At 40.6% G+C, this 285852-nt stretch overlaps 1 protein-coding gene and 2 long non-coding RNA genes across 3 annotated transcripts in view; 2 read left to right on the forward strand and 1 right to left on the reverse strand.

The window, feature by feature from the left end:
- The window catches only part of LOC146439864 (uncharacterized), a 3101-nt gene extending 2767 nt beyond the window's left edge, over positions 1-334 (forward strand). Inside the window, exon 3 of the long non-coding RNA XR_014851314.1 lies at positions 224-334. This is a non-coding gene — a long non-coding RNA (uncharacterized LOC146439864). The remainder of the gene's footprint in view (positions 1-223) is intronic.
- Positions 335-3526: 3192 nt separating this feature from the next.
- Positions 3527-228325, reverse strand: SLC35F1 (solute carrier family 35 member F1). Its single transcript, XM_085056100.1, has 8 exons — positions 227890-228325; positions 102562-102737; positions 52236-52363; positions 40046-40205; positions 34557-34713; positions 30930-30982; positions 26301-26455; positions 3527-7537 (listed from the first exon to the last, which is right to left on the reverse strand). The coding sequence occupies exons 1-8, from the start codon at positions 228090-228092 to the stop codon at positions 7313-7315; spliced, it is 1257 nt and encodes a 418-aa protein (XP_084912226.1). The 5' UTR covers positions 228093-228325; the 3' UTR covers positions 3527-7312.
- LOC146439866 (uncharacterized) lies at positions 130415-136089 on the forward strand. Its single transcript, XR_014851315.1, has 3 exons — positions 130415-130495; positions 134837-134929; positions 135951-136089. It is a non-coding gene; the product is annotated as an uncharacterized LOC146439866 (long non-coding RNA).
- Positions 228326-285852: the final 57527 nt, after the last annotated feature.

The raw sequence follows: 285852 nt of genomic DNA on the forward strand, positions 1-285852 counted from the left end.
AGTTGTTTTGGCCACATGGAGATAAGTGGATGGTGACTTGGGGAAAAAGGTTGTCAGACACACTGGGTAACAAAGGACAGGTAGTAGGAAGCTACGTGCTATACTCTTTAAATATATACCTGTTTCACTTTAAATCCCTGTTTCCTTTTGTTGTAAGTCATATTAAAGCTCAAGACTAAAATAAGAACTCAAATTTTGGATTTTTCAAATGCTTTTCTGAAAGGTGTAGCAGTACTCAGTGTCCAAAGAGGTGGTGTCACCTGAAGATGCAAAGTCAAAGCAGGCCTTGCAGCCCCAATGAAACTTGTCAACTCAGTTATTAAATCAATCCTGCTGCAATAGTTTTAAATGAACAAAGTTGTGAGTACTGTTTTGTGGGTATTTTTCTGTTAGTTTAACTATCTTTTAGGCTCAGAGATGAAGTATGGGGACATAAAAACTTAGGAAATTCACTCCAGTGGTGGCATACACATGTGACCCATTTAGCATCTGGAAATCTGTTTAATGCCAAGACCCACATTAGATAAGTCAAGCCACAGCTCACAGTGAGTCACATAATGAGGCTCTTCAGATTATTGTTGTGATCAGCCCATTGCTTTTCCCCTTCTCACTTAGGAAGTTCATTTAGGCAAGCAGTCATTTTAAGAACATGCAAGTGCTGATTGCTGGTTTCTATGGATGTGGCAAGAAGCCAGGCTTCTGTGATGCTGGCTACTATGGGCAGTGGGAAGTTAAATATGCATGACCTCACATAACGTTGATCCATGGGCTTGCAGGTGTTCTGCACCTGTTAAAATCCCAGCTATTCTGCATGCAAAGTGTCTCTAGCATTGTCATCAAATTGCTCAGCGCTTCAGTGCTCGGTGATCAGGTAAACTCAGCACATGTTCATTATCCTTCCCTGCTTTGGTAAGGTCTAGAATAAAAAAAGTCATTATTTAACCATGGTAAATTCAGTATTTTGCTCTTGAAAAGCATGTACATATTGCACATGGGAAGGAGGAGCAGAATTCATACTGACAAGTTTGCAGTTATGTTAAAATCTGATGAGTTCGCTGTTTTCAAGATGTGGGGAATAAAATGCAGTAGTTAGTATAAATAATGCATGTAGCAGTAAGGAATTAATAATGCATTATTAAGATCAGGGTAGCACTAGGCAATTGCCTGAGGACATTGTACACAATAAGGAGTCACAAAAAAGCCAACTATAACTCAAGGTTATAAATCAGAATCTAAGCAGAATAAAATTTATAAATCAAATAAAATCAGCTTTACGTTGTCTCAACCTCCAAATATTTGTAATGTATGTAAGATTGACAATATCTGTATTCTTAAAGAGATTCCATAACATTAGACTATTCATAAAGGGCCAAATTTTGACCTCATGAATACCAAAGGAACTCGGGGCATAATTTTCAATGAAAACTGGAACTTCTATGATAAGAAAAAAATTACCCCCAAATTATAGCAACTGTATAGTTTTACAGCAGAAAGGACTGGCTACACAGAGTGCTGGCATTTCACTTCAGACATCAAGATTTGCTCTGAGCCAGTTTCTCTCCTACATCTTGGGTGCTTTATCATAGCAGTGCCAGCACAGGCTCTTCCTGGCTAGGGGAAATACCTTGCTGAGAGGCAGCACAGTGGCAGTGGTTCCTCCCTGCACGCAGCCAAGTGACCTCATTGGGATCACTGGGCTCCTGTGGTGTGCTCTAAGGCTGTGGAAGATGCTCTGTGCCATCCAGCCAGTGATATGACCTGAAGAAATAGTGCGGGCCTTTTAGTGAAAGTGAAATACCAATTGCAGGGCAAGTTATCTGAGGGTTACCACTGGTTTTTTCTGGCTGATTCGTAGGGTTTTGTCTCCTGTTGGTGGCTCACAGCCAGTCTGTGACTAATCACCGATTAGTGATCCCAGCCCTGTAGAATTAATATCTTCCATGTAGCAGGATCTTTGACAATAAATACCACTGTGCCTGAGCCTGCACTTCAAACTGGAGGAGGAGGAGAACAAGGACAATGCTCTACTCAAATATTATAATTACTGCTGCATTTCTGGCATTTGGTACCCACTTTGCAACTGCTCTGGGAACTGGTCTGTGGCTGTGTAAGCAGAGGTGTTCCCTTTCACAAAGGTTTGGCTTATTTATTGTTTATTTAGCAATTATCTTGTTTATAATTGCAGAGTAGACATAACAAAAAAAATTCTGACTGGAAAAGCACTGCTTCCTTGTCTGTATGCCACAACATATGGCTGCTAGGCATTCAGCTTTGGGTTTGTAATGTTTTGGAAAACTAGTTCTAAATAAACAAAAACAAAGGGAGACTGGCAGCTTTAAGCTGTTTGAGTGTCCTTCAGTGTTAAAACGTGTTTGATTTAAGAACAGAAAGATTCATTAATGCCTATTTATGATCTATTTTTAGAGTAATTCCAAGCAATTACTATTCATATGACTCAAGCACCCAGGCTGAATTCTAGCCAGGCTATAAAAGGATAATTTTGTAATGCCAGAGAGTCTCTCTAAGATTTGGAGGAAAATGCAAATCAACTGTTAGCATGATAAAGCTGTGCATGCTAACTCAGTTTCTGGATCTCACTATAACTTAGGAAACACTGTCAAATACCAGACATCAACCAGCACATGGGTAGAGCACTGCTGGCTTTCTAACATCTGGGCTCTGTGCAGTGGCAGTGCAGGCAATGGCTGGAAATGAGCTCACCACTCTCCATTCCCTTTTACACTCCCACCAATGAAGTATGTGAGAAATACTGATGCAAAATTTCCAAGGGAGACATCAGGCAAAGAGGGATGGAGAGATGCATATGCTGGCAAACATTATTAGAGGTGAATAAATGCATGTTCACAAAATCCCGTGCTCTCACACACCAAGGATCTTCCTTTCCTCTCCACGTGGACTTTCAATAAGTCAAAGTCTTATTTTCTTTCTTATCCTAATTCTGCTCCTCCTGACACTCCTTTTCCCCAATGCCTAATTTTTGTCTCCATCCTTCCTTTTCAGGACTCAGCTGGGAATGGTGGTGCAGTGCAGGGCAGAGCAGCTGGGAGGGAAGGCTGGGCAAGGCAGCTGCAGGCACTCAGTAACCTCTGCCAGAGAAGCCCTTCAACATCATGCACATGTCAGATTAATTCTGCGCTGATTGATCTCCCCAGATTAATTTTAGACTAATTAATAATTCCTGGAAAGCAGTGGAGAGAGTGCTTTTGTCTCCAAATAAGGGCAGTGACTCTCAGGATAGCAGAGCAAGCCCTGGGGGAATGGCAGGTTGAGGCGTAGGGTGAGCAGGAGTTCTTGTATCCTTCTGGACCAGCACTCTCAGACCAGGCAAGACACTTCAGGATGCCTTATGGCATCTATTCTTAGATACCTTGGAAAGAGTTCTAGGTTAACCACCTCACAAGGGAAAAAAGTCCTCAGCACAGTAAAAAAGAATTCAAGATTTACAGTTCTGAAAAATCATCTTAGGCTAAGACAGCAGAAAGGAAACAGTCAAGAAACCAACAACCCCGCTTTCATAAAGCATTTATTTTTTTATTTGAAAACATTATACAGGCGTTACATTGCCACAGCCAGTCCATATAGGTGCATGCAAATATCAAAATGGAGAAAGGTTTATTCAGCTTCTCAATGCAGGATTTGGGGTTGGGATTTTGTTTGCCTGGTTTTGGTTTTGGTTCATACTTCCATTAGCGTTGTCAAGATTAGTGTGCTTTATTATGGCATTTAACAATAAAATCCTACCCATGGGGTAAAATTTATATTTGTAGCTAGCTCAGGAATACTAAATGGTTTTGAAAAAAAAAAAAAAAGGAAAGAAAACGATACTACACGCTTGTCAAAATGTTAATAGCACAAGTTAGCAATCTCTACACTATACATTGAAACTTCTTATGACACAGTGGTGCAAAAATTTCAATTGCTTGGTCTATCCTTGTGTGTTTCAAAACTTTATAGCTGGAACAAAGACAAGGTCTGTCTCCGAGTGAAGGTTTTCATCCGGTAGCAGAAAATCACATCAGTCTTGCTAAGGGCTGCCCAGGGCTGGCAGTATCAGAGAGTTCCAGTTTGTCCAGGCAAGGAGCTACACAGAGCTAGAGACGTCCTACGCAACACGGAGAGTAGCTGCCGTCAGATAGCTGAGCCTTTGCTGGTGCGCACTGAGGGCTCCGACTGCAGGCAGAAGGAAGGCTTTCCTTCACTGCACCTCAGTTTTTCAGTCAACACAGTTATTTGCAATGCTCTACTGCTGTTTTCCTTCGAGGTCCATCCAGGAATGGTGCTAATCCGAGCATCCACCTTGTTTATCAGGAAACACGGAGAGCAAAGCAGCCGCACTTTGCACATCAAACTCCTCCTGCACGAGTAGCACAAGGGAGGTGGCTGGTCACAGAGTGCACACTGAAACATCCATAACGTACTCCTGTACAGCAGAGCCTTTTAGAATGGCCTGGGAAAATCGCTCCAGGCGGCACCTCTCAGCCTCCCATGGATTGCAACCCCTTGTAAGGAGAAACTCCCAGCCCCGTGACCTGGCCAGGAGTTGCCTCCTGCCCAGCTGTTTGCAGAAGACTAACAAACATCTACAAGTTAGTGTCAGAAAAAATGAGGGGGGGAGGCCGAAGGACTACAAACATTTGGCTTAAAAATAAATACTAATAAGGAAATTAATCAAAACAGTTATGCAAAAGGAAGGAACTGTAAACATGAAATACACACGCACATAATCCTCAAGGTTCTCAGACCAACACGGGGACTAATGTTCAGAGAAAGGTATTTAATTGGTACAAAAGGTAGCAAAAAAGACTGAGATGACAGGTGCCCACCAGTGTGCCTCTGGGTACCCGAGGGAGCCATGATTGCAACCAGACCCCTTCTCCTGGGGAATGTACAAAATCCACCTTAAGCTAAAGCTCTCCAAGGATTTTACCTAGTAATATCAGGTAATCTTTCTTGTATGTATTTTATTTTTTTTATTTAGACTTTCCTTAATATCCCCAGACTCTGTTTTTCTGTGGGAATCCAGTAGTTTTTTTGTTTGTTTTTTTTTTTACTCCTCAATAGTTTAAGAAAATAAAATTTGGAAACATGAATGCTAAAATATTAAAAAACTAGAAGGCAGGGAAAAAAATCATACATTTGTTAGTTTGGGCCAGTTTTGGGCATGATTTGGCAATACTGCAGACCATTCCTGCAGGTGTAGCAGGATTGTGGCAGACAGCCTAAACACAGTGGGAAAGAAATCACCTCTTCTCCTCCTCCAGAGTAAGAATAAGATACAGCAGACTTCTGCTGTTCAAGAGCATTTTGACATTTGCCACTTCATGTATATTATGCATATATACACTTCTCTCAGTCTGCTTCAGGGAAGTTCCTTCTGTATTAAAGCAGAACAGGACTATAAAAAATGAATATTACCTCAGCAGAAATTCATCCTGCTTGGTTGAACTGTGTGACCTTTCTAATCTCCAGTGTACAGATTGATTTTTTTCTTCTTTTTTAAATAGAAATAGGCAAGCTGTGTTTTTCAAACATGAAGGCCTACATTTTTGCTTGAAACAGTCTTTTTCAGCAGAATAACATTCAAATCAAATTCACCTTCCATGCCCACAAGCAAAATATTCATCAACCGTGCCGTAAACTCCATTTTCAAATACAATGAATGTATACACACTTTTACAGCACTATTATGTGTTTCTTAAACTCCTTCTTTCTGAAGATCCTGAAGCATTTTAAAATAACTTGGTCCCATAGCACCCCTGTGAGGTAGGTAAAATGTCATTATTCCTGTATATACCAACTGGGAAACTCAGCCACACAGAAGGTAAGTCATTCCCAAGGACTCATGGAAAAATGTGGCAGATCAGTGAAAAAAACCAAGCTCTCCTAGATCCCTCACCTATTGTTAGACACAGGAACACCTTTTCTTCCATGTTTGTAAATTAAAAACAGATAAGGGATATTGAAACAATTATTTCCTTGTATTGGGCTCTCAGAAGAGCAAACATACAGGCAAAGATGGATTTTTCATGGTGGTGACTAAGATTTCCCCATTCTGATAAGGCTCCTGAGGCAGAAGTACAGTTGTACACAGAAGCATGGAGCACACCCTTACTATTTTCACACGTCCCCAGGAATATAAGAAAACTGCTGAATTCTTCTGCTTGCTTCACAGTTAATGGGAAATAATTAGCTGCACCCTGCCAGTAAAATGCCTTTGTGCTACTGCAGCAACACCAGCAGATGGTCCAGTCTTTTTGCTCGTGAATTCCTCGCTTAATCTTCCTGATTTTTACAACTTGTGGGTTTTGATGAAAAACTGACACATTTCCAAATAGCAATTGTTAGAATAATGAACCACGGGAGACTAAGCAAACTGGAACAGCAGAAGGAGCCCTCAATGCACTGAGTATCTAAAATAAGTGCCCTGATCCACATGATATGTCATCTTTCTGTGGAGAGGTACAATACATAGGAAACTAGAAAATGCATTTTTCTTTCTACAGGTTAAAATTTTAAAAGTAAGAAATCTGTGTTAAGTCACAACTACAGAGAAACTAACTCCCTGTCACCTGATGCAGAACCTTGGCCACTAGGAAATCTGCCATGGATCACAGAGAGATCAATGCTTGGGTACTTCACTTCTGCAAATATAGAAAGGCTAAAATGCTCGCCTTATACCTATTCCTAGAATAGAGACGGATATTGTAAGTTGTCCCTTCTCTGGATTCATGGATCAGATTACCTAGAAAGGGCAACTAGACAGCACAGACGAGCTCATTGTATTTCCCTCACCAAATCCAAGGTGCTAGCAAAAATGTGTCAGGCTGTTGCTACCACGACTAACCCATCTGTTTTGTGCAAACAAACAAATCTTAGAGAGAAATTAACAGTGACTGCACAAAGTGTATTTGCTGTAAAAAGGCGTTTTTTCCACAACTGGTGTGGCTTAGGCATAATATCACTCTGTGTGTATGTAAAACACACTTCTATGAATTTCTTTTTGTAATTTCATCTTATATGTTGAATATCTTTCACAGGTAGTTTGACATTAACTGATTCATACACAGCAGTTCGTATTGCAAACATGCTGCTCATTTCGTAAACGAGGGACTGGCATCTCCTTGCAAGGAACACCCTAGAACAATTAATTTGTGGTTTTATGAGCTTTCCTTATTTGCTACCTTGCAGCTCACTGGTGTAACTGCACCTGGTAAATACCTTTCTCTATGTACAATACAGAGATAATGGATATACGAGCTCCACTGTCAGTAGGTGATCAACAGCCCTGGGTTTAAGCAACTCTAACGTGAGGCTCCTCTTCTGTCTCCTGCCCCAGGCTGGTGTATGTCACCGAAGGCTCCATCTGGCTGGTGGCTGGCAGGTCTACAACAGGTCCAGAAGGGTTTCGAAACTGCTTGTACACCCGGGGATCCTGGGCAACGTAGGTGGACGTGGAGGAGTAGAGCATCAGCCCAACGAGGATAGTGAAGAATGACAACAAGTAAAGTCCTGAAAACTGAGCAGAAATAACAGCAGTCATTAGACACAGCACTAATTACCCTGAGTTCATGAAGACCCACAGGCGGAGGTAGGCACAGACCCTTGTTTTGGCATGTATTGCACAGAAAAAACTCCCTATCACTTGGATGTTGAATTTTTACGGAGATGACTCTTTGAAAGTTGATTTGATCCCATCAGTTCCCCTGTCCTCCATAAGCAAGAGCAAACCGTGCCTTCCCCTGGGCCAGGCATGTTAAGTATTGACCAGATGGGACTTGGGAAAGCAGAACTGTGGTCACAGATCCAAAGCTGATTTTATCGTGCTTTTAAACAAGCTAACTACTTCTCTGAGTTCAAGTTTCTCTAGCTCTGGAGTGAGGTACCATCATCTACAGTTGTCTGACAGGCAGAGCACAAATCTGAAGTTAATTACAGCTAAACCACATGCTTGTGAAGTATAAAAGGCTGTTTGCAATATAAAAATATGATTACATAATAATTTCAATAAGAATTTAGAATGTGTGTATATATATATACTTTAAAATGTATTTTAATCAAGGCACTTAAAAACTACCCTGACTTCAGCTTCTCTTGCTTGTGAACAGAAAACAGGTGCTGGAGGATCTAATGTGAGTTTGGACAGGATGAACTTCAGCTGTGAAACGTTCTCTGGGTTGACATCATGATGTTTGAAAGCACATAGGGAGTGCAGTTAACTGAAAGCTCAACTACACGTACTTTGGCACACAGCTTCACTAGATCAGAGGTCAGCCTGAATTTTTTGACATATACAGATTCATGTCTGGACTAAAAATACAACACAAAGAACATTTTGGCAACCTGTTAGCCCTTGCAAATAAAGCCTAAGGCAAAGACAGGGTTTCCAAAGCACAGACCATTGGGTACTAGCTTTAGACACTGGGTTCTGGTTACGGGAGACCAAAAAATGGCTTTAAAACCATATGACTTGTTCCTAATCCTAGACTACAAGTTATTTCTTCATGCATGCTGTGTGTGAGAAACCATGAAGGGCAAATTGCAGAGCCACCTTGTTGGGGATATAAATGATTTGTATTCAGTGGGACTTCCAGAAGTGTCTGTATTCTGCAGCTGTCAGGAATCTGTACCTGAACACCATCAACCACCTGCAACCTGCTATTAGCTGCTTCATGAAGTACTTCACGATTTTATGTAAAGGCATCTGCAAGTCTGTTTGTTAATCCTGACTGACTCAGCTTTGATGGATACCCCATTTGTTTCCTCAGGATCACTTAAGCACAGCACAAAATGGACAGAATGGACTATATTATCTTGGAAGTTTTTGAGCAATTCTGCTTTTCATACTGAAAGAAATTATCATTGTGGAGAAAACAAATTTTACTTAAGCTAAATTTGTAGCTATGTTAATTTGTTTCCATTTCATAAACCTACAAAACCTCCATCCAACTTCCTGCCTGAGGAAGCATTTGGCCTTTTTACAGAATCCTCAGTATCTCTGAAAGCTTTGGACACATATAATCTGTGGTGATACATCTGTGTGTGTGTTTCCCACATGCAGTATGCATGTTTAACAGGGAAAATACCATAGTGGGGTTTTTTAAGTGTGGCAGATGGATTAGAGGGTAGGAAGGCTTTTACTTTTCATCAGTTTGGTTTTTTTTCCCCCGTGTATCTCACTAGGTCCTCACATGAATCACCCAGCTGTCCCACCAGTCACAGAGACAGTGTTGAACCTCACCCTGTGTCTGCTGAAGGATTCCTTCCATGTGACACAGATCTGATAGGACTGTTCAAGCTTAGATCTCCCCCACGTGGCAATCAAACGTCAGTAATTTCAAAGCAGCTTCTGGTTAATCTTTCCCCCTTCATTTTAATTTTGTTCTCAGCACTGTCTTCCTCACTTTCACTTTGCATTTGAACTTGAGTATCACTTGGCAGCAGTGAAGTTGACTAAGCTGAAGAAAATCTCAGGAGCCAAATGCATCTAGTTTCCCATCCCTAGTTTCCCACTGTCCCTCATTGCCACCTTATGCTTGAATTTCTCACCCCAGCCAGCCAGTTGGCTTGCTCCACTGCATAGCCAGAGTGCCAGCCAGATTTGTGATTGCCTTGTGTCCTGCTGGGAGGAATCTGTGGGGCTTCCAGCAGCTAAATGTGCTCTTTTTCTTGCCCCAGGAGCTGCCCAGACAAAATCAATTCATTTTTGCTTTAGTTCATGGCTCCAGCTCTACCATATCCCCCTCCTCCTGGCCATACCTCTCATTCCTCTCTCAGGGGCTTCCTGCCAGTGGGTTCTTTTGACTGATAATATTCTTTCCATGGTAGTGTCCTCCCTCGTGGCAGTTCTCCAGTCTGGGATAAAGGGTTTGGGCACAGCTTGGGGAAATCTAAACAAAGGTCTGTGAATCATTTGTCTTTGGTATCTGTGCACAGCTAGTGCAAAGAGACCTAAACTCCAACAGCCCTATGACAATTCCTTCCTTTTTGCCTTCCTTAGAAACAAGGCTCAGGCTAAATTCATTTGTTCAGCAGCTCTCTGCAGCACTGAAGTAGAAGGGTAGTTAATGGGGTTAATGTAAGAATATATACTGCAGTATAAGACAAATCTCTGGTTTTTGTCAATATCCTGCCAGACTGATCCAAACCTCTTTGAAATCAAAGGGTGTTTTCCTCCTGTTTAAACAGCAGTGAATGCAGCAGTGTGATGGGAGGATGCAAACTTAGTTCCCCAAATACAAAATCTGTTGTTCAGTGTATTATGCTACTCTGACTCCAGCTGAAATCTGCAATTTATGGAAGATAATATTTCCAGGCACACCCTACTGCTATGTTTGCATGTAGGTTTTGGAGGTTTTTTTATCTTGATCTGAAAAACTCATCTGCTGAGATTCACTGTTAATAGACGGAAAAAACCAAACACATTCAAAACCAGCAGAAAGAGCTATTCCTAAGAAATGAAGTGAGGGAAGATCACTTTTCCTTGCTACTCTACACAACTGTAGCACCAAACTGTAGGTTCTTGGGAAGTGTGTAATTCCTCTCTCTGCCTAAAAAGCTACTTGAGAGAGATATTGTGCTTCATTTTACTGAATTATCTCTTTCTACAGAAACATATTTCCTCTAAGAAAAAGTATTTTTAAAATATCCCTACTTGTATGCATCTCCAAATCCTCCTTCCCTCCATGCTAAGCAGAATAACTGTAAGTCGCTCAAAGAGCAACTTGGTAAGAAACTGTTTAGCCCAGATAAGTTAGTGAGTGTCATGCACCATAAACAACCTAAAGATCAACTCGTGTTTCTAGACCATTAAATAGTTCTACTATGGATTTTCTATCTACATGTATAGGTACATATGTATATAAACTTGCTTGTCCGTGAAGCTTGTTGAGAGACTAGATGACTTTGTGATTAGGTCACCGATCTAATTCTCTTGAGTCCCTGCATTTGATTTTCAACCTGTGAATTTCTTTTGGGAATCACAATGATTTTAGATGATCCGCAGTTTCTTATCAGTTTAAAAGAGATAATAACACTTGGTTACTGAATAAAGATGAGTTTACAGAATAAAAACAGGGAATAAGGATATCACCCACTGAGGAGAAGGCAGAGGTCTCCTTTGCAGGGGAAGTGCCTTGCTTACGTTTCAGATTTCATCACTGACAAGAAAAGCATGCCAAAGCTTTTTGAGCAGTCAAATCAAATAGTTAAATCAGCCCTCTAGATCTCACCATGTCTGCTCTGACATTTGGGTGTCTATGAATGCTTCCCCAATCAATAGTATTCAATATGAATCATTTGTGAATATCGTACAATGATATTCACAAATGTAAAAAATTAGGAGAACACACAAAAATATCTTCTCTAGATATCATTTAGTACCTGTGGTGAAAATAGCCTATGCTACACTACCATTAACTTTCAGCATGTAAAAGTCACATCTTTGGTGCCTGTCAATTTGAAGATAAACACACAGAGCAAAACCTAGACAAATGTAACAAGATAACATGCTTAACAAGATTTGCTCTGTCTATCAAAACAAGCACTGATTCTGGGTGAGTGGATGTTTCTGGTCTTTTTCTGAGTTGTTCATTAGGAACACAATACTTGGATGGATTCTCCCAGTCAGGCTCAGCAGATGAGCTTATGGCATCTGATGGCTTGGCTGAAGGACTAGAGACCTCACTCCTCACTCCAGTATGTTCACTGCAGAACCCCACTGCAGGAAAACCACTGCTACAGCAAGGTCCAGCTGAGCACAGCAAATAAATGGTGAAATCACTCTTTCTGTTATCCATGAACAAAGTCTCTGGCATTAAAAAAGAAAAGAACCCAAATACATCTGCAGTGCTACACACAAGTGTAGATGAAGTCTACAACCCAAAATTTAGGTTATATATATATAATATTTTTGTTGCAAGTGAATCAAAATTATGAGTATGTCAAGCATCACAAGATTTCTAAAATAAAGAAGATAACCATAAAGGCATCTGAAAATTTAGGATTTTTAAAAATCCAGAACAAACTATTAAACTTTTCAAAATTTACCCCCCACCAGTTTTTATCCTCCACTTTTTACTGCCTGTGCATGTGAAACTTGTCTTTCATATATCCTAAATCACTATGGGTAAAATACTTCTACTATTTCCTCTTGAGACTCTTATGCTTAAAGTAATCCACTTGGAAAGGTGGGAGAAAAGGAAACTTCTTGATGGGGAAACAAGAGTGCATCTGATTTCATTGTCTTGAATAGTGATTGAACAGTAACAGCAGAAGAAAAGAACAGAAAGAAAGACTTTAAATGGTGTGGAGAGAGTGAGTCATTCTTCAAGTACACAGGTCATGACTTTAGAAGGGACAGCCCAAAGAAAGGGCATGGAAGAGTCACAGCTAGGAAAGGCTGTGCTGACTGACTGACTCCTGCCGAGGGAATCTGCAGACAAGTAGTTCTGACTGTCACAGATATCCATGTCCATGTTACCACTGACACCAGGGCAAAACAGGATACAAAGTGACAAAATGAGACAGATGTGAGTCTGCAGAAAAGCCTACACAGACAAAGAAATTCAACCATTTGCTAATTTTGGGTTTCCGCTCAGCCTTCATGATAATGATCATGAACATTATTACAACAGTTATGAAAATGCAAATTCTGTTTTACTCAGTCCATTGAACTGGAAATAGTTGCAGAAGCAGACTATTTGAGCTGCAGCACTCCAGCATTCCCATTTGTATTTCAAAACAGCAGCCACAGACTGAATCTCTTCGTGGGTAGTATGAACCCCAGCTCCTAGCCTATGGTGACCCAACCATGCTTTTTAAATTTTAAAAGGTTTTTAGGTGTTTTTGGTTTTGTTTTGTTGTAGTACTAACTGAAAATTTATAATTGTCATGTTTCACACATTCAGTGATGAAGTATGATATGGAATAACTACCTTTTTCTCTGCCTTATCTGACAATTCTCCACATTTTGGCATAAATGAATAAAGAAATCAGGTCCATTTGCTCACGGTTTAAATCTCAGAGAAAAGTGACCTCCTCAGAATCACACTGATGAAGGGGGAAAATGTATGTATCAGGTGGAATTAATCTAGTCCCATATTTCTGCTGACACCATCCATGCTCTCCAGACAGGCAGTTCCCACCACCTTTTTCTTCCCATCAGTGGATCTGTGCAGTGCAGTGAACTCTGTTTTCCAGACTAATTCAGTTTGTAGCATACACTGCACAGCCCATCAAAGCTAAGGCCAATAGGTGTTCTTTCACTGACTTATGGCTTTTTCCCCTGGGTAATTTCACACATGAATACCTGAGCAGGCTGAGTGAAGGGAGTTAAAACCAAATTTTTCACATTATCTTTTATATAGCAAACAGACATTTCCACTCTGTTTGATAAATTGATCGAGAGGCTGAGCTTCTTTTCACAATTTTCCATTTTCGCCTCCAATGTAGCAAATGAAGCTCACCGTGACCAAGTGCAGAAGTTGCACTGTGGGATGCACACACACTTCAGCCAGCAACAGTACCAGAAGGCTGAGGGCTCTGAGAGCTAGGAATTCACACTCAGTGCTTTCACTTGTGTAACTGGATATTGCAGCCATATTACTTTATTAATAGTAACAGAAGCCAGCGTCCTCCTCATAGCTCACAGTGCTCTTTGGTGGCTCCCTTGGATCACTCCCAGGAGGATCTGGCTGACTCTGTCTTAGATCAGCACTGTGACTCAAACTGTTGCTGACTATTTTTGTCCCAGCCCGTGAGGAAGAGATCTCTTTGGGATTCAGGGCTTGATTTGCTTGTCAACCGAAATTGAAGCAACCCCCAACAGTGAAATGCTATGTTTTGTAACCTCAAATGGCACCACACACCAGAAGGGCTGCTGTGAGTTTTCCAGACTGCATTGAGACAGATAAAACTAATCCACCCCAACCTTTATATGCCCTGCCAGATGTCTCAGATTTTTAAGAGCTCTCCAAAGGGATCCAAACCACTGAGATGGTTTAGCATGCCTTCCCTGCTCACCACCTGCAGAAGCTGGAATGCCTGAGCAGAAGTGTTTGTTCTCTTGCTGAGAAGGGCACCAAGGGGCACTGGACAGCTTCAGTAATGATGATTACTTCTGGACAGCAAGTCTGTTCACTACCACAAGGATTGCATTATCTTCACACTTTAATGACCTCCAGCTATTTCTCAGGCAAACCATGAGGATAAAGTCTTAAGTGGGATGCAAAGTGAAGTGTGTAGCCAGTTCTTCCACATCTTTGATTATCACTGAATGGAGGATGTTTGTCTCAATACATCACTCATACCAGACAGAACTCAAAGAAAGAAGCATCTGGCTTGCCTGAATGATGGTGAGAACCTGACACTGTCCTTGCTGCCATTTGGTGAAAAGAAGACAAAGGAAGTTTTTCCTGTCATTTCATGCATGGCAGAAAGGCCACACTTCCCAGTTCCTGATGCCTGCTTGCACCCTCAGTATGATCTAACTCAGATGAAATGCTGTCCATTACTGTGGCTATGCTGAGTTGCAAATGTTGCATAGAAACCAGATGAGAAAGAATGAGAAGGAATCAGATGACACATTTTCTGTATTTTCCAGTTTATACTCTTCTACTGCTTGCATGTTTTACTCCATGTAAAACATACTGATCAATTCTGTCATACAGCAGCACCCTCTTTTTCAGTTCTTGCATGGTATTTGCTGGTGGGCACAGTTTAATTGGTAAAACAGCGGTCAGTGGGAAACTCCTAAGCTTTCTTACCTCTTAGATGCTGAGGGAGAAAAATGCAGTTTACTGGAAAACTGTCACCACAAATCTTGTTAAAATTTTGGAAACTCAGTAGATCTCCTGGAATTCTTTGGTGGAATGAAACAAACTTATGGACAAAACTGACAGCCTTTTGGGAAAAATCTCTGAGGCTGACATAGGCAGCTGTAAGGCAAACACAGATTTTGCACAAAACTGCACGATTTCATGCCTCTCAAATGGTATCATTAGAAGAAATTAATAATAGCCTGTCCTTTCGAAACACATGCCTGCTAGGGCAAAATGTTTGTGTGAAATGGCTTATCTTCCTTTCCTGAGTGCTGGGAGAGATGGAAATGCTGCTTTCTCTTCTGTTTCCCTTTGTTGCCTCTGACATCAGATGTGCAGGAAAAACGAGCCTGTGCTCAGTACCCCTGCGGTAGCAGCAGTCTGTCTAATTAAAAAGTGCAAGGTAGAATGAGTCCTGCAATCTGTTTTAATCTTATCTATGCAGGAAAGAGATTTTTATGTGAAGTTAAAACACTTCTATTACATTGCTCTAATTTCCTGTGAGCATCCTTAGTGTGGCATAAGGGGGCTTAATTTCTGATTATTTTATATCCATCACTTGGCAAGAGAGTGGTAAAGGATCTATCCTTTTAAATGTTCTTAATACAAAAAGGAGGAGCACAACAGAAAAGCTCATAAAATCAATATCCTCTCCCCACTTTTACCTTTCAATATTCTTTGTTGGTTTGCTATATCATCTGCCAGTTGCCATGTGTCTTTTTGGGTTTGAGTGCAAGTATTTAATATAGCAGCAGCTGTCTGCTGTAATTGATTCTCTATTACTGTATATGAGGCTAATCGTGCTCAGTGTGTTCCAAACCAAGGTTGCAATAATTGATTCATCTTGGATCCTTTGTTTATATTTTCCTGCTGAATCTAACAATTTATTTCTGTAGAAACTCCTCCCCAAATGGTGTTTTTTCCTCTCAGCCATACAAATGGAGAGCCTTCCTACCCTAAGAAAAAAGGACTATGCAGCTGCAGTTATCCTTACCATGAGTGACCATGCCAGCTGTGTGAAGGGAGTTTGACATGGCTGTTTTATGTCAGAGTTCCCTGTAGTGTGACATATTTACTGCTGGCAATGTGTCAGAGACTGAAATAGTTCATGCCTCAAACATTGATATAAAGTTTTGCTCATTATAACAAAAAGTGTATAAAGAAGCTACAATCAAAGAAGCCTCCCTGAAGATACCTGACTGGGACTTTGGACTGAGTCAAACTGCTGAGATTAGATAAAGGGAAACCTATTGTTCAATCATCTCAAGCTGAGGGAAAAGTATGCATACACAAAGGCCAAAGCCACCAGCTGTGCTGAGAATCATCCCTGGCTGAGTTTGGGGCGGGGGCAGAGCACAGCTCACAGAAGCCAAATTTACACAAACTGGCCCAGCTGTGGAACCCCCAACCCCACAGGCCACATCCATGGGACTTTCACATGAGAGGCAGCTGAGGAGGAGTCACAATCCATCACAGACCCCCCAGAGTGCTAGGCCTGGCACCACAGGAGTATAGGTGATGCAAGCAGAGTCTGCGGCTAGAGGCTGCCCCCTCCCCCGGGGGGACATGCCTGGACATTGCCCCTGGTCTGAGTGTATATTAACCCATGGCATTCTGTGCTTTTTGGGGGGACCACCACCACCGAGAAGACCGGCTGGAGAGGATCAACGCAACATCGTTGGGATCCACGGATGGTGATATTTTCTCTTTCCCTCTTTCTGTCCCCCCCACCTCTTTTCTTACTTCTCTTTTTCTCTCTTTTCTTCTCTCTCTCTCTCATATTTTCTATCAAATAAAACTCATACTATTGACTGGCATATGGTCTCGTTTGTACCTTAATTCGGGCAGAGGTATTTCTAAAGAACCTTAATAATTGGATTATAACACAATGAGAGGCCAAACTTCAGGAGCTCCAAGAGCTCTCAACTGAGTCAACTCCCAAGGCAGGTGTGTGAGGGAATCAGAATGGAGACCATGTCCTAAGCTGTTGAATCCAACCCCCCATTACTGGTTACAATCAGATCACATATTCCATCTGGCAAATTCTTCCCATGCAAGCATTCTTAAAGGTTTTTTTTTTTCACTCCCCCTAACTTATTTGAAGTTGTGCTGGAACCTCCCTCCTACAACAGCAAATAAAACCCCATTTTCTATACATTCTCAGTTTCCACCCCTATGTTCCTGTATCATTAGCTGAAATAATTCTCATTTTCTCCCTGTGAATTTATAGATTAATTCATATACGTAAATGTTCCATAATCCTTCCCAAGCCATCAAAGCTATGTTACATACAAAACCCATTTTTTAGGGATCTGCATATTCAGTACATTGTTAGCAGACACATGGTTACTCTGTCAAGGCTTTGGAGCAGATAAGTGAAAAAGCTCTGTTTGGCGCTCTTGAGCTGACAGAAAAGAATCTGTAGCTACAGCTAGCAAAGCGCTGTCCCTGAGATGGTAAGTCATCTTGTCCTATGGCATTAGCACTTCTCCATCAATACCAGAAATACCTAGACAGACTCATTTGGAAACAGCTTTGTCACAACCATGCTCAAATTCTTCCCATCTGTTGCCACAGACACTGCCTCACACTCTGTGCTTCACAGCATTTCTCAATGTCAGCCAGTTCTAGCTGCCTGATTATTTTAATTCTTCTTCCTACTGAGGGTGCCAAATCTATTACTACAGTCACTACACAAGACTGGTCTTCAGACCAACTCTTTGGGGCCTCCATCACCGAGTTCCTTCGAGCAAGCTATTAGTCTCTCAACATATTGCCTTGTCCTTTATCCTCATTAGCCAGTTTCTCACCTGACTTCCAATCTTTACACCACTAATCCCGTTCTTTAGCTTTACTGAGAATTTTCTGTGCTGCACTGTTCAAAAGCCTGACACATTAGATCTGCCATTTGACTTTTCTCTACAAAAATCTGTTACGTTATCAGACAGACATTAGGTTTAGACTGGATTATCTATCTTTTGTGAACCAGCTTGCATATTATCCAATTTTCCATTTATCTCCATGTCCCTAATTATGTCTACTTCCAATTTTAGTTTATTGTCTACTGCATATCAAATTATCCCAACTGTCTATATTCATAAGCTTTTAAGTATTCAGATTATTGTGTTCTGTTTCTACTTCTGACATAATAATTTTTATTTCTATTAAACATGGTGCATTGTCTTCATATTTTACTCTTATCCTTAGTGAATATGACAGAAGGTCCCAATTTTGTTTTGGTGCCAATCAAAAGATTGTTTAATTTTGGCTTCCACTGTCTTTGCTTATCAAAACTTTCTTCTCCTTGCATACAAGAATAGCTTTTTGCTATTTTTTTAACTTTTATCTTCATTACCATACCTGGTTTATCTTTTACAGTAATTAGATTTCACTTCTTTTGGTTTTTACCTGCACAGTATTAGTTTTCTTTCGTGACTCCTTGTTTTCTGTTTATTTCTAACTATTTTTAACAGATGGTTTGTCCAGTTGCATCTGGAGTTCTCCCCTACAAGTTGTCCTCTTGTCTTTAACATATGAAACACAGATTACTTTAAGTTAAAGCTATTAAAAATCTCCTTCAGACTTTTTATGAGCCTTTTTAGCACTCTTCTTTGCTAAACTTAACTCATGTAGGTGGTGGGAATAATTCCAGAAGTTTAGTTCAGCTAATGGAATTGCTTGTCAGCAGTGCTGATGACAAGCATCTACCCCATATCATGGGTTTGAAAACTTCCAGTTCGGTGGGAAGGGGGAGTTTAGACAAAAAGAAGATGCTTTTTGCAGATGTTCTAGAAGTTAATAAAATACTCAACTGCTTAGATTGAAAGCATGTAAAAGTGATGTTTCCTAACCAATGTTTTGTTTGCATGTCAATCCATTCCTCCATTTTGGTAGGCAATAGAAGCTGATGAGAGTGCTTTAACCCTGTATATCTGTAGCATTCACTGATTTGGCTGGTAGGAGGCACAACTGGAATAAGCACTTCAGTTATATAACAAAACAGATTTTATGTATGTTCCTTGCTGGCAGCTAAGACCATGACATAATTTGTAGGCCAGAATAATTCTTTGCATAATTCTTCCTAAATATTTTACCTTCTTTTCTGGTCACTTCTTGAAATAAAGATGTACTCAGTTCCATAACAAATCTCCACATTTATAATGAAATTATTGCATTTAACCCTTAGCATTTTCTTTCAAAGATGATTCTGTCTACATCTCTGAGGAACTTCTAGTCTTTGTCTCCATATGCAAAAGTGAAAATGGCATCCAATTCAAAGAATCATAATATTTGAAAATCTTGTAGATTTTCAGTAACTGAGCCTTGTTTAAGCTTTTGAATGCAATTGCTGCCTCGCTAATTCATGATTTTTTTATTTTGGCTGTCTCCTCTGTGTTGCAATTTATTGCTGAGGTATGTAACTCAACACATTCACTGCATTCCCTTGCCTTTAAAGTATGTTTGTCTTGGGAAATGCAGAGATTCTCATTTAAGGTTTTTTTTTTCCTCCACAAGTAATTACAAAACTTAGCCTTTTGGTCTTTGTTTCCATATTCATTGAGCATAATTTAGAAAAAAATATGTTGTCAGTAAGGTCCAGCTCTTTAGACAGGATGACTTTATTATTTTTTTCCTGTCTGAACTTCTTCTTGTGATAAAGAAAAAGGTAGTTATTCGCTACAATATTTTTTGCTTTCTGCAGTTTGCAATCCATTTTCTGGTTCTTTGATACTATGCATTTTTATTGCTCTGATCCCCCAGATTTCCTTTTTCAGCCCATACTCACCAGCATCTTTAATATCAGTATGGTTTTGTTGCAAATTTATCATTCGGGAGTTAATTCCAGTAACAGGAAGATTTCCCCTTATATATTTGAACTCTCATACTGGGTAGGAATTATAAGCTATTTACTTCCTTCAGAGTGTAAGAATTACACTTCACGATGTACTCTGTGGTATATTTAAGAGGTGTCTGAAAAACTTTTTCCTTATACTGGAACACAAAACTAATTCTGACAAGGTAATGTGAGATGACTGTTCCCTGTTTCCAAGTGCTCAAAGCCCATTGTTACAACACTTGGCTTTTTGTATACCTTCAAGATGTCAAATTAATAACTCGAAATTAAAATGATTGACAGATGGAGGCCATATGCTAAACATAAGGATCCCACTGCATATTCCAATACTATGCTGTTGCCTCCCCTTAGCTGTTCTAGTGCTCATGTTTCTGAAGTGTTGCTGAGCCTGAGTGCAGAGGTGGGAAGAGAAGGGACTTTTGGGATCACTTCTTCTGACTTGGACAGCGGTGATTTCCAATTGCACACAAACTGAAACAGCACCCTGAACTACCCTCTCCACCCCACACACCAATTCTTCCCTATTTCCATAAATTATACATTTTAGCACTTGAGGTATGCAGGAAGGTGTGACACTGAGACATAGAAAGATGTGATTCAAAAGTTACACAAAATGAAAAGGGGGTGGTGGTGGTGTTTCCTTTGGAGTATTCTAAGATCAAGATGTTTTCACTTTGCATTTCCGTTTTGATAATTAGGCGCTTCCAACAAAAATGCATTTTCCTGGAAAACTTCAGTTCTGTTGTGTGCAGTCTTTTAACATGAGACCAAAGGAAAAATTCCCAAGCTAAAAGCACTGAAAACAAGCTAAAAAACTTGACATTTATGAGCGCTAGTGCCTGAAAAAATATATTTGAAATCGAAGCTTTTATCATAACTTCTGCAATACGAATGGCACATCATTTACACTCTTCTTGACAGCTTCCAAAGAGTGAGTATCCATGTTTCATGCTTTGCAACTAATGAATCCATTGCAAGATAGCACTGTGAAAGGAAGACATCCTTTTAAAAAAGCAGTATTTTGAAAAAGCTGCCATACCTGTGCTGTTTTGTTAAAAATCTGTCAGGCTGTGCAACATCTTGGTGGGAGGCATTTCCTTTTCCAGTTTCTACTCTTTTCTGTCATTTTACTTCATAGCCTTTTTATTTTATGCCATCCTGCACCACCACAAAATGGGTGAGTGGATGGGGCCCTTTTTGTCACAGGAATTCAAGTGTGACCAAAGACACACCTAACTCCTTTCCACCCCAAGGCAGCTCTTTAAATACAGACACCTATTTTCTAATTTACTATAATTAGGAGGAGGAAATTCAAATAGATAACTAATGAAAGAAATAAATTTTAAGAAATTTGAAAAAGATTATTTTAAGATGCTGCTTTAGATGAAAGGCATGTAGACAGTATAGCTTCATGGGAGCAGAGTTGTTGAGAGGGAGTCCCACTGTAAGAAATTTAGTACTTTGGAAAAGGAAAAGAAACATGAACATAGGTTTTTGCACATTACCAATGACATAAAGAGTTAACTAGCAAGATAACTTATCTTCATTATTATCAAAGGCTTAGAAGTATTCACAAGGATAAAAGCCCTGTGTGATTAAATTCCATTCAAACAGAAAGTTTATATATCAAGCAGCTTGCATGCCCAATTTCATCAGGAAAATACCTTAAAGTATATGACTGAGGAAGTAATAGTGCAAAAAATTGTTTTTTAACCTTCCCTGCCTGCTCTACTAGAAATAATGATGCACCACTGACAGCATCACTGACAACACCACTGTCAAACTTTAAAATAGGTACGTGTCAGTACCCTAACAAGTGCAAGCAAAGAATAGGAACTTAATAACTTCAGCTTATACTTTCAGGGAAGTTTAAAAAAAAAATGGTGAAAACATAAACTGAGGTATTTGCTCAGTTAGGTCAGAGATTTGGGAAAAGTCTCTAAGATATTTATGGATGGCTGCCAAATAAAAATCAAAGTAATAAACAAACAATCCTTCCCCAAACCAAACCAATTTTATTTAACTCCTGCTATCAAACCACAGCCTTTGTACCCATCCTGCTCCAAAAAAAAATTCAGGACTGTCTGAAGCATACAGAGTCACACTAAGGCATGGGTTTCATCTGTAAAGTCATGAAACTGAATTTTTTTTAAGATTATTCCTGGAGTGGCAGGCTTTCCTTATTTAGGAAAATGAACTGAAGAATACAATGACAGCAGAAAAGCTCACATTGGCTTCAGTGTATGTTTCCAGCAAGGGCCAAATTTTCACTGCAGTGAGGACTAGGTAAATCCCAAATTCATAGGCATTGCTCATGATCTGTGCTGGCAAAAATGATCCTGGAACCTCCTTCCCCCAGCCTGCACCCTCTCTTCTCCATTTGGTTAAACCCCAGTCTCCTTCATGGCTTGTTTCTTTTTGTAATGGGAAGGCTGTCGTCTGCTCCCTTCCACTGGAGTAATGCTGTTAGAATTAGCATTGAAAAGTAATTTTTAGAAGCATCAGTGAGTTTCGGCAAATGAGATTTCAACTAGTATAATTTCAGATTTCTGATCCTGAAATTTTTGAGTATCATGATTATCTGTGCATCCAAGTCCTTTGTCACAGATACTCTCTGAGATTCTAAATCAAAATACATGACTTCCCTGATTTATTATGAAATACATGCATTTTCTTCATTTAGGAATTGCTACTATATCCAGAAATCCTGAATTTTTATAGCTGCATCTTGGATAAAGAAATGAGTGAATTTGCCAAGGGATAATATAATTGATTGTGCTTGGCTTGCTAGGTAATGATATAATATAGTGTGACTCAACCTGCTGGTCCACAACACAATCAGTATTCATGCTCTAGCTGCTGGAAAATATAAAATAAACTGCTTAGATTATTTAGTGAGAATCCAATTTACTTAAAATTGCTAAAGACAACACAGAGCTTGCAAAGGGAAAGTAACAAGCCTAGAAGTTCACATAAAAAAAGAGCTAAGGTTGAGACTAAAATGTAAAAAAGAATATTCCTAAGAAAAAATGAATGTCCCCGTGTTTATACAAAAGTTCTAAACATGAACACCTGGAGAAGTGGCCCTGAATTTTTTAGCACCACTGGTGTCTATGTATCCATAACAAAGAACAATTATCTCAGTCTCTGACAGGGCAAAGATAGTCCTGTTACTTGTGCTTAAGAAGGTAAAATGACAGCAGACAGCTAGGAGAGTCTTGAACATAAAAATTGTATAAAACATATCAATATGGTGAGAATTTAAAAAACAGAAGTATTGAAGATGTGGTGTTGAATAGTTAGTGCTACAGCAGCGGTGGATATTCAGCTACCAAAGAGGCCAGACACATTTCCCCATCCACTGGAATATTTGGAATCAATTATTGATTGCAGAAGAACTAAAAAGACAGCTTTTATTTGGGGGATATAGGTAATTTTAAGAAAGATTCATTCCAGTCTAGTAATCTATCTCCAATGGACAGCTATTTATTATTACATTTTAATACAATAAAATCTTGAATAATCAACATCTTCAATTACACATATATCACCAGAGTTGTGTCAAGTTAACATCCTGAATTTCTAGCCTCTAGGGACCTGGGAAGTGTTCTGTGAGCTTTGAAGATGTCTGCATGTGGGGTAAAATTAGAGATGCAGCTGTTTATAAACTCACTCATGTCCTGCATGTAATGATATTGCAAGGCTGTATTATATAAAAATGAAATGCTAATGAATCAAAACACTTCAAAGGCAATCTTCTCCTCAGTTTGGTTTCAAAAGCTCTAAAGCCCAGTTAAACTAATTTCCTGCATTTTCCATGGATTTTCATAAATTTATTGCTATAGGTGCAATAAACCTGTCTGGTGATAAAAGTAGCAGCACAGGGAACAATCATAACTGTTTCTTGAAAGTCTCATGTAATGATATTCTGCAAGGGACACTAAACCACTCAGTTGATCCTACTTCTGCATAAAACCATTTGCTTCCCAGCCCATTGGCCAGTGCAGCAAAAAGCAGAAGGAGCTGCAGGAGATGTACAGCTGGGCTAGGAATGAAACAGCTCTTTAAAAACTAGGAAACAAGCAAGTGTACACAGTCGTGGGAGAGAAATTAATTCAGATCACTTAATACTAACATATTAGACTTTATTATTGAGTGCAAGTCACACATTTCACAGTTCTGCTTCCTCAGATAAAATGCTGCCTGATAGCGAACCAAGGAGGACGTCATATGACTAAGGATAAAAATGTGGTAACTAAAGAAGAAACCAAATAACTAAGTGGGCTTATAAATCTAAATTATCTTTGCACATAGCCTCTCTCTTCAAACTTCATCTGCAATATAAGTTTGAAAGGTGTGAAAGGAGACACTGACAGCTTGAGAAGTTGATGCTACATTTCAAGTAAAGGTCCTTTCAAAAAGTCCTGACAAAGGTTTTCTCCTTATCAACACTTCAGCTGGGAAAAACAAAGGAGAGACATGAGAGTTGTATGGATTGCAGGATGAGTACTAATCACAAAGGCAATGCAGTGATGAAAAATGTCAATGCAGGCTTGCTCTCTGTGGGGTAACTGGCTTCCAAGAGAAACAGAGATGAAAGCATTGCATGAGGTGTTGGAGGGACCAGGACCTCGAGCTGAAGGGCTGTGTCAGCGAGGATGAAATCCAACCAGATGAGGCGCAGAGAAGGGCTTGCTCTGGTTAGTGAACTGGGGGCTGAGAGACAATATGATTCCTCTCTACTGATGTACCAATGGACTAAAATGCCATGGAGATGAGTATTCTTCCTGCTAATGGATACTCTCGGCAGAAAGATGAATGGACCAAAACCAGGCACAAGTAAATTTGTGCTGGAAATAAAGAGGTTTGTAACTGCTGGAGAAGTAATGTTCTGAAAGTCTTCCAAGGACAGCTGTGGAGGTAAAAAACCTGAATAGGTTTAAGTAACAGTCTGATAAGAGTTTAAGAAGGTGACAGCATGATACATACATTACCACAGGAGAATAAGATTTTCAGTTTTCTGATAAGATGAGCAAGGGACAGAGGGGACCACCAATTTATCAGGATACATGTTGAGATGGATGCTTTCAATTGGAAAACTTTTCAGTTCTGAGTCTTCTACTCTTGAGCAGTTTTTCCATACAAGTCTTAAAGGAAGACCAAGATGCCACTATGGATGAGAGTTGACATGCACTTACTGTAGAAAGATGGGGGTTAGTAAAGCTGAAAATTCTGCCTTCCTGGCTCTGCTAATGTATCCAACAATTAGACGGACATAGGGAAGAAATTAAACCTTTTATGCACCTTTTGCCTTTCAAGTGCCTGAACTTAAAAGTTTGTGTTTGTAAAATTGCCTTTTTTTTCAGGTTTGAGCAATGCTGAGCACAGAGCTGTCCAACCGCTGCTGCCTTTTGACACTCTCCCTCTATAGGAATTTGATTTTGCTAGTACACCACCGTTTTCAGAATTACACTTGTTTTTTACTATGTAATTTAGTATTTTTTCTTGGAAGCAGTGGACAAACACCACTAAATATATTTGTCTATGGGAATCAAATGATGTTATTTAACAGGAGATAACAGTTTTCAGCTAATACTTAATGTCAAATACTTTGGGTTTGAAGTGTGAGAAAGGAGAAATTATATCACCATGAGACCAAGCTGCAAAGCAGCAGACAACCCCTACACCATGTTTTCAGTCAAATTTTATTTTCTATTCTTGCTTCTCTTTTGCCTGCAAAATTCTCAAAGCCACAAAACCAAAATAAAAGACAATAGCAACAAACAAGTTTGTGTTGGACTCTAAAGCTTTGAACTTTCACTGTCTCATTCAGATTCATTCTGGTACTATTACTATAACAAAATCTGATTTGTGTTGATTAGATACTCAGAATTTTAAGGCTTTCTTTTGCCTAACACTTCTAGCACAATTTTAGCTATCAAGTAACCTCACTCCTATGAATAAATGATGGTACAAAGCAATCACTTCCAGCACCACAATGTTACTTTCATAGGATGGACACTGTTGGGCATACTTGTGAATAATGAAGTGCCATTCCTTGCAACTGCTGGTAAAACGTGGTCCTGTACAACATGGTGTTTTAAATATTAGGTCAAAGTTTAAGTTCAACACAAATCTGCTGCACATTTGGCATTTGGCAAGCCACTGGTTTGGCCAAGAAAAAGATGTAATTTATGTACGTAGTTATAAATCCAGAATCAGTGTGAAAGAAACAACCTTGTTCCCAGGCAAAAAAAAATCTGTGGGAATTTTGGAAGAGTCCCTCCCTTCATGCTGTCACCTTACGTCTGTTCACAGCAGTTGAAAGTTACCTTTCATAAGTAAGATGAAATTAATGATACAGTGGCTGATGAACAGGTACTCAAATCTTAAAACTTGCAACAAAAAGACCAAATGAGCTCTCTTTAAAAACTGGAAATCATAAAATAAAATTGGTTTTAGTGTAGGAAGCCTGATGTAAAAAAATCAACTGCACTTTTACTGTCTAGATCTAGTAAAGCTTGGAGGCTTTTTTGCTTCCTTGTTCTGCATTGATGTTTACTCAGGCATACAGCTATTACCCAAATCCGTCTCTCATTTCCACATACCTTGTAGTGGAAGAGGAATAATCCACAGAAGAGGCTGTACAGGTCAGCTGTGAGCAGGGAGAGGTTGACGGCAGTAGCACTGGTTTTCTTTATGACCACTGGCATAAAGCTGTAGAGGCCAAACATACAGGCACTAAAGCCAACGTACAGCAAGCCTGCAGAAGAGAAACAAGAAGCAAAGTGATTTTCCACAGCCTGAAGAAATGACTTAGGAAAAGAAAGAATAATGCTTTTTAAAGAAACATTGAAATTAGTAATATACACATATGTAGAGAGTGAAAACTATGTCAGCCGTCGACATGAGGTCCTTTGGGATCTCCGTAAGAGTAGAGTTGTTTCAAATTGGTGTCTTATATTACTAGTGACTACTTCATGTCCAACATAAAATTGGACAAAATGATGCATTTGGACATATAAAATCTAGTCTCTTAAGGAGCTGAATGTCCTCAACACCAAGTAAGTTCAGCTGAATTGGATGGAGCACAGTGTTTTCTGGGAATCGACCAAAGAATGAAAGCAAAATTATTTGCAGAGGAGTTAATGAGCAAATGGATGAATGCAAGAGGAGAGCACTCAGGTGTCAGGGGCCCAAGTCCTATTTTGCCACCAAAACTGACAAATCACTTCATAGTTTTGCACCTCTGTTCCTCTACTCTTGTTTGTCTGCCTTCCTTAATAAAACTTCAGTGAGCTGAAACTCTTTCCTGCTACATGTTTACAGAATGCCTCACACAAATTAGATTGTTAGACACTAATATAATAAAAGTACATTACAGTAAAACTCTAAATTAATTTAAAAACCTAAATAACTTACTGGGAAAGAATTCATTGCTTCAGTTATTACTTGATAAATCCCAAGGCAAATTAATCAATATGAAGTTAAAAATGCAGCAAACACTTTACTCATCTGCTGTCATGCAAATGATATTTCTTAGGCTGCCGAATGCTACAGAATTCCCAACTGATATGTGCATGAGCCTAAATTTAGACTCATGCCAGCTATTCAGAACATGTTACTGACTAAAGTTGTAGAAAATCTGATTGCCGAAGTCTTGAAAGTGATTAGAAAGGATTAAAAAAAAAAGGCCATATAATGTGTATCTGCATGTGGATCCACTTAGTTAAAAATTCTTTAGAAACGCTATCTAAAGGACAAAATCAGCTGTGACAGATTGAGTCTTTTAGAAACATATGAAATGAAGTGCACATTCAACTGAAACAAATGCAGCAGACACAAACTATCAGTGTCCACACATGTTATGGCTTGATAAAGAATTTGAGTTTATATCCAGAATATGGACAATCATGGTAAAAACTGACTTTACCCATTGGCAGCAAATTTACAACGTGTGCATGGTATACTGGTAACAGAAGTTAGTTTTAGGCAGTGCTTGAAAGCTGCTTTGCTTTATCTCTCAACTCTCCTGTAGCAGGCAAATGATTGCGTCATACAGAAAATTGTTTGCATAAAGGAGCATTAAGCCAGTTTTTCTTCCAGGCTTAAGAACACATCAGACACAAAAGCCATTTTGGATCAGAAGTCAGCATTGTCAAAATACAGTCTGCAAATCACCAGCTGGTCCACCAAACCTCTGGTAGTCTGGATTTAACACAGCTTTGCTGGTTAATGCACTCAACTTACAGCACAATTTTATGGTACTGCCTTGGTGTTCACATTATTTGACAGCCAACTACATGGACTTCACAGGCTGCTTTTCCAAAGGGCATTTCAGTTCCAGTGGAAAATTGCTTAAACTGTAGCTGTCCTAGCAGAGGTGAATATTAAGTGGCATTTCATTTACAGCTTAAAAATACATGCAATATCCACAAACTGGGTGACATTTAGTGGTGACAATAAACAACTGAAATTAACATCATATGATTTTCAGATATTGCTTCTTAGAGGGCCAATTTTGGGACTAAAAATAAAATGTTTTAAGTCAACGTCTTGAAGCCTCAGCCTCATCATGTACCCATGCAGTGCAAATAGCAGCCTTGGGAATTGCCACTAGTGCTGCAGTTCCAACAGACTCCAGAAGTTCTCTGGGCAACCTGCTCCACTGCCTGCCTGTCCTCAATGAGATTTTCCCTCTATCCAGTCTGAATCTCTCATTTGAGCTTCCCTCTGTCATCTCCCAGCCTCCTTTCATGAGCCTCTGTGAAGACCTTGGCTCTGTCCTTTTGATAACCTCTTTGTTGGTAACTTCTTTTCCACAGGCTGAACAAGCCCCAGTCCCCCACTATTTCTGCATTTCTCTTTAGACTTGCTGACTTCACACAGATGGGCAGGATCTGCCCCATGGAACCATTCTAAAATAGCCCAAGTACCACCAACATGACTTAAGATCTTCTCATCTTGGTCCTGAGCATGCCGGCTGAATGTTGCATGGTGCAATGATGCATAAATGTTTTGTGTTTTTACTCCAAAAGCAAATGTTTAATTGGCATGAAATGGAATCAGTTATGATTTTTCATACTGCCTTGGAACAAAGACCATTCAGAAATATTCAAACCCCCTGTAACAAAAGGCACTTCCTTGGAGCTTCAGACTGCCTTTTCTCTTAAATGAAACTGATGTGAGTTTATTTGTTACTATTTCATCTGTCGCTGTAAAACATGTCATGGTCTCATATGAAACCACTCAGTCAAAACTGTATAATCATCCTGCCTTCAGTCAGGTTGTCAGCAAGTATTAATACTTAAACCTTCAAGGATTCAAACAGACCTACACTGACTCACACTAAGAGTGAAGATGATGATATGTATCAGGGGAATTTCCAAAATTAAACTCAGGAAGGCCACAGCCTGTTTTAAACATGATAGACATAACAGATTGGCTTTAGATCTTTATATTCAAAAATCATTTGCATCAGCTGAAAGGTAGCTCATCCAATCTTAAAAGCACAATTATGGCAGATGGCAACAAGCCACCTTGAGTAATTTATTAGGTTGCCTGCTGTGACTTTCTCACCACCATTAAGGAGGCTGATGATTTAACTCTGCTGGGCTGCAAGTTTGAGTCTGTCACAGTGGATAACTACTCAGGACAAGGCTGTGAACTCCCTGACACAGATTTGTCAATCACTTCTTGACAATCTTGTATCACTGCCAATGCAATGGAAAGTATAACCAGGTGCAGTGAAAGTCAGGGAAGAAATACAGAACCGTCACCATTTAATCCATGTTCAACTACACCACATTTCCAATTATTGCTCTAACAAAACAAGTACATATCTATTAAGCTTTTGCTAAGACGATCTCAGCCCTATGAAGCATAAGGACTCTTCAGAATTAGTAATCAACTTTCAATGACATTTTAGTGGCATTGCAGATGAAGTAAGACCTTATTTTAATAGCACATTTCTCTGATATTGAGTTAGAAAAGAAATCTCATGGAAGTATATATGACATTTACATGGATAGTAGATTAATTCACTATGACCACTGCTAGTTCCATCAGCACCAGATTAATTATGTCCCTAAGCTCCTTCTCATGAAATATAAACAAACACTGATGCAATTATGCTGATTATCTCAGATTAAAGAAGGCCAATACATTTAGAGTACACAGTTGAGTATGTTTCTCCATGGATACTTTAAATTGATTTCTCACTTAATTTTACAGCTCAACCATCAAATTTCCAAGACTTCTAGGTGCAATGTTTTGTGAAAATGTGCTGTATTTATCAAGGTTTATGATGATGAAAGGAAATTGTGAATTAAGTTTAAAGAAACCAATGGTATTCCATAATTTGCATCCCTCTCCTCAGGGATTCCCCACATAATCAGTTGTTTTTGCACACTTCTGAGCTGTCATTTTGATGTTCAGTCTGAAACTAGGTAAAGAGCTATTGTCAATAGATTGCCAAAGCTTGAATCTTCTGCAATCAATCAGCTCTATGCTACTAGTATTCTTTTATTTCTTCTATTGTCACAAACAAATGTGAAAGAGTGATTGTAGGGGCTTCCCTAAAAATCAATTTGCTTTTAAAACAAATAATTCATTGGACTAATTAGAAGGGAGTCATAAACTCAGCTTCCAAACTGAAATGGGAAAATACAATCCCCTGCTTGGCAGAACACCGTAACAGCTTCACTGGGCGCAATGCTCCCTGAACTTGTCTAAAGGACACATCTGCTATATTCCACCAAGACTATTTGGAAAGCAATTAAACATTTCCATACAGAAATGCTGCCCCGGAAGTGAGTTTATGAGGCTATAATAAGCACTGCAAGTACTTTTTTTTTCATTTTTTTGTTAGGTTCCATTTTCTTTCTTTGGCATTCATTGAAAAGGTTTGGCTCTTAATGACTACCTCATTTATAGTCCCAGTGTTGCATTGAATCTTAGGACTGGAGCCCCATTTTTGTTTTACTTCACGGCTGTCTGAATGATTATCTTAAAGCATTCATACCCTAACCCTAATGGTGCAAGGAAGGCATAACACAGCGATGGAGGACAGATCACTGAAGAGTGGTTATGAGGCACCTGGCTCAACCTTTGCCAGTAACTGGTGGAAAAGTCACAAACATTGGCTCCCCTGAAACTCCATGCCTGCCTCCCCAAACACTGGTCATCTCCATGCCTCCTTCAGCAACTATCCTCAATGAGGTAAAGTGTTTTCTTACCTATTTGCCAATCCCAGGGGACTTTCAACAGCTCTTTGTGTTCCATGATTGCACTAGAAGAGAAGAGAAGGCAAAACTTGATGGAAGAGAAGTTAAATTACTTCCACTCATTAGATTCAAATGCTGGACAAAATGACATAAATAACCTTATAACAAAAGAAATCTCTGTAGGAACCAAACGCAATCAGAGTTTCCTAATCCACACTGGTATTATCCCTGTGCCTGTGTATTTGAAACATCTTCAGGGCAATAACCAGATGTGATAGCATAAAATTTCCACTGGTTTATTTCCAGCTCTAGATATACCTGCTCTACACGCCCATTCCCCTAAATGTTCAATCCTCTTGTACTCTTCTGATTTAACATTCTGAAAGCTTTTGAGCATTAATTATTAATAATGTATCTATCTGAGTAATTCACACTTCAGAGCAGCTTTGCAGTATAAAATAAATAGATATCACAGGCTTGCTTTGGGAAGCATACTGTGATTTGTTACACACTGAGAGAAACCAAATAGTCACAGAAATGAAAGTCAGGATAATAAGCAAAGGGTGGGCAAACCTTTAGAAGTCCACTTTTGGTATCTTGTAAAGCTTGCATTGTACATTAACATCAAAATCACAGATCCATAAAACCCTAATATGGCAACAACTCAGCTCTTCCCAATCCAAGCAAACAGACCCTTGGAGATAAGATATCTCCCAAGGTAGGTCTTCACTCAGGCAACCGCTTTCTCTATCTGTGTGATTTCCAGATAAATCCTGCTGTGCAGAACTCTGCATGCTGATTTGGACACTATTTTAAACAAGTATAAAACATGGAATCATACAGATTGAAAAACAAAGTACCTAGTACAAAAGGTGGCATGTGGAACACCAAGTCTAATAGTAAAACTACAGGAGCTCAGCACCTTCCAGATTAATCTAGTCTAAAGAGTTGCATCCTGGAAATTCTAATTTGCATGCTCCTGATGTGTGGCAAATCTAATCCTGTGTAGAGAGTAATAAGACCATTTTTTTCTGCAAAATAACTAAATTATAGGTGTCTTTGCATGCATAAGGCATATGTCTCTTTTATCAGAAATTCCTGAAGAATATAACGAAAACAAACTGCAACGTCTCTTGTTCTGGCAAAAAAATTTTCACATAACTTATACGTAGGAACATTGCTTTCATATTTTTGCTTAGCCAACACAAAAGAAGTACAAAACAACACGCTATGTGTTGTGATTCCTTATGATCTGTGAAACAAAGGACAGTAAGAGAAGCTTTGCCAGAAGTGGCCATTAAGTGATGCCAGAGGCACCGAAGAATTGGAATCACAATGATATTTGAAAGGTTGTGGTAATTGGAGGAGGTCCCTGATGACTGAAAAGAGACAAATGCAACATCCAGTTTAACACAGAACAGAAAGTATAGCCTGGCCAGCCTTATGCTAACCTGTTGGGAAGACTGTGGAACAAATCTTCCCAGAAGCCATTCACAGGAAATGAAGAACATGATGCCACAGGGAGCACAGACTTTTCAAGACCAAACCTGATCAAACTGACTGCCTTCTGTGATGAGGTGACTGGATCAGTAAATAAAGTAGCACATGATGTATGGGGAGATGCTGAAACAGCAGGGTTTGCTTAGTTTGAAGAAGAGAAGGCTAAGCTGGTGAAAAGGAGGACAGGACAACAAATTTTCCTTCTTAACTATGCAATGGGTAGTTACAGACAAGATAGTCATATTTTTCTTGGAGGTGCACAACAAAAGGATGAACGTCAATGGACACAAATTTCAATGTGGAAGGCTCTGATTAAATATCAGAGGGAGAAAATTAGTCATACACTGGAACAGGTTGCCCAGCATGACTGGCATATCCATTCTCAGAGATACCAAGAAATCAACGGAATAAGATCCTAAGCAACCTGATGTAACTTTGAAGTTAGCTTTGAGTAGGAGCTTGAACCAGATGACCTTCAGGGGCCCATTACAAAGCAGGCCACTTTGTGGATGCCAACCAAACTTTGACTGGTGCTGTGTCTTGCATGTTCCTATTCCTAGGACATTCCTTCCCCAGACTCCTTCAGTTTAGAAAATCTAAAGGTCCTATATTGCATCAAAATGGCCAGTAGTGTTTCAAAGAAAGGGTCTGCAATTTTAACATGAAGAACTGGCTTCTCTTTGAAATAAGTGTTATAATTAAATCTCTGTGAACACATAACAATGTGACTTTTGCTATTCATGACACGTAAAGGTAAGAAAAAGGCACAGGTATGTGCTAAGTGTGGTTGAGTCTCCAGAAGGTGCCCCAAAAACACTACCAGCAAAAAGATGCAGAGGCCAGTGGAGAAAAACCTCTTGGAGTGAACTTTTGGGCCAAATGTTGAATAGAAAAACCTTAGGGCTTTCAGAAAGAAATGGTTTCTTATTGTTTCCTTCCAGTTGTGTCTTCTTTATACAAAGATTCCTTGTTCTAAAACCAGATTCTCACCAGCAACAAAAGCCCACAGACTCTGAATTGTGACTAACTCTTTAGGTCAAGAGGGAGTAATGGCACTATGATTAAATTCTGGAATATGAGATATTTACATGACAGTTTACATACACAGAGTGAGACAAGAGCACTGCCTTGATGCCCTCTGAATCAGTTCATATAACTTAATCACAAACACATAAAAAATGCTTTAGCTAAAGATACTAGGCACATTTACCTGCTCTTAAATTCCATATTTTTGAGAAGGGAACTGCTTGTATGACAGCTAGCTAATAAAATAATTTTAAGACCCTTGTTCAGATCCCAAATAAATATATTAAGCTTTCTAGCTAAAGGAATAGAGCTATTGAAGTAGGAATTGATGGGTTGTGGTTTTTTGATCAGTCTCTGTTCTTAGAAGCAGAGCATCTCAAATTTGTGGAGAAGCAACTTGTTTTGGACTAATAATCAAAAGTCATTCTGTGTTACAAGCACCAATGACAGACCTGCACAAAATGCAGCAGTCTTGCATGGCTACTTTTACATCAGTCACAGTACTACAACACTGGAAGCCATCTTCCAACTATTAGACTTGCAGATGAGATACTCATTAGGTACATGTGGATATAGACCAGACTCTGTAGATCCTGAAATCCATGTAACAACCTCCTCAGTAGTAAATATGTTTGAAGTGAAAAGGCCATTTTCTTAAAGGCTTTTTCATTATTTCCGCCATATCATAATGTAGTTACAGAGAACAAGCAAACCAGTAAAATACCTTCTGACTGGATGTGTTTTCTACCTGTTCAGATAACAAAATGACTTTTTAAAAATATAAAACAGAACCAGAGGAAGCTGTAGATTTTGTTATTCAGAGATCAGACTAACACATGAAGTATCCACTTGTCTTCCAACAGCAAGATGGTAGGACATGACTTTTCCCTCCCCATGTGACTACTCAAGGGCACTGGTCCTTGAATTAAGAATACTAGAGTAAAATTTGTCTTGTTATTCAGATCACCAAGTTGAAATATGAAAAACAATGTAAATTCCAAAATTAGAGGACATCTCTCCACAGGAAATGGCTACTTTTAGAGTAGCATACCTCAGTGGAGGCCACAGCTGCATTTATTTGAATGACCCTGGGACTCAAACCTGCTCACTTACAGCTGAATTCCACTGAAGAAGGAGCCAAAGAGTCCAATCATGCCCAGGAATTCCACTCGACTCAGGTTTCGGACGATGTACTCCTCACAGACGTTCGAGATGCCGTATAGCGTTGCTCCGCCAAGTACTAAGAGATCCCCAATCAGTTTATTTTCACCTAGGGATAAACAGACAAAGATCAGAGTGCCTCAAAACAACCACCTTTTGTCTAGAACCATTGCAAGTTCTTCCTTACAGATTTCAATCAGTCACTAAGTAGTCCTTATCTGGGTTAATAAACTGAATGCAAATGTTCTGTCATTTTAACAGTTTTCATTCAATACACCAGCCAAGTCTAGCAGAAGTAAAGGGAGAGCATATTCCTTGCTGTAGAAAAAAGAAGCCAAAAAATTCTGAAAAACTCGTGAAAAAAATAGAATCCAAGTGACACTCTTCAGAGACTAATCCTTTTTACTTTATTATTACTACCATTCTTTTTCTTTGCAGAAAGAATGAGACTCAGCTCTACAGAGCAGTTTACATCTCATCTTGAAATTTAACCAGTCTAAAATACACACAGAACTTAAATCTGAGGACAACTGAAAAATTCTGTGTACCTGTGAAATGAGTAAAGAAATCATTACAACCCAATATTGACCTCATTCTCACATGGCACTGTTTGACAAGAAAGGGAACAGGAAGGATGGGGTGTAGACAGGGTGATGATAATGACAGATTTTTAAAAGAGGTTCAATTAACATAGCAGTACCTAATACATGCAAAGAACAACAAGATATATTTTCCAAACCCCCAGGTATATAGAATTACTAAAACATTTTGTTATCAAAGACAGTTTGAAATCATTTTAAGTCCTGGAAAATTTTATTATTGGGTGTCAGGGAGAGCTGCAGGGACATTTGATCAAGATCAAGTTCCAGCTTGAAAACTCAGGCCCTAGCTTTGCAAACTGGTGCATGCAATTCCCTCTGCACATATGGCTTGTTAAATGACTTCTACAAGAGCTACAGCTTCACAAAGCTGTCAGATATTGCTGCAGAACCATATTCTGAAAGGCTGAAGATATGTTTTCTTTGAAAAGTTTCAGTAGAAATGCTGAAGTACTAAACTGTATTTTTTAAAAAAGAAACCTCATTTTCTATAAAAATACCATGATTTATTTTTATGTCCCTGCCTTTTACAGTTTTATTTCAATTGATTTGTAAAATACACACTGTAGTAGATAGAAATGGAAGCCAAACATTCTGATTGGTTCAAAATTATATTTTCAACATTTTTCTTTAAGGAGTTCTTCTTTCAAGCCTTCAGTTATCATTCCAAACTGTAGTGCTGAAATTTCTATGGAGAAGAAATTTATGATAATAAACACAGTCATAAGAGGACAGACCAAGGGTTCATTAATTCAGTATCCTATCTCCAACACTGGCTATAAGTACCAGAAAAGTATAAGTTGTTTAAAGACAATAGAAATGGAATAAAGTGTAAAATATTCCCAGGAACACTCTCTTAGTTTTCAGCATTTTTCAGCCCAAATGAGATGTGGCTTCTGTGTACTTAGAAAACATTACTAGATTTGTTTTTCACATACTCATCCAACCTTTCACTGAATTTCTGTTTTGCATGTTCTCTGACTGGCAACATGTTTGTATTTGACCATTTTTAAGATTTGGTTGGTTTTTGTTTTTTTTTTTTTTTTCCTTTTAGCCTTCTTTTGCAATCAGTAATGGAAGATGCTCTTAATTTAAAATAGCCATCAGCACTAAAACTTCTTCATACCCCTGATGCATTTCATATTTCACAGTGGCTCCATTGATTCCTCACTGAGCTCACTCATTTGGTATTTATTGCAGCCACTCACTGACACTTCAGGGAAGTATTGCTGAAAAAGCTTTTGACCTTAGAGCTTCTGCTGGGACAAAAATATCATCCTTTTGCATCTTTGAAACAGAAGCAGCTCAGAGGCTGAGCATTTTCACACAGATGGGATGGCCTCAAGCATCACAGCCCGATAGCTTTCCCCGAAGTGCTCTCAGTGCTGAGTGTGAGCCTCAACCTTCAGGCTTTCCCAGAAGAGGGAGCCAAGATCTCTTCAGAGCACCAGGCTCTGACACTGGAACCTCCTCTGGAACTTAGCTGCACAGGGTGGCTGAGGAGAGCATAAACAAATAGGAAAGCACAGAAGGGCTTTTATCAGCCAGTTGTTGGTAGATTAGGCATTTTTTGAGATGGAATTTGTGTCAGACCATCAAATTTAATAAGCCTTGAGAGATTCTTCATCAATTTGTGTAAAGTCCATATATTTTTGTCCTACTACTAAGAAATACTTAATGTTTTTAACTTTTATACTGGATACCTCAAATTATATTAGTCATCCCATAACTTCCTGACTGTAAGAAATATTTAAAAAACACTCTGTATTGACCCTCTCCATATCACTGAAGACTTCATATACCTTTACAATATCTATCTCTTTTTTGCCTCTTCTGAGAGATAGAAAATCCCAGTCTGGCTACAGTCTCTCCATTCTGAACCCATTTTATGCCCTTGAACAACTTTCTCACTTTCTCCATAGCTTATACAGGCTTATTTTCTGATTATTTCTTTTTGAGACACAGTGACTAGAATAATACATGGTACCCAAGGGGTTAATGCATCAAAACATCACATAGTGGTGTAAAAATGTTGTAAAATATGTTTTGCTTTCTTAGCAATTACTATTCTGATTGTCAATTGCCCTATCTTTGCTTCCTCGAGAGGCTGAGACTTTGGAACTTCCCCCCAGGACTGACATATCCCTATAGACTTGTTTTCATGGATGTAATATCCACATGCATCTACTGGTTTCATTGCTAAGGAAATAGGTATCAACTAACTAGAGGTATTCTAAAGACTTTTAGGATAATAAAGTTTGTATTTGACCAATTTAATGGTGCAATTCATTCTTCAGAAGACACACAAGGCATAGCCTGTGAAAACAGGCTTTACATTATTGACTGTTACCATATTTAATATTCTGTGGAGAAGTCATACAGTCCAGAGTGGAATTAGTGTTTTGGGAACAAGATATAGCACTACAGTGCAACACAAATCTTTTAAATGTGAACTGTGTTCTGACACAATTTCTTTTCGCACTCTCACTAGGCCTCTTGGTCACATTTTTGCCCTAGCCCCTGCCATTAAGAGGTGTTTATCTTTGCTTTTGGTTGTAGTTACTGATGAGCATAATATCTAAAAATCAGCCTCAATGAGTCCCATTTTAAATTGAACATACACTCATATATGTATTAACAGGACTGATGTGACTGGTTTTCAGAGACTACTGTAAACTAAAGCTGTGAAGTGCTTTAAAAAACCTGGAAGAAACATTTAGACCTCTGTGGCTTAGACCCCTGTGTATGGCAGGAGCCAAAGTACGAAAGTAGCTCATGGGTGTTAGCTCAGAATAATGTTATTTTCAGGTACACTTGGCACGTAAGGTGATAGAGCACTAAATACTTGATAGTAATTGCTTTTCCCATTAAGTAATGAGAAAAATATCAGCAAGGATACAATAAAGAGGTAAACTACCACATATTTATCGAAAATTGAAAGCATGCATGCACATTATACCTAATTCCTGAAGATAGTTTTGAAAATACCTGTTAATCTCTCAGTGATACATTTTAAATTCACGTTCCCTTACTGTAAGAGTTGGCTAAATTGCCTTATGCTGTGGGTGCCTAGCAGAGCCTTATGGCTCTTCTAATACAGTAAGCAGTGTGGTCAACAGGGGCACACAGGTGTGAACAATAGTTCTTGTTCCCTAAAACGTAAGATCAACACAGACATTTAGATTAACAGAGACATAAACTGAGGACAAACAAAGTGTCATTGCTTTTGCTGTCTTCCTTTCCTTAGTTTGCCCAGTCCTAGGAAACATCCTATAGATGGTTTAGAACCTCTTAATGAAGAGTTTCAATAATTTTGAGGTTTTTTTCCCTGCCAATAATTCTTTTTTATTTGTACATTTTTATGTGTAGTTTTGCCCTTTCAAAGAAATTAGACCAGATGATCTGTTTTACTCTGTTAAAGACAGCATCATTAATAACAGCATTTTGCCACTAAAACAAGTAAAAGTTTTGCTTATTGCTCTGCATAGAATTAAGCATGAACACAGTTTTTCACGTATGGGTCCAAATTAAAAGGCAATAATGCATGTTAACAGATTTTTCTGGACAAATTTACTTAACAGCTATACCCATGCTTTAATAATGAACATGGCAAATAATATCCAACTACTGCAGCTGGATGGCAAAGTGTCAGTGCTCCTCAATCTGTTCCTTGCCTGCTTCCAGTGCCCTGCATGCTCCTGCTGATCCACAGCTCACCCATTCAAGCCTGTTACTCTCTAGACTGCTGGGACACAGGATGTTTCTTCCAGAACCCAGGGCTGAAATCTCAATCCCTCTGAAATCAGCCATTCCCAATGCAGCTTTGGCTGGCTGATTAAATAGCACAGAGTACATTATTTCCTTTTCAGCTGGGGCAGGGCTACTTCTAGAGGAGACCAATGAACTAAAAGTCTCCTTTCAGGATTGAGGACAGAGATTAAAGGGGGCAGGGAGATATGGTGAGCACTGTCACAAACTCCGTTGTTTTATTTAGTAGCATTCTGGCAAATGCAGTTTTTACAGCACTTGCATTTGTATTCAGAAAGCTGAGTCAAGAATTTTAAATCCCAGTGTATTATGCTCCGCTCACAATTCAGTGCTTTTAATTAAGAATGAAAACTGTGCCTAATTGACAATCTTTGAAAAGAATTTGCAGCCTTCCCACATCATTTGGCTTGGCACTAGAGAAATCAATGTGACAAGGGAAGGTGATCGATGAAATCTAACTCTGTCTAGTCTGTATTAATAGATAAACACACATTATTCATATGATGCCACACATAAAAAAAGAACATTTTGCACATAAGATTCTTTTCAAGTCCCAAAATTTTAGTATGAGACTGTGTGCAAAACCCAACTGGTCAGTGTCTTTTAGCACCTACCCAGTGACTCCACCTCTGCAGAAAAACAAGCAAAATAGAGGAGAAGTAAGAGCACACAGTGGGTGTGAGAGGTGTTTATGACTCAGAAATGTAGCAAATTTGGAAAGGAAGCTATTGAGGTTTGCAGTTCAATGGCTAAGCCAAAAGAGAATGAAATGACAAATATTTAGCTTGACCCCCCAGCTTGCACAGAGGGTGACCTGTGTTGTAAGACACAAGGCCCAGGAAACCTGTTTGCAGTACTGCTGACTTGTAAGTGCTGACCCATTTTTGCCCTTCTGACAAAGGCAACTCTGAAGGATGCAGTGCTTTGGACCCACAAAGGTACAGAATTTCTTTTCAAATTTCCCCCTTCTTGGCTCTTTCCCCCTTCTTTCCCTCTTGGCCCCAGCCTGACACGCTCTGGTCAATGGTTTCTCTGAACAGATCTTGGCCATACAACCCATCCATCCTTACTTACCAGCTCCTTGCTGTCTCCCAACGAGGACATCTGCTCCTGCCATGCAGCCCATGCCCAGGATGCAGACCACAATCCCAATGAAATGCACTGCCTTGTATCGTACCAGTAAGAAGAACCAGGAGAGGAGTATCACCACCGGGATGACAAAACAGTCTAGGAGCTGTCAAAAAAGAGAAGAAAAACCAAAACTACATTAACCTGCAAATACTTTGCCCTAAAGTACTAGGACAGATTCCAATGGAGGGAAGCAGGGTTATTTTCTTTTGTGACACCACTTTCTACCACTAGAAAGTGTATTCAAGTGGCTCATACATCAGACAGAAGCATTAGACAGTCCATGACAAATCCACAAATTCAGGAGAGCTGTTGCTCTATGATAACACTCAAATGCACTGCTCTTGGACTCAGATGCATATGTCACATCCATGGGTAGAAAACCTGGGCCAAAAGAGAGTCACACCACTCCATCTGGTCCTCACCTCTGGTGATTATTAGACAAGGAATGAGGGTAGTTTTCCTGCAGTCTAGACATATGCCTTAATTCAGTCATTTCAGGACCAGATATTAGGAATGTTCGTAACACAGGTTGACCAGATTTAAATGTTAGATGTTAAATCCGTCCATATAAATCAGGGGTTTTCTGCATGCAGAATGTTTATGAAGAATGTGGCCCCAGTGGTGACTAAAATCTCTGTGAAAATAGAGTCCCATATGCCTTTGAAGGAAAAAACCCATCAAAATCCAAAACTCCATCTTGCGTGCAGTGCAAGAAACTCAGTCTTCTTGCCAATAGACCCTTGGAAAGAGCTTTCTCAAAGAAATGTTATGAAACACAGTCTTTAATTGTTTGGTTTTTTTCAGAGAGCCTAGAGAAGCTGTGATAAAAAAAGAAACACACCAAATGTTTGTAAGAGGACCTTGAGATTTTAAAATTAAAATATATTTTAGAAACTAGTGTTTGCCACCAGGAAACAAAAGTAGTGTGTAAGAAGCACCCAAAGAAACTTGACTTTAATCCCACTTCCTAAAAGGATAGAGATAATGAAGAATTGCATTTCTGTGGACTAATGATGGGATTTAACAAATTGTGTAGGATACACTACTGTTTGACGCCAATTGATATAGCATGTGCCAGAGCTATACGACTGTGTCTTCTTCCTATGGAAAATACCTGGAAGAACCAAAGGAGGAGAGCTGTGAACTGTGTCCATAGTTCCGAAAAACACTCCACATATCGTTGCCTTGACTTTAGATGATGTAGTTTGATTTTTCTTCCCTTTGAACCCATTACATGTTGCTTGCTTTCTCAATGTTCTTCACCACTAAGGACACTGTTATCAAATAAAGATCCAACCCTTTTTTAATTCTTTGTCCATCCATGTGTTACTTGAAGAAAGAAAAATTTTTGGATTATTCCAAAAATTGTACTGCTTAGAAAACTATTTTTTGCATGCGACATACATACATAATAAATATTATATTTGTGGGATCAGCAAAAATATAAAAAACAATTTTTGGACTAAGGATAATTTCCCTGAAACTTCCTTTGAAAAACGAGAGCATGCAGTGAAAACCTATCCATTTCAAAGAGTTCCCAGACAGTGAGAGGCAAAAGCCTCCAGAAGAAAACCAGTTTATCAGTGGGACCATGCTGGTCTTGGCAGGCTCAAAGAGTCCCAAAGACCTGCAGAAGAGATGAGGGAAATTACAAATGGGAATGGTCAATGCTAAAAGCAGGTTCTGCATTTAAAATGAGAGCTAATCACCTAAAAGTCATGGTCAGGCCTCTTTACAGAGAAAATTTTCTCCATCAGTCGTCAAAACGCCATCCTTCACTGACAGAACACAAAAAGGGAGAAGGTCTGACAGAACTGGAATAAGCTTCTTCACCCTGCAGAGCCTGTAGCCCACCCAGCAGGTGTGGTGTGTCACACACAGCTCATACTCGGCAGCTGGGCAGAGACACACACACACAACACACCACATCCAAGGAACTACTCCAGAAGCCATGCTGCTGGGAACAGCCATCTCCTGGGGCAGGGAGGGCTGGTGTCAGGAGTACTAAGCTCACATGTTAAATCCTGGGCACCTGAGGGAAGGGCATCCTTCATGTGACCCATGGGATGTGGGCACAGCTCAACACCTCCTGTCTCACTCCACACTCCTGTCATAATGCCTACTCCTGCTGGAAGTCTGTCCTTCAGCAGCTGCTGGCACACACCACTCCCATCACCCCTGCTGAAGGTGGAGGAAGGTGGTACCAAACAGCAAGGAGGAAGGCACTCCTTACCCTGCTCACAGCTGTCCCTGAAGGTTTGAATGCCTCTGTCCTGTGTGTTCCCTGTGCAGCATTGAACAGGTGAATTTAACTCACCATTTTCTGACCTCACCACAGTTTTCCACTTAATGTGTGGCTACAAAGAAGATGGAGGCTCTTTCTTTAACACAAACCACATGGACAATCACAGAATTATAAAATTATGGAAGGACTGGGGCTGGAAGTGACCTTAAAGATAATCCAGTTCCAACCCCTCTGCTATGGGAAGAAACAGCTTCCACTAGACCAGGTTACTCAAAGCTCCATCTACTCTGGCATGGAACACTTCCAGGGATGGGGCATCCACAGCTGCTCTGGGCAACCTGTTCCAGCGCCTCACCACTCTCACAGGGAAGAAGTTCCTCCTAGTGTCCGATCTAATCCTGCACTCTTCCAATTTAAAGCCCTTACCCTTGTCCTGTCACTACATGCCCTTGTGAAAAGTCCCTCTCCAGCTCTCCTGTAGACCTCTTTAGGCACTGAAATGCTGCTACAAGGTCATGTCAGAGCTTTCTCTTCTCCATTCTAAACAATCCAAATTTTCTTAGCCTTTCTTCAGAGGAGAGCTGTCTCTAATTATCTTTGTGACCTCCTCTGGACTTGTCTCAACAATTCTGTGTGCTTCCTGCAATTGGGGACCCAGAGCTGGATGCAGTATTCCAGGTGGTGTCTCATCAGAGTGGAGTAGAGGGAAGACAAGGGGCAATGAACACAAGTTATACTAGGAAAGGTTTCATCTCAATAAAGAAAGAATTTTTTTGTACAGTGGGAACAAACTCCCCAGGGACATGGTAGAGTCACCAGACATTTTCAAGATGTGACTGGACATGGTGCTAAATGATCTCACCTAGTCTCCCTTTCCCACAAAAGGCTGGACCAGTTTGGAGGTCTCTTCCAAGCCTGGCTGTTCTGTGAGTCTAAATTGTCCTGTGAGTTTAAAAATTGCTTGTACCTGCAGCATATGTACTTCAACATGCAAATTCCCACTAACAGTCTTCTACAGGAAGATTTTAAAAATTCCTCTCATTCCATAAATATTTAAACATACCTATGCTTTCAAGTATGTGAATGCGTGTCTTTTAAGCACTAACATGAAAGGACGCATGAACAGAACCTGTCACAAATAAACAATGCTGATAACAGCTAGAAAATGCCTCTTTGGGGCTGGCAGCCCAGAGTCTAATCCACAAATTGCTATTTGGAATGCAGCAGCATCAATAGATACAAACATGAAATGTAGGTAATGTTCACTGACATTATATAGTTCTTAAATCGTGCTTAGTTTATACCTTTATTTAAACAATAAGGTAGACAGAAATAAATTAGGTTACTACAATGTAAGTAATAAGATAACCTAGTTAATATTGCTTAACTGTTTTTCAGGTATTGCTTTACATTTCACTCCTCCAGGGCTAAATTCACCCTGCCTTTCTTTTTTTCTCAGATAAACCTCTCTAGTAGAAGAAAAAATGCACGTGTGTTCCACAGACAAAAGATGTGAGATTGAGGATTACCTCACCTGCAGTAGGGCTTTCTTATTGGTGGGGGTTTTTTTGGCCTTTTTTCTTCCTTTTGTTTGTTATTAATTATTCCAGTTACTAAGAAAAATTATTATACCTAATTGTAATTTTTCTGTCTATAAAGCTTTTACAGTAACAAAGACAGATTATGCTTAGCTGAATTTAATTTATAAATAAAAGGTCAGTTGTTTATCAATATTTCTCAAATAATCATCTCCGATACTTTCCTTCTTTTTAATTGTTTATTTAAAAGGTACTACCTATACCCTGTAATTAAGCTAAATAATGAGTGATCTGATTTTAATCGACCTTCCTGTTAATCACAGAAGTTATTGTATATCACTAACCTAAAAGAAGACATATTTCCTATGCTGCCATGGGGTGGTGCAGACCACGTTCTTTGACGCTGCTGTGTTTGTCTGTGACTTTCTTCAGTCACAGCTCTGAATGGGGCTGCTTCAGCAGGCAGAATACTAAAAAAATGTAGTCTATTGATAAAATGTCCCACAGAAACTTCTTTTTCTTATAAGAATGCTATGTTGTTGTAGAAATTGGAGATTATTATTTGACTCTAAAAGACACCACACTGCATCTAAGTCTGTTGATGAAACACAATGTTGAAATCTATTTCCTCTGATTACTTGTTTGTTAAATTATGTTGACTTTATTATACTTGTGAATTGGAGACAAAACCTCTCTTCCTAACAGTAAATATACAGTCTCTGGTCTCCCAAATTCAGCACGTGTCTGCATATCTACAGCAAGAATGCAGTGTTAAATCACTGGAAAGGAGAGCTGGCAAGCTTTAGAAGAAAGGTCTGTAATACAAAGTGTGAACTGCTGATCTGCAGTGATATCAAAAAGAAAAAAAGCTGGTCAGCAAACTCCCTATGGGAACAGCTGAGCTGAATCTTCCTTTTTAAACATTCATTGGATTTTTTTTTCCCCAGTTATAAGCCCTTTTTTTTCCACATTAGGGGCTTCTCATTAGCACTGCCCTCCAGCAAATCATGCAGAGAATCAGCTGCACCCTCTACTTGCCCTGCTCTCCAGAGCAGAGGGATCAGTAAAATCAGTGTCATATCTGTCAAATATTGTATGGTCAAGTACACATGACAGCTACAGAGTTTCAGCATGTGACCTGGAAATTTTAATACAACAGCAAGTGCTATATCCAGTAAGACACACAGCCTCTGTTATTTACTCTGTTTCTTTCAAAGGAAGAAAGGGTTTGCTGCCTGTTCAAGGGCTTTTCCTCCTCCAGTTTTCACACCACCTTCACAATATCACACACATTTGATTCAACAAAAGCAGATGAGATGTGAACTCTCACAGAGCTGGATGCCAGCTGCCAGGGGAGCTCCGTGGCAATTATGCTGCTCTGTGACTGAAACCTTCTGCAGGAAAGGTGTGGGTGCTGGCAGCATCTCTGACAGGGTTATTTCAAGCAATTCAAATAAAAAGAAGGAGCACTGTTTTTATCTTTCATGCTTCTATTTGCTGCCTCATCACAACTTAATCACCTTCTTGCATAGTTTTTATTTAATCACAAAATTAACGTAAAACCATTAACTTTTCATTCAGTCAAAATGTATGGTATTTCAGGTATGGAGATTGGTGAAAAAATCAGTGACGTCATTTGTTTAAAAGAAATGTAAAAATGTTTATTTCCACAATGTGGAATAAACAAAACCCAGAAGACTGCTCCCAGTCTTTGCCACTGTGCCCCCAAAGATCTTCCTTTTTTTTTTTTTTTGATGCTTCTAGAACCATTCCTATCAGTTTCTTTAATCTTGAATTCTTTAATCTGTTCTGAGTGTTTTCTTTTTCTCTGTGGACATAGAAACTCACTCAAAACTTTGACTAGTGAAAGACCTTCACCTCTCTATGACTGGTACCTGAGATGAGCCTTTTCACAGCTTCAGCTTTCTGTGTCCATAGGAGTTTAGTGGCTTCTTGAAGTCAAGTTAAATGAAATGTGGTGGTCACATCCAACCCACAGTTCCTCTGCTCTCAACTCTCTACACAAGGGCTTGCTTTATTACCAACATGAGCAATCACATCTTGACTCCATAAAAAAACACCTCTCACAGTATAAATGTACAGTGTGCAACACTTCTGTAAAATGCTGATCTGCAAACTTTATTAACATTGCACTGTTTCCTCACTGCCCTGAAGCAGAACAGGAAAGTATGGCCAATCTTCCATTCATAGGATGGGAGGAGGAAGGGAAGGAGTGAAATTTAGCTCTGTTTTCGAGATAATTCATATTAGCAGCCACCAGACAAATTCAATCAACAACTTCAATACTGCACATCCCCTGCTCCTCGCCTCCCAGGTTTTCTTCAAAACCATCTCAAACTTTCTGCCTCAATGTATATTGAGTCTACAGGGACCAAGAACAAAGTAAAGTCTATTGCCATCCAACTTGCCTATAATAAGCACTTACTGCTGACTCCTTTCCTTTTCTGGTGGCAGTTGTTGAGATATGAAAACTGCCAGAGGTAATTGGAAGTATGATGTACTGCTAAGCCTCACAGTGATCTAAGAGTAGTTGAGAACATAAGCATCATAGCTTTATAGCCTGTCTCCTGGTGTCTATAAATCCCAGATTTTACTACCTTTGTTTTCATCATGCCAATCAAAGGCTTCATTGCCCAAGGAATAAATTACCAGATAACTTGTTATTTCGAAATATCTCTCTTCCTTTGACAGTGCCTCTCTTCTTGTGACATTGTATGTATACTCTGCAGTACTATTATGCAAGGTGTTGCAGAAATAATCCAGATTTCTGTGTGATGTCACAGCACAGAAAAAGGACAACATCACCTCTAGAGAGTGCAACATGAGTGTAATATGGAGATGGATAGAACACTGTATTGCAGCAAGGAGAACTAATTAATGTGGGGAGAAGGGCGAGGGCAGTCTGCCTCATAAGGCAGCTTGATGTGATGAGAAAGCATTTACCTGGCAGAGTAAGCTAGTAATAGTATCATAACAGGCTTAGTGGAAGACATTATGGATTTGGGAGGAGGTACGTGTCTGGTACACTGTAAATGCAGTACAGGCAGGTTGGAGTCAAAATATAGTTTCAATGACATTTAATATGTAGATCTAAATAACTGCAATAACTTCAGAATCTTTTAATTCCCTCTGAGGGAAGTAATTTTACCTGCTGTGTAAAAGGTGTCTCTAACAGTATTTAAAACAGCCTTCTTGAATAGTTATTAAACCTTCCACAGGCCTACACCAGGGTGGTTTTAAAACCCATTAGGATAAATATGACACACATTACCACAGGCAGTCCTGAAAGTTAAGTACATAGCTTTTAAAACAAGTCCATGGGATCAGGTGCTTGTTTACAAGTGAGTGCTTAGTGTACATCCTGAACCTGGTACAGCTGATGTGCAAGAAGGCTGCAAAATCTACTGCAAGTTAGGGTAATACAACAAAGAGAAATTAAAGATAATTTCACAAGTTTGAGCCATCTGGGAATCAATACACATATATCTGATAACATTAAGTGTGACTGATCTCTGGTATTCTTGAAATAGGTGGATTTAAATATCAAATTGATCCATCTACAAACTCCTGTGCTTTTTAACTGGTGTATACTCAGTTTTTTAAATGCACTCTCTAGGGAGCAGTTTTCATTTACTAGCCTGAGCGTTTTCATGGCCATGGAAAGCTGGAGCTTTTATCGCCCCAGCTGAGATGGGGATAAGTCAAACCCTTTCTGTGGGCCACTGCTTTAAAAGCTATGACTTTATGGAAAAGGTGGCTCCACACTTGCAATTTGGAAAGCACTCCAGGCTTTTTTCAAGCACTTGAGGCATGCTAAGATCATATCTAACACATTGAGTTCATTGGGGTACTTTGATGTAGGAATACTTAGCTTTTGAGTTTTTTAATGCAGGCAGGTATTTAGGCATCTATCTCCATCAACACAGAATCACTCCAGGCATGCAAAGAACCAGAGCTTAAAGCTACTAAAGAAAAAGCAACCTGAGATGGTTCAAACATATTTTCATGCCCCAAGATCATGCTCTGAACTGCACGGGAAGGGATAATAGATGTCCATGACATTTTAGATTGGTACACAATTAGGTGAGGGTTTCTTGCTCTGTTCCATTGAACCTAGTTGCCCTTGGATTGCACTCCTGGTGCCTAAGGGGTAACTTGGATTTTATCTGTAGAAAATGGCCTACACCTTGATGACTTAAATATAAATAGTGCATGGATTTTCAATCTAAATTTTATATCACCCAACTTATAAGGGAGGTATTTTAGCTGTTTGTTGGTGATTTTTTAAAGGGAAAAATTATATGTTTCTAGGCTTCACAGCACTTTGCTTTCATCTTATGATGAAACTGAGTGCCACATTCTCAGATGCTAATTATAGAGTATATGAGGATTTTAAATAATCAGAACCATGTCCAAAAGTAAAGGTTAGGTACCATATTCATTTCTGATTTGCGCCTACGTATTCTCAATCACTGTGATTCTGAAGGCGTTCAGAGAAAGATATATAGGAAGGTTTATTAGAAAATCCTGTTTTCCCAGATCAAAGCCAAAAGAGAATCTTAAAATACAGGAAAAAAAATTGGGTGTGAAACACTGAGGAAAAGTAGGGCACCATTTTCAGTCTTTTCCTGGAACCACGATGAAATAATACCAAATATAATAATAATAAGCATCATAATAATAAAAGGTTGGAGTAAAAACTAGAAACTCTAACAGTCCCAAGAGTTTAAAGCTGCTTGGCAAACAAAGCTGTTGAATGCTGAGTTTTTTGGTGAAGCTGAACTCAAAGCATTTGCAATAAAATATATTTTTACTGTTAAGCTTTGGCTTTCTGCTGAGACCAGTGTAATGGTTTTTTGCCTAAAAGCACCACAAGCACTGTACACTTGCATGTTAGTTTTGCATGATGGAGCAGAGATGTCATGTGGAAAAAAAGGATACGCTGTAAAACTGGTTTCCTACTGAAATGGTCCATGTACCACCACTATAAAAATACTGCAAGATTTCTCATTTACCGAAGTGACAATTTCAGAAACTCTTACATTTTCTCCATCCAAAAAGCCTTGATGTACAGCCTGTTGAGTCTAAAATCCCCTGGAATTGACATGAAGGGCTCAATTCTCAGCCAGTGTATACACAGGCATAGCTCCCCCAGCCTTCAGTCAAAGCCATGCTGATTTGTGGGAGGTAGCAATAGTTTCTTGGGTCTCCATTCTGAAAGGATTTGAACAGTTTTTGCTACATGCCAGCAAGCATTTAGGGCCTCACAGGTAGCACTCCTGCAAGACCAGGCCTTTCAGGACAGAGAGTTTCTTTCTCTTGAGAAGTCTGTTTGCTTCTTCAAAACCCAGATTCTAGGAAAAGCTTTCTTTTCTCCATCTTCTATTTTCCACTTTTTCAGTCTTCATTTCATACCATGACACACTTTCACCAACGCTGAATAATCTCCTGAGCTACTTCTATTTCATCTTTAAATGTAATAGGGTGTTTGGCTACACTTCAGAAAATGTGTCATTTAATTCAACATCTTATTGCATTACCTCATCTTTGCCCCATTCTCATTGTCTCTTTAGGCTTGTCACTTAGAAGCTCATTCATATTAGGGCATGAAACTAATTTAAAATGCAGCAGGTATTCCCAGTCACTCCACATGTATCTGAGCAAACAAGGACAATTGTGGGAAAAGGTGACACTGTATTCATTCCATGCCTGGAAAAAAGCTTGACAGCATTTGAGCTCCTATCTCTTCCTTCTTTCAAGCTACACAGGAAAGAAACCTGAACTCTGTTATAATTTTGATGTGGAAGAGGTCTAAAAATGGACATGACATTGTCTGTGCCCTCTGACAGTTCTGATCCACCACTCCTCTCTCTCTCTCTCCATTTAAAAGGAGAATAAGGATGACTTCAGCTAACAAATTCCCTGTTGAGGCACAGGCAATGCCCTTGAACTCTCCTGCCTGCTTCCCCATCACACTGTAACTTTTAATCTCTTGATGCAATACACTAAAGGCCATGCTCATTGCATTGCTGGCTCCAGGATCTGCATCTTCTGGAACTGGGAGTTCATAGGCCTGGCCAGATGAACCTTTGATATGTGCTTGTTGGTGGCTTTGGGAGATGAGATTTAATGACCTGGATCATCCTGCACAGTCTGCTTTTTCTACTTGCTGTGAGTGAATCACGCTAAAGAAGCAATTCAGTTTGCTTTTCTCTTCGAGGCTTTTAGTGGCTGTAAAATCAGAGAATATGAGGTTTATGTGGATTTAAGCTTTATTCTATACTAAGTAATCAGATTTGGAAAAGTGTTAAAAACAATATTACATTGTCTGGGCATGATTCAAAGAATCCTCAAACCCAGATTCTGATGCCAGAGGCACTTATGAGCATTTAGCATAAACCTCACATTCAGATTCCTTGAAGTCATAGTTCTCTTCTATTTTTCTTATTCAGCTAAAGAAGCTCAGGATTTTCCAATACTGCTTTTCAACTATGGAAGAAATATACTCTTAATTAGCTTTGATCCTGCAGAACATTAACTGGTGCTCCTTTATTTTAATAGCTCTAATGCAAACTTCAGGCAAGGAAGGTGTAAAAAACATTGAACGTTACCTAGTGTTGTTCAGTTATTTAAAAATAATGGAAAGAGGCACTGGGCTTGTTTTAGAACAGATAGCAATGAAGTATGCAATGAATTCCCAAGACAGACAATTTCCATTCTCTTAAAAATGTTTCTATTATTCACTTTTCCACTTAAATTGGAAGAAGCCTGATTCTTTGGTGTGAATATATATAAAATATCCAGGTTGGATCTTTGGAGAAATCGCTACCCTAGCTTTTGTTCACTGCACATATAATTTTTTAACTGGGAGTACACTTTTTGATAGCTGCAGTTAAGCTGTTATATAACACATCTAACAGCTTGCATTGAACTAGGGCTTCTTCATGAAAACTGCATTCATTTTACTTAATGACAACTTTTGCACTCTGATCTAATTATGGAATCCTAAACATCCTCTGTTTGGTTTGTTGGCAAGGCTGTGAGAGCAGTGGGGGCTACAGGGGTGGCTTCTCTGAGAAGATGCTAGAAGCTTCTCCTGTATCCAACAGAGCCAGTTGTCCCCAAGATGGACCTGCTGGCCAAGGCTAAGCCCATCAACGACAGAGGGAGCACCTCTGGGATAACACAGGAAAACAGCCCTGCGCTACAGAGACTGCAGCTACAGAGAGAGGAGTGAAAAGATGTGAGAGCAACAACTCTGCAGACACCAAGACCAGTGCAGAAGGAAAGGGAGGAGGTGCCAAAGCAGAGATTCCCCTTCGGGCTGTGGTGCAGACCAGTGAGGCAGGATGTCCCCCTGCAGCTCATGGAAGTTCATGGTGGAGCAGAGATCCACCTGCAGGCTGTGGAGAACCCCATGCTGGAGCAGGTTACTATCCAAAGGAGGCTGTGATCCCATGGGAAGCCTGTGTTGGAGCAGGCTCCTGGCAGGACCTGTGGACCCATGGAGAAAGAATCCCACACTGGAGCAGGTTTGCTGGCAGGACCTGTGACCCCAGAGGGGACCCACTCTGAAGCTGCCTGGTCCTGAAGGGCTGCACCCTGTGAAAGGAGCCCATGCTGGGGCAGTTTGTGAAGAACTGCAGCCTGGAGAAAGGACTCACGTTGGAGAAGTTTGTGGAGAAGTGTCTCCTGGGGAGGGATCCCACACTGGAGCATGGGAAGAAATGTGAGTGATTTGACTGGCAATAAATTAAACTAATTTGCACAAGCTGAGTCTCTTTTGCTTGTGATGGTAACTGGTGAGTGCCCTATCCCTGTCCTTATCTCGACCCACAAACTTTTCCTTATATTACCTCTCTCTCCTGTCCAGCTGCGGAGGAGAGTGATAGAGTGGCTTTGGTGGTCACCTGGTGTCCAGCCAGGGTCAACCCACCACATACCTTTAGAAACTCAGATTTAATTAAGGAATCATAAAAAAAGTGCTTGTGCTTTTTCCAAAAACAAAGTGAGAAAAATATTTCAGCCAATCTGAAAATATATCCTTAAAGAACCAAATTATGTAGATAATGCTAAAAATGTGATTATGAATGGTTTAGCACAGGGAAATAAAATGAAGGACAGAATGTTTTTGTACTGTTTTGAAAATGCTGAGTAATAAAAATAGTCCAATATAAAAAAAAAGTATGTTACGGGTCAGCATTAAAAAGTACACAAAAGACAGAGGCAGCAATTAGCTATTGGTTCACTGAAGCCAATGGGCACTGCACCACTGACCCCATTGGACCTATTATCTTACCTCAAAAGAGGAAATCCCTTGAGTCCTTACCTGTACACTGGTAAGAGTCGTGTATTGATAAGCTTTGACTACCAGGTAGTTGGCTTCTATATCTATTATTCCCAGGATCATGTACTTCCACCATCTCCTTTTCAAAATTGCCAGCAAGTTTTCTTCTCCTGTGGTAGTAAGCAAGAAAAATTATGTAAGACTTAGGTTTACATGCCCCAAATACTTGCCTGTTGAGAGAAATTATACAGATCTTTTGCATTTACACTAGGCACTTGAAAGCCACCATATACGAAGAGGTACTGCAAGGAAGTGAAAACTAACACACCCCATTTATCTAGCAGATATTAAAAGAGCCAGCAGCATCAAGGAAACCAAGTGCAGCTTGAACAGACCAGGTACATGTTCTTACTTTTAGTTTATATATACACATATATATGCACCTATAAAATGCTAAATAGAGCAGCATATTACATACATTCATACTTTCCATACACACGAATAAATGTTGTATGTTGCACACGTGATGCAAGAAGTTTTTGTCAAAGTGGGAGGCTACGAGCATTTTTAAAGATGATGGAATATTAGAGGAGGAGAGTAACAGCATCACATTTGGGCATATGACAGATCCTCTTCCAAGAATGGTTGTTCTGACCTTAGAGGTTCAAAGTATCAGACTTGTGTAGAGAAAGGCTGCTCTGAGACACATTTTGGGTGACAGGTTGCTCTGCTCCCAGAGTCTTTTTTCCTGCAGCAGGCAGGTTTGCTGCCTGCTATGGGAACCCTGTCAATCACCCAGTATTTAATCTTCTCCACTTGAAAACTGACACTACAATACAGCATGCAGATCAAACCCACAACTTTCAGAAGGTCAAAGCATTCCTCATGGTAGGTCAGGGATTATTATTGTTCTCCATTCAAAAGTAAACAGCTCATTAGTGAGGGTGGGCAAACCTGTAACTTATCTGCATTACAGTAAGTTCCACACATGATGAGACCTCACTGTGAAAGGGGCAGACTGTGACTGAACTCAGTACAACTATAGGTCTTTCAGAGTCTGTAGCCTAAAAAGGGATCTAAGTAGGGTTGCCTTGTACTGCCAAAGTACTATAAATGGTATTTGAACTGTCTTGAAAGTTTCAAAGAAAACCTCACTATTCTGAGATTTTTTTCATGTTGCTGTAGCTTTTCTAAGTGCCCATGATGGGAAACACAGAAGAAAAGGATCATTATTGCCCATTGCCACCAAAACTTGCTCAGACTTCCCAATTCTCCTTCATTATTTTCCTTCATCATAAGTGTGTTCACCCTCTGGTTCAAGTAGATCCAGTAATAAATATATGGGCTGCCATATCATGGAAGAAACAGCAGGCTGTCTATAGGACAGGTATTTCAGACCTTGTAAGATTCAAACACAGAACAACAGATAATTATTTCAGATGTTAATTCAGAAATCATAGATGTTAAAGCTTAGCCCTGAACAAAGCACCTGAATAGTTTCAAGTTTGTTCATTAACAGGTGCTCACACAAACACTCTTCTGGTGGGATATTATTAGGCAACAGCCTCATTATTTGTTACAAAGGAAATGGCATTGAGTGCAAAATTATAAATGCTAAAAAGTATTCTTTCCCTTTCCATCCTCCCTCCCTTCTTTCCTTGCCTCCCTCATTTTTCTTCTCTTTCTCTCTCTTTCTTCCAGCAAGCAGCAGAAAAGTAGCAGAAACAAGGGGGTGAGTAGGCTAATATTTAGCACAATGAATAAGCAGTAAGCACATTCAATCTTACACTTCCCTGTTACACTGACTAAATCACATCCTTTAAACAAATTACAACTACATCTATGTACTTTTATGATTATTTGAGCATGCAGAAAAAGAAATTATAATAATTTTTTAAATTTATTAAGGGAGATGTTTTTGAAAAAGCATTTGAGATTATGTATCCTGATTCTACTAAAACTACTGTAAACCACACAGATAGATCCTTTACAAGTATTGAAACTGTATCTCAAATTTTTATGCTGCCCAGACAATGTCTTTAAAACATCAGCTGGAAAACAACAATGCAATGGAAAGATGTAGTTAACATTTCAGAGTGATATTTCATTTTAATTGCAAAGAGAAAGCTAAAACAAATGAAGACATCAAACTGCAGTCTCTGTTCCAACAGTGCAAATCCCACCTGAATCTGCTTTTGCTACAGTAGGACCTTGATGGTACCTACAAAAGCAGAGAGAAGCGGGAGGCTCAAGAATTGTTCTGGCAATAGGCTGAGCCAGGCTGGTCATTTCAGAAAAGTTATTCACGGAAAGGGTTGTCAAGCAATTGGAACAGGCTGCCCAGGGAAGTGGTGGAGTCCCATCTGGAGGGATTTAAAAGGTGTGTGGATTTGGCATTTAGGGATGTGGCATAGTGGGGGACTTGGCAGTGCTGGGTCAACAGTTGGGCTCAAGATCTTAAAGGTCTTTTCCAACCTTAACAAAATTCTTTGATGTTACAAAAAAACCGAACACATATTTAATGTGCTGCTTTTAATCAGGGCACTTCTATTTGTTTACTGTTTTCTATTTCCTTGGCATTATCACCACAGATCATAGAAGGGAATGAATCGCTTCCAAAGTGGGAGACTTTCTGGGGAGATAGGCTGAAGGAAGGTGATCATGTGCAGTGACTGTCAGTCCAATGCTGTGGTAAATCAAGGAAGAGGCAGGTAGAGTCCTGGTTGTGACAGGTGGCTGAAATGAAGTCACCAAACTCAAATGTCCCCCTTTAGCAAAAAAATCACACAGTAGAAGGCAACAGGGGAGGACAACCTGGAGAAGGTGTGGGGCTGCCAGCAGGACAGGACCTCTGAACAGCAATCACAGATGGCATCCTCAGTGAATTCAGACAACAAAGAGAAGAGAAATGGGAATTAAGAAGATAGGTGGGAAGCCTTGACTTGGGAAGACTAAAAGGAGAAGCAGAAAGGATCAAGAGCTTTATTCTAAGGCCCACATCCTGAATAGAAATAAACATCGCTGCTGCATAAAAACAATGAAGGGAACAAAACAATCACACTTCATTAAAAACAAAATAAAAAGAGACAATCTGTTTAGGTTTTTTTTTAAAATTATTTCCCTCGATGACAACTCAAAGCAAATAAATTATTCATGTATTTTGAGTTGTAAGCATTGTAGACCAGAAAGACCAAATGTAGATGCCTATACCTGAACTAGCTGGTAGGGCATTTTAAAGGGTTTTTTTCAGCTAGTTTTTTAACATGAATTGATTAGAATGAGATACAGTGGGAAGAGAGATTGTTTCAGATCATGTCTTTTTATTATTACTGCAATAGGTCTGTGACTAGGACTTTCAGCCAGTCATATAAACAAATATTAAATCATAAAGTGTGCAGGTTAGCTTAAGGGCAACATTTCCTGTCAGGCAAAGCACGTATTGATGCCAGTGAACATGCATTTATGTAAGTACACACAGTAATGCCATCTTTAGACATTGGCTTCTTGATGGAGGATCCCCTTCAAAAAACAAACCCCCAACTTCTGTCAGCACTTGAGCTTCTAAAAATTTAATTCTTCATATTCAGTCTAATTCAAATGTAATGTAGATTTAAAAGCAAATAGCCTATTAAGAATGTTTCAAGATTCAGAAATCTAACATGCTGTTAATACAGAGAAATACAAACCCTCTCTCCTTGCTCTTTCTAGAATGATATTTTAAGTTTTAAATTTTTTACTAATTTTGCAGCGTGACACATACTTGACAGCTGTATATACAGAGAAGCTCTCAGTGTTTGGAAAAAAGCTACAGCTTTGCCTCTGCTGCCTCAAATTAAAAATCAACAAATAAGCTGCTTTGTAGAAGAAATGGTTTTACAGCTTGTAATAAGGATTTACCCCTGGGGGGTTACAAAATTAAAAATAAATTAGAGAGAAAATTGAAAGAGGCTTTAGCTGTGCAGTGTCTACCAAAAATACATATATACATGTACAAAATCCTTTTTACATTCACCCACACAGCCACAGAGGTACAATAAAAAACCCAACAACCATTAAGACAGCAAATTCCCAATTATTTGTGGATGAGCTTGGGACATAGGTAGAATAACAGCACCGCTAGACCAGAAAATCAGCATATTGCTTCTCTTTCATCCACTGCAGTCTCTCTCTTTTACTTCAGTTGACAACTTGCTATTTAGATCAAGATCATCAAAGGAGATGTGCTCTTCTTCTTCCTTACAGAGTTTAGCAGAGAGATCTAAATGAGTGCAGGAGATTTGCAAGGGGGAAGGCAGACTGGGGAGGGAGGGAGGGTTGCCAGGCATACTCATCCCCCCTGCCTCTCACAGGAGTGCCAGAGTCAAGTGTGCTGGGTAAAGAAGCAAAAATCTTACAGAGGATGAAAATTATACAGGATTTACTTATTATCTCTTTTGTTTGAAAAAGAGTCTCAATTACAAATCAAAATTACAGATACAGGACTTCATCAGTACGAACACTGTTTCTCTACAGACTTTGTAGTCATCCAGCCCTGCTGCAGGACCAGGGGAAGGAGGCAGTCAAATGGGGTTACAATGTGTTGGGTAACACAGATAGCTGTTTCACAAGGAACAGATCAAGGCTCCCATGTCTGAACAATAAAATTTTGCTTGTCTTCTGCTCGGTCAGGTAGCTGGTTCAGGAGATTGAAGGCCTGCTGCAGAAGACTTTCATCTCTGCACAAAAGCTCAAAAGAACTGTTCCTCTTCTGTGCGACTTTAAATCCTGTGACCCAAAAAGGTTTCTTACTCCCTCATATCCACTTGTATTACTGATGACTACTTTATGAGAATAATGTTGCCTAAAGGCAAAACACCACCAATGCTTAATTATTTACACAATAGAGAAAATGCACTCTTACAGGAATGCTCCTCCAGTCTGGCTTCACAAAACACCTGAAAATACTCTGTTCCCCTCACAGATGACTGCTTATAGGCTGCACTGCTTTTGTTCTAGACCATGTTTTCAGCAAGCCTTTGGGAGACTAGATGGCATCATCTCCTTTTGCCTCCTCAGAACATCTGATCTTATCCAACCTGTTTTTATTCACAGCTCCCTTCTGCTTCCTCTCTCACAGCGGGAAAACTGTGTTGGTGTAACAGCCCTGAGATGCTGCTGCAAGCGGCTCTCACATGTTCCTGCTCCTTGCCCTGTGCCAGCTGGTTCTTGTGGGGCTGCACAGTGAGCCAGGGCAAAGACCTGCCTAAAACCAAAGATTTGGGATTTTCAGATTAATTTTTAGACTGTGCCTTGAGCAGTCTGCAACCAGATCCATATTACTCTTCTGGGAGGTGAGCACCAAGTAAGCAGATCCAGGCAAGGGACAAGTTTCCCTTCCTCTGACACAGGGCATGTCTAGCCTATTAACATGACATAACACAGCATTCCATTTATTAAATTACAAGCTCATCTGAAGTGTTTAGACTTGTTATTTCCTTTCAGAGATTTTGCAGAACAGTCTGTTTTGATCCTGGATGTAAATCATAATGGTTGAAGTCAGATCTAGGAATTTGAACATGCATTTTCATAAAACATGAAAGGATTAATTTTTGGTGCCTTGATTTTGATCCAGCCTAGGCTCTGTTGTTAGAGCTGATAATCTTCAGATGTCTTATTTCATGAGATTGCTGGTCATTACTTTTAGGGGTAAATTACAACTTAAAAAGCACAAATAAAGCAGCTGATCATTTTACTCTTGCCTCAGTTTCTCTCCTCTTGCCCACCCACTAGACTACATATGGTTTTTCCTTTGGTGGCAGACACAATGCTGTGTATCACTGCCACAGGTTACTGCAAGGAACAGTCCATGTCCAGAACCATGTAAAACCTGAAGAAAGCTTGGATTGGTGACTGTTTCAAAAACCAGACCCCTAAATTCCCAGCCTTTTAAAATGTCAAGATAAAAACCACTGTGCTGTTTCTAGTACACAATTTCTTCATTTAAGTTGGTTTATCTCTCAGCCTAAACTTAGGTAAGCACCTGTCCTGAAATGGCAGAATGTGTCCCACTCTGTAATGCAGAGGGACAGGAGCACACTGAGAAGCTGAAGCCTTCCCTCAAACCTGAGAGCTGCTTATATATTTCTGCATGAAATCTTCAAAATAGATTTCTGATCAACAATACTCTCAGATTTAAGTTACCTCTGAGCTAACACTGCATTCTGTCAGCTTTTGCCTCACTTTCACATGGAACTACTTCAAAACAGGCTGCTGGACAGATAATCATTGTAGATCCCTTCCAACTGAAATATTCTCCTTTCCTTTTTCCTTTTCCTTTTCCTTTTCCTTTCCCTTTCCCTTTCCCTTTCCCTTTTCCTTTTCCTTTCCTCTTATTTTTTTAACCAGACAAATCCTTTACTCTGGGAGCTCTGCAGTCAGGCCCTTTTTCATTGCTTATCCTCTTTCACCTAGTCTGAAGCTACTTACAGCAACACAAAGGTTTAAAAAAAACCAACACCCCTCATTTTCAAATTTACTAGAGTGTAAGTCAAATGAAAGAAATCTGCATATATATATCTGTATGTAATTTATAGATGTGTAATTTGCATGAATAATTTATCCTTCTGGATAAGCTTGGGCATGTTAATCATATTCACAAGACTTATTTAAAGTCAAATAATCATACAACAAGTAATGCTCATTGTTTAAGGCAGAGGAATCAGGATGCATGGATTTTCTTTTTTTTTCACCTTTCATCAACTCATTACAAAATGTTGGTCCAGCCAACTACCCACTCTGTGACATTTTTTTCCCAGCAGACAAATATGAATAATGAATTATCTACTTGTTATTCGTGATTCCTACAAATTTTATTCCCCAAAGCATTAGATTTGACTGAGATAGTAAAAAAAAAAAGACACAATGCAAATTGTCATTACTATTAACCATTCATAGATTAATCAGACCCAACTGAAATTGAATGTCTTTCTTTAAAGACAGTACGAAAATAATAAGGTAGTCAAGGAGTGTGTACCTGTCTCTATTCTCCATCAGTAATGTCTGAACACACTGATCCAATTTAAATCTAATCTGACAGAGAGTGCAAAGATATTACTTCCTACAGATTTATTGTGAATAGTTAACTGAGCAGAAGAGAGAAAATCTAACATTGCCATCACTATGTACAGGCTTGGAGGTACTCACACTACTTACTAGGCACCAGAGTCCGGACTCTGCATCTTCTTACACACCAGCTCATTCAACATGAGCCACAAATCCCTAAGAGATCATGCAATGCTGGTTCTGGGGATCACCAAATTACTGCCTAGTAGCAGGTGCTGGCGTGAAATATGAGCAAGGACTGTATCCAGGATATGGCATACATGAAAGTGAACCTGTTTTTTTACAGGTTATGAAACCTAGAGATACCTCCTAAGAAAGAAACCTCTCTGCTGAAGACAACTGAGAGGCCAGTACTATTAAGAGGAGTAAGGCCATTGGTGAACAATTGAAAACAAGATTCTCGTTTTTTGTGGTACATACACACTCCAATACTGACAATTCTTGTGAGTTTGGCAACAAATCAATTAAGATTTAAAATGGCATTTTAAAGTAGAATAGAATGGGAAGCTGATGATAAAGAAGCAATGCTGGCAGAACTAAAACTTCATCTGGAGTCAATAGTATTAACCAAAAGTATGTAAAATCCTAATACCCAGCAATATTTCATGTCATTGCCCAAGGCCAAGGGGGAAGCTGAAGAGGTCAGAATACATTAGGGCTGGCTGGCTCTAGACAAATATGGATTTACATATCCATGATCTCTAGAGGTATTCCAGTATTCTTCTGTGCTAAAGGTCTGCAAACATACACTCAGTCCTCACAGAGTATTTATTTGTGGTACAGCCATGGGAAAATCTAGGAGAATTATCCCCATTCTGGAACTTTCCTGACACTAGTGTTGGTGAACTGGAATAAAGTTTGCTAAACTTCCAAATTACGTATTACATATTATGCCTGGAGGAATATAGCAGCTTTGGAAACTTCTCATCAACATGGGTAAAACCCTCACTTCAGAACAGCAACAGACTATTCAAAAAATGCCACTAATTACCCATGAAACAGAAAATGTAGGAGCTGCCACTAGTTAAAGCAACTGCAAATCCGGTCCAGGTCTCCAAGGTGACCAGCAGCAGAGGCCCAAGAGAAGCATGCAAGACACACCAACCCATTGTGGCTCCTTCATTGTTGGCCTCAGCATGAGCACCTTGTTTTATGCATGGCAGTAATTCCAAAAGGCTTATTCAAAATGAGTAAAATCAGTTAAGGATAGAGAAAATGCAGGCATGAGAACAAAGAAATATGTAAAACACAATGGCTTCAAGTAACAGCGAGAGCTGGTGCATTCATTTGCCTAAGTCATGAAACTTCCAGTAGCCATACACTCCAGAAATCTCAACGTTGCATCTGTAATGATCAAAACTACTAAAACCCCCCACTGTTTATATTCTTTGCAGCATGGCTTCAGAAGTATGATCCCAAAAGCATAAAACATCACTGAAGCATGCTAATTAATTGGCATAAGGCATCACATTGCTACCACGTCAACTAGACATGTACAGGGCAATTATGCTGAAGAAACTGGCTACTCATCATCACATAGTCCTGAATGAGTTACTCAGGATGTCCATTAAGATTAGACATGAACCCAGATACATTTTTAGATGACACCTTGACTGGAGCAAGTGATATTTTGTTGCACACCTGTAATGCACCTAAATCAACGAAGCCTTGATGTGACCTTTGAATATTAAGCAGTATTAGTATCAGATAAACAAATCAGAGTTACACATCCATATGTCTACATAAAGGAGAAAGTGATGTGGGAGGCAACAGGAATGATGGAGAGCAGCTCTCCATCCTGCACTTCTTGCCTCCTGAGCTGGCCGAACTCAGCTAGAAAAACTTCGCAATGGGGTCAGGAGTGTAGCATTTCTGACAAGAGAAATACAAATTTTCCATGACTCAAACTGTATAAAAAGACAACTTAATAGGTTTCTGAAGCAACTTTAACAAGTGCATAGTCAGAGTAGGCAAGTTTCGTGTATTTTTTGCCATCTTTCAGAAGCATGGTGGTCAGGACCAGCAGTAAGTGCAATCATACCCAGAAGGTGGTGAAAGTTGATGCAATACATTTCAGGCATTGTTTTGCTCTAGCTAGAGCATTAAATGTTAATTAAATGATCAGTGTGTACAGTTTACCTTCAGTAAATTGGTCAAAGCAGCTTTGTGTCAGGGACTGAACCTCACCTGGTTTTGTTTTTGAGCAAAATAATGACTGGAATACAAAGTGGAAATCAAAATCTACAGACAAAAGAAGTGTTGTGTCCCTGCCTAGTTAGTCTTGAAGTCTGAAAAATAATCTAATTACTGTAGCTGTGCAACTGAAATAATGAGGAGGTTGGGAGTGGGACTGATAAGCAGTTAGCTGACATGCTAGCAAGCTGGAGGTCTGCAGTCCTCTAAGAGTCTGGCAAAAGAGTACTTGCAGTGGGGTGTGCAAACTGAGAGATATTCCATCAGTGCTCTTATAATGTGAACTATGCATCTGATAGTCCTACTGATGACTGGAGATTGTGCTCATGCTTAAGGTATCAAAAGAGTGATTAACTGAAGTTAACGTGCATTATCTTTCCATGGAAGAATGTGATAGCAATAAAAGTATGATAGAGAAACCCAGGATCTCATAAAACTCATACAATAAAGTAGTGTAGTTTGGATCCTCAGGTATCATTCAGTAGGAGAGCTAATGCCACTGGGCTGCTGCTTCATCAGTGAAAGACTAATATTACACTTGCTTCTTGCTATCCTACCACAATAAAAGGAACTACAGTTATTAATCCAGAAACTCAGCTGTGCATCTGGGAAAAGCCAAGCACGGTTTTAGGAAGAGGTGATTCCAGGGGCAGAATTTGGAGCCAGCTAGTTACTCAAATAAGCTGGTACTTCCCAGAATGGTGGTTTGGTGTCCATTGGGGTTCCAATCCCAGGAAAGATAGCAGCTCTGGGAGGGCAAAAAGAGATCAGTGTGGGAGGTAGCTACTGGAAGCTGCAGCAAATACCCCCATTTTGCTTTCAGAATAAATGCAAGTAGATCAAAATGATGTATTAAGATCACTTCTGAAATAATCAGCTCTTGGTGTCTGTCATCCCTGGAAATCTCAGGCACATTCTGCACACTTCTGTAATGTGTGCTACTGAATCATACAGTGCTCAGCAGGGTGCACTAGAAATTAAACATCTCCCACTCCTCCTTACCAAGAATTTGAGAGAATGTGCATCTGAAAACACTACTGAGAAGTATACAAACTTGACATAGCAGCTGTGAGGAGTGATTGCACCTCTCTTGATCCCAGCTGATTGCCACAAAGCTCAAAAAATCTCCAGCAATAAAAAAGCAGTGATACTTACAATGAAGAAACTTATTATAAAAAAGTGTTTCCTTTACATGAATCCTGATTTATAAGCAAATTGCTGAATACCTCATTCTCTTCCCTATGTTTTACCAGCAGTCTTTCCACACAGATAAGTAACACCTAACTAGAAATACATCCAATTCATTAATAGGAGAGGAAATGTTAATGTGTTAGGAAGATATGCTGGCTGATAAGCAAAACATGAAATTCTGTAACATGAAACTCTGGGTTAGAATGAGAGGAACTTGCATTCTGTGCAATTAACATGCAAGCAGAAATTCATCAACTGATCAGACAGCCAACCATTAGTGCATGAATTATGACCATGCATCACAAGTACAGGATACCCCCTTACCCATCCAGCTGGTTACTTACACACCCACAGAACCTTTACCATCTTGTCATCTATCATTTCAGTCAGGAGCACATCTTTCTATGCTTACAAGCATGCATATCTGACTCAGACACATATCCTTTGACATCAATCCAGTTGTGCAAGAGCCATAGCTTTTCTTCCTTTCCCCCATTCCACAGTTGAAGCCCAGAGGCAGTTCCATCATGTTCAGCACATGAAAGAACGGAGTCAATGCACCTTCCTAGCACAAGCTGCTAATAAAAGTGGCAGAGCACCAAAGGCTGGGAAGCACAGAGCATTAGCTCAGTTGGTTAGAGCATGTTGCCAATAATGCCAAGGTTCTAGGTTTGATCCCTGTATGGACCATTCACTTAAGAGTTCGACTCAACAATCCTTCCAGCTTGGAATATTTTGTGATTCTGTATGTGATTTTTTAATATTCTCTATAAGAGAGTGTTGTACTGATGCATCCAATGCTGAGAAATGCCTCAGGACAATGATTCAAGAAAAGGAAACCATTCCAAAAGTAGCGGTCACCTTAGCAATCCCATCTCTCACAAAACTCATCAGCACAGGCAGAATGAAGGTATATCACACAAGATCAGGCAGCCAGCAAGGGCGAACAGGCTGTCTGACCCTCTCAGAGAAAAGATATGTCAGTGTGGAAGACTCAAACTTCATCATAAAGGCCATGATGGGTAAGCATGAAATCTGGTTTGTCAGCAACAGTAAAACCTCTTCTGTGAGAGAAGTAGAATAATAAGCTTTCAGGAAATGCAGTTAAAAATAATTCACATAAAACACTGGGTGGCATCTAGCATTGAGAAAACCTTGTAAAAAAAATTGATGGATTTTTTTAGTGGAAGAATATTCATAGGTGCTCAATCTGCACATGAACTTGATGGGAAAAGGAGGTAGCAGGTGCTATTGAGCCCTGAACTATAGAAGGGAAAGCTGAGGGTTCTGTAACCCATCAAACAAGAATGAAGGTGCCATTAAACATCCCATAACTATTCCCATTCTTTGATATTTAAATACGCATTCACAGGTTTATTTTTTTAATCATGAGCCTTATTTTCTGCAGCCTTGTGCCCAGTGAGTGTAATCTGGGAGAGGATGAGTTACAGCTGCTTTGTTCAGTGTGGCAATGGCTCCACAAAGTGCACAACAGCAGAGTCAGGGCTCTCTGTGATGTGGGAGCAGTACTGGGTGTCCCCAGTTTACATGTTCTACACTGAAATGGTTTCCTATGTGAAGGCTCAGCCCTTTCAGCAACTTTATTACTGACAGCAAGACAAGCCATATACAAAAAATGTGAGCAGAGGTTTCAGGTGAAATTTGTGCAGGGCAGCCCAGGTGAATTAGATCCTTTGGTATGTTCACACAGTTTTGTGTTTTTCTAGTTGCAAGCACCAGGCTGAGTTCTTAAGAAACTCTGAAGAAGCAATTAATGTTTGAAGGATTAATATTCAAGATGCCAGACAGATGGCAAAGGAAGAGGCAGAGAATGAAGGTAGCATGTGGACATAACTATGCTGCTTGGACATATGCCTTCACCTGTTAAAACTATATATTCAGTACCTGCATGGGAATGGTTGCTCTCTACTTTGCTAGAGGTGATATTAGGCTTATGAAAGTAGAAACATCCACAAAAGACCTGGGAGCCACCACAGTTTACAGGCTGGTCATGAGATTTCTACTGATGTCCCAGCAAGTACTGTTGCTGACTATAACCACAAATGCACCAGTAGAGTTCAAAAAGCCCTTCTTTTTATTTTGTTTTCCTGCTCTTCATTTCTCACTCTCTTAAGAAAACTGCACCCAGTCTTTCCATGGTCTGACAGAATGCATCAATTTATTATCCTGCTCTTTACCATCTTCCATGCATGTGTACTCACATATTCTCAGTAATTTCAGCCTGGTAATATTCAGCATTTACATAGATTTTTTGCTATTACTAAGTGAGCTAGAAGATGACTTCAATGGGAGTCATCAAATAACAATTTGGTTTGATTTTAGGCATATAGATTTATATTTGTTTTCTAGATAGGAATAAGTACCAAGCCATTTTTAGTTAAAAAAATGTAAACCATCAGTGCTGTCTTGTGTTGCGACAGCAAGACTACAGAGCTCTCCTGACAACATCTCTATTTTTTTGTCTTTTTTTATGTCTTACTCTATTTAATGTTGCTGAAGAGGAATGCATAATATCTGGGCATAAAAATAAAAAATTTCTCCTTTAGGAGAAAGAATCACCTAATATAGTTCATCTGTGTGATACATATGACACCTTTACAATTGTATCCATGACAGATAACATCCAGGAAAAATAGCTTTAAATAAACAAAGAAACAAACAAAAAAAAAATCCGCCAGTATCAGGTCCAGGAAAGCATATGCTTTAGCATATGTTTAGTCAAGACATTGAACTACATACGCTCATCTACTGCCAAATTCTGAATTTCTTAAATACACGAGAGCCATAATAACTATTCAGGTCTGCTGTGATCTGTCTTATGCATCTCTTCTAAAAAATTCCCGCTTCAAAATAAATTACTGCATTTATAATGCCTTACTCGTTTACATAATTTGCAAATAGGAAAGGCTAAAAAAATCTTCCTTGGATTCAGACCTGCATCAATTTCACCAGTCAAAAAGCAACAAAATTTGCTTTGACAAAATGAATATATTTTTATGAAAATTGATTACTATCTCCAGTGAGAAGAATATGTAAACATTTTTTCATTCAAATTCTGATATATTTGTTTTACAAGTTTGAGGATTCATTTTGATTTTTAGTTGATTGACTTTGTATGGTTTCATTATTTACATACTTCTTAATAATTTCAGAGAAGGTCAGGAGAAGCAACCTGATGGACTCATGGTCTGATACATGTGACATAAAACCTGTCAGTAGAATAACTGAAATACTTGGTATTTTTATCACATTATTTTAATAAACCATATAATAGGAATCCTTTGATTTCAAAAGAAGATGAGATGTATCAAAATAAAATAAATAAAACAATATTGCAACTAATCATTAGTCAGAATATACACAGAATATATTCTGAGGTGTGGCTTTATATTCTCAGCTCCTGCTTCAAACCTTCTGCCTTCCAGCATGCAGTCCTCTGTCAGAGAAGAGGGCCAAGGCAGATGGGTGGCTTCACCTGGGCAGGAAGGATATAATTCACACATTATTCTTTATCATTTTATAGATATAATATTTACCTGTTGCAAGTATAGTGATAGGGAAAGAATTTAGACTAAATATTGGAAAGGAGACTCTTTTGAAAGAGGGTTTGATACCAACAGGCCTTTAATAGCTCTTGCAATCAGTATTTTGTGAGCTGGAAAGACACATGCAGATGTTTCCGAGTGTTGGCTCGATCTGCAGTCTGAAAAACTCCAGCATTCACATGCAAATACCCCGCAAAATAATTAGGCTCTCTCCTTCTTTTTCCAGTTCACCTTGCACATTACTCGCCCATTTGTACTTTTTTTCCCTACACGCCCACTGCAGCTTTACCTTCGCTTTTTCAACCTACTTTGTTACATTCAAATATGAATGAACCCCACATTCACACGCCTACCCTTGTGGTTAACCTGCAGCAGCTGAGGCTTCCACCTTCCACCACACCACCATTTGACTGTTTGGCAGGTGGCAGCAGCCTTGAGCCTGCTATTTTACATGTTGTGTCAGAGCTGGCATGTGCTTTTATGGTCATACCCACAAACTCAGAAGATTTACCAGCCCCCAACAGAAAAAAACAAGGCTAGTTGTGCCCACCATCTACAAGAGAGTAGCCTATCCTCTCTCCTCTGACTGTTTGATTGACAACAATCTGGGACCTTTTCCAAAAGTTATATAAAAAATAAAGTTTTCTAGCCAGCAGAAGTGAAGTGGACATGGGTCTGAGCAACCTGACTTAGTTGAAGATGTCCTTGCTCATTGCAGGGGAGTTGGACTAGATGGATCTCCAAAGACCCTTCCAACCCAGACTGTTTGATGGTTCTATGATTCCAAATGACTCAGCTATTCACAATATCTTCAGCACCTGGAGCACCACAGAGGTTCTGGCTAACTCTTGTGATCCCCACCTTTCTCACCAATGCTACTGCTCTTGAAAGCCAGAGAAAGCTACTCAGTCCCAGAAAAAAACACAACATAAAAAGAGCTGTTTTACTAATACATCTGTTTACACTCACCTCACTGCAAAATACTAGTAGGTGCTTAAAGAGCAAGACACAGGACTGGATACTATCCCTTCCATCACAAGCCTGCCTCTCCCTTGTCTTTAAAAGAGAAAATGTGCACTGAGAAAGAAACTGGAAGACCAAGGAGTTGCAGTTGGGACTGGACTTGGGAAGCATCAAGGGGAAAGGGAAGTTCCTGCATAACCTCAGGAGAACTGAAATGCTAATCTGGCATGCCTTCAGTAGTTTTATTCTTTACATTTCTATTTCAGTGAGAGATAGTGTGTTTTCCTTTTCCCTTAATCACTGTTTCATGCTGTAGCATGGAAACCTGGAAACCTTTGGTTTCACACACAACCTTTATTTAGATGGGAGTGAAAGGAGGTGAAGGATACCACCTGTGATCTGAAAGGTGACTGGAGTGGTAATTATACAGAGAGAATTGAAGAGCTACATTTTAAACACCACAGCACATTAGTACCACTACCTTCAGCTGAACCACACTATAATTTCATCACATAAGATGAATGCAAGCTTTCCTATCTAACTATTCCTGTTTTGCAATCCTGCTTTTCTTGAGGCCAGTCTGTATATGAGGAAATCAAGCAAAGAGGAGCCCAAATTCCAGGTTTCTGGACTAAAAGGGAAACATTACTTGTTATATGGTTTATATAAGAAATCCTGATTAGGAACATGCAGGTAATGAATGTCTTGCCAGGTGAATTTCTCATGTCATCAGTCTTCTAAATATTTGAAAAAAATATATTTCAATTTTCCCTTTGCACCTGCTTGCACAAGAGCTCTTCCTGTGGAAATGTGTCACTCCTGACTTCCCAGAAGTAGCTGTCTGAAAAGGCCATCAAGGCCCAAAGCCTTTCATTCACCCAGTGTTTGAAAAGCTTTTGTGCTATTTCCTGCAATAGCTGGAGTTTCTGATCCCAGGTTGTCAGCCTAGGGTGTACTCTGACATGGGTTTGCTCTGCAAAGTCTCCTGCCATTCCTCCACACAGGTCCCACTGCCACCTGTCTGCTGGAGCTGCAGGGCTCCATGCCTTGCAAGATGCCTCTCCTGTCAACTCACCCATCCACCCCTTCCCTGATTTTATAAGTGACACCTCAAAAAATGCCCTATTCTCATATTCATATTTAATTCCTCCTCCTTAGACAAGAAACGCAGCCCATGAGAGCTCCCACTGACATCTTCTGAGCTCTCATTTCTCATTCACTCCATGTCTAGCACTTCAAAACAAGACAGAGACCAAGAAAAGGCAGAAGTGTCTTCCCAAATATTGCTATGCCTGCTTTATAGTTTCACTTTCTATGCATCTCCTTGACCATCAGCCTGAGCAGCAAGGTGCAATTTAAATGAGCTGTTGTCATTTATACATGAGCTGCCATTTAGCTGCTCATTAGAGGAACACAGCTTTAAAAGACTGTGATGAGTCTCTAAGCTTCCCTTAATAACATCTTTCAAAACCAGCAGTGATATTGTTCTAAAAAAACCCTTTTGTACTTCAAATTCTCATCAACTCTATCAGCCCTAGGAGCATTAGCCAAGGCATGAGCAGTTCATCATCTCTATTACATTCATTTACATGCTATTGGGCTTGACACTGGATAATAAGGGCTTATTCAGCAATACTTCATTTTTGATCTGGTAAATTTACTACAGGAATTATTCTTTATTTTATTTTATTTTCATTTTTTCCTAGCAATTGCCTTCTTTTCTTGAAGCTCACAGCAGCATAGACCTTTGAATGTAAAATAGTAGGGGAAACATTGATCTTTCAGTTATTATATTTCCTGCTCTGGTTCTCTTGACCAAAGGCTCCCTCTCCAATCACAAAAGGACCTTCTGTTTCCTTTGGACATGTGTGAAAGCTATTGTACATAGGCACCATTTACCATTTACTGGATCACAGACATCAATCATATTTCTAATGTTTGGTCTATTATCACCGAACACAGAAAACTGGCAGATGTACCAGAAAAGATCACATTTGCCCACTGAGATTCACACCCATGTATGGTCCAATTTAGCTGCATGAACTTGCATGACACATGGGTCCCCTCCAGAAAATGTCCATCTGAACACTTGGAAATGTTTGTGATCTGCTTGTTTAGCAAATGCCTGTATTAGGCTCATGCTGTGGCCATCACCAGCATTTAGGGGTACTAAAGGCAGTTGTTTAGGCTCTGTAAATTCATTTGGTAGAAAAGGGCATTGGTTTAGGCATATGGCTGACATTCTCTTCTCAAGATAAATAACCCAGTAACTACACAAAAAGCAGTTAACAGCTTCCCTTTGGGTTCTATGGGAAACAAACTTATTTTAACATCACCATAATTATGGTAAAACCTTTCTATAAAATGCACACCAGTGTATTTAATTGACAGGTAATTTGTCTAGCTAAATATGCAAAATCCAAGTGCTAGCTTCTATGGAATAAATATACACAGAAACCCTGAGTCTGGGCAGGGGCAGTAATTATTTTTTCTGTTATTAGTCTCTAGCACCATGGATGTGACCAAGAATTGACTTTTGGCCTTCTGCAGGACACTGTATTAGTTTATCTGATTTTTAAGACCACGGCACCAGCACTAATGTCTATTCTTCATCTTTTAAGCATGTGAGCTCTCACAAAGCAGAAGTGGAGCAGAGGTGCCAGGTGTGTGTGCTGAGCAGGAAAGCAGGGAGTGGTGTGAGACTGGGATTCAACAGAGTGTTTGGCCACAAAGACAAGCATATGATCAGTTAAGTAAGCATCTAACAAGAGGCCACGTATTTTCAAGTATCATCAGACTATTTTAGCCATGAATGGCTGGAAGATAAAGTTTATGAGGGTACATATACCAGCAACCATGACAGGTCTTATCTCTATACTACAGCTTTTTATACTGAAGGAAATTTTGCAATGCAACCAAGGATTTCTTAACCAAATAACTTCCCAATGCCCTTAACAGCCTAAAGAGGAATACCAAGATTGATGGCAGCTAAAAAGCACACTTAAAATTTATCCAGACAGAAGTGGGCCTTTCTCCAGAGGCTTCCATATGCTGAAGCATTCAACACCTGGTTCTCTGAGATGGGCCAATGGATGTTATGCTACAGCTGGGTAGTAGCTTACTCACTTACAAATTAATTGTATTGGTGCCTGGCAAAGTAACTCAAAGGCATAAATCAAGATATTACCTTTTCCTATTCCCTTGATATGGCTGTGTATGTGTCCCAGATTACAATGCATAGCACACTGATGTTGTTGTACATGGATAAATACGGAAGGAGTGATCATACCACTAACACAGGACTGAGGGTCCCTTACATTGGTGTTCTTAACCTGACACTCGTATCAGACAGATGGAGAGAGGAGAGGAGTGGAAGGAAGGGGCTTTTGAGGCATCTTCAACCTCTTTTCCTACAGGTATGTTTGAAGGAAATAGGAAAGTGATCCCACATTGCTTTGTTACATGTTAGAATATAAGACTGAATGGGAAATAAAATAATCTAGTCTTTATGATTGCCTTCTCTTTTACAGCCAAGAATTAAAAATACATTTAGATTACTTCACATTTGGAAAGGTCCTGCTAAAAAAAATGAAGGCAAGCAAATTGCATCTGCTAGGTCAAGCTTCCCATCCCCCATCCCTGAAAATCACCAACCCAAATGTCACTTGTCTGTGTTGGTTCTCACAGAAGGCAAACCGTATGTTTCATTCCCAGAGTCCATACACTTCTGCAGCTTCTAAATAGCTGACTCCCCCGAACGGCTGTTGGCTACATTTTGGTTCTCTTCCAGCACTGAATGGCAGAGAGGGTAGGAGATGTCCTGCTGCTACTCTCCTTTCATTTAGAAAATGGAGAGGTTGTCTGGCTGCCAACTTGTCAGTTCAAATACGTCCCCTCTGCAGACCTTATCAGATGAATCCCAATGTGAAAACTTTTTACATATGAATTGCTTTGCAAGGAAGGCTCCACTCTTTTCAGAACAAGTAAGGAAAAGAACAACATAAAGGAAGTGAAAAAGTAAGGAACCTGCACTGAAAGGTCAGTTCAAAGGAACAAAAGTCCACATGGCTTCTTTCTCCTGTTCTCTTTCTTTATTTTTTCACAATTGGCTCTCCAGCATCTACATGCTGCGCCCCTGACTGCAGCGACTTAGTCACCACAAGCCTCATCAGTGTACGATTAATTACTCCTGTTAATCAAAGCTGAAAGGCTGAAGGAACTACAGTGCCCAACAGATCAGTAATGGAGGCTCTTACTCTCACCATGCCAGAAGTCCACTGACAGCCTAGGTGAGGAAAGACAAGAACAGCCCATAGCTACCTGATTTTCAGCAGCCTAGGTCAGAATGGCAGAAAGGCCAGCTGAAAGGAGTGTCAGGCTGCAGAAGTAACACTAATCCTGGAAAATCACCAGCACTGCAAATGGTAGCCAGGACTGTGGTTATATTAAATCAATATTGTCAGTTACATTATTAAATATTAATCTAAGATATTAAAAAGGGAGCATTCCTCTGCCTGTGCCAGAGACAGCTTGTGTAATCACACACAAATCACTTCATTTCAGTTCCTCTCAAATTCCCATCTGTAAAACAGATAACAATATTTTCAACCGCTTTGAGCAAGCTTGTCCCTCTGCGCAGGCTCCCTGGCCACCTCTCATAACACACAGCTATATCCTCACAGAGACTGGCACCTCTAGAAGTCACTGTCATTACAGAAGAGACACAGAATTGAAGCTCCAGGGTCTCACCAGCTCTTGCTGGTTGCAAAGGGGAACAGCTTGGGCTAACATAGTGAAAGGGTAGATTGGAGTGCTTAAGTAAATTCTCTGTCTTAAAATCAGCTGACTCTGAACAGCACTGTCCTCAGCCACTGAAAAGAGCTGTTGAGACAGACACCCAAGTGTTACCAGCTCTCTTGGAGGATTCATGGAGCTGAGGGAATGCAATGCAAGGATAGGTGACAGTGACAGAGTTGTCAAAAATAAACCATGCAGAATCACACTCATTTCTGTCACAGAAAAAGGAGTGTTAAGGGCAGGAGAGAGGCACCAGGTATCACACTTAGAGGTTCCCTGCTCAAGCAGGGTCCTCCTACAGTATGTTGCCCAGGATTGCATGCAGATGGCTCTTGAGTGATAATCTGACCTAAGAACAGTTATATATGAAAGAACATAGACAACAAGTCTGAGTAAACCACAAAAATACCATCTCACAACGTACACTCTATTTCTGCCAACAGCATTTTAACACCCCAGAATACTACTGAAGCCTAAACTCCCAATTAAAGTTAAGCACTTGCCTTAATTGCCTGCTGAATTGAGATCAGCTGATGAAATGTGATCCCATTATATTAATAACTGAAGGACAAGGAAACTTTGAGCCTAAGCAGTCATGGAGAAATCATGTTCTTTATGCTCTTGACAAATTTCTGTACCATGTTCATTTCTGTCTTCCTAAGTACATGGTATGGATGGTAAGCCAGGTGAAGTGGCACTGGCTCAGCAGGAGGACACTGGCTGAGGCAGTGGCCAGCCCTGACTGCACACGGCGTCCTGTCCTGAGCTGCCTGGCAGCTTGGCAGCATCACAGCTTTGGTGCTTGCAGGGCCAGCACGGATCTTCTTGTGCATCTCTAAAGAGTTTACTGGGTAGCAAGTAAATAATAAGGCTGTTGAGTTTCACAGCAGATTGAAGTCTCTAACCTATGGTGAAATCAAACATTAAGCCAGATTTTAGCACTATTACAACTTTGAAACACAAAATCTGTTTATGCAGCAACCAAGGCATACAAGTTACTGTGAAGGGAGTAAAGCATCTTACAGCTTCACAAAAAAACCAACTTACCTTTAAACTCAACAGCAGATAAAAGTGATTTTTATTCCATCTAGTATGTTTCATTTCTTTGGACGTATTGCCATTTGTATTTTTCTATTGGATGTTCCTTCCCCTTTTAAGGCTGGCTTGTGTCTTCTTGGCAGCTTTTGCTAATTTCTTACACTGCATTTTACTTGGGTAATGGTTTAATAAATTCTTCAGGAAGCTGGTGATTGACACAGATCATGAGGCAGTAAGGGAGATCAGCTTTCTGTGGAAGTCATATGCTTACACTGACTTACCCCACGGTGGGAAACAACCCAAGCAGAGTCGAGCTTGGATAGCAATGCATAGAATAACTCTACAATAATGCCTGTTGGTGGTGATAATTACACCAACTCTCTAGCAAAGGAGTCTGTGATTGCCAAGATTTTATGATTTCATGGCAGATTCTTAGCCATAAATGATAAAGAATTTGTAGAGAAAGAAAACATGAGGAAAAAGGAACACTGTTGATGGGTTACTGCTATTTTCTTTACTATGAAAGACCCTGCCCATTGAAATAGACTTGATGCTGAACAGAAACAAGCACTCTAATGTCTATAATACAATAAGTGCCAGCAGGGCACCCACTTCATAAATCCGCATGTGAGAGAGCTAAATCATAAAAGACAGATTAGTTTTCATTACTTCTCTCCTAACATGACAATTTCAATGGCCAATTATTTTCTAATGTGTTTGCCATAGTCATCACGCAGAATTTATAGCACTTTTTTAAGCCAAGACTCTCACAAACACACATGTCAAGGTTTGTACATGTTACTACCTCTCATCTGAAGGCCAGGATGAGTAAGAATAAAGCTTTCATAAACAGCTATTTATGTGGGGGGCTAGAGCACTCAAAAATAAAGATGCACAGCTGCAGTTCATTGAAAGAATATTTTGCCAACTAATACAATTAGCTGAACAAAAAGGCTCAAGTACAAGATCTGAACTTCAACTGGAAAGTCTCAGCAATTAATGGTTCCACATCAGACAGGTCAGATTGTTCCTAGTCTCTCTCAGAGGGAGAATGGACTTCCCTTTTTTGGGGGATCTCTGTAAAGGGCATGTGGGAGATGCAGGACTGATCTCACACCCTGGGGAAAGACAGCAGGAATGAGAAGGGCTGCGGGATGCCTACACTGATTTGAGGTTATGAATCTGGTGGGACACACAGTGGGGATCACTAAATGGGAAAACACTTGTGACACTGTCTACACAGGTGGGTTGTGCTGTAAGGATACATCACCCCTCAGCAAATAGCACCTTAGCTTGGTGCTGCCCAAACACAGCTGCTGACATTGCTCTGCACCCCTGCTGTCACTCGGGCTGAGGCAAGACTCTCACCACTTCCACATGACAGCAGGAAAGCAAAGGAGAAGACATCTGTTTTCTTTTGAGAGCAACTGGATGGAAAACTAGAGAGGAAGAGAGCAGGGAACACCAGCTGAAACACCTTCACATCCAGACATCAGCTAGCAGCCAGCCAGATTCTGCTCTGCTTTTGTGAGTGAACCCCCACCACAGCTGCTCCATCTGGACTTGTCTCACTGCCCATTTGGCTGACCCCAGCACTGCTGCCCAGACTCACTGCCCATCAGTGTGTCCCCAGAGGGCTGTGTTGGGAAAGCACCAGCCTAAAGGGGTTTTCTTGAATTGAAAATAATTACAATGGAGGTACCAGAGGTGTGGAACCCAGCATCAGTCTTATTTCTACCATTCACTGTATTTTTAAATTTTTTTTTCAGTTTCTCTTGGTCCTACCTGTAACTATAACTATTATGATACCTCTACAAATGCTGATCCAGACTTTCAACCAGACCTTTAACACTGAAAGGATTATTGCAACCTAATAAAATCCTTTCTCTATAGAAAATGACAATCTTCCACCTGCTCACCTGACAGTGGCACCATAAGCCACTTTAACTGATGTCCAGGAGCAAGCCTGCCACAGAGATCAGTTTTTATTTTTTTACTGCTCTCTATGAAAACAAACAACAGAACCAGAGTCACATTTTGATCCTAAGGACTAATGTAATTTATCCACAGGTTGTTTTGCTGTGTTTGTCGCTATGTTTCCTTAATCTATATTAAATTGTTCAACAGACCTCTGACTTTGAGTGGTGTCTGGCAGCTAACTGCTATGAAGACCAAACTTCTCCCAAGCCCATAATGACAGCATAACATCGGTTCTAGTACCCAAAATCAGGTAAATTTCTGAAATTAGAGAAACCTTATAAATGTTCTGCATTGAAATCAAGTGGTGAGATCCAGCAACTATTGTGCCATTCTTCCTTCCACCATCTCCTTGTTATTCCCAGCCTGGAATGCTATGAAAGGCAATATCCAAATTGGTCTCCTGTGGGATTGCAGTCTTTAATTGGGAGTGGGACAGATTTCCTTCATGGCCATTCTCAGAGGAGGGCAAGCCCCAGTTCAACTCTTGTTTTTCCCCGAGGGACCAAAAAAGAGAAGGGATCCAGGGTAAACAATAGCTTCAATCAGCCACACATGCATGAAACAAAGGGAATTTTTTTTGCTGCACAGCCAGAAGAGGAGGGCTCTGACTGGCATTCAGACTTTGCAGCATCTCACTAGGGGAGAGAGGTCTTCTGCAGTCATTACTCTCCTATGGTGCCTGTTATTGACAGCACTTTCAACTGACTCTGGCAGAGAATAAAAGTATCCCTCTCAGTAATATCACTCACTTTCCCTGCTTGCTGTTCCCCCTCTCTGTGCCTCATCCAGAACACATGTGCAGCTGACACTGAGTGAACATGGTGACCTCCTCTGAATATGCATAAATGCTAAGGATTGTCTGATTTTTTTTGCTCTGCTGCCATGGCTGACTGAAGCACTAGCTTGGCCAGCATTTTGCTGATGAAAGAATGCACCAGTTTGCAACTGTTAGCCCACAGATGGCCTCCTCATAAGTCTGGCATCCAGGCTCGTATTTAGTCTCACAAGCAATTTAGAAAGCATATAGTTAAAACTGATGAGACATTGATGGTCAAATAATGTCCATCTGCTTTTATTTTCTTAAAACAGTTGAGAGATATATCGATGAACCGACTAGATGGAGGGAAAAGGAAATTAATGTTACCGAATTATTTCTTAGCATTTAGCTCTGTAGTGCTTGGCAGTCAGACTGTGCATGACTGAAGTATATTGGATGCAAATGCAGATTAGAGAACAGGTTTTATTCCCACTGGAACTATGTAGATCCAACACTGCTGAACTTCTGTAGGTTATACACATGAAAAAGGCAGATTCACCATCTCCATTCCTTTAAAATCAAAATGGGGGGTCCTTGCAATGATAAGAGTAAACACAATTAATTTTGCTCTTGATTGTTGAGCACAATGCTTTTTAGCATTTATGATTATTATCTGAAAGTATTTTCTTTATCCATGAAAAGTTAAAGGCTCACTTTTTAGTTTTAACAGAAATTGACTAGCATATTATTTAGACTTGAAGACCAGAATATCTAAAATAAACATAAAACTGATTAAAATACCACAAGAAACAGTACTGAGGTCTGCTGAGGCTTATTTGCTCTTCTGATAGTGATTGTTATGAGGAAGACAAAGAAAATTAATAGTGCCAATGTCTGATGAGTGCATTTACACAGGATTTGCTTCAAGGACTTTATAACACAGAAGTAAGGGTTCAATTAATCACAGACAAAATTTTAAGAAAACAGTAAGTCAGTGAAGTATTTGGGAATGTCACTGTACATTCATGACTTATGATCTGCCTCCCTTGTAGGATAAAGCCATTCTTAATTCATCTTTATATTGTCCTCCTCCCACTTCTATCAGTGAAATTTGAACATTTCTTATATTCCTTTCACTTGTTCCTGTATTCCTGCTAGTAGGCTCACACAGTCTGTTGCCCACTGACTCCTTGGGTGTTCCAGCTGGAATAATGCTTCCAAATGATGGTAACAACCAGTGCCACCAACAAAGAGACCTGCAACAACTTTACTTGGACCTGTGATGTTTATCACTTGCAACAGGTCTCCTGTAAACCCTATCAAACACCCAATTCTCATTTGATAAAAACTATTGTAGCTGAATTAGAGTAAGTGTTGATTTACACTATGTAATTAATTTCTGTCCTTAAGTCCTGAATGGAAATCTTCCTGTAAGCAGCCAGAATAATAACAAAATTTTCCTCGCAAAAGCTTAAAAAATAATCTAGTTTTCCATTATAGGTTGCTTGTCATTATTGTTGACTAAAATCTTGGAGCTTTTATAATAAGAAGGTAGTTTAACAGAGCCAAACACAAGAATATCACTGCAGGCATGAAGGATCAGAAATAATCTCTGGTCAGTACTGCTGCTAGTAACTGCCCCATTTCTTAAGGAAATGAAAATAGTTAGCTGCTCAGCAAGAGAAAGCAGATTAAGCAGGCAGATGGAGAATGGGAGGAAAAGAGTCAAAAAAAGAGCATTTATATAGATTTGTGTCAGGAAACAGAGGTAAGGAATTGATCAGCACTGAGACTTTTAGTGAGTTTTCAGCAAAACTGCTATTATACCATAGTTAGATTAGGAGAAAAAAAAAACAGCTGAAAAAACCCCACCAAGTTTGTTTGTTCTACTAACAGTATAGTAAAAGAAGAATCACTGGTACAATTGTCCAGGAAGAAGTGAGCAACTGCTCCAGGTGTGATCCCAAGAGAGTCACAGCTGTGACCCTCTTAGAGTCTGCACTGCAAGGTCCAGATAAGATGCCTGAAGTGTTAGCCATCACTTCTGAAAAACTTGGGAGCTTGGAAAGAAAGAAAAACCAGCCCTCTAATAAAACTAGATTAAAACGAACAGTCAAAATCTGATAGGAGTGTTTGTTACCAAGCCTAAAAGTTATTGAAAACTTTAATAGAGAATTCAGTATGTAATCTGCTTTAACTGTTAAACTGCCTTAAAATTTGTGTGGCACAGCAGTCATGTAGCAATTCCTCTGTTTTGTGGCAAATAAAGACAAAGAGTGTTAGTGCCAAGTTCTGTAAATAATCCTTGAGAAGTGGTAAGAAATTCAATAATTAATGCTTTCTTCCATTGTTAGATATGTAATCCAAGGGCATGAGATGTCATATCATGCATGGCTACACAGTATATGATTTGAAAACTTGCTCCCAATTTATTTTGATGTAAAAATTATATATTGTAATTCCCATATAAAAACCAACAATTTCATTTTGAAAAATAGTGAAAGGGTAATCTTGGACTTGTAAAGAATGAAACAGTGTGCAACATTTGAGAAAAATAACAAATTCCTAAAATATTTCACTGTTGCTGATCAATATTTTCTTTGTAAAACACTGTATGCACAAAACCATTCCTTAATTCTACTCACACTATCTGATATTTTCTTCAACATACAGCTATTGGCATCAATTACTTTTGCTTTTATTAGAATCTCCATCAAAACCTGAACCCAAGAATTCACTTCACTCATCAATATATGAAAATGTGGATTAAATGTGTCGTGAAAGTTAAAACTTGTCATGACTGAAAAGGTATTCTTTTTCTTATTCATAGCTTATTCTTAGAATTTTTTTTTCATTTGGTTCTTCGATTTTTTTTTTATGATCACTTGCATGGTATTTGAGAACTTCAGGCTGACAAATCTGGTACCATAAACACAATAGAAATACAAATCCTGTTTCCTCAGGCTATAAATAAGAGTTACTGCATGTATAAATTGTACCCTGAAGTTGTAAGAGAAACAAAAATAAGCATTGTTTTCCAAGAAATCATGACCTTTCAGAGCATTAAGAATTATCACTAACATATCAATAAAATTTCTGTATAGTAAGAACCTTTCCAAGAGAAATAAACTCTATTCAAACCCAAATACCTTTGAACTGAAGCAAAGCTAAAGTTCAGAGTTTATTTTTCAATTAATATTTATTTAAAGAATGCAGCAAAATATAGAGAAATTAAAAATAATTTGTATTTTTAGCAATAAAATTTGAAAAGTAATCTAGCAAACAAGACAAACCAACCAGATCTAAAAAATACATCTTCTCCTATACAGCTACAAAGGCAGTTTTGGTTTTCAAACAGAAGATGAAGGAGCTGCTATTTAAAGTAACACCTGCTTATATCTTCAAGTGCAATTTTTCATTAGAATTGCTTCTAGTAACAGCTGATTGTATTCAAGCACACAGCAGTACATTAAACAGGTGAAAAGAAGTAACTGAGCCTTCAAAAATCAGTATGTGCTAATTGTCCTTTTAATTAGTGTTAGCTGAAGAAATAAAAACAGTTGGTTGAAGTTGATTTTTAAACTAAGGGTCAAGTCTATTTGTTGCTCAGTGAGAAAACAATCCTTATAGGACAACTGTGATCACTTCCAGGATGAACATGTCTCAGCCAAAACTCTGAGTGACCTCTGTGGACAGAGCAGCTACAGAAAACTGATATTAGTAATAGCTTTCAACAAGACTGTTAAGAATCCCAAGCAAGCCAACCAAAAAGATGTAAGATTCTTTTTTTATTGTTCTTTCATTACCTGAAAGGGACAGTTTTCTCTTCTGAATGGGTGATTAAAGGACTCCCACTAGAAGGCAAAGGATGCATTTTGACAAAGGATGTGTGAAACCAGGCCTGGTCCCAGCCTTGGGCTGTCTTTCCTGCTTCCACACTGCAGGATCCTGCTCACACATATATCAGATAGAAGATCAAGTGTTTCTTGATAAGAATAACCTTAGTTGATCCCAGACTTCACGTGGGAATAAAAATGTAAGAAAAAGGAAAGATAGAGCAATACTGAATTTGACATGGGACAGATTATACTGCAAGAAAGGCATCTTCCCATCCTCTTCTGCTGGGAAGCAGTAGATAGAGCTAGAAAGTTCTGAAAAACACCTTTAATGTGAAATTCTGGGCTCAAACCTCTACTAGCTTAAAGCCCTTTTATTGAACACAATTTTGCCTGATTGGTGTTCCATATTTTATAGCTCAGGATGTGAAGGGTTATATTGTGCATGATTTTCTTACATAATTACATTATATAAATCTTCACTGCACTAACACAGAAGTCAAAGTGTTTCACAGCCTTATTTGAATAGGCCTCTTTGTATTTCAGACATACTTGCATTCCATGTCTGTTAGATTATGACATAATAATCTATTTTTAATAAGGTAGTTCCAGTTTCTTGGTCAAACAAGCACTTTTAACATCCATTACAAAAATAGATGCACTTTTAAAGAAATTTAGTACTTATCTATTGGTAGGCAACATTTCTTAGATGCCTATGTTCTAAATTTTAAATGAGGATAGCAATTTTTATTGCTTTCATCTCAAAGAGCTTTAACTGATGAGACAGCTGTGAATGGAAACCTATCCATGGAACCTTATGTTGAGCCAAGTACATCCAACAATCCACTACACAGATGAACAGAAAATGCTTTTTCTCTGGGCTCATAAAAATTCATTGTATATTAAGCAGCTATTCTACAACCAAACTCCAAAAAGAAGCTGCCCAGCTGCAAACCCCTAATAATCCTCAAGGAAAGTTTCAGAATATTCTTTGCAATGCAAATATGGATGAACCATAAGTCAAAAGTTATTGTCTTTTGGAGTCTGTCCCTTCCTGATTGTAACTATATCACACCTCCTTCAATTACAGCAATTGCTTTCATAGAATACCTGTCTGAGAAACTTGGCTGGTTTTAGTAAGCGTTTTCTCTTGGAAAACTTAAATGAGCTGCACTATTTAGGTCTTTGTTGAATTTCCTCTCCTACATTCCTTTTTAATCTCTCAGCTTAGAGTAACTGCATCACAAAAGAACCTCATCGGCAGAAGCGACTGTGTCTCAACCACAATTTGTTGACTTTTGTATTGGAGCGCACAGGGAAACCACCCAAGATGTGCTTAAAAGCAATTAGGGTATTGGCTATATTGGGAGGCCCTGAGGGTTTACAAGCTTTCTTAGCATGAGACCAATTTATGGATGCTTAAGTTGTAATGAAGCAGAAAAAGTATAGAAAAATAAACAATTTAAAAATATTTAAGCCTCTGGAGCATGCTTCTTTCGTATTTTCCAAGTAGCAGAGTACTCTGTTATTTAATAATTGGCTTCTTTCTTGAGAAACACTAAAAACTGCTTTAAAACTAAACAGTACCATGTAAAAGCCAAAAAAGTAGGACTATATTAAGAGAAAACAGCAAGGGACTTAACCCTCCATTCAGCCCAGAACCAATAATCCATAAGAGCTACAAAACTCTAGGTAATAGAGATGAAGCCCAAAATTTGATCTTCAGACAAGCTGTCAAACAAAATCTCATTAAATCCACAAGCACTGAAAGTTCTTGAATAGTAGACATGATGCTATCATTCCAAGCATCCTGGTAACGCAATGAAGTCAAAAGTTCAATTTTTGCTTACAAATTCTGTTTTAATAATACTGATTATGATGCTCACAAGAACAGCAAAGTTGTGAACAAATGTATTTATGTTGTGGATTTGGCTTTCTAACTTTTTTTTTTTTTTACACAAGTAGCAAATCATGAAGATATGATGCATTTAAAGAACATCTATTAGTAGTTTCACTTACCCAAACAACAGATTGGGGAGTTCTAAAAGACCCTCAAGAATGGAAGGTATCAGGCATAAGGAGTGTTAAGAAAGCATTTTTGTAACTAAGCTGTAACCCTGAAAGTCAGAAACCCAAAAAACAGTGACTATGTTCTTTGATATTAATGTTTATCACAGCTTTGTGCAAAATGTTGTAAAGGCGGTACTCATAAATATAACAGAAATTGAATTCTCACACAGATATGAGCTTGTTTGTGGGTTTTTTTTTATTTGGTTGGGGTTTTTTTTGGTTTGTTTTTTTTTTTGTTTTGTTTTTTCTGGAAGACATAGAAGCAGTCCTGAGGGGACTATGTGACCAGAGATGAAAGCCAAGTGCTGGGGCAGTGCTATCACCTGAGCTGCAGCAGGGGTTGCTGTTGGGGTAGGTGTAACAGACTGGGTCATTCTCTGCCTCCCACCTTCTACGTTGTTTAAAACATGCTTTTAATTTCCTTTTGAATTGGGTAATCAGTACTGACTTCTTTTTCCTCCCTAGTGCATTTCGATTATTAATGTGGGAAGAATGCCCAAGACTGATATGCAGTCATTCTAGGCCACTTAATTAAATTTCATTTTATTCTGGTTGGATGATGAGTATTGACCAATTTGCTTGCAGTTAGCTCCTGGCCTACTTCATTCCTTTCAAAAGCCTGCTCACCAGCACAGTGAATCTCCTTCTGGCTATTAACACTGCATGGAAATATCCCATTTTGGTTTTGTGAACACACTATTCTCACCAGAGTTAAACTGCAGAATTGATGTTGTACCAGCTGACTTGCACTAGAGATCCAGAAACAGCAGGAATATCATTAGATGGTGGTATAGGCCAACTGGGAGCAAAGCTGGAGGTGTGGAGTGATGCACAACAGGAACAGCCATCCAGTCTCCTCTCCAGGGCACAAAACAAACCTAGCAGCACATTGCAAAGCCAAATGGACTATGCTTTCTACTCAAGAAAGTACCGTAAATTAAAAACAAGTTGCATCTTCTCTTCTCCAAAATATTGCCCTATTTATAGACTAATATTAATTCTATAAACCAGCACAAACCACAAGGCAATAAGAAGCTCATTTGCATAACCTACTATTGAGAGCACCATAACACACCACTGATTTGCAGAAATGGTCCCCAAACTCTTCGAATCCAGGTCTTTCTTCCTATTTATTGCCTAATTTGCACCTAGCACAGAAGTCAGCAGAGTCAGATTACTGAAGAGATCAGGAGTTTTACCATCTTATTTTGCATTAGAGGACCCTCTAAGGAGAGCATGGAAATAAGTACCCACAGGAGAGGAAAAGCTGTAGCATCTCCTACTTTTGTTCACAAAGAGCACTCACTGGAGAGACTAAAATGCTTGCGTTTATGCAGTGCCCTTAAGTGTTATTACTTATTATCATTTATGTGATTACAAGCTGTGTTCATTGCAATAAAATAAGGCTAAGCTTGGGTAGTACTAATAGCCCAACTAATTACACTGCTATAAAAGGTTTATGGGTGGTATAAATTTCAATGTTATTACTACCATGGCATGACACTCACAGGCTTTGTCTAAAGGAAGGTGTTAGAAAGCCAATCTCCATGTGCTCTATTTTTGCTCTAATTCATAAGCAATTAGCGAAGACAACAGGATATAAGACCATTCCCACCTGGCTGTAGGGCCAACTTAAGTCATGTCTAATCCTGCAGCTACAGTAGAAAAGCATTATCACTATGCATTCTTGTTTAGCAATGGAAAAGATCAAAAGGGTTTTTTTCTCATTTCTGTGGTCATTTAAAATTCCAGCAGTGTTCCTTTAGCTGTGCCTAACCTTGTCAGACATCAAGAGCAATCTGAGATGTTCAACTGGAAAATTAAAAACTCTCTAATCTTCTACTTTGTGAATTTGCTCTTATTAATAAAGAGACATGACCTTACTTTTATCTAGACCCAGAAATAGCAGAAGATCCATTTAGGCAGGATACACACCAGCTTTAATGATATTGCTTTGTAGAATACTTCACGGGTTCTAAGTCATATTACAGATAAATTCAAAAGTGTCAGAGTGATGCTATTTCATGTAAGAAAATAAAGAAATCTTCCCAGAGATTATTTCAACTCCTTGAGTAAAAGTAGGCAGTCGAAGGAAAAAAATATAATGGAACTGGATATACAAATTTTTATAGGTTACAAGAAAGAAGAACCTGAATTTGTCCAACACTACTCTACCTCCTGTATCAAAACAGACTGGCAGAAAGTGGCTAGTTCCTATTTCATCAGTAGGAGAAGGAATCTTCTATCAAGCTAGCTAGAGTTGCCAGTGGGGCATTTGAACCAAGCAGAAAGTGTGAAATGGAAACACGGGAGTGCCTCTCCATCAGGTGGCTTTTCTTGCATGTAACCACAGCAATTGAGCTTTCAAATATGATGGATTTAACAAGGCAACTGGGAGCAGCAGGGAAGGAGGAGCTGCTCACTTACTGGAGCCAGAAGACGAAAGGCAGTCTGCCAAGGCCAGACAAAAAAATATTGATAGTGATCATCCAGAATCAGGAAATGAGGATTCACTGTTACTGGAACGAACACACTGCCACATAATGTTGCTGAGCGGGAGGGTGAGATGGTAAAGTCATTGCAGCTGGTTTTAGAATGAACAGCTGGGGCCACTGCTGGGGCATTAGCCCACCAATCTTTTAAATTGTATTGGAGATGCATGGCACCCAGTACATAGCTGTACCTGTGTTACCCTTTGCAAAACTAAAGATGCAAGACCTGCAGGATATTCCACTACTGGATTCCAGCTGCAATGCCGTGTTCCCCATAGAAGTCACGTAGGAAAACATAATTGCTTTAGTATGTTCCTAAGAGTTTGTTCTACAAGATCACTGTCAAAAGTGGCAAACAGCATCATGTCCTCCTTCTCAAGCTGTACCTGCTGCCAGTAGATTTTCTTCCTTTTACAAGCAGAGGAAGCAGGCAGCCATCGTGACTACACTTCAGCAGGCTGTGTGCTTTGGGTGGCAGGGGACACTTATGCACTCACTGAAGGTTGTACAGTTCATTATCCTTCTAAAAGTTTGGATCAGTGGGCAAACTGCAGGCATTGAGCATGACATTAGGAGCACTCTTCAGTCTTTTCACTGGTTTACCATTATTTTATCTTCCTCTGGCTAAAAAGAGTACATGCAAGTGTAGTCTCCTTTTCTGAGTGGCAACTACTGAAACTATCAATCAGGCAGGCACCATTCTCAATACAGTCAACCCCAAACACTCAAAAATGTCTTTAAATAAAATATTCAAAATTTGAGAGAGCACTTACAGCATCTCATTATGCTGAACATAGTTAACATACTATAAAAAGAAATTGAGATTCCATGTTTGAAAACTTTTCTTTGCCACTATTTAAGAAACATACTTCTTATGAAACTCAGAGGAGGCATTTTCAGTTGACAAAACTAAATGAGGGTTTTAAGAAAAAAACAGACACATATTTATTATCATGAATCTCTTTACAATAGTGTTCTATAAAAGCTGGCAGCACTGTTCTGTACAAAGCACAATGCTTGGCAATTTGCTTCACTGCCGCTGCTGATTTTCTTTCCTGTTCACAGCAGAGAAACAAGAATAAGATTATACTTTAAACAACTTGTTCAGTGTTACACACTGAATCAAAGCTAGAAATAGAATTTTGACACTTTAAACTTGTTGTGTAATGCATTTGAACATATGGTGTCTAGAATAAAACAGCTTTTAAAGGCACTCAGCTACCGCAGTAATGGACGGATGGACAGACAGATAATCTGTGTGTTTCTGGTGTGATTTACTGCCTTGTAGGAACCTGTGCTGTACAGCACTGAATCTGCAAATTCCCTAAGACCATGCTTGACTGAGCTCTAACCACAAGGGGCACACCTTCCAAACATAACTTCATTGGTTTTATTTCCATGGCAGCAGATGTGAAAAGGTTATCCTGCTCAGATTAACTGCACCAGTATTTGTGATGAAATGTTTAATCATCAAATCCCTATCAGATACTATTCATATTTACTATATTTCAAAAAGATAGAAATGCAAATTTGTCTGTGTTATTAGAGCACATAGCTCAAAAGCTGATCAGAATCGTCTGTGTTAATAAAATGCCTGACTTCAAAATAGTCTGTTTTCTCAAAATTTACCGATATGAAAAATTGTCATTACAGCTTATACATAAATCAAATCCTTGTGAAATTTCATTCAGTTTCTGTCTGTATTTTGGATATGGATGCAATCCATTACTGACATAGAAAATGCAGCTCTGTGATAGAGAAAACATCTTGTTCTAAAAGGCAGGTACTTTTTTCTCTTGCTCTATGGTACATATTTCACCTTTACACATTTGATTGTTTCAGACAAAGGCCCTGAGAAATTACCTCATAATTTGGTCTTATTGTATCATTTCTTTTGATAACAGCATGCCTTGTACCACCCAATATTGCTGCTTTGATGTTCATTTCATTTCTCCTCCTAAAGATAGTAAACAAGTTTTATCTACATGAAACTGTATTAGAATAAAAAAAATTTCCTAACATGTTAATGTGGTCTAAGTGCAAAAGAAGTTAATGTCTCACTCAGAATCAAATGCATCATTCTGAGGTTAGTTTCAAAGACGTGATCAGTTAAGAAGCATTTCCTATCTATGGAATAAATTACAAAAATGCTTAAAGGATGAAGACAGGGAAGAAGGGAGTGGAGCAAATGAAAGCACTCTAAAAGAGGAAATCAAAACCAAAAAGAGAAATAAAACTTTGGATGGCATTGATAGTAGGACAAGCAGCATAAAAATTATTTTGGTATGGCAGGGATAAATGGGATCAGCAGGGAATCCCTCTGATCACAGATGTGACACAGGGCTCTCAAGTTACACAGACGATGTGAACCGCTGTTCTCCAGGCATGCTGACTCACTCAGCTTTCTGCAAGCCTACATCAGTGCTTTGGTCTCATCTCCCACAGCTTTTACAGCTTTGTTTCCTTGATTTACATGTCTGTTTGTCTGTTCAGACAATCTCTTCACAGATTTCTTTGTATGCAACCTCCAAAATTGTCCAGAAGGCTACAGAAAGCTCAGAATGTATTTATATTCTCAAGTTAAAATAAAAAATCAGTTTCTCCTGCTTTTTGCCAGGTTCAACCAAATTCTAATAATAAATTCCATGTTCAATCTTGTAGCTATCTCTATTTCAGCCCTAATCTCATTTGGTCTTTACAACCAGAACTGGACAAGATCAAAAGATAACTTTTCTCTGTACAGCTGAGAGAGTCTCTGTACTCCCTGAGAGAATCAAGGAGTCAGAAAGGGGTACCATCAACTCTTGTCCTTAAACAGAGCCACAGCCAAAACCCTGACAAAGTTGCAGTTTGGATATGATTGGTCTGGTTAGTAATAATATAAAACCCAAACCTGACAGCCCAAACAGCCAGCACCACATCTAGAGGCTGTGCATCAGCAGTTCCAGGCATCCAGAGCATGTGGTTTCACAGCCTGTGCCTGCTGTCAGGTCTGACAGAGGTAAACCATAGCTTTCTATTTCCACATGCAGGAACCAAAATCCTTCTTGCTCCTCTCAGTCATCTCACCACTGGAAACAGGGCAGTTTGAGCATTTTACAGATGATCACTGAGCAATGTCACTTTGTGACTCCAGTGCCATTCAGAGCTGGGAAACCAGAAACCAGTTCTTCAGGAAATAGTCCTTGAGGAACTATTTCATTTAAGTGCTCCTGTCTGCAGTCCCTTTTCCAGCAGTTTCCTCACAGAGTCCTTCTGTCAACCAAACCAGCAAAACCAGAGTTCCAGCAGTGATATTTTAGATCCTTTCTGCAGTGACACATGGCTAATTGAGTATTACTTTCCCATGCTGGGAACACTTGACCACTGGAGGGGAAGAATGACCTGGGCAGGTATCGGGGAGGAATCTGGGCAGTACTGCTGGAAACACTCCTGTGTTTTCTCTAACCAGAGGAAAAGGCTTGACTGCAATTTTTGTAGTGTCTGCTTAGTGACTGTACAGTTCTGCCACACGCCATTGGCTTGGTGCTTACAGACAATACAACAAAACTAATCCTCTTGTTAAGGATGTGCCTTGGCTGCAAGGGTGGTTTTCAGAGGAAGTATTTGTGTTTTCTGAGCTTTCCCACCTTGCAGATGTCTGACGATATCCCTAAGAACAACCTCTGACCATGTTCCCTGAAGCCTTGCCAAACTCAATTTCTCATGTTAATATTTTCCTTACCTACTAGGTGGTAACCACCTTTAAGAGGAAGCACTGATTGTACTTGGCAAAAGATTTACAGAAATATAAAGCTCCTAACTGAAAACCTTGCAACATGATTTCTTGTATCTATATGTTACAACTGGAAGATATTTTCTAATACTGGTTCTTAAATTAAGTAGGGAATTGCTATGCAGTGGTTCAGCTGGGTCACAAAATCTCCCATGCAAATTTAACTTAGGAGGTCTTACTACTTTTTATGATCATATAATTATCACTAGGCAATAAAATTTTGGAAGAAAGTGAATAAAAAACCTTTCTCACTATCATTTAAAGCTCTGAAATACTTATTACCATTGTATCTATTAAAATGCTTATTGTCCTTGCTTTGAAGTTAGCAATGTTAATAGGTAATAAAGTTAATTTGTAATGAAGAAATTTAGTTTACTAAATTCCTTGAAGGGGAATGCTTTATTCCTGAATGGCACTTTTCAGTTGAAAATCACTATCAGTATTTTGTTCATAAATCTACACTAAAGATATACATTTTGGCTTCTACAACTAATTAATTCTAACCTAACAAATATTAATCTTTGCCTGTGAGACTGCAAAAGGCAATGATAAACATCACTGCTATTAATCCCACCACCTGCTACTTCCTTAATTCTACATCTTTTTATACCTGCCAATAATCTCGCTCTCAATACTCAAATTTCTGTGAAAAATTCTTCATCTTTTGAGTGTTGCTTACATCTATAGCCAATAAATGGTCAAGTCCATTAAATACAACTCTGTACAGAATAGATTAAATCCACAAAACATTAAACAGAGCTCAAGAAAGTACAAAATAAAAGCAACAGTGGCAAATATTAATACTCTGATAGATAATTAAAAAAAAAAAACATACTCAAGCAGGTTATCTCTCAATATTGTCATTACCAGAAGACAGAACGTTCCCTCACCAAAGCAGGATTCACTGAAAGTGTGGAAATAAAAAAAAGCTTCACCAAATGCATGTGAAGAAATTGCTCTGCAATGCACATGACAGGGACAGCTGACAATGAGTTTCCATTTTTATATCACTGTCCAACATATTAAGAAATAAGGAGATGCCATTTTGTCAGGTTACTGACAAAATCTGAAATATTGGACTAAAGAAACCTGATTAGTTTGTGAAAAGATTGAGAAGGAACATTAATAGAACCTGACAATTTGCAGTAAGCAGCTTCCAATAAGGAATGAGTTGCTCCTGTACTATCAGGTGGACATGCAACAAAAATTGAAGGTAATTGTGAAACTTCCAAGCAGAAACATCCTGTGTAAATTTGAAATATGTGATTTTCTTTCTTGTGTCAGTTGGCTTGTGTTTATTTGACTGCTTAAGTTTGAATTTCAGGTGCACATACTTATAAATATTTTTAAATACCTGGTGTGTACATATGCTTAGAAATACCTATTGATAGAAAGCACCTTGTGCTGCTCTACACAAGTTGGTTGACACAGCACCTCTACATTTTAGATTCTCTCCTATTTCCACAGAGAGGGCTATCATCATCTTCACTGCTTGACAACTGAAACAAGCACCTTGCTTTTAAATCAAGATTGTTTTTACAAAGATGATTTTAAAGAGAGATTAATCAGCCATAAAGATGACATGTCTTCACACAGCTTCAGGCATGGATACAATCTTTATAGACAGAGACACTGAAATACAGCCTATATGTGAAATGAGTCAGCCCTGCTAAAAATGTTTCTGTGATCATGGTATAGCAATGGTGCAATTCTTTCACAGACACTCTGGGAAGTCTTCTTTGCAATCATGCACTTCTCTTAATAGCAAAGTAAATGTATACAAGGGGAAGTAGTTATGTACACATGTCCAAACTTCTGTGTTGCCTTGTATCTTACATTTATGCCAACATGCTCATGGAAAGCCCTTGGTGAGTGTGCTCTCTATCTTGAAAAAAGATTCCATTGAGTAGTCATTATATTATAGGCAAAAAGTACTATCAAAAATACCACAGTCATTTGTCTTCTCAAAGGCAGGTTGTTCTGAGATACGACTTGAGTTCTCTCACCTTGAAACAACACACTTCTTTTCTGCAGTGTGCCATATCCTTCAAAGAAAAAAGAACCCTGCTTTCTTTTTTATTAGTTTTATTTTACTCCATGCTTCAGAGAAATATTCTTCTGATAAAAACAGACTATCTTTTATTTTCTGAGCAAAACATAAAAGAAACAAACACATTTAATATCCTTGCTAAATTAAAAGTGGCTAGATTCCCACATGCAAATACTTAATTCACTAGAGAAAAAGTAGGTGGATTTGAGTGTGCAGATCTCAAACAATAATGCATTGTAGATTCACAGGCATTCCCAAGTATTATTATCCATGGTATAAAGCACCAGTGGGGAGAGGAACATGTCACTTGGGATGTGTCAGTGGTATGTGCCAATCGTGCTATCATCTAAAGAGGAACTAAAATATCACTAAAATATCAGGGCATATGCTTTTGGATGCAATGTGCTTGGCCCTTGGCAGGGTTTCTTCCCCTTGCCAATCTGACACACTGTGGTGCCTCACTCACCGGGGCAGGACCATTTCCAGCCTCCACTTAAAAAAGTGTTTCTCACTCAGACTTCCTACTGTGAAGCTGTTTCTGTAACTTCAGCTCTTGCCAGCCTCCCACTCCCTCAGCTACCTGGTTTTCTTGGAAAGCTCTCAACCCAGTGATGTCAACCCAGAGACTGCTGGCTGCCTGGTTCAATGGCCAAGTTCATTCTGACCTCTTATCTCCAGCTTTAGCGGGGACCAGCTCCCAACAAGCATTGCTACATCAGGTTTGAGAGTCATGCTCTCAGTCATGAGAGCATCAGAAACTCATAGGAATCCTTCAAGGGGTTTTGCTGCTCTCTTCACCTTTGGAATACAATCTTAACACAAGACATTTTGTCTTAAGACAAATTTAACCCACAATTTCAGCACACTATTGCAAAAGACTCCACAGGGTACTTAATCAGCGATCCATGCATTCTGGAATTCACCTCCATGCCTGGGAAGAGCTCACTTGTTGCTGTTGAGCAGCTAGCAGAGTAATGAATGCATTGGTTCTCAGTGGCAAGAAGGAATGACCTTTATTGTTTTGATTTCATCACATTTATAGAGTTCTCAAAAGTCACCTAGATTGGTCAGTCAGAAGCCTTCCCCCAGGCCTGATTGGCCAGGCCTGCACTGCCCAAGTTCTGGGACACTGTTCCAAAACATTCAAACTTTATCTTTATTTACAAAACACAAGAAAACCTCTCATGGGAAAAACTGTGCTAGCCACACTCACTGGTGACTTGGTTCCCATGGAAAGCTTGGCTATTGGCAAGTTTCTCTTCCCCTTGTGGCATTCCATCTCTCTGAATTGCTACAAAAGCTGTGAGTGGACATGAAATCTTCCTGGTTATGCCATGGCCTGTTTCTTATCATAATAATACTAAAGTCTATGGATAATATATAGTTGGAGGTTTTTTACATGTGTGAATGTATATAGTTAGATGTGTGTGCATGGAAAAACTCCATTAATATAAACCACCTCAAGCCCTTTTAAATGGAAACAAACCTCTTACATGCCAAACTTAAAAAATAAGGGCACTGTTCTTTTTCTACACCAAGCAGTTGAAATCTTATTGGGACACTCGAAAGTACATTCAAAACAAAGATTTCAAATAGCAATGAAAACAAACAGCTTTTATCAAAATTTATGGCCATGAACATGCAACTCTCTCCCTTACATCATCAATGGTGCAAATCAGTGCAGATGCATGTTATGAAAATACTGACACTCAAACTCTACTCTGGGATATTAAAAACTCCTTTAGAATTAGGCAAAACAAAACCAAGTATCAGATCACAGATAATCAGAGCAGCATGGACAAGTGATATTGTGTAAACATTCTAGTAGCTGCACAGAAGCAAGTTCATGAATATTTAACTCAGAAAAGGCACAGATGCATAATTTTCCTTTGAAATCTTATTTGCTATATTTCTGTAACAGTTACAAAAATATCCCTGTGAACTGACTGTCACTGTGATATAACTAAAAACTAAGGGATAAATGCTCTTTTGAGACATGCACATGGTCTCTCCCTCCCCTGTGGAGTGCTCACTACTGTTGTCAGCAAAGCTCCCACCTTTACCTCAAAGCTCTCTCCTCTCATCAGGGGAATGTGTGCAAGAAATAGAGGAGGCTGATAGCACATATTATCCTTCTCCTTTTCTCCTCAATGTTAAATCAGGAAAGATAATGTAGGGGGAGGTTCTAACAGAGCTGGTTGCTAATGACCTTGAGCTGCTCTGTTCTGTAGGAAATTGGGTCTAAAGCATCCCCAAGGTTTGTGAAGCAATGCTGCAGCCAAAGGGACACCTAAGCTAAGAGATGAGTCCCCAGGTCCCTGCATCCTGAGCACCTTCCAGATGTGACTTGGTGTTTCCAGCTGTGCTTGGCAGCTTATGAGCAGAAGGGAGAACACACAGCACAACTGCAACTTGCATATTGAGTGCTACATATGTAAACATTCTTTCAGATGAAGCTGCAGTTATTATTATAGCACTGTCATCCAGAAATGCAACAGGAATTCGAGGCAACCAGATGCCAATAACTAACAGTTCAGCCAAATATAAAGGAAAAAAATGCTTACAAAGTGGTAGATAAACTTACAGGATATTTGTACATTTTTTGCCTCAAATATGTACTTAGTTGCAACAATAAATACATGTATTACCCTTGTAATAAGGGACATGAAAGAAGAGAAAATTACTGCTTTTGTTAGGACCAAGTATTAAGTGTGAGGCAGAATAAGAAGTTGAGAGTAGAGCTTTATCCGACTGGCATAACTTTTTATTCCCTTGACTCATGCTGTCTCAGAGTCCTTATTTTACAAAAGGTAGTGCTTCCAAACCTTCAGAAAGGATGTGATCTTCACAGGGACTTTGCTGCAGGTCTTGTGTACAGTTTGCAGCTGGGCTCTGGAAAATGGGATGCTACTGAGTCTTTGATTTAATGAAAACTTAGGAAGTCAATTCAATTCACTGCAGGGACTGCTTTGTTCTTTCATTATGATTCTTTTTTAATGAGAAAGACGATCGCAAGGATAAACTCTATTTCTCTGAATTTTTACACTAATTACATACAAAGCACCATTCTGGCAGAGCGGGACTTATCTCCTTCAGGCAATACAGTTATCATCTTGTAACCACACTTCAAATCTCCCGTATGAACGCTGGAGCTACGTGTGCTGAATGTGGATCCTGCTACCCTGGCTGGCTGTTTGGCTTGATGAATGTTTAAATATTCCATAAATCATGGGGAAATAGTGATACTGCATGAAGCGGCAGAGACAACCCTTGCATTCTGCTTACAGCTGTAGGATCAAGGGTGCACTATTTTATCAGAACCATTAACTTTCCTCATTGAAGTGGGAAGGGATGGTTGGTTTTGTAAAGAGTACTTGAGATGTTTATGTATTAACAAGAGCCAGACCCATATACTAACACTACAAAGGACAGTTATCCCTTAATTCTACAAAAAATCAAGTGTTTGTGATGCAGCTCACATCCTTATGAGACAATTTATTATTTGCCATACTGTGAGGCAATCTGGGCTACACAGGGAAGCTTCATTACCCTCAAATAAAATTACTGAGAACAACATTCACCCCTCTGCAATATCCCGATACTGCGGACTAAGTTTCAAAGCTCAATCTGTGCTCACTGCCATGGTATCTGAGCACTTCCAGGGCTGTGCCATCCATACAATACCTTGCTTTCTACCTGCTCAAAAGCCTTGATTCTTTCACCTACAACATCTATGTCCCTATCTGAACCTGTGGTACAAGTACAGATAATGGCATCTGCAGAGATGAGGACTAAAATCAAGCAGCAAGATGCATAGGTGGTTCAAATTGCACTTCCTCAGAGCTTCCTCGAGCCTGCCCACTCATCCTTCTACTGATGAGGTTTATCTTCTCCAACAGGAACTCACTGACTTGTGCTCAGATTAGCACTGTCTTCGAAGAACTGGCAGGGCTCCTAGAAAAGCAAGCAAGGAGGGAGCTTCCCAGGCTCAGGAACAAAATCTAAATCTTGAGCCAAACATAAATGCTTGCAAATATACGTTGCAGATTTGCCTCAAGTCTCAGGTGCTGGCATCACTAAGAAAAGCATGACAATATAAAATGCCACATTGTGATGATTTTTTGATTCTGCTAAACTCCACTAGCTACCTGTGATTTTGCAGCTGTGAGCTGAGTAACTGCGATGTTTCCCGTTTTATTGCATCTGTGGTTTCTATTTATGGACTTACTGGCATGAAATGGCCACAGCTGGCTAAATGTTCCTAAAATGAATGAACATTTACCTCCAGGGTAAAACTGCCTTTTTTTCAAGTAGTATACTCAGTATAGACATTGCCTCACAGCAATGATGCAGCATCTTGATGCAAACATGGTTCATCACCCAGGACTTTGGCCAGCCTAAAGCTCAGCATCCCTTTCACGCTCACTGCACTTAGTGCCTGTAAGGTTTGCTCTCATAAAATATGCACCAGTCTTTGAACCATGGTGCAATTCCAAATGCTGTGTCTGGAAGGTACTGGTTGAGGGCATAAACTTGGCAGCCAGAAAGATGACCGGGTCTGAGCTTCCTGAAGTGAGAGTGATCTGAACTGCCTGATTTGAATCCTCCAGGGACTTTTTTACAAGGAGAGGAACCCCTAGTTCACATGCAACTTTAGAACGAATTCATTGTCTGTGTGGACAAGACCTCCCATTTCCTCATTTAGGTCAAGAGCATGGTAAGAAAACTCCCTTTATTTCGCGTGCTCTTGTCTGCATCAGCAGGCACAGGAAAAATGAGGTGTTCCTATCCTTTCACACAATGCCCTCTTGCAGCTTTTGTCTCTGATGGCACAAAGGACATTTCCTTGAACATCACAGCGATTTTGAAAGCAACCTAGTACCAAGAGGTCTCTCTGGGTTGAATGAGCTGCATCAGGGATCAAGAGGTACTACTACAGAGAATGCTACAGTACAGATGCTTGATTAGGCCTGGCCTTTATTGCTTTGGGGTTATCATGATTGTATTCATTTTTGCGTCATTAAACCACGACATACAGTGCTCATGCTTAACTGCTGCCACCTGCATCCTAGAGGAACAGTGCTTTCCAATTTTCAGCTTGTGTGTGCTGTGGGATGTACATTATTTATTCCAATGATACCATGCAAGAACACAAAATGCGTTACTTCGGCCAGGATTAAAAAAAGGAAAAATATTTTGTAACACAGGATGCATGATGTGGGTTTGGACAGCATGTGCTTAACTTAAAAATCAGGAGCAGCTCATTGAGAGAAATAACTACTCTAGAAAGAAAGAGCTGAGGGGCTTTTTGAGCCTTTACCTGCCATTTTATTTGCCCTGTGTTTGGGGCCAGGATTCCTCTCTCTAAGTGTTTGTTTGCACCTTGTTAAACAGCTGGCAAAGCAAAACACACCTGACGAAAATAAAAATTGACTAAGCCCTGAGATGCCTGGTCCTTTGCGTAGGTGGAAAGGAGCAGCAGGGCCAAAGCAGAAAGCATGTGTCTGCTGGTCAGTGTAACAAGAACAGCTGAGAGTGAAAAAAAACCCTGAGAATTAAAAAATACCATCCAACCTCTCTGCTAGGGCTAGCTAAACAAATCAAAACAAAAGACAGAGAGGTCAAGTCTATTGGTTTTAACCCTGTCTTTGTATCCCCTACATGGTCTTTTTTTTTTTTTTACCCTGACTTTGTAGCTATGTGCAATAATCATACTGTGTTGAAATTGCATCTGTTTTAGTTTTATAGCTAAGAATGCAGGAAGACTTCATTGGACTGGGAAGGAAAATTCCATGAGCAACTATCATAAAGAATAGAATCCCAGAGCCCTCTATGAAAACTATACATACCTGAAAAGTTTGACACCTCACCGAACTGCTATCACCTACTGAGTAAAATAATGAAGGTTCATTCAGCAGCAGCAGCAGTCAACATTTTATAGCAGGAAATTTTAAAAACTCAATTGAAAGTAGAATGAAAATTCAAACACTAACACAATTATTATGTAAATGGAACTGAACAGAAATCTGGCTCTAGTCATACTGCTTTTTTCTAGCTAGCTTGCTGTGGCGTCCATGATGTGATAGGCAAATCCCAAATACATAACATATCATAATCCTTGCTCCTCTGAGCATGCTATCCAAAACTGAAAATTGCACATTACAGAAAAAGATCTCTGCAATTTGAAGTGCCTGTAAATAGTCAGCATTCTAGTTTCATTTTTCCTAAAGTACAGAATTCCCTCTGAATATGAAAAGGGCTTTTCAAAGCCCAAACAAAAGGACTCTTTGGCTGACCATTTTCATAATAAACATATCCCACACAGTTTGGCATCCCTAATTAGAAGCCCAGAGTAATTAGGAGAAAATGCATTGCAGACAGCAGTGTGTAACACAGCAGGGAGATTCTGCAGTGATGCTATGAGAATACCAAAGACCTGAAGGTCATTATTTTTCACTGGTTCCAAGCCATGCTTGCTGCTGTGTTTCATTTTTACAACCCAGACTAAGCGTGGCCCTGTGCACTGGGAGGGCTGCGAGAATCACAGAATCAGAGAGTGGTTTGGGTTGGAAAAGATCTTGAAGATCATCCAGTTCTAACACCCCTGCCATGGGCAGCGACACCTTCCACTAGACCTGGTTGCTCAGGACCCATCCAACCTGGCTTGGAACACTGTCCTAGGTTACAATATAGATGTATTAGTATTCTATTACCACAAGCTGTGGGTCATTAGCTGTTATCACCTGCTATGACTCACCCCTGATAACAGACAATGGGGCATCAAGGACCCACCGCCTGACACATGGAATTATTTCATCCTATTGTGAGATGCTCCACCCAGGTGGGAGGAGCCAAGCATTCCCACCTGGATATAACCTGGCTCTGGAACTGCCCAAGCAGCCCTGTCTACTGGGTTCCCAGAAGACAAGAGCTACCACTGGACCCTCAGGGGGAGACCAGACCTTCCACAGGATCATTGCTTCAACTGAACTACTTCACTTGGACTGCTACCACCACCCTAGTAGGGTGTCAGGTTGTATCTGACTCTGTCAGTGGTTTTTCTTGTATCATTGCACTTATTTTTAATTTTCCTATTAAATTTATAATCCTGACTTGTGATCTCCCACTGGTTTGTTTTCAAACTAACACAAATACTTTCAGGGATGGGGCATCTAAACATACTTTCTCTCAGTTTAAAGCCATTTCCCCTTGTCCTAGCTCTACATATCTTTGTCAAATGGAAAAGATGGGCCAGCTGGACATGCCTTTCCCTGTGCTTCAAGGGCAGCGTCACAGCTTCTTGGAATGTCAGGTGTCTGCAGACCACAGTGTGGGCTGAGTTGTTGCCTTGAGGGAGCAAGGACCACTTCTGTCCCAGGCAGATAGTACTACAAAACTAGTTGGCTGCAGCTTTGAACATTTTATTTGACCGGAGGGATAACCAAGCTCTCTGTTTTACAGCAGTGGCATGAGCATGCTTAGGAAACAGAACAATGATGGAATAGATCTTTTCTAATCAAAATCATTCTCTGCCATCCTCAGTGAAGAGGAAATTCTGATGGGATCGATGCCTTTCCAGAAGACATTTCATCTCAATGGTACAACACATATTGTCCAAAGTACATGATATCTAATATAGTTTGATCAGCTTAAATTATATATTTTCTTTGTTTCCCAGACAAACAACATTGTTCTTACCAGCAATCGACAAAAAAATGTGTTGATATAAAAGAAATTCTGTTATGTCTACCCAAGTTAAATGCATAATACTAGCTTTGTAATAATATAACTTTACTAGTGGAATGAAATTAAGTTAAAAGAGACAATTACCCTTTCTATCATTCAATAAATACCTGATCAACACTGCAGTGAAAAAAAGCAAATCCTATATAGTGCTCTATTTTCCTTCAGATAGCTGGTTTTGGTCAATTTTGGTGAAGTAGGAGGAATGTTGGGGAGGGGTGCCATGTGTCTAAATGGAAATACACACTTGAATAGCAGACACGTCAGGAAATTACTTATGGCTGAGATATTAATGGCATGAACCAACCTGAGATAGAAATGCTTAAAAAGTTATATGCCAGTAACAGGTTTGCAATCTTACCAGTTTCACAGGACTCTCTGGCTTACTTGGGGGCACAGATCACCTTTGATTATATGTCAGATCTAAGATGTTACAGTTACTGTAGGGAAAACTATATTTCCATTGGCATATGATATAACCTCATCAGTTGGCCTAGAAGCAGAATTCGTCCAGACATACAGAGACTCATGAAAAATGTTTCTGAACTAGCAAATTATTGCCATCCCTTGGTACTGGTGGGCTGAAAATACTCAGTAACTTGTTGCACTAAAATTCAAGGAACAGCTTGCAATGTGGAGCCCTACTCACACAGAACCTGGCCCTTAAGGCTTTATGGTTCCCGTCTGTTCAGGAGACACTTCCATTGCTCCCTCATTTCTTGTTTTCCAGGATAACAAAAAAAATAGCAGTTTTGTGGCTTTTTTTCTGTTTTTAATGATGTCTGGTAGATGTGTTGTTTTCATTTGTAGCATATGTGACGTGGCTTTTAGAAGTAATTTATTTTTAGTGGCAAGCTGCTGATGCTTCCACCCATGTTAGCTCTTAGCAATTAACACCTTCTGGTCCACTATGGACAATTTCCCACTTGCTGCTTTTTAAGGTGCTAAAAGTAATCTCCACCAGCTCTGCGTCCCACAGCTACATTTCACCTATTTGAGGCTTTTTTTTTTTGTTGATAGCCAAGGTTTTTCTTTTCCTTGACTAACAACGACACACAGCCCAGAGGACATGTGGAAGTATCTCTACAAGGTTTTGTTAAACAGAATCCTCTGCTGACAAGGAGACTGAGGTGAGATAGTATGTGTTAAAACCTTTTCAGAGGCGTTACCATGGACACATACAAGTTTTGGCTGTGAAAACAACAGGCATGAGGGGAAGCCACCTCAAGAGAAAGAACTGAGGAGGTCCTTGTTACCTGTTAAACATTTGGCATGTCAGCCAGATAAAACATAATGACATTCATTTCCTCATAATGCAGCATTAGTGACATTAATTTTGTAGCATATTTCTCATAAAAAGGAGACTCTTGAAGAATAATATCCAGACCTAAGCACTGGTGCATTAATGAGCACTGGACTGGGCACTCTGGTGGATACAGACTTGTGGGTAACTGGCTGTTGGCATCTCTGCATGTCTGAGTCTGTGCATTCCTAACTGCAAGGAACTTCCACACTCACCTCTTTAGCACTATAATAATTTCAACCTAAAATTACATATGATTAAAAAAAAGACCCCCTCCAAAAAATAAAACAACAACCAAATATATCCAGGAAAAAGGGAATCCTTTTCCTGGATTCCAGACCCATGGTTTCACTTGTTCACCTGATAGAATGGGTGGTTGGATTTTCCATCAAAAAAATCCAAGTTTAGAAAAATTCTTTCCTTTTTTAATGACCTGTGCCTGAGTAGTGTCCATGTTTTAAGGCTCATAGGAAAATCTCACAAGAAGAGATCTCCTTCAATGCTTTTGTGACTTTTTATTTCTGGTCATGAGAACAAAATTGCAATAATGATGAAAATACTTTTTTTAAAACATAGAAATGAAGCTTTAAACACTCAGATTCTGACACCTGCAGGACAGTGCCTCTCCCACACTATCTGATGAGATGTGGATTCATTGCAAGGTGATAGTCCTGAACTTTGCATCCATTAGAGTGAGTGCTGGGATAAAATTATTTTGGAAAAAAAGTCTCAACTCAATGTAAAAATCTAGTGGAAGCTGCTGATGCTGGGCTAACTTTAGCTGTTGAAAACTGCACATTCCCTGCAGAAGGCTTTAGTCATAAAAGCTCATGAGCTTTAATCATCTGCTAATGACAATTTTCAGACACCAGTGTAAATTCTACCTTTTCATTATCACTCAGGGAGTATATATGAACAGTGAGGGACAGCTAAGTCAAAGGGCATCCAGAGTAGATCAAAATTTGGAAGTAGCTTCTAGAGAAAGAGGAATTCTTTATGTCTGAGGAAATTATAGCTTTCAGTCCCACAGTGAATTCAGGGTTCTTTTGGCTACCTCAAGGGCCACTTCCTTAAGCAGTACATTTCTGCAAAAATCCTAGGACTAAGAAAGCAAGGAAAGAAAAAGACAAAGGGATACAGTTAATTTTTACAAGTAATCTACTTATGATGGCTTGATTTCTGAAAGAGAAAGATTAAAAAAATTTTCAATCTTGCATAGAGAGCAGAAGAATTATGCTTGGGGGGAAAAAAAGCCATCTGATGATGTCAGCATTCAGAACAGAATCATCCCATATAAAATTAATATTATGTGGTTTCCATCTGTTAACAAAGCCAAACTATTAGAGCTGCTAGAGAAACTGCCTTAATGGAACAAACACAGATAATGGATTTGAATAAATATACAAGCAAAAAGACAATGTCAGGCTCAGTCAGCTGGCAACATTAAATGCTGAATAAATAAATAGCTTTTGCAGTGCTATACCATCCAGCAGGAATTTTATGCTGAATGCCTTGATCACTGCTTTTATGGCTTCTGTAGCCAATTTTGTTTTGCTTTTTTTTTAACAAAACCATTTTTTTGGGGGTTTTCTTTTTTTTTGACAGGTCCTTTTCCAGACAATTCCATTGATACGCTTTACATGTGCTCTGATTGTTCATACAGACTGTGTTCAACCACAGGCCTGTTCAAACACCTTGTCCAGCCCTCCTCGCTTGTCCAAAAATATTTTCCTCATATCCCTAAGAGTTTCCCATTTAGTTTCCAAATCTATCTTAGTGGCACAACAGGTAGCTCTGACAAACTCCCTTTAGTCTACCACTAAATTTTTAAACAGAGTCAGAAAATTATTTATAAAGTACTTTTTTAATACATATATAAATATGTGTAAAGCAGAGTGCTTTATAGCATTTTTTAGATGCCCATATATACAACAGGCATCAAACATTATTCTAAATTAGCCTCTATAATGCACAGCAGCATGGAATATCTATATGTGTACACCCTCTCATAAGCCAGCATTTTCAAAAAAAGTAAAATCTAAGAGTCATAGGGACTTGCCTTCCACAGTATCTAAATCTGTCCAGAGAAGGACATTTCTGGGACAGAACTTGTGAACATTTAGGCAATCCTACACTCAGAATAATTATTTTTAAACATAGTTCTCCAGAAAGCTGCTACTAATAACACATTTTAAACCTTTGGCAGAGCAAAGTATGTGGTGATGTTTCCCCCTACACAAACTGAAATACCAAGACAGTGAAACACTGCCTGAGCAATCTCTCCTTACATAAGAGCCAACATTTCTTCTGCAGATTGGCTCTCATTGCCTCTGAAAAATGTCAGAGGGAACCAACGTTTATAACACCTATGTTGTAAGATGCTTAAGTGCGTTGTCCTGGAATACAGAGGTATATTTTTAACTGTTAATTTTTTGCCTGGAAAGGAAGTCCTTACTGCTGCGGAACACTTTTAGCATTGTATCATGAGATTGTACTATGAGTGAAGAACTTAAGCTTCAGGGTTGTTCCCAAAACATTAAAAGATGTAACATCAAAGAACAATCCAAAAATCATTGTTCCTGTAAGAAAACATGAGCATTTCAGTATGCTGATAAATGTACCACGGCCTAATACATTTTGTAGTCATTATTCTCAGCAGAGCCCTACCCTCCTTATGTCAGTAGAACACATGATATTTTTTCTCTTTTATTTAGCTTCTAATCTACATGTTCTGTGAAGGTGAATAAATAAAATTATTACCAAAAAAAAGAGTGGGTGAGAAATGTACTTAAATGCATTCAACTCCCACACTTCACCTATACATGAAATCTCAAAGAATGTATATAATATATAGATACCTAATATCTCTATATAATATATAGGTATTATAGATATATAATATTATATACAGACTGTCGAACAGAGGATCATTAGGCACACAGTACCAAAGCATACTATGATGCATTTCTCATTTTGGAGGTCAGATTGATTACATAGGCCCTGTGGCATAGCAGTGCTAGGGCCATGAAGCTGCTCTGCCCACACAGCAGCCCAGAGAGAGAGCACCCCAAAATCTCTCCATCTCCTACTTCCCAATAGCTAGAAATTGGCTGCTATTTCTTTCTTTCTTTCTAATAAATGAACTACTGAATTGCCATGATCAGCAACTAGGACTAGTAAGCTCTCGTTTGGTTGCATCTGAGCTCTCCTTAGTCTGCCTAAGATGTAAAGCACACTAATATTTCCCAGCAAGGCAAGACCAATTAGAATTCAAAAGTACTGATATTTCTTTTAGCCTTTAGGTAGCACCCCAATCCTTGACATCTAATTATTTGTTCTTTGCTAATGAAGATTTATTGGGGTTTTTTTCCAGTTCATCAAATATGTATTATTAGGTAATGTAAATCTGGAACAAATGTTAGTGAGATATGTGTCTAAATCACATTGCTTGTTGTTGTTCTGCAAAGGACTTTATCCCTGTTCTCTACAAAACAGTTTCAGAGAGGCACTTACCTTGTCTGACGGCTAGTGTTGTCGTGTAGACCAAGAATAGAAGGATATAATTGAGGAAGCTCTGAAAAACAGGTGTGTTGGCATGGAAATCTTCTGACAAATACTTGCTTGTGAGACCAATGCCACAGATAAGGAGGGAGAGTACTTGGCCAAGTGCCACAGACAGCAAGAGATCCCTGAAAGGAATGAGAAGAACAGACATAAAACAATCAGCCTCCTCACTAAGGAGAAAATACTCATCCTCCTCCAGCATCATGTTCAGCATTTCTGGGACATGGAAGAAACATGATGCTTCAGTCAATAAGGGGACCTGCAGGCCTATAGCCAACATAACATTTCCATTATTTCTGCTCTTATCATGGGCGTAAACGTTGCGCCAACACAGTAGCTTTTATTCACATGTTAAACAACAGCAGATGGTGCATCCCTACCATTTAATTTTGCATTTCACATTTCACAAAGGATAAATGACAGTTTAAATCAACCAAAAGACAGTACTGCTCCCTTTGAGAATCCTCCCTAAAAGAAAGACCCAGGAGTATCATTCAGACACAGTGGAAAACAGCTCTTTCAAGACTTAGTAGTCACAGAGAAAAAGAAGATAAAGGATCATGTTTCACCACCAAGGTGAATATACATTTTATCATATAAACTATTCTTTCCATCTACTATGCAAATATATTTATATTTTCTCTTTACCACTGTTTACTTTTTCTTCTGCTTGATGGGAACAGGAGGTTCCAGTTTTCTCTTTCCTGTCTCCTGATTCTTAGAAATGTATTTTCTGGTTTGGCTTCTTGCTTTAATATGTTTTTCTTATTTTTCCTCTCCAGTGTCCTCTGCATTCTCCTATTACAACCCCATTCTCTTTCCCCACAGGTCTCAAATAGTTTCTCCATTTGTGCATATTCTCTGTCTTCCTACAATTTTCTCTTTACTGAAGAAATTGCCATATCTGAAAGATCTTTTCCCTCCAAATATCTACATCTCTTTTACTCTTCTTGTAGAATTTATTATCCAATGACATTGCCCAACAGAGGCCAAAGGAGGACAACAGCTCTCCTTTTCCAAATTTTGTCACAGGACCTCCTATAGCCACAACACAGGAATATTTGTATTTTTAAAATCACCCTCAAGGGTTTTTCCAGGTTCCCCAAGTGTCAGTACTCTTGTGCTGACCAGGTCTTCTCCACAGCTTCACCTGAAAAAAGGACATCCAAAGGGGACATCTAGTCTGAGCCCTGCCCAATGCTGGTGTTGCTGTCACCAGCCCCCAGAAGAGGGGCTGAGCTCCCTAGGGGAAGACATGAAGGAGAGGAGCATGCTCTGCCAATGTCTAATGTGAGCCTGGAATGAGGAAAGGGAACTAGGCAATCCTAAGGGAGCAGAGGAAGGAGGGCAGCACCCTGCTGAGCTGTAACAGTAATTCATGCGTGTTCTCTGCCAGACAGTTTAAAAAAATATTGCTTCAAGGCTGCTTTGCTTTCCCTGACAGATTCCCCTGACCTCGGCTCTGCGTGTTTGGCAGTGATGAGCATCTGTGCTCCCACAACTTGGTAAACTGAAGTGTCAAATTTGTTTCCCCTTTTCTCATAAACAATCCTCCCACTAATGTGTCATGGTGTCAGTCATGGCGTGATTTAACCAAACAGACACTGGAAAGCACAGGAGGCTAGTTATATTCAGCTAACATACCTCACTGACAAACAGCCTGACACACAGAGTAAAGAACAAACTTTATTGTGCTAAACCCTGAGTTTTGATGGGAGACTGCTGGATAAGCAGCGAGACTCCACTAGTGCTACCTCCGCTTTCACATTACTGTGAAACACAACCATGGGAAACAAAACACTCGGCAGAGGTGACATCCAGGACCATGATGCAAATGCTACCTAGACTACTGATCCTCAGTTTCTGCTGTTAGCTGCTCTGCTGTTGACATGGAATAGGAAATTTGAATAGTGACTGCAATTTAAATCCACATATTAACCTTGCACACTTGTTTGTGGTTCTTCATTTAGGTGGATATTGTTTCCTCCATCCTTCTCCTGTATTTAAGTTTCCATGCAGGGGTGTGCCCTTGCCTACTGCCATTTTTGGAGTTTCATCTCATAAGTAAATTAAATTTTTGCAAATCTGTTGTGTGCTTTACGTGGAATGCAGGTGTGTCTCTGAATCTTAACCATGCCTATGAGTGAACGTTGTATTACATTCATGGTGGGACTGCATCTGCTCTGATGAGAAGCATCTTGTATCCTACATAGATTTGCATAAAGCTAAACACATCCTCTCTCAGGAAAGGATTTTCACAATAGCATATTTCTTGTGCCCTATGGCTGTTAGCTGTTGGGAGCCACACTAATCATTAGTTTTTCAAGCTGGTGGGAAGTTTGAAGAGGTCTTAAAAAAGGCATATTTTTTTACTCAGCTCTTTATACTCAGGTGGGTCACCAGGCCTATCCAGTTAGTACTGATATTTGTAGTAAAAATCCAACCAACAAAACCTGGAAAATACCAGGAAAATTTCAAGGCTGTGTATGACAGCTGTAGCTCTCTCTGGTGTATATTTTGATTCTCTCAGTGTTATTTTGCAATTTATAAAACAGCCATATTTTTTCATAGTTGATTCTTTGCCAAGTCATTCAACCACATCTACAAGTGGCAGTTTTCCCTAGAGTCAATGTCTACAGCATGTATATATATATAGATAGATATAGATATAGATGATATAGATATAGATACACACACATATACAGGCTGTACTCAGCTTCCACATTTTACATTTCATAAACTTAAAACCAGGAAGGTAATTCAAATTTTATGGTGTTATTCTTAAAAAGTCATTGAGAATACCTTTCTATGCCTTCTGTTAATTACAAAACATGTCCAAAAATCCACTTGCTATTGTGTTATTGAAGTCATCAATGAACACAAAGGGTAATTGGAGTTCACTAAACACAGATATGGACAAGAATCAAGACTGTGAACCCAAACACCTCCAAGTCTGTAGGTAAAGTTTGGATCAGTAATATCTCTCTAACCTGAAAGAGCTTTTGAGTAAAAATTGTCTTTTGGACAAAAACAGAATGTAGAAAAACAGAGAAAACTACTTTGTAGGAATCCAAGTGTAAGTAGTACTGTCAATGTCACTGTCTCTCAAAACTGAGTACATACATACTGCTTGTTTCTGATTTTTGCACACATTTCGTATTTCTAATTATGTAAGAAAACTCATTCTGAAATCAAGCTGTTGTGCTTCTCTTCCAGTCAGCACTTAGTTAAACATTTCACAGTTGATGCATGACACAGGATACAAATCTATTATTTTTACTTCATCAGTGCAAAGAGTAGCATGTTAGATGTTTAAGCAGAACTAATTCAAATGCCCATGAAATGCTCAGACTTGAAGCAAAGATGATCTGTTTTATAAAACTGAACTACTCCTCAGACTGTTCATGCCCACATTAAACTCTCCTGCCACACCTAGAGGTATGTTCATTACAGACATGAACACATGTGTGGCACAGAAGATCTGGTGTGTCCCCCTTCTCTCACCACTCTTGGTTGTGACACACTAACCATTATCATGGAAGACAGATGGAATGAAAAAAAAGTAAGAGAAAGAACATCACAAGATCAATAAAATGCTCATTTTTGCCTTGGTTGAATGGAAGAGAACAACTCGTCTCTCTCCAAACAAAAAAAAAAAAAGTGTAAACAAATCTTAATTTACTTGTTTAAATTGGCGACAATGTCAGCAGCAACACAGAAAACCATAACTTTTTGATTAACGTAATAAACAAGATGCCTGAATTTTACAAAAAAATGCTGGTAATGTTAACTGTATTTAATATTTTTACTGGAAACCATGATCTAATAATACAAGAGTCTTAACTCCTGAGCCTTTAATACATGGATAAGAATAATAACATACTCACTCTTTTTTAAGAAGAAGGAGCAAGCAAATACTGAAAAGAAGATTTCAATGGCTGTGGAAAACCATTAGACAAATGAGAAGGAACTAACTCAGTGCTGTCATCTCTGGCATTCGTAAGTATCTTCCCCAAAAATCACAATACTGTTGAAATATGCAACATGGCTCCTATCTGCAACACTTTCTGTGTTGCTTTTCATATATTCCACCACTCAAAGACTGGCACAAAGGATGATTTCTTCCCTAAGTCTTTGTTCTATCATGCTGGCTTCAGTAGCACATTCATTCACTGAGGAAGCAACATTCATTCATATCTTGAAGAAAGGCTGTGTAGTTTGAGGGCCTTCAAACAGAACACCAAAAGAAGAGTCTCACCACAAAAAGCTTTATGAAAGTGAGGGTTTCTGCCTTTCAGGATACAATTTCTCTTTAGCTGAGTGCTATTCTATTTCTCTACTTGTATTCTATTTAAATCAAAATAAAGTAAATCTTCAAAAATCCCATTTTCCCTCACTGACACCAACAGTACATTCTCAAACCAAGTTAAAACAGGGGAAGATGTTCAGCTTGTAGCTAAGCTTTGATTTCATAAATGCATAGAATCATTGAATCATTTAGGTTGGAAAAGGTCATCTAGTCTAACCATTAACCTAGAATCAGATGAGTATTTTGAAGTGAGAAGTAGGTCAGAATTACTCCTAAACCTCCAGTCATGCTGCTATGTGGGTTTTTCATGGTATCCTAACAGAAATTAAAAAATAGTTCTTTATCATCTCTTTAGAAGTGGAGTGAGAAGACAAAGCCTCATCTTTACGTTGGGAGCCATTTAATTCTGTTTAAATGTCTGGGCTGGTAGCTGCCGTGCATCCTTTTTACTTGCTCCTCCAGGCATATGGAAATTTCTGTCACTTGAGTTTCTCCTTTTTTATCAGCCATGACAAAGCCAAACTTCTGAAGGCAGACATTCTCATATCAAAAAACTCTGAAGCTAGTGCTTGGTTCCTATCACATGCACACTGGCATATTAAAGTGTACTAAACAGCTATCTGCAGGTTCTCCTGTAATTACTTTTCACAAAGTTAAAACATTTAGCTCTGAATACTAGCTCATTCCCATGTCCTCCCCAGAATACAGAAAGACTACTCACAACACAAAATCGAGGCAGTGCAACATTCAGAAGGAGCCACACAGTCACAGCTGCTGTGCTGGAGAATCAGTGACATGCAGAGGGTGGCCAAGCGATTTAAACATTCAGGCCTACTTAACTGACATTAAATCCTGTTTTAAAGAACTCTCCATGTCAGTTTAATTTAACTGCTTTCCCTCCTCTCTTTTGTACTTTATTTGGTATCTTTCCACTGATAAGTCCCCACTGCATCAGTTTCATGGTGTCTCAGATGGTAAAGAACAGAAGCTACCACTACTTTTAATCTCTAGCATGAGGTGTGTTAATCCTTCAGCATGCCACAGGCTCCAGCAGACAAGAGATTGGCAGTCTGTTTCCTGAGCCAAGATTTCACTAGAGGACCACATCTGTAAAGGCTGCTTTGAGGCACTGTTAGAAAGGGCCTGCAGGCAGGAGCATGCTTTCTCCGGGATAGTAATGACTGCCACACAAAGTCATCGCTCCAAATGTTCCAAGCGTGTATTTAAAACCAGGGAAAACAGATACACTTCATTCAGAGACTGACAACTGCTATGCCACAGCAAAGTTGATGATGTCTGTCACAGCACTGTGATTCTGCCAAGCTTCTTCACTTGAGTGCATTTTACTGCATTTCTATAAAAGCGTGAGGAAAAATAAAACAAGGTCTTAAAAACTTCACATTGATTCAAAGTGAGCGGAAGTTATGCCCCTATAAGAATCCAGTTAAATTCATTTAAATGCTTACAGGTGGATGTGGAATCTTATTTTAAGATTCTACTTGTCTGGTAGAAATTTTGACACATATTACCATAGAAGAAACAGGAGCAGCACATGCCAAAATCACAAATACTAACTCCCATCACCACCATGGAATGTGACTGTTTTCACTGCAGCCTAAGTTCCCCATTTGAATAGCTGCTTAATGAGGACACGGACATTACTTCCATATTTTGTGGTTCGCACTTAACACTGACATAGGCAGCTTGTGAAAGAATAAATTAACAAGATTTGTTCTGCACAATCAACTGAGCTCTCACTGAAAGCTAAAGCTGCAGATTTTCTAATAGCTTTGAAGCATATGAAATCTCCTATTAGTCCTGCATTGCTCTGAAATTGATTGCACCCAGAGATCAAGATTCTACCTTAACTTTGAATGGAAACTTATCTTTTCTTATTTTCCCCTTATTCAGACATGTCTGTTACACAGAAGAGAAATTCTACAAGCTGGCACATGCAATCCATCCCTCCTCTCTGCATCTCAGCAGGGTAAGGGTTGCAGTAAATATCTTCAGTTAATGCATCAAAGCTGCTGCACACTGCTTTAGAGCAATTTACAGAAGCAGTCCCAATATTCTATAATTAAAATATTCACAGCACTAATAGCAACCAAGTCTCCCAACACATATACTGATAATAATACCACGGGCTGATCTGCCATGCTATTCTATTGGTCAACTACTCCCACAGCCTACATTCTCTGCAATCATTCTAGATGATGTCTCAAGAAAATATAGTGGATTTGTAGGTCTAAATAAAAGACATTTTTAATATTTCTGGCAAGGAAGAGCAAACCAATGTAAAATATTTTCAGAATGTAGATATCAAGCCATTGCTGAACAGTGAAATACCAAAGTCTGAATCCCAGCTAAAGCCACACACTGCATTAGAATATGAACAACACTAATATTAACCTACAAATCAGAGAGTGAAACCCACGCAGCAGCAAGCCTGTCCATCACTTAATTCCTACTGAGTCATTATTTTGAAATCTTCATTGCATTTAAATGATGTATATGCTTTGTACTGGGTCTCAGCACAAAGGGTGGGTTTTCCACACAGTGAGTTGCAGAGTACCTCAAGTTCCCACTGATGCTCCAAAGAAATTCTCTGTGCCTTAAGCTGGGGGTAGGAGGGGAGCTCTGCGCCTTCTTGCTCTCATCATCCCCTCTTTCCACCTCCCCAGCAACTCTTCACTCACACTGCAGCTCTGGATCAAGCTCCACAGCTTCTTTCCTCAGCAGAGCCCAGAACCTCACTGCAGTATGCAAGGGACAACCCTGAGGGGCAGCCAGGGACAGCCAGACCTGGACATGCAGCCAGCACTTCCCAAGAGTTGAAGAAGCCCCAGCAGCCGCTGCCTTGGCTGGAAGGACGTTCTGGGCATGGGGAGAGCTGCCCATGTTTCTTATCCTTTGTGGTTTTTTGGCTTTCCTAGTTGCTTTGAGGCTTTTCTATTCAAGGCATTAAGGTTGTAATTTGTATTCAAATACAACTGGGCTTGAATTTTAAGAGCCTTTTGGGAAGATCACTAAAAATCAAAGTGTAGGTATATCTGCCTCAAAGCTGTGCCTGATTCAGACTCTGCTGCTTTTCAGTGATAGCTTGAGGGACTAGCCCAGATTGTTGACTTCAGATGAAAACAAAGCAGAATCACATTCAGCAAGCCTTGGGAGTCTCTGAAGCAGTTTCTTAAGATGAGCTTTTACCTAATAAATTTCCCAAATCTGGTATATTGCCAATTACAGCAATTCTTGAAAATGGGTTTAATTTATCATAAGCTTATAGCCAAACTTCACACACAGATACACAAACATGCTCATAGATATGTGTGTTTTACAACACTTTAGTAACTGGAATTTTTTAAAGATTATTCTTACACAGATAAAACATATCCCTGCACTTAATAGTTAGCTATATACTGCTCAATCTGCTGCACTGACACTAAGTGCACTCCTTTTTTAATTATTATTATTATTGAATAAGATAAACGTTTAAAAATAGCAAAGGAAAGCATGGTGACAAAACTTCCATGCTATTATCTTGATGGAGTCCAGTGCTAAATCATTATAGGCAAATTGGAGGCAGGGTGTGTGTGTTGGTGCAATTTGTTTATAGTCAGCTTCATCCTACCAGCGAGCCAACAAAGAAAAAGAAAATATGCTTGTCCTAAAAACCTGCCTAGGTTTTGAAACAGACATCTGCTTTCCAATCAGCAATTTCCTGGCTCTTTTTCAGGTAAAAATCACCAGACTTGGAGCCCCAGAGGTTTTTTCTCTTTAAGAATGATGGACTCTCCATATACAATTCTCGGCAACTTCTCAGCCTATACTGGATAGACTGAAAATATTTCAATCTTTCTGATGGAATCAAAAGTACAATTATAGATGATCATGTGATAAAAGGATTGTATTTCTGGTTATTTTAGTCAAATAAATTGACTGAAGCTAGCTGCAGCTCATAAATTTTTATAAATTCCACTGTCTACCCAAGTAGACTAGAGAAATTAAGGTATATCAATATATAAATATGTAAATATTTGATCTAGATTGGAATAATAAATGACAGAATTAACTCTCCATAGGAGAGCTTACAAAACTAGTCACAAGCAGAATATGGTACTTTTAAACAAGTACTTCTTCCATCATTATCTAGAAATTAATTCACAAGTGATATTTCCAGTCTTAGAAATAGAGTAAGAGACTCAATTATATATTAAGAGTGAGCTGTAATTTTTCAGGCTAGAAATCCATGTGACAGCTACTGAAAATACCACATTTTTGCCTATGAAATCTAGGCAGTCATTGGGCTGCCGATCAGTTATTTTTATGATTCAAGAATAAAGCACACAAATAGATGTGGTTTTGAGATAGATATTTATCTTTACTTTCTTTTAAATGCACCAGTCTGAGCTTTCAGCTGTTGAAAGAAACAAGGATGTGGAGGGACTGATCTCTATCTCTTGTAGAAAAGAAACTCACTGTCAAATTTCATTAGCTCATCTCACTTGCAGTGGTTTTCATGCCTAAGGCTCAGGACATTATAAATACAGTGACGAATATCTTTAGATAGTATGGGAAAGAGTTTTAAAGTTTCAGTTCAGTTAAGATCATCATTAGCTCCCAGTTTTCTCAGAGGAGCTGAGAGCCTACAGTAATAAACCGGGATGATTCCCAGCATCAAGAAAAATAGCTCACTAGTGCCCAAAGAAGTACAACATCACTTCTTATTGCTCTCCTGCCATTACTGTACAGTGCTAATACAGTTTAAACTGATGGGGGTTTATGGACTCTTACAGCTATTGAGAGACAGTTGATAAAGGAGGAGATGAAAAGCACTACAGCTCCTGCTATACCCCTGCCACTGATAAGCCAATCTTGATTGAATGGTCTGATGGAAAACAAGTTTAAATGACTCAAGATTCCTCAAGTGATAGATGCTACTGTAACTTAATTCAGTGTTGTCAGAAACACAGAAGTATGGGCTTGGAGTTCCTAGAAAATAGTATGTATGTGAGTCAGTATGATGGATGATTTCAGATTTTTCCTGATGCTACCGAAAGTGGCAAAAATTGTTTCTGAATTTCTGTCCCCTTAAAATTCATAACTCTAAGCGTATGCATTTGTGAGTACTGACTGTACATCTACAATTAGGCAACTAAAAGAATTCTAGTTTACTTATAAAACTAGAGGTCAAAAAAAGACAGGTATGAATACTGAATGTGCAAAAATGCGCCTATGAATATCACAGCTGGCTTTTGGAGAACTAAAACTACTAATTTAATTATTACAAGAGGTAGAAGTTTTTTCTATTTTTTTAATATCAGTGTATCTGCAAAATAAATAACAATGATTTTTCATTCTAGCAATGATTTTTCATTTTAGAGAGCATTTAATATCTAATGCAAAAGTTTAATTTAAAAATCAAATATATCCACATGGATTTTGCTTGGATAAAACTTCAGAACACGACAGTTACTTTTTTTTTTCCTTGCAACTCTTGAAAATTGTTCCAGAATTGACATACCCTGCTTCTGTGGGCCACATTTTCTCCCCAAGTAGACATATGCAATTCCCATAAATTTGAACCTTCTTTACAGTAAGTTCCAACTCTATAATCTACATGCCTGAAGCATGTAAAAGAAACCTTAAAAATGTCCTGAAGTTGGCCCCTGCATATTGGCCACTTAATTACGCTCCTGGTGCAGGAAGACAAAGGATACCCACATTAGCATTTCATCAAGGACAGCACTAAGCTGTTGCACACTTTTCCAAATCTCCATCTACTTCAAAGGAGAGATGCTCATGTGCCTGTGGCTCATTCCAACTTCAGCTCTTCAAGGCTCTGACCTTCTTTTGCTTTTTCCCATGTGTGAGTTGTATTGCTGCTACCTCATTCTGCAGCCCCTCAAGCAGGAGTAATGCTCAAAGTTGCTTGCTCATGGATATTATGACAAACACAAGGACATTAAAATTTTATGCATTTTTTTCCTGAACTGTTCTTTAATGCAGAGAGGGCAGGATTTTCCTCCCTTGGGGGAGTGTCTTTCTCTATCCTTTTCTTGCCTATGAAGCTTGTATGCTGAGTTTCAGGGTGGCACAACTTCATTATGGAGGAACAGAAAACACTCCCAACAGATCTACCACTAATCTGATGGTTAATACACCACAGGAGGCAGAATGTGTGAGTGCAAGTCAGTTTGGCTGCTTTACTGAGATGGTGTCACCAGCTGGTGAAGAGAAGTTGGTGCTCCAGTTCTAAAGAAATTGCAGAGGCACAGCTGGAGAGTGAATCCTGTTTTGGGTCAGTACCAGGGCTACAGAAATGAGAGCTTTCAGTAGGCTACAACCTTCCTGGCCCAGCTGGATCAATTGTGAGTGCCCTACTTACACGACTTCAAAGGTGTGGAATTTTCTTCTGTGTCTGCTACTGATCCTTGCTGAAAACAAGGTCCCTCTAAGGCATTTCGAGTTGGGTGCCCAGAACTGACTCAGCAATAACTCAGGGGTGCTTTAACAGGTCCTCTCTGTCTTTCTACCTCTAAGATACAGAAGGGTCTTGCAGGAAAGGAAGCACTTGGTGAAAGGAGGCACTGCAAAGCCAGCCTCCCAGGGAGGTGGAGTGCAAGTACTTCTCTCTCTCCTTGCTTTTGTTGGTCATTCAATACACAGCCAGAACTACACAGGAGGCACAAACTTCTGCATCTGCATTTAAATTTTGATTCCTTATAATTTAAAAAGAAAAAAGCTATTTTAAGTGGAAATTACAATGGGAGAGAATTTAACTCCTGCTAAATGAAAAGTCCAACAACACTAAGCTCTTCATTTTTAGGTATGAGTGTGCTGGTTCTGGTTTACTGCTTTACCCTTAGGCTACAAGATAAATCTCTCCTTTCCTCTCTTCTTTTCAATTTGGTGAAACAGCATGACTGCCTCTGTCAACACAGTAAATTTACTACAGACCTGCCACACAATGATGGAACAGGCTCAGCTGAAAAAACATAAGGGCACTGATCTCATTTTTGCTGTTTTATTAGAATTCAGAATTGCAAGGTGTTTGAAATAAATAAAAATAAATAAATTGTAAGTGATCTGGGAGGTTGCCAGCTGAAGATTTTTAGAGTCAAGACAGAAATTTCTGGCCTACAGGATCCTGCTGCGGTGCCAAATGTATGACTGAAGTCACTGATGGCCTAAAGAATGAGAATGATGAATCACTTAAATTAAAATGAAACCTGTTAAAAAAAGGGAGCTGTAAGGTCCTCTTGAAGGAGATAAACCAAGTGACATTTGCCAGAGCATTGCTCCCTGCCTTCCAGGCTGCTTTACTGCAATTTATTCACAACAGTAGTATCTAAAATTCAGATATGCAAAAAAAAGAAAAGAAAAGTCAATCATGTAAAACAGATTTTCAGAGTGGGTACAATTTTGCCTTGCCATCACTGAACCATAGAGTCATGTAAAGGCAATGAGCAGGCTGTAACCAGGCCACTGAAGGTGTCCTCAGTGCATGCTGCTGAAATGCCATCTCTTTCCCATATACAGGCCATGGCATGCCAAACCACTCTCCTGAACCAGGAGAACATGGATCAAAATTTATGTTCCAGCTGCAGCAAATGACATCAGCCTTGTGTGGCTTTCCCAGTATATGCTGGGAAGTTAATCAGCACCATGCTACTCTCCTGACAGTGCTGGATACAGAGGAGGCATAAATCTCCTCTTCCCCTTATCCTTCAGCTGTGCCAACCTCCTCATCCCTGACACTGGGAAGTGGCACCCCTGTATTATCCCCCTGATGGTTCTGCATGTAGTGTCTCACCAGTGGCACCTGTATTGGCTCACCTTCACAACATCCTGATCAGAGAGATTCATAGAATATCCCGAGTTGGAAGGTGCCCACAAGGATCACTGAGTCCAACTCCTGGCCCTGCACAGGACACCCCAAGAGTCACACCATGTACCAGAGAGCATTGTCCAAATGCTTCTGGAACTCTGTCAGGCTTGGTGCTGGGACCACTTCCCTGGGGAGCCTGTTCCAGTGTCCTACCACCCTCTGGTTCAGAATGGTTGAGAACTAACATCTATCTAGTGGTTATCTTAATATCTAAGTTAAACTTCCCCTGGCACAGCTTCAGTCCATTCTCTGGGGTCCTGCCACTGGTCACCACAAACAAGAGATCAGTGTCTGCCCCTCCTCTTCCCCTCATGAGGAAGTTGTAGACAGCGATGAGGTCTCCCCTCAGTCTCCTCCAGGCTGAACAGACAAGTGACCTCAGCTGCTCCTCATACAGCTTCCCCTCAAGGCCCTTCACCATCTTCATTGCCTTTCCCGGGGTGCTCTATTACAGCTTTATAACCTTCTTGTACTGTGGAGCTCAAAACTACACAGTGCTCGAGGTGCAGCCACACCAGAGCACAGCAGGACAGGACAATCACCTCCTCCCACCAGCCTGCACAAGGCTCTGACTGCTCTCTCTGATGGAGCTCATCTCTGGTGAAGACAGCCATGGAGGATCCCTCTCCAGCTCAGGCATCTCTCCAAAAGGATGGCTTCTCAAAACCAGAATAAAAAGTCCATTGGTGTGCAGGGAGGTTTCCTCACAGACCAGCTGCTTTTCCTCAGCAGAGGACCTTTTGCCTCCCAGCCGTATACAAGTGCGGTCACAACCTTCAGCTGGCAGGTTTATTTTATTTTCCCTCCCAGCATGATTCACATCTGTGCTTGTAGCAAAGAGAGCAGGGGGTCAGTCTGACAGTTGAAATGAAAAGTGTGAGGAAAAATCAGGGATTAAATCATATTCTGTGTAAGCATGACATTTGAGACATTCTGCTCTAAAGCTTTAGACTGCTACTGTAACAAAAATATACACATAAACCTACCATTAGCATTAAAAAGATTAGGAAGAATTTCTGTGCTATTCAATAGCATTTGCTCTCTAGAAATCACCCTCTGAAAGGCATCTAAGGCTGTAGTTATAACTGAAGGATAAAATCCCAGTCATAGCTCTCAGTTCCCTCGCCTTTCAGAATTGAAGCTAGCCATTAAATCGGATTTCACTGTAATGATATGCATTACGTTTTCCATTGATGGCTTTTTTTTTTCTTCCTAGTAAGAAATAAGGCAAGTTGAGAAAAGTCAGAAATTCTCTCATAGCTGCATAAGTGAATCAAGTGACACACCTATCACACACAGCACACACTCTGGGCTAAGTGCTCATGTTCATGGGGCCATCCTGCAGCATGACTGCAGCTATCTAACACATTGCTTTTGAGCAACACTGCTTAATTTATGTATGGAAGGGGTTATCTGACAAGGGCCATGTGGGGCTGTAATGTACCTAAATACTTCAGCGATGTAACAAAATAAACTACCTTTTAATTTACTCCCTTCATTTACTTCTGGAATAAACTAAAATTTAACTGAGTTTGAATTAAATTAGTTTGTATAAGTCAAATGCTCCTGTTTGTAAAGCTCAGTGAACACATTGATCACCCATGGTTATATCTGAGCTAAGTAGAGCCAACAGGCCACGACAGGGCTCACTGTGACTTGGCCTTTCCTAAGCCACTGCACTCATCCCTCTGTTCCCCCCATGAAAATTTTGCTGTAGGTCAAAACCTCCCAGTGTCCTGCCCTGGCCAGGAGCAGGGAAATGCAGAACAAGACTGAAAAGTTGGTGATACTTGTGAAATACCATGACTATGACTTACCAAACAGGATGTCATTCTGCTTCATCAGATTCTGTTCTTTGTCACAATTTATTTTCTTGGGAAGACAGATGGAAAGGATATCACAGAAGACTTCAGATGCAAAAATATCTTTACCCACCAAACCCAAATTTGGCAGGACAATGGCCCTTTAAATGAAATCAATTAGGATGATTTTTCTCTTGTGAATATTTCCCTGTTGTTCCCTAAGTCTGATCACTAGGTCAAGTGCCTGTACAGACATCAGAGGGCCTCACAAGGGAAATTATCTGAACAAAACAGTAGCAGTCAATGAGAAAATTTTGGTATCAAGTCATGCCACATTGCTGCTACAGCTTCCTTACTGCATGCACAGTGGGCAGGATATGGCCCTTCAAACAGGACAGCAATTTCAGACCCTGACACTATTTTTTGCTAGTTTACAGTTTACACTGTTGGGAAGTATCAAACTTTACCTGTGTGCACTGTACAACTGTGTGAGGTAGAGAATATCATCAGTATGATATTAAGGTTATATAGAAATATATTTGTTACAAAAAAAATTCAAGCTCAACTAATATCATTATGAATATGCAGACATACTTGAGAGATATCATGGGACCAGATGAGACAGATTAATCTTGTAATTAATTGTGTGCTTGAATTTAATTTATATGCTTTTATTATTTAGTACCTGTGTCAACCACTTAATTTGCCTGCAAATTACTTCCTTATATAATATTAATGAAACATTCTATATTGAAATTCATCAAACTATGGAAATCAGATATTAGGAAGACTCATATTATCAATTTATCATCTTCTAGTTTAAAGCAGTTCAAGACCTGTGGTGTCAGAAACCACTCCTTCAAGAAGAGTATTTCAGTTCAAGAAAGAGCATTCATAGCAGAATGAACAATGTCTTTTCACAGCCAGAGATCAGAATCAAAAATCCAATTTACACTGTGGAACAAACTACAACAAGACTTTGAGAAGGAAGAAATAACAACAGTAATATTAATTTAAATACAAACCTTGCACAAAGGTCAATGATTTTACATCTCTGTACAGATGACATTCCGAGAAAATGAAGATCACAGAGATTTATGCAATAAGAGACCTACAAATTGGTCTGCACAACCTGCTTAAAACACTTCATGCCCAAACATGGAGATGGGACTGCTTGGGGTGCTGAGGAGCTGCTGACTGAGCACGGGGAGAGATCAAATCAATGAGAAACATCAGAGTAATCACTTGTTTAATCTTTGCTAAATTGCTTGCTTAATCTTTGGGTTAGTCTAATGAATGTTTAGGGCATTCCTGAACTACTCAGTTGGGAGGGTGCACTGCTGTATTTCAGAAGGAGAGTCTGGGAGTGAGAATGGCTGGGAATTGGCACTGTTGTGAGAAAGGGAAGAAATAGCTAAGATGAGAACAACCTGTCTGCAGGGTCCTTGGGGGTGATACCAGGTCTGGCTGGGATCAATTACCTACCTTTATCTCAACCCATGTATTTTTTATCTTACTTTCTCCCCTTGTCATGCTGAAGTGAAGGAGTGAGAGAGCAGCTTGGTGGGCACCAAGAGTCAGCCAGACGAGGTCAATCCACTACAAGAGTGAAGAACATCTTGTTGCACCTCTGTGCAGTCTCACACAATGACAGAAGCAAAGATATTTCACTTTAAGACACTTCTGCCCTCCTTCTGCCTGTGCCTGATGACACCAGGAACCTGGAAGGAGTGGCAGCAGCAACCATGCTGAGGCCACACTGTCTGCTGAGCTTGTGTCACACCAAGGTCAAGCAGTGAAAAAAAAAACCAAAACAACCCTGCACCTTCTGACCCTGTGGCAAATACCTGTCTGATTATTTCTGCAAGGTCAGACAGACAAAGCAGTTCCAGGATATGCTTGTGGGATGGAAACTATGGTCCTTAGTCCAGAGGTCTTACCCCTGCAGTGGGGATCAGGCAGAGCAGGCAGAGGGGGATTTTTTCACCATGTCTAGTTCCAGTTCTACCACATACCTCCCATGGACATCTTCAGCTCTCCCTGCCTCAATTTACTCTCCACTGTTGTGTCTGTTCAGGTCAAAAAATCTCAAGGAAAGGACTCCTTTCTATATTAAGTGAGCACCTACCGGAAAGCCTTCCTTTATGTGAGAAGCAGAATAGGAACTGAGGGGCAACAGAAAAATAGTTTCAGCAAGAAAACCCAGTGGAAAGTGCCTTCCAGTGCTGGAGGTTTCACCCCTCCTAACTCCTTGTAGGCAAGACCCTCTTATCCTGCAAAAAGTATATTGTACTGACTCTTTGTAACTGCAATTTATTTTTTAGCTGGGAAAGCTGAAGCCTTACACTTTCCTTTTTTCCATTTTCAGCAGACCTTTTGTTGTGTGACACCCTTTGGTTCTTTGTAATAAAAATGCTTTCATTGCCTCGATATATTGATTTTCAGTTTCCTGAATCTTTGTGCTTTTCTACTAAGGTTTTGCTGACACAGCTTAGGCTGAACCTCACAATCCCATTCCCCCTTGCTCCTGACTGAAGAAATAGTTCTCAACAAACTGGATGAAGCTCATTAGGCATTTAAAAATTATGTCCATTCACTCCAGCCTCCTCTTTTGTCCATTCTTTTAATCTCTTCCATCTTCCTCCCACTGTTGCTGGACAGAAATTGAATACAATTAAGACTGTTTTTGTTTTAAAAGCAAACCTCTGCTTTGGTGAACTTGCTCTGCAGACAACTGGTCTGTTGAGATAGCACAAGGGATAATGGTTTTAAACTGAAATGGGGGAGATTCACACTAAATATAAGGAAGAAAGTTTTTACGATGAGGGTGGTGAAACCCTGAACAGGTTACCCAGAAAGGTGGTACAAGCTTCATCCCTGGTAACATTCAAAGTCAGGTTGGAAGTGGCTCTGAGCAACTGGATCTAGTTGAAGATGACCCTGCTCATTGCAGGAGGGTTGGACTGGGTGAGCTTTAAAGGTCCCTTCCAACCCAAGCCATTCTGATTCTATTTTGCCATATAATTATGACAGTTACAATTGTGATCTACACATGTGGGATTTTACAGGCAATTTTTTTCTCACAACTATAAAGGTACTGGGGTCAGAACCTAACTTGTGGAAGAGATTTACACTGACAAAATTCAATGATGGCATGTCCAGTCTCACTAGATGTGAACCTGATATTATGTCTTTATTTTTTTTACTTCAACCAATTAAAAAAGGACACAGAGAAAACCAGATTCTTTAAAGTGAAATCTGAGTCAGGCTGAAAGTCTCAGCAGCCAAACATTTTTCTTGTCATTGTGAATACCCTGGAAAAAATGGCAACACAGACTGCCAGGGTAAGTGCTTTTTTGTTTCATTATCAAGCAAACAAAAATCACATGTAATTTCATACCTAAAGTATGCAAGGTTCACAATTTGAGAAGAAACTTGCAGAGGAAAAAAAACCTTCTTCGTACATCTACTAACTCCAGAGTTTCGTACCTCAGATTTCACTGGCTTCCTCCTAAGTGAATCCCCTCAAACCCATCTCACTGCACTTACATTCTCAGAACTTTTAATATAATATTTAATATAATATTTAATGCTTAGATCACTTTTGGGAAGAGTAAACCAACACAGCATAGACATAGACAAGACAAAAAGCAACCGCTGCTTGTTTTTTCATAATTCTTATCTGTTTCTTCCTTAAGAAATCTGTTTGAGTTTCTTAATTTTTTCCAAAGAAATTCCTTTGACACCAATTCTAGCATTCAGGCAGCTTCACATCAAACAGCTAACTCAAGCAGTACAGTATTTAGTAAAATACACAGCTTGATACTTTTCATGCTGTGGTATTATAATTAAAATGGAAACAACCCATTTATGCAATCTAACCTGGGATATCAAACACCAAAACATTCTACAGAGCAACTCTAGAACTGAAATCAGCACTTTTTGCACAAAACTCTCTTTTATAAGGGTATCCAGTTTTAATTGACTTCAGGGAATGGGAATCCATCAAATTCCTAATTAAGTTGTTTCAAGGAAAGCTTATTTGAACCTTATGTCTAGAATGAATTTTTGTAGTTTCAACTTTCTACCACCAGGTCATATTGTGGCTTTTGTCAGCTACCTGCTGTATGAAAAGAAGTTAAAAACGGGAAAAAGAAAAAAATTTAGCTACAAACTGCAAGTTTAGCAGATAAATCAGAAATAAAGCTCAAAATACATTGAAGAAAAAACAGTTTCTCAGAAGAGCTTTATGAGGGACCAGCAGCTGGCTGAGCCTGTAACTAGTTGTGCTCAGCACGACCTGGCATCCTGGCTAAGCTACTTCTGGTTGGGAAGCTACTGCAGAATTGGTTTTTGCAAACAAAAGTTTTTTCAGTGAAGCTGTCTGTTACAGTGACAGCTAACATATTTGAAAAGAAAATTAAAACTAATACAATTATTGCAGGTATTCATTCTCTTTTTGTCTCTTTCTCTCTCTCTTTTTTTTTTTTTTTGCATTTGCATTTGCATTTGACTAGGTTGAGCTCTGTGTAAGTTCCAACAAAAGAACATAGATATAATAAGCTATAATGTCATCAGGGATCCACATATCCATTAACGTTGACCTCCAGCATAAGACGGAACACAGGACCTCTCAAAATTAATGTCTGTTTGAATCAGAGCACATATTTTATAAAGGCATCCAGTACTGTCCACTGTTCAGCAATGGAGAGACTTGAGAGTCTTGACATTAAGTTGCTCCAGAGATTAATTACCTAATTACTAAAATCTATGTCTATTATTTTGATGAGGAATTTGTGTAGCATCAGCTTTCACCCTACAAATTTTTGTTTAACATATACAAAATTCTATCAAGTCACCCTCTAATCTTATTTTTGTTTAATTAAACAGGCCAAGCTTCTTCAGCCTGCCACTATAAAACATTCTTTCTTTTAGCACTCTTGTTGCTGTTACTTAAAACTTCTCTAGTTTATGCCTATTATTCAATCTTGAACAATGAATGAGAGGGTGTTCCAAAGCCAGTCATACCTTAACCAAGACCTCCTCAGTATTCCCTTGTTCACATAGCAAAAATGTCATTATTCCTTTTGCACCACACACTCACAGTAGAGGTCATACCCTGCTAATTCCATACACAATGTCACAACCTTTTCTGATACTGCTTTCTAGGACAGAGCCAACAATTCTATCAGCATGGTCCATGGTATTTACTCCTATATGTAGTCCTTTTACTTGTCTTCATACAAACTCCTGCTGCTTTCTTGCATTTTGTCCACAGCAATCAGAGCAGACCACTCTGTACAACAGCTTGTTCTCTTCACTGTTATCACACCCCTTTAACTTTGTGTCATCTGCAAATTTTATGTGGAATAATTTTCTCTCTTCTTTTACATCCACTGATAATAATGTAAAATAGCACGCAATTCATCATCCTGTGTGCTCAAAGAACACATTTAGGTTTAGAAACTGCCACTAAGCCAGTTTTAACACTATCTAATGTGTGTACAATATTGATTTTGTATCATTCTACATTCTTAATCAAAATGTTGTGTATTAGCAAGTTGAAAAGACTGAGAGTTGAAATACACAATTTTAAGACTGTCCCTAAACTAGCAACCACCTCAGAAAAGACATAAATGTATTTGACAAATGGTATTCACCATAAACCCACACTGATTAAAACTAATTACTTCAACCTTTCCTTAATATTTGATTAATCAGATGCCAGATATGCTGCAATGTCAGATCAATGGCAAGGTGATAGGGCAATGAATATTCGAATCACCTCTTTGGTCCTTAATAAACCAGAACAACAGTAACTTATTTCCTCTTCTCTGGACCTCACTGCCAACCAGCACCAGCAGCACAGAGCTCTCCTCTGGATGCAGATTGCATGATCTTGCTTATTTACAAGTGTCCAGCTTCTGGTTTCTATCTCCCTTAGCTAGGGCTGGAACAGGAAGTATTTTGTTGTTGCCATACAATATACCTCCTCGATTTTTCAGAGAATCCTTCTACTACTTCATTTTCTCTCTTGAAGCAAAATAAACAAACAACTTCCACCCTCTCCCCACTCCCTGCAAGGACAGCACAAACACCAACCCACAAGCAAAGCAAACCCACTTCTCCTCCTGCTTTCTGCCTCTCCTAGCCTCACATGCTTCCTGCAGTCCTCAGCTTTTGCTGCACATCAGTTCCCATCTGCTCTCCTTTCCTTTCATTGGTTATACATTCTAAGTCTTTTTGTTCATTTTTTAATGTAGTCATGAAAGCACAACTGACTGGAAGGTAGAATATTTTTGGTGTTCTTTTAAGAAATGCTATGAAACACTTTCCAGACAAACTAAAAAGAAGACTGGAGAAATAGCTAGAGAATGTGCTCAGTCAGAGAAATCCATTCAAATGCAAGTAATGTCAAGACTGGTGGCATTTCTCAGCTCCATTTAATGTCAGGAAACTTTCAACACCAATAAAACTTCACTGTAGTCAGAATCAAATTTGTTTTACTGTTCTCCCTCTGTCACAGTCTTTCACTATATGGACTGAATACTGTTTTCCAAAACATAATTTGCATAGGGATGAATACTTTGCTATGCTGATCCATAGAGACTGTGCTTCTATAGCTCAGACTTTGAAGTTTTTCAAGATAGGTAAGAATAACACTTTTTAAATAATTCCCCACAGCAGGTAAAGAATGTTATAACTGTGAGAAGGGTTATTAGACTTACATGAGTCTAACTGACTTGTCTCAGTAATAAAAGACTCACTTTCTTTTAGCAAACCAGAGGTTTTGCACCTGGACATGCAAGAAGTCTGTACATTTTAAAATCTATTACAAATTGTGAAAATAATTTTTGCAGAAAAAAATGAGCATAATTAATTTTAACATACTGCTTGAGCCATCAGAGAAGGACTTAAAAGGAAATTAATTGCTGGAAAGTTCATGTGAAGCTCTTCATGCCATAGAATAAAATCTTGGTTTCCCTGAAATCAATAAGATCAGTGCTGACTATTGAACCACAGGGTTTTATCTCCTTATTATAGCATGCATTGCCTTTTGAATTTCATTGTAGCAACAGCTGGATTCAAATTAAAATCATTCTCCCTATTGCTTTGCTGAAATATCAGTTGTGTTCCTCTTTAGTGATCTAAGGAAACAAACCATATTTTCACTATTAAAACGATGAAACTTTACCAGCAAAAATGTGAGTTGATTCTGGCTTACTTTTTCTGTAAAAATAATGGTTTATACTTTGATTTTAAGAAAGAGTGTGTAGTGAAAACAAAAGCCTAATTTATATATATTTTACCGAGAAAGCCAGAGAATCATAGAAATGTCGATTCACAGGGATGCCTGGATGCCATCTAGTCCAACGTTTTGCTTTTTCACCACAGCAGATTAGATTAGTCTTAGTTTTGTTTATTCTAGTCTTAAAACCCTCCATGGATGGATAACCTATAACTTGTTCAGATAACCTTTTCCTGTACTACAGTACCCTCCTAGCAAAGAATTTTTCCCTAATGTCAAGTCGAAACCTGCCAAGACACAATCTGTCCTACTGTGGCTTTTCATGTTGGAGTGATTCAATGTATTAGACCTGAATATAATGTCCAGTGTCACAGGACACTGCTTGCCCTACCCTTCTACATAAGTGCATGGGAATTAAAAAGCACTTAGGCTGTCAACAGAGAGGGGTTGGCTTCTCAGTGGCTTTTTCCAGGACCCAGCAATATGTGTTTAGCATAATTAATGTAAAGGCCATCAGTCCATATTTCCACAACAGCCAGGCTGAAGCACTACATTCCTGTCAATGCAAGTCAAGGCTGCACTCTGGGCAGGGTGCAGGGCTGGGCTCTGTTTTTGTTCTAACACTGCTCAAAAGACTGGCAGCTGTTTTCTTTCATTCATATTTCCATGAATAATACCAATTCTTTCCACATGCAAGGCAGAATGTTACAGATGTGTCATCTTTCGAAACACAGGTATGTGCTGTTCATAGTTCTAAATGCAACTTATATCTCACTTGCCTCACTCATGTAAATAAATGCCCTTGATGTGAGTGAATAAGTATGGCCTTATACATGCCTTATTCTCTACTTTCATTACTTGTAGTTCTGTTTGCTGGCATGCACTAAAGGAAAGAAATAGTATGCCAAGATGTGGAAACCCATTATCTTGATAAAGAGGATGTTGTTCAGCTTCTATGGGAAGTTTAGCTGATGGAAAGAGATGAGAAAAAAGCTTCTTTATTCCCACTTTTTTTTTTTTTCTTTTAAGGACTGTGCCTGCTACAAGGATATACAAGACTAGCAGTAAACAATAAAAAAAAATAGAAAAATAGCAAGGAGATGAACCAAAGCATGCCCATGCAAATCTTACAGTGCCGTTATTTAGAATGTAATTACAATTACTTGTACTCCTGATTTCAGCAGTCCCAGGAAGCAAATTTCCCCTCCAACACTGTCAGTTTTTTGAAAGGCTACATAAACGTTAAAAATGTGACACTGCAGCCTGGGTTGATAGGCCTTCCCCAGCCATTACTGTATTTTGTCCTCCATTTGTACTAAGCCTGCTTATCTAGTCAGCCCTGAGCCGAACTAAGACCACAAAACCAGATATGCTTGCAGGACAACTTAAATAAATATTAACGCTTTATTTCTGTTATGAAAAGGTGTTGAAAATGAAGGCAACAAACATTATGAAATGGTATAAAAATGGATGTGATAAAAAGGGGACTCAATTATCTGTGCCTCACCAATTTCAGGAAAAATCTCCAGCACTAGGGGAGGATGAAGCCTGAATGGGCATATTCCTGTCCTCTGGGGTTATCAGTTCCAACCCTTTTTTCAATTCACAGACATTATCCCCCACTTCATGAGCATCCTTGTGAAAGGGGCCATGGTACACATTTTCTACAGAGAAGTAACACATTCCTGCCTTCCTTTATCCTCTTGACATTGGGTCTATTTCTAATGGCAAACATGAAGTGACTTAGCAGACACAGTGGAAAAGATAATTGATTAACCATGTCCTGGATGAATTATCAGCAGCAAAGAGTGAAACCCACCTGCATGTACAAGGTCTATAATGCAGTTGGACTTTTTAAGTATTATTTGAATGGTGCCTAGGCTTTCTTTACTTAGCTTTTCAAATGGATGCTCTAGTCCACCTTAGAAAAGTGAACAGACTTTGGAGAAAAGTGCCAGTTGACACCTTGTGATAATTGGATAATTAGCAAATTAAACTGAAATACTCCCTAAGTGATGTGAATCCTACGCAGCCATAAAGTCCTCTTCTTCTGGGGAGCAACAATAGCTCTTTGTGTGGAATGCAGCAATATTTCAATGAACAAAACTATGAATTTTCCTTTTGCTCTCGGTGAAAGGTAATGATTTTGCTGGATGAATAAGCTTTTGACATTTTAATGCTGAAGAGAAGGAAGTATTTGCATATAGGGTTCTCCCCCTATTTTCTCCATGGTTGAAGCTAAGCTCTGGCTGTTCCCCTCCTCAAGCTTTTCTCAGCACTCTCCTTTTGCCTTAATAAAGTCAGTTTTCCCATGTTGTGATCAGCTCAAAGCACAGCTTTCTGGTCTGAAAAGGAAATCTTTCCACTTAGGAAAAAGGATGGTAATTATGTTAAATGAATGTTAACGTCTTGCTAATGAATGCATTGCATCTCTCCTAAACATTTCTAGAAAAAGAAGCAAGCAAAGAAACAAAAAATAATCAGACATGTCATTCATTTACCAGAAGTATTAATTAGAAGTAATTAGAAAAAGTGACTCATTTTTGAAGTATACAAGATTCCTAAAAGGAAATACAAAGATTTCAGCAAGAGTTGAATAGATATATCTGTATCAAGTGGATAATCATGTGCAAAAATACAGTATTACACACATAAAGGCTTTCATTTTGAGGAAAAAAATGCAGTTATGACTTTTAAATTTCCACTGATAGTAATCAACAGTTGCCATAAACTTTCTCAGTATCAGATTGTTTTCACTGTCCAAGATCTAATTTGCATTTACCTTGATTTGTTTGCTCTTCGATCTTGTTTACTCTTACAAGACCAAAGATTTCCCCACCATTTACTTCCTGCCATCTTGTCTCTACTTACAGAAAAATCTTTATTTTTTCCCCTTTGAATACCATTCTAAACTCTCACAGAATTTTAGTAATGTCTCCTACATCGAGACTATGAATTTCCACAGTTGTTGAATCTAGGTAGAAGTTAACTGAATGGAACAAATTCATCAAACCAGTCTCTCTTCTGATTCTTTTCTGAGTCACCTTCACTGAACCAAAAGCCTGGCTGAGCTGTGGCTCAGCTCCCAGCAGGTCAGTGTGGCTCTGAGACACACAGCCTGGCCTGTGTTACCATGTGCCTCAAGAAGCTCCAGATCTGCCCATCCCCTATGGCATTCAGTCAGCATGCACACCTCGTCTCCTTTTTTTACTCTCCCTAATACTAAGGGCCACATAACTTCCCAGTTTGCAAGTATAATATTTTTTAATCCACTGGGACACAAAATACTTTCAGCAACCGCAGATAAAAACATATGTAAATATTAATCACTTCACCCTGTTAAAACCCTTTCACATTAACCATCTATAATGTGAAAATTCACAGCTATTGAATAGCACAGGTCAGTTCTACAGAATCAGGCAGGAGAGAAAATGTCTGGCCACACACAACAGGAACTGCAGGGCAACTCAGCTGGAGAGGCTGCTGTGCAGCCTCTCCACGTGCCTTCTTCAGTGACAGAGGTGAGAGCAGCATCCCAAGAGGTGGCACTGAGGTGCCCCTACTAACACATTCCAATGAATCTTTAATGGCTGTTTCCCTTTAGTGAATCTTTAATGCCAGGATGTATAGCATAAACCAGAGAGCAGGAGCAAAGCCGTCAGGATGCTTTAATCTTTGCTGCATGGTAGTTTTTTTGATACCCACTAAAAAATTAAGAGTTTATGTTCTAATATTGTTGTACTTAAATTTCTATCTGCAGGAGAGAAAAACAAATGAGGGGACTGGGGGGAAAATGCACTTACAAAACAAATCAGATACTCAATTATTTCATTATAATCCACTGTTACAGCATAATTCTGCTCTGGATGTGATACCAACTAAAAAAGTCACATCCTGACATTGCAAAGGGGACGTGGGAGATCCTTTTATTGGTTCTGCAATTCCTTAGGGCTTTATTCACTATGAGAAGGACTTGCTTTGAAATGGGATCACTCTTTTCCTCAGAGGTCCTGGTGGGAATTGTAAGGCTTTTTTTACAGAATTGCATAATGAATTCCCAGAAGTGTTAGAGAGAGAGCTCAGAAAATGCAGTAGGGTTCTTAAAATACACAAATAGCAAGACTCCATACAGCAATTCACTGTATACTCATATGCACAAATGTGGGAATGTGGAAAATACTGTATAATGCCAAATGCAAAAAGGAGGGAAATGCAAAAATGAGTATTTTCTATCACTGTTACTTAGTTTAGGCTCACCATTTATTTCATAGAAATGTTTTGTATTTTAAATCAAGCCTGTGCTTCTAAACCATGTTATATTGAGATGTATGAGAGCCAGCCAATCAGGTTACTGATAGCATTGCTGGACTTGGCACTATGACTGCCATTTGGAAACATTTATTCTATCATGACTGCTCAGACAGAATGGAAAGACATTATCTGACATGAAGAAATATATCTACACTTGATCCTCAATAAATTTGAAGGAATAGGGTTTCTCTTCATGGTTCATTGCCTTTATCTGGGAGGTTGATTTTCCTACATGCAGTTTTATTTGTTCAGCAGTTTAGGATGAAAGAAACATGTTAAACCATCACTAGAGAAAGATTGCACACAGTCCCTGGAAGACTTCTCCTGTCAAATGCTCTGTCCTGGAGGAAGAATGAAGTCTGCACAATGATGATTTGCTTTTAACTCTCACTGCATACAGCAACTCTACTTTGATAATTTCACCAGTATCACACTACACGCTTTAAAGTACCAAAACCCACATGTTTTTGATGCGCAATCGAAAAAATGTATTAATTTATTAATAATCTTGGCTGTCAATGCTCCCATTTTCCTACCACCGTCCCTATGTGTTACGCAGGGACAGTGTTTTGAGAAGATCACATAAACATCCCTGGGCTTTTGTCAGCTAAAACACCACTAGTTCCCTACTTGTTTCCACCTTTCTACCCCTCAGCTTATTTGTCTTCCCCACTATCGCTTACTGTCAGCTTGGCTCTTTTGAAGTTCTGTGCCCAAAACCCTGGAGACACGAACTATGTGTATGTGCTGTCAATAAAATTAAATTCTACCTGTTTGACCATTATTTATCATGTTCTTTCCATTATGCTAACATTATCTCCTTGCTAATGTTGCTGTGGGATGTTTCCCCAATCTTTTACAATCTCTGGATCTGTTTGGTCATGTCTCTCTGCTTGATATAAAAAATAATATATATGTGTGTGTATTTATTTATGTATATATAAATCCAATTTATTTGCCCATGTTTTGCAGTCCAAATCTTATTATTAAACAGACACAAATCTCTATCCATTCTGAGACCAGAAAGAAAACCAAAACCATCTAAACATAGAGGAAAAAAATAACTCTTAGCTTAAATATACCAATAGGCCAAACTATGGTTTGAAAATTTCACTTTAAAAACTAGGACTACTTATAGACAAAAAAATGCTGCTAATTTCATATTCTGGAGAAAATGATTGTAATAGATGTTATGTGTACATTGAAAAAATATTGCTTTTCTCCACAGCACTCTCAGGACAGCTCAGGGGTGGATTTCAATGGACAACAACAGTGCACTCATGTTGTTGGCTAGCACAGCTCCTAAAGGTTTGGTGCTTTTTTCCACAATTTAGAAACTCTAACACTGTAGGCCAGGCTGTTAAGCTTCATGTGTAAGTGATCCACTCCATTAGGTCCACTGAGATATCTCAATTTCAACTAAGTTTAAAATTACACTTTCTTACTTTTGTTGACTTAGTAATTGGCCTTGAGAAGCATCATTTATACCCTGAGCACAGAACAGATGAGCGTAATGATACTTCTTTCACGCACTGCAAATTTGTGTGTGTGCCCTGAAGGACTCTCAGGTGGCTCTGGACCTTAGCAAGTGTACATCTCCTGAAGTCCACATCAAATACCCTATTTGTTAAGGACAACCTTTGTGTCTCTGGTGTCATCCATTCCTGTTTAAAATGGAAAAGCTTGAACAAAATCAGAGGGTTTTTTTTCTATAAGAAGGGAGATCAACTTCCCTGGTGTCCTGTGCTATCATGAAGTGTTGAAACTCTGGATTAAGCCACAGAGGCTCTGCTGTTACAGTGGGGCAGACATTGTCTAGCAAAGCAGGAGTAATGCCCTCAGCAGGGCAGTTGAGCGTCTTGGGAGAAATCCTGGGGGTTAGAAAGCATAAGGTGCTAGTGAATGCAGTAAGGATGCTGCAGGACCTCCAGGTCAGCTCTAAGGAATGATATTTGTATGTCTAATAAGCAGGATGAGTCAAAACTGACTGGTCTTATTCAACCTACTCCAGTCCTACTCTACTTCCCACTCAGCTCACGTGAAGTTGGTCACCCACCTCCTTGTCAGTCTTCAAAGCTCTCTCAGGCAACCCGAGTTCTGCATTTATGTATTCCCTGATTTATGACTTGCCCACCTGCATTCTCAAAGTGGAAGGTTGGAACATGCAGCTGTGATGTGACAAACTGGAGTGTGATCCCTCTTCAGCTTTGCTGCACCTTCTTTCCTGAGCTTGGGCTTCTACTATGCCGGGCTGAGGCTGTGGCACAATGCTGCAACCAAAGGCTCACACAGCAAAAATGACAGTGTGATTGGATGTTAGGGTATTCCTTTGGGTACATTTAAATTTCAGTCACATGTAGGATTGGGGGATTTCTAATTTCACATTTTTAAGATTCCTTTTAATGTGATCATTGTAACTCTTCCTCTCCCCAGGTGGCATTGCATGTACGGCTCTGTTCTTGGCAAAAATAATTTTTTTTCTCCTTCTTTGTAAATACATATCTCAACCTGACACATACTCTGAGAAACAGAACTGCCTTTTTATTATCCAGCCTCCAAAACAATGTGCTTTCTCCTTTTTCTTGTTAATGAAACTTGGAAATGAAGACTTAAGAGATGATATGGAAGAACAACATAAAAGAGGAACTGAGTAGCAAGAGATTTAAGATTTTGTCTTGTATTGCTGGTATATTACACAATAAATTCTATTTGTATATCCAGAGCACTACACTTAGTGACACAAAAAAAAATCTGCAGTTTGAAATATACTCGAAAGGCAAGAAGTAAGATTTAACTCTGGAAATTTAGTGTTCTGATTACAGTGCATAGTAGTTTCATTTAACTCACTTTTTAATTACCATTTTGAAGTCTCTGCCCTTTATTTTTAGTGTGAGTGGTCATCCTACTTTAGAAGAAGCAGAGCATCAACATTATTCTTTTCTCTATCCCTTTATATATCTAAATTGAGAATTAATTCTATGTCCATTCTGCTGCTTCTTTTGACTGATTCATAACTGATATAATTAAGCAATAATACATGGCAGAAATACACCTGTGGGTATATATCATCAGTATCATACCACAAATATCAGGATGAGATATTAAATTTTAACCACCCAAGAATTGCTGCAATTGTCCAGAGATCGTTTGAATTTCCTGTGCTATTATTAAAAAGAAGAATCTAACAGAAATTGAAAAAATGAGGAAGACTGGAAGGTTTGTGTCATATACTTTCACAATGGGCAGAAATGCCTGGGTCAATACTTTCATGGGAGGCAATGGGTGGCCTGCTTTTCATTTGTGCCCAGCTTAGCCTCTCAGAAATTCCTGCTGAAATCCTCTGCTTCCACCTTCTCCAAGAAGCTCACTAGAAAGTCTCAAACTGAGCAGATGAGGCTGAAGGCATCAAAAAACTAAGTACTAAACTCTGGCCATCTACTTCAGCCAGAGCACTAATGATGAGAAGCAAACAGCTTCGCAGGACACAGCGCTCCAGTTAACCTTCCATTAAAGCTTCACCCCAGCCTTCCCTCGTTGTCCCCAACAGCAGCTTTGCAGATTCATCACCAGACAGTGCTGTGGGCACAGTGTCCTGGCTCACAGCCAAAGGACCATGAACTAGTCATCCATGAATTATTTTCAGCTGTGTAGAGAAAACTAGCTGGGCTTGGATCCAAACCAAAGATGGTGGAAGGCATGTCAGCGCTGAACAGGAGCTCCATGTGCACCTGTGGACTGCCAGGCTTGTATTTCTCTGGGCTACTGCTATATGGAAGGGAGGAAACAACTGCTGCCCAGGGGCACCAGGGGTCCCCACGGGCAGCTGGAGGGCACGCAGGCTTTTGCATGGAGAAACAGGAGTGTTCCTGCCTGTGATGGATCGTCAGGCAATAACACAACTTTAGGAAATCAGGTGAGAAAATTTCCTTTTGGCCAACTAATGGTGACAGCAAGCCCAGAGTGATTTTGCTTAAGGAAGGGAAGAGATGGTGGGCTGGAGAGGCCTGGGTTGTGTGTCCTGACCTCTGTTATTTGTAGAAGAGCACATATCAGTTTCAGTCTGTGATCTGCTCTCGTTTTCAGAGCACAGCCACTGAGCAACCCTAAAATATGCCACTGTTCAAGCAACTACACAGAGCAGGCATTTGTCACTGGTCATTTATTTTCTAACTAAAACACAGCAACAGCAGAGAAGCACAGGCACCAAGTCTTCCTGGACCAAAATTTTGTCACAATTATTCCCATGCAAAACCCTGACTCTTCTCCTTTGCTTCAGTTTCTCCTGCAAGCAGCTGCTTTTCACAAATATCTCTCTACTTCTAGTTTAGCATTACATCAGGTTTTATTGCTTTTTAAACATATCTACTGTTAAGTTTCTAAAGCTCAAACTATCCGAGGTCCTGAGATTCAAGGCCAATATATATTGCCACTATTCAAAAGGAGTTTCAAAAAATGTCTGCTGCATTTATTTCCATGGTTGTGTTGTACAGGTGTGCAATGAAAAGGGACCCACTCCCCCACCTGCCAGTCTTCACAGCATCTACAGCAGCTTTGACAACTTTGCAGCATCATCTGCTCACTGAGACAGTTGGATTTTCTTACTGCATCCCCAAAAGAAAAAATGTGCAATGGCACAGAAGGTGGCATTTGTCAACCCTAAGATAAAATATCCTGATGATGAGCCAGATTGTGTTCAGGCATGCATACTAGCCAGAAGAAAAGAAATGGGGGGGGGAAAGCCTGAGGAAAACACTCAAGAGACATTCCTTTTCAGGATCTCACAGCCAAAGCAGTCTACAGTAGTCACCACTGCAAAAATGCCTGCTGTAGTCATGAAGGCAGGCATGGGGGAAGGCTTTGACTTCTACTGAAATTTAAAAAAATAAACAGCATATCCCACTTTACATGAGAAGCACAATTTTCAGTGTAAGGGAAAAACATTGTATGTTCATTTCAGTTTAGAAAGCAAAACTCATTTTTCTCAAATACAGTAGGAGTTGGTCAAATATACTTGAATATGGACTACCAAGCTGATAATTTGCAACATGTGGACCAAAAACATTCTAGCACAGGTTGAAGGAAACCCCGAGAAGCTGTAGGTACACTGAAATTTGTTTCAGTTGAGTTCTGAAAAAACACTTGCTGTCCTTCCATATTACACAGCAGTTAGCACTATAAACATGCCAAAATACATGCAATGAGTATTTTATATTTGGCAATTTGGGCACAATTATCCCAGCACATAAAGAAATGCTAGTAAGGGAAAAGAAAGAAGGAAAAAAGGCAGCTGTTGTTTTCAGTCCACCGTTTCTTAACAGGGTTAGCAGAAAAGAAAAAGAAAGGGAAAATTACAGGAAAAGGACAATAGGAAGAAACCTAACAAAGGTGTCATGGTGTCCTCCCATTATTTTACAGAGGCTGCAAACAGTTCTGCTTCCAGCAGTAGCACAGCCCTAACTATGAGCCATGGAGCTGCAAGTTAGTTGATTGCCAGAAAACAGCAGGGATACAAGGCCTAGTACAAGGACAGTGAAATCAAGATGAACTAGAAAAGGAACAGCCTGGGCTTCTGAAAGAAGATTAGTCCTAACTGACTGGACACATTGGTCCTGAGGATCATAGCAGGCTGTCACCAGGCACACCAAAGCTATAATGTTTGTAGTTGCATTGCCCTTGGCAGGTACCATCAATCAAGTAAGCAACAATAGAGACAAAGAGACCACAGGTGACAGCACAGCCATCAGGCACCAGGCACATCCCTAGCAGAACTCCTGCTGTGCCACCACATGTTAGGGCTCTGTGGTTTCCTCACTGTGGTACAGCAGCTGAACCTTGCTTTCAAGGCCACACTGTGAACAATACACTGCTGGCTTAATGAACAGAACTGCATGAACTGTGCTTCTGTCCTGCCCTATGCTCCTGCCTAAATAACTGCTGAGTCAAGCTGCCATGCTCTTTGTTGTCACAGTGTTTCGTAGGTCAGCTAAGTTCAAGCTACTGATGCCTGCTCTGTTCTTAATTCAATCCAAACACCACGGCAGCTACAGTGTGTTTCTGCCTAGACTCTTCACTCTGCTTCTGCTTTATGTTGCTCTGATGGTGACCAGGAACCAGCTCAGCTGCCCATCTCTGTTGGAGCACTCCTTAAGAACAGACAATTCCTCTGCTCAGTGCTACTCTACTGGCTCTTGACCTCTGCCTCTGTCCCCATCAGTGCCAAAGCATTCTGTTCAAACCCACAGGCTCTGTGCTCCTTTGTATTGTTACCACATTGCTGTCACTTCATTAATGCTGAAAGACTTTGTTCAAGTTTTCATAAACAAAACCCAGGGTACTATCATATCAGTTATGGATCAAATAATAGAGAGCATTAATGGCATTACTCATCGAACAGTGGAGAAGCATCCGATTATGCTAACAGAGAATTCGGTTCTTCATATGAAATTTTCTCATAACCCTAACACATCTCATCTGTCTATATTTTAGTAGGCTTTGAATTGGGCTCTCATTGCATCCTATAAACAGACAACACCGTAATCTGCAATCTCCTTACAGTTCAAATCCTAATTTTCCAGACACAGAAGATTAATTTCACAGAAGTCAGAGAAACGTTCTTTCTCAGCACTTCTGTCTCACACCTTTTCTTTTTTATTTTTCTTCAGATGCTACTTAAACAGCCATTTCACCTACCCTAATATCTGCAATGCCATTACAAAATGAAGAAGAGGACTAGGAAAAGTGATTAAAACAGTCAAGTAAGAAGGCATATAAAAGGAAACCTAGAAGTCATCAGGCAATGCACATTTGGAAAGACAATGTAAAATAGTTGCATTTCTACTACCCAAAAGGGTATCTTTTCCCAGCTCTCTCAGATTCTCCTGACATGTGGCCTCTTCTGTTAGGTCCCATTTTCACAGCTCAGCAAGCACCTCCCACTTGTGCTCTCTCTGACCTTACCCCTGCTGGTGCAGTGCACACTGCAGCCCCATCAGACATCTGCCCTTCTCAGATTCACCAGTGGCTGAGGCAGATGGAACAAAAAATGCCCATGATTGGACTGCTTCCTTGTTGAAATGACAAATGGGTTACTGTTAAGAAAAGCATATTGGTTAGGTTTTTTTAATTATGAGAAATTACTTCATCCTACTTAGTAGGAGAAAATATGCCTGTGGTAGATACAAGAAGTGGAAAGACGGTGCAGTATGTGTGCAGTAACTGGTGTTTACACCTGGATAAGGCAGGAAAAGTCTTGCACATAACAAATTTAGCATCTGGCACTATTAAATTTTTTCATCCTAGCTAACTGCAGTCAAAAGCAATGTACAGGCAGCTGCAGATGCTTCCAGTACAGGCTTCATATAGAAAAGATAACTATGAAGTTGTGCAGACTCTGAAAACAATTTCTCCAAGAGCTATTGATAACTGTGTTCTTCTTGCAGCACTGTGGCTGTTTTTCTATCTGAGAAATAGAAGGATTTTACCTTTGATCTCAAGCAGAGCTTTAAAAAAAATCAATTCACAACCACTGTAACTTTTAAAATTTGTTTCTACCAGATAATCAACTGTGCTGCTAGTATCATCAAACATTTTGCCATCTTATAAATAAATACTTAAAGTGTTGCTATTGCAATACCCAATCTGATGATAGCCAAAGGGATTATAAAGAACTCAAAAGAAATCCATCATTTACTACACAATCCATTTTTTAAAAAAATAATCCTTTAATACAAAGACAAAGCAAGAAAATAAACTGGGTCTTATCGCCTCTGCTTCCAGAAGCAAAGCATACTTTCAAGTTCAACTTACCCAGCCTGGATGAAGATGCACTTCCCCAAAAGCACCCTCCACATCCCCACTCCATCTAGAAGAAATTCTCCCATGGATCATCCGGGATCAGATGAATGAGATGTGTACAGAAAAGAGAAACAGATGTGGGTAATCTTCTTTAGAGCATTCTCTGTCTTGAGAAAATATATTCTTAACTAGATATTATAGCCCAGGCAAATAACACTTTTAAAGCAATATTCAGTTTGGGGTCCACTTTTTTACTCCTGTCAGAAAGCAAGTAAGGCCATGTACATAGGGATGGTTGAAAAATGGATTTGCAGGAACAGTGTGAAAGGGTGAGAAATGTTTGGTGGCTTGGTAGATAACGCAGTATTTTGAAAACTAAGAGGCATTTGGACAAATCTCACCATGGAGAGTAAAGAATGTATTAAATTTCTAAAATAAAACTATCCAGCAGATTATTCTAATACAATTAATGTACCGTTTTGTGACACATGAAGCTAAATTTTTTACAAACTTATTATTCCCTTCCTCTTCAGTGTTATGCAGCTCTGATTTGCGTGCTTAAGAATCCTAAGTCTTCAGACAGAGAATCAATGGGATTTGAAGGCTTCATCCAACACCTACAAGCTGTACACATGTGCTAATACACAGGAAAGGAAAATGAATAAGGATGTGGTTGATTTTCCATGCTGCTAGGAGCGAACTTCGACTCCCACTTCTTTAGGGCAAAATCCAAGAGTTTCCAGTACTTCCATAAGAGGATTTTCTTGACCTATTGTCATTTATGAGAGATCATTTAGAAACTGAAGGTTTCTGTGATCAATCCTGCTCAGACCACTACAATGGAAGGATTATCATTGACTTCAGTAAGAGTAAAATTAAGTCTTCCATTGATAAAAATGTATTTATTCTATGGTAAACCAAAACATCAAATGGAAATAGACTTTCACTTGTACTGAATAGTGACTCCTCAAATTTCTTATTTGCATCACTGTCCTTTTTGGTCTCCCCTTGGTCAAGAGTGCTGACCCAGGACTGCTGTTATTTGCCTTTGCCATTTTACATGCTGATTTTGTTTCTTGTATGTGAAAAAAAGAGCAGAATGTGGCATTGTACTGGCTTTTGTGGCCAGACTCAGGCCAGACTCTGTGATATGCCTGTTTGGCACCCAGTGCCCTTCAGTTCAAGGACTGACAGAGATAAACACATGCTGTTGCTGTGACCGAGATTCTGAGTGCCTGGACACTTATCCCCTGTCACTTAAAAAACCTACCACTTCTTTGGCCCATCAGCAGCTCCTGCCACCAGGAACACTGACCATACCCACTCTCCTCTGTACATGCCTAAACTAGATTATCCCTTTTTTGTTTTCCCAACACCAGAATCTTGCATTTGGATGACTGAGTGTTCATGGGCAAAAGACAACAGCAGCGTGTGGTGCTCTGAGCTGCCCAAAAACTTGAGGTCCTCTGCTCCACTCAGGAAAACAAAGAAGGATATGAATAGATAGACTCCCAGCTCCAGAGATTCCCCAAAAGGCAGCCTGCAGTCCTTCCTCAGTGACACCCAGCTCAGCTGGGGGGCTGCTGGACATCTGTAATTCTGCCCAGTGTGCACTAGATGCCACTGCACTGATTGTTTTTAGCAGCCAAAGAGCCATTGCCTTTCCTCTGGCAGCCACACTTTACCTATTAAGAGTCTATTGATTACCAGTGGCTTGGAAGTTCGACACACTTAGTCCAGCAAAGCTCCCATCACTCAGGACAGGGCTACCTCTGTTTTGCAGGTGGCAAACTGGGGTACAGCATGATTTAGCCATGGGTTGGGTGTACAAGGCTGACAGTGTATGGACTGCAGCAGCAGTCACCTGCACTCACCACCAGACTGAAGTCCCAGTAAGCAGATTTCTGCCTCTCTCCCTCTGCCACTGTTGAAGCTAGAAAGAGGAGATCAACAAGGAGGCAGAGTGGAGCAGATGGAGCATAATGGTCACAGCAGTGGCACCAGCAATGAACCCAGCTAATCACAAATAAATTCAATGCTGCATGGAGGCTTCCACAGACAATCTGAGTTTCTCAACCTCCTATTGCCTGCTCAAAATCCTAGACATCTTCCGAGGAACCACCTCCACAGGTCTCACAGCCAGGCACCCTCTTGCCTCTGGGCTCATCTCCATGTTTCTTCAACAGCAAGACTTTCTGGTGATAAGGAAGGAGAGGCATCAGGAGAGGTTTCCTAGGAAGGCTAGAAAATCTGCATCACTCAAGGTTTTTAAGAGGGAGTTAAAGGCAGCAAAAGATGGTGTCCCCAGATTGTGACACACCCCACAACGCTCTCTCCCCACTCCCCTCCCTTTCCCCCACTTTCAATTTCAAAGCAGCTGTATGGTCTGTATCCCTGTATGGGATAAGGAAGAGCTACTGCAACTGGTAGTGGCTCCACAGAGCAGCTGAGGTGTTGGGAACCCCTGCAGTACACAATCTCTTTCAGCGTTACTTTCCTTCGATTCTGAAAAGGGATAAACAGATCATGGAGGAACATCAGTTGTTCCTCCTCCACAGATTTCCTGACAGGACACTGTCTGACCCAGACATGGCAGCTTCTCACAGATGTCATACAGCAATCCCAGATACCTTCCACACTCTCCCTTCCACCTGCCACACTGGACTTTTACATGAACCTACCCAGGAAAGATATACTAAGCCTTGTGAATCTGCTTGACTCATGCCTGACACAGTCAGTGATGGAGCATGTTCACCACCTGCTAAAGCTTGTGCAACATCTAATTAATAAACTGTCACATAGCCCATTGGAAACAGCTGTTTACAGCTGTGGTGCCAGGGTGCCATTGGTATTTTGGGGGCATCTCCTGCAGCAAGTCTAGGTGAGCCCTGGCTGAAGAGAGCACAGCTCTAAAAATTTTAAACCCTGCTTTCTGCTTTCCCCCTCCCAAGACAACCTAAACTCTTGGTTTGGGGATGGGACAGGAAACGCGGCTGTGTGTTACCTCAGTGCCAAGAAAGACGGCAGCAGTCCAGCATCAGCTGTGAGCATTTGCACACCTGCAAGGCTTTTTTATGTTTGCTCTGCCAAGTGAGCTCATTTGCAAATTCTGTTTCTACGGCACATTTCACTGTCTTCCAGGAGCTGAGCAAATGAAATTAAGGACTCTGACAGAAGTAGGCTTCATCTCTAGGCTAAGCTGTATGAAATAGGAAACAACCAAAGTCTAAATTGAGGTCTTCCTCAAGGTCTAAATCAATTAACCACAAGGTCTGTCAAACTTAAAGCTATGTTAAAAAAGATTCAGCAGTGATAAGTACTTGAGTCAGCTCTTTCTTGCCCAAACAGAGAGTTTTTAAGATGTACTTTTATGGCCATGGTGTTCTGCAGTTGTTTTTGTTCTTTTTTATTTCTGGTCACCAGCTGGAAAGTCTTGATTTTCTTTCCTGTGTGAATTTTAAAGTTTGCCCTCGCTTGTGCAGCCACTGGGCAGGCTATATTGGAAAGAAGGCTGATCGTAGAGGTTTTCAAAGGCTGAGGGAACAGTGTGACACAGCCATCCATGTTAGCCTAGAGCTGGGCAGCCACATGACCTACGACCGTGCTGCAGGTGAGTGAACAAGCCTTGCTGCTAAACCTGGCCCAGCAGCCCCTCCTCAAGTTGCCCACAGTTCTTCAGTCTGGTGTAATCGGTCACTCCTGCTGCTGCATTGCCCTCAACACTGCATTTCCCCAGAGATCCTGCACACAGGCTCTTCCCATGGGGCCTCCTGAGCTTCCCCCTTCCCTCCCAAGCCCACTAGAGCCAGCAGCTGTGTGGCAAAGCCAAGCTAGCTGTGTTGGGACAGAAGCTGGCTGCTCTGAGACATGACCTTATCCAGCCCAGCAGTGAGAAGAGCCACAACAGGCACACTGCAGGACCACTGAGTTGTCACTTTCAGCCCCCACTGGCCTGGGCTGTGCAACAACTTCCATTAGTGCCATTTAGAATCACAGAATTATTTAGGTTGGAAAAGACCAACCTAAGATCATTGCATACAACTTTAAGTCAGCACTGCCAATCCACCACTAAACCATGTCCCTAAGCTCCACATCTACATGTCCTTTAAATATCTTCAGGGAGGTACACTTCACTAGGCAGCCTATTCCAATGCTTGACAACTCTTCCCATGAAGAAATCTGTCCTAATATCCAATCTAAATCTTCCCTGCTGCAAGTTGAATCTCCTTTCAGGTAGCTGTAGAGAGTGATAAGGTTCTCCTTTTCTTCAGGCTAAACAACTCCAGTTCCCTCAGCTGCTCCTAAGACCAGTGCTCCAGACCCCTCACTAGCTTTCCTGCCCTTCTTTGGGCACTCTCAGCATCTTCCTTCTAGTAAGGGGTCAAAACCTCCACATCGTCACAAGATTTACACTTGCACTCTGGAATAACTACTGTGTAATTGGTATTTTTTTCTTATGATTATTGAAGCTTTTACCTGGGTGATTTTTCAACAATTAACATATTATTTATAGCTGGTGTCAAGCATTGCTGTTGCAGTTTTCTCAGCTATCACTTGCTGCCAGGTAAATAATTCTGTAAATGAGATTTTATATAAACTCTCCCACATATTAAGCCTATGCATGCAAGTGTCACTCCATGAAAGCTCTCTCTTGCTCTTTGCTTGTAGGTAAACTGTCTGCACACCCATCTGACATTCAGGCCATAAACAGCCCTTGCTGCTCCCTTGAACAGGGAATTGTGGAAAAAAATGCCAGCGGGAATACATGTAGTATTTTGTAAATTGTAAAAGAAAGAAAGCAAAGAAAACTGGGAAAGCCTGTAGGCAAGAACGAGAGAGAGAGAGAAAATAGTTACTAGAACAATAAAGCTTTTCTTATTCAACAGCATTTCTAACACCAGCATCCAAATTATTAATTTTACCATCCCAAGCCAAAGGGACATATTTAGTAGGTCACTGCTTTGAGCCCTCTTGTAAAATCTACAATTCCAAACACAAATCACTCTCATCTGGCATTCCAGAGCTCAAAATTGATTCAAGCCAAGATTTGCAATGGCAGTGTATTAGTGCTGCTCTAAATATCTGACATGATTCAGTGTCTTTTGTAGTGCAATCAGCTCTTACAGGAGTTTTACTCCATGTTTTACTGCACTGAAATGCTTTTAGCCAATGTGTCTTATCCAAGTGCTGACAAAGTACATCAGCCACACTTGAAAAAAAGCTACAAAGGCCAACTGGTAAGCTTTGCGTGAACCTTTGGTTACTCGCTGTAATGCATTTTGGGCATGGAAATTATTTGAAGCCCAGATCAAACTGAGGAGCCTCTCACCTTCTTCTCAATCAACCACAGAGCAGGCACCAGAAAATGCTGCAAGCACTTCTGTGCTTTTTCAGACCTGGCTCAGCTTCTAACAGCTCAATTAGGATCAGAAATCCAGTGTCAATCAACCAGAAGAAATACCAGCATGGACTTTGATAGCTCCCTCCAGCAGGTCCCTGGTTTATAGTACTTTGGTTCCTTCACATTCTGTAGTCCAGCAAGGGCATGGAAATTACCATGCATGAGTCCATATGGACATGCAGGCTTGGGATCACCTTCTAATACTTGTGGTTAGATTCTTGTCCTGTTCTGGACAGGATGGGGTGATTTTTGCAGTAGCCAGGAGTGGCCATGGCCAGGTTATTCTGTATCACCTCATGTCATTGCCTGCGAGAGTGGAAAGGGACTCTTTTTGGGGAACAAGGGGCTCCTTTCAGTCAAGTTAGCATTGTGGATGGACCTGTCTGGACCAGGCATGAGTGAGACTCAGGAAAAAAGCAAAGTCCTCTCAGATGAGACATTTGTGGTGGCCAGATCACAGGGCAATGTAATACTTCTTTGCAGAAACACTTCTGAAAAAGAGACCAATTTTCTAGGCTACAGCCTGGAATGCCCACAGTTTCAAGAAGACATTTGAGGTACTGCAAGAACAGTTTTGACAATTCCATCACTCACTGCAATTTTATTTGCTGATTGATCCATTTAGAGCCCAGATTCACTTTGCTAAGGAACTGGATGTACTGTGGTCTTCTCTTTTTTAACGTCCCTATAGATGTCTCTTGGCTTTTTTTCCTGTTATCATTTAAGTGAACACACCTGAAGCCTTCTAGGCAGCTGACCTTGAAGAGGGCTTTTGCATAACCATTTCACTCAAAAGAAAGACAAGGACTGACAACCCCAAACCCATCATACCAAATAGAAAACCTGACACTTGATGACATCAGTGAAATCCAACTGAGAGCTTTAAAAATTCTAGATATCATCTGTCAGTGCACTTTTGAATTCAGGACAATGCAGACATGTTATCTCTGCCTGTTTTATTCACATGGGCCAAAAGTGAACTAAAAGTTGTCTTTCCAAATCAGACTTATATAGGAGCACATTCAGTCAGACAAAAAAATATTAATTAAATTCCATCAAAATTATACATATTGTAGAACAATTTCACTTCTGCCCTGTGAAATGCAACAGAGCTCTTTTCTTCTGGCTAAGTATGCTGTGTAAAGAAGAAATGCATGTCTGTATGTAGGCCTCAGTTCACCACGATATACATACTTGAAGAGATTATAATATTACATTAGAAAATCTCCTAATGAGACTTCAGAGGCTTCATGCAACCCAGCAAAAAAACAAGGAATATGTGTTATAAATGTTCATGTTCACACACAAACACATATACTCTATTAGTAGGTGTTCACCTGACAATGCTCTTTGCACACCTAATTATAGCATTCATCATCTTAACATTTTCATTACTCTTTCTAATGCATATTAGGCTGCAGTCATCTAAGTCAAACAGCTCCTGTAGGAAAAATGTGTTTTACGGGACCACTGTCTCCAGTGTACAGTTTAACAATGTTAAAAAGATATCAACATAAAATTAATCACTAAATTTTTCATGAAGGCAGATTTACATTCCCACCTAATTTTGGTTTAAGCAGTTATTTCTCTATTATTACCACAGTGCTGAAACTAATGTTCAGTAACCAACTGTATGATCCAATGGAGAATCCAAATGACTCCTGGTGCTAATGACAAATATCTTCAGAGAATAAATATCTTCTGGACAGTGTGCCAGTTCTAATCTGTCTGACTGTATTTCAGCTAGTGTAATGAAATCTTTCTGTTTGAAAGAAAATTATTAAATAAGACTTCAGATACTTTTCTGTGTCAAAGAAAATATTTTCAGACTCTGCAGCTTCAAGTTGCTACAAACCAGAAACTTCCTAACTGGTGCTGGGCTTCAATGTCAACATAGCTGGCATCAAAAACCGAGCACATTTATCCTCCTGCACCTGCACAAACAGTCAAGATCAAACCATGGCTGGCTTCACTGCAGGTCTCCCTCCCACTAACAGGCAGAGGAGTCTGTTCTCAGCACAATAAAGAAAAACCAGAGTGACCTAAGCAAGAAAACAGTGTTATGACTTCCCCTGAAATGCACTTGGCAAGTGTTTTACGCTTCTTCTGTGTTTTATCTAATGAATTTGAAGGTATTTCAGATATCCACGTTACCTGTGTTCTGTCTTGCATAATCCAACAGTGAGTATCTGTTATATAGAGGGAGAAAATATTTTGCTTTTCTTTCTCTTCCCTGCCTTTCCCTAACATAAAGTGCAGGAAGAGCTGGCCCAACAGCCTGAGGAGACAAGTTTTGCATCTCTCAAGAGGAGGCACAGCTTGGAGAGCATGAGCACAACCTCCCACACACAGTCAGACCAAGGTGCTTCTGCTCCAGGGGGATGCAGATACCCCCTTTTCACCTCCTCATCTTTTCCCAGGAAAGTGGTTTCCAACCTCCTTAGCCACTGCAGTTTCAGTTTCTCCACAAATACTGACCTATGTCTTATTTTTACTGCTCATTCCTGTATGTCCAAAATCTACCCTTCCCCACCTCCACTGCCCACATAGCATATGCTCCCATTTATGCCTCTTTCCAAATGTGATTTGTGTGACCTTCTAGCCTTTCTAATCTTACCTACATTATTCATGAAAATAGATTTTCTTCATACACATCTTACTTGCCTTTTGCTTACATTACCTCCTCTTTCTTCACCAATCATATTCCTCATCTTAAAATACTCTCCCTAAAACAGTCAATATATCTTCTAAACATTCCTTGTTCCACCAAGGCTTTTTTGCTCCCTGCCACACAGAAAGGGATGCTATCTTACATCTTGCACGTTTGCCCTGCTGCAGTCTGTCTTTGGTGCTGCAAAAGTTACTTTAAGCCATTATCTGTTTTCTGATAATGGCTTAAAGTAACTTTTTTGAGCTTCTGTTTTTTGCTCAATCTTCACCTTCCCTAATGACTGAAAAGTCCTAGCTTCTCTAAGTCTAGTCAAAAAAAAAAAAAAGAAAAAACAAACCAAAAACTTTTCCTACACATGAATTTGCAAAGATTTACCACCTAGTTTACCATGTACAAAGTCTGTGATTTCCCACCTGTATTTGTAAACAGCCCAAATGTTTTTAATGACAATATGACAAATATTTCCCCCAAATTTGCATTGTGTGTGATGACTTAGAGATGCTTTTGAACAGAGTGACACCTCCCACTCTTTTTGTTAAATATTTGCTTTTATGTGACTCATTTTAATCCATCACATTTCCCCACATTGATATTTACACTTTTTTCGTCCCTGTCTTAGTCACAATAATTTATTTCAATGGTTTGGCCCAACTTAATATTGTCTGTGATCCAGTCTTGCAAGCATACAGAAAGTCTTTACCCAATGGACTGCCCAGGAAGGTGGTGGAGTCATCCCTGGTGGTGTTTAATAAATGACTGGATGTGGCACTTAGTGCCATGGTCTAGTTGACACAGTGGTGTTGGGTCATAGGTTGGGCTCAATAATCTCAGAGGTTTTTTCAACCTAGTTAATTCTGTGATTCTGTAATTTTTTTTTCCATATGGGCAGAATTGTACCCATTAATATCTACCCACTCACAGAAGAGTTTATGTACTTGTGTCATTAGGAACAAAACAGAATGTTTTTCACTGAATAAAATTAGCTGATTTATTCTATCAAAGTGCCAGAGTTAACACCAGTGCCCTCAAATTGGCAAAGAGACACACACCATAACCATTTGCTGGAAAAGCTGATCAAGGAACAAAAAAATCTTTTCCCCCCAGTTTAAGATTAACTCTTTCCACTGACTTGACTGTACTGAGCTGGACTGTACAGCTCCCTGGAGGCTGGAGGAGACTGGAGAAAGAAGGTATCTATCATGCCTGACATGCACAGTTAGAAACCTGAGGAGGGGAACGGGTGATGTTTTACTGAGTGTACGGCCCCATTCAACAAACAGGCTAAAGTCTTGCTTCCTATTTTTCACTTTTCAAAATTAACATTTTTATATCAGAATCCCCCAGGCACTAGAGAAATTAGCCATTGTTAACTTTTTAAAAATTAGATTATAAAAACAAACAAAAATATTTTTGTGGCCAATTGAGGATGCTTCAGACAGGCTGTAAAGCAAAGGGTGCCCTGAGCTATTCCTCTGTCTAACGGATCATTTGCTTTGTGTTGGATGCTTCTTCACAGCAGGGAGCATATAGCCCAGATCCCTGTTAATTCTTCTTGACTGAACCCAAAGACAGCCCTTGCTCTGTGACTGAGCTGTAGGAAGAAGAAATCATTGCAGAACACAAGTGATAATGATCTAGCAGCTTCATTAGTGGTAGAGATGTCAAATTGCAACCCACTCTTCAAATGTCCCTCTGCCATAAGCATGCATTCCTACAATAAAATCAAAGTCCCATCAGAGCACTTGTAAAGGTGGTAAAAACTGGCAAACCACGCAAGACTGCCCACAAACTTTATGGGGTCCAGAGGAGAAACAGCGACTGTATCATGATAGGTAAAATATCAGTAAGGAACAAGGACAAAGATTACCCCTGTAAATCAGATATACACACAGCCCGCCTGGGCTGAGTTCTGTTCTAAGGGTCAGGTTTTTGGGAGTGGTTTACGACCACAACACAGTTCTCCCACTGAGATGAAAGAACAAACTACAGTAATCAATGTTCCCACATTACCTACCACAATGTTACTTAACCACTGAGGACTTAAGGACTTAAGAAAAGTAGAATAAAACAGCCTCTGGACTTCTGACAGACCTGTGCCCATGGATGCTGGAAACAGCCTAGCCATGGACCTTAAATCAAGCAAAAAGAGAAAACAAAAAATTAATGAAAAGCAGAGATGACACTTCTTCTGCACCTCTTCAACACCTCTTCTATCCTTGGGGGAAGCAACCAAAAGATATTAAAGGGTGTTTACTGACAGTATGAAGCAGCTCTGAATTTTAAAATATATACATACTTTTTTAAAAATTCCCCCAAACCTTAAACTTTCAAGAGTTCCACTTATGTTTAGGATACTGCAGACAATTCAAAATATTTCCTACATTTCCCATCACTCCTTGCAGGTATTTCCCATCCAGTCCTCAGAGCAGTGCAATAGGAAACCAGCACAGCCATATTCCCTGACAGACTAAAAAATATTTTCTGCCAAATCGCTTAGCAGCAGCCCTGGTGAGATTAGTTTTTCTCCATCTTATACCATACAATCTCTTCTAAAAGTTCAGACAGCAACTGTGAATTTTCTTTGCCTCACACCCTAGCAAGCCTCCACCAGCAATGCCTGTCTGATCCAAAAGGGTACCATAATTAATCAGAACAAAAGTATATCAGGCCAGCTGACAGCAAGGCAGGAAGAAAGAGTAATGTCCCAACATGAAATAACACAGCAACAAATTCTATATACAGTTTAATTTGTTGAAGTCCCTTTTCTTGCTGACATTTAGACCTTTTTCTCTAGCTTAATTTCTTATAACATGAGAATGTCTTGAAATTTCAAGGTCAAGTACAGTGCAGTCTACATATATTCTTTGTGCTGAGTTCAACTTGCAAAATTTCTGTACTGAAAAAATACAATTACCCCAATAAAGGTTATCCCCTTCTTTGTATGCTAAAATACATAACCCATTCTGATGGTAGCGTAGCTGAACTCACACAAAGGCAACAAAAAGATTTTAATTGTACCCACATTATATATTATTGTCACGAACCTAATTTTGTAATCACAGTGTAAAGAATAAATTACAACCTTTCTTTTTAAACCGTAACTGTTTATGTGGTTAGACAAAGTCTCTCAAAGCAGTTAACTATATGGGAAAGAACTAGATTTTTAGCTTGAAAAAAATACTTCCAAACTAAACTATTGTGGTATAGTAACTTCTCTTCCATAGTTATTAGAAAGATGGGAAAAGGAGGAGCTGGTGGACACTGTTTCTAGATGTGGCTGGTCTCCTATGCTGCACAGCCAAGGAAAAAATGAGTTTCAGAGAAGTGACCTGGACAAAATCATCCTTAGGTTTCCTGTTTCTAAGGGCCAAATAAAGCCAAATCTCCTCTCAGGGCTAGTCTGCTGGGCTCTGACACATTTTTGCTCAAGGCCAAGTGTCTGCCTCCCCTCCTCTGCACCTGCATCCACACACACATGGGGCCAGCACAGCCAGCGCTCCCAGCACCTCTTCTCTGCAGCCCCACAGCCAGACCCCCCTGGGAACACAGCCTTTGACCTCACATTTGTAAAACACTTATCCTGATGTGATGCTTGGGCACTTACAAGATACCAAACACAACTTACTATCCAGGGGAAGTTTTTCCGAAGTTTTCCCTTCCTGCAGGTAATGTCTTTGAGGTTTTATTTGTGCATGTCTTCATGCTGAAGTCATTTTCCTCCAGAGCCGTGCCTGTTCACTCCTTGGTGATTTTTTTTTTTTAAAATCTCAAGTTAATTGACTGCCAATTAACTGAAGCTATTTAAAAAAATAAGTCTGAACTCTCCCCAAACATTTGTAATGGACTACAAATATTTGTAGTCTAGCTTAATCTGATCCCTAAGGTAAACTATAAACGTTTGTAGTATACGTTTTAAGATTGCTCTAATTCATGGTTGACATACAGGTTTTCACTTTCTGGAGAAGCTCAGCATCAAGTTGGATTGCCCTTTGGCTTTTTAAACTGTGGGGGGTTTTTTGTAAAAACACCAGAAACAACTTCTGAAATTCCAGCTCTGGGCCTACTCTTACATAGCTTCCTCTAAATAATCTTTTCATTTAAAAAGTTCTGGAATTTAATTATCATACATCCCATAACTACCCAAAGGTAATTCTGAGGATCTTAAATACTAAAATAAAGAAAATAACATTGTGCATCTGAGTAGTGTGAGATACAGGGAGCAATTTTAGGATTACCCAGAAGCCAGAATACTTCATGTATATAAACAATCACAGAAGTATTTTGTAATTTGTGTTACTTGATTATATGCAACCTGTAGTAACTGATTTTGAACCTACATCCCAGTGCTCTCTACAATTTATTAATGTCAAAGCATGAATATATGAAATCTTTTGTTTCACCAGCATTTATACTCAGTCTACATGTATTTTTACTTACTTGATTGGAGACATCATGTATACTGCAGTAATTAACTTTGCTCAAGTTACAGACTAGAATTGCGAGAAATTATTTTTCCATCCTGACATGAACAGACTCTTTTGTCAAGAAAGTAAATCTAAAAGGATAAATCAATCTAAAATGGTTTCATCAAAACAATTTTTGTTTTCTTTTTTTTTTAATCAAAATACTCCCTCTTCAACTCTACGTAATGTATAAAGTAGCTTTTTTCAAGCTGAGAAACACAACTGCCTCTTGAACACATTAAGTGGACAGATGAATAATCAGAGTTCACTGTGACTTCCCTATGTGGCTGGGATCTATCTTATCTTTATAACATCTAAATGTAGTAATTTAAAACTTCAGTAGCTAGTTAAAGATTGCTGCTTAAGTGCTTTCTCTTTATATAGACACACGTTTATCCCCACCCATATAAAGTAGTTGATGAGATGTATCACGAAGCAAACAGAGAAGGATTTTCAGAGAACAGGTATTTACTCACCTTTGCATATGATTTGTTTCACTGAATCTCTAGACTCTGATGTACGCTTTGATTAAATGAGGATTATTTCCACTGACTTGCAAGGTAAAGAAATCTCTATGTTTACACTGAAGTTCACCAAAATCCAGCTATATTTAATACATTGTTTAGATTAACCTACTACTGTTGCTTTGAGCTGGTGAAGTGATAGAAACACATAACACTAAGAATAGTATATATAAGAATAATTAGACCAAGCTGCTTAATGGGTGTAATCTAAGCATCTGCACTCCCAAATGTTTTGGTTTTAAATTTCCTACTAATTCTAGCCTTATGTTGTTACTGATATGCTCTTACATAGAATGATCAGAGGATATATTTAAAACATGCAAACTATTAGTAAGACATCTATTTCAAGCCAATTTAGTCTTCCAAACAAGAGATTGCATGCACATTTTCCCTCACATTTCAATTACTGTAGTCACCTGACAATCAAATTACACAGCTCCTCAGGGCTGTTTAAGATTTACATTCATATGTAGCTTATAAATGTGTTTCCCATTTTGGCCAATAATGTAGAGGAATGACTTCTCAGAGTCTGGAATATTTTCTTGCTGGCCCATCTGATTGCAACAACCCATAACCAAACTTCTCACTTTCTGACAATCCAGGCTTTCTATTGGCAAAGCCTTGGAGATCCGTAAAAAACCAGCCCCAGCAGCTGAAAAACACTGGTGGAATGAGCTTTCCACAAACCAAAAGGTAGATAGAGAAATGGGATGCCAAGACTGATGATAAATATCTGCCTCTTATGACAAAATAATTGCTTGCTGTATTGCATATGACCCTTAAGAGAACTGCAGAGAGAATCTCAGAGAAAAATGGTTGGAAGAAATAGGCAGACTAAGGTGTTTAACACCTGCTGCACAGGGGCTTTTTAATCCTGCAATACATCCTGGAAGATTTAGGCTATGTGTTTTGGGACTATGGCTTTGATGAAGCCGATGCTGTGATAGTTTTCAGGATAACACCCACAAGACTGACAAGAATTCATAATCAAGTTCTTCCCTGTTGGCAGCATAGACAACAATGGCAGCAATGACTTTACCAATATGCAGTCACACCTATTGTAGCAGCTGTGGAGCCTGAAAGCACTCATGGCGTCCTGTGACTTCTCCTTACACTGTTAATGCAACAAAGCTTTTTTGGCTCTGCAGAAAAAGTCATCAGAACCGGTGGCAGAGAAGTTTGCTTCAAGGTACTCCAGTATCTGAAAAGACCACAGCAGTCTCCATTGTGAGTTGTAAAGACAATACAGACATGCCATTTTTTTTAAAGTGAGAACATCTGGACATGTCCAGTGTCATTATGTTTCTCCTGGTGATGAAGCATAAGGTTAAGTGGCACAGCTTAACAGCTGATGTGAGCAATTTATGCAGCCTGTCAGAACTGTGCATCCAATTGAACAATAGACAATGGGTGGAAAAGGGCCTCTTAAAAACCATAGTGAAAGAAGTAAGATGTAAAAGGTGTATTTTGGAAGCTATTCTTTGTGCAACCCCCAAATGCTCTTCTCCTGGAAGGTGTCCATAGCCCCAGCAGAGAAACTCAGCTGCTGGGTGACGTCAGGAGAGGCTCTCCCATTGACTCCCAGTGGTGGGTGCCACCTCAGCAGCAAGCACACAAGCAAGGAAGTGCCATCCACCCAGAATTAGCCACCAAAACAAAGAACAAACAGCAAGCAGGAAAATTAAGAGGCCACCAGATTCACAGCCACTTTGTCAGGAAGGACACATTGTCACAGTTGCTATAGATGAGCAATTGCTATTTCCTAGATCAGGGTGGAAAAATCCATTTTTGTGAACCCAGAAAGAGGAAACCCAACACAAAATAACTTGAGGTAACCCGTAACAAATTTTGAGTGCACATGAGCTCATGATTCAAAAGAACTAAACTCATTAAAAAAAAAAGTCAGTTCATGAAAACACAAACACAGCTCAAATGAAAAAACAGGTTGCATGATCCATTATAAAAAAAAAAAAAAACAACAAAAACCGGAAGGGCTGTCAGCACGTCTAAGATATTAGCAGCTTCCCTTCATTAAATCTAATTGCTGTGCATTAGTGATTCCAGGTGACACAGATGATGGAGTCAGGCAGGAGCAGAGGTAGATTCAAGGCATCTACTTAAAACTGCCCTTTGATCAATGATAACACCACCCTTACCCCATACAAGCCAGGTCAAACCATACTGGGGGCAAATAAGTATAATTTCTGTGTGTTCTTTGAATTTTAAGAGGCAGACACCCTCACCAGTGCACGGCCAATGGAGCAGCTGGAGATGTTTCCATAGCTGCTGGTTGACAGCTCACAAATTGATCAGGTGAATAGGTGAGACAGCACTTCTTTCTGAGTTTGCAAGTATGGGGCTGATTTGTACAGTTTGCACACTCATGGTACAGACAATAAATTTACCCCTGAAATAGTATTAATGAACTTAGGTTAAAATATTTGTCAGGAGTCAACCCACACTAATGAACAACAATACAGCAAAGAACTGCTTGTCTTAAAATTTTGATTTTCCTCCTTTGTACATTTGGAGAGTATTAGTTCAGGAAATTATTTCAGCACATGATTAAATCCCTCTGAAGTGAAAAGAGTATAAGTGTAAGCTTAAAGTTAAGTGGATACTTATGTAGCCTTCCTAGACAAGGGAGTGCAATTGGGGCCACAATCTTTAACTCTATATTATGATTTTATATTCCTCCAGTATTATGACATTTCTTAAAGGCTGATAAGCATCTATATCACATGCACTCTTTGGCTGGAGTCAAGCATAACTCATGAAAGTAATCTTGTTTCGCAGTAAATTTTACTTGCAGGTCCTTCTCCAAATTAATCAAAATTAAAGTGTGAGTGGAGGTTGGTTGCACACAGAGCCCATTTTGGCTCATACCCCCTGAATTATCACAGCTTTACAGAGAGGATTCTCAGGCCCAACTGTCAGCCCCTCTGAACCAGGAAATTCTGCTGTCAAAAGACCTGCGTATACCCCACTCCCAAAAGAAATGTCAACTGGATCCACACTGCAACAGCTTGTGTGGCACCAGTGCTTCTTCCCAGAGACTCTGAATGCCTGCAAATGTTTTTTTCTGTAATCTACTCTTTTTTCAGACTAGTTTTTGATCACTGCCACCTCACCAACAGCATGTATCTCTTCTGGCCTTGGTTTTAGAAAGCTGATTTCCATTCTCTTTCACCCCAACATTTTACCATCTGAGAACCAATGATCTTGCTCAGAACAACAGTATCCTGCAAGACCTGCGTTTGTGCATATATGTATGTATTCATACACCCACAAACACACACACATATGTACCTCCCCCCCAAAAAAAATCACACAAGAAGCAAAAGATGCTACTCAAATGGATCAGTGCTATTTTTGTATCTGCCTTTTGCACAGCAAGATGATTAATTTCTATTTGGGGAATCAAAGTAACTGGCTGCTTAACAAAAAACTCAGTACATCAAGGGAAGAGGAAACCGTACAATTAGTCCTTGAACCTGGCCTATTGCTGTGACCAAATGAGAGGAATTGACCAAATGAGAGGAGAGATGTTTCTAGATCTACCAAAGGGCCACCAAGATACATTCCACTGTTACTCAGACTGGAAGCAGCAGGATTCCGAAGCATGGTATGGCTTTCAGGCCAGCAGGAACAGGGATGCTTTCCAAGGATGGCACACTGACCACTGGTGTGTTCACAAGAAAAAACACCTTCCTTGAGCATCTGACCTAACTGTTAATTTTTTGGCTGAAGCTTTTAAAGATTTTAAAGACCAAAGAAAACAAAGCAAGATGAGAAAAGAACATGCCCTGCCACCATTCATCTTACTCAGGAGCTACTACTAGGCTTAACTAACAAGCATCATCAGCTCCAAACATTAACTTCTGTATCTTCCAGCAAGAGCTTTAAGCTGCTCATAAAATGGAGGCAGAGTACAGGTTACTTGTAAAGAATCCTTCCCTTAGGCACCCCCTTCTCACCTCCAGGCAGGTCCTGGACCAGACCCAAGAGTGGGACTAGTTTGGGACTGCTCTTTTATGCCACAGTCATGCATTAATAGGGGCCAGATACAAAGGCAGCATTGTATCAGCTTTGCTGGGGAGGTTGTAGCCTTGCTTTCCTCCTCCAAGTCATCCTCCCCAGGCAGGCAGCTCGCGTAGGAACACCGTGTTACGGATGGAGTATTTTTAAAGTTCCAAAAATAATTCCTGTGAAGAGTGAGAAATTGCGTTTGAATCCCGACAGAGCAACAGACAGGCTGAAGCTGGATGGAGGACATGTAGATCAGAGACAGAGCAGTCACGACAATGCTGTTGAATACCAGAGGACCTAGACAAGGTAGAATATCTGCAGTCTAGGGGAGAAGGAGGCTTTTACTTTTCTTTCCTACACAAGGCTAAAATAGAGAAGAAAATAGCAGAGTCTTGATAATCACAGATTTCTGAGTTCTGTCTGCACTGAAAGCACACTGAACAAGTGCTAACATTTTTGATGAAGTCTTCAAAGCCTGCTTATAAAGAGGCTTGAGGACAAAGAATACTGCTGTTAAATGAAAGGCAATCAAGCCTATCAGAGAGGCACACCCAAGGCATTTCATATAAACACCCCAAAAGGCATCTACTCAAAACTTAGAGATTACTTTGAAAGATTTTTGAAAAATATGCCTCATACTTGAGCAGATAAATTGCAGAGCTGCAGACCATGCCCTAAAGAGCTGCTAGGCTTAGAGCCCCATTGCTGTCTCAAAACTTGGCTGCAGGTTTGGTAATGTTGACAGCAACTTTCCTTGAACTGCACGTTCTGGAGTTCATCCTCCCATTATATTTTCATTGCAGTGAAATTAAATTAAAACTGATCAAACAATAGCTGAGGATTACAGAATGTTTTAAGAGGATGTTCCTTCACTTTGAGCTAAAATGAAACATTGCCAAGGGCTGGCAGAAAAACAGCAAAGAAGGAACATGATTAAAAAGGAAAGCACTATTACAAAGACAAATGGCACATTCTGCACGTCGGCTATTTAAGATACGTACAGGCCTTATAAAAATAATGCACTGAGCTACTGAAATGGTGGTTTTGGGCAGGCATACGAGATTACAAAAAGGCACTGAGGTTTTAAAGTGGGAAAACCCTTCTCCTTTAGGCAACAAAAATTAGAGAAAGGTTTTGTACCATGCCATGCTACCAATCCATCAGGACAGAGAGAGGAACCATCCCAAACAGCAGCTCTCACCGAGGTGTCAGGGGCAACATGTCTTCATGCTTCACTCCCCCTCTTAATTCTCGCTGGCGTGACCCATATGCCGAGTGCCCATCTGTGCTACCCATGCACCATCCTGCTCCCCCTCTGCTGGGTGGGAAGTGAAAAAAAAACCAAGAGATGGTCCAAAGGGCTAGAAGCCTCTCTCACAACAAAAGGTAACAAGCAGAAGCAGCTTGTTTTATTTCCCTGATTTTTTTAAGGGCTGTGAAAATTTAAAAATGTATTAAAAAGAATATAGGATTTTCCATTAATCCTTTTTAAAAGTTCATTAACACCTTGACTAACAGCTCTGCTCATGGTAATTTTTTTGGGTGACAAATTCTAACAGCATTAAGGTATGATTTGACCTTGTCTTTTTTTCTGTTTGTTGGTAAATTTAAACCTGAAAATCAGGGTGCCATTTGGGTCAGGCAGTAAGCCTGGTGGAAAATGGTGGAACTAGGCTTTCAGGAGGCAACTTTGCTGAGTGCACCCCGAGTGTTTCTGATGGGATGCCCAGCTGGCAGCCCTGACCTGCCCCTGAGGGGGATGCTCAGGCAGGCAGGGCTGCCTCAGCAACCAGCTGGGATGGATGGCAGAGAGCAGAGCTGGAAACCACTGCACCACAATCCAGCACGGCTGTACCGTAGCCAACATCTCATCACTTATTAAGATAAAGAAAACCTATTTAGCTGACATTTTCTTTGTGTGCCATTAAGCCAGACTCTGCCTTTGCCCACACTTGCCCAGTTGGCACGTATGTTAATGAACAAAGGAGTACAGACAGGCACCCACACTGCAGCAGCCTTTCCTGGGGTTTCAAAAAGGAGCTGGGCCTGGCACTGCCACCCTAGGTCCTGCTTTATTCTGACTGTAAATGGCTTTTGCAGCGTGCCCAACTGGCACGTCCTTTAAAGTTGGGACAGGGGGTGGGATGGGGGGTGTTGGCTTTCCTAACTGAATTAATCACTTCTGAAGAAGCCAAATTTGCTATTCAGAGAGCCAGACTTGTGTTAAACTGCAGCCTGGACAAGGGAAATGGGAGGAAAGCAGCCTTTCCCACACCTTCTCCTGGCACCATTCGATGCCAGGCGGAGGCATGAGGCCGGCCAGGGTGAACGCTGCTTCTGCCAACCCAAGTGGCAGCTCAGCACCACCCAGGATGACACTTTCTGTCATATATACAGCTGTCCTGGAGCAACCAGGCTGCTGTCACCTACTCACTCACCACCAGACCTGTAACAGCTGCCTAATAGCAACCTTTGCTCATTACAGCTTTAAACTAGGAATTCAGGGGAGGAGAACAGAATGCATTACTACCTCCCTGAACTAGACTGCCTTCAACTAATACTGTTAAAGCCTTATGTGAAATAATACAGGGTGAATTGTGAACCTCTTTATTGGTTTCTGGGTAGACAGCTTTAAATGCTAATCATAGCTAATTAAATTATTTAACTTCATTTGCCTCTGCCAGTGGGCCATGTGATAAGGTAACTTTGGAAGACAGAGCTCTTGGAGGCTGTGTCTCTTATACTTTGCACCAGGGCAATGTTAATCACCAGAAAATGCAATTACCTCATTGTTGTGCTACTCATCTGTTTGAAATAAAATGAACTTCAGCAACAGGAAGACAAGAAATATCCAACTACTTGAATGATAAGAACTGCTATTTAATCTCCTCTGAACACTGAAATCTTGGTTTGTAGGTAAGGCTCACTGAACAAGAGGAGCATATTTATAAACAAACTAATATTTAATGTATTAATTACAAAGTCTACCATACATCTCCACATCCCAGAGAAGTATCCAGGTGAACATTTGCTGTCGCTGTCTCAAAATTTCAAGAGGCCCTTGCCAAGAACAAACACCAGCATGGAACTCCTCACTGCAGGAAGACTTCTCACACTCCCCATTATTGCATGAAATATTTATCATATCTGCACTCTATGTCTGGAGAAGCTGAGACAGAGACATGAAATCCTTTCTCCCTAGCTTTCGACAGAAAGGCTATCAGACTCTGGGCTGAGGTATTTCATGAGATCATGGGCCTTGTTTTTCTTGCACTTTTCTTCCACATAACACTGCTTGCTTTCTGCTGCCTAACACCATATTCAAAGCTGGAAGGCTGCTGTGTCACTGGCCAGCTGTGCTGTCAGGTGCTTTCATCTCTTCTACACTAGTGGGGCTGTCATTTGAACAACAGTGCAGTTGAAGCACTACCAACACCACTCACTCTGCATCTACACCAGGATGAAAATGTTTCTGGATGATGACTCTGTTGAAGACAGGAACAGGAGTCATGCACAGATCATTGGCCAAAAAGAGTAATTTGAAAACACTAGGTGACTGGCCAATGAAATTCATCACTCAATTTCTATCTCTAGCAACTGCCTGCTCAAGAAAACTCCTTTCCATTGCCACCTGGCACATTGGCTGTACCAGCTACAACAGCACAAATTATTCACATAGGAGAAGGGTTCAGTCCGTCAGGCTTTGCTGGGGCCATCGGTGGCTCTCCAAGGGTGTCTGCTTTCCTTTACTTTTTTGTTTGTTTTTTGTGGTTTTGGGGTTTTTTCTTTAACGTGGGCACTTTTCCACAATGCTCCCTTTTCCCAAATGTGGCATTTTTCACGTAGTGGTTTTTCATTCAGCTGTCCTCTCAGCTTCTCCTACACATTGCTGAGCCTGGCCCCAGCTGGGCTTGCTCATTCATTCTGTCTGTCCTGTGTCCATCATGATAACTCTCACCTTCACTGTAACCTCATAGACCCTCTACAGCCTCACCTCTGTTAAACAACTGCCCAAAATGTGAAACACCAAGGCCTCAAGCTTTGCAAACAAGATCAGCACCTGTCCTTCCCCACACCAACAGCAGGATTTGTGATGCTCCAACTCCATCAGTTTAATAACATGACTAGAAACTTCCTGCTCCGTTCTTCTAATGATGCAACTTCCCCATCCAAAGCCAGCATCTATTTACAGTTGTACATTATATGGCAGCCAGGAAAGGGAGTGCACACACCCAGGTAATTCAAGATGGAGAAAATTTGTGCTGAAAACAAGACTCAGTGAATCCAGAGGAAGCAAAACCCTCCATTGGCACACCCTGGGACTCTCACCAGTTATTGCACAGCAGTGGGGCTTTGTCACAGCCTGCAAGTGATAGTTTGGTAGTGATATTTCTGAAGTATATGAAAACACTGTCCCCTGAAAAGAAATAGATATATGTATGTGTGTATATTTGTAGGTATGTGTGTATATATGTATGTAAAATCCCTAGCTTTCCCTTTCAGCCATTTTAGGAGAGCATATCACAATACATTTCCTGTGGAGAGAAGCAGGAAAAACGTTGAAGAGTTGTTACTTTGTGATATCTTACTAGCCAAGAAGATAGTGAAAAAAACCTCTTTCTGATAATACGTCACCATGAGGCACTTTTAATCAAGAGCAAACTGACTAAAATGTTAAGCCTGGATTTAAAAAATACTCTTTTGCCTTAAGTAGGCAATCAATCAAAGCGACACAATTACCTGGCCTGAATTAAAACACTTGGTGATTTGTACCTCAAACGCAGACAACTCCAGAAATACAATTATCCTTTAAATATTCAGAACTAAAGAACACTTAATAAATCTTCAGATGGAAAATTTAACATTCAGTAACATGTTATATTGGTTTTGCTCCCAGATATATAAGTACCAATTTGTCTCCTCAAAAAGAAAGGTAATTCTGACAGCATTTCTTGAGTCAGCAGTTTTGCCAAAACACCCCACACCACATCTTAATAAACTCCACCTCTTTTTAATGTGAGGGCAGAGGAGGGAAACCTTCTTCAAGCACAAACAGTTGTGCCAGGCCAACTATGAGTGGACAGTCTGCACTATAAAGGCCAAGGAGAAATCCCAAGGTCATCACAAACTGTTGAGGGCAGAGCAAAGACATGAAGATCTGGTGCTGTTTTGTTCACATACAGAGAAATTGGCCAAAGCAGAGTAAGGCAACTTGGCTTGTTTTTCAGGGATATTATCAAGTTGCAGAAGAGAGTTCCATGCATTAAGGTAATAGTGAGATATATGCTAATTGTTTCAAATGTGGTTCACAGTATTTTTTCTCCATTATTTCTTCTTCTTGTGATTTATAAAATACAATAGCAACTGTTAGAAATAGTTGTAATTATGGTAAAAAGACACATTCTTGCTTTCACCATGCAATTAACCAAATGCTCTCTCTCTGTCAACCAGAAATGAAAACATGATCATGCAGACTACTAATCAGCATTAATAAAGAGATTAACTGTGCTTAAATCACTAAACTCAATATAAATGTTAACTTCAGTTACACGCCATGGACCATACATCACTGTCACACGAAAACAGCCAGTTTGCAAGCTGCAGATTAGAAGATAATGAACCAAATATTATTGTGATCAGATACAGCCCTCAGCCAGAACAGACCAATTTTAGATCAGAAATGGGGGTTTAACTGGGAGCATTTGAGCAAGTTCTTTTTCAAATTTCATAGAATGATTTGGGTTGGAAACACCTTTAAAGATCATCTAGTTCCAGCCCCCTGCCATGGGGGTTCCAACCCCTTGCACAACACCAGCTTGCTCAAAGCCACACCCAACCTGAGTTTCAACACCTCAAGGGATGGGGCATCCACAGCTGCTCTGGGCAACCTGTTTAATTTGTATATTAAAATTATAACACTTGATTGTAGCAGCAATCAGAAGATGTCTATGCTTCTACAGCAAGACTGTGCTCCTGAAGGAATAACAATCCCAAATGATGAGACACCTAAGTGAATTTGTCACATTTTAAAATGTTCTTTAGAGTGAAATCTTAGCAGGAAGGGCTTTGTTCACTCAAAGTACTAAAAGTTGGGGAGTACTCAACCATCATCATGTTCTGCCTCTAATGAGTGCACACAAATTCTCAAGTGGTGGTGGGCAGGCAAACCAAAAGGGAAAGCAGAGCATAACATACCTGGGCATCACATTTGTACCAAACCATTTCTAAGTAAAAGCCAAAACCTCATTTCAACAGCTGCCAGTTCTAGAAAGGGAGAAAGGGGGTAAGAGCCTTGGCTGCAGATGAAAATGAATCAACTCCATGCATCAGTCCCAGGGAGCTGGGGGCAGGTATGTGCTTCATCCTGAAGGGATCAAACAAGACACTAGGCTACTTTCTCATAGCAGCAATACTGTGACATGATTTACATCATGATGCTTCAGCTGAGAGGAAAAACTAGCTCAGTGCTAGGATGTAAGTCAAACCTAGTAAGTGGTAAAGAGATTTACAAAACATAAAGCATTTGACAAATACCCAGGTTGACAGCAAGGATGTGGGGAAGGGGAATCCCAGACAGTTTGAAAATAGTCTATTTTTTCTCTGAGTGTACAAAAATTCTAAATATCCAACAATATGATCAACATATCTTCCTTTAGAAGGATAAGAGGTCATGCACTACACACCACAAAGTTTGATTGGACAATCTTAGTTATCATTTTACACACTAAAGTATGACTTTGGATTAGAGTTCAGCTTTCTAATTAGTAATTTATCTGAGCTGTAGAAAGAACATGATTTTACAAAGCTTAGGGAGCAGCTTTAGAGCTGTGGCAAAGTCTTTTTGGACAAAGGATTTTTGGTGTGTTAAAATAATATTTAGCATGTAAAAAGCGAAATTTATAACCTTTGCAAAGGTATAGTCAATTTAATAAGATATGTTGTAATCCTGTGCTTTTGCACACATTTACTTATGTAAAGTAATAATCCTCTCCAAATCTAATCCAGAATTACAACAATGTAATCTTTTAATTAATAGATAAAATACATGTTTGGCAGGTATAAATGCAGAAATTGTAGCTACCCAAGTCACTCAAGTGCTAAATAAATTTAAAAGAAAACACCAAACAAACAGGAAATAAAGAAGAGAGAAGCCAGAAGCAGGGCTAAGCATGGGAGGAAAAGGTGGTGGTGTTTTTGTGAGAGGCACTGCTGTGACTAGTTTTGGAATGCTGTGTACCCTTATTCTACATATCGTAGAATCACAGAATGGTTTGGGTTGGAAGGAACCGTCAAGATGATCTATTCCTGACCCTGTGTCATGGACAGGGACACTTTTCATTAGACAAGGCTGTTAAAAGCCCCATCCAGCCTGGCCTTGAACACTCCCAGGGATGGGGCATCCACAGCTTCTCTGGGCAACCTGTTCCAGTGCCTCACCACCCTCACAGTCAAGAACTCCTTTTTAATAGCTAATCTAAATCTACCTTTTTTCAGTTTAAAGCCACTACCCCTTGTTCTACCTCTACATGCCCTTGTATAAAGTCCCTTTGTAGCTCACTTGCAGCTCCCTTTAGGTACTGCAAGGTGCTATGAAGTCCCACCAGAGCCTTCTCTTTTCCAGGCTAAACAACTCCACGTCTCTCAGCCTGTCTCCATAGGAGAGGTGTTCCACTCCTCTGATCATCTTTGTGGCCTCCTCTGGACTCACGCCAGCAGGTTCACATCCTTCTTATGTTGGGGGCCCCAGAGCTGGACACAGTACTCTAGGTGTGTTCCTGCAAGACCAGAAGAGAGGGGCAGAATCACCTCCCTCGAGCTGCTGGCCATGTTCCCCTTGATGCAACCCCTTCTCCAAAGACTCAGAAAATGCAGAAAATGTTGTCTGTCTCATAAAAAGTCAGTAAAAAGGCTACAGATCTTGGGATATGCCTCATTGTGAAAGTGTAATTGGTTTAATATAAAAAAAAAACCTGATTATACTCTATAAATGCTCTTATAAAAAGAGACTATTCCCTGGCAAAGTATTCTTTAATTAAGTTGAAAAAATGCAGAGAAAAGCCAGATAAATTGATCCTAGCTGCTGAGGCAAACAGCTGAGGAAGATGCCACATTTTCCATCTGTGCTGTCTTCAAGGCAAAGCTGGTCATCCTTCTGGAAGGCATGCCTGACTCCAAATCAAATTTGTGCTGTCACAAAGAGAAAACTCAGCAAAATTGTCTATCATGAGTGTACATCTCATGCTCATCGGCATGACTTTACATCTTACAGCCATTCTGGGTCGAGCACCTCTTCATCTGAGCAGATAGGAGTGCCTCCCTGAACACTGGCAGCAGAGTCTCCTCCTTGGCTCTCACACTTATCATCAGCAAAAGCATGGACCAGCCGAGATAGAGTTAAATTATTTAACCAGACTAAGATAAACCAACCAGAAAACAGCAGCTTTGTAACTTTTCAAAAGCTTTTAAAATTAAAATTTCATTTTTAGTGGGTAGGGTACATCATGTTTTATGGTGAAAAGAGAAAGGTCAACTGTTCCCAACACAAAGCCCTTAAAATAACTGACCAAGAGCATCCAAATCCCACTCTTGGACAAATTCACAGATCAAAAATTTTTCTCAAATACAGGCATCCTTCACATTTTCTGTATATTTTTATTCTTTCATGGGTATGGATTACCAAAGCTAGTCACAGTATGGAAAACATTTCCATTCAACTTTTTTAAAACATTAAAGCAAATTTCACTCAAAACACTTGCACACTTTTACTCAAAATTGTTCAGAATTTTTCTTTACAGTCTTCCTCTTACAATTATTTGAGGGGTTTTTTTTGATACTACAACCATTATTAAAAATTGCAATAATTTCTAAGGATAAGGAAGAAGATGGAAGTCTTAATCAGATTTTAGGCAAGGTAGTTGTTGTTCTGCATCAAAGATATTACAGTCTTATATTGCAGGTCTAATTGCCTTCACTCCTTTACTGTTCTGCTCTCTACTATAATAGCTCTACGCTTCATTGACCTTCCCTTATTTTCATAAACTGTACCAGCCATTTACCTTTATTTGCTCCTCTATTGCTACATTAAAACAATTCAAGAAGATTAACTATCAAAGCACAGGCTGCCTTTGCAGAAGTCATGCTATTTTGACCTCATCTTATCATGATTTTCCAGCTGCTTGATAGCAGTGTTTTCTTTTTCAGTTTAATCAGTTTGCCAGATACTGAGTCAGGGCACACCAGTTTGTAATACCCTGGATCACCTTCAGTGCCTATAAAAAATACTAACACCAATGTGCTCCTTGCCAGTGCTCCAATACACATTGTTTTAATCAAAACCAACACAATTCCATTAGTCAGCAGGAATGATCCCCATAGTGTATTTTGCCAGATTTGGCTGCTGCTGCTCTGTGTGTCTGTAACAAACAGTACGTCAAGTTATGGCTACAGTGCAGGAAGAAAGCACGGAGAAACCACGGCTGGTCCTGACAGAGCACCCAAAACAGGAGCTAGAGCACTGGCAACACAGCTTGGGCAGGAACCCCAAATCAGCTGTAGCTGACTGCATTGTGCTGTGCAGAAGCCCTCAGGGGACAGCCAGGGTGATGCTGCTCTGTGTGGTCTGGAGAGTTAAAGGAGTTGTTGCTGTCATGTTTCATAATGTACTTTTCTTTAGAACTGAGCAAGGAGTATGAGCCACACATAACTATCCAGGAATCTTTGGACAGTGGTGCTTTCACACAGATCATGGAAGCTTCAATGTCTTATCAAAACGTAGGCAGAAAATTCCTATACTGCTTTTCATTTTTAGACGTTTCTAAAAATAAGCCGTGGGTATTGATGAGGTGGAGATCTACAGAAAGAAGAGCTGCCTGTCAGTCACGAGTGAGCCCACCAGACACCACAGCATGGCATCTGCTCAGCACTACCTGCAAAAGGCAACGTAGTAAACCTGGCTGAGCAATTAATATTTGCTAAGTTTGTAAGAGTTTGTCAAGAAAGTTAAAGGCATCTCCAAAACCAAAAAAAGCTACTACTCTTAACATTTAAAAAAAAAAAAAAGTAAAGCATGGCAGGTTAAACTTAACATTTATCCAAAGCCACTTTCTTTTCTAGTTTGGTGAGAAAACAAAATATTATGCTGTAGCTGACCAGAAATATCTCTCTTTTTTCCAGCTGAATAAACTAACTCACAAAAAAATGGAATTAGTCATAAAGTATTATTTTTAAAAAATTGTGTGTATGACAGCATTGCCAACTTTCAAGTCTCTAGTGCAGACAGATGGGAAAACTTCAGCCCACTTGGTCAGAAGTTAGAGCCTAGTAGAGAAAACCAACTTCAAACTGACACCATTAGGTAATATCGATGACGATTACGATGAACAGTGATATATAAAGACCCCCACAAGTTTATATGATACAGTGGTTTAGTGGAGTGGTACTGAATTGCACAAACCCACAATCTGCCACAATGCACTGAGCAGCTGTAAGGGATCTCTCACCTGACATACCTGTCACACAGTATTTCTGCAGCCATTAGAGACTGACATACTGGACAATCATCCAATGTTGTTATAAGGGTATGGCGAAAATACTTTTTCTGAAAAGCAATTCTTCTTAAAGTTATTAATTTAATAATTCTTTTATTCCAAAAATCCCAAAGAATCTAAATCAATAGACAAACATTATTCTTTCCAGGCATGTTCACAAATGGAAGCCATAGAGTCTATGCAAAAAAACCCACAACAAACCAAAACCAAATTAATATGGCTAACTTCTTATTTGCTTTATATTCATAACTTTTAAAGAAGGTCAAATTTATTCTTCCGTCACTTGGTCATTTTTAAGACTCCAGAGTAAAATGCCAACCTCTAAGAGATGTGTCATAACAGGTTTGTTAACACTCTTCTTCATGAAGCCTGTGTAATGCCTGATTTTAGCAGTGTGATGTGTACAACTAAATATGCAACAACTCAGTAAAATCAAATATGAACAAATGCACATTTACATTGTCAGGTATCTAATATGTAAATGCATTTATTAACTGGACTCCATAATCTGCTAATAGTATGCAGTCATTAATGATGAAATCAATGGGAAAAAATAGGCCTACAAATCCATTAGATAATAGTCTGTAAAATAATTTGCTGCTTCCAAGCATTTCAAGTTAATGCGCTCAAACTCCTTTAAAGCCTTCCAAATAAAAAAACCCCAAAACCCAAACCTGAATCTGTCTGCCTAAGACTATATATCTGCCACAGCTTTATTTAATTGACGCAATGAACTGAGATATATTCATTCCATTAGAAAAATGTACCAAATATCTTCCTCACCAATGTCTTAAGATCACTGAAAAGTCTCACTTTGAAAAGCACGGTTTTTCAGACACATTTTTCATCCACCACTCCAGACCATTAGTAAGCTGCAAGTGTACAGTGGTGCCATAGCAGCTATACAGACCTGGGAAGAGCTTCATGACAAAATGTTCAGCTGGGCTGATTTGAGCCTACGATTTACACATCAAATGTAAAGTATCTGTATCACTAACAGGGCTACAGGCTATGCCTATAACCCTGTTTAGATGCCTGCCTACCCTAAAAACCCTCTTTTCTATATTGTCTGGCTATAAGAGAATAAAACCTCACCCCACATCCACAACAAAGCAAGGCACATAGCAGTTATTGACTTTACTTGTCAAAAAAATGGCACTAGTGTGGAGAGTGAAAAGGTCAGTTGGGCATTATACCCTTTCCTGTGTCTCTCCTAGTCAATCTAATGGAAATACAGTATGAACAAGTTCAGGATGTACGTTTTTATCAAGATGGCACCTGGAAAAGTGATGTAATTTTCTCTTTGTAATTACAGTGTCTGCACTGCAGGCTGATAAAAGTTACAACATCAAGTGTGGAACTACAGTGAACCTTGTGCTTTATGTTCTCAGCTGAGTATCAGAAACTGCACAAGCACGTAATTATTTGTCTGCATTGGAGAAACACATGTCAGGGGGCAGGAGTGGAGGAAAGAAGGGGTCTTTGGGGCAGGAGTGCACATCAACCATCAGAGCCTTTCTCCTTCGAAAGGAGAAACAAGTTTCCTGATGCATTTCAGTGGTAGTACCTGAAGCATTAAAAAACATAAAAATCAGAATCTCCATCTTACAACTTGGATTTATCCTTTATGGCTCATGCTAACATCTCAGAAGACTGTACTTTGAAAACTTCCTTTACCACTGCTTATATGAAAAATACTATAAAGATGTTGTGTTCAAGAGACAGGTAAATTTATTTATTCTCATAACTTGTTTTTACTGCAGATGTTCTTGTTCTGTGCAGACAACACATGGCTTGTTTTTTGTAGAGCTCAAGCTAATTTCTTGTATGTGTTAAGAATCTGCTCCAAGGCAGGAATGCTTTCAGGTGGGCTATATGGGAAAGATGACAAAAGTCTCACGATACTGCAGACAGTTTCAAATATTAGGTTTTAAAGCACTAGTGTACTCCAGGCACTTTTATTGTGAGCTGGGAAAGTACCAGTATTCATCAAAACACAGCAGGAGTCAGTTCTAAAGCCAGGTACCTGACATTTAATCTGCCAATGAAATGCTGCTGGTGCACAGTGCTTAGGGCAGCCAGGTTAGCCGATAAAGAGCCCTTTTCATCCTCTGCTGTCTGTAATTACTGCATTCCCGTCGGGAGCAAGCAGAGCAGCCCCTGTCCTGCACATGCAGCAGTGCAAATAGCACAGGGTAAATTTAGCAGAGAAAACCCAGTTTAAAAGGAATCACCTACATCAGAAAACCTATCAAGGAAAACAGGTTATAGCTACAGATCAACAAACATCACACCTACTTAACTGCAACTCTTCATGGCCAGTAATTCAAATCTTTAGCCAAGCAGTTGCTTAACAGCACCTGCCAGCAGACATAGAAAAGGGAATGAGAAAGCAGAAAACAGCACACAAACACAGTCTGGCTAAGCTCCAAATCTGGTGTATGAGGAGGGTTCTGGCTCTGCTTCCTGAGTTGACCACTGCATACCTTCTCCTGCTTTCTGCAGTGTACAAGGCTGGCTGCAGAAGTGGTCTTCACTGAGCCAAGACAGAGAGCAAGAGACTTGAAAATGAAAGCACAGAATATAGATAATAAATAGGAAAAAAAAAAGACACAACATTCAAGAACTTTGTCAATCTTTTACAGCCTCAACCTCTAAACACAAGATAGACAGTCTACTGCAGCCAAGAGAAACCAAGTGTAGAATAACCATATATGTCTAACTAATTTTAATATTTTTTGACCATTGAACAAAGGAGCTTTCAAGGACATAATGAAGTGATAGCATTCAACTTATCCAGGATCACTGTTTTTTGCAAGAAGGACACAGAAATCTGCTCTTGAACTTTGCAGTAAAACATGAGTCATTTGAGATTTTACCATGAGAGCTCAAGGAACTCTGGAGAAACTAGTCTAAAGCATTATAGGGGAGGCATTGCCTTGCATAGTGGGCAGAAGTCTATGACACAAAAGAATGTGAAATGCATTGAGCTCCTGGGACCTAATGCAGTTTGGCATTCTGCAGAGAGCTGAAGGCCGACTCCAGTGGACATGGAGACATGAATGTATCATCTACCATTTTTCATGAAAATCACAACTTCACCAATTTTAAATTTAAAAGTTGGATAGTAGGAGAGGAAAAAGATGGCCTGTCGCTGTTGAGCAGCTAGCAGAGTAATGAAGGCACCAGTTCTCAGTGGCAAGAAGGAATGACCTTTATTGTTTTGATTTCATCACATATATAGAGTTCTCAAAAGTCACCCAGATTGGTCAGTCAGAAGCGTTCCCCCAGGCCTGATTGGCCAGGCCTGCACTGTCCAAGTTCTGGGACACTGTTCCAACAACATCCAGACTTTATCTTTATTTATAAAACACAAGAAAATTTCTCATGGGAAAAAACTGTGCTAGCCACAATGGCCCAAGAAGGAAGGCAGGCAAAAAAATGAATATTTTAAACCTTACAGAGATCATGAGCTCAAGTATCCTCACATCACACGAAATTTCTTTCTTCAATGCCCTCGTATCTCTTCCTGCCTCTTAGTTACCATCCCAAGTAGCAACCTGAACAGCAATCCCTGTCTAGGCTTTCCATCAAAGCACTACACTCAAGTATTTTTTCCTTCAGTTGACAACATGAGTGACAAGAACAGTAGCAAGGCTCTGCATGTATCAGTAATTTGATTCCTGAGGAGCCAGCAATCCATCACACAACTCTTTGGCTGAGCCCCCCCAAAAAAACTGCATCATCTATTTCTGTGACACCTCATGCTGAACAGCTCAGCACAGGTTCCAACATAGCACCAGTTGTCTTTGCCAACTTCCATCACGCTTGGCATTTTATGGATGCTCCTCTGAAAGTAATCAGTCAAAAAAATGTGATAAATAGGTAAGGAATCTCAATACAGCAATCAGGGCCAAATAAATTCAGGTAAGTTGTACTTGTGGCCTTCAGGAAGATGTAGCTTCTCAAAAAAAGTTATTTTAAGTGCGTAGCAAGTGGGAGACAGGAGCTTATAAGGTCATGCAGAATCTGCCACCAGCAGAGTACATGCTTTTATGCAAAGAAAAATTGATACTGCCTTAGAATGCAATATATGAAAAAATTACTTGGTAATGGATGGGCCCTGAGAATGAGAAAGCAGAGCGAAAAATTCGTTGCCTGGAGGAGGCCAAAACTGGAAATGCTCTGCTGCTTTGAGAGAGAATGACAAATCTCACAGCAAGGACAAGCACCATCATCTGCTTTAGTGCTCTACTGTTCTTAACATGAAAACTAATTCTGCACTAGATCCACTGACAGAAAGGATACCTTGAAAAGACATTATTCAAGTCTTTTACATGCTTATTTACTTCTAGCTAGTCTACAAGAAACACCATTATGAAGATGATAAATTAAAAAGAAAAAAAGTTCAAAACTTATGAAGGAACAATATTATGAGTTGGATACCAATCCTACGCAACCTTAACAGTAGATACTGTCTGTTCTCAAGCATTTCACTAGGGAAACTTGACATTTTCTTGATAAAGGAAAGATTTTCATTGGACTTTCTTTTAATTCCTTTATGATAGTAACAGAAATATACACTATATATATAGAAATAAGTGTTTTGAGAAAGTCTTAGGAGAATTAGAACCTTGATTTCTACTTTTTTTTTTCTCAAATCACTACACCACTTTCCCTATTTCATGGGCAAAAAGAACATTTTATATGCAAGTAGTCAAGAGGATGCTTCTGAGTTGTCATGGGAGTTCCTCCATCACGATCCATCAGTTTTGGCAGATAATCTCTATTTCCATCACAGCTTCCCTGCAGCTTGGCTGATTTTGTCAGGCATGTGACAAAGACTTCATTTATGCACATTTTTATGTAAAGTGATATCTGTGTACCAATTTAAAGCTTGAGGAACAGAAATGTCCTATAACTTAACAGGTAACAGTCCCACCATCTATGTCCCCCCCGCCAGATGAAAGTGGGAATTCAAAATTATCTCTCTGACAGAGTGAGAACAGAAGTTTTCTGTTCCAGCTGATCTATTGCTAATCTTTGTCTCTTTCAATTTCATCAGAGTGACTGGAACAACACTGCAAATCAGACTTTCACTATTACTTTCAGTAGGCATGGCATTTACAAAGAAATTTCCATTAGGGGCTCCTAGTCATGTACTGATAATTTAAAAAATAAATCCATTTCAGATTGAAAATTTCCATGGTCCATTTCTTCTCAAAATTGTATGCCTTATTTAAAAATTTAGACAGAGAAACCGTACAGTTAAGAGGGTGGAGGTTTTTTTCAAGCCTTTAATACTTGCAAAATAAACTATAACCATATCTTCAAGCTATCAATCTTCTGACTTCTGACGCTTGGCATACTGAGGCTTTTCCTTGAATTTAAAGCTGTTAATCTTGCTACAGTCTTGTGACTGAATGAGGAGCAGGAAGCATCCAGACAAATCCCGCTGTCCCTGTGCCCTGAGGCTTGCATTGCCTCCACACACCACTGCCAGCACCTGCCCTACAAGAGTCATAGATCCATCTTCTGGCCCCACCCTGGGGAAAGACAACTGACTGCATCAAAGACCAGCAACTGCACATTCAAAGAGTTCAAACAGTCAAATCACCTGAAGTGATCTGATTACTGTCATTTTTATCCCTAACGTAAGTTAATTAAAAAGGAGTAAGGTTGTATGCTGTTTCTTTTTCCAGTATTCTACTTATCAAATGCAGAATTGACAACACTTGAGTTTGGGGTCTTTTTTACTGATTAGGAATTAAATAGAAAAGGAAGTATTAATAGACTCCCATCAAAAGTCAGAAGTGTCAGTAAACTTTTAAATAACTATTCCACTACTGATACTAATTCAGCCTTATTATGTATTAATATTTTTAGTCTTGCTTTTCTCATTAACTATACATCTTAACATGGTACTACATATGACACAATTTAAAAATGCTGTAAAATGAGACTATGTAAACACTGTTGCTGGACTCTTACTTTTTGGTGTTTAGTGATCTGTCTTTTTGCCTCAGTGTTACATTTACTGTTTAATATCATTACTGCTTTGAGCCTGAGCAGGTCCAGCTCCAGCACATGTTTCTTGTAGAAACAGCCTGATTTCCAATCATTGACTGATGCTGGGCATTCCTGAGCCTTTAGAGTGACTGCTCAGCCATTAGCAAAATAGAGCTTCAGCCCAGATTGTGAGGAGATTTATTCATCTGAATTTAAATGTAAATGTATTTCTTCTTGCACTGGCACTATTCTTATATAGGTAAACATATAAGAGATCATGACCAAGGGCAGAAAACCTCTCTTTTGAGGAAAATCAGAAGCTGACACCAGCATTAACTACTTCTTTTTTTTTCAGTGAATGAAAAAGTAAGCAATGTTTTCACAAAATTCTTAACAGAGCCATGTGGGAGCCAATTTATAGGTGAAATATAATTTGCTTATTATTTCCAGTATATTTATGAAATTGATTTAAGAATACAGTTAAAAACTAAACATTTGCAAACTTGCCACAACAATAATTTGCAATCAAAACAGTATATCAGGCATTAAATAAGAGTTATATAAAGCAGATGCATCAATTTTAGAAAAAATGTATGGATAAAGGACTACACAGTAATGTTAGGACAGCATGAAATGAAGATGGTTTATATGGAAAATATAGAATATAAATTATGTTTCTGAGATTGCACAAGAAAAAAAAAAGAAAGTCTACTGCATATAAGTGGCAAATGAAAAGAACAAAATCAAGCCTCTTTCAGATAACGGATTCAATTTTTATAGTCATCTGGTGCCCAGCCTACAGAATATGTGTAATTTTATTTCAGAGCCTGAAAATTTTTCATGGAAAAGATTATTCTGGGAGGTATTAAAAAACACCTGGAAGACAACACAGTCATTGGTCACAGCCAGCAGAATTTCATGAGGGGAAGTCCTGCTTGTCAAACCTAATTTCCTTCTATGATGGGGTAACTCACCTAGTTGATCTAGGTAAGCCAGTTGATGTAATCCTTTTGGACTTCAGCAAAGCTTTGGATACAGTCTCTCCCAGTGTCCTTCTGGACACAATGTCCAGCATACAGCTGGATATACACTTCAGGTGATGGATGAGTAACTGGCTATGGGGTCAGGGACAAGGGGTGACATGGGGTGACATTGGACTGGTGACCTGTCACTGGTGTGGTTCCACATGGCTACATCCTCGGCCCTGAGCTCTTCAACATGCCCATAAATTACTTGGACACAGGACTGGAAGGGATACTGAGTAAGTCTACTGATGACACTAAATTGGGAGGAGCTGTTGATTTCCTGGAAGGCAGGGAAGCTCTGCAGAGAGACCTTGACAAATCAGAGAGATGCGAAATCACCAACCATAAGAAGTTTAAGATGGGCAAGTGGCAGATTCTGCACCTGGGATGAGGCAACCCTGGTTGTGTGCATAGACTGGGAAATGAGATAAGCTTTAAAATGAGATGAATTCCTGCTACCTGCAAACAATTTTGGAAGAAACAGGTATCACATTTTGAAGGGGGGAGAACAAGGAAGAGTCACCAAAACGCAAAGAACAAGAGCAACATCACAGAAGTTGTAGAGTCCAGAAAAAAAACCTTTTAATTGACAATGCTGCCATTTACTTTAAAAGGAGCAAGTCCTCCTCAGTATCCATAGAGATCCTAGAAAAGCAGCCTGTTTTCTCAGAATGAAGTGAGGAGAGTGATGGTAAGACCACAAAGGTGTAAAAGTGCAATAAAAGTGTTTGGTATTTGACATTGGCTGTCAGTCAGGAAGAAGGAGTCTGTCACAAGAGCAGCAAAACCTTCATGGAAAAGTCATCCTGTAAAAAGGAGTCAGGCTCTTAAGAAAGCCATTGCTGCCAGCAGAAGAAAAAAAACAAGAGCCGCCTCATCATTCCTTGAAGATTTGCAACAAGCATATGGAACTGCATTTGCTCACTTGTATTGTGAACCTTAGTTGAATATGTAGATTTAGTGTCTCCAGATTTTTATGAAAGGCCATCATTTTAAGCCTAAGAATAAACAATCTGGGCTCTTTTCCAGAAGATTTAAATAGTTTATTTTTTGTAAGGAGAGCCTCCTTTAGGAGAAATCAGTCTGGCCTGCCATATCCACAGGCAAACCTTCTTAGAGGAGTTTATGCCAAGCCAAACAACTTTACCCACAATGGTTCCAGGTAATTGACTAGAGAAAATTAGATTATTCTGGAACTATATTTAGTATGTTCACTGGCTAGAAATCATCCAGCATTGAGCAGAGGTTAAAGAAAACCAAATTTAAACTTCAATACAACTTGTGAATCTCTATAAAATTGCATAGCTCTTCTCACCTGTGGCTCAATCCCTTCTCTCGAGGAAAGTTTCCTGTGGTCTCAAGCAGATTGCCCATGAATAGGGGTCAGACTCGAGTCACTGTGTTTAAAACAGGACTTTTCCTTCTTTTCACATGAACTGTTTCAGCCTGACAAGCTTGCAGCCAGCCACACCACAGTGCTTCCCAACAAGCGGCCAGCCCTGCAAAGCACTGCATCCATGGCTGTTTGGTGCCACCGGCAGGGGTGGTGGCTGGAATCAAACTCCTGCCATTTAAATTGATACCTGCTTCTAAATTGCAATTTGCAGATCCATATGATGTGACTCATTGAATACTTGCTACGATATTATCAGAGTTAATGAAAGCCAGAGAGGCACACAGCCACAGATCTAAGCATGTGTGAGACCCAATTATCCTCTACACATAGGAATGGGTAACCACTTACAAGCCTACCCTTCCACTAGGCATCCTTCTTCACTCTGCCAATAAAAGTACCAAGTAATAAAGCTTCCAGACACCTGCGTGTTGTTCTAAATCCTGTTAATGGAAATGGATTTATTTCATTTCCAAAATCTACATAATCTCCTTCTCTCTTTTTATTCTTTCCAGTATTGGAAAAGTATTTGACAATATAAGCTCTGAGCAGTTTTGAATGGCTACTCAGAAATGCTATTGCATCATATATTTCAGTGGCAATGATTTGAACAATTTTTCCAGTAGCCCAGTAAAATGCTTGAAAGCGGAGTTTTTTGGGTTTTGTTGGGTTTTTTTCACTTAGACTTGTCCTCTTCTTTGTTTTTGACAAAACCTCAATCTGATCAACTGTTGCTTTAACCCTTTTGCCAGTGTCTCTTCCTATAACTGCTGATGCTTGCTGACTTTGCTTACAAAAGTATGTTGCTAGCTATCTGTATGTGAAGAAGTTAGAGGAAGAACATCCTTATTAAAAGGGGAGACTATTTGCTCCTTCAGTGAAAGTAGAAAAAAAAATATCAAACAACCTTCCACAAAAACTAATAGAGAACAACTTTAATGCTACTAGCACTTTGAGAAAACTTGAGGAAAGGAAAAGTGTATAAAAAAGGCCTCAGGAATTGTAGAGAAAAATGCATAAAGAGGGTTTGAACATTAAAACAAAACAACAAAGAAGTTATTTTCTTTTTCCTTTTCCTACTACTGTATAGTATCTGTATCATTAAGAATAATAGGTGCCTTATGATAGAGTCCATGAATTTTGCACACAAGTAAGATACTCTAATATACAGAAAGTAAAGAAGTAAGTTAATGTACTCATAAGAAAATGTAGAAAGTGACTGTGAGCCATGGGATTTTGGGGGCAGAGATATGCTATCCCCTTTTTTGCCAGCACAGTTATTGTACAAAAACATCTACATAAACTGCAATCACATTTCCAATAAACAGATAGAAGACAGACATCACTGGGTCGAAGAGTATAAATTAGCTTTACGCAGTCTAAGCTGTAAAGCTGAAAAGCCAAATGCTTAACATCATGTCTCCCCAAAGCGACATTTAGTTCATCGTTCCCATCTTCATTTGCTAGCTCCATATGCTGGCTCTCACTTTCCAGATTTCTCACATTCACCACTTCACAAGCAATGTCTATAAGTGAAGACTAAAATCAACCTGAAGAAAAACCCTGAGTAGCTGCATTTATGGAACTCCTTCAGCCTAAATAGGAGACTAAGCAATGGCTTTGAAACTCAGAGATGCAATGGAAAGGCAGGAGAGCTGAGATGAGTGGCGCAGTATTTAGGGAACATGGGTCAGTGACAACACAGTGACCTCTTCCAAGGTACAGAGTCACCTTCCCATCCTTACACCTGCATGGGATGAGGGGGAAACCTGGCTGTGTCAGCTGCAAAGCTCACACCTGGCAAAAATGCTTCCAAAGCTGACAAAAAAGGAAGTGTAAAACTTTTCTCCTAACTCAGATTTAGTGATTGTCAGAACTAAACAATGAAACCACAATAGTGAGGATATCTTAACAGGTTGATTTGCCACAGTGTCTTTATTTTATTTGGATGCAAAAAGACACAAGGGTCTCAACAAAGTTTTTGAGTCCATCTGTGAAGTGACCTTCTGAATTTCACTGATGTTCAGTTTCATCCATGTTCCTGAATTACCTCCAAAATTTTAAAGTGTACTCAGAATGCAGAAAAGATTGTGTTCATTTCAATAATTTCTCTTTTCTTCAGTTTCATCATAAATAAACAGGACCTTTAAGTCTTTATGGGGAATGGGAAGATCCTAACTAAAACGAAATCAGGTCTGAGATTCTACAGCCAATAAACCTATCTAGTAGCTGCATAAAAATAAGACTATATCCTGGACGGTTGAATTTGCCTGATGTAGGATTGCTGCTTACTGAAGGACTCTTAGAAGCAGAGTGACATTGCTGTGACACAACACCTACCTGTCACTTTTCATTTTAAGAAAGTGATTAGACAGAAATTTCATACAACCAAAAGCCACTTCAAAAATCATCACAATTTTACAAATGCTCTTTTTGACTAACTCTAGCATGTTGTACTTTATTACTCATGGGCATCAATGCTCTTTTTAAATGTTCTATCAATTGAAAGTCCAAGCAATCAGAAAGGAAACTCTAATTTTGATTTGTGTATTGTGGATGTCACCAGTTTTCCTTTTCATTTCAGCCCTTTGATTTAGTGAAAAAAATGACATCTTTCTGGAGGAGATGGAATAAAACAAAATGAAAACTTGTTAAAAAATTAAAAGACTTCGAATTCTGTACCTGTGGCATACTGCAATAAAATGAAGTGATTGTGATGGCAGAGGGGAAAAAAATCCCACCACTAAACATACAAAAAAAAAAAAAAGCCAACTCCATGCAAGAGAAGCAAACTTTGAGAAAAAATGTTTTAGATCTGCACCATAAGATTACAGAGCTGAAGTGAACCTGACTGCCACAGCAATCACAAGCACCAAACTGATGTATCACTCCAGGCAAAGGAGGACCAGTACTGCTATTTAAGCACAGACAGCTGAACACCAAAGGCTTGCATCTGAACAGTGCCTGTTGGGCTTCCTTATTTCCCTGGGATACATTATCAGCAGTGCTTCAGCATGTTATTCAGCATCCCTTTCCACCTCCCAGCCTTATTAGAAAAAGGGAAAGGGCAACTAGTGCTACTGTCACAATCCAAGGAGGGCAAGCATGAGCCACCACGCTCCAAATCAGCATTGTTGTTTATGTGAAGGCTTACCAAATCTGGCTCAGCCTTAAGGGCAGCCTTAGACCTAGGATAGATCTGTCTGTCTAAAACTGTTTTCTCTAAATAACTCACCCCCAGAATAGCTTCTTACCCACCTCTGCCTTCTTATTAGTTCCCTTTCCTTAAATTTCTCTTTACAACCTGTAGTTCCTTCTGTGAGTACAAATACATCCAATATAATGCTATACTTGCATGAGGGATGCTGCAGAGTCCTAGGGGCCCTTTGCTACAGCATCTTGCTTGAGGTACTGCTGTAGACAACCCTAAAGATTCAGGGGACTTGTTCAAACTAGTCCCAGTTGCACAAAGTAACATTATGGCTCATGTAGTAATTAAACAGAGTAGAATTCAGTTCAGCAGGGATCTAAAATGCTCACAGTTTTGAAGATGGCCATGCAAACACAAGTGTAACACATGCACTGAACACATGCCAGGGAGAAGGAAAGGTCCCCTTTGGATGGTGAGGGCAGGACTTGCACAGCTGCAAACCTGACAGTCACACTGGTGTGAAGCCAAAGCAGCAGCACACAGATCAGCCAAACAAAGCAAACTAAACTTTCCCTCCCTCCAAAACTTCAAGAGACCGATGGAGCACTACTGCAACCTTGGCTGGCTCTCCTAAAAACATGAGCAGCAGCCTCCAGGCATGCAGTAATGTGCTGGCAGCAGCATGGGCACCAGCCAAATGATCCTGAGAGTGAGTAGCCCCTGCCTGGGCACAGGACAGAGGGACTATTTTCTGCCCTCCCTTTCAGCACTAACTCACCTTAGAAATGGGAGCGAATAGCATGCAGGATGTTGACAGCACAACCAAAAAGGTTCATCTAGTAAGTTCTTACTAGTCCCACTTCCAGCCTTTTTTCCTTTTTTTTTTTTAATCTGTCACAACAGCACAATCATCCTTGAGAATCTTTTGCCTTATGAACTCTACAAATTATTTTTAACACTTATTATCTACAAAAGCAAAATTATTCCTTTGTGTCTCTTTGCATACCCTTTTAAAGTGATAAAACCTTTCCTATTAGGCCTTCAACACACAATAAATGGAAAAGACAGTCAGACTTAAGTAGTAGATACTACTCTTTCCTAAAGCATCTGGATCCTGTTTGTTAAGAAAAAAGTAATATCAAAAAAGGGATCTGAAGGGAACAACAAGGAACCCCAAAACATACAAAAACACTACTAATGCTTTTCATTTGCTGAAAAACAACAGGGGTAGCACAAGATCCAATTAGCTGTTCTAAGATCCCAGCTTTATTTCCCTTTGTTCTGAGAACATTTGGCTAGGTTTTTAATGATTTTCCTACACGAGGCAAATTTTTCATATGAATATTTGTCTGCTCATATCTCCACTGAGTTTGCCAAAGTAATACAGCAAGACATTGCAAGGTTCAATAAGCCCTCCATGGCTGAGCTGCATTCCTGTTGGACAGACACTTAAAAATGAAGGGAATAAAATGAGAACATGTACTAACAATGCTAACAGGAGTCAGCAGATGGATTAGCTTCACAAGGTGGGACTAGTGTACAACAGTGACAAAGATGAAACTTCTTGCTCTCCAGCCTTGAAAATACCTTTAAAGATGACATGACAGGAACTGTAATGACACCTTCTGTTTTATATATGTGTATATGTGAACACAGAAAGAGCCAAAAGGCTTTATAGATCACTTTACAGATTTGACATGCTTGTCCTCCTGGCCTGACCCCAAATCCTGCCTATACTGCCCTGCGTTCTTTTCCCTCCCAAACGAACTGATACTTATTTGGCTGGTCATCCCTACATTGAGGAGTAGTTTGAAGAAAAAATATTTATTCCCCCTACATTAAAACTTTCAAAAGAAGCTTAACTTCAACTGCAACCTGCCCCTCACCAAGAGGCTGTGGCAGTAAACGAAAGGCTGTACATACTTGTGGTCCTGTTCCAGGCAGCTATACTCCATATCCTCTGGAGAGGTTTGGGCTATAAAGAAGTAATTACTTCCTTTCAATCATGTTGAGTGACTTTCAGGATGATAAAGAGAAGTCACTGCTAGAAATATCAAAGGAACTTCCTTACTATTTACTGTGGGTATAAATGTAGAATGGATATGAAACTGTACCAAGACCAGGAGGATATAAGGGCTTCTGCTCTAGAGACAAAAAGTCAAATTTTTTTAAAAAAGACAACCCCAAACACAAAAAAAAGCAAATCTCAGAGAGAGACAGAGAAGGTCTCCCAAGAGTGATTCAGAGTAAAACCTTAACTCAAAGCATGATTTCACCTTCTACTCCATCCAGCACAAGCAGAGGCTCCAACCAAAAGGCGTGACTCGGTTCCTTCCTCCCACCCTCCTTCCTGCCCCTGGACCTGGCACTCTGGCAGCTGTGAAACAGCTCAGACCCCACCAGCTCAGACCCCACCAGCTCACCCAGCTGAACCCTACCCAGCAAGACAGGGAGCAGGGTTGTTTTCATGGGAATCTGCTTGCTCTGAAACACTCTGTAATACACAGCTGTTAGATTTACAGTCTTTTACCTCATAAAATGTGTTTCTGTTAAGTTTAACATTTTTGTTAAGAAAATGTCAGAGAAAGATATTTAAACAACTACTTGGTTTTGTTTGAAACGAGAAATTTGAAAACAAATCTGCTCCCACAGTTTTGGTGTCTGTGATTCAGCAGTTTCAGACAGAAAAAAACTCTGGCTGGAAAATTCCTGACAAAGTTTATTTCCATTGTGCAATCACACAGATAGCAGCTGCACGAATACTTTATCTGAACTGCAGCACCCGATTTGTTGCATGGTTTCTTCAGCCACATGCTGAGAGGTTTGATAATTTATTACTTAAGCAAAACCCTGTTGACTTATGAGTAGGGATTAAGTGGTATTTCAGCGTCCTTAGTTGCCAAGGTTACTGTTGTCTTTGCTGTCAGAACTGGAGAGCAGTTGAAGTACTCTCTCCATCCCCCCAAACCAATCCAAAACAAATCTTGCCAAATAAATGAAATGCATCAGTGATCCATGGATAAGCACATGCTTCTCCAATATAGAACCACCTCTTCAGTGCTCCTTGCCCCAGTGTGAACAAATCTAATTCTAATCAAGTGCTGGTGTCATGAGGCAGCAGAACTTAGTCAAGCAGTGAAGTGGAGAAAATTAGTTGTATTAACAACTAATGTACACATGAGTTTCACATAATCCTGCACAAACTAGAACTGAAAGGGCACTGGAGCAGAAACAACAATGTTGATGTCTGACCTGGCATATTTAAACAAAGAGAACTACTTTACTGACCCCCATACTCTATTATTATTGCATTAAGAAAGTAGAGAAAAACAAAGCAAAAAATAGCAAGAGGTAGAAAAACAGTGTCTCTCTTTGTGTGCAAAGCCTTGAAAACTTCTATTAAGGTCATACAATCAATATACAATTATTGACAGCACAGTCTTGGCAGTTTTATACTCTTTGGGCTCTCACTGAATGAGACCACAGTGTAAGTCAACTTTTCCTTTACTGTCTATTTAGTACTTAAGATTTGGTGTCTAAGAACACTTGCCTGTATCTCAAAAATCCTAGATACTATCTACTATCTTATGTATTGCCTTGGCTGAGATGTTCTGCAACAGTAATCACAGAAATGGCAAGGCTCAGCAAGTTGACAGCTAATGACATACAAGGAAAATGCAGTAAAGAAGCAGTACATTGTGCTCCTCTGCTGCCCCTGAGAGCAGAGCAGCAGCCCTCCCCGTTCCCTAAACACACATCCTACTTGCACAGAGAGGAAAGTTAGCTGTCAGACAGGGCTGATGGGGCTCAGAGAATGCACAGAACATGGCATCTTCTGTGCACCATGTATGCACCAATCCAAATTTGAAGAAAAACAGGAAGAGGCTTTCAGCAATGAGAGTAACCAAGATAAATATGTCCATTAAGTAGTTCACTCCCTGTAGCTCTATGTAACTTTTGCAGGTTGTTGTCTAAGCTAATCTTCTCCATGACTGGTGCTTAAAGCTGTTCTAGCATCACTTACACTGCTGTAATTAGGACTTCTTTTTCATGTTATCATTTCTGCTCCTTCAGACTCAATCAGCTCCACTTACATCCACTTAGCTACCTGTAACTTAGGCCACTTCATCCACCAGCTCTGAATCTGACACAGTAACTTGCCTACTTGTGCATTTAAATTGTGCCTGGCCTTCAATTTTGTAGTGCAAGTAGCCACTTGTTCCTTGCTGGGGCTCACACATACCTCATTTCTTCTTAGACTACAACAGCTCCAGCCAAACAACATAAAAAGGGTTTCTTTTGAGCACTTCAGTCAATGAGTACCTTCTTCAGAAGAGCACTAAAATAACACCACTTCCACATTAGGGCTAACACAAGAAGCCTACTGTTGATGAATGATAGAAATGTAATTAGTAGGAGTTCACAGCATTGCTTAAATCACTATTATTTAGAAGAGCCCTCTATACCTGCAGTTGGGCTTTTGACACGCTCTGAATTTGAGAATCAGCAGTAACCAAAGGAGGAGTGTCCCAGAGGAGCTCAAAAGCATCATATGAAATCAGAGGGATGTCATTAGTTGATAACACACCAGGCTTTGCTGCTGCTAAGAGCTCTGGCAGCCAGCAAGGTATGTTTATGACCTGGAGCTTTGTAGCATGCTGGGAAGGGAGGAGGGGGCAAGGGGAGCTGTGCTCTAAAGGAGTGCTGCAATTTCTCTTCCCGCTTTCCACAGCTGTTGAAGAGGTGTTGCTACACTGCCAGGCATCCCCAGCATGGGCTGGTACCAAATTCCTTCTGTGCCACCTGAGAAGAACACACACACATCTCTGGAAGAGAGACAAAGAATAGCAATACTGCTCAGCCTCCTGGTTTTCTGTTTATTGTGATGATAGCCACAGATGCTGACAATCTTTTCAACAGTATTAATTGAAGGCGATAATTATAAAATCTCCAGGAAAGTTCCTGAGCTAAAGCTTGATGGTAACCCACAAAGATTCTGCATCCAGAGTTCATGAAAGGTAGGAAAAAAAAAAGGAATAGTCTCCTGGGTAAACAAAAGAATATTCCAGAAATTAGCAATGTAGACAGACTCATTCTAGCATTTAATTAACCATACACCTTTGGTAACACAAACACAAATCATAACTCTAAGTTGCCATTAAAGCTGAGATAAATACTAGATTTCTTTTATGTCTTCTTGCAGTTTCTCTGCTTCTGAATCTAATCTTGTCGTATTCAAAATGTATCTCATCTTTCCAATAGAGTGCTTCTGAACTGCCAGCTACTCTGACATTGATTTCTTTTTTATTTTTTTTTCTTGTTCCAAATCTAGGCTGGAATTTTACAGGCCTCTACTCGGTGTAAGGAATGTTTGATTTTTATCATTCTGGCACATCAGCCTAATTCTTTTACTTTACTAATTGATCTGCTTCTACTTTACATCACAGCATACATACATTAAAATAAACTCATAACAGAGAACAGAAATTTTGAGGGTTTAGTCCTTACAAAGCTGCATACAGAATAAAAACTCATGTTCTCTAAGGAATACAAGTCTGGCAGTTCCAGGACTATTTTGAATATTTTATTCTTTTTTTCTTCTGGGAGTTTATTTTCTATTCTCTTGAGACCCTGCATACCCCCCCAAAAAAAAGTCTTCCCTATAACCTTCAAAATTAGAATAAAAGGAATTATGCTATTTCTTTGAAGTTTTTAACAACCTTTGATCCTATTGGTTATGCAATGTTCACATTTTACTCTGGTGGATTATACAGCATAAAAAATATTCCTGCACTCCACCTGCTTTCTCCAAAGAAAGGATTTGACACAATATAAAGGTGGAACAGCAGGACAATCAGACAGAACCCACCAGACCCTCCTCTGTTTGCCACCTGCATCAGATCACAAGGGGAAAAATTAGGTTTAGAGCAATGAGCAATACATGTCCTTTTTTTACTAGAACTTGCTGCTTGACTTTCCAAATGCCTTCTTAGGGATCTTGGGCAAAAGACAGTTATGTGCCTAAGAGATAACGGACCGAAAGAAGGGATATCTTAGTGGAATAGAGAGGCCAACATAAAACACTACTGAATCAGAGAGAGGAAGCTGTGCTTACAGGATTATTGAGTTTGAAATCCTACTGGCAATCTCACTATTTCTAAATCTCCAAGCTACAATGACAGTGTCTTTTTTTTTTTTTTAATTTTATAACTGAGTACATTTATACAAAATCTCCAGTTATCACAGCATTGGTAATGGCTCAAACAGAGCACTCATTCTGTTCTGGTCCTTCCTGTTCTGATAGATGGGTGGGCACTGCAGAGGAACAGTATGTCAGGGAGGCACAATAAGTCCTCCCCAGATTTGACTGACCTCACACCAAAATGCCAGGATGGGGATGTAAAGTTCTGCAGCTCAAAAAACCTGGAGGCAAAGCTGGTTTTAATTAAACTGACATATTTTAGACATTTATGCAAGATAAATTGAAAGAGTTAGGGGATTTCAAGAAAAGGCCTGCAATTCTTTACTTGTGAGAGCAAATTTAATATGAATGATTTCCTTAGCACCCTGAAAGCTCAAACTGTTGATAGGATAGGTGCTTCTCTGGGAAATTGCATGCAAAAGGATAATTATATGATAACTCACCCAATATGACCTTGAGATTCAGAAGCCATGAATCAGTTTAACATTGCCCTGTTCAGCATTTTTTTTTTTTAAAGTTCTTTCTGGTATGTCATATATGGAAAAATTGGCACCTGAACAAGCATCAAAGTCTCCCAAATTGGGGATTAGAGTGAGCTCATCCCATCATGGTAAGAACTAGTCTTTGTTCTCAGTGTGACATCTTGCATTAATAGAAGATCATTTTCTCACAATCACCACCATTCATCTGGAGTGCAATGGGGTCTGCATCGAACAACTCCTCATTGAATTGCAGAAAACAGGGAAATAACTGCCGAGTTTTCCCCGTTACGCTATTGATATTTAAGTGCTGTTCTCTGTGGGGACGTAACAGCTTAACTCCAAAGAGGCTGTGACCTATTTCCATGATTACTGCTGCACTAATGAACAAATGGTTTCTAAAAGGATATAGCCACACCACAGAAGTCTGGAGAAAGATGGACACCCCCAATAACAGGGTGGGTTAGGCAAAAAAAAAACCCAAAAAGATTTGTTGCTTTTTAAAATTTGTACTGAACAACAAGGTAGATGTTTGCATACACCACCAAAAACAAATACTTTCATATTGATCCTGTGTTTTAGCTCTGGATCCTATTGGCTTTGAAGCTATTTTAGCAGCATCTTAGGTCTGGAGGAGATGAAAGGGTAAAGATCTGAAAACACATATATTGTCCACATGCCCAGCTCTACCATGGCTGTAGAGAGTTATAAAAGAAGTCCATACTAATATCAAATATTTCCTTTTCACATAACAATGTCCTCAGTGCTATATCTGTTTCACCAATGAAAGCTTAAATCATACACAAAAAATCTCATTTTCACTGAGAATCTGCCTTTTTGTCTTATTTGGCACCAGGGATGTCAGGACTAAAAGGTCAACAAGATCATGGAAGCCTAGAAATGAACTTAAAATAGCACTTAAGCTCATTCAGGCTCTGAGACCTTTGTTTTACATGAAACAAGCATCCAACTTGCTTTCTTCATGAAAGCACAGTTAAATGATGCAATTGTTCATCCTTAAGAAATCATGCTCTGTCTCTCATCTCTGCGGATTGCATTAGAACAGTACTAGGTGAGACCCCAGTTCAATCATTTATGCGAAAAGCCACTCTCTGTCTCTCTCTTCAGAGCACACATATGGATAAACTCTTGGATTACTAAAAATTTGCAAGTTTAACTTGAGGGAGCAGAGACCTCTGCACTTCTAACCACAGGCTGGGCTAAACAGCTAACAGAAAAGACATTGCTACATGAAAAATTTGCTCAAAACAACAGAAGTGGTTCTACCTCTGTACATGACAGAGATCAGATCTTCTCCATAGGGCCCTTAATGATCATTTGCCAGGTGAATGTCACAAAAGTGCAACCAAGTCCAGCTGTGCCCTCTCTATAACCTAGAATAAGCTAGTGAAGCTGAGCAGCTCAAGCTTCCTCCCCTGTTTTCTAAGTAACGAGAAATCAACAGCTAGGCATTGTTCCTGTGCTGCCATGTTCTGGGATGTTTTCTTGCTAAGTGTCAGACCAGTGATAGACAACTACATGTGAGCTATTTTAAAACACCCTTAAAATTCAGTGGTAATAAAGAGGTACTTTTAGGGAACAATTTATTAAATCTTTTGTATTTTTTTCCTTCCCATATGCAATAGGTTGACACCGTCTGGATGAAACGCATCAATCCCACAGATGTCTTCTCTGCACTGATCTTTCCCAGCACTTCCAATAGTCTTCAACCATGTGTTACTTCTCCCAGCAGATTCTTCTAATATAACAGCTGTTTCTCAGCTCAGAAATGTGATGAAATAAGACCTTCCAAAAGTGGCTGGGACAGAGAAGTTTTGGATGGTTTTGCAGTAAGCTGGCACACAAGAGTACAGTTTTCCATAATTATTGACACTTATTCCCATGCTGCCTGAACTTGCAATTGATTGTACTTTCTAGAAATCACCTGCCACACAGAAGGAAAAGAAAGAAGAACTTGAAATCATAAATGGTTTGACAACGCCAATGCATCAATGTCATAAAACAGGAATCCCTTAAGCTTTTTTCTGACCCAGTTTTCCTATTTCTGTTGTGAATTACCAGACTGCAGACAACCTTTGTGACCCTGGACTCAGAATTAAGGGATAATCCCTAAATGTTACCAAAAGACTGGTGCCTCTGAGTGTCCATCTTAACATATGGGAACAGGGGCACACTTTCATGAATGATAAAAGCTGAGGTGTCTAAAATCACAGGGTTTTTTTGAAACCTTATACTGTAGCCAGCTTACTTTCTTGGCACATTTGCATGCCACAATTTCCTCATTGTACCAAACTGAAAATTATCTTGATTCTATTCCTGCCTCATTCATTACCTTTTATATTTCTGTGCTGTGCTACAGCTTAGGGGACCACTATAGCAAAAAAAAAAAAAAATACCCTTGCTTCTTCCTTTGACCAAACCCTTGCTCTCAAAACACCACCACTCATTGTGGGTTTGCTCAAAACCCATCCATGGAGTTTGAAAAAAAAGTTGCAGCCACTTTCAGTGCAGCACACAAACAGAAATCACACAAATAAATTACCTATGTGCTCAAAATCCTACAATAACAAAACTCTTTGTGACAGAGAATTTCTCCCCTTCCATACTAAATTTAACAATTAAACATTAAAAAAAAAAGACTATGTAGCAAGAAGAAAATAATTTCCACCTGTCTTAGTTCTGTCACAGTGCTGAGGTTTGTGCTATTCATCTCTGCCTCGAAGGCATCTCTGTCAGAGCAGAGGGATGCCTTTCCCTTGTCCTTTCTGGGCCCAGTCTCCCGAGACATAGACTTCAATAAGAGCTATTGATACTCAGCAGGAATGGACTTTTTTTAACAAGTGGTGGAGAAATACAATCCTAGAACTACTAAATTTGCTGCCAGCTAAGTGAAGGCATTAGCAGACGGATTCAATATATCCAGGGGAGCTGCATTTAAAGTGCCAGTCTGCTGGGACCTCCTACCTTCCCCAAAACCCCACATTTGATCCTAATCACCCTTCTTAGCTGCTTCTCAGATTCCTTCCTCCCATCATTTGTAAGGTAAATTCAGCAGTGAAAAAACTACATTTCTCTCCTCGCATTTCATCTGCTGTTTCCAGCAATTTCACGGGTGACTCTTACTGGTTTTGCTGTCACTGAAGTCTCCAGCAATTCCTTCAAATTCAAGGCTTTGGCTTAGTCTCCATTCCCCTTGGCCTGTTTATGACTTTCAACAGTTCCCATTCAACCCAACATCCCAATTCACACCATCTACTCTCCTCCTGCTACTTCAGTGCCAGAGTCTTGCCTCTCTTGGTACACTTCTCTATAAAGCACCATGACTTCTCCACTGCTTCCTCCCTTTCCTTCTCTAGCCCCATTAAGCCTGGGATGAATGCTACCTGTTTTATTTGTTTTGTTTCCCATGGGAGTACATTATAAGGCTGTTCTGTGCAAGTGGGATGCAGGAAGGGAAGGTCTCTTCCTGCCTGTTCCCAGCTGCGCACTCTGCAGGGGGTGAAAGTCACTAGTGGGGATGGAAAACTGTTCTGACTCCAAAAGCAGTGGGCTATGCTAACCTGGGAAAAACCTTCCAAGCCACAGGACACGCAGAAGTAAGACACATGGGAAGGAAGGAGGAAGCCAGGTGAGAATCCCAGGGCAGCAAGGAACTCTGTGGAAGCTACACAAACCAGAAAGTCACCAAAATGAAAAATACTGACCCTGCAAGAGTGAGCAATATTTCTTTTCTTACCATAGAATCCCAGAACAGCTTGGGTTGGAAGGGACCTTAAAGATCATCCAGTTCCACCCCTCTGTCAAGAGCAGGGACACCTTCCACTAGACCAGGTGATCCCAGCTCCATTCAGCCTAGCCTTTAACACTTCCAGGACTGGGCATCCACAACTTCTCTTGGCAACCTGTTCCAGTGCCTCACCACCCTCACACACCTCCTTAGAACAGAATAGATTATGTCCTATTTTAATTTGTTCCTATTTTGAAGTCTGTATTAACAGAGTTAACTGCACCCTGATCCCTTTTAACATCCCTCAGTCAGTATTCAGGAAACCTTCTCCATGTTCTCACTTTCCTGGGTCCATTGCATGGAGGCTGTACCCAAACACTGCCCTATTTCTCTCTGAAAGATTAATTCTATCCATGGTGACCCTCTTCCACAAACTTCAGCAAATGCTACTCTCTCTCCTCAACTTCAAACCAATTAAGACCATTTTCTGCCATGTATAAAATCAAATATCCCATATGTGATATATGTACTCATTTTGATCCTTCCCACTCTGCACGTTGTTCTGTACACCTGAGGGTGGGCAGGCAGCAAGACACTTCCATTTGGGAGTCTATGCATAGCTGCCCAGGGATGCACTTCCACTATGATCCATGCAGATCCAATCAGCACAATTGGTGGACAGTGATTCAATTAATGTTTAAATCAACATCTGAGGGATCACCCACTCGTCACAAACTTCACACACAGACAAGTCACTAGACATAACTATCAATCTACCTGCTAACATAAAAATCAAGATGCATATTTTCTAAGGATCCATCCTGCACCTTGCTCATTAGATGAACAGAATGAGGAGTTTTGCCCTCGGCAGCAGCAAACTTCTGAAGCTGCCTGTAGAAAAGGAGAAATTCTTGCAAATCTAGCATGATAAATAAGTCACTTAGCTTTCTTTGCATGAATGGATTCATTATGTGCAGATGTTCAGTGCACTTCTACGAGTTTTACAAAGGAAAAAGTCACATCATTATTGTGTTATCTGACAAGAAATGAAGCATGGACTAATGTCATCAAGGAAATAAATAAAGAAATTTAAAGCTTCCTGTATTTTTTAATTAGAACCTCAGATAAAGATACATGCAAAATGAGTAAGAATATACCTGGAGATGCTAAATTACTCCTGTGATGAAAAACAATCCATCAGAAAACAATGCTGAATTTTTCATCACACTGCTGTCTCTATAATATAGTTTAATCTGCTTTGGCAATTTTACTACAACATCCAGAAAATCACTTTAAACTGTACCCTAATAGATCTTCTCCAAGACGAAGAGAAAAAAAAAACCAAACCAGCACAAGCTATTTCATTATAGCAAACATGGAAACTAAACATCCATGGCAATTTTCTGATTTCATTTATGCCTTGGAATAAAAAAGTGACTCATGTGAGTACTTACACTAGCAACTACAGGAAAAAAGCTAATTATTAATTGTGTCTCAATACTTTTTTTGAGTTATATGATAAAAAGCTCCTTATTTTCAAATCTTATGGCCACAAAGTACAAAAGTTTTCTTTCAGATAATACTGACATCCATGTAGGTTAGACAAAACAGTAACTCAGAGGCATATCCTTGTACTAGCAAGGAACCAGACCACCACCACAACTGTGAGTTTTCTAATTTCTTCAACAACAGACATGGTCCAAATAGAAAGACATGATCTGGGGCAAAAAATACCTCAAACATTGCAAAAGTGGTGCTAGGGCAAGGTAGCTAATGAAAAGAAGTGTTTTATGGCCTATAAGGCTAGTTAATCAGTGAGTTTTTTGTTAGGAGAGTGACACTTGAAGGAATGCAGCAGCACATTCTCCCCACTGCCATGGCACAGTGGGAGCCAGGATGACTGGGAGTCCCCCACCAGAGCAGGAGTAGCTTCCTCAAACTTTCCTTGATTAGTCTGTGATGCATTTCCTGTTGAAATACACAGTCTCCAAGGGAGAGTGGGTAGGAAATACTTCTGCTAACAATCCGACTGAACCTGGCAAAACTGAAAACTCCAGTCAATAAATGATACATAAATTTTACAAAGTAAAACCACTTTTTTTTCTTAAAAAGCATTAGTAAGAGTATTATGCCACGTTATCTCAATGGTACGGAGTTAGCATGTGTGCACCCTATATCTGGCACTTAGGTGCCTCAGCAAAAAACTAAGAACATAAATAGAAAAATACTCCATTACAGCTATCCAGCTCAGGATTGCAGTAGGGCATTTTGGTTTGCAATTCTTCTATTTCCTTGCTTATTTTGGCATGTGATTCATAGTAGAATTCAAAACATAGGCATGGTGATACTGCAGAACAGTAAGGAAAGGTGCTAAGTGGACATTCTTCAACTATAGCACAGGGCAAAGGGCCAGCAAATTTATCCCCAAATACATGAACACTGTACATGGCAAACTAGCCCTACCAACTCCCTGGCCACCCTGGTTCTGTACAAGATTTGCAGTACTTGTTCACTCTAGTGATTACCTCCCAACTGCATGCAACAGGTACACTGCCAATCTACCCAAATACTCCAGCTAACCCAGGTTCAATCTAGGAAAGCACCAAAACAGTAATTCTGCTGAAGGCAAGAGATCCAGTAACAATGGTTACAATTAAGATGATGCCTAAAGGGCTTTTGGATTCCTTCCTATTAGAGCTTCCCCTCATCAGCTAAAAAAAACCCTCAAACAACTGCTAAATCAGAGCATCCAATGTGAACAGAATTCTACTGCATAGTATTTTGTTTCCATAACACAAGCCATGGCTGAAAAAGATACTAATTATGGCACTAGTGCAGCTGTATTAATTACAGCTGCATTAATTAGAGCAAATTTCTGTAATTTAAGTAGGTTGGCACTTAAAAATGCTTGTTCAATTATGGTACATTTCAGACCTTTGTCCATTTTTTCTCAGCTAGTTGGTGAACTTTTAAGTTAGTGCTCTGGGGCTTACTCAGGTACCCATTCCAAGGAGGTGATGTTTCATAAATGTTATGTCTTCAGCTGCCCTTGAGTTAACCAGGGAGCTAATAAAACTGGATAGAGGGCAGAGCTCAACCTGTTCCACCTATTATTTGCTACAGCCTTCAGATCCCAGGATTTTGTCTCTCCTTTTGGGCCTGCCCTAACAAATGTCAGTCCACAACATTCTGAATTGCTAAAAAATCTTTTAAACGCAAAGCGATAATTTCAACAGCAACCAAAAAATCCCAAAACCTTCCTTTACAGGTTACATGAAACAGGGTAGGAGAAAGAAAACCTCTGGGTCAAGATTTCTCAAATTCTGAGAATCTGCCACGCTTTTAATTAGCCAATGTTCTTATTAAAAAACCCCTCAACACTGCAAGACATTTCCTATACAAGAATGGGGTAAAGTGAGCAGGAGCCAGACCTCAGCACTTAGTTCCTTACATGTGGTCAGCATCTTTTTGAGATTTTTATCTTCCAATCCATTTGCCAGATGATCCCAGCTCTAAGCTAGCAAGCAGCTAACAGGCTCCTCTTAGCAGCTGGGGACTTTGGTATATACTTGAAGCACTCAAGGTCTAGTTACACTCTATATATTAATAAGGAACTGCAGATAATGATATGTTCATGAATATAATTAAAATTTTAAAACCTCTCAATATCTAAACAGACATGAATAACATATGCAATCATATTGTTTCATTAGAATCAGTGTTGTACCCAGGTGTATATTCTCAGATGAATAAAGACTACAATGACTCAAAAAGACAGAAAACTGAAGACACTCACTTTTTACTAGCTCGTAGCCATAACATAACCTAAACAGATTTTTGAGGGTTGAGGTGACTAATTAATTGTCACTGTCTACAGGAACATACATTAACAGAAAACTCTGTGCCTGAGCATATATGTATACATGTCCACCTGTGATACCCAAATTCATTTAATAGGTCTTTGCTAAAAATACATCTATACAAGAGAAAGCTAAGCAAAAATACAATCCCAGGCTTGACTGAAGAGGCAGTGAAGAGGCTAAAGCCGTAGAAATAGAATGAAAACAGAGAAAATTATTTTAACTCCAAGTAAGTAAATCCTCAGGCCAGGAAAAACTCACTAATAAATATTGTTGCTGACAACACTAGAAAAACTTTGCTTAACAAAATAATGACATAAATGTAAAGACAAGTATGCTGTCTCAAAATACCTACTGGCCTGAGAGAAAATATTGGTTGTAGTGAAGTTTGAGACATAAACTATGTACGTGTGGCCCACAGCCTATGTACACATTGATTAACCCTCTATAAAAAAATCCAAAAATGCATTTCCTGCATGTCAGCCAAAACACACATCACAGGACATGCAGAACAGCATCAAGGATCCAGGCAATCATTTTCATTTTCAATAGGCATTAGGTACCCTACTCCTTTACACTATAATCCACTTATAACAATGTACATTAACCAGCGGACAATTTAATAACACAGACATCTATCTGCTGTAGCCCTGATTGTCAGCTTAAAGTACAGCACTTAATATACCACAGATGATATGCTGTGTGAGCCACCAAGAGCAGCTGTTAACCACTGACATGGCAATGAAGCAGCAGAGATGGATATACCACCTGCTGGTCTGCTCCAGCTTAAACACAGGTAAAATTGTCATTATCTCCTGAACAGTGACCCAGAGATAATATTCACCTGTGCTGCCTGATAGCTTAACACTGCTCTGGATTTGAGCTGCATTATACTTAGGATAAGAATAGAGCTCCCTGTGCCACTAGATATAGGTAAAAACTAATGACTAGTTTACACTATTGTAATCCACATAAGTTACACGATCAGGCTCCCTACCAAGATCCACTTGTAGCATCTTCTAAATTGGCAGCTTTTTCCTTGCTTTTTCCATGTTGTAAATCACAGTCAACTACCCCAAAGCCACTCTAGCTTGTCCAAAACTACACAAAATTTCAACTATTATAACACTCTTCCCCTAACAAAGCCTAAATGTAGCTCACTCATTATTTAAAGCAGTAATGGGGCAAAATCTAATCGACCAGAATTGGTTCAGGGATAAAGTCTGTGCAAAGAAATATGACTAATCCTTGTCAATCATAATATAAATTGGAGGCCCACAACTCCAGGAGCAAAAATAACTGACATTACCTTTTTGTAAAGGAGAGCTGGCTAGGTGATTTATCTTCTATGATCAAAACAATACACTGACTTTTTGCTTTGTTATAATCATTACGTTTCCCTTATTCAACTTTTTGAACTGCCTAGTGCTAATTTTGCCATTTGCCATACATGTTAGTTCAATGGCCACTTTCTTTTTTCTATCTCTTACCTTGTGTTGCTGTTTCTCCTGGAGCCTTGACACTGACAGCTGTGACATCCAGAGTCCACATCAGACCTTTAGCTTCATAACACTTGGATTGTCTCTGGCTGTCTTTCCTAGATGGACAGCAATCTCTACTGGTTACTGAAACTGAAATTTCTGCCCAGAATTGATGAAAAGAATGAAGGGGGGTTCAAAATCCCTAGCTGAGAAGTAGGGGCAGCCGTAGTGTTAAATTTCACCTGCATTCCTCTGTGGGAAAAGCACTCAGATGGTATCATGGTGGTGACATTTTCTGCATCATAAAGGAACAAATCTTTGAGAAACAAACACTGAGATTCAAGCAGAAGGGGTAGTTTCACCTAGTGGCACCACCAATGCATGCTGCCCTTCCAAAATACACATAAGGTGCACACACAGACCTACAGAGCTTGAACCCCAAAGCAGAGACTGAGAACTGCTGCTCATGAGCAGTCTCCAGCTGATCAAAACTGCCCCTTGCAGAAGGAGAGCAAATGCAAGGAAAAGATGAGGCTGACTCCAGCGAGGAAAGGGGTGAGGTCAGGTTGCTGTGGGTAAGGAGAGGCTGCTTAAGGAGGTTTTGGGAAGTCAAAAAGAGGTGTGTCTCAGATAACTGGGTGGCCTGATTAGTAATTACAGCACTTGGATTCTTGCTGGGAAAAAAAAAATCTGATCAACTGGAATTTAATTGCAACACAAGACCAGTGAGGTTTTCCATCTCACATCCAAATCTCACAGACACATTTTCATTTATTTATCTGTGCCACCGACACTTGTTGATCGATACAGAAAAAAAAAAGAACTGAATATTAGCACATGGTTTCTCTCCCTTGCAGAAAGGAGAAGAATCCAGCCCATTCCTGCTTTCCCAGAAACCCAGCAGCACACAATTAAGGGTCAGTACAATGGAGCGTGCAAAAACTCTTTATAATCCTGTCACCAGTGAGACTCCAGAGAAATTTAATCTCAGACAATCTGAAGAACAGATAACTAGACACAGTCAACTGACAAACAAACAAACAAACAAACAAACAATTTCTTATCAGCATCAGTGAAATCAGTGCCTTGCATCCCAGACATTTATTACTGCACCAGAAAAGGAAAAACTAGCCGATTTGGATATTTTTTTTAGTTCTGTAAATAACACTAATTAAATGAAAATAGAAGAAAAGTTTTAAAGGATAGTGTTCTCCTTTTTTGTTTTCAGTATAAATGCCAGCAATTCATTAAAGAACATGTGCAAGGAACCAGAGCCAAAGCATTCCTACAATGGGAGTAAGAGAACAGGAGCTAAGGTCTAGTAATTATATAGGACAAGGAACCCTTTCACCTTTCCATTTTATGGCCCATTTTATGACTTTGGCAATACATGGGATGCTGCTAAAAGGAAAAGAGAAGTGGTTAGAACTACTGTATCAAGCCAAGAAATGTACACAATACTTAAGCTCTTATTTTCTCTCTGCTTATTATCCTCCGGTGACTAAAACGCTCCTGTTCTGAATTCCCCCCAGGGTGTTTGCATGGAGCTTTATACAGAAAAATCCAGCCACTACACACTGCACAGACTTCCAAGCAATACTAAGAGATCATTTCATGAGCTGTAGCTTCAGCTGAAAAAATGGATAGGACACGCTGAAACTTTCTAGCAAAAGAAGAAGTGCTGCCCTGCAGCACAGGCAGCATCTAAGCCTTCTTCCCTCACTGACTGGCCAAAACTCTCCTAAAAAGAGCACTATAGGCCACGTCTGTTGGGTGAAAGTATTACAGATTTTTTAACTTTTTCATTCATGCCTTCATGTCTCAACATCAGATTCTAGATTATAACAGGCAAGACGAGCCAGCTCATATTAATTACCTCACCAGCAGTAACCAAACCAACTCACTGCACATGAGGTCCTAGTAATTTTTTTCTTTTTTTTTTTTTTAACATTTTACTATTTAATTTAGCTATACCATTTATCTTGGTAAGCAAACGATGAAACTATCTCCATTGTGAAAGATTTCAGTGCCATGAAGAAAGGCAAGAAAGATACTGAACACAGGATTCTTCTCTGAAAGCAGCAAACAAAGCAAAGAACTCCTCGGATAGGTCAGGGATTAAATATATGGTACTCTCCTGAGCCAGATGTTACTGGGAGGCTTTTTTTTGTCACTCCAGAGACTGCCCTCAATTGTTACAGCAAAAGCATCACCACTGAACATACTGATGACACTTGATTTTATACTGCCACATGCCTAAATAAGACCCCAGTGTAACACTATGACTGATGGGACTGAATATACCAAATATAAACCTCTTTCCAGTGAGACCAGAGATGCCTCACTGGAAAACTATAAATACCAAAGTAATAAATATCAGAAGACAACCCTTTGGTGGTTCAGACATAGCTTTCAACCTTATTTCCACAGCTGGCATCAAGCTTATTGTCCAAGCTGCTGTTTCACCCTAAACTGGATGTCATTGTTAATTTCATGGTTAAAAATTGTACACTGGAAAAACACAGAGCTGTAACACTGACTGTTATTAAAAGCTATTGTTATTGAAGGCATGATGTTGATTTTCATGGATGAAAATTTTATTTTCCTTCTCCTACATTTTGGAGGTTTGTTAGATGTAGCCAAGCCCAAACCAGGAGCCAAGATAACACCAAGGATCCATGCTGTTATGCATATTACAAGAGGAGCTCAGAATAAAGTGATCTAGCTGATGATGTTTCAGCTCATTGCAGGTGTGTTAGAGCAGATGGCCCCTTTAAAGGTCCCTTCAGACCCAAACTGTTCTATGAAAATGCAAGCTCATATGTTGTTAGTTTTGTTATTTAGATAGGGATTAAGTACGCTAATTTATAACCTTCTAAAAATTTATGACCCATACAAATTAACATATCCTGAATTAAGAGGTCAAAACTCAAATGAAAAATCTCTTCGAGATAAAAGAAAGCTACAAACTTTGGGAAGTTATCTTTCCTTGTCCCTTGCAGGTACTAATAGTTTTGGGGAAAACTAAAATACATGCTGAAAGATTATTTCTCTGCAAGAACATGACCTTTGAATAGAGAGTAAAATTTCCAAAGTCAGAAAAGACATCAAGGTGTCTGTCAGTGAAAGTCAAGAGGAACTCAGTGCCAGATTGTCATTTATGTTTTATTCTAATGAAAAGCAAGAGCTTAATTGTAGGCCAACATGGAGCATCCTCGACATTCAAACTGACTTTAATGAGGGTAGGAGGAAAACGGCCTGGTTGGGCTTTTTTGTTAAAACTGCCACCCTCAAAACAAAATAACAAAAACCAAAAACAATAAAAAAATCCTAGCAAAGTGTTGCATACAATGCAAACTAATTACTTTCATGGGAAATTTAATTATTGTGACCCCAATCGGTAACAACTGTCACCTGATTGGAGGGACTCTGTCCTCCCCAAATCGATTGAGTACATGAACACTAAATTAAATTCTAGCAGCTGCAGTGTGCAAGTGACCTCCCACTCATTAAAAATTGTGCTATACCCAAGTGTCTGCAGTTAAGTGCTGCTGTGTGACTACCAAAGTCCTATATTCACAGGGAAAAAACGTATTACTGAACTTGGTTTGCAACACCTACTGCCTCTCTCTGCAAGCAAGCAAGCAAGCAAAAGTGGTCAACATCAGACCTTTGTCACTCTCTTTTCTTTTTTCTGACATGCTATGAGCAAACTACAAAGCCTAAGTTCTTGCACTAACACAGAGCTGGCAGCACCAGCTCTCAACTCCAGTCAATAGGCAGGCAGGCTGCTCTAAAGTCCCCACACCAACCAATTTGAGATGCATGAGCTCCTGGCAGCAAAATAATTATTTCCTCAGAGGTTCTTATTGTCTCCAGCACGCCATGAATTCTGTTCAAGTTCAATGTCAATTTATCACTCTACATTACTAGCAGCAGCTGACATCATGGGTGCAATTGTTAAAGAAAAGGGAAATTATTTCTGCCCTCGTACATTTAGATTCCCTTCCCCCCAATAAGTGCAGTGAAGGGAAAAAGCTTTGAGCAATCTGAAATCATAGAATGACTCTTTCTATGAAAGCATTGCACTTGTCCAGCAAACCTCTCTATCAACCACCACTGAATAATATCAGGTACCCGAGAGACCTGAAAGGGAACAGAGAGAGGAAATATGACCTGCAAAAAGGTAGTATTTTTAGAATACAATGTAGCTTTCCCCCCTCCAATATTCAGCACATTCTTTGGGCTCAATACAGCGAGGTGCTGAGTGTGCCAGCCCCTCTCTCACAAAGCATGGCAGTGTGTGCTACTTACCAATCACAGCCTGGCACAAAATAAAGTGCTTTGCTGAGGGAAGACCAAAGTGCCAGCACCTCACAGGATGGAGCCCACTTCCCTTCATGTCATGACTCTGATACACTGCATGATACATGATGTTGCTTGGATTTTTTGATTTTTTTTTTCTTTTTAAGTGGAGCGGTAGCTGGCTTAAAACTACTGGGGTCCTCTAAAAACCACAAAATACTTCTTACACAGGGTATGTCAACCTGTGCCAGTACAGAAGTATTTTCCCTCCATGTACCATCAGTATTCAACTACAAAAATCAGCTCAAAGAGCTACCATTTCCACAGAAAATTACAAGTCTCTGAGAGACAGGATTCCTTTGAAATAGTAATTCTGAAAGTCCGTAGTACTATAATTTTTTCCAAAGGAATCAAGCAACTTTTCAGCAAAAAGATGAAATGAATATCAAACCAGTGCTTTTTCAGAGTCCAAAAATTCTGTACCTGCCCTTGAAATCTTGCAACCTGTTTGACAATATGGAAACCTTCCCAAATGGTGTAAGCATTCCCTGGCAATACATGAGATGAGATGGAGGGGAGTTAAAACTGACAAGACTAAATTGGAATCGTCACTAAGAGGGAAAACAGCAACATCTATTTAATTCAGTATGCTGACACCTGCAGTGTGAGAAAGGCACAATCCCACTGGCAAGCAGCTGCAGCCCAGCTCCTTCCCTGGTGTCCACTGGCAGGACAAGAGGCAGTGGGCACCTGCTGAAGCATCTTAAGACAATTTTACTGCAAGAGAGAGGTTTTGGAGATGTGACAGTGTAACAGGCTTAGGTGCCTACTCAGAGTATTATTAAAATTTGATTAAAGGATAAGAAGTTCTCATTATCTTTCGATACCAGATAATGTCACAAGTGGCACAGAAATTCTCTTCTGTTAGGAAATTAATCTCCATGGTTTTAGAAACTTCAAAGATGCTTCATTATTGATTGCCTAAGCTAACTTTCCATGTCTTGAAGGCATTTTTTCTTTTTTTCTAGTTCACTCTGTCCAGATTCTTAGGCAGCAGCTTTGCCTGAAAACAGGAAATTTTGATAGCCTAACAGATGTCCACCCTGACTCTGTATTTAACATTACAAGCTAAACCACTAAATCCATAAGTACTTGAACGCTTGTCACTTTGAATCCTCCATGACTCATCCTTCAAGGCAGCCTATGACAGTCCAAACTGCCAAAGTACTCCTCTGCCATCCTGAAATTCCCTCTTTTGCTGCATGTTTTCCAGTTTGTGATCCTGGGACTGGGTTGAAAAGGCAGCAGCCACCACAAAGCTGTAGAGCAGTACATAACGTGGTCCTGCACGAATCCTTCTGCTTCCTGACATGGTAGGGAATTTGCAGCACATGCCTGTATTATCAGCAGCTCTGGTCTAGTAGAAAGGGGAAGCAAACTCAGCATTTCCATGTCACTCATTCTAGTAACTGAGATATCCTTCACATGTAATCCTTACATGCGAAGTTCCCACCCCATATGTTTGCAGTTAATAATTTAGATTTCCAACAACAAATTGCAAACCCAAATATCCTCAGTGACTGTCCTCCTATACTGCTGAGGTTCACTGGCACAGTGGGAACTGACTGACCTGCCATCTGAGCTAGTGAAGTAACTGGAATTGTTGTCATTCTCTTGGTGGATCACCACTGCAAAGAGAAAACCCGCTCTGCCATGAGATTTCAAGTTAGATGGAAGCTCAGCAGCGATGAGATAGCCAGAAAAATCATGTCCTCTTCCACACCCGGACAACAGTACTGCCATGCCAATGTATCCTTCTGCCCACATCCAGAAAAACTTAATTCCTCCTATACTCTTACCTGTGCCCAGTCTCCATCTCCTGCTACCCACTGTCAGATCTTTCTCCTTTCCCATGCCCACCCGTATTTTCTGGTTTCTCATTTTCATACAAATCTCCCCAACAAATTAACATCCTTGAGCAGCATAGTCTGTCTCAGTCTTGTCCTCATCCTCCAAAAAATCCAGTCTCTTCCAGTCTTCTACATCACATCCTCTCTACATGTGAGGGGAAGCAGGAAAATACATCACCCCAGGGCAGCAGCAAGCATCATGCCAAGGGGTCAAGTGCCAGGTCCCCATCACAAGCGGAGGCATCAACCCCAGCCAACACACCTTCAGAGCCATTCCAATGCACCTCCAGCCTCATGGAAGCTCTGCCTGCTAAAAAACCACCCTTCCTATTTTTTTCATTTTCTGTGCTAGTTGCAGCAAACAGAGCTTGAGTTGAAGGAGTGGTGCCGAGTTCAGATGGTATGGGCTTCCACTGGGAGAGTGTGGTGGAGAGCTAAGGGACAGCCTTAAGGTCTAGGGTTCTTACGTACACCTGGTGGCAACATAGAGGAGATTTGCCTGCATTTCTAAAAGTAAATGGATAATTCCTTACTATGAAGGGGGATGCTATATACTCAGCAAGACCAGACACGTAGGATTTTGCACTGCTATAGGAAAAAAATCATCCCTTCATTGTTTTTCTTTTCAATAGTTAAACAATTAGCCATTAGTACTACAGCTTATTAAAAACAAGCAGTAAAATGAAATACAGACAAACTAAAATTCATATTTACTGTTGCAGTACTTATTCTTGAAGTAGTTAGTAATGCCATTTCTCAGTTTACATGAAGAAGCTGGGAAATATCCCATTTCCCACCAAATCAAGGCTTTTTCTGTATCAGTTTAGTTTAGTCATAGCCAGGCAAAATTCGCTAAGAGATAACCATATAACAAAGCAGATTTATGTCACAGATAAGTTAATTTGTAGTTGCATGTTATGGATGAATTTTATCCTGCAGATGAAAATAAAATTACAAATACGTCAGCATTCTGAGTCAGCAAGGCCTTATGAAAGAAAAGCAAAGATAAGCCAAATATTTAGATTGAAAACTAGCTGCTTTCTGAAGAATAAAAATTGTACTTCTACTACATTAAAAAAATAAATTGATGACTTTAAAAAGTTTATTTGAAGGCTTAAGGCTTGGCCTAAGGGCTGCTCTTACTGTTTGTAAAGCCAGGGCAATGTAAAGGTACAAAGATGAACACTGCAGAGAAAAGAAGCTAAATTGGATCTCCATCGAATACTGACTTTTGTCTCTATTATGTTACATATATACACACTGCATTCCTCCAGCTTTTTTTTCATCCAAATAAGCCTAAAAAGGACAAGAAGAAAAAATAAAATACAGGTTATACAATAAATTCCCATAACGGCAAGATGGAAGATGTATAAACCTGTAACCCTGCAAAATCTGTTGTTTCTCCTTCTCACCACAGTCTTTGACAGAAAGTTGATGTGCATTTGAAACAAGTATCGATGAAACATCTTGGTAGTAAAAGGAGAAGTCAAGCCAAAGGAAACCCTGTGAGAACACACACTTAATACACCATTTTCACCTCCAGGTTAAAAATAACGCCAGAGGTTCACAAGCAACTTCTATCAATGCAAATCAGCTTTGCATTGTGGTTGATGCAACCCTTTAGTGTGTCTTTAGGGGGAAAAAAATCCAATTATTTCTACCAGATATTCCCTAAAACACAGCTTTAGGGAAGTTAAAGACAGTTAAGAGATTAAAGAAATTGAAGCCTTTTCATATGCTATTGACAGGTGGTGTTTTGGTGGTTTTTTTTTCTAATGTGCAGAAAAACCCTCCAGCCAGCAAGGCATCCATGCAGCTGGGAAGGCAAGCGTTCTTCTAAGCTGGATTATGTGACAGTTGGTTACACCTATTTCTAACACTTGCCTCTGAGATAAAATGCAAATACAAAATCTCCTGATTACTTAGGATCATTAAGGAAACCATACAGTTTTGGGCTTCAGTAGTCTATCGCCTTGGAGTCCTGGCCAAAATCCAGCATCAGTAAGTATATTGAGATGCATCCTGCTACCCTTAAGCTGCATTCAGCAATATTAACTTTTCATTTTCCTTCCTAAATTTACAGAGAAAAGTATGTAAATGCGTGTGTGAGCACTCTGGAGAGAATTTTAGTGAAGTTCTACACAGGTATGGAGAGACCCTCCTTTAGAAACCTTTTCATCAAATCTATAAATTACAAACGATAAAATCTTGAGTAACCCCACTTCATATCAATGATTAAAAACATAATCAGTCTCTAACATGACAAAGGAACACAGACTAGGAGACAGCTGTAGCTGCTTCTGGTGGCCTCCAAATGCTCCCAGATGGACAGGGATTATATTTATCACCAGGATAAATGAAAAAAATTATTTATTTTTCTCACCTGCAGTGTTAGAAGCTACATCCTTCAAGAACAGAAAGTGTAATTTAGAATACCTTTGTGTGCATTTTAAATGCACTGAAGTTATGGGAAATCTGCAAGAGATACTGATTGTTCTTTGGGGTTTTTTTTAGAAATTATTATTCTTCTTAAAACAGCTTGGTTTTGGTAAAGCAAAGAGACATGTGTAGAAGTATGACAGTAACAAGCTACAAGAAACTCATTAATTGAAAGGAGAGAGGAATGAAGGTAAGCATGAAGATAACAATGTGATTAAGAGGCATGATAGAAAGGATCAGAGCCTGGGGAGAGGTAGAAAGCCAGGCACAAAGGTAGAAAAAAAGCTGCACAGAAAGCAGGTCAAGACCAGGAGTTCACAAGACAACCAAAAGGTACAGCATTTCAAAGAAAATCAGAGATGGAACATGATGCCCTATATAACTTTCACCCTACTGCTGAGCAGGGAGGAACCCCAGGGAAGGTTCTCCTCACTGACCACTACACAATCTTCTCTCTCAGCAGGTGGGGTTTTCTCTGCCAAAAAAAGAGCCTAGGAGACTGACCCACTTGTATTTATTGGTGCCCTAACAAAGGGCATCCAGCACCTGCAACCTGTCCTGGCTGGACCCTGGGCACAGAATCGCTTCTCCCTGTGCTGCAATCACCACTGAAAGAGCAAAAAACCAGCCCCACTGAAGCTAAGGAAAAGACTGCTGCTTCAAATTACAATGAATAAAATCTGAAAAGCACAGGAAACACACGATACTGACTCAGACCCTGCCCTGTGCTACTATCCAGGTGATGGGACCTGCACCCCTTCACAGCTGCCTGCCCCACAGCAGAGAGCTTTTGCTGCCTCTGCAAGTCTCTTCAGGTGCTCCTGAAACTGAGAGCACTTTAAACTCTTAGCTTGCACAAAAAATAAGACATAAATACTTTAAATTCATTTTGCTCTAAAAGAGAACTGCAGGGCATTTTATAATTAGCTACTAACCCAGTGAGGCAATGCTGCTGTATATCTAGACATTTTTATGAAATGGCCAACTATTTGGAAAAGGTAACAATGAGAATAAATCACTGTTTCCCATTGGTGCAGGCTGATTTTCCTGATGTCCCAGGATTTATAGCAGCCAAGCAACCTCAATGCCCAGCAGCTTTAATGCCAGCATTCAGCATCACTTCAGCAACAGCAAAGCACGGCTTTGGAGAACTCACTGGACAAACAAATAGTGGAATGATACTGGATAGGCAGAGAAACATCCAGCTGATAAGGTTTCTAGCAATACTGCATTTATTACTGACAACTACTGCAATATGGCAAATGCTTTCTGCACACACATTCCTTACTTACAAAGCTCAAATTCTATGTTCTCTGGTACAAAACACATAACTGAACATAAAATTAAACATAAGAAGAAACAACAAGGGGAAGAAAATTTTTCTTTCAGATCACAGGTTTTGATGTGGTCATCTATTGCATTTTAATAGCATCAAAGAGAGTAAACCACTTGGACTACAAACAAAAATCCACGAAGATATACTTTGAGGTCTGTAATATTTCTTAGAAGTATTGTTTGTCTTTTATTCCTCTGTCAGCATGCATATCGCTTCACCAGCCTCCCTCCTATTTCCTTTCTCTCTGGAAGAGAACACTTCCTGCCTTGCCCTAGAAAGTATGAAACCTTTGGAACAGAAAAGCTCATTTTTCCACTTCATCAGATGCTGCTCCTGTTCAAACTCATCTCAAGAAATACTGCCTGTGTTAGTGGTCTGCACACTCTCTTATTTTCCCATGCCAAGAAGTCAGCTAATAATGCCAGAGACAGAATTTCTTCCTGCTTCTGTCCAGTTCACGTGAAAGTCAGCTGTGGTTGTTGTATAAAATCACGTAGAAAAGCAGAAAAAAAAGGGTGATGCCAACTTCAGTAAAAAGAATCTCTGTTCTCCTATGTAGCCATTCGAGATTTAAAAAGAAGAAAAAAAGAAGAAGAAGAAAAAAGCAGCTGTAGCAACGTTATTTTAAATTGAAAGCACAAATCAGATTCAGAATCCAATACAGCCCAAAGGCCATCTGTGTCTAACATCAGAGGCTCTGGCCACTCAGTTATTTCCCTGCTTTCACTAGGGATGCTGCCTGCAGTGCTTTCACAGGTGCCCACCCCTGGTTTGCTCTGTCAGGACCAGTGCAGGCCTGCTCACATCCCAGCACCAACCCCTGGCTCCCACTGCAGCTACCAGCACTGACAGCTCTCCTGAGCAAAGCTGGAGGTGGGATTTGTTCTCAGGAATTGGACCTCATACACCAGCACTGAAGCCTGGCAGCACATGACTTCCAAACTTTGACCCACATGGTGATCACCAAGAGTCAAAACCAAATGACAGAAAGAGGAGGGGAGGAGTTCAAAGCCACATCTGGTTGCCACTTGGGGAGATCAGCCTGGAGAAGGCACTCTAAAACACATGCACGTGGAGTGCAGATGGAAGCAGCAGCCAGTTTCATCTTGTAAAACCTCCTCTGGGGAATGCTGATCCCCAAAATGATACAATGGATTATTCAGGCTTGCTGTGTGATCTTTACAGTACCCAAAATTTGTATGCAGGCACACAGAGACATGTTTAGTCACGCACTCAGTACATCCAGGTGTCTACAGTTCACTAGTTACTCCCTTCAGAGAAATGTGTTTATAATAAATGACAACTTCCCTTTCAGTAAGATTTACACCATATGATCTGTATTCAGTGGAAAAGAGCCAACAAGTGGGTTGAGTTACAGTTCCCCTTCTTGGGGGAGGAGTGGAGGGGGAAAATCACAACTTTTTGCTTCGAACATTTCAGCAACATAGAAAATAATCTGATCTGTTATGCCTCTTTTCTCAAAACATGCAACAAGCACCCCGCATTAGAGGAGTTCCACTGAAAGGTTTCAAAGCTGTTGGTAGCAGCACGCCCCTCTGGAGACTAAATAGTACTCAGTTTTGGTAAAGATAGAAACTGCTGCTCTAAATATTCTGGAAGGTAACAACTACATTTTACAAGATCTCTGTGGAAATTTTTAAATGAGGCTATAAACTTCCTCATTAAATTTCATGTTTGGTTTTTTTAGCATTGCTGCTTCTGTGGCTGGTTGGTGCTTGGTTTTATTTTAAGACAAAGATTAAAGAAAATCCCATTTGTAAACCTGTAAAATTTGTATTGGGACATAATAAGAGTCCAGAGAACTCAAGATTTCTCAAGACCTAAAAGGAGCATCATTACTAACTCATAGCTTAGGTTTTGCACAGGTTTTTCTTAGCTATCAACATTTGCAGCCACTACAGTGTCAGAGAGCAGGAGATCCCACCTCCTCTCTACTGACTGACAGGATTAATTTGATTAACTTATCGATTGTATATTTTATATTCTTCAGAGATTGTGCACATTCTTTTTTTCTTGTAGGGACATTAAACCATTAGAAAAATCTTTTACTAAACGTATTTGGCGAGATAACAAACCGTTATTAGAATTAGCTATGTTATTGCAGCTAAAGACAAGGGAGATCTTTCCTCTCCCAAATTTATAGTTTTATAATTGACTATGTCAATTAAGATCTAACCAAGATTTAGCAGGCAGTAGCTGAGGGTAATTACTGCAAAGTCACTGAGGTAAAGATATGTGCCTTATTTTTCTAGTAGCTGAATTCATTTTATCTAGCCATTTTGTACAGCACCCATCTTCTTTATGCAACTTTGCTGCTGATTTGCAAGATACCAGACTTTACATTAGCAGGCCAAATGATGGTACTTTGACATTATGGAAAATTTTATCATATGTGTTGTTAAAAATCCCCCCCTCCTTTTATTTATCTATGGGAAATCTGAATGCATTTTCTTTTTTGTATTCTCATGCTGTTACTTATGTATTTCCTTTTTGTATTCTCATGCTATACACACTTCCAAGCAGAAGATAGACCTGTGTGTTACTAGCTGGACATTAAGTATGGCATGTTGTCAGACACAACCTGTATTGTAGGACATCTCATTGTGACTTGTGGTTTTTTAGACGTGTGACTCTTAGCCAAATTAGAGCAAGTTTCTATTAAAAAAGTGGATGGTGCCACTCAGCCTCCACACCAACTCAGTATTAATGTCTCACTGAAAGCTCTATAGGGCTCTGTTGAATTGAGACCCTCATTAAAGCTACAAGGATTATTAAATTACATAAGTCTAGTACTGCTGCTTCTCTATAACACAGACACTCACCTAAACTTACCCAAAATTGACAGAAATTAAATCTGAAGAACTCATTACCCATTAGCAACAAGGATTAGGTCTGACTAATCTGACTGATTAGCTTTCCCCAACAATTCACTCACCAGCACTGAAAAGATCCTCATCCATCTCTGACTATGAGGCAAAACATGGGTTTATTTTTGCTATTCAGAGCAATAAGATTGTGTTATCTGTACAACAGCCCAATATTATCACACAGTAAGGCAGCATGAAATATAACAGAAGTACAGGGGCTGAAAGAAGGAAATCAATGGGTATTTAAAACACCATTTAGTTGATTTACCTATGGCATCAAGCACCGTCGTTTAAAAATCTCTCATGGAGATGTCTCTTCTCCAAATAAATGCCTGTACTGAGGAGATTATTTACTAAAAGGCTTCTAAATGCTGCCATTAAAAGCAACACATTAAAATCAATTAAAAGGTTTTATAAAAACATCAATCTTCTTTCTCATTTCCTATGCTCTCGTCAGCATCATTCCACCCTTTCATACTCCTGCTAAAGCAAATGAGGTGTTTTTCCCCCAATGCAAATAGCACAGAAGGATCCATATTATAACTATTACAACAAAACCTTGTTCTAGGCACCCTTCAATTGCTCCCAGATGGGGGTGGGTAGGTGTGGCTAGCACAGGTCTTTCTCGTGAGAACATTCCGTTGTGTTTTATAAACAAAGATAAAGTTTGGATGTTTTCTAAACAGTGTCTTGAGATTTGGACAGCTCAGGCCTGGCCAATCAGGCCTAGGGGGAGGTTTCTGGCTGACCAATCTGGGCGACCTCTGAAAAGTCTATATATATTGAAATCAAAATAATAAACTCTCTCTTTCTTGTCACACTGAGAACTTGGGTCCTTTTCTCTGCTAGCGGCTCAACAGCGACAGGTAGGGGTGTGTGTGTGTGTGTGTGTGTGTGTGTGCACTTTCATTTAACATTAGGGCTCTCCTGCATAACGCAGGTTTACCTTGTGTAGGTGTTGGAGAGGAAGTAGATTGAGTCTCATCAAGTAGAATTTGTCAAGGATTTTTGATTCCCCCCAAAAGACAAGAGCAACCTATTAATATTAATTTAGGAGTGGAATGCATCCCATCTAACTTAAGCCATAAAAAACATGACTACTCAGGTCACTTCTCACTCTTTTACAAAGAAGAGGGAAAGGCACATGTATTTATTAAAAATATACCTAAACTCAGAGCTTAGAGTGAATAAATTTAAAACAAAAAAAAAAAAATCACACTGGCAATTCATCAATGAAAATTATTCAGCTTTCAGCACTTTCCAGCTTACAGGAATAACTCATGTTCCTGATTGTGACAAGACTCCTTCAGGTAGCGGAGCTTGCTTATGTGAAAAAATACAACATTTGCATCAAGAAGAAAGGATAGTAAACTGATAGCTGCACCACAGCTGGCATCTTGAAATAGCCAAAAAGAATGGAGCTTCCTTTATGCTTATTCCTCTCCACCTTTTTTTTTTCTTTGGCTAACCTTTGGGGAACTACAGTTTTCCTCTTCTCTTCCAGAATGAAGATGCATACTCTAAGCAGCAGTTCTATATCTACAATACTAAAAATATGTCTGCAAGGAAAACTTTTCAAGCCTCCTCTATCCATCAGCATTGTGAGGCTGAAGGTCAAAAGCATCATGGATTCAGGCCCTACAACATTGGGGGGGGAAAGAAAAAACAAAAAGGGAAGAAAAAGAAAAAAGAAGTGCAAGCTCTGCATTATTTTCCTGCTTAGCACATGAAAAAGAAGCAGCCAAAGAAGTCTAGAAGGAGCAAAATTTAAAATTCCTTTAAAATCACAAACTAATTTAAGAGTTCCACTTCTAAATCTCAGAAAATCATCATGTGTTGAGAATTTGTGTGGTAATTTGAAAGACATGCAATTCTCCATTCATAGCCACGCAGTTGGATTATCTGCTTTGGAAGAAAAATTCCACTCATTTACAGCCTTGGAGCTCAATTGGGGCTTCCATAAGAAATAATAATTAGAGTGGGGAGAGTGAGACCTCAAGACGGTGCTTTTCTGCTAATTCAGTCGAATTTCACCCATTTGTTCTAGATGCAGTATTTGCTCTCAGGCTGGTGGGCAATGAAACATATACCTCACACTCAGTTCATGTATTGTTCTGCTGCTAGGGCATTGTCATTGTTTCACATTTGTGTTCAGCGGTAAAAAAACAACACACTACTTGTCTGGTGGGTTGTCGCTTCTTTTCTTTTAATCTTTCAAAGCAGCTGCAAAATGCTGTTTCATGCAGCAGGTCTCTGCTCTGTTTCTGCTTCCCAACGCTCACAACTCTATGGAAAAGTCCTCAAGGGCGCCTGAGTTCACGCAGTGTTTTGTGCGGATAACATCACTTTAGCACAAGAGATTTAAAACCTCGTTGCGAGTCCTACGAGGCAACTTCCAGCAGCTCCGCCGAAGCGGCACAGGGCTGGGGCAGCGGGGTTTGGCGGCGGCCAGCCCGCTGCAGGGCCCTGCATGCACTCGCACAAAGGCACCGTCATTCTTTCGGGCTCGGGTTTTATCAATGAACCCGGAGGATTCCAGCGCTGCTCCCCGCGTTGCCTAGCGGAGGGACACTCATTGAGGCTTTTATCGCGGTTTAGGTGCCACAAAGGAGGGGAGCAGCAGCCCCGCAGCACATCAAAGGAGCGGAGCTGCGGCAGTGCCGCTCCCATGTGCGCTGCCAGCCCCAAGGACAGCCCTTGGACATGGGAACACAGGAACCCTGCAGGGGAGGCCAGCCGGGCTGGGATGACACCCTGATCCCCATCACTGAGACAGCCACAGCCCTCTGCTCAGGGTCTTGTACCTGCTCCGCCCACAGGAGGATGCCTGTGACAAATTACACTCCTGCGCCAAGGCAAGCAGAAAATAGCACACTATAGTGACATTTAGACCTGATGCTTCTTATACACATCCTTCATCCCTCTCTTTAATAACTCTAAAATTTCAGTTTTGACTGGAGAACTAAAAAAAATATCGATATCACAGCTACAAAGGATGTTTTATGTCATCTGTATCTCTCTCTTCCTCCCATCAGCAGAGAATTATTTCCTCCAAATGGGTTTGGGAGGGCTTTCCATCATTTAGCTTGGATGATATCTCTTCTTCTGAAAGATTAGTCTACATACAAATAGATTCCTCCATCAAATCCTGTTTTCTACTATCTAGCTTTTGTATCTATCCTACTAGCTCTAATTATGCCTTTTTTCTGAAATGCCTTCTGCTACAGCACAGAAAGAAGTAAGACTTTCAGATTTTGTCCCTTAAAAATAAGAACACATAGCACATAAGGTTAGTTAGTACATGTTCTTTCACATCCTTCAGTGTCCCTACCCAAAAATAAATATAAACTTTTATTTTTTTAAAGAGCACACTTTAAGACAACACAGAGCTAGGAGTTCACAGAAAAAGATGGTATCACAAAAACTTCTAGTGAACGGAGCAAGGAGAAAAGTTAATTAAAAACTAAGGAGCTTTTGGGGGCTAAATTAATCTTTGACATACTGGAGGGTACAAATCTCTTTCAATGCATTTTGGGGCTAATTTTTATCCTAAATCAGCCACCAAAATTCAACTCAAAATATAGAGACGTAATATTTTATTTAGGAACTTAATAAATCTTGTGTTAAGCTTATTTCTATGGCCCATGATGAACAGGCAAGTTTTGTGTTGAAGTTGGTTTTCATGAGTATGCCACACCACTCCACACAGAAACTAAAACACCTGAGAATCTGATTTTTTACCTTCTTCAGATACCACATAGGATGCAATTGTTGATTTTTCCACGCTCTGGAGGGCCAAACACTAAAAGTTTCACTGCAGAACACATGTTTTTCTAACATGCTCCACATTGGACTTCATTTTCTATACGCTGAAGACAACCTTTTTCAAATATTTAAAGCTAAAATTTCAGGTTCATTAACTGCAGTTGTCTCTTTGTTCAAATAACAGTCGGCTGAAATTTTCTGTACCCTGAAATCTGAATCCCAATCTAGTTTATCTGGGCTTATGAATACACATATTAGTATATCATATCACAGCCAGACCACTGCATTTATAGATGGCCATTTCCCTCTGACAAGGGAGAAAATTGTGTTCCATCTCTTAAGCAGTAAAGATAACAATGCCTCAGAGACATGGAGCTGAGGCATGGAAAAGAGGCTTCCACAAGTTAAGGAGGATGTGGATGTGCTGCAAAGTAGGCAAAAAAAATGCTCTTGCAGACACATCTGGATCTGAGGCTGAACCAAAACCTTCTGCCCAGGTTTGTTTTACTGTTACCAGGTCAACTTTAAAATGTTAAAGCTCTAGAAATACTATGTTTATAGTATACTCTCAATTTTACCACTATTAAGAGGGTACAGTCTGTTTAAAACTATGGAGGTCATTTTTATTGAGGCAAGCAATTCCAGTGGTAAGAAAACTGAAGGAAGGCAGTGAAGCTGTCAGCCAAATGGTTTTTCCTGGTTTTGGGGTTGAACCATGTGGTCAGTTAAAGCAATGAATATTTCAGATGAAATCCTAGAATACCTACCCAGCTGAGCTCACAATTAATTTAAAAAGTCATAACAGTCAAGGGATAATTGTATATAATCAGGCCATGCAAGCAAACAAGGAGGCAGCTTATTTACAGAGACTATTTTGTTGGCAAGAAAGAAAGCATTACCAAAATTAAACTAATAGAGAACTTGATGCCAATATTATATATAATTCAACAGCATCCCAATTACATTACCCTTTTATGTTTTTGTGAGCTTGCAGTGAGAGATGGAAGAGACTCTTCCATATTTGTGCCATGGCCTTTCTAGCCTCTTACTCTCCTTGCCAGCCTGTATTTACAATACAAATTAGTAGCATCTATAAATATCTTTCCTGTTTTTTTCATTAAATAGTCCAAGTCTCCTGATGTAGGGCTAGTGTTTGTATCCAAGGGGAAAAACCAGAAGCAAACCTGGGAAATGCCTTGCTCAAAAGGCAGGGACTGCGTGTCAGATCAAGGGTTAAAACTAAAGAAGCTTTTTCTTTGTTCATACCATTATGTTGTAATTATCCCACTACAGCATTAATCTTCCCAGCTACAAATGGCTGAATTTATGTACACTCTTGTAATGCTGAAACCACTCTTCCACAACAGGAGATGCTGTGCCTCACCTGATTTTCCCTGCAGCTGGAAGGTCCATACCCCTGAGCAGAGGAAGCCAGAACAGGAATGCAAAGCCCTGCACATGATGACAAGTGAGGCTGCTGCCACAAAGACATCATTTGCAATCCAATGATTGCCACATCAAACAATTTCAATTGCAAAAATCAAATCTTAATACAAGTTTGCATTTATTTTTAATTAGACATGTTGCTTTTATGAGACATTCTAACCAGATTAAAGCCATGGGAAAAGAGACCCAGCTCACTCCTGCTTTTCAGAGGCCCTTCAAGCCTGCACATTTAAGCAGGGACAAATAAGTCCATGAGAGCCCAGAGAAGCTGGGGGAGAGGACACAGGCTAGTAACTCCTCCCAGCAGGCACCAAAAACCACTGTGCTATTTCAGACTCGGAACCCTGAACTACTTTCCCCAAGAGACCTGAGCATCTGACCCTTGCCTAAGAATATCTTGCTCTGTGGGAAGGGCAAGAAAAGAAGCAGCCAGGCTGGAGAGAAGAAAGAAGGGGAAGCTGCAGGTGAAGGGGTGAAGGGAACAGCAGCCACAAAGGGAGCAGGGGAAAAGGGACAACTAAATAGTGCTTCACAAAAGCCAAAGAATTAAAAGGACAAAAATAAAACAAAATTGTTTCCCAGGGCAGATGGAGCTGGCACAGTGCTGCAGGGCTCTGTGCAAAAGCCACCCCACAGGGAGCAGAGCAGGGCCATGGCTGGCAGCAGTGACACAAGTGGCAGCAGCACCTCCAGCCATGCACCACGGTGGCTCTAAAATGGCAAGAACCCAGGGGTTTTAGTAGTGAGAACTCAGGGGGGTACCCAACAAGAGCGAGTTTCCTCTCACAAAACCTCCAGCAAAGGTAAAGAAGCTGTTATACGTCATTCTGCTGGGCTCCAAGAGTCTGCAGCTGGAGAGCAGCCTCAGCTTTCTGCCATCACAGCAGGCTAGCTCTTCCCAGCCTCCTGGAACAATCCCAGTGGGACCAGGGGGAATGTCACCTAAGAAAAGCCCCAAGAACCTGGCCCACCATTCCCACAAATGGGAGTCCTGGCACTGTAATGGATGCAGAAGGAGGAAGAGAAGTTTTCAGGACTTCTGTAAGGATGCAGTGATGGCTGAATAGGATGCACTGCACAATACCAGGGCCAGTGTAATCACACTGACATGTTCCAGGCAAGCACTGCTCACACATGCAGGGCTGCCTGAAGCAAGAATGCCATTGTAGTATTACATTGCATTAAGGAGGAAAAAAAGCCAAACAAACATTTTGTATCAGAAAAAAAATTTAAAAAACTGGTTTCAACGAAGTTCTATAGGGAAAATGGAGCAAGAGGCTACAGTTTGATAGTACTGGCAGCAGCATGGGTGTGGGCATACACAAGTTGAGGTCTTTGTCTGGATCACAATTGTCCTGGATGCAGAGCAGGATGGCAGGAACTGAAGCCTGCTCTGTCTCACATTCCCTGCAAGCCCTCATTCTGGATGCCAAGGCAGGGCTCTGACTGTCAAATGCAAGGCAAGGCCAGAGGATGCTTTTTCTTCTCAGAAAAGTACCTCCAGGGCTGTTAGTAAGTTGAACAGGTACTACCTCGAAAACACCACCTGTCTTGGGGCCTTTCACAGTCCTCTGCTGACCAGGAAGAATGTAGACTTGAGAAAGCATTTTCCATGGGCACCAGGGAAAGGAAGGAAGGGAGTGTACTGCTATATAACTGGTTCTTGTTCTTCCACACAGGAAAGCTGATCCTGGAGGATACAAACTGAATAAACAAGACCTCAGCCTGCAGGCCTTGAGCAGCAATCCTGCACACTTCCAGTTTAAAACTCTTTGATAAGGGAAAGAGGGAATGGCTGCAGAGCCATAGACTGGGGGTTGGGTCCATTTTGATTACTTCTCCTGTAGCTGCTCCAGTTTGATCAGCTCTGAAAGATCACAGTGATTTGCCATACACAAGATGAAACAGGACTAGTTCTTCAGCCATGGCTTAATTATCAACAGCAGTACCTGATGCTCTTCAAGTACTGAAATTACAAATGAAAAACAAGCCAATATTATACACCTATGGTCCTGCAGATGGTATTTTCATGTCTCCATGGCCAGTGGGGCTAAATTAGTCTCCCCAAACGAGGATATATGGCATGCACTGAGTGCACATAACTATTAACATTCCTGATAATTAAAGTTACTGAACCTATTTTAGCCCATTTGACTCTGATCTGACGTACCAAACACCAACAACTTGTCCACTATCTCCAGTAAAAGTAATTGTAAGTTTCCTCAGACATACGTTGTGTATTTGAATGTGTTTGTATCAAGGTGACATTCATTAAAAATAGAGAGACTGTGCTGAATCGTACCTCTCCTTTTGTTTAAGGTTAAGAGAGAATATTGTGCATTTGATAAAGTATACCTTTAAACTTGTTTCCCTTTATGAGGTTTGGTTTTGGTGTTTTTTTCTTTCCCAAGAAGCAATACTAAAGGTAACAGAGACTTTAGTGCCTTCAAGGAAGAAAAAAAACTTCTCAAACTTCTGGACAGATTTCTCAACCGTTCTAATAATGTACTGAGGAATTTAAGACTGCCCTTCCAATGAACAGGGCTTTAACCTACAGCAAGACTTTTAAGAATATTTGCATTCACTACTGTTCAGGTTTCTGGACTAATGACATGGGAAACATCTATTTGTCTCCCATTACCTAGGCAAACAGGCAAATATAGAGTACAGTCTTGCTGTTGGTTGATACAGCACAGTAGTTCCCTGTTGTCCTTTTTTTTAAAGTATAAAGAAAAGCCAAAGACACACATATTAATTGCCTGGTGCAAATCTTCCAATAAAAACAAACACAAAACAATGCATGCACGCCTCTGGAAGACTATACTTCTTACATTTCCCAGGCATGCACAATCTGCTGGTCACATGAAAACTACACATGCAGGGCTGGAAGGCACCACATCCCTGTCTATTTTGCAGCTGTTCTTCAGAAACATTCCATGTCTCATCATGCTCAGGAAAGTGAAAGCCAGTCTAAAAGCATATACCAAGTTACTCTGTCTTTCTTTATGAATAGGAAGAAGAAAACCTCTCCATCCCATTTTTGGGGGTAAAATCAAATAAAGGTGCCTAAGGAGCAGCTTTAACTAGTCTTCCAGTCAATTTACAGGGATCTGTAGTCGACACCAGCCCTCAAAAGACACGATTAATTGTCATAGCAACCAGGGCACGGAACCACACGCACTTGGGCTGGGATACAGGGACAGCAGTGTGCCCTCTTACCCACACACGCATCTCAAAAGGGTAACCGGCTCCTCAAGGGGCTTCATTGTTTGGGCACAGTTAATCCTCTATAATAGACTCTCTTAACCAGGCATGGGGGACTCTCCCCTTACTCCCCCTTCCTTTGCAGGAAATATTGAAACCGTGGTGCTGCTGTGGCTGTGGAGGGAGGCTGCATGTAGGGGGAGAAGGAGGAAAGGAGAAAGTTGGACAGGCAAAGAAAACAAAACTTGGGGTTATCATGTATTTTGAGATCCAGGTAGGAATTCATCTTAAGAACAGACTTACCACTTTTCCTGCCTTGATGATGTATTTTCTTTACTCATACCGTAAGTCTTTCATATCAAACAGATTTCCCACCTCTTTCAGGACAGCACCATCACTGAGTTTGTAAAATCAGAGCAGAGCTATGGTCATTAGGAACCACCAAAACAGCAAGAACCAGGTCCTTCCTTCCATGGTAATTTATTTCTATGCCCCAGAAGCATACCTGAACATATACAGGCCAAATAAGATGGAGGTTTTTGTTGTGTTGCATTTCTCCACTCCCAAAAACTGGGGTTCAAACACTGGTAGAATTTACCTGAAGGTTCTTCCCTAGCTTCCTGCTCGCTTATTTTGGTATCAAACACAAATTGCTGTATGGCAATGCCCTGTAGCAAGGTTGCTGGGTTTGGTGGTATTTCTTTGTGTGGTTTTTCTTCAATGTTTTTTGGGGGGTTGTTTTTTTTTTCTGGAAGTGGGACGTGTTCTTATTTTGTTTTCTTTAAAAATCAACAGAGCCTGTACTCCTACAAATAAACACCTTCCCAGTCTGAACATGAACTCGATTTCCCTCCTTACCTGTGCTTGCCTGTGCTTTTGGTGCTCTAAACACCACAGCTTTGCCTGCTGCAGGAGAGAAGAAGTTGTTGTGAAGTGATACATGGGAACTGTGCAGCACCTCTCCACAACAGTACTGCAAGAGAAAATATAGCAGCTGGGAGGATACAGGATCAATTTGGGAAGCAGGACTAACAGAGAAATGCTTCCAGAAAACCATCTATGTCAGTACAATCTCATGACCACTCCCAAGATGGCCAAATTGCTGGATATTTTGCTCTTAAGGTATTACTTTGGTAACTGAAGCTATGGAATTGCAGATCAGAGGCACAGTTTTGGGAAAGCTTGTGCATGGCTGCTGGCTCCAAGAAGAAAAAGGTCAGGGAATGGCAATAAGCCTCCAAGATCACATCAGCCAAATAAAAACAGCTATTCACACTGTACTATAGGAGAAAGCTATGATACATCACATACCATCACAGAAAGTGAGACAAACCATTTCAGTGGCCACTGATTTTGGCCACCACTGATCTGGCTATTTTTCTAACCAGCCGCAGCAAAGAAGTTACTGCACACCTTTGCAGGGAGGCAGAAGTGAGCCACAAAGCCCACAGGAGCACTGCTGTACAGCAGATGTAATGATTTTAGACCTGCTGAACATGAGCCTCTTCTTTTAGTTACTGTGAAAAAAAATTGTTTTATGGATAAGGCTCCCCTTCCATTTTCTAGCAACATGGAAACACACATTATGGTTATTCACAAATGCCTATCCTGACTGAACTCAGGTCTGCCTAAAAATATATAAATTAAACCTGTAACAAAGAAGATTACTGTCAGTTTAGGTCTGCATCACACCTCCACCATCACCTCCAACAGCAAGTACTTATAGGTCTAGCAGCACACATTTTTCCACCAGCTCCATTCAGACTCACTCTACCCAGTGTCTGGCAACCTTCTTTTTCCTCTCTGCATACACTCACAGAACTTCCCCCCTACCTGAGTGAGGAATTGGCTACAGCTCATTGTTTACCAGCTGTCAGTACCCAACAGATCTCACGTGTGTTCATCCCCACTCTGCTCAGGAACATCAGCACTAAGGTTGGTAACAATGGAGAAGGCAGGACAGCATGGGCAGGAGAAAGCTGAGGACTTTGGCAATAAGCAGTTAGTTCAGACATGGTACTACAATACAGATGAGCTAAATAAAAAACTTGAAACCATAGAAAGATATGCCTTCCCTTCCTTCTTTGCAGTTTCTTTTACCTCCCATCCCTGTTCTCCTCACCTCCTCTTCCCTTGCTCCTCCCTGTTCCCTGCTCACAGCCTCCTTCCTTTCATCATCAGTCCAGGCACTAGTCTAATCAAAAGTTAGCTAAATCCCAGCTACAACAGCAACCTTTTTCAACCAGGTCAATGATCTGTGGTTTTAGTGAGCTGCCTGTGACAGAAACCAGATCTGACTTAGTAAAAGCAGAAGGAGCAATTTGGCCAGAAGCAGGAAAGAGACAGAAGTGCAACCTCCTTTTGGCAGTTCATGATGCTTTTTTAAGAACAAACTCATTCCACAGCCTTAGCTCATGTTTATCTTACCTAGCTCTGTGAAATGACTGAGAAGTTGAATCTTCACATGAGGTAACTCATGACCCTCTCTTAGCAATTTCTAGGCATCAGTGAAGGAGTGATGAATTTAGAAATGGTTTCTTCCTTCCATCACTGCTTCTAATTTTTTTAACAGTCTCCTCTTAAACCAAACCAATATGTATTTATGCATGTGCATTATTCATATAGTGCACATATTCATATCATAAGTATCTCAAATGCTAGTCAAGATGCAAATCTCAGAAATTATTACAGGCTCATCTTTAGCACATACTTAACTCCTTCCCTTTTGTTAGCAGAGTTTCACACACAATGTGATGAGCTTCAGCCAGGATCAGCTCTTCACCAAATGACTACTATCTGCTGCTATAAATGTCTCCCATTAAATCAGTGTGACTTGTCTTTGGAGGCAGGAAAAAAGATTAGCTCACTAACACACCTAAGCTCTGTGATGGTAACATCTTTTGTGTCCAGTTTGTGGGATCATCTCCAGTGTCAGGAGAGTTCCAGCTGCCCCAGACTTCACTTGTTCTCACCCATGTACCAGCTTGTTAGTCCATGTGTGTGCAGCCACATGATAAACTACATTGGAGAGAAGATCCATCAGGAAATACAAACCAACAATAGCAGAAACTCTTCCCCATTTTTTTCCCATCTGATTCAGACCACTAACGTGTTTTTCCATGTCATGGTGCAAAGAGCTCCACCAGCACAACAAAGGGGGAAGAAGCTGGGGACAGGGTCAAGAATAAGAACAGGAGGAAAGGTGTGGAACAAGGAGCTCATCTGCCACCTGCCAGAGCTTCATTCTGCAGTCCCAGATTCAGCTGACACTGCTTTCAGTGCCAGGCCACTTCAGGTGTTCTTGGGAAACTCCTCTTGTATTTTGAGAGGAAGTATCTCAGGAAAGTTAGATGCTTTTGAAAAGATGTCTGTCCCTCATCTCCCAATGCCTAAGTGTACTGCATACATTAATAATTTTGTTTCTTGGCAAAGTTTGCCCATAAAGTTTCAGAGAAACATTATAGTTACCACAAACCAGATGCTTCTGAGTACTATGCTCTATTTTATAGCACTGTGTAGCGTTTTACAAGCATTAACTAATCAACAACTCTTCCAGGTAGTTAAGTTTAATAGTCCCCATTTTACAGGTGCTGAACCAGACCCAGCAAGGTTGAGAGATTTGCCGAGGGCCAAAAAACCAATTGGTGCCCAATTCTGGACTGTAAATCAGGAGCTCCTGCATGTAACTTCTTTCCAAGTCCTTTGAAACACTGTATTTCTCCTCATGTGCTGCTGCAATACGGCTTCTCCTGAAAACAAAGCAACCAAAAGCCCACACCTCCCTGTCCTGCACTGCAACAGGTTGGTCAAGCTGCATTTTGTTCACCAGCTGTCCTGTAACTTTTAGTCAAGCACAGTTAGGATGACACAAATTACCCTGCTCTGGCTTTGGTCCCAAACCCCACAGCTGGATCAGGCAGACAGTATTCATGAGGTAAACCACCATTTCTCTAACTCTGATGCCTACTTCTACATCATACTTGTATATGATATTTTTGGGTGATTTTTTTCCCCTCAGTTTCCTTTTATCACCTGGCTGATCCTTTTGTGCATGATGTGTTTTGTTTATCAGGCTTTAGCTTTTAATCCCCAGCAGCTGCAGTGGTGCACAAGCAGCAGCTACAGCAGCAACAGTTAAGTACAGGCCAAAAACTGGTGAGATAAGCAGTATACTCAGTGAATGCAACAACTTTTACTGGAAATCAAGAAAGAAAGACTGCCTGGAGAAGAGTTTGTTTTACAGAGTTTTGCCTTACAGACCACTGGATTAAACATTGTCTCTCTGTGTATGGAGCTGCTGGAGATTTCTCCACATAAATATCTGGTGAGCTGCTTTGGATTGCATATAACGCTAGGCTGAGACCAACCAGTCTCTGCAATTCTCTTCCTGAGAGTTACAGAACATTTCTGGTCCATCCAGAGGAAGGAAGGGCATCATTCCCATGCAGCACTGGTGTTGTGATGGGAAGAGAAATGAAAATGTTAGGACTGTCTGAAGACTTATCTCTCCCTGCCATCAGTGCTGTCTACCAGTCTTGAACTGGCACCAGCAGCAGAGCTGATCAAACAGCTTTCTTCACCCAGACTTCTTCTGGACCCCACTTCTCTCACTTTCCACCACAAGCTTCCAACAGCTCAGGCTCAGGAAGCAAGTGAACAAACTCCACATCAGTCACCCATCTCAGCTGGTCTTTGCAACTGCTCCTCAGCCAAACACTGCTGCCTCTGAAAGATAAATGCACACATGGCCACTGCTCAAAGGAAAACATGCAAATACACTACATTTGGCAGGCAACATAGTTTAAATTACATTTGTGCCTTTGTTCCCTCTCCTTCCTCGGGCCTGCCACACAGAACAGCAGCCAAAATGCATCTCAAAGATTAGGTGTGGTCTCGGAGTCCTAACCTTGCAAACACCTAAGTTGCTGCTAATATCAGTGACTAGACTATGATCATGGACTCATTTGATGCTTGATGCATGGCATTTTGTTCAAGCAAGTGCCCACATATGTGCAAAAAATAATCATTAAAAGACAAAGAAATAAGATGAATTTTAAATTGTCAGAGTGTAATGCTTCACAATAAATGGCAGCTAAATACTCTTGAGTGTAACAGTGTTTTGGATGTTAGTAAGAACATTCATAAATGAGAAAAGAAATTGGTATTGATTCAGTGGGCTCATGTCTTAATGCATCTATAGGTTGTAATGTAGGGATAAATCTAATAAATTAATCTAGCTGAGTAATAATAAGTTCCATTAACACAGTAATGTATACCAAATCGATATGTATGAACCATTTCAGACATCAAATTTAACAGAAATTCTTCTATGAATTAGAATGTGTAAGAATTTATTTATTTATAATAGGAAGTTGATTTTAGGTAACTAAAAGATCTCACATGCTCACACAGTCACGGACACAGAGTTCTTCTATCCAAGTGAATCATTAGGGAATTATTTGGTGGCTTAAACTCAGGTAACCTCTCTAGAGCAAGAGCAACTCTGAACCCCAGAGATTTTGCTCGGTTAATACAAATTCAATGTAACTCTTCCATTTCTGGCAACCCTTCAAGCACCACTTCATGGCACTGTATCTTACCTTGACCACTCTGCCTCACTCCTTGAGTGCACTTCTGCTACAGAACAGTTTTTCTGCTCTCACCTTTATGTTTAAATGAGAGAAAACCTGGAATCTTCCTTTTCAATGCCAGTAAGAGGTGCCTTCTTACATGTATGACAACCATCACACCACCCTGTCCCATGCTTCTAGATTAAATCCTCCAAATGTCCTGGAATCCACTGAATGTCCTTGAAGACATGATTCCCCCACCACAAACTGCACCCAGAAAGAAACCCCTGAAGTATACTGTCAATGCTGGTGAGCACTAAATCAAAGCAAAGCAGCTTTGGCAGAAGAATGTGAGGAGGCAGCAATGGAACAAGGTCTCCAGGGCTGCCCACAAGTGTTGTCTGCTCTGAGACAAGCCAGACAGCACTTCTGCAAATGGTGAAAGTCCCTTTTCTACAAAGCATATCAGCACATCAGGCACCGGGCAGCAGAGGTCAGGTATCCAAAATCTGACCTGTGCATGTCTGGTAGGTTATGCAGCAAAAGGAGGCACTTCAGTTGATCATTACATATATTTGGGTGATGGCTTTCCTCCCATTATATTAGACGAAGCCTGGAAACTTTTCCTGCCAGAGGGTACTTAATTCTCATACCCAGTCTGATGAAAATTATAAGTACAACATTAAAGTTTTATTTCCTTCAAGTATCAAATCCCACACCCATTAAAATATTTTCCAGCTCCTTGCTCAACTCTTCCTACTCTACTTGCTATTTGCTGTCCTTTCTCACTTTCAATCTACCCAGGACAATCCCTACAGACCTCAATATACTGGCAGCAGGGAGTTAAAAAAAACATAATCAAAAGCATTTCATGTCTGTAGCAGCCAAGAAAGAAAAGGAAAGGAGCAACAGGAAAGAAACCCTTAGTTTCATTGCAGCACTCAAATTCTAGTAAGAAGCGAATTCAGAAGGCAAATGGCCCAAAATCAGGCTGCAGAAGCCACTGAAAATACAGAGCTGTTTAAACTCCATAAAATACCAGGGTTTAAAATAATCACAGGGTAATTAATTTAATTTTAGTAAGCATTTTCTAGCATTTGTCTCACCATCATAGGGCAAAAGAAACCCAAAAGATCCATGCAGAACAATATTTCACTGGGAAAGCCACAGAGGCACCTGGGCAGACAAAGACTGAAATCTTGGTAAAAACCAGAAAGCATTGAGTAAGTTACAGCTTATGCCTTACCCTCCTTGGAGCATTTGGCCCCTACCTTTCAGTGACTCACTTCAGGCATTCTTGTGAAGAGTTAGACATCTACCTCCTCTCTTCCAAAAAAGAGACAGAACTCTCCCTGTTTCTACCTTGCAGCCACCACTCTCCTTCAGCCCATCCCAGCTCCCTCAAACTCCCCATTCCCTTGAAAAGGTCTGAGGTAGCCACCCCAAGGCTACATTAAGGATCAGAACTTTAGTTATTAGGCTGGAGAGATCCAGCAGTGGAGCTGTGAAGATCTCTTCAGCTTCGAAGAGGTTGTTTAAGAGATATGAGAGCAGGAACAGATTCTGGTATTTCCCTCCCACAAAGTCAATGGCTTCTTCTCTATTTAACTGAAGAGGTGAAACATTTACACCCCTCTTAACTCATATTCCATTTCTACCAAATGGAAAGCAGAAAAAGTCAATTCCCATTAAAAAAAAACTTGCCAGATGAGAAAAGTAACAAGAATGAATGTGGCACAGAAGACAGCACCCTTTCAAAATCAGTGCAGTCCAGTTACATACAGTGAAGCTTCTGGACACACACACCACAGCTTCTTTGACAAATGAACACAAAAGAGGACTAAGTAAACCAATAGCCATCACTACAAATGTTTCAAATTTTGTTTGCATTCCATTATCAGCAAACACTGTCTTACAGGCTGAAATTAACACCAGGGTTACGGTCTTGCTACTGGACATAAACTACTTAATTTATCTGCATTAGAGATGCAGCAATCTGTTTCAAGCATAGTGTGCTTTTCTAAATGAACACCTTGAAGTCTGAAATGCCTTGGAAGATGAGCTGGGGTGGGGGAAGGTGGAAAGAAGTTCTAAACGTTGACAAAACCATGATATTTTGAGGTTCTTCATCCCAAGGAAACCTCACAGTACATATGTTCAGAGCAGCCCTCAGGGATGCAGCAAAGCAGAGTTAAACATGGTCTCCTATGTAAGTACTACCATCACATTACTATGAAGTCTTACTTGCTCTACGTCTAAAAAAAATCTGGTATGGACATAAGAAGCCTTACTGAACATGCAGTCTTGAGAAAGCCCAATGCTTCTTCACATGGTTTTGACTCATCTGCATTTTCTGACAGGGGAAAAAAAAAGTTATAGCAAAAGAGAGGATTCACTATCCAGCTCCTGAGTTCCTTCAGGTTGCCATAGGTCAGACCTGTCTGCAGGTGGAGTGTGAGCTCTCACATTTCATGGGGAACAGGCAGTGTAAGGAAGCAACTGACCACCACACCAAGGGGAATCTGAAATTAAGGACTGAAGTTACTGTATCGGCTACAAACAGAAGACTGTCTTAATAAGTGTTCCTATTTTTTACTGTGGAGCCTGCATGGCATCATTTGTGAACAGACCTTTCTGGTGAGATCAAGGGTCACCCACCTCCTCCAGGAAATTATTTGGTTGGTCCCGTGTGCCATGGCACATCCCAAAAAGTTGGCATACTCCTTGCAGATGTACGGCAGGCACAGCATTGCTGTGCAGGTGAGTTCATGGAGCATGGCCAGGCTGGGGGATTGCTCTCTCCTGCACTGAGGAAAAGGTGATGCAGGAGACTCAAACCTGCTACCTCAATCCTTTGGTGTCTCTGAGAAAAATGACTGAGACCGAATATGTATTGAAGAAGTGTTTTCTTAAATCACAAGAGAAACCAAGCCAGAGAAAGCTGAAAGACAAACTTCAAAACTTTAAGTGTTTTCAGTAAAAATCTCAGCAAGATGGATGACAGACATAAATAAGCACAGACAGGTAGAGTAAGCAGTTCACAATATGAATCGCAGAACCACCAATACTTACATACTTTACAGTCATAGCAATTTATGAGTCCCCATACAGCTGTTCTTGCAACAGGTGATTTCAGCTGAGTTTGAGCTCAGCTCACAAGCCTTTGAGCATGAGACTTCTGTTGTCGTTGGGCTTGAGGGCTGATTTTTTTGTAGATTTTTAAGTCAAGCTTCTTCAGCAACTTCTTTTTTGTAAGCTTTCCTGGTAATTAGCCCTAATCAGTATTCAAGTGCTAATCTGTAAGGCTATCTGCTGACTTAAAGGAAGGGAACACCTCACTAATAGCCCCAGTGTTTCCCTCTGCCTGCAGAAACAACCCCGATAAGGACAGAGACTCCAGCCATCTCCAAAGAGACAGAGCCACAAAGAGCCCTTCTGATCGCTGCTGGCATCTGGCCTTCCCCTCATTAGCACATTAAAGCTGCTCTGTCCATCCCATAAGAGCCACTCTGTCCATTCCTCCCGCTTTCTCTATGGAGCCATTTATGGTGCTGCTCCTTTGAAACCCCCCTAGTTCAAGAGGCAGTAACCCCTTCCCAAAGCCCACAGCACAGCCAGTGTCAAAAATTCCCACTTACAGACAGAAACCCAGTAAGTACTGGCATTTTGAATGTCATAGGTAGACAGAAGACACCCACATATTTTGCCTTGCCCAATTGCCCTTCCCAGGGCAAGTCTTTTCCCAATCAGTATGGGGGCTGTCAGGTTTGGATTACAGTGCGCTTACCATATCAAATCACATCAAACAATTCCTGCTTCAGAACAGGACCAGCAAGGCTTATATCTCCTAAAGTGGAAATTCTCAGGAGCAAAAACAAGGCAAGAGGGACAAAGCTTTCCAATCCTGGCTTCTAAACCTGTTAGGAAATAACACTCAGACACTTAGAAACCAAACTTGGACAGATTTGCAGTGTGTGCTACACCGACAACATGGAAACTTTATGTGCTTTAGCTGATCTTCACTCCTAAATCAAAGCATTGTAAGTGTACCATGGCATGCCAGTAAGTAAGGGTGCATTCACTGAAAAAAGTTGTTTGGAGAAGGACAAGAGCATCTTTTTTTCCCATTTTACAGGTATTTCCCTTATGCAACCTAATTATTGGGAACACAGCAGATTTGCAGGAGTCATTTACTTACAAAATGGCGATTACAAGTAAACCAATGGGAAAAGGAAAGGGTGGACAATTTTTCATCACTTCATTTCTATATCCCCCACCAGCATGCTTTCCTACAGGCAGATATGACCTTCCCACTTCCTCGACCAAAAAGAATAATACTAACAGGCACAGTAAAGCCAACCTAGTTGCTTTATCTATGCTCTGATCTCATTTTCTTTGACTTGCTTCAGAATGGTATAAATATTTTTACCTAAAATGAGAACTATGGCCATCTGAATTGAGCACAGGCTCATTTTTCTACAGTCACTATCATTCTGGGTGGAGTTTGAGGAGCTATTTGTACTTTTCAAGAATAAAAATCCCAAAGGAAGCAAATTCTTTTGTTTTGAAGAAGAAAGAGAAGCAACTGAAGGTCATGAATACTCACTCTTTTTTTGGATTCAAAATAATATGTTTGATCCTTGACTTGCTTTTCATTAAGGAAAAATGCCATAAATTATTTGGTTTGTTTGCCTCTCTGATCAGTCAACTGAAAGACGTTTTTGCTTTAGGGCAATGAAACACATTGTCTCAATTTTATTATTATTCAGCTCCAAGTTCTTTTTAGTACATAAAATCCCTATGTGTGATTTATTATGCAGGTGCATGTTATTAGAACAAAAAAACACATTGGGTTATAGCTTTTGATACTTGCAGAGCCATTTAAACAGCTCTCATCTCTCAAGAGTTAGTAGCTTTCACACATGGTTCAAGTTCAAAGTTAGTCAGCTAGTGGGCCAAACTCTTTCTCTACTCCAGTATCAGGTATGAATCAGGCCTGTAACATACTAAAAAATCAAAAGTTTTACTCAGACTGCACCCAAACAGACAAGCTTTCTTTCAAAAAGAAAAAAAAGAAAAACTAAATTGCTTTTATTCAGATAATTTTGTTCAATAAATCACTGCTTAGTTTAATGAATTATACTCATTAAAACATCTTTTTTCTTCCTTTTCCTAAGATAGTAATTAGACCACGCACTGGCTTTATGCACAAGGCTGAAATTTATTTCATAAAGTAAATAAGTGAGCAAAGAATCAGAGAAAGTCACACTGCTCCAAAGACAGCCTTTGCAATTCGCTAGTGCAGAGAACATAACCACAAAGCTATTTAAAAGATGAAATGGATTGAATGGCTGAAATAACTCTTACTCCGTTTCCTGATTCAAGTTGAGTATGTCTCTAATATTCTGATATGATTTTTAGGAAACTTCTGAGAAATACGAAGTGCTGTTCAGCAACTGCCAGCAAGAAAAGGCCCATGAAGACAACCTTGAAACAGCAAGATAAGGCACAGCTAGATTTTATAGCTAGTATTCCTTAAGGAAGCACTAAGAGATATAAAGTGGGTAAACCCAGGAAAATGCATGTGCCATCCAGCTTTCTGAAAAAGTCCTTGTCAAGGAAAGCAATACAAAAGCAGTGCCTTAGACATTTCTCTGGAGACCTGAGTTCATTGACATGGCTATGGTATTTTTTGTTTCCAGGAAGAATCTCATTTACTTAGCTAAAATAACTTTGTCATAGTATCTAAAGATATTAACTCTTTTTGCTTGCAGAAACTTCATTTTCCCTCCCTGTCCTGCTGCCCAGGACTACATAGAAAATGTCCATGTATAAGCAGGTATCTCACTTGTTGGCTCTCATTTAGAGACAATTTGCAAGAATCCCCCAAAGAGATTACTTAGCAACCTGCTCCCCCTGTGTTTCAGCAATGTTTATTGTCTGTCCAGTTCCTCTAAAGAAGTGATAACCAGACTTCTCAGCATGAGATCAACCTGTAAATTAGTTCAAAAAGTTTCAGAGTCCACAGGCAGCATCTGTCAGGTGATTCTCTGCCCTTCAGATCACCCAGAGAGTGAAGGAAAGGGACACAAGCCCCGTGTTGTGCTGGATACAGCCAGGTGGAGCAAGTTGAGACCCACCAAGAGGTATCTCTGAAATATGTGGGTGCCAGGGTGGAGGCACAGAGAGCCACAGAACTCCAAACCACATGATTTATTTTCTTGCTTTCCACTATAGGTGGCAGGCAACGAGGAGCAGGTCAGTCACTGCTTATTAAGTGACTCTACAAGCAGACAGAGTTGGTGGAGTCCAGTTTTGACTTCACAGAAGTTTGGGGAAGCAAGCAATCAAGCAGCCATCATTATTCTTAATCTCCCCTGCAACATAGCAGGGCAGGTTCAGTCAGGGACACCTGCTCAGCAAATGTCACAAGGAAGGTACCAAGCAGAGCCCTGCAGATGGGTTTCATGGACCATGGGTGTAAGTCACAGGTCGAGGAACATATCAACAGTATGTAATCATGGAATAGCAATTCAAAGCCATCCTCTCCCAGCTCAGAACCATAGAATCATTAAAGTTGGAAAAGACTTCCAAGATCCTTTAGTCCAACCATTAACCTAGCACTGCCAGGTCCACCATTAAACCACAACCCTAAGCACCATAACTACTTCACGGGTAACAGGAAGTTTGATCCTGTTGCAGCAGGTCCTCTTCACCATCACTGGCAGCCCAGAATTTACATACAAACTATTCCAGTAAAATCCATAATTTCTTCAAGCATCTCCAGTCCTTCATAATTCTAACCCTTCACTGCTGTGTCTTAATTTGCCCTCCTGTTATGGAAAACTCTTTTCAGAGTGCAGTGTTTGCTGTGATCACTGAAATCAGCTCTGCTTTCAGTATATTCTCTCTCAAATACCCTGCAGGGGTTGTTCCAGTGTTTTTCTATTACCTCAGGATCTACTAGGTGAACAGAGAGGAAAGGTTGGAAGGTGAAGTTAAAATAAGCTTCCACAGCTTGTAAAACAATTTTAATTTTTTTAATTGCTTTAATTCCTGAATTGCCCTGGAAGGCAATGCAGAAATCAGTGCCTGGGTGAATGAACAGCTACAAAGAAAGTGAGAAAGAAACAATGTTCAGTTTCTGCCAGTGTCTATCTCCATTTTCCTACTGTCTTGTTTCTTCCTTGACCACACCACAGTCTGTCCCCTCCCTGGGCACAGACTTCTTAGCAGGGCCTCTTGTGACAGGGCAAGGGATTTAAATTAAAAGATTAGATATAAGGAAGAAATTTTTTATGATGAGGTTGCTGACACTCTAGAAGAGGTTGCCCAGAGATGTAGTAGATGGCTCATCCCTGGAAACATTCCAAGCTCAGGTTGGACGTGGCTCTGAGCAGCCTGATCTAGTTGAAGATGTTCCTGCTGATGGCAGCAGGGGTTAGATTTGGTCACCTTTAAAGGTCCCTTCCAACCCAAACCACTGTGTGATTCCACCAGCTGTAAGCAGGCTTCTGTCAGCCCCAGTTGTTGTCAACCTTTTTATTTTGATGCCTGCCTGATGATCCCTTACTTTGTCTAGCAGGAAACAGAAGCACAAGGAGTCAGTCATGAACCTTTCACTGAAGGGTCTCAAGCAAATGGTGCCCAGGAAGTATAGACAACACAGAGAAAGTGTTACCCTTTTCCAGTAGAAAAACAATTGGAAAAGCCAATGTTTGGTTTGTTCCGGTCTCCTACTTCTTTAGGGATATGGCATACATATTTCTTCCTTTCCCTCATGTATTTGCATGCTATAGTTTCCATAGAGCATGAAAATATAAACATTGTGTCAGGATTCATTTCACAGTATCAACAGAAATACTGATGGAAGCTGTGATGTTACATGGACTGAGATATTAGTTCCCATGTAAAGTTGAAGGAAACTTAAGGAAATCTAACTTGTGCAGAATTTCCATTGATGCACAATGTGAGACTGGGTAAGAATTTAAACATGTCAGTAACAAGTCTTCCCCTTTTCCATAAATCACATAAATTTGGAAAAATTTTACTCTTATTTCATGTTTGAGGAGGAGATAAGATCACAATCATGATTGTGGGCAATGGGAGACCTCATTTCTAGATTCAAGTTTATGAATCAGAACAGATTTGAACTTTGTTCACCAGAGCAAATTTCTGCTCTTTCCCCTTCCTTTAAAAAAGAAAAAAAAAAAAAAAAGGAAAAAAAACCCCAACAAAAACAACAAAACAAAACAAAAACTCACCACACCCTAGGTAATCTCATTCTAATCATATAATCATATCTAAAGAACAATAAATATTGATTTGACTCTTTTATCTATGGCTAAATCATATCCATACATAAGCCTAGTAACTGCTTAAACTATATGAATTAATCCAACACCCCCTAGCCATGAAAACTGTGGTCAATTTGATGACTCCCCAGAGGTCATTATTACCACCCTTCCACAGGAGATCCTATTGCTTTTGTATCTGATCTCTTCACCACATCTTCATTTTTCTCCTGCTGACCCTGGGAAAACATCTTTTCTCTAGTGTCTTATTTCAGGACTGACACACACCTCAGGATGACCAAGCAGAAGGAGAGTGGGATTTTGCAAGCACAGGATGCCTAAGATGACACTGGACTGTTGGGTTGAGGAATTGAGTCAATCTGACTATACTGAGAGTTGCAAAATGCATGTGAACAAGAAAATGTGTCATTGAGTTGAAGCAGCTCTTACTCGTTTCAACTTCTTTTCAACCCTTGTCATGCTCAAATAACAAAAGATAAATATTTCCTCTGCTACTGAAGCTTTGGGGAATCCTCCTAGAATGGTAACAGTTAATTAATTGCATGTAATAAGGGATGTTCTGAGAGCAAATAGCCTCACGTATCTTTAACAATGTAACACTTGTAGGAATTGTAATTTTCTAATATTTAAAAGCTTATAAGGGTCAACGACCTTCATTTTCAAACCTAACATACCCATTGAGAAGAGCTGGGTTCAGTAGCTCAGCCATGTCACGCGTATCTAAAACTAAAGCCGGGACAATGAGGCCAGCTCTGGTACAAACCATCCCGCTGCTGCAACTGCTCTGTTTAGCACGTAAGAGTCATTAGGCAGAAGTGATGGCTCCAGCTGGCTTTTCAGACAGGAGCTCCTTCTGGAGAAGAGCAACCGGTTAGGCACTGGATGGACTCTGTTTTGTAGTAAAACCCTCTGCCCTTATCAAATGTAGCGCAAAAGAAACAACCGGCAGAGAGGGGAGCGTAAAGGATTAACTAAGATGGTTCCAGCGCTTTCTTGTGCCTTCGGTGAAATAATTTACTCCGAGTATCCCTGCAGTTTTCCCATATTTGCACTGACGACTCTGAGCCCCACGCAGGGGAGAACCCAGCGGCTCGCCTCTCGCCAGCAGCCCCAGCGTGCTGCTCCCCGAGCTGCTCGGAATCGGGCAAAGATCCCACACGATGCCACCGGGCACCCCGGAGCATGAGGCCGCGCCCGGCCGCTGCTGGCGGAGCCCGGTCGGGAGCCCCAGGGGCAGTGCCTTCCTTTTCTCCGCCGCCCTCTCGCCCGCCTCCCGCGCTCCAACTTCCCCGGCAGCGCTCCGCCACCGGCCGGGCTGCGGCAGCGGGGATGTCGGCTCCCTCCTCCCGCCGCCCCGAGCCTGTCCGTGACGGGCCGGGGAAGCGGGAGGCGCGGGGGCTCCGCTGCGGAGGCTGTGCCTGTGGACACGGCAGGTGCGATCGGCAGCGGCACCGGCGGGGAGGGCGAGGGCTGGCGCCTCACGCCGCCGCCTCGGAGGCAACAATGGGCTGGGGGAGGCTCCGCGCCGTCGCTGCCTGCCCGCCCGGGGCTTCCGTGGGGAAAGGCGCTGCCCAGCCCAGATGAGCCGAGCCGAGCCGAGCGAGCCGCCCCGCCGGCGCCTTGGTGCCCCGCCGCTCCAACCGGCCAAGGGGGCCGGGCCGGGTCGGGGCCCCTCCGACGGGCGCCGCGGCACCTGCGCGCCCCAGGGCGAGCGGCACCGTGCCGTGCCGCCAGAGCCCCGCTCCATCCCCTGGCCTCACCTGTTCAGCACTTTCCTGATCCTCTGGCGCACGCTGGAGGAGGGCGCGGAGATGCCGCTCCTGCCGCCGCCACTGCCGCCCTCCGCCGGCAGGTTCTCGATGGTGGCCACGACATGGCTGGGCTGCGGCGGGTGGTGCGGCGGCGGCGGCGGCTGCGGCGGCGGGGGGTGGCGGTGGTGGCGGTGGCGCTCGGGGGAGAGCATCGCGGCGGGGCTGCGCCTCAGCGGAGAGCGGGGAGCATCCCGGCGGGAGGGCGGCGGGCGCTGCTGCCGCCGGCGCTGGCTCCCTCGGCTTCCGGGCAGCGCCAGACCCTCGCCCGCTCCTCCCTCACTGGGCTGCCATGCAGCGAGGGGCGGGATGCTGCCGCCGCCGCCAGCGAGTGCCGCTCACGGCCGACGAAGTGGCAGCAGTTTGGCGACCCTCCTCCTCCTCCCACACCCCCCGCGCCCAGCCGGTGCCTCCCCCCGGCGGAGCCGCCGCTGCCGCGCCGCCTCTATCCCCTTTGTTCCCGCTCGCCACCGCCCCGCGCTGCCCTGGCGCACGGCTGCTGCGGCGGCACGGCACTGCACGGCACGGAGCGGCGCGGCGCGGCGCGGAGCCCCTCGGAGCCCCTCGGAGCCCGGCGTGGCGGCGGCGGAGTCCCTGCGCGCCGCGGTGCCGCCGGCCGAGCGCGGCCGGGCCGCCAGGGGGAGCCCGCGGCGGAGGCAGCGCCCCGCGCCCCGCGGGGCCATCGCGCCGGGACCCCGGGCAGCGCGGCAGGGAGCGGCTCCGAGGGCATCCCGCGGGAATCCCGCCCTCCCAGAGCCGTGCCGCTGAGCTCCGCGCTGGGGGCGAGCGGGGAGCCCGAACTGCGCCCCGTTAAATGCTCATCAGTTTTCTTTGGGGTGTTTAGTTGTCTTTTGGGGGGTGTTTAGTTGTCTTTTAGGGGGTGTTTTGTTGGGTTTTTTGGGTTTGAGATGCTCACAGCTGGGCGACACGGCGGTTCCTCCTCTGGCCGGTGCTGTGTGAACAGCCGGGAGCTGCCGTACACTTGTCCTCTGAAACACGGCACGGCCGGTGTCGTCTTCAGCGAACTGGGAAAAGTGTAAAGAAAAAAATCGCCTCTGAACGACACCCTGGCTCTTACACTGCCGGAGGCACGTAAGAGACTGAGGGAGGCATGGCAGTCGCTGTAAAGTTCAGGGCTCCATACATTTTTCATAGAGCCAGTGCACTTGAAGTTCATGCCTGGGCGAGGCTTGTTACGGGGTTGTGTTTGTCTCTTTCAAATACGGGGAGACTCCCTGAAAAGAAATGGAATGAACGTGGGTTCATTTAATAATATTTCTTATTCTAAAGATAAAGACATTTCACTTCAAAAGTTGAAAGGCTCAGAAAAGGTGTCTTTTAAATCGATCATGTCTCTCTGAAACATACTACATGATAATTTTGCTGAATCCTGTAAGTTACATACATTTGAATTTCACCTTCTTCATTCTATTTTCCCCTTCTACTTATTTTTATCAAGAATTCTTCCCCTATATTTCTGTTTGTGTGAACCTTACAAAAGCTGTGAAGATGAAATGAACATTCATAATAAGCAGGGAAATGTGGTTGTAAAGCCATGAAGCATCCCCCAGGGAAATCAGATAGATGTGATCCTCGAAATTACATTTGCCTTTTTCTTTTTAATTTGTAGATTTCAGGTCGGTAATGTCTGTTTACAGGAACTCTTCCTTTTGTCAATATCAATGTTTAATACTTCGGTTTACTCTGAGTACCTCAGCAGCCTCCATCTAACAGGTCTTCAGATGAGATCCGGTGGAGCATGTTGCTTTACCAGAGGAATGCTTTTGAAGATGGGGCTCGCTCACTCGAAATCCTGTAAAGTTCATTCTCTGTTCTGGGCAAAAAGCCAGCTGTTTTCAGCGCGAGCCGAACCTCAGTTGAATCGGATTATGCTACTAAGAGATCCTCCTCTCTCCTATTCCCCCCATGGCAACCACATGTTTCCATAAGTGGAGAGAAGATGAGGTTCATTCTCCCTGGCAGCTCTTGGAAGTGGAAGGGACGGAGGCTCGGGAGCTGCAGTGCCTGCAGCCGGGCGGTACGAGGCTGGCTGCGGGGCTGGCAGCCCTGTGCAGCCGTCCCTGCTGAGAGCCGCCACCGCCTGGGTCCAGCTGGGTCGCCCCGCAACTCGCACACTCATCTGTGTCCTGCGCACCTCTAGCACCTCTTTGTTAACACGCCCGTGCCTTCTGTAAAACAGGCTGGTTCTTCAAACCGTGGCTGGATGAGTATTCTGGAAGCACTCAGTGTGACAGCGGGAGAGGGTTTAGGTCAGAGGTGTGTTTGCATCTGGGTGCTCAGTGGCCATTGCAGACTAATCCGACTGCTGAGCGGATCAGAACAACAGTGTTTGTGTAACTTTATTCCTGCTGATTAAACCAAATGAATGCATACCTGAAGTCCAATTTGGGATCTGCTGATAAACAGGGGGGTCTGTAGGGAGCTCCTGTCCTCAGAGCAGCCCCCTTATTTGGCAGCCTCCGTTTTGGCGATGCAGAGAAAAGCTGTAGGTCTGTGCAGACAGCCCTGCTGCCATTGTGACAAATGGATTTCTTGCACAAGCAGGTCCATCATAAATGCGATGCCAAAATTTTGCTGTGTCCAATGAAATTGTTTCCAATTACTTTTCACTTTGTCTCACTACCACGCCACACATGTAGCATTACACCATCCCATGGCTTCATGCTTTTAATATTTCAGCTTAGCCATGCAGGGTTTTTTCCATGATTAGACAAAATTACCAGGAGGGGCAATTATACAAGATGTATTCTGTTTAGTAATATCAGCACTGGACGGCTTCATACAATCAGTAGGGACTGATTGAGAGCAGCATTATTTAACATTTTAATAATTTTTCAAGGTGCTGGTTCTGTGGCTCAGTATCCCTCACAGTCATAGCACTCTTGGCCTGATTTCAAACAAAGTGCTAAGCATGCTGAGCTTCCTTATAACTGTTACTTCCCGTGTTGACATTCAACTATGGCACGTCTGGCATTTTCATTAATGTAACACCCAACTGGAGTAATTTTATCAGAAGATAAGCACAGAATCTTTATTTTTGTGAAAATGTATTTTTCATTAAGCATTTCACCCCCCAAGTGACCATGCTAGAGGTTAGTCCAATGACTCCTTTTTGTGGTTTACTCTGAAGAAGCAATTTACCTTCTAGCATTAAATCTGTTTTTAAGTGTAGGTTTTCCAATATTGTCACATGAGTTTAAACCCAGACTCTCAAAGGAACTGAACTCTCTCAGCCTTTTTCTCCCCAACAGTCTCCACGAATAAAAGGAAAAAAATTGTCCATGGCCACTGGAGTTCACAGGGGACTGAATACTTTTTACTTTTGAGTTTCTCAGTAAACATGCACAAAGCTGTTGTAACAGCAGCCTCAGCAACTGCCTAACATGCTGCCCAGGAGCCTGGCCTAAGCCTAAATCCTCGTGGCTGAAGCACAATCCTTAGGCTAGATGGGGAAGTCCTCCCCTGGGGCTCCAATCTTGCAGCCCTGCTCTGATCCCACTTGAGACCTGGAAGGACTTGTGGCAGGACCAGAGGCTAACCAGTCACTAGAGGGAAAACACAGTACCAGTAAAACTTATGAGTAGGGTTGCAGTGCTAGCAAAAAAGAAATTTTTATAAAGGCTTGCATCTACATCTCCAAGTAGGTTGATCAGTCCTCTCACTGGTGTGAGGACTTGGGCTCTCACCTCAGCTTAGCCAAATTTTAGACAATTTTGTCTTTCCTTTTCCAGCTGAGTCTCCTGGAATTGCTGAAGTTGCTTTTTTGTGGTTCTGTTGGCATCCCTTGGTTGCCAGCTCCAAGAAAAGAACCCCAAATTTCAACAGTTGCAGTTCTGTAAAACAGCTCTGGGTGTTATACTCTCAAAGCTGTTTGTCTTGTCATTGGGATTCAGTCAGACAACCAGACATTTCCATCACATTTTTTCAAGAGTGAGAAAACTGAGGTACTGAAGCAGCTCTAGCCAGGACAGGACATGCTTTGTCAGTTCTCAATCAACCACCAAGGATGCCAAGAGGAAGAATCATCTTTTTCATCCCTCTGAATGACTATTATATATTTGCTGTTTGATTTACGTCAAATATGTTATTTTATGTTGATATTTAAATTTTAATATTTGATATAATATTTATCTTAAACCTTTTATTTTATAAAAACATTGCTTGATTATGACTAAGAAATCAAATATTACTCATTTTTTTCTTTATCCCTGGAATGAAATATCCGTGAATTGCAGCTGGAGCGAATGAGACCTTTCATTAACACACTCTGCTGCAACACCAGATGGATCAGCATTAGCTCAGAGCTGCAATTCTTCCCACTTCTTCCTGCATGGTGCTCCAGAGAGGGGTTATTCATATTTGTGGTGAGTTTGGGTTGAGCACCATCCTGAAGCTGCAATGCTTCTGTCCAGCTTATTTGAAAGAAACCCAGGTATCTTTACAGGCAGAGCTGCATTGGGCAATGGCAACAGCCCTTGTTATGGTGCTTTTGGGGGACAAGCAACAGCCATGGAGGCAAAGTGTTGGATTACAGAAAAGCCCTTCACTAAAAATCCTTCCAAACCTCTTCTTGGACAGAGTTTATTATGAGAGTTCAACTACTCCATCCACCGCCCAACATACAAGAGAGTGGTTTGCAGAAATGACAAGTTTCCAACATGAAAGGCCAACTATGACAAAATAGGAAGGGTAGAGCACAGCAGCACAACCTTTATGTTATTACTCAGCCTCCATGTCCCATTTTGGCACCATTATTGCCACTGTTACAGATAATCACAGCCTCACATGACAACTTCTTATGAGTTGAGAAGTCATCAGTCATGAATCATGAGCATAGCGTGTCAATTCATACACATTAGTGGATGAACATCTATGGAAAGGCAACATAACTGTGGGGAATATCAGCATCCAGCCCACATACAGCTCTCAGACAGGAACTCTGCATCTAATGAAATGAGAGGAGCATGGAGGCACCCAGAGCTGCTCTCCCCACTGGTTCTCACTTCCTTGCCTCACATGTGAGACACCCCACCTGCATCACAGAGGGAGTGAGGAAGGTTGTGGATGGCAATGCCTATTATTCACATCCATCATAAAAATATTTTATATTTTTCATTAGTTGCAGGAGGGAATATAATAACTGATTAATAATTTTCATTCTTGTAGGGGAATATTCACACACGCACACAGGGAGAATTGCATTGCAATACCTTTGGAGCCTGAGACCAAGCAGCTGCATCCATATAAAAAAGATAGATTATACAATACAGAAAAGGTAAAATTAAATAGAATTTATTAATTTCCATCACCTTGGGTGAGCAGCAAAGGCACAATAAAAAGTACAATAAATAATCTGCGAATGCCTGAGCTTACAATAGTACAAGGTTCACAAGCAGTTCAGAAATGGAACATCTGGAATAGCTCAGTTTCTCTGGAGGAGAATGGGGAGAGCTCCTGCCTTACATGTGATTGCCTCTTCTTTGAGATTTCCTTGCTTCACTGCTGCAGCAATCATTTCAGCACTCGGTCGTAGCTGTGCAATCACCGGCAGCTTTTTGACAGTTGCAGACGTTTACCTACTTGTCCTCTTCCTCATTTGCATAAACATAAATGAATCCTGCAGAGATTAATTAAGAACAGTATTAACTTTCCTGCTTTGCTTGTAGCATAGGTCACTCACAGACTGAAAACCTCAGACTGGAAAGAGAGCTGAATCTCGAAAGCAACAGCTCATCAGCTCATCAGCTCAGAAAGCTGCGGGGAGGCAGACTGTTATTTCCCTTGCTGATATTCAGTACCGAAAAAGCAAGTGGGAAGAAGTCCCTAACCTGGTAGAGAAAGAGAAATGAACTTATAATAAATTGCGTGTTGCTGGTTTTGTGCAGCTCAATAGCATTTTCAATCTATTTGTTCTTTTCAATAAACCACATTAAAATTACTTTTATTTGTTTTATTGTGTGATTCCTGTCCTTCCTTATTGCATTATTAAATGTTAGCCTACAATATCCCCTGATTTAAGTGTCTCTACTTGTCCAGAAAAAACAAGTTTTTTAAATAAACCTTTTCTTCTATAGAAAAACGATAACTCTTTTCAACCTCTTACTGTTCAGCAATCAGAAAATGTGATACACTGATGAGAAAAATCAAACCAATGCCTTTTGATTTTGAGGAAGCAAGTATTGAAAAGTCCATTTCAGGAGAAATATGACAATCTAGTATTGCTTTATTTCCTTACTTATCTGTACTTTATAGAAAAGTCCCCAGTCTTGTAGGATCTTCTCTGCCTGGGAGCCTCAGGGTTCAGGTTGGAGGCATGCTTTGACACACAGCTTGGGAAACATTTTAGGAAATAACACACCTCACAGCAGAGGTGGTTTATTAGTCCATTTGCAAGCCAGATAATTAACAATCTGTCAAAGAGAGGTCTGGGTTTCCAAGAATGAAGTTGCCCTTAGACTAAGAGGCATTTCACTGCCCCCAGTGTCAGCACACCATTTCCACACAGCAATAGCTCGGTGGAATGGAGAGGCCTGTGATGTACACGAGATCATAGACAGTGATCTCAAGGTCCTCCTGGCCATGCACTTTCTGTGAAAGCAAGGTCCAAACAAACACTCAAGGTGAAAGGCGAGAGATATAGAATGACAAAATCATTCAGGTTGGAAACAATCTTGAAGACCACCAAGTCCAACTATTAACTCAGCACTGCCAATGTCACCACTAAACCATGACCTCAAGCACCACACGTACATGTCTTTTAAACACCCCCAGGGCTGGTGGCTCAACCTCTTTCAATGCTGAACAACTCTTTCAGTGACCAAATCTTTTTAATATCCAATCTAAACCACCCCTAGTGCAACTTGTCCTGTCAGCCTGTTGCTTATTATGTGTGAGAAGAGACCAACCCCCACCTTGCTACAGCCTCCTTTCAGGCAGTTATAGACAACAATAAGGTCCCTCCTGAGCCTCCTCTTCTCCAGGCCAAACAACCCCAGCTCCCTTGGTTGTTTGTTCCTTGCAAGACATGTTCTCCAGAGCCTTCACCAGCTCCATTGCCCTTCTCTGATTACCCTCCAGCACCTCAATGTCTCTGTTTTTGAGGGGCCCAGAACTGAACACAAGGCTCAAGGTGTAGCCTCACCAGTGCCGAGTACAGGGGGACAATCACTGGTCCTGCTGACCACACTATTGCTGATACAGGCCAGGACTGCCAGATTCCAAGGCAAAGTGACACAGCAGTTTTGGACAAGAATTCCATTTGGAAAAAGGATTTCAACATTTAAAGCTAATCACCTCAGGAGAAAAATGAGAGTTCATTTTGTAAGGGAGAAAAGCCATTAGATGGACTGTGGAGAAATTAAAGGGGCTTCTCAAACAGTAAGTGTGTTAACCTCTGGAGAAAAGCAACCATACATATTGTATGCCTTGGTGATACTGTAATACATTTCATTGACAGACTTTAGTCCTAGTTAATAACACCAGAGGCCTCTGGGTTTCTAATTATTGCTGTCATAGCTCCCATAGGAAAACAAAATGATAGGGCTGAAATCTAAGTTAAACCCACTGGAGATGCAAGCAAGAGCCCAGAGAGTGCAGCCCCAGCCCTGACCGAGGGCAAGTGCAGTGTGGTCCTCCCTCCTCCTCCAGGGCCATGGGGAGAGGGGTCCAGCTGAGGACACACTGCAGAAGACAGAAGCAGAAGGGCTGTGCTTTCAAGCAGAGGTCATGACAGTGGTGGCAGGTTTAGCTTTTTCTTCTTCATTTCACCTGCACGGTCTGGCCATTTGAAATGGTACTGCTGTGACCATAGCTGTGTCTTTGCTGGCAGTGCCTCTTTGCTGGTGCTGTCCACCCTTCATGATCTATTCAAAATTCTCACGTCCTCTCTCTCTGGCCTTGTGTACACCTAGTCCCACCTGCCTCAGCTCTCCTGAACAGACCCACCTTCTCAGAGCTGATCCAAACATCTGTGACAGACAACACAGCAACACTTTAGTTAATTCTGTGGGGGAGGAGAACACCTGACCTTTGCACTGTCTTTCCTCCTTTCTATCATTTCTAACTTTCTGACACTTCCCAGGACAGTCAGAATCCTGATTACACCTTGAGGCTGCCTAGAGTGTGGGAAATACCAGAACAAACATGCTCTTTTTCTAGCATGATGATGCTCTAAAGACACCAAATCAGAGCGTCTTTGGGGCAGAGGTTACAACAAGCCAGATGCTTTATTAACTCCATGAAGTAATGACACAGAGTGCCCAGGCTGAAAAGTCTCCATTCTTGGAGGTTTTCAAGATCCAGCTAGTGAAATCACAGGGCACCTGGTCTCACAGGAGGTTGGACCAGAGTCTTCCTGTGCTCATCCTACAGTACAGTAGATTAAGATTTTAGTTATGCCGAGTTAAATTTCAGCAGTATGTGTATGTGTAACTATGGAGTCAGAAAAATCCAGAAGGAGAAATAGCAGGGAAGAGAACCCTTTCTACTACTTCTCATTTTGTTAGGACAAAGCTACAGAAAAACACATAAGGATGAGGATCTATGAAGTGACTTATTCCCACATGGCCTTCTGCAAGAACAAAAATAAAATGTATGTAAATAAAGCAAGAACAAAGTGCTTGACAAATGCAAATTCTTAATTATTCAGATTTATTGATGGGAATACCAGAGATTCAGCTCTCTTGCCATATTCCTTGATGGACTGGAGAGAGGAGCACCTCTTGGACTTACTGCCTCAGTGACATTCAATATGTATGCAACTGACTGGATGTTCTAGTGTGTCCATCTAAAAACAACAGGGGTAGCAACTAATAAAGCCAGATAAAAATCAGACTACTTCCTTTGGAAGCAACACTGTTTAGGGATATTTATTATTGTTTTCTGGTGATTCTTTATGTCTGGTACATTTTTGTGAAATTCTTAATCTTTTAAAAATAAAGATTGATCTCCAGGTATTTATAAGTTCTCCTTTCAAAGTGTAAAATGCCTTTGCATGTTATCTTTTTTTCATGTGTCACTCTGTTTTGCAGGCCTTATGGGCAAGACATAAGTGCAATTCTGCAAGTGAATGAGAGCAGGGATTGATGTTAAGCCAAGTCCTAAAGCTAGTGTGCTGAAGGAATTAAAGGTGAAATACATAGTATTTTGGGGCAAGAAAATCACACCTGCTAGTCACACTTTGCAAATAGGTGATTAATGAAAGTTACTGTCAGGTTCAAGGCTTTATTAAATTATTATTTATTATATTAGTTCTGAATTACTGAAATAGCAGCAGGAGACATGATTAACAGGACGACTCATGGAAGGTATCACCTAATGAGGTCATTATGTCACCATCATCAGCAGTGTTCAGGATAAGGAAGAATGCACGGAAAGTGGAATTATTTCTGTGGCTAATCCTGGTTGATTCCAGAGGTTAGATTTGATGATCAGAGAAGTCATGTCCCATATAAAGTCTGAGAACATGCTAATGGTTAATAAAGGATTATCTGAATGAGCACTGAATTTTGAAAAGAGATATGGAAGCCAGAATCTATGGGCAGAAGCACTGGACCAAATTCAGCTCTTTTTGCTGACTGGGATGTTAACTTCTCTTGACTTGTTCCTTTTAACTTGTTCTCAGAGCACGTTCAACTAGCTCCCATGCTAAACAACTGATGCAGGACTTAGGTGGAAATTTTACTTTGTTTGAGACTTTTGCTGCAGGTGCATAAACTGCCCTGGCAAACACAGATCTGCTTTCTAAACACATTTGTACCCAACTGCAGAGCTCGAGCCTCGCCCTGCTCTGCACTTAGGACGGAGAGCAGGGGAACAGGATGAATAATGTGCTTGTCCTGCTGTACAAGCAACCAGGATTTGCTTCTTCCTACACTGGGATTAATGAGCATGCCTATCATATTCTGGAAAGTATTTAACTGCCATGCCAACAGAAGCAAGAGCTATACTCACTGATAAGAACTACTTAGCAGAAAGATATAATGCCTGTGTTGAAGTAAAAGCAAGTAAATCCTTCCATAATGTGCTCCTGTACATACTGTGAAATCCTTCTTAAGGAAGCACAGCCTGGGTAAAAGAGTTTAAATCCAGCTGAGATGACTGGGACTGCTTTTCAGCTTTCTCCAACTCAGTAACCTAGCACAGGAGAACTGGAGACAAAGTACCGGAAGAATAGTAGGCATGCAGAATATTTCACAGCATGGCTTGAAGACTGACTTGCACCCATTAAAATATATTTCCTGACCACTAATCTTGTAAACTACTGCCTACTGCCCTATGAAAGCTTGCCAGATAATGCCAGCCTTTCTGCTTGCTGAGTCCTCCCCTTTCTTGGACAAGCACAGACTGCATTTGCAGTTTGAGATTCAACTCAACCTCTCCAAAGAATTTACCAGAAAGAAAAATGGGCAGCAAAGCCAACACTACTGAAGGGGAAGTGTCCTTTCAAAGTCTTTGAAATGCACAAAGACATTTCAAATTTTACATCCAAGACTTCTAGTAAAGAGTGGAAATCTGTGATACAAAAAATATAGCCCACCTTTGCTTGAATCCCTCTGGGTTTGAATCTGAGTTCTTTTGAAATTACAAAGAAGAGCAGATGGGCTAATGCAAGATGCAGCCTCAGTACTGTGGTCCAGGAGCAAAGGAACCACGAGTTCCCTGCAGAGCAGCATCTGCCATTCAGTGAGTGTCAGCTGTTTAGTTGTCCTAGGTTACAATATAGATGTATTTAGTATCCTATTACCACAAGCTGTGGGGCATTAGCTGTTATCTCCTGCTAATGACCCATCCTGGATAACAGACAATGGGCCATCAAGGACCCACCACATGACTCATGGATTTATCTCATCCTACTGTGAGATGCTCCACCCAGGAGGGAGGAGTCGAGCATTCTCACCTGGATATAACCTGGCCTTGGAACTACCTGAGCTAGCCCTGTCTACTGGGTTCCTAGAAGACAAGAGCTACCACTGGACCTTCAGGAGAAGACCAGACCTTCCCCAGGATCACTGCTTTAACTGAGCTGCTTCATTTGGACTGCTACCACCACCCTAACTAACAGGTTGTCAGGTTGTATCTGACTTTGTCAGTATTTTTCCTTGTATTAGTGCACTTATTTTTAATTTTCCTATTACACATATAATCCTGCCTTGCTATCCCCCATTGGTTTGTTTTCAAACTAATACATTAGTACTTTGTAGGTTAAAGAGAGGTGAGTCTTCTGTTCTTCAAAATACTGTAAGTGGTTAGTACAATAGCTGCACATGGGATGTTTATTTATTCCAGATGAGGATCTCCTCTATCATAAGGATCTGTTATGTGTCCAAGCCATGTGTTATGACAAGACAGCAATGTGTGCATTCATGATGAATCTAGAGTGTACAAAAGTGTGCAAAAGCTGTACTGAAAGGAATTCAAAGAATTTGGTGGATGAGAGGTTGGACATTACTGGCCAATGTGTACTTGTAGCCCAGAAAGCCAACTGTGTCCTAGGCTGTTTCAAAAGCAGCATGACCAGCAGGGTGATGGAGGTGATTCTGCTCCTCTACTCTGTTCTGTTGAGAACTCACCAGAAGTGCCACAAGCTGGTGTCCCCAACACAGGAAGGACATTGACCTGTTGGAGCATTTCCAAAGGAGAGACACCAAGATGTTTAGAGGGATGGAGCACCTCTCATACAAGGAAAGGCTGAGAGAACTGGGTTTGTTCACCCAGGAAAAAGATGGCTTGGGGTGACCTAACTGCAGCTTTCCAGAACCTGAAGAGACCCTGCAAGAAAGATGGAGGGGACTCTTTACAAGAGCATGTAGTGACAGGAAAAGGGGAATCAATTCAAACTAAAAGAGAGATTGAGATTAGATATTAGGAGGGTTTTTGCTGTGAGGGTGATGAGGCACTGGAACAGGTTTCCCAGAGAATTTGTGGATGCCCCATCCCTGACAGTGTTCAAGGCCAGGTTGGATGGGGCCCTGAGCAGCCTGGTCTAGATGAAGGTGTCCCTGCTCATGTCAGTAGTGCTGGAATTAGCTTATTTAAGGTCCCTTCCAACCCAAACCATCCTATGATTCTATGAGTAATACCACAACTGATTATGGTATTTCCACCTGCTGTACCAGCAGCTGGATTTGGAATCCCTGTGGGTGACATACATCCCTGTATAAGGGGATGAGTACAAGAGGCATTGGCAGGAGTCATACTGCGGTTGTTTTACTTAAAATAAAGGAATTGTACAAGTAAAATAAAAGCTGTGTTTCTGTCCTTCCCAAAGGCCTGGATTTCAGACAGAGTGAGACATTGTCTTCTTGCTTTGTAGACAGTGTCAAGGCTGCAGTACCCAGAGGAAGTGTTTACACTGAGTAGCTGGACATGAGCTCTGGAGCTGTGTCCAATGGTAATGCAGCAGAAATCTGTGCACAGAGCAAGATAGACATCTTGGTTGGCCCCTTGCAAGCTATAAGGTTATGTCACAGTAAGCAGTGTAAGCAGCTGCAGTAGCTTTCTGAAAGGTCTGGAGGGTTTAACAGCTACAGTATAGCAACAAAACATACCCAGAAAATGTCAGCGTGACAATTTTGTAGGCTTTCAGTATGAAGCTTGGAGACCCCTTGAGCATAGTCTGGGAGCCAGACCATAATTTTTTTACAATCCATACCATGTGCCTGAAGGTCAGCACTGCTGATGTTTCCAATACAGAGAGCTCTTCAGGAGTCTCTTGTGGTGTTTTGGGATGATTTTGCAGCAGGTGAAAAGGTTTCTTCAGCACAGGGAATTGTCTATGTACAGCAAAAATTAATTATGAGAAATAACAGCTAAATGGGATGGAAAATGCAAGTTTACAACCATCACTGCTGTGCTGAAATTTTCCTACTCCTCAAACCTTGCCCAACTGTATGTGTTTTGCCCATTTCTACTGTCTCTCTGCCATTTTCTTTCCCTTCTTCAACCATATTACTGCTTTTTGTAACACACAACATGGTATCAATAAGCTCCATTTGGCTTCTGCAAAGGAAGAAAACCTAAGCTTTGACTTTTTTCCTTTGCCTTGTGACTTTGCCAGTCTGAGTGCACTGGTTAAAAAAGAACCATGATTGGCATTCATGGCAGGAGCACAACTGATGCAAGATAAATCAATAGGAACATGGGCTAAACCAGCTCCAGTACATCTATCATAGTAATTTACCTAAGTTTAAATCAATTTAATTAAACTGACTCACTTCTCTGGTGGAGGCAAGGCTTTACATTTTGCCAACTTTAATCCATTGACTGGATTAAAATAATAAAAAAGGGGTGGCTGGTGACTTTCAGGTTCAAGATGATGAGTGACTGGTAGTGTCATGGAGAAGGAGCCATATGACGATATCTGGATGTGCTCTTAAAAGAAGAAAATTAATCAGAATGAAGAAGTTTCCCTTGGAGTGCAGTGTTGTGAAGTAACCAAGACTCGCCTGAATTGTCAACCCTGTGCATTTATCAACATCCCTGCAATCTTTACCTCTGGTGGACAATCACCTCTTAGCAGAGCAAAAAGCCTTGCCTGCTGACAGAGACAGCATAATTGATCATTGCATATTAATAGCTGGCCACATTTACAAAGTAAAATTTACTAGTTTAAATCACTTTCCCCTTTAAACCACTTGTTTTAAGGGTAAGGCCCACCCCTGGTGAAGGTAGAATAATACAGCTGAGTTTTACTTAAAAAATTATATCAGTTTGGGCACCTGGGAAGTTAGCTCAGATTATTAGTGAGAACTTCCTAAATTGCAGTTTGAGTCTCCTAAACTCTCTAGGCCAGCCTAGACTTTGCTGCCTCTGCAATACTTTCAGGTAGGCTGCTCCTTACAATTACTGTATCATGGGATATTTTGGGACAACACCAGAGATCTCTGGTTGAAATGCTCACAGGCATGGTAGGCTATGAAGCCTGCCCTTTGCACGGAGAACATTTTGTTTATGGCTGGGGTCATTTCTACCAAACCCAGTTTTGTAGATCTCGTCAGTTGCAGTAAGACAAAGAATGATTTTATGTGAGAACTCATCCTTCCTTTCCAGTTGACAGATGACCTCCAAGCAAACATAATTTTCAAGCCCCTCTATTACAGTGAAGATGACTTATTGTCATGTCATTATTGCTGGCAGATCCTATGCCTGCACTGTGACCACTCAGGGGCTCATATCAGACATTAAGGTGACGTTACCAGCTTGAAGTTTTCTCCTGTAAAGCATTGGGAATTTTATGTACAGACCATGTAATGATGCAAACCTATTTGGTCTGTTATTCCCCAGCTCTCAAAATAACATCTTGTTCTTCTCTAGTGCATAATCTGCTTTGAAAGCACAGATAATTTGTATGAACCTGATGGAATGTGTTACATAGATGTGGCTTTCTGTTGCCTGTCCTCCCTTCCTCCCTTGCCCCAAAACCATGAGGGGAACTTAAGTGCCTTGATGACTGATATTTCTTTTAAAACAAGCTATTGAAGATGGTTTACATGCGGTTTCTCATTCTGGGTGAGACTTAATTAACTTCAACAGGCTCTGATTCACCAGAAAAAAAAAAAAAACAAACAACTATTCTAAATTCAATGATAACAAGTCCGAAAAAAAATTCAAAATCAGGGTTTTCTCTCTGAGGACATGTAAGATTTCTCTTTAGCCCACAAATGTTCTCATACAACTACTCCTGTTTTTCTGTTCTCTGATTTGGTCCACTTCTTCCTGTCTGGTTTCTGACTTCTTTTTTTTTTCTCCAGAGCCTGTCTGATGTCTAAGGAGCAAATCACAGCAAATAGCTCCTGTCTTGTCTAGCTAATTGCTACACTGACACTATGAGCAGCAGCAAAAGGAGTTAGATGAGAATTTGAGCAATAATAATGTGTATGCTTGGTTAAACAGGCACAAAAGGAAAAAGACTAGGAAACCATCAGTGTTGCACTTGAGTCCCTCCTACCATGTTTAACATTTCTTTCTCCTATTAACAGAACTGATCATCTCAGTGCTTCCTCAGCACTGCCTGCTATCTTGTATGCCACAAATAAGTACATTTTTTTAGTGTTAGACTCCTTAATTACTGGCGACTACTATTGCAATAGTAGTGTGAGGCATTGCTCCATCCTCTTCTAGCAAGTGTCTTTCTTGTGTCCTATTTGCTTCTCTCACCCTTCTCGTTGACATGCAGTTTGGGATAAAATGGTTTTGTCTATCATAGCAAAGTCACATGTAACTGCTGCCAGCTTGAGTTTTATGTGGAATGCATTTTAAAGTTTTACCAAGCTTTTGCCTTGATTGGCAAAAAATTAAAGGTTCATGCTTTGTGTTTTTCATTATCAAGAAATAACCTTCAAACATATTTAGAGCTCTGTCTCTTGCACCAGTCTGGGTAGTTATGGCACAGGATCAGATATTAGAACTCTTGGCAATAGCTAAGGAAATACATATGGAGTGCTCTTCAGCTGAGCTCTAAAAGTATATACTGGTAAATGCAACCCCAGATCTGAATATCCTGGACCAGTAAGTTCAACTGCATTGAAAAATTTGTTTTCAAATGAGGAAGGGGCTACTAAAAGTTGGACCATGATTTTGTGGCTTTATAAGATAAGATCCTTGGTGGCAGTACCAGCCTGATGTGTTGGTGGCCTCCTTTTCCTCTTTCCCACCACCAGATTTCTGCCTGAGGCACTGTTGCTCCCACAAGACTGTGAATGTGGTGAAGGAATCAACAGACCTGCTCCAAGAGTGTTTTTAGATGGTCATTTTTAAGCTAGGCCAGTTCTGTGCTAGGTTTGCATGAAGGTCTGGTGTGTGAGGAGAGCTGGGCAGGCAGCAGCTGTGGGGCAGCAGCCCCTTAGCACTGCTGATTGCTCTGCAGTGTGGGGATTTGTGTCATGAAACCACAGCTGAGGAAAGGACTGCCAAAGGGCTGAGTGCCACTAGACTGCCAAGAGAGTCCCCATCACTTGTGGTTTTCGGATTTCTACTAATTCAGTTGACAGAGAGTGGCACTAAATTAAATACTTGACTAATAAGGTCAATTAAGTGACCTCATTTGCAGAAGTGTAGCTCCTACGTGTGTCGCATTCAGGGTTAGAAGCCAAATTTCTGGAGTTACTTTCCTAAAACATGAGGCCAGGTTTGCCTTCTTGCAGAATGACACCCAGCAGAAAGGGGCTTTGTGTCTGCCTCGGGAAAATCCTGCCTGCTGCCTGAGGTTTGAGTAAGGAGATTATCTCTGCTTCCTCACCTGTAAAAAGATAATTACACTGCCCAACTTTCTAAAGAACCTTTGCATCTCCAGATAAAATATACTACAGAGAGGCTATACTACATGAATTATTCAAGCTAAATTAAATTAATGAAGACTGTAGAAACTCAGTTGCTTTTGTTTCTTTTTATGATGCGCTAGGTTCAGATTCTGCAGTGGCCTTTATGGTCTCAAAATATTCTGAAAGCAGAGCACTGCTAGCTCACAGCCCTGCTGAAAATATTTTCTTCATTGTCTGAAAAGATATTAATTTAATTATTGACAAGTCCATTTGTGAGAGAGCTATTGAAGCGTGACCAGCTCACCACTGTGTTTTCTCTAACCATAGAATGCCACAGGGAGTGAAAAATGAAAAGTCAATGCAATCTCTGTGAGACAGCGAGATGGATTTATGAGGAATTACAGGCTGGTTTATAAGGAAAAAAAAATTATCATTTGGACAACAATGCAGGATTATAAGGACAGGTCTTGCAGTATCCAGGAAAGACTTAGGCAGAACATGTACAATGTCACTCCAGGATGCCTTAAATCCTTTGCACCAGTGCTTTTGGGTTAGCTGTGCTACCATCCCTGCTGTGGGCCTCTCTAAGATCTCCTCTCCCTTCCTCTGTCCCCAGGATGCCAGGAGATATCTTCTGCATGAAATTCTGCAATTCTCACCCCATAACTTGGGATATAGGGCTGCCAGTGCTAGTCTCCAGGTAGCCTGCAACAGCAGCTTAACTGAATTAATTTTGCCAAAAAGTTGCATATCTCTTATTAGAGCAGATTAAAGAGAGGTACCTTACACATTATATTTATACTCATATTTAATTTTCCCTGCTGGAGCATAGGCAGACACAGCATTTTCACCCAATATGGGGAACTGGAAGGTGGCTATCAGGCTTGCAGCCTGTTTCCCCTGATTAATTTTTTTTAAATATATCTTTTACCTGTCAGCTTTTCCTGGCTCCCATAATTCCCTGCCCTTTTTTGGAATCTTGGAGGTGTTAGGAGCTCCTTTGAAAGCAGGCTTGGCTACTGGAAGAGTCTCCCAGCCTGGCTGGGTAGAGACAAGACATTGTTATCCTCAATCCTTTGAAGTTAAGTACCTGAGCCTGGCTTAACCAGATCATTATTTTACTTTTCCTTGCTCAGGTCTGTAAAAATCCCGTTATTGCCTGCTTTCAATTAACTCTATGAATTCAGACAAGTGGCAGTAGGAAATGTGGGGAGGGGGCAGGAGGAGCAATATAGCATTAATCAAAGGGTCGTGCAGGCATTTTCCCAGCTTGCTTCACTCTGTTACCACAGAATTCCATGTGATCCTGAAAACAGATTCTTGCCTAGAGCCTATAATAAACAACCTGTCATCACTGTGTTTGTTTATTTAAATTAACAAAGGGATAATTTCTGTCTGGCACGCAGCAGAGCAGAAAAAGGCAGGAGGGGACCAGGCTTGGCTATGCCACTCACTTCCTGCTGCTTAGGCGAGGTGAGGCTAAATCCCAGTGCCAAGCAGCCCCTGCTGTCCCCTAAACTGTGCCTGAGGCTGTGGACACAGCTTGGAGATGGCCTCTGTCCCGGGGAAGGACAGGGTTTTGTAATTCGCTGCAAAGTACCTGCCTGCCCACCAGCCAGGGCAACACATTTATTTTTTCCACTGCAGGAACACACAGCAAACCAGAACACAAAAGCATTGGGAAGCACCATGAATTTAAATTTGTTTTTTTATTTCAGAAAAATAAATCACCATCGTTAATGTGTCCATAAAACCCATTTGATATTTCAATTTTGGTGAGGTGAAGTATCAACAGAGTGGTGAGTGCACATGGATGTTCTTGGTTAACTACATGGTGAGGTAAGGGTGTTTTTTACTCTCCTTATTTCCCATGCAGTGAGCACAACAGAAATACAGAGTATGTGAGCTCCTCACACTCATTATTTGATCGCCTCCAAAAATAGATTCCTGCATATTTTATCCACCAGAAAACTTTGAGAGAGAGAGAAAACACCTACTTTTTTTTTTTTTTTTCTTGCCATTTGTGCCTCAAGCAATGTTGTGCTCTGAGCAACTACTGGACAGCTTTCACACTTTCTCCTGCTTTGCAAGGAGCTGCACAGATGTCAGGGCCCTGAGGGCACTAAGGGCTGTACTGCTCCTGCCCAGCCTTTGCTGGATCCACCTGGGGCCAGGAGCCCCATTTCAGCCCAGCCTGGGGTCAGTCCCTGCCCCACTGACACCACAGCAGTGCTGGCTCTGAGCTGGGATCCCTTGGTTGTACATGGCAGCCTTGTTTCAGGTCCTGTCTCCTGCCTCTTCTCCTTCAGCTCCTGATGGGAGCTCCTGGATGCCCCTTGGCCCTTATTCTTCACTTCACATGTCAAGGGCTATTGATGGACTTTGCTACAGCCACTGTCTCTGCCCACCATGGCCACACCCTGTGGGCAGCACCCAGTTGGGGTCATGGCCTGTGCTGCAGTCACCTTCAAGTCCCAGCTCATGCCCCTTTGGGAAGAGCTGTCCCTCACTGAGGAAACCAGCTACAACAGCACAAGTGTGGAAAAGTTATGGCAATGAACCACCTCCATCTTGCAGTATTTCTGTTCAAGCAGTAAGGAGTGTTGCTGATTCTGTGCTAAGTGGACAGAAAACATCTGCAGCCCAAGTCATGTGCATTGTGGTGGCATTTGCACAGGAGCAAGAGGGAAGGGGTGGAGCCCAAACTCCAAGGTGTTCTTGTTTTAGAGCCATATAAGTGTCCTTAAAGCACCCCTTTAACTAGCTGTAATTTTAGTTATATAGCTTACTTGTGGTAATGCCTGGTTCTTAGCAAATAAAAGTCCTCTCAAGCCTTTCCTCCCTTGGTATGAGCTCCATTCCCCTGACCATCCCAGGTGATCCTCTCCAGTCAATCTCTCTCTCATACTGGGGGACACAGTGCTCCAGCCATGGCCTTGCAATTGCCCATCCATGAGGAGCTGCTGCTCCCCTTAGCCTGTGGGTTCCCTCTGTACAGCACAGCCTGGCCCAGCTGCCAGCAAGGCTGGGTCAGCCAGGCTCAATGAGATGTTCCTGTTTTCTCTGCCCATTCACACTCTCTCCTCTGAACTGTCTCCAGCTGATCCCATTTTTCCTGAGGACGCTTAGAAATAACTGCAGTGCCCACCTGCAGAGCAGATATGTATCTCTGTGAGCTGATCCCAAAATGGACACAAAGCTCAAAACCAGCTTGCAGAATACAAACAAGATAGTTATAGTGATGACAGATCTTGTGACAAGTCACCTTGTTGTTTCTCATTTTTCGCAAATATAGAAACACTGACATTTCCATCTTTTCTTTAAAAAAGAGTTGCATACCTGTCCTAGGTTGCAATATTGATGTAGTTAAGTATTCTATTACCACCAGCTGTGGGCCATTAGCTGCTATCACCCACTCGGATGACAGGCAATGGGCCATCCGTTAGCTATTATCACTTGCTAATGACCCACCCCGCATGACAGGCAATGGGCCATCAGGGACCCACCGTGTGACTCATGGACTTATCTTCCATTGTGAGATGCTCTGCCGAGGAGGGACCTTATGAACAGGAGAGCTGAAGCCAGACCTCCATACCCTTCTTACATTTTATTACTTGTCAAAATAGCATTTGGTAGAAGCCAGACTGTGACAGAACACAGATTTTGATAAATACTGCCTAAACTGCACTCCTAATATCCCATCCTTTTTTTCAGCCTCCTTTCTTTTTCTTCCTCTCTTCCTTTCATCATTGTAATTTCCTTCTGACTCTTTCTTTTATTTCTCAAAATCACTGGTCCTTCTCCTGGTTAATTTAAGCTTCTGAAATAGCTATGAAAAATCTTATTTTCCCAAAGACAAAATAAAATGCTGACATCACACAATAAATCTCTTCTAAGAATACTACCACTAGTATTTCATATTCAACAATAGAAGACTGACCAAGGGCAAAAAGAAGTTAACTTTTTAAAGTTATTAACAGAAACGTGTTTTATGAAAAATGTTATTGAAAAAATACATAAAAACACACACATTTATATACATATATATAACTATATATATATATATACAACACGTAACTGCAAAATATCTACTAAATCTAACTTGGAAACAGATACCGAGAGTATCAGATCCTTAGTCTAGTTCCTCTTTCTCCTTATGTGAGATAATTTTTTTCTTCATAAAGTAATTACCAAGCACAAAGCAGTTATTCAATTTGTCTTCAATTGCACACAGTTTTCCCCACTGATATCAAATCAGGGAATACCCAGAGGAATAAACTGAGACTATGCACTGAAATGTGGGAAAACACAGAGAGAGCAAGTATGACTGAAATACTAGGACTTGGATTTTATATTTGCAAAATCTTGTACTTTCCAAGTTCTACTTCAAGGGTGAGATTCTTGTGACTTAATTGTAGCCATGCAGGGCTGTCTCAATTGCTACAGAGCATCACACCAGTCCCCAGGTGCTAGTCCAAGCTGTATGGCAAGTTTTGTGCCATGGCTCTCAGCCTTGTGCAGATGTTTTTTGTGCCTGAAATGGCATGAGTTCCTGTGTTCAGGTGCTGGAGTTGCAAAAACATCTGTGGCAGCCACACACAGCCCCTGTGTCAAAAAGGACTGATAAAGACGAAGTGTCTCTTGTGTCTCTCAGCTTACTTTCTGTGTCAGCAGATTATTTCAATAATGCCACGAAGTGCAAAAGGAGATGGATATGTTAGGGATAAGCATGTGAAAGGCAGTCCCAGCAACTGTGCACAGCCAAGAACAGGTCCTAACCTCAGCCCAGTGCCCCTCTGAAGAAGAGGAAGGTCACACAGTCCCTGCAGTAGCGTGAGCCATGTTAAACCTGTTAAGCAATACCCAGAATCCCAGAGAAGCAGGTCAATGCAACAAGGAAGTGCAACCTGGATACCTTGTTTACCTGCCAGAGAGTGAGAAAAAGTGCTGCTGTTGGTTTCAAATTAAAATGTGTTTTAGTACTCCGTTGCTCTCTGGAGAGTTTACTGTATTCATCCATCATTATTGACATATATTGTGTGTGCTTTAGGAAGCCGAGATTGTCAGCATTTCCCAAATTCCTAACAGTTAAAACTGTCTGATCCCCCATGGGACATCCAGATTTGCAGTGCTTTTCAGCAGCCACAAGTATTCCTCCTCAGCATTTCATGTAACACTGAGAGGATGAGCTACCATAATGAAATGAAATGTAAGGTTAGCACACATTAAGAAATCACAGGAAGATGGGGCTTTCTTGCCAGACACTTATCTGCCTGCATTTGGAATCCCACAACTTCAAAGAGACTGAGTAGGAATGATAAATTGGAAATATCCTTTTCTATAAAAGGGAGGGACATACCTATATTTCATAAGCCATTAGAATCCAGATTGTGGATGCCAACAGAAACAAAGGACGTGCACTCTGTTAGTTACAGATTAAGTTTACTGACACAACAATCTTAGCTGGGAATACTTACATCACCAGCAGATTAATGTTTTCTTTAACAATGCAACTTACCAGCTGCCAATTTTTGCTATAATCTGCCCAGGGGCTGTGTGTCCAAAGGTTTGCCTGCCTCATGTGGCTGCTTGCTGGATGAGTAACTCAGTAACTTTGAAAGAAAGAAGAGGACAAAGGGAATTTTCAAGGGATCTTCTCAAGAATGAATTAATCCATGATGCCAAACCCCACAGTAATCTGCCTTGTCCCCAGTGTGCCTTTACTCTCTTTGGGTCCAGGTGGTACATGGAGCCTAACCAAGGCAAGAAGAGGACTCTTGCCCTACCAACTTTACCACCCTTGGTTTAGGCTGTTGTTTCCTTCAAACAGCCTTTTCCATAGAGGGGATCATAGCAGCCACTACCACAGAAACAGCACAATCCACTTTCTCTGGAAGAACCTCACAAAGAAAAAGCAAATAAAATTCAGAGACCCACAGGCAGATGCATCTCAATCCTTGCCCATCTCATTGAAGCCTGATGGAGCGTGGCCACAGGCGGAAAGATATTACGGAGACACCTTTGCCCTGTTTACACTCTGGCAAACTTTGTTTTCCTTCCTTCTATGTAACTTCACTTGTGAGTTGTTACAGCTTCCTCGGCAGCTGTTTGCAGGGGTAGGGGTCAGGGGATGGAGGGCTCCTGGCACCTGAAGTGCAGTGGTGCATCCTGCCTAGTGGAGAGCTCAATGCTGAAAGCAGCACACCTTTCGCAGCTCAGCACAGAAGCAGAGGCAGCAGAAATTCATTTTACAGTGAAGAAGAAATTCTGTGTACTAGAAACTTCAGCTTTACTTTGGCCAAAACTGTTTCTGTAGTTTTGCTGGCTCACCTCCATACCATAGGATGCACAGTAACAGCAGTGCCTGGGGCTGCCAGCCATGCAAATAATACAGTGTCAGAAGTTGCCTCCTAGTTCCGGAAACTAGTATTTCTTCTGTTCAAAGCACTATGTGACCTCTTTTAATGGTTTTATTTCCATTGTCTTTGGCTTCTCTGAGTGCCTACAATACAGGATGGTAAACAAAGGCACCAGTTTCCTTATAACAAGGCGTTGTCCTGACAATACACTGCATTTATCTTCAGGCTTCACTGGGGTGCTTCAGGGGATAACCAACCTCCTCCATACTGTGCCTTTTTTCTTTAGTTTTAACATATTTTGGGAATGATCAATGTCTGTTACTCCTCTCTCACTCTTTTTTGTCCTCTTCTGAATGTGCAACCCTTTTTTTTTGATTGTTTTTTACTATTTTGCTTTTGTCTCTTGTAAAGGTAAAAATTCCATGCATTGGTGAAGCATAAGGTTCTTTTTTGAACAGTTTTCAGAGGTGAGTATGACATAAGCAAAATAATTACTTTCACAAGTAAAATTGGCTCAGTTCTGTCTGATTACTTTTTTGAAGCTACATTTCAGTACAGCTCTGATCAGATCAACCATTTTCCATTGCAGTATTTTTTGCCTATGTGTTATTTTAAGCTTACCATTACCATGGGACTGGAATTCATTTGGAACTCATTAATAATCAGTATGATTCCTTTCATTAGAAATCTCTTATTGGAGTAACTGCTTGTTGTGACAATTCCCACAAAGTCACCATCTTTGTAGAGATGCAGCTGGTGACGATGAAATAATATGTAACTTTACAATAAACTAATATTTCCCAAAATAATAAAATCCCTTAACATATTCCATGCATAGTTAATGGGAGATCAGAAGGCTGAAAGATACAGATAGAGTCATTTTCCTGGATACCAGAATTCCCTTTTTTTAATGTGGCACAGTAGAGGGGTTTTATGTTGCATATAAATGCATCTTTCCCTGCACAGTGTATTTTTTTTTTTTGCCATGGATAATGGAACTCACAACACGAAATGCTGACAAAGCTGATGAAGACAGCGTCCTTCCCAACAACAACACAATGGCTTGGCAGTTCATCATGTCTGAAGAGCAGATTTTGTAATAAAAGACATTGAAAGCCTGTGAAAGAGAGGGTTAATAATTAAAAAAAAAAGCATTTCCTTCTTGGAGCATGGACTGCAATCTCTATTTTTCTCTAAACTCTCACTGGGCAAACATGTCTGTATTTTGATCCTCTTTACAAGTTAGTGGTTTTGTAGAAATACTTGTACCAGGCTAACAAAGATGTGCACAAGTATTCATGCAAGGGGTGTCAGTGTGTCGCATTTCTCTGAACAATAACAGGCTGCAGAGTGGGAAGAAATCTTAAGCAGCTCTGAAAGAATATGGAACAATTCCTTTGTTTTGCATGTCTTCCATGTGTATAACTACTACGCCATGTGCCACAAAACTAGCACAATAGTTCAGCTAAATTTGGTGAGACTAAGAATTGAGGAAGAGCCTTTTCTACAGCCACACTTCTGATAACTTTTGAATTATTTTCTGAAAGACAAGGAGGAAAAGAGTAGTCAGCTCAAGTGGGTCTGGAAGCAAATCCCCTTATTTGAAGGAGAATGAGGACAGGAACAAGTCTTTTGAGCAATTAATTGCCTGTTTTGCTGTCCAGCCTTGATCCTACGTCAAACATGGCAAGTGTCTTGGGGCAAAAGTTTCTTTCAAATGTGTGCAATTACTGGTGGCATTTCTGTTGCTACAGACCAGGCCATTTCCTCAAGAAACTCCTGACTGTCCCTAATAGTGCTTGAAGAGTCCACTTTCAAATTGCTACCCTCATTTCTTCTACCTCTGTGACTGGATGCAGTTGAAGGCTGCCATTCAGGATGCAATAGGAGGTTGCCATGCCTATTGGCTTTAAATGTTGGCTTGTTCCACGGAAAAATAATATCCACTGCACCAACAGCTGGAGCAGAGTGGCAGTGACTCTGTGCCAGGCAGAGGTGCTGCAACTCATCCACCCAAGTGTAATGTGGGCAATTCTGTGGAAACTGGTCATCTAAAGCACTCTCTTGGTCATAGCAATGAGCCTTCTCTTTCTACAGGGGGCATTTTTACTGAGTTCATCTCAAGTAACTGGAAGTTCCAGTTTCTCTCCATATACCTTAGGGCAAACCTAGCTGGGGGCAGCTGCCCTATGAGAAGCACTGCTGAGAGAATTCAGTCCCATCCCTGAGGATGGTGCCGTGGGACTTCCCTTTGGTTTTCAGCATGAGACAAAGCTCCCGATAAAGCAAAGAGTTTCCTTAAACTCTTTCACAGCTCAGATGCGTTGTGAGGAAAGAGACCTTCATTCTCCTAATGAGCAAATGTGTTCAGAGTAAATGCGCTCCTTGAAGGGTGTTAATGCTTTCATCACCACTGGCTAATGAGCCTGAACTTGCACCTTGTACTAGATACTAATCAGATTCCTCTTTCTGTACTCTCTAAAGCAGTGCAATTCGAGCTGCCAGCAGGCAGTGATGCTATTTAAAAATAGCCACACATGGGTGTTCTTATTCAATATTTCTGTCACAGGAGTTGGCAAAGGTCTAGTCCCAGGCAAGACTGGGGCTCATTTTAATATGCATTGCATTCTTAATTTCTTTTAAAGTTATTATTAACTTATTCCATTTACAAAATCAAATAAAAAGACTTTTAACTGAAGAGTTACTATTTCTTGTATAATGTAATTTGATTTTTTCCCCCTCCAAATTTCAAATTACTTTATTCCTGTTCTTTTTTTTTTTTTAATCATTTGCATAATCTACAACACTTTCAGGACTTTCTTACTTTGCATAAATCAATTTCACTTCTTGTTCACTTCATCACTTTCAAGGGGATTCTTTTCTGCTTTACTGGACTTAAATTAATCCTCTGGAGAAAGCAGTGTCATGACACGGCCAGCATCAAAATCTGCATAATGAAAGCAATTTTTTCCATTTAAATTGGCACTCAAGAATATCACCCCTCATTAGCAGACTTTAGATCTTTTATTTCATTTTAAGCGAGAAGGACAAGCATTCTTTCCTTAATATGAGTTTCTTGCATAAGAATTCATTCAAAGACCTTTAAATTTATTGCAATGAAAGTTAGGTGCCTAAATACCTTTTAAAAAGCAGCCTGTGTGATTTGTAAAGTGTTAATGCTGCTAGAAAGACTACCAGAATTTTCAGGTTTGATCAGAGTGGTGGTCTGTCTCATCTGGCTTCTCTCTGGGACTAAAACTGATCTGAGAAGATGGTTGAGTAATGGATGGATGTGGAATCACTTATGATGAAAGGGGAATTTCTGACTAATTCCAGGCACTCAGCAGATGCTTTTGCTGGTGATGATCTTAGATGAGGCTTAATATGAAATTTGTGCTGAACTTTTAACTGAGAAAAGTGTTCAGTATAACAGAAGGAGAGCTTCAGAAAGGAAAAAAAAGCTCTTAGCCTGGAAAGGGGTGACATGCAAAATATGTGTTCCTTGCCTCTTCGGTACTAGCACACAGCTGCACTTGAAAAACATTGCTAAATGTTTTGCTGGGAGTCTCCGGGGCTATTTAGCCTTCTAGGGTAGATGCCCTCGCACTTTCCCACAGTCTGAAGGCTTTATCATTAATAATTCCGTATTTATCTTTCACAGTTTCAAAAGAAATGTCTGTGTTTGGGGGAGGAAGGGCACTTCTTGCCCTCGGCCCTGTAACACAGCTGCAGGACAGTGCAGGATGAGCTCCTCATGTTCCTGTATCCTTGCTCAGGCTCCAGACCACAAGGCTGCCCATGGCTGGCTCAGGTCTGTGCCCTTGCTTTGGGCTCCTACACGCCTGTTGTGCTCAGCTCAGCTCAGGTCTCCCCAGACAATGCTGCTGTTTAATGATCACAGGCAATCTGGGCTCCACACTGACCTTTTCCATTCTGCCCTGTCACAGTTCCTTGCAAAATACATGTATTACTGGTTTTGGTCCAGTAGTCAAAAATAACATTCTCTTTCTTCTTAAGATGAAGATTATTTTCTTTACTTCACCTGCAACTCATTGTTTCCATTTCAATATTTTACAGGATCAAGTAGCAAAGATATCTGCTTGCCTTTTGTTAAGTTTCCTGTATTATGAATGAGAAGATGCTTTTGTCTGCTAAATACAATGATAAAGAGCATTTAAAGACTCAGAAGAAAGTGTTGATGCACCTATTTCTCCTGCATGAATTTGTATCTTCCAGTCATTGACTATTTCATTGTCATTGCTATGATGTAGAAGGAGCACAACAGAATAAATTGAATGCAGGGAGCCTCAGATAAGAAAATATGTGTTTCAGAAACAGCATAGAAGGTTATATTTAATTTGGTACCATTTGTGAAAGACTTTTTAAAAATTATTTTCCTAGTTAGTATGTATTATTCCAAAATACATGCCTTTGATTTTAGAAATTGTCAGTGGAAATGAATAATTTTCCCACAATTTTTAAATGTTTTGTCTGTCTTACATATGCAGTGCCAAATAGAAGATTCCATTTATGCAAAATTTATTTATGCTAAAATCTGAAAACGATTTACATGCTAGAAAAGTGGAAGACATGGTGATCTTTTTTATTGCAAGACACATTAAAAACAAAACTTCTGTCTGACATATTTCAAGGTACACAGTTTTGTTTCTCCTTCCATCAGACTTCCCCTAATTCCCCAATGTGATGTGAAACAAAACATAAACAAAAGAGCAAAGAAACTGCTTTTGACCCTGGATCAGCATTATTTTCTAGTTAATTTAGTAATGTTTTTCAAATGAGATGCCTCAGTTGGTCAGATTTATAACTGCATAGAAGTAATTCTTTTTGGAAAATGTGTCCTACTTATCCCAATATCTTCTGAGAGCTGCATTTATGAAGGCATTTACATTTTCAGCCCTCATTCATGGACAAGAGCTGGGTCAAGAGGGAAAGAGTGGGGATAGTGACAGTGCATCACTTGGACACTGGGAGAGGGGGAAGCTGAGTTTGGTTCCTTCACCCTATGCTGTTTCAAAGCTTATGTTGCAGTTACTGGATAAAATGGATGGTGCATGTAAAGGCATGGTGTGACTTGGACCTAAATCTTCATTTGCTTGGTGACTATGCCAAACCCTTGGCAAGAGGGGAGCAGCCATGCTATTGAAAGGCAGCAACCTTGCTCAGCCCTTCGGATGAATGTTGGTGAAGTATTTTATGCACTGCACAGCACTGACCTGTGGATAGAGCCACCTCCCCCAGAGATGCTGCTCTCTGATCAGCATTTTTTTTTTGCCAGCCTTGAGCATCCTCCTGTTGACAACATCATCATTAGGTGCTCCCTGTCCAGGCTGCTCTTTCCTTAGTCTCTCAGCCTCTCCAAGCCTTGTACAACAGGGCTGATTGTTCCCCTTCATGTATATACTTGAAATATTTAATTTCTCTGGCTGGGAAATTTTTTTCCTTCTACCAGCCCTTAGGGTTTCAGCCAGAAGAAAACTATTTGACCATTTTATGCTATTGTGAAGATCAGATCCCTGGGGGTACAAGAAGCACATTATACTGCAAAGCAATTGTGTTGGTTTTGCTTGGCCCAGTTTTCGGTACTGGGGGGGCCACAAAGATGGCTCCTGTGAGAATCTTCTGGAAGCTTTCACCATGTCCAGCAGAGCCAATCCCTGATGGCTCTGAAGATGATGGACATGCTGCTGGCCAAGGCTGGGCCAATTAGAGATGGTCGTAACGCCTCTGTGATAACATATTTAAGAAGAAATCAAAACAAAGTGCACACACAGACCCTTTCTAGCCAGAGAAGAGGAGGAGGTGAGAACATGTGAGGAACAACATGGAGATGCCAAGGTCAGTGGAGAAGGAGGGGCAGGAGGTGCTCTGGGTGCTGGAGCTGAGTTTGCTCTTCAGGCTGTGGTGAAGACCATGGTGAAGCAGCTGTGCCCCTGCAGCCCATGGGATCCACAGGGGATGCAGAGATACACCCACAGCCCATGGGGAGGTGTCCATGCTGGAGCGGATGGATGCCTGGAGGAGGCTGTGATCCAGTGGGAGACCTGGTCAAGAGAGGGGCTTCCAGGCTGGAGCAGAGTGTTCCTGGAGGACTGCACCCTGTGGATGAGTGACCCACGCCGCAGCAGTTTTGGGAGGACTGTCTGCCCATGGGAGGAGACTCATGTTTGCAGCAGTTTTGGGAGGACTAGTGCTCGTGAGATTGGACCACGCTGGAGAAGTCCATTGAGAACTGTTTCCCATGGGAGAGACTCCACAGCACAGCAAAGGGAAGGGCTCACTTCTCCCTGAGCAGTGGAAGAAGATCCTGGTGACAAACTGACCAAACCCCCATGCCCTGTTCCCTGAGCTGTCGGTGGGAAGGAGGGAGGGGGTGGGGGAAGAAAGGGTGTCTTTAAGGGTTTATTTTACTTCTCATTATCCTCCTCTGTCTCTGTGAGTAATGAATTCACTTTGCAACTCTAAGTTGAACCTGTTTTGCCCTTGAAATGTTTTCTCCCAGTCCTTTATCTCAACTCATGAGCCCTTCATTAAACTTTTTTTCTCTCCTCTGCCCAGCTGTGGCAGGGGAGAGAGCAAGTGAGCAGCTGCTGTGGGTGCCTGGCATTTGGCCAGGGTCAAACAGTGACATTTCTTTTTGGTGGAGAATGCAGGAAATCACGAGGACTTTGAGATAAGGATACTAATTGGACTAAAATAATGTGCAAAACAAGTATTAAGATATGCTTTTAAAGTAGAATGATAGTGAAGTATTTGTGTTGTAATTGTAGTGAAAGTTCTAAGGGTAGATTATGTGCAATTTGTCTTTTTGTTTTGTGTTTGAATATTTGGTGTAGGAAACCTTTTCTTCTGTTTAGTTTAGTTTTCTTTTATTTTTTGTTGTTGTAAGTGAAAATTGTATGTTGAATGTGGATTTCAATGATTATTCTTAAATATGTGATTCACAGAGGCGAGGGGTGGAATGTGTTGGTTTTGCTTGGCCTGGTTTTTGGTAGTGGGGGAGTCACAAAGATGGCTCCTATGAGAAGCTGCTGGAAGCTCCTACCATGTCCAGCAGACCCAATCCCTGATGGCTCTGAAGATGATGGACATGCTGCTGCTGGCCAAGGCTGGGCCAGTCTGTTAGGGTTGTTTACCTCTTTGTGAGTAAAGTCCCAGGCAATGGGAGTCCCAGGGAATTAACCGCCCTAGGAGCCTGCCCAAATCCTTCCACACACCTTTCCACCCAGGAACTGGCTGCCTCAGGGGAGATTTTAATTCCTCACCCAAATGTTGTTTCCTCTTGTACCAGGATGATGGCAAATTCCATGAACTCATAGTGTAGCAGTTGTATTGGCTAATATTATTAATAATATCAGACAGCTTATATAAGGATTTGCAATGACCATGGGAGCCTGCAGTAAAAAATCATCCATATTCAAATTCACCCCAGGTGGAGAGAAGGAGTTATATTCATTCACAGTCATTGTTTGTTTCAACATGTTCCCAGACTCAGCAAAATAAAGATAAGCAGTGTGGCTGCTGAAGGCCATGTGCCACACAGGAGCTTACTGCTTGAGAGCTGCTGCTGACAATTACTGGAGTGTGCAATAGATATGTATATATATGTACTCATGAATGCCCAATCCTTCCTCCTCTCTCTCTTAGCTCAGATGTATAAGCTAGGAAGGGAGGGCATTCATGAGTTTTCAGTGTTTGCCTTCCGGAGCAACTGTTAAATGTGCTGAAGCCCTGCTTCCCAGGAATTGTCCAAACCACTGCTAACGGGACGTAGAGATTGACTTTTTTGCCTTTAGCTTTTGAGTGTGCAAATCCCTGCTTATTCCTTTTCTTTTACTGCAATAAAACTGCTTTATCTCACCCTGCTGGCTGTTGTCCATCTTACTCTCAGCCCTGTCCCACAGGGAAAGGGAGTGATAGAGAGACTTAGTGGGCACCTGGCATCCAACCAGGGTCAACCCACAACAGCAGTAAAAAAAACCTACACCAAAAAATTTACAGACCTTTTAGACCTGGAGCTCCTATGGTCAGGATGGAAATTCCCTACCTCCCTGCAGTCAGCTGATCCATAACAGTTGGAAGCCAGAAAAAGACGCTGCTACACAGCAGTCAGCTATGTCAGACTCCAATATTGTTTTCTTTCTTTTATTTGTATTAGGTTTTCAAAAAAAATCCAGAAAGCATGTTCTTCATCCCAGGAGTTTTCACTCTAATGGGTTGTTAATGAGCTATCAATTACTTATGCAAAAGGAAACACACACATACAAACACATAAAATACTATTCCTTAGCTGAAGGTTTTTTGTGTTTAAATGTTGGGGGCTTTACCTTCCTCACCTGTGTCACTGGCTCTCCATACATCTTCATCTGCAATCATTCTGTTACAAGGTCTAGCATGTAACACTTCAAGAAAGATTGTATATCTGAGGATCATGGACTCTGCTCTAATCTCATGCAGCATTGGCAGTTCCCTGGGTAAGTTGATATGTTGCACTTCTATGCTATCGAGTAGTCCCAGTGTATTAATCAATCCTCAAGCCCTCTTGTGAAGCTCACTAGCTGTTAATCTTATTTCTAGAGGCACCGTCTCCTTCTTGACTGAGGATCCTTGAATTACAATGGCTAAAAAGCATTTCTGTCCATTCACAAGAGGACCAGAAGCTAAACTTTCCCCCATCCAGCCTTTGTCATTCACACAGTGAGGACTGATCATTGTCATGAGCTTGACCTCATAATGAAATCAGTGACCTTGAAGGTGGCACAGGCAATACAAATCCTCTTGTTCACCCCAAGTTTAGAAGCCATTTGCCTGGCTCCTTTGATCAGCTTCCTCATGAATGAGGAGCCCCCAGCAAGACCTGCCTGAACCACTTAAGTCTCTCCCTCCCATATGGTGCAGAGGAAGCATTTGTGTGGCCCAGGAGGATCAGGACACAGATCACTAAGCTCAGTCCTCGGGCTGCTATGGATCCTTTTCTTTCCTTGGGCTCCTCTCCTACATTTCTCTGCATATTCCACTCCCAATTAACCCTGTAGTTGCCCCTGGCGTAGCCTCCAGCCCAGGGACCAACATCCTCCTACCACCCAGTTGCCTTCCCTAGCCCATCTCCTTCACTGCCACCTGCCAGAACTCCCTAAGCAAGGGCTGGGCTGCCTGATCACAGCAGCACACAGAGGTGCTGGTAGTGGAAGTAATAGAAAGCATAGAAAGTAATGTAAAAATTTAAAGAAATGTAAAAGTGTAAAGCAGTATAGAAATGAGATTTTTATTTTTAAAATGCTTTGCTTTTTTCCTGGCTGCGTGTGCATGTATACATATTCGTGTGTGTGGCTTGACCATGTCCAACAAGCTTAACATGCTGGAATTATCCAGGCTGCTAAGGGTTAAGGTATTTATGAACTTGTTAAGAGATGGGAACATTATGCACTGTTCGCAATGTTTAATTTTAACTGCCACGCTAGAGAGAATCTTTGATTACATTATCAGATTATTCTCATTGAATGTTAGTTGTTATCTTTTTTTTTTTTTTTTGACAGCGCTATTTCTGTATTAGAAAAGATATTCGTCCTAATTGACTGGAAATGGAGGATATTAATTAGCCAGGCTTTTCATGCAGAGGATTCCAGCTGCTGAAATCCTAGGCCCATATAGGGTTAAATGTCAGTCTAGAAGATTAATGACTTAACTGAAAACATTTTATCACCGATACAGAAAATAAATCCCCTTCCCAGATAGCCACAGACCGTGTGTGCCATTGAAGAAAGGAGCTGCACAAACCAATAAAACCTGACTGCTCCTGCACCAGCGAACAGCAGTGATAAGACAAAAATCATTATGAGGATCAAAGCCGCTGAGCTCCTCGCCTGGCGCTGATGCTGCAGGGCTGAAATACGAGGTGTTCTGCCTACCTGGGGTGACATTCTCCACAGGAGCTCTGAGCCTGTGCCCTCAGCTGGCTCTCTCAGCACAGGAAAGGAGGGGTATCTGCTTTCATGCCAGGTTTATGTGTGTGAGTGTGAGTATCCTGTGCTGCTGCAGCAAGGAAATAGGTGCTGGTTTTTCTCCAGAGTTTAAATCTCAGGTTTTGATTCTCACAGGCTGCTGCCAGGATGGACACAATGTGGACTCAGAGCTTCAGACACATGTATTAAAACATTTAAAATTTAAAACAGCTCTGAATTAAGCTTTAGGTGTTTGATTTTTAAAATTTCTGATATCTCCTCCTTCCTTAAGAGTAAAAAAATCTTCCCATCATCCCACCTTTCCCCACATGCTTTCCCTTTCTTATATGATTCAACATAGCTGGCTGTGACTATAATAAGATGCAGCCAATGATGCACCTACTGACTGTCAGTGGCATCCATAGAACATGCAGGAGCAAAATGAACAGAAATCTCTCCTGGAGCACAAATATTTAGCAGTTACAAGAACAGTGCACTGAATATAACACAAACGTTTGGCTGCATGAGTTTTAAGGCTTGCTTGCCCACAGGTAAGGAAATTAATTTGATGTTTAGATTAGGTTCGTGTCTACACACTGTAAGTACAGATTTAGTGGCTTTTTGGCCAGAAAGGAAACCAAAGATGCTCAAACCCACAACCTTTAAAATGTTCTCTTTTCCAGGACTAAATCCCGAAGGTTTTAATTGTTAAACAGTCGAAAGTTTGTCTTGACAAGGACAGAAAAATATCACTCCCTCATCCACAGAAAAGTGTGTCTTGGCTGGGTGGGTGACTGCTCTAAAACTACTGCCTCACTCTGAACATTGACTTGTTCAGGGGAAAAAGTATATAAAAAGAAATCCATCCTTCAGGGCAAGAATTGCATCATCTCACATTATGCTTTTAATTTTTCAATGCAAGACTGCTCTGTAATTTTGCAAAAGCAGCTGTCAGTAGTAGGAGCCATCAAGGAAAGTCCTGTACACCCATACCACGAACATATACAAAACACCCACCTACTTCAAAAATGAGGCACTGAAGAGACAATGTGACAGTTATTTGTACAACTTGAATTCAATCCATCTGCATGACTATTGTGGCACAGTCTTACACAACCTTTCCCACGTGGTATGCTGCAGTGTGAAGTTAATTGGAGAAGGCACTTGTTGAGCAGGAGGTCAATATTTTATTTTATTTCCTTTCTCTCCAGTTTTTAGCCCCAGGCCTTGTCTATCGCAGACTTTTCAAACCAGTTCTGAATAAAGATTTGTCTATTTTCTCCTGACCTTTTCTTTAGCCTTATTATTACTTCTAAATACTTCAGATGCTGGGTTAGCTGCACTTTCCTGTAGATACTGCCTCTTTTGGAGGGTGGAGGGTTGAGGCACTGGGAGATGAAGATCAGGGTGAACCTGCTTTCCCTTGAGCAGCATGCTCAGGACAGATAGGTTAACTGTCCAGGACATGGTTCCCATGTACTTCAGCTGCAGGTGTTATAATGTCGACAGTGCAGGGAAAAAGAAAAGGAGGAGATCCAGGATCATCACACAGAAAAAGTGGAATGTCAGATTCTTGAGAGTAGGTTTAAGTGATTGGACCTTGCAGTGATGGAGAAAAATAATGGAAAGATGATTCAAAACCAGCCAGACTCCAGCTGGTACAGCTGTGTTGTGGGGCACCTGGAACAGAAGCTCTGCCAGGCACCTGCTGCCTGGATGCACTGGGGATCCAGGTTGGGCCAAGTCAGAGGAATTCAACCTGTGCCAGTTCCATGTATGGTTTTTGCTTCCCAAGAACAAAGCCTGCATGAGCAGACTTGCCCCCCCCAGACAGCCCAGCACAGCTGCCTGTTCCTGTCACAGCTGGAAGCTGTCCTCGGTCAGGTCCCCCCAACAGGAGATCTGCACTGCGAGGGGTGAAGGGGCAGCATCACCTTGTGTGGGGAGCAGTCCTGCTGGGACAGCCTTGAATCATAATTCTCCTGTACTCTTCCCTGAAGTAATGAGTTGCAGGAAGGAATTTTCTTTTTATAGAAAGTTACACAAAGGAACTACACAAGTTCTTTGGTTCTGCCTTTGCATCCCAAAATATACAACTTTCTTCTTGATACTGTATGATCTTCAGTTACCACACAAAAATTAATTATTTGCAGGAGAACAAGGGCAAGCTGAAAACTTATTTATCATCCAACCATTATAATGTGGTTGATGATCAAACAACCTGTGAAGCTGAGATAATTTTCTTCATCTTCAAGTAGCCACTGGAAAGCCTCATTACATGCCTGAAGTTGCATTGCTTAGCAACAACATTTCAGAAATTCAAGTTATCAGCATGATCACTAATAAGACGGTAAGCTGCAAAAGAATCCTGAATAAACTAGATTCATTTGCATTTCAAAATAAATGCGAGTAAATGTCAGATTGTGTTCTGGAGTATATGAACTCTTCTTAGCACAGATATATTGCGTTTACTCAAGCATTTGTACAATAGAGACAAATGTGATATGTTTCTAAAATTTTATAAATGCAGGATGTCTGTGAGGTCCAGATATTTTACTACTCTTAAAGTGTTAACTTTAGCTAAAGAAGTCTGCTATCAGCAAAACATGCTGTCAAAGTGTGGCACACACAAGAACAATTGGAAGTGTTATTTTCCATGGCAGGACAGGAGTATGAATGAGGATAAAGATACAATTAACATGTTGCAGTGTACAGGATCCATTTGAAGGACTGTTTGGTTTATAAAACCATAGTTTTGGGAACACTTTTTACAATTTTACAGTTCCTCAGGGAAGAAGTTTTTTAAATTTCATATAAAAAGATTGCATGGCCTTTGTGTAAAAGTGTAGACACTTAAGAAAGACATGGTTAACAAATTCAGAGTAAATCTGGGCAGTTTCTGTATTCCCAGATTTCTGGTGAAACAGAGAAAAGAGATCCATGGGAGTGCTCAGTGGAAGTGAAGTGAAGTGAAGTGAAGTGAAGTGAAGTGAAGTGAACAATAGCACAACACTATCAGTGAGACATTGCCTTTCTCTGACCTGGTCATAGTATTGATCAGCAACCAAGACCAAAAGTACGTGTCAGTGAACACGAAGCAGTTGGTTTGAACTTGTCCTCATTTTGTCTCCAGAGATCTGATCTTGATACATTTTCTTCATTTATTCCCTCACAGTAATAGTATTTGGGGGAGAAACCCTGTTTATTCCTGTTCCTTTATAGGCTAGCCCCACTTAGTTTGAAGGCAGAGAAGAGACATTGTCTTACTTGCCTACTTGTAGTTAGTAGGCTACTTCTCTGGTCAGCATGTGTATGGATATTCCACAAATATCCACATGGACATTCCACAAAAGATGTCACATCCCATCAGTGAAAAACCCTCTTTGGCTGCAGAGGAAGCCTCCCAGCCAGCTTTGACTTATTTCTTCAAAATACACACACAACTAGAGGAGAGGATTTTTTTTTCCCAAGAACACCACTGAGGCAAACAAAGTTAGATATTGGAGTTAGATATTTCCCCCTTCACTTTCTCCCAAGAAATGAACAAGACTGATCCTCCAGGCTTTCCTTTAATTTTAGTTGTCAGCAAATAACGACCAATTCCAAGCCAAGTTTTCTCTAGTCTAGAGGTCTTTCAGTGGGAGAGATCTTTCCCTGCAAGGGAAGGACATGTATCCAAATGACAGGCAAACATATCTGAAGGAGAGAAAAAGAGCTTGACCTTGCAAAAAAGACAGAGGTGAGGCTGTTTGGATATTTCAAGGATATGAAGATGCATAGCTTAAATGCCACAGTTCTTTCAGAGATTGTTTTGAAAATATTTTTTTTACAGTACAGAATTATTGGTTTGCTGTAGCATTCAGGTCTTTTCCAGCCTAAAGACCAAGTCTACAGTTATTTCATCCTGCAAGCATATATTATTTCAATTTTATATTTTAAGAAATATGCATGTGAAGTGGTATTCCACTTTATTTCAAAGTCTAATGTTAGAAATAGTTTGGAAAATGCTATAATTTTGAAAACTGTGGAACCTCTTGTATTTTAACACCCACACACAGCACTTCTGGCCTACAAAATAAGGTAAGAATGGAAAACAGCTCATTCTAAACTTCAGTCATGTTTAATGCTGAAAATAAAACATGCAGACAACCTTACAATTCTTATAAATAATGATTCTATGGTCCAGAGCAATAAATTTGAAAACTGCAGTTTATGATAATGTATTCTGCAGTGACAGTAGAAAAATAGGTCATCATTTTGAAAAGGAGAGAAGCTATCTGTCATGTTGAACACACTAACAGGAAATTTGAAGTAGTTTCAGAGGCAGTTAGCCCAAGATGTTGCTCCTCTGACCCCCATGTCCCAAAGCACAACATGTGAGTGAAGAACTTGTGGTCTCCGCTGTGCAGGCAGAATCACTGCATGTATCCATCTCAAGGCTTGTTATATATATTTGGTCTTAAGAACCTATCAATTTGTATGTCTGTATCACAGATTATCAATCTGGATGCCATTAACCAAACCACATAAGTTTTACTATTAAAAAAAAGTCAAAAAGAGGAGGGAAAAAATGAAACAAGAGAAATATATTTAAAGAACAGGAAGACTGTGCTTAGCTGTGTGAAAGGCATGGTCAACTGCAAGCTCCTGCAAGGTACAAGCTACCACAGAGCAGTGAGTCATGTTTTATCCTTACCCAGTTAAACACAGTTGCCCCCAAAAGACGAATTTGTCAGTTTTTCAGGCATGTAATTAACACTTTGGTGGCTGGACTCCAACCAAAACCTGTGCATTTCAGGGAAAAGTATGTTCAACCTGAACTTCTCCCCTGGTGCTAGGTGAAGATGGGCAGGTCTCTGGCAGAGTTTGGTTTTACCCTTGTTTTCAAGTCTCAGGGATACATTTATCTTTGCCCGTTTAGGGAGTGGGGAGACGTTCAGCTCCACAAAACTAGGGGAGGATGTTGAGCCTGTTCATTAATAAATATTTGACACAAATCTTTTTCCAGCCAGACAAAAGTAAAGTTTTCTTCACCTAATTTGCTTTCCAAATTGTCAGTGTCTGATTCACTGTAGACAGATGCTTTATTTTTTCTTTGATAATTGATTTATGTCTCTTGCCCATTTTATCATTAAGTTACAAAATTCACCAAGTCTGATTTTATTATACTTTTTTTTTTTACTTTTTTTCCCCTTCCACACTCCCTTTTCAGCAGGCAAAATCATCCTCAGACTTTTATTTGCTCTCCGCCTTGTTTATCATCTTTACTCAGTGTTCCTGAAAATGCCCTGCTTATTCAGTATCTCTGCACTGATCTCTGCATAAACTCACAGTAATTGGCCTCCAGAAGCAAATTTGGGAAGTTTTTTGAGAATCTTGCATTTCAACACTAATTTTGAAATGAAAAGCTCAATGGCAAAGTCAACTAAGAGCCATTTGTTACAAAAGTAAGTAAACTGATTTGTCTTTAGCTGACTTTGCATCAAATAGATGCCTGTAAAAATCCAATAATAGATGTGCATAATAATTTCTTTTCCTTGAAACATTGAAAAAGACACTTCTGACCAGAAGGGGCCAGAAGGGAAAAGAAGGGCCTCTGCTCACCAGCAGTGAACTTCTAAAGGTGGGTTGTCTCAGTCAATATTTGGGACTTTCCTTGTGTGGAGCCTTGAGCAAAGAGCACTTCCACTGCCCTAGTCCCGATATCTTTTTTCCTGTAGGAGCACTGTCTGCACTTCTCCTTGAAATCAAAGGGCTGAGGTCTGTTCCATTCATTCCATTAGCTCCTTCTGTGTCAAGGTATGTGTTAAGAGTTCATAGGTGTTCTTGCAAAGCTCACCAGGGAGGAATTTCCAACCAAATGTATAGAGTTATACTGCTGAAAAGAGAGGCCCATTGTACAGTGGGATTGTTCCATGCCTGGTTCATGCTCTTGGCTACCCCTGGGGACACTGGTGGATGAAAGGCTGGACATGAGCTGGCAATGTGCACTCATAGTTCCTCCAAGGAGGAAAACAGACAGGTGCACTGGGTCATTTATAATGGGGAAACCCAAGGGAAGAAGGAATTGGAGGAAAGAAATCCCTGAGAGCAGACCTGTCAGAGACTTCTATGTTCTCTCAGTCTAGCAGTGGGAAGGAAACAGGACCTAATAAGTCTGGGAATTGCCTAAACCCAGGCAGTAACAGCAGCCTATTTGGCATTATGGATTTGTAATATGGATATACAAATATATAAATGTAATATAATACAGATATATAAATATATAAAAATATAGATAATACTTTAACAGTTGCAAAATTGACATTGTGAGATTTCAAATTTCCTAGTATCTGGCCTTCAGATATTCTCTCAGAGCAGAATTTGCTCCTAGTTTTTTTAGTTTAGCTTTACTCTGATCTATTTAAAAGTTATGTTATAGAAATTTCTCTTTATATTATATACAGTAGTACACAGATACCATAACAGTATCTTAAAAATAAATATTTACTACTTTACATCAACATCATCTCAGTTAATTTGGGAATGTGTATACTTAAGTATGGAACTGGGCAGCTGAGACCAGGTATAAAAATCCATCTGGGTTCAGAGAAAGTTGTTATCTATGTCCAAAGAGCTTAACAGAGAATTACCTCATACTTTTGTTTCAAAAGCTATACTAGACTGCTCTGTGGTGGACCTGAAGAGTGCAAGCTGCTAATAATTTTCATTTTGACTGTTTTCTCATGGCTATCTTGTGCTCTGGCTAATAGGACCCCCAGGGATTTTGGTGTTACTGCATGGATTTCCCACACAATCTATGGTATGGGTTGATTTTTTTCCAGAGTGCAGATGGCTTTAGTTGTTAATCTCTGCAAATTCCTGCTGACCTCTTGTATGTGCATGGTTCTCTCCTTAAGAGGTAGTTCAATCTGCCTTGTCTGTCATTCTTCTTGCAGCAACTGGAAAATGTTTTAAGCCATTCTGGAAATCGACTTTTAAGTGGTGGACTCAGTCTCAAGAAAATAAGAATCTCTTCCTTGTTTCCTCGTGTTTTTCCCAGGGAAGGCAGTTTTCTGGCCAGTGAGAAAAATAAAAGGGGGGAGGGAGGTGGTGTAGGGCACAAAAATACTCCAGAAAATGTCATTTAATGTTCTGGTTCCTACTTCAGCAGTTGTTTGGCACCTTATTCTGTTTCTCTCTCAAATAAACTACACTTTTTCATTTACCTTTGAGTCATTACTCCATATTTCTGAAGACTAAAATTCGCTGTTTCTGTATCACTTCTAGACACGCTTTTGGGGAGCGGGGGACGGAAGCGTGCTTCCTTTTCTCACCAGAAGATATTTTAAGCCTTTTGCCACAAAGTTATTATTCAGGTAGCTCCCTAGGAGCAATGACTATCTTCCCGTATTCCCCAGACACAGGCAATCTTTTACTATTTTACATGGGAGACTCTTGAGCTCCATCTTCTGGAAAATGTGGGACAGACTTGTTTTTCCGAGCTGATCCGAGCTGAAAGCTGGGCGGGTTTGGGGCAGAGGCCAGCAGAGCCCTGCTGGGCAGATGTGCCCAGGCTCACACCCAGGGCAAACACCCCCCTTGCACCTCCTTTTCCCACCTTGTGGAAGGAGAACCAAAACTTTTACAAGACATTTGGAAAATACACATGCAGTTCCAAGGCTGGTACCACCCAACAGATCTCTTGGGAAAAAGCCTTTGTGATTATTTTGATATTAACAGCTACATCATGGCTGGGTGAAACTGGCCTTGCACACACATTACTCTCAGTTTGAACACCAGCATGAACAGGTTTCCCCAAGCTAAATGTGAGCAGACATAAATACCTTTAATGGTGTTTTTCAGCCTGTTGGATGCTTTCTGTGTTTTGGCTTCATTGAGGTACAGGTGATTTAAACATTCCTGGCTGGCACTGACAGGCTGTTTCTCTTTGTTACAGGAGAGGCTGAATCAACACTTCACATTCTGCTCTCACCTTGATCTCCCTTACTCAGCAACCTGACTTTTTGTGCTGATTTCAAAGCCACACCATCAGTTGTAAGATTTTCCCTTTATTTGTTCTGGGCCACTTCTCCCAGGCCAGAATGAATGCAGCCTCCCTCCAACCCTGCCCTGAAATGCCGCACAGATGAACAATCTGGGCTGAAATACTGGCATGAATTGTGGCACAGCCTGCTCCCTCAGGGACCATTGCACCACCAACCCCGAGCCAGAGGGAAGGAGGGGGAAGGTGGTCTCCAGGGGATCCTGAATGTGCTTTGGTGCCAGTTGGTTGTTAAAATTGTTTTTGCTGATTCTGCCCCAGAGAGGGATGTTGAAGCAGGGCTGTTCTCCTCATGCATGCGAGAGCCAGCACATGCTGAGGAGTGGAGTCAGCCCCCAGGGATTCTCAGGCATCTGAGAATTTTTGCTCCATGCCACTGGGTATTTAGGGGTCTTTTGCCCCATGTGCACTCCATAGGGCCACAGCTGAAGCACTGCATGGGAACATGGCAGTGTAGGGAGTGCCTGATACTGGGAGAGAAGAACGAGGAGATTTTTAGAAATTTTTTTGTGCTCTTCAGCAATTCACTCAGTCCTCCCCTTGGGGCATGCCTGGAGAAATGCATTTTCACTGCTACAGTCATGCCCAGAGGCACCAAAACCTAAAACAGACACATCCAAAAGAGATGGTTACTGCCCAGAACAAGATCAAAGCTGGATATTATACAGGCATCTGTAGGTGGAGAGATGTTATGCCCTTACAAAGATAAACAGGGTTGTTTAAGGACATTTTAAAAAGGGGAAATGTTTATTTTAAATTGTTTTAATAGTGACTGGGTGGGATCAGGAGGAAAACTTAATGCCATTTAAATAAATATGTATCCAAATTTCCACTGAATCCAAGAAAAATTTAGGTCACTGTGGATAATTACTGTCATGTAATCCAATCTGCTATTCAAACCAGACTCATCTTCAAAGTTATGTAGGGATCCCAAGGTTGCCTGGTACTTTTTGCAGTGAAGTGTAGCAAATCTTCAGGGTTGCAGAGACTGCACTCTGCCATGTTCCAGCATGTGATCCACTCATTGAGATTTCTATTTTCTCATTTTTCCCATATGTGGATGGAAAGTCCCTTGCTCCAACTTCTCTCTTTTCAGTTAACAAAATGCAAGGAGTAGATTTTCCTTCTTCCCAATTTTTGCAACATTCCCCCAAATTAGGTGCAGTTAAGCTAATCAAGATTTGCACAAATTCTTCCTGGCCCCCCCAAAGCTTTCCTCTAAGGCTTCCCTTCCTACAGGACAAGCTGCAAGGACCTGGGCAGGGGAATGTGGCTCAGTGCTGGAGGAGAAAGGAACCTTTCTAGAGATGCTAGAACAAGGGGTCTTGTGTTCTGCTTCATTCTGTTTTGTCTTTAAAAGTCCCTTCCAACCCAAACCATTCCATGATTTCATTATTAGACTTCTTTATTAAAATAATAGCAGGTTCCCAAACAAAATAGAAGTTTTCTTTTTCCTTCTAAAAGGCACAACGTTGCTCAAGAGCTCAGGGAATGCTAACAGATTAGAAGTGTCTGAAGTAGTGCTGGGAAGGGCAGGCAGTGGTGGGTGACAGGGAGTGGAAGAAAAGCACTGTGGCCTTGGGGTGAGGTGGGATGGCCCCAGAAGCAGCCAGCCCAGTAGAAGCAGTGGGGCCAGGAGCTGGCAAACCTGGGAAGAGGGAGATTGTCTTCTGTTGGCTGCCCTGAGGGAGTCATGGCTCCCTCACTCCCCACCGGTACTGGGACTGCCTTAGGTGGAGGCAGCCTGGGGAAGACCTGCTCCCAGCTCCTCCAAGGAACTGCCTCTCCTGCAGTAACTCTGGGTTCCTGTAATGGAAAGCAGAGGAACTTTCCCCTCTCTGTGTTGTCTTTCCCATGCCATCCACAGCCTGTGCTGTAATTCAGGCCCTGCCCTCTCTCCCTGCACAGAAGGTGAGATGAAAGCCGCAGCTAAGAGTGCTGCCAGCATCATCCTTCCCACCTCAGTTTCCTCTCTTCTGCTAAAAAGTGGTGCCTGCTGAGGGTCCAGACATCCCTATCCAAGGCTTCCCTCCCCACCACACTTCACACAGCATATCAGATGTGTCAGGCAGGAAATGTGCTGTTTGCTGCAGTAAAGCAGCCAGGAATATAGATTTTTCTAGCCTTTTGAGGTGGTTTTAATTCATTTCCACTACTTTCCCACGGCAGAGGCAGGGTAGCTTCCCTTGCAAATGCAGAGGCTTTCTGCCTGTGTGGCCTTGATCACTTCTAAACTCAAGCACTTTGGCAAGGAAATTTTTTTTTCCCCACAGCATGAATCTTAACAGAGTTTGCTTTCCAGAAGCAAATATATCCAAAGAAAGATTTTTAAATTTTAAAAAGTTGAAAATGAAGGCTCCTTTCCTTTTCATTACTAGTGCAGAGAAATATTCCCTATCAATGATGAAAAAATTCCACATGAAGTTTCAGCCAGTGGATTAGGTAAAATTTCTTCACCCAAATCTTAGCTGGTGTGAACACTCCTGCTTAACCCTGAGCCAGAAGTCTGGAGGGTCAGGAACAATAAAAATAAAACATCCAGACAGGGATTAATTATTTTTATAAGAAAAACCACAAATATACATTGCTCTCTCTTCCCACTTTTTTTTCTTTTTTGAGAATAAGTTTAAGGAAAAAAGTGAAAAAACTGCAATGTTAAAGAAACTCCTTTTTGCATTGTTTGTGGTTTTGCTGGCCTGGAAGTACCCTGGGAAGTGCACTGCAGCAGTGATGCCATCCCCTAACACGTGTTTCTCTCAGCTATGTACAAGTTGTCTTCATGATTTCAGAGCACTGTTTCTCAAAACACAGTTTCTCTTTTGCCTGCTCATGTTTTTCAATCTCCATCTTTGTTTGCTTTACCTATATTTTTCTCTTTCTGCTTTGCTAGTTTTTGCAGTAAATTAGTGTGCATGCTTTCCATTACATACATCATTTCAAACACAGGAATTTTCAATCCATTTTGTATATCCTAAATCTACATGAAAAGCATCATGCCTCAGTTGAAATCCCATTTTTTGTGACATTCAGAAGCAACATCAGCAGTTTCAGCTAGAATCCTTTTAATTACTTTTTCTTTGATTGAGACAAATTTATTTCCCAGAGTTATGCGTTTGCACAAAAACACAACGTACAGAAAAATCCTAAATCAACAAAATGACACTGGTTTTGAAAATTACTCTGGCTGCAAATATTTATCACTTGAACATCTGTCAGAGGTGTACGTCCTAGAAACATTTATACTAAGTTTTTTCTTAATGCAGATGGAAGGAAAGGTGAGAGAAGGAGCTTAGAGGCAAAATTACACAGCACAAGAAACACAATCTAATCAAGTGTCTAAAGTACATGGATATTAATTTTGTCTCCTGCTCTTTCATAAATAATGTTCAGTTTCCTCTGTTGTTTATTTGGGGGTTTTTTAAGTTTTCTACCTCTGTTGCCTCAATTCAAGAGGTTCAGGTGAAAAGAGATGCTGATAAATTGCTGAATATAATTTCAAATAGAGATAAAATGGATAATTTTTTTCCAGTGGAGCTCAGATACCAGCCAAACTCAATATTACTTTTTATATGAAAAATTCCACATCTTACCAAAATTCAGGTACATGTGTGCACACCCAGGAAGCAGCTGTTGAAGGAGCCAGTCTATATTGGCTCATCCCAAGTGATCCAGCTGTTATCCAGCTGACACCCTTCTCTTGTGGTGCAAACTTTAACTTCAGTCCCTGTGGTGAAAATAACAAATGACTGAAGAGCTTTCAGCTTGTGTTGTAAGTGCAGTGCTCTCTCAACAAACATTTTGAAAAGAAGGCTTTACCTGAATGTTTAGTCACTGAGAATAGGATTGTCCTAATTGAATAAAATACTCAAAAGGCCTTCAGGATGTTACCAGCTCTTCAAACTACAACTTGAGATGCTTTTCTGGCCCTTGAGGGGCAGAGCATATTAGCACCACTGCCAAGACAAATGTTTAATAAGCTTAGAAAAATTTCTAGGTTTGCTGCAATAGGAATGGCCCTGACGGGTCAAACCCAAAGTCATTCAATATGTTGACTCTGGCAATGGCCTGTAGCAGGTGACTAGGGAAGACCTGTGTGACAGTATATGGTCTCCTTTCAGCCCCTGCTTGTACTCAGCACCTGAGGTAGAGGTGTTTTCTTTACATTTCTTTGAATTTTTGTTCAGAAGTTGAAGGCAGGTTTTAAATTTCACTATGACCTTAGGACAGGTAAGGAAGACTAAGTCCATGTATGGCCAAACTGAGGCACAGCAAGGTCGACAGAACTACCTCTCTCAAAACTCAGTGTGACTCAGAGGAAAATGGGATTAGGAAACTGCTGCGCTCTAACCACAGTATGCATGGCCAGCTAGAGGCCAAGACATAACTGGGAAAAAAAAGGGCATCTTTTGTTGGCATCTGAGTGCCAGTAGATTTTCCAAATGCATGTTTTTGAAAGCTGAAAGCCACTTTGGACTAGGGGTTTTCCCAGTATGAAGTGTAAGCATGCGGCCAGTTTTCACAGCTTCCTTTTTTTCTTTTGTAGGAAAAGTAGCTGAGAATTTCTAACACTGTTTAAAATAGGGATACACCAAACAGCAGTCTCCATCCTCCTTTATACCCACAGCAGCCCTTTGATTTTATCAGTGTTGATTTAGAGTGTTAGAAATTCCACTGCTAAACCCAGGGATGTCAGACATTTCCCAAGACTCCTTACAGACCCAGAGCATTCTCTATAGCTTTGAAATCTTCTACACTTGGGCAATCTTTTATTTTTCCCCTTTATTTCACTATTGCAATCGTTCTTTGGCCAAAACTGCATAATAGGTGATCTTGGTGGAGTACTAAACCACAGGACCTGTAGCAGCAGGATCCAAAGCTGGCAGCTTCTTGGAGAAGGAAATTTGCCCAAAGCACTCTGATGCTTGTGGTTTCAGGTTTGCTGTTGCTCTGGGCCGTGTAAATGTATTGTGTTAAGGACAGCCAAGGCTCCACACAAATTTTTCAAAAATGATCAGTAATGGTGGCTGTCCCAAAAGACCTATGCTTCTGGAAGAAGATACTCAGTGCTTCTTAAAAACTCGTGTTTATTTCAGGCTGGGTCCCTGAGAGCATGAATGGGTCTTGGAAGTTCATTTTTTGCAAGTGAGGTTTTCTTTTTTTTATGCCAAATCAGCATTTTGCAAAACATAAAAAATAGTATTATGCTCTAGTCATGGAAAATATTTGCCTTTAGGGTTTTTTTTTTTTTCCATTTTATTTATTTATGGGGCTGGGGATGGGATGTATTAGATCTGCAGTTTCTCTCAGCCAGAAATTTTTTATTCTTTTGTAATTTAAATTTCTTTCTTATCTTTAAACTTAACACCTTGCTATACTCATCCCCATTCACAATTGTTTGTTGATTAAAAAATAGTGTTATTGAACAATTTGCTTTGAACCTGCAGCTTCTTTTTTCCCTTTTAAGTATCACTAACTTTCATTTTTTTGCATGTTTGCAGATTCTGCAGCATAGGATGCCCTCCTGTTGCCCTTCTTTCTGATGTTAAGAAATTTGCTCCATCCCTTTGCAAGTGACTTTCTTCTATCAGTATGCAAACAACAAAAGAGGCTTTATGGATAAAAGGAAGAGGAAGCCAGATTCACTTTTTAATAGTCTGGGGACTGGACACTATCCCCTAGAATGGAGGAGCTTGACTGCAAAAGCCTGGAGATGATTGAATTAAGCTCACACATGTAATGTTATGTTCCCACAGGACAGCTCCGGGTGGACTTTCATCATGGGTCTTTTGCTAAAAAGATATATTAAAAAATCCCCAAACATGATCTGGAATCAATATGATACTATTCTTTCCTTTTTCTGCTTTCCACTTTGCTGCTTTCAGTCTGACAATGGAATAACCTTCACAGTCACCTCTGCAGAGATCCTGTTCCCTCTGGAGCAGCGATGGATACTGTGCAGCCGTTTGCTTCTTCCCTCAACGCAGATAACAAAAGTTTCACATCTGAGACTTCTTGTGTCTTTTGGTTTATGCTTTTTCTGGTTGGTTTGTGCTTTTTTTTTTTCTGAAATCTGCAGAATTTTGTACCTTAAAAATGGTTCAAATTTAAACCAAAGAATTTAATTTTCTCAGCATATTATGGCTCAGTTTGTCTTCAACAGCCTTGCTAGAGTTTCCTCTTTTTAGAGCAGTGCTGGTGGCCTCTATGTTCACAATAACTCCTTCAACATCACCACTTCTTTCTACGAAAATTTCTTTTCTTAGAAAGCTGGAGTTTTTCTTAAAATATGATGTACTCTAACATACCAAAACAATTATTCAAAGCAATTTTCTAAAAGAGCCCCACTTGCACAGCAGTTTACTCTTTGACTTTTCAGACATAATCTTAGGTAGATAATCAACTCTATTAATAAGAATATGTTATCACACTGTTTAGGAATATTGTAATTCTGTATCAATAAAAGTACAACCTTTTTTTCACCTGGAGAACTAGGCTAGGACACTGAAAATAAACATATGTTTTTGGAAAGTATTTTCTAAATGTGTCAAAGCAGCAGTATTTATTCAGTATTTGTATACAGTGAAAATTGAAGGTGCAGGATGATCATGCTGCAGTATTCATTTCCTGCATAAAAATAAACTGCACTACAGATCAGAGAGATCAGATGACATTTAATTGATTGCCAATTCAAGAGGTATAATGATCAAGATAAGCTGACATGATGCCCTGAAGAATAAGACTGTGAACAATTTAAGGTCAGAATAACGTTATGATCGGTCACTTGTGGGCCTGTTGTTAGATAATATGTTCTGGCCATGGAGATTTGAGCTACCTGAGGCATCTCTTTTACAACCATAATAAAAATGAATAAGAGTAGGTTATGTCTCCCATTCACTGATTTAATGTCAAAGCTGATGCTATCTGGTGGTGGATGTCTTACTATAAAAGTCCTGGTGACCTATATTTTCTAGTTGTTGGTTGCTTGCTAAACAGGAATTGAAGGTGGAATTGATTCTTCCACATTGGACAGCAAAACACCAAGGACTTGAAGAGGAGATGTTCTCCTTGGGTCAAAGCAAGAGCTGATCCTTTGGGATACAGTAAGGCTGGGGCTACCCATGCAGGTTTCCCAAATATGCTCCATTTTTTTTTCTTCTGGATACTTTGTCCAAGCAGAATTTGGGCATGTCTACTGTGGAGTTACAGGATACAGGTAGCAGAGCAATAGGCCTTGAAAGCCAAAGTGACCTTCCGTCTCTAGTCCAGAAGAAGCCCTGGGATTAGTAAAAAACATCCCGGTTACAGGGGAAGTGGAAAGAGTGCATTGTAGGGCTGTGAACTGCTGGACCTGTCAGGAGTGAGGAACACTGTTTGTTACTTTAATAGGTATTGTTTACCTGTTGCCATAAAAAGTATTGTTGTGAAACACGATAGTTAATTGGACACTTTGTAGAGTCATTTCCTGTTTGTGTTGTAGTATATAAAGAATTATCACTGCGCAATAAATGTCTTCGTTGCTTACCACCATGTTGTGAAGTCCATGCCCTTAAAAACCACTGCAATCTACCATCTGTCCAGTCTTTCTGGACCAGTGACCTGCTCCCTAGAGCTACTGCATCATAATCCAAACCAGGTGCCGTCCCTAGGCGACAGAAACAGGTATGAGGCTGCCATGAAACATGGAATCACAAAGGTTTGCTGTGCCTGTGTCTGAAAGTTGCATTAAAGCCTTGAGCTCACAGCCAGGGTTGCATTTCTGGTCCATGCAGAAACCAGGGACACAAAGTGACAGGTGACAGTGCTGATACTTCCCGGGAATACAGGGCTGGTTACTTCCCCAGGTCCACACTGTGCTTTGAGAGATGCCAGGGAGAGAAGTGGCAGCTAGAGGCTGTCAAGCAGTTTATGTTGCCCTGGTAGCACTGTGGATGTAGTGTGAGGAAATGGGATTCCAGCTCAAAATCATGGCAACTCTTTTTCATGTTTCTCCAACAAAAAAGTATATATAATATCCTTACAGGCATTGATACCAATTCTTCAGATGGTGAAAAATGCAAACAACTATCTAGTTTTGATACAAGCAGACCTATTCCTATTCATTGTACCAAGGTTTGGGATGAGATTTGCGACAACTTTAGGTGCCTAAAGATGCAGGAGGCTGTTATTGAAAGCAATAGAAATCAACAACATGATGATTTGAAATTGTGGTTAGGATGGGCATAACTATATTGGCAAGCTCCTTAAAAACTGGAAAAGATGGATAAACCTGGTCCACACACCAGAAACAACACGACAATGAGCAGTAAGAGTTGTAATGGCTCAGACAGATTTTGGCAGAGTATTTGAAGTGGGAGAGCTTTGCCTAAATAACATTTACACCTTCCCAAAAACTGTTTTAGCTGCATTCTGCAGAGGGAAGATCTCTTGAAATCTCCAAAACATAAAGCTATTTCCAGGGCTTTATAATGCTGTAACAAAAACAACTCATGGTATCATGTAAAGAAAGGCCTGTGATAAATCAATACCTTAAAGCAGCCTGTCTGGGTTTTGGGAGCTCTGCACATTTTGAAACATGGCACATCCTTGGATCTGGCTGTTTGCCTCACACACTTGGGCCTGTTTCATGCCCTCCACTAGCAAAGGCTTGGCTTTTTCAGCTGAGGGGCCAAATCCCTCTCTGCCACACACTGCCAGAGGGCAGGCAGAGAGCACAGCTCCAGGGCTGTGCTCTGGTGATCCAGCAGCTGAGCCCTAGTGAGGAGTTAGCAAGCAGCAGTCGCAGCTACAGGGTTGGGTGCTCCCATGTCTCCTGCAGGGTCTGTGCTTTGAAAAGGCCTGAGGAAGGCAGGGGGATGATGAGTGTGGGTGTGGTGGGGCTGAGCAGCCTTGCTCTGCCCTCAGCTATGGCATTGTGTCCATGCATCTGAGACACACCGTACAGCTTTTCCTGCAGCCAGAGTAGGTCTCCCATGGGCCTCCTGTACCTCTTTTGCCTCCTTAAAATGCTATGAGAAAGTTAATTTTATGAATAAAATGCAGGTGACCCTGAGACTTGTATGCTTTCTTGCTATGGTTATTTTTCCGCAGTTTAACACAGCTATTACGCTAATGCATTGATGGTTTGCTGAGGGCTGCAAGCATCATGCACAAGGAGCTTTCTAAAAGCTTGCAGTTATTCTTCAGAGCTGATAGTTCCTTTCTTGTGTTGCTATCCTAACACATAACTCTGGCCTTGTAGGTTTATAGTACAGCAAGGCAAATAGCAAGTGCCAGAAAGTGGGGTAAAGTGCCTTAAGAGCTGAAAGCATTGCTTCTGCTTTATGACTGGGATTGCAGCTTTGTTGTCCACTGCTACAGATATTAACAATTACTTTTAGCAAGACTTTGGGAGGTATTTCATGTTTGTGGTCAGTTACACTCTGTCAGCAGAGGTGGGGCAAACATTTCCAACTGTATGTGCAAAACTCTCACGCAGACAGTTGCTGTCTCTTGTACCTGCAGGTCTCCACACCCTTCCTCACACACTGCACTAGCCTGTGTGCAATGCAAACAGCTGCAACCATTGTTCCCATCTCTGTACACGCCTTGTGAAGGCAAAACACCCTGTAAGCAGTCTCAACCACAGTAACAATCACAGGTCTTGCTTCTGCCACAGGAAAAATGGATTAATTTGACCTGGTCATAATAAAAACACAGACTAAATTGAGTAAACACAATCTCAGTGTATCAGGATTTAAATGGCACTAACAATAAAATGAGGGAGAGCAGGAAGCAATAAAACCTAGCAGTATTAAATTCATTATATTGCACAACCATTGTGGTATTAATGAGCTCGTTTTGCACATAGATAATGTGTGCAATGCAGCTGAGCTGGTGTCAGTATAATAAGTTTTATCTTTTTACGCCTATTCCTATGCACTTTTAAATTCATACTGGAGATTATGCATAAATTGAAACTTAATTTTTGTTTTCTTTCAATTGAAAAGAAAGACATCCCCCAAAAGCTCATCTTCCAGCATTGCTGTCACCACCCACACATTTCACATATTTTGAAGAATCACTATGAATAAAACCACACACATTCAAAGCAAGTCAACTTCTAATTTATTTGGGAAAAAAAAAAAAGAAAAAAAAAAGCTGCTTAATGAGGGTAGAGTTCTTAATTGGGAGAACTTGCAAGCCTTATTAGCAAGAGCTGCAGCTGCAGTATTGCAGGCTGTAACTCAGAATCTGCTGCACAGAGAGGATCTTCCTCCCATGCCTTCACCTGCATGAGGGGATCCTGCAGGCTGAGGGAGCCTCCAAGGAAAGAAGCTGGTCTTCAACTTGTTCTCTTATTTGAGTCATGTGAGAGCAGAAGGGACATTGTAGGACCAGGTGGAGGCTTTCTGCCCACGCAGGAGAAGTGGGGTTTTGCAGCAGTGGGGAAAAGGTGACAGGTGACTTTGGGGAAGGGAGCTGTGGCTGGGAGACAAGGCACAGCCATGAAGGGCTCCTTGCTGATGCACGGGCAGGCATTGCCCTCACCTCTGCCTTCCCCCTGAGGTATAACAGGCAGGCTCTGCTCAGCTCCCTCCTCGGCACAAGCAGTCAGAGGACTAAGTCAACACAGCATTCAGAGGAATTGCTTTGAGCTGGAGGAGGCTGCAGGCTTGCAGAGCAGAGATTGTAGCCAGCCAGCTAAATAAAATGTGGTCAGGAGCTACACGGAGATAATTGCAAGGTAGTGATCATCATCAGATATGCTGTTTTATGCCTCATTAATATGCTTGCACAGAGAGGCTCATCAGACTGAACAGGGCTTCAGAAATGAAGCCAAGGGTTAGGAAATGGGCTTGCCACTGCTGGACAGTCCTGCTAGTCCTGTGCCACCATCCCTGGTGTTGAAGCAACGGGATGGGAAGTGAGCTAAGCCCACCCCAGAGCTGACACAGGGCTTGCCAGTGAGCTCCTAAGACAGGCTGAATGGGCTGACAGCTGCTGCATGAAAGAGATTTACAGATGTTTAATCAGTTAAAACTACTTTAAAATATATAAGCCACTAATAAAATTCACAAGTTGAGTCTGTGAAAATCCAAGCTTCTGCTCTAAAAGACAGAGAGGACCGGGAGCTGATTCTGCTGGAATGAGACTGTCAGGGTCTTCTCCAGGGCAGCTTCCCAGACCTTGATGTTTTCTCTCCAACTCTGAAGTGTGTCATCTGGCAGTGCCCAAGGCAAAACACTTGGTATCGTCTCTGAAACCTCCCTGAGTTTTCTTTCACAGCTTAAAGCTGCCAGTTCAGGGTACTATTACAGCAGCCCAGCTCTGCAAGAGAGACTTGGGAGGGATGAAGTGCTGGAAAATGACCACAACAAACCAACCCCAGGTGGGACTAGGTGATCTCTGGCCACCTTCCTCCTAAGCAAAATTTTCCTGCTATTCTGTAATTCCCATCACCATCTTACCCTGTTTTCTTTCAATGTCATTGCACTACCAAGAATCAGGACCACCACAGCACTTAATTCTGTGTAAGCCATTGCTATTTCCATAATGTCAATATCTTCTCCTGGGGCTCCAATTCCAACAGCATGACTCTGTCATGCTAGAGAGAGGAGATTTTATTTGGATGTCAAATTTAAATATTGCAAATTGCAGAATCACTCATGACATCAGTGTAACAAAAACATCCTTGCACTGCAAGATTTAGAGAGAGAGCCCCTTGGAAATTACATTTTCAGATACCTTTGTGCTTTTAAAAACACACTAGGCACCCTACCTACCAACAAAGTGACAACTTTTGCAGAATTATAGAATAAAAAGCCTAATGGGAAGCTTTTAACTTTCATAGGTCACTCAGAGAGAAATTTTCCGTTAAATTTACTACAAACACCTGCAGCCAAGTAGTAAGACAAATGTTTTCTTTCCGTGTATCAGCTACTGGGCTTCTAATGTTCACAGAATCATTTAGGTTGGAAAAGACCTCTGAGATCAAGTCCAACCTTTGACAGATCACCACCCTGTCAACTAGACCATAGCATAAAGAGCCACATTCAATCATTTCTTGAACTCCTCCAGGGATAGTGACTCCACCACCTCCCTGGGCAGCTCAATCCAATGCTTAACCACCATTTCTGTGAAGGAATTTCTTCCGATATCCAATCTGAATCTCCACTGGCACAGCTTGAGGCTATATAATCTTGTCCTATCACTCTTACCTGCAAGAAGAGACTGACCCCTACCTGCCTACAATCTCCTTTCAGGCAGTTGTAGAGTGATAAGGTCTCCCCAGAGCCTCCTTTTCTCCAGACTGAACACCCCCAGCTGTCTCAGCTTCTCATAGGACTCACTCTCCAGGCCCTTCACCAGCTCCATTGTCCTTCTCTGGACATGCTCCAGCACCTCCATGTCTTTCTTGCAGTGAGGGGCCCAGAACTGGGCACAGGATTTGAGGTGCAGCCTGACCAGTGCTCAGTACAGAGTGACAGTATCTCCCCTCGTCTTGCTGGTCAGACTATTTTTGATGCAAGCCAGGAAGCCACTGGCCTTCTTGGGCACCTGGGCACACTGGTGGCTCATGTTTAGCTGGCTGCCAATAACATAGTACAGTTCACCACTGTGAATTCTCTTACAAAACCATTTCTGAGTCATGTTTCATTCAATTAAACATTCGCCCAAAGGTGTGTTTTCTATGATCAATCCATTAGGGTCTCCTGTTACGTGTAGGCTTTCTGGGGGGACAAGTAGTATTTTTGCAGGCCAGGAAGATATATAGAAAACTGAGAACTGACTGACTGCACACAGTTGGAGAAAATATGCTATATTAAAGCAGTAAGGCTTGTCAGGGAGATAAAAGAGCCCTGCCTTGTGTGTATTCAGCCAGTTACATAGTACAGCAAAAACCTCCAGGCAAACAGTTTCATTAAACATTAATTTGTGAAGCACATCAAAGTTTAGGTTGAGGCATGCTTCTGTATAATACATAATATTATTTATCATCTAAAAAAGTTGTTTTGGATGCAATTAGGGAATAATCCTACAGCTCTCAGCAGTGATTCAATGGAATTCAAGGAGGTCTTACATCATTTAACACAGAAAAACATACAGCAGAGGAAGGGCTTGCAAGTCTCTCTCCCTTTTAATTTGGCAGATCTGAGGAAAAAAGTTGTGGGCTTTAAAGCATGGCCTTTGATTCATTTGTTTGAACACTTCAAGCTTATCAAAGTAGCTTAGCTCATAGAAGACAGCTAGGAGTTGTTTATTCATCCATGGTGGGCTGAAAAATGGACAAATGGTAACCTTCACAGCAACAATAGTTAGGTTTTGCATAGGATGGGTGACAACTCAGCCTTATTCTCCAGTCACTTCCTCACCCCTGAGCTGAAGCTGCTGTTGTTGCATTAAGTGCTTGGGAGCAGCAAAGAGCATGTCTTTCCATGAAGCAGAGGAGTGAGGGGGGATGCAACCCCAGAGAAAATGACAGCATGGAAGCCAGCATGAAGTAGAGCATCTGTCCCTATGTCCCCAGTGCTCCTCCTGCACAAGCAGTGGCTGGGCAGGGCAGGACAATCCAGCCAGTAATGCAGGACAAAGCCTACATGCAAGGCAGCTGGTACCCTGGGATCAACAAAGAAAGATTAAAACTGTCTGCACACACCCTCTGATTTCATAGGTATACCTATCTCTCACTGCCAATGAATAATAGCAAAACATTATTTCAACAGTAAAGACAAAAAAGGTGTCATTGTCTTAAACATAAGAGACTTTTCAGGGCAGTTATGATTTCACATAAAAGCTGAATTAATGAAATACACAGGAAATCAAACCAGCAGGTTAGATTTTCTTGTCATTTTCGTGAAGTATTTTAGGAAGCACTTACAGATGTGCAAGTGTGCAGGAGTATACTTTCTTCTATAAAGAATGACCTTTATTTTACCTTCTACTCACTTACCAGTATTCACTCAGTGCAGCATGCTATGCTGTACAGTTGCTTAGTGCATGTTCATACAAGAAGTCCTAAAAAGCACTATAATTTCAAGAACTGCTTTGTAGGCCGATTTTCTGTAACAGCTGTATTATTGTCCATGTCCCCAAATTCCCTGCTGTACAGCATCTCCTTCAGAATCTCATCTAGCTCCTTTACTACTCCAGCTAACAGGCACCATTGGAAGAGGAAAAAAAGAGGAAATATATAGAAATTTGAATCATTTGTTAATGAGTAGCAGTTACTGTGAATGGGAGCTCTCACACTGGTGCAATTGAAGATGAATTTTCCACCATACATAAAGTTCTAATATTCTTTGCTATTGAAGTAGTAAATTAACTGCAGCAAGCCTCCATTGCTGACTATTAAAAACCAGCTGAGGTAGGAGAGCCCAGCAGCACCACATCTAACACTGCTTTAGAGCCATCTCCAGCTGAGGTTGGAAGGCATCTCTAGAGGGGATCTAGTCCTACACTCACCACTATGCATACAAACTGGTTTTGAAGGAGACTCCACAGCCTCAAGGGCAACCTTTTCCACTATCTGACCACCCTCATAGGAAAAGGTTTTTCTAATGGTTCACCATTCTCCTATATTTCAATTTAAGTCCATTGTCTCTCAGCCTGCCACTAAGCATCACCAAGAAGACCCTGGCTGGTTTTATTTCCCTCTTCCATCATGTACTTCTGTCTTGGTAAGGCCCCTCCTCAGCCTTCTGCAGGTTGAGCAGTTCCAGCTCTCAACCTCTCCTTGTACAACAGATGCTCCACTTCCTAATCATCACAGCCTTTTGGTGGACCACGTTCAGCAAGCCCATGTCTCTCTTGTAGCAAGGAAGCCCAGCTCTGAACCCAGCACTCCAGACATCTCACCAGATGAGTGGAAAGGATCACCTCCCCCTGACTTGCCAGCAATACTCTTGCTAACACAACCTGGGAGACTGTTGGCCTTTGTTGTAGACTGGCTCAAGGTCAGCTTAGCACTATGATTCCCCAGTGCATTTTCAACACTCACCTGAACACAGGCTTGCCCTTTCCTGATCAGCATCCAGGCATCACTCAGGTTGCAGAGGTGTCTTCCACACCACACCCTGACTTCACCCTGTTCCACAGAAGGGCTGGCAGGAGGCCCAGCACAACTCATGGCCCAAGACTGACTCAGCAGACGGAGAGCAAGCATGCTTTTTAGTAGCCAGGAACAAGTTTAGCAAGTTCCCAGGGCTATCAAAGAAGTATTTTTACAGTCAATAAATTAGTATGAAAACTTTCATAAAAGCATTTAAGAAGCTGGAAGTGGTAGACGAAAAATTTGCCCAGCTCTTACACTGCAGAAAGCAACTAAAGAAGCAGCACAAAAGAATACATTTGTTCTCTCTTTCCCCAGAGTGATGTAGCAAAATTATGCAGGCTACATCTCCCAAGCCACACCTCCAAAAGTATTCATGTATCACCATAGCCTGTAGAAAGATTATAGTCTTTTATTGATTTATTGTTTTACAGATTCAGCTTTCAATAATAAAGTTCAATAAATCGATTCCCTAATCATAAAAACTCATTTTACACATTATGTACAGGTACCCAAACATGTCACAGCGATACCACAGACCTTCACACAGAACAAGCTGGGGAGAGGTGCTAAGGGCAAGGACGTACATTCAGAGATCAAGTCGTGGATATGCACAGTGCTTTTGGCACACTTCACTGAAGATTGCCCACAAAGGGACAGTAAAATAATCCCAACTAAGTGATAACGTGTATTAGTTCAACTACATTAATTCCAGGAGGAGCACTTAATTCACAATTAAACTAGCCATCAGAAGAGATTTAAGTTGAATCAAATGCAGCTGAACTAATCATTTTAGTTTTATTAAGCAACCCTCTATAGACAAACCCTAGGCCTTGAGATCTGTCTCCAGTATTAAACACATCATTTTAGCTGAGATATGCAGAAGTTTGAGGACTGAGGGAAGCTCAGGTATGAGAAGTATTCTTTGGCAGTTAGATACAAATATAAAAAATACATTATTTTTGAGGGCTAAACTAAGCTTTTCCCATTACTGCCAGCACCAGAACTGCTTCAGTAACACAGTAACACTTACATATTGTTACTCAAACACAACCTTTCATTTTAATGAAACAAAATTCATATTACAGATAAACATCAAAACTCCAGATACCCTTCAACAAGCTACCCACTCCCCACAAAACAAGTTAAACTTAACACTCAGTGAGAAAACTTGCCCATGTCAATGACAGAGCCCAGGAAACATTGCACAGCTGTTCTTCTCTGCAATACAGGACCTGCCACACACAAGAGACCAGTCTACAAACTGTACTCAGAGTATTCCAGCTCCTACGGAAGCTATTTGATGTCAAAACCCTTAGTTAATTTATTGAACATCCCTTTCTCTTTTATGAGATAAAGTAGACCACAGGTCTCTTTCTGTAACTGCAATCTAACCTTAGTATGATGAAAAACTGCAACTCAGAGTTTATGCAATCTGCTTTATAACATTACATAAGCAACAAGTTAAAATACACTATTTCACAATGAGGCAGACATTCATTTAAAATCTGGCAATTCCCTTTTAAAAACAGTTGTTTTCCCTTTTAGTGACATGGCTATCCCAAAGTAGATAAAGCCAGGCTTATTTTGAAGAGTGGGGGGGAGGGGGAAACAGGAAACACTTCCAGAATGAAGCATCAACAGTTCTGCAGCCTGCAGGGCAGAAGGCTGCAGTATTAATGTTTGTCTCCAGTAATACAGATCTAAAGATATTGCTTTGTCCAAATGCAGCCATAAACTTGCAATTTCAAACTCCTTCCAACAATAGGAATGTAACTCAAACAGGGCATTCCACAATGAAGACCATTTAGCCAATATATCTCAGTGTTGAAATACTGTAGTGCAGCTTTACTTAATCTTCCCTCTTGTCCACTTCAGACTCCCATTCAAACTTCTAATGCTCAGTTCAGAGCAAATAAAAGTAATAAAAGGCTTAAAAGCAGGCCCCCTTGCTGGGCACAAAAGTAGAAGCAGCAAATCACATCTAGCCATGGAAGTTGACCCAGCCCATTTTCAAATCTTTCAGCAAATTATGCCACAGCTTTATCCTGCTTGTTACCTTGAGTGAGCATGTTATGGAGAAAATAGGTATGCAAACAATACATAGTACTGTTTATGCTTATTCCCTATGGAAAACTGACCTGATGCTCAGAAGTGTTGCATTCCCTCAGGACTGTAGAAATACTTTCATCCCACCACTTCAAAAAAAAAAAAAAAAAAAAAGCTGGATAGTGCAACATAGACT

This window comes from Lichenostomus cassidix, chromosome 3 (genome assembly GCF_008360975.1).
Source record: "Lichenostomus cassidix isolate B80296 chromosome 3, HeHo_3.0, whole genome shotgun sequence".
Lineage (NCBI taxonomy): Eukaryota > Metazoa > Chordata > Aves > Passeriformes > Meliphagidae > Lichenostomus > Lichenostomus cassidix.

Coding starts and splice junctions, on each gene's coding strand:
- SLC35F1 (XM_085056100.1), bottom strand. CDS start 228,092: ATGCTCTCCCCCGAGCGCCACCGCCACCACCGCCACCCCCCGCCGCCG. Junction 34,714..40,045: donor TGGGAGACAGCAAGGAGCTG/GTAAGTAAGGAT, acceptor GTTTATCCCTAG/GTGAAAATAAACTGATTGGG. Junction 7,538..26,300: donor TATTCCTCTTCCACTACAAG/GTATGTGGAAAT, acceptor ATTTCTGCTCAG/TTTTCAGGACTTTACTTGTT.